General features: G+C 38.3%; 1 protein-coding gene across 1 annotated transcript; it reads right to left on the reverse strand.

The window, feature by feature from the left end:
* Positions 1–25,878: 25,878 nt before the first annotated feature.
* Positions 25,879–181,181, reverse strand: LOC306861254 (neuron navigator 3-like). The gene is made up of 41 exons (XM_079403433.1): positions 180,635–181,181; positions 134,602–134,719; positions 133,584–133,636; positions 121,600–121,672; positions 116,264–116,447; positions 107,511–107,579; positions 103,685–103,833; positions 96,572–97,598; positions 92,101–92,213; positions 84,183–84,291; positions 75,261–75,629; positions 73,156–73,287; positions 58,816–58,936; positions 58,327–58,594; positions 56,954–57,683; positions 54,958–55,392; positions 54,743–54,784; positions 52,980–53,131; positions 52,680–52,868; positions 52,483–52,535; positions 51,231–51,251; positions 50,866–50,889; positions 50,270–50,293; positions 49,970–50,047; positions 46,128–46,211; positions 45,161–45,272; positions 44,396–44,520; positions 41,888–41,911; positions 39,292–39,467; positions 37,875–38,028; positions 36,483–36,669; positions 34,827–34,924; positions 34,631–34,726; positions 34,378–34,546; positions 34,052–34,287; positions 33,627–33,781; positions 32,557–32,628; positions 32,152–32,348; positions 31,950–32,068; positions 31,652–31,855; positions 25,879–28,763 (listed from the first exon to the last, which is right to left on the reverse strand). The coding sequence occupies exons 1-41, from the start codon at positions 180,908–180,910 to the stop codon at positions 28,644–28,646; spliced, it is 7,137 nt and encodes a 2,378-aa protein (XP_079259559.1). The 5' UTR covers positions 180,911–181,181; the 3' UTR covers positions 25,879–28,643.
* Positions 181,182–288,358: the final 107,177 nt, after the last annotated feature.

A 288,358-nucleotide genomic window follows, 5' to 3' on the forward strand; every position in this document is an offset into this window, starting at 1 on the left:
AACTGCAGATGAGCGCACATACCAGAGGTGAAAGAAGAACAAGAGATGGCTTTGATTCCACTGAGGACAGACGGTTTCTTAGCAGCAGCCGATTGGCTTTGTTTCAGCAGGCTGGCTGCTTTACACTCCCAACAGCAGGGACACCAGCTGTACCCTCCCCAGTGTACTTCAGAAATAGCCCTCACCCAGCAGAAGCCTGGCCTCTGCCCAGTCTTCTCAGCAAACCTAGGCCTAATGTTGGCCTAGTGTTAGCAGTACCAAGACCTGGGCGTTCTCCCTGTGGGCTCAGAAGATTTGTATCAATCGTTGACCCGTTGCTGGCTTCATTAGCCTGGCCTCATCCCCAGAATTCCCATCAATCGCTGGCGCAACATTGGTCAAATGTCAGTCTCAATGACACAGATGGCTGTCATACAACAACTCACTGACATCACCATGAAAAATGTCATGTTCACGCTCTCTCTGTTATCCTACACCATGACTATAGAAATCAAAGTGACATTATTAATTATGCAGTGGTAAAAAAATTATTGCATACCAATAAAAGATTAATGGAGAGACTTTGACCATCTGCAGCAATAGATTGTGCCTCAGTCTGCTAGGGAATTAAAAGCACACAGGACTGTTTTTCCATGTAGCCATTAGTAGCCAATAAGTTCTCCAACATCTGAGGTCTCTGGAGCCTTTTGCTGTAAACACTAATGAAATCTGCATATACATATGTAATAGACTCATACAACTTTTGAGCAGTCTCCAGTTGAATGTTGTCTGTCTAGCAGTTGCTTTAGAGTTGTTGAAAAAGAGAATCTGCTTCTCACTTATCTCTCCAAAACTGCCCACAGTGGTTTGATAATGCTCAAGTCAGGTGACTTGTTTGGCGAGGGCAGAGGTTTAAGTTCATCTTGGTGTCACTGATTAAAATTTTATGGATGTTTGCTTTGTGACGCTCTCTGTGGTCATTTTTTTTTTGTGGAAACAGCATCTTCAAGGTGAATATTGAGGTTTGCTGCCACATTGCTGCAGTAGTTCTGTGTTGTCTGGACACAATTCTTTTTAGTGCTCAACAGTCTCTATCATCTGCTTTCAGGTTTCACCCACTATCCTTCTTCACTAAAGTCTCACCATGCTTTGTGTACGCAGTCATAATTTTGTCCTACACAATTTATATTAACCCCTATAATAATAGGTCATCACATTATTTTATCCAACTCTTCCATGGCACGTGTATGTATGGATTGAGTAAAGTTTGGGCACAGGTTTGACATACAAATACCTGCACACTCGGTTATTGAATGAGATCCAGCGTGGGAGGAAACATGATCTAATAAAGAGAAGAGCACACAACTCCAACACAGACAAACTAACTGTCAAACTAAGGATTGTAAGGATCTAGGATTGTAGAAAGTTTTACGCAAGTAATTCCACAAGCGAGACTTTAAGTTTATTCATATAACAAGGCTAACACCTCCGTAATGTGTCAAATCAGTCATTCGCCACCGAGAATGTAATGATACGCTTCTCCCTGTCTGCATAAGAGTGAGTCATGCGGGGAGGCCCCTCCTCACCCCCGGGGCCCACGTGTCTCTCTCATTCAGCGGTTTACAGATCACTGGCGTTCCTCACCAGAGGCTTGGCCACACGCCTGTCAGTGCCTGATGGATGGCGTGACACCCAGCCGCTACCCTCTCATCTTTGCCACTGAATGGGTAAGAGAGAGAGACAAGAGAGTGGAATGGAAGAATCTGCATTTAAAGGAATAATTCACCAAAAAATGAAGACTCTGTCATCATTTATTCACCTTGTTGTTATTTCAAATTCAAATTATGTTCTTTCTTACTTGGAAACAAAACAAATTTGGGATAATATGTTTTTAATATGTGAATAAGGACTGAGGCTGTCGAGCTCCAAAATGACAGAAAAAAAGTCATTTAATTTTTTGGCAAACTATTCCTTTAAGAGAAAGATAAATAGGAAAAAATAATGAGAAAGAGTGAGTGAGGCAATCGAGATAGAGAAGGAGAGACCCTTGTACTGAGACTTCAATGTGGCTGATTCGTTCTGCGGGCTAAGTTAGATTGCAGAGAGCGTGTGGGCGTCCATCAGTTTGCCTGCCTTTCAGAGCCTGGTGACAAGGCCAGGGCTGGCTAAACAACACTAGGAAAGGAAAGACGAGCTGAGGAGAAACACGCTTTTATGCCCACCCGGCCTCCCTGTCACAGTGTAACTCTCATGGTTAACATGCAGCTGATCACAAAGTCCAGCCAATCAAACCCAAGACAGTGGCGGCAACAGAACCATCTTCATGCATCATGTATGAACCAGCAGCCTGTTTTTCTCACATGAAACCCAACAATTGTAAATTCACCACATCTGCAATCACACATGCAATAGATTTCAGACTCTTTTTCTGGAAAACCTTGTGATGTCACTGATCTTTGTACAACTGCGCTGGAAATATAATAACTGTTCCAGTAATCTGACGACTAATTCTAACGATTGGAGAGAGAAGGTCTTTCGTTTTAGCATCTGTCCAATTTGATGGCATTTCTGTCTGTGACATACTGTAGAGAATCATGATTTTCAACTTCAAAGACTTATTATTAAACAGTGCGTAAGCCTGTGTGTAATCGTGTCAGCTCCTTCAGAACTTGTGAAGTGATTGACTGGAAGTCTTTGACAGCAGACGTCTGAGCTTACTAGCCTTGTATAAACTCCAACAGTTAATCTTACAGCTTTGTTCACTCTTATCATTTATATAGACCTTTTTTTCTGGCAACTTCTTAAACTGGCAAATTGCTGCAGCGGCATCTGGTACTGCAGTTATTCTGATGCAACTTCACAAAACAAGTGATTGGCGAGGGGGGAAAATTACAAATGGAAACAAAGTTTCCCGCCATGGCTCCGAGTCCCCACTGGTCTCATCCAGCCCTTCTGAGTCTCCGCTGGTCCCGTACAGCTCCGAGAATCCGTGGAATCAATGGCTCCCAGAGGGGAACTTCCCCAAGAAAATTGGGGGGGGGGAGGGGGGGGGGGCTATAGGGTCACGGCCTGTGTGGCCGGGCCAAGGGCCAAGGCCACAGAACCCCTCTACCCGTCTTGGCTGCCCGAAAAAATAAGGCCGTGGCCTCCCGAGTCCCCTGTCCCGCCATGGCTCCCTGAGTCTCCTGATCTGCCATGGCTCCCTAAGTCTCCTGATCCGCCATGGTTCCCCGAGCATCCAGACCGCCGTGGCTCCCTGAGTCTCCTGATCCGCCATGGCTCCCTGAGTCAACTGATCCACCATGGCCATCCAAGTCCCCAGTCCGTGCCACATGCCCCGCCATGGCGCTCCATGCCACACGCCTTCCGGGAGGGGGAGATAACTGTTACGTGTCTGTTTCTGTTTAGTTCCCTTTTGCTCTTATTTGGTTCTTCCTGTTCTTGTTTCCTGTTATTAGTTAATCATCGTTTAGTCTTTTCACCTGTGTTCCAATTAATTATCTTGTTTACTAGTTTGTTCGGTTCCTTTTAAAGTCCTCAGTTTCCCTCTAGTCTTTGTCCTGTCATGAAGTGTAACCTTTGTTTGAGAACGTGTTTGTTATTAAAATAACTTTTTGTTTATCCCTGGCTTCCTGGATTCCTTTAAAGGATGGAAATGTTACACCTGCAGCACTCTCTTTAAATGAGCCATTTACCTTTGTACTCTTTTAGCCCTGTTAAAAGCCCATGTGCCGAAAAATGCATTAGCAAACACAAGACAGCCTCGAGTCCAATCTTTTGATTCTTTGATTCTACAAGTGTTGCTGGTTTTGTGTGCAATAAGCACTTTACAGTGGCATCTCAGCAATGGGTCCTGTTTAACGCATTACATCTAATTGAAAACATGCTGTTAAATTTAACCTGTACCTGTGAAAGCTTCTAGTGAATTTTACATAGTTTTGCTTCAGGATGCTATCAGTCATCATACCCAACAATATTAATCATACAAAGTAAACAACAAGTCAAAATCAAATAATCATGTACTGCAGTGGTCCAACAACATGTTAAATTATTAATGACAGCATGAGCAGGACAACTAATAATTTCGGTTTCTAAATGCTTCTTATTTAGATGGTTTCATGCTGCTGGCAGCCAAAGATTCACAGCACAAAACACATATAGTCGAATGATTATCCTCATTGCAAATGAATCTGTATTTAACAATCTGAGTTATATTTTTGTTCATGTTTTTTATGGAGTGTCACATAACCTGTCCGTATTGACATCTGTCTAATTTAACTAGCTTTTACCAAGTGATAAACTCTGATATTAACAATATCTTAAATGGGAAGCATTTTAACCCCTTTCTGAAAGATAATATTATATTGTAACGGTGGTTGTTTATATGGTTATTTGCATTTTACTGGTTGCATTTTACTGGTTGCATTTTGCTCCCTGATTATGAGCATCTTTGGGACACCACCCACCAGTTGAGAAACATTAATTTATATCAGTCACATGGCAAATTAGTTTGACTCCATGTTTTTTGTTTTTTTCCTCACTACCAACCACATGCTATTTTCAAAAGACAAACGGACCACGGCCAGCATATTTTGTCATGCAAAATGCTGTGCATAACTAAGCAGCCAATGAGCTCTTTTTCCTCACACATGAATGAGTCACCCTGGGGTCGACAATATAAATGGCCCGGTGGACATACTTTTAAAACCGTCAGGGCCACCAGATCGCTCCAACCACTAGCCCGGTGGGGCCAGTACAAATAATGCCTCGATTAAAAAAAGTCTAATTTCACATTATTTACCTGTGGTTCTGTGTTTTGATTTCTGTTAAATCGTCTCGGTAAACAACGCAAACACGTTACATGATCCCGACAGCCTTATGCGCTCCGTCTGCACCGCCTTGCTCGCTCCCGCGGTTACGCGCGCAAACTGCACACTGCTGCTCAGCACCTACCTGGGGGTGGTGATGGCGCAGTGGATAAGACACATGCCTTTGGTGTGAGAGACCCGGGTTCGAATCCACTGTGAGACACCAATGTGTCCCTGAGCAAGACACTTAACCCCCTAGTTGCTATATAGCAATTGTAAGTCGCTTTGGATAAAAGCGTCAGCTAAATGAATAAATGTAAATGTAAATGTATAGCTACTATTAAGCTAGGCTACATGTTTCTGAAACCCCCATCACCCGGCCAAACGCCGGGTAAAAAAGAGAAGGCAAGGAAGGGAAAATCACCAGAGGAATTGAGGGAAAGCGAAAGGGAATACGAAAAGAAAAGGCAGAGAAAGTTTCAGCCCCAGTGGCGAGACCGCTGGAATTGGCTGGGCTTAGGGGTGTGCGATATGACGATTTTTGATCGTGGACGATAAAAATGTCTCCACGATCTGCTTTTGAAGAAATATCGTAGTATCGTGCTACAGCACACATTATGTCAAATACAGTTCTGGTGCCTCCGTCTCTATGTACTGTACAACACGACATATAGCAGTAGAGTTACTCTACTAGTAATGTAAATGATGTATAAAAATAAAACATTATGACAGAATTGACAGATGACAGAATATTTATTTTTGGGGGAACTATTCATTTAACGTTAACAAAACAACAAAACGCAAAGAGAAAAATCACTCACTATTCTTGACTGAAAATCTTTAATACAGTTGCTTTAAGAATCAGTCTATCTAGTGTTTTATTTTTATATTTGTTCATTCAATTTCATTGAATGCTCTGCTAAATACACCTATTGTACCTGAAAATAAAGCACTGTTTGTTTTATTTGTATATTATGTGTATTTGTAATGTGTATCTTTGTTCTTATTTTTTAATAAGAAAGATAGAATGATGACAAAGGTTTTTATCTTCGCCCACTTTGGCCTAAATATCTGCCATGTCTTTTTTTTTGTTACCTTGAAAGGCTTTGTCTTTCTAGTTTGGCTGTAACGCTCAGACAACTTGTAAAACCAACATGACAAAGAATCGTGATAAAATCGTGAATCGTGATATTTCTAAAAAAAATCGTGATATGATATTTTTCCCATATCGCCCAACCCTAGCTGGGCTACGATCAAGAAAAAAAAGAGGTTTACTGTGAGCTCTGCAGATCAATGCCCACATATGCAGACAAGTAAGTTAGAGAAAAGTTAACGTGTATGAAACCTATGGTATGAACATAATATAATGAATTGCTGTGTGACTACGGAGAATGAATCCTATGCAATAGGTTTATTTGCACTTGTTTCATGTTTTTGCACAGTTTTGCAGCACTTTGCACTAAACCTACCTTAAAAAAAAAAAATGTTATTCATGTTGTTCAAGCAAACTGTTCTTTTTCGTGATTATTGGGATCAATGCCCGACGCGTTGACCTGGGCCAGTGAACTTAAAAAGACACTGGCCCAGAGGACCAGTGGCAAATTTCCCTTATTGTCTACCCCTGTCACCTCAACATGTGACACTCACAGAACGAGACCAATTCTGTGCATTTGATTACCTGGGCTATTGGAAGAGTTCTCAACAATGACAGCAGCTATTTGCAGGGACCAATCCCACCCCACGAGCTGCTCTGAGAGCATTTACAAGGCTCTAGATAAGATCTAGTTTCCTTAAACACTTAAGCATTATGAATTTATTTTCTGCATGTGTCTAAATCATTCACAAAGAAAAACAAATGCCTCTGCTGAACTCTTTAAGGGATGCAGAGCCTCGTCTTAGGTCACAGTCATCTATTACCTCATCGATCTGTTGACTCAAATAGACGCATTCACTGTGTTTGAATGTGATTGTGGAGCTGCTGTGATTGTTCAAATTAAAGCTCCAAGATGTCCAGATGATGCAGTTGTTTATCTTAAAAGTTACTGCTTTGTGTTAAGAGATAATAAAATGTAATTACTGTGCACTTTACAAAAGTGTTGGTATAAGACGATTGTGTGATGCGAATTCAAACTCTCATGGTAAAATACTGTTGTCCCGTACTGACACTGGACATTCGATAGAGAACAACCGATAGTGGATTTTACCGATTCCGATAGCCAATCCAAGAAACGCGCCTTTTCTTCTCTTTGGCAGAACAAAGAAAATCAAACCTTTATAAAGTATTTCAAAAGGACAAGTAATGATCGCCGCTGTTATTAAAGCAATATACTCCAGAGACAATATACTGTATATATTCAGGTTGTATTTTATTGTCATTTATAAGTAGGGCTGGGTATCGAGTTCGATACTTTTTAGGCACCGACCGAATTGCCTCAATACCACCGAGTATCGAAAAACGTCTTGTCGTTCGGTACCAAATTTCGATACCTAAGGGGTTAATCTCATCACCGTCAGTGAGCCAATAATCCTGCAGCACTAGGTGTGTTTGACTAGAAGCGGCGCGGCGCTGATTGATCAGTGTTTGACATCCGCGAGAGCGTTTCGAAAGCGTACGGAGCAGTCCGCTCTTTATATCGCGCGGTTTGTACCACACACAGACTGAAGCTCGCGTAACGCTCGCGGTGATTTCAGCGTCTGCCGCCTAACTAAATGAGGACATAAACACATGAACAACAGCTCCAGAACTGCTGTGAGAGTCAATTAATGAGCATTTTACCGATTCGAGTAAAACTAGCGTCATATCATATCATATACACACAGAACTGTAAAGGTATTCCAGGCAACCCGTCAAAATAAAAGTTTGGTTTAACTTCGAAGACTGCTGCAGAAATATATTAATATTGTTCAGCAGACAGTACATACTGCTACTACTAGGCTACTATTAAAATTATTAAAACTTTATTATTATTTTTTTTTAGTAATGATCACACAACAGTTATTCCATTTTTTTATTTTAATAGTAAACCCCCTTTGTTTGCCAAAATAAATAAACTTTGATTTTCAATAATTTCCAGAAATTAAATTAATGTTTTATGTCTTCATTTGAAAACCAGATACAGAACACAGAATTTCTGAGGAAAAATAAAACATTTCATAAGGCTATTTTAAGAATAAATTTAAATAAACTAAGTTGTTTTTATGCATTCAAATAATTAGACATACTACACCAGAATTTAATAAAAATAAAACATATGGTGAAAGAAAATAAAACACCCACTTATGAAAGTGGATGAAGATTTTACATTTCTTGAAGTCTTTAACAACCTAGAAATGATGATGTGTTTTAAAATGAACACGCACTAATGTAAACGTAGCCTAACAGATGTGTAAACTGAAAACAATTTGAACTTTATTAAAATTATTTATTTATTGTGTTGGATATATTTTGTTCCTTTGTGCAGTGGCTGTATAAATATCAACATTAAAAAATAGTTTTTTGAGATAATGTAATCTTATTAAAACTGATTTCATAAAACTGGTATCGAAAAAAGTATCGTTCAGGAACCGGTATCGAACTCAAGGTATCGTATCGGTATCGAAAATTTTGGAACGATACCCAGCCCTATTTATAAGCTGTAATAATATTGGAACCGATGGTAGTTTTGTAATCTTTTGATGTATAATCTTACCCTGTAAACAGGTCACTAGGGTTTAGTTTCATATGCTTGGTGTGAGTATTTAGAATGTAGGATGTTTTAAGTGATGCCTTAACCAGGTAGTATATAAAATTAAGGTATTTTCTTCGTGAATGCCAAATACCTAATGTTTGATGTTGAACGAGAGCCGATTTCATTGGCAAGAAGTCGGTGCGGATGAAAATGAACTTTTATCATCATAATATATGATTACAACACGTATAGAAATCTGCTTTAAATATTTTCTTCATGTGACAAAATAACTAAGCAGATAATGTATGCACGGAAAGAAGCCATGCAGGGCGGGGCTCCGCCCCACAGGAAGAATCCGATTGGGTCAGTCGTCCGTGGGTGGATCCCAAATAGGGTCGTTTAAATGGACACAAGAGCTTTGTTCATAGCTTGCTTGCTCGCGCGCTGACCTGCTTGAAACTTCGGCTCCTCATCTGATTGCGCTGTTAAGCGCTCTCAGCCATATACCATCTGGAAAGGATCCACACATGCCTCCAAAGTTCCAACCAAAAATAAACTTTAACATCTGAAGCCGTAAGAACTGAAACAAACTTGCCAAGCGTGTCATTACATCACAGAGAAGGCAGCCGCCAATTACAAGAGGGCATCCCCAGTGACATCACGCACGACGTCAACAGCAGCCCCGGAGGTTTCCCTGGGACCACGCGGAAACACCTGATCAGCGGTCAACTCAACTCAAAGCAAGTAATCAAACAACTACCTTCATATCTTGATGAACCTGGGTTGCATTCATTTTTAACAGTAAATATAAGTTCTCTGTTCATGGTTGGCACCTCTGGTAGACCTTTTGAAATAGCAAATAGTGCTATCCTTTAACTGTCTTCAAATCACAACAATTCATTGCCTGCAACGTGTATGTGTGTATGTGTGTGTTTGGTTTTATTTAGTTTAGTTCATGTATCCTAGGTTAGTAGAACAGCAAATAAACTCTCAAATTTATAAAGAAATCTTCTGTCTTCTGTTGTGTAATATTCATGTCAAAACCTTTGGCCAGAGCCTGCTACCTGTGCTCAGAAATTTACCCAAACAATTCTGTATTATTATCGTGGCCACGAAATAAACAGAATTGTTAAGATATACTGATTTTAATGCTTGCTGGACAAGTCGTTAATGAGGTATCGTTGATAAAGTATAAATTATAAGTTTTTGATTAATATCAATTAATCAAGTCAATATTGAATCCTAACCCCTAAAATTAAGATAATAAAATAAGAGCTAATTTTTACACTCTATTATTCAGCTTGTAGAATGTTGATGTGTGAGTGTCTTCCTAATTAATAAAAAAAAGTTATCAATGTCACCAAATGTAGCGGGGGAAAAAAATGTGTCTAGGGCTCACAGTGAAAATATAATTCAGTGCTCTGCACATCGGTGCATGCATTTACATATACAATATTGCACTGCTTAAGCAACCTAACACCATATAAATGCTTTGACCGTTTTCTTACTTTTATCATTACAAACTGAACAAAAGAGGAAGATTTTTGCCTATTACCCAGATTTTGGTATGACAATGTGCATGTGTTTTGAAGTCAAAACTGAAATCTATCATTTTGAAGAACTACTACTCTAAACACTCAAGGAAACAATGCCAACATTAGACTCTTTAACTACATAAAAACCAATAAAATATATTTAAATTAAATGTGCTGCTCATACAAGCAATGGCATTCCATCTTTTTTCCGATGATATACCATTCACACAACATTATTAGGGAACACTATTAACTAGTTGCTTAGCATGCATATTACTAGTATTTTGGCTGTTTATTGGTATTTATAAAGCATATATTAATGCCTTAATCTGCACTGTATAACCAATAACTAAACATAACTACTACAAAAACTACCTTACTATCAATAGGTAGAAAATTAGGAGTTTACTGAGTGAAAACTTTTGAAGGCTTTGTTTACACTAGTGCATTTTCGTTTTAAAATGCATAGCTTTTGCTACGGTTATGCCTGTCGTTTATACTACTCTGGCATTTTCGACCCTTGAAAATGGAGACTTTTGAAAATGCCGAAAAAATGAAAATCTTATTCCCGTGGCCATAGTAATACCGAATTGATTAGGTAATTTTTTAGTAAGAACTGAATTTTTTAGTATAGGTAATTTTAGCATAGGTAAATTTTAGCATAGGTAACACGATCTTTGGCAAATAGTTTAAGGCTTGAAAATCACATGGCACCAGACAAAGATTTCTTAATAAATCAAAGTTTATTTGCTACTCTACAACACTACTAAGCTAAAATAACACAAAACAGAATACATACACACACAAACACACATACACGCTGCAGGCAATGAATTGTTTTGATTTGAGGAGAGTTTAAGGTTCTAATGCTCGTTTCCAAGAATGCTCTAACTTCAACCTGAGGGAGAACAAAAGTGTTTTAATCATACATTATAATGACAAAAGTCAACTTTCATCCACACCGAATTATTGCTGACACAACTAGCTTTCATTCAAAATCAAACAACAGGTATTTAGCATACACAAAGTACATACCTTAATTTTATATACTACATGGGTTAATGCATCTATTAACATGCTACCTTCTAAATAATCACACCAAGCATATGAAAGTCATAAAATAAACACACAACCTCAATATATAGGGAGTCACAAGCAAGGAACTTTACTATCTTTACTCTTAAAGATGAATGCAACCAGTTTCCAGCAGAATTATGAAGAATAATTTGATTACTTGCTCTGAGTTGTTTCGTTCCTTTCCTGGTTGAGGGAATCCCGGGTGCGGATTGGCTGCTGAAATCGCTGTTGCGTGATGTCACCGGGGATGCCCTCTTGCACTTGGTTGGTTTCTCTGTGACGTGATGAAGCACTTAGGAAGTCTGTTTAGAGTTCTTTTATTATATATATATATATATATATATATATATATTGCTTTCGGTAGCAGCAACAATTATTATGTCTTTCGGAACACCCATAAAGGTCCGATCTTCTTTGTTCTACCAATAAGAAGAAAAGGCGCGTTTCTCTGCTGGGGAGAAGCAGGAGGTCGTGGGAATGTCATTCTCGTGGAGATCTGGTGTTTTTCTTAGCTCGGACGTCAGTTGTAAAACCGTCTCTCCTGGTTGATAACATCATTGAATTTATGCATTAAACGATCAGGAGGTATCAGGGAGGGTCTATGCTCGAGCCTTTCCAGATGCCACATGCTTTGTACTGTTGATTACGCAACTTTTATTTATGGTAAACCGGTCAAAAACAACATTGAAGGTTCTGTTCTAAATCCATTGCAGATGTTCCCTCAAATTTATCCTGGGTTTTAGAGGTCTCCTGAGATATGGAGATTTAGGGCAGGAAAGCGACCAGCCAGTCAAATGCAGATGCTGGGAGTGGAAATCTTAACTCCTGCCAAGGAATGTGCTGTCTTGAAATTATTTTGTGTGTGTCCTGGTCTACTAGGCACTACGTGATCATAACACAGGCAGGGTCTAACAACAGCAAACAAGTATGGCATGGGCAAGACACAAGAGTATTCCTAGGACAAGCGTGGGTCTTCGATCTGCAAACAATATCCAGAGGGCTTGACAAGGGCTAATCCGATAACATGAGCAATAATCCAGACAGGAACAAACAGAGTAGAAAACGACAAGATTAAAGACAGATCCCAGGCAGGCTATAAACTAGATAAACAAGACTTAGACTTAAACTTAGACTAAGAAAACACGGAAGAGCTCCGTAAAGTAGCTATCACTATGAGAGCAATAAACGCTAGACAATACTCGGCGATCTGAATGAAGAAGTCCATGGCTTATGTAAGGCGTGTGATTGGCTTCAGCTGTGTAATCAGTGCATTCAGCTGTGTGTGTGTCATCAGTGATGATGGGAACTGTAGTCCAGTGTTATGTGTGGTGTGAGTCAATGAGTCAGTGTGGTGAGAGGCGACCTCTTGTGGCAGTCAGACGGAAGGCCACGAACCAGATTCGTGACACACGGGGTGCACTCGGTGCATGTTTTTTTCTTTTTTTTCTTTTTGAGTCCTTTCGTTTCTTCTTTTTGATGTGTAGTTTTTGTATCACTGTATGTTTTTTGTTTTTGTTTTTTCGTGTGCTTAAGTTTGCCTTTAAATAAAACAAAAAATAATTGTTCACAAAAAGAACGATGTAGCATTAAGAAGGTTTCGGGAAATGCAGCCCTGGTCCTCGGCAGGTTAAAATGTGGAAAATAAAACCTTATGAACAACATCAATATCACACTATGTCATTATTTATTTAACAAAAATAAAGCCAAAATGGAAAAGCCATGTGTGACAAAGTTAGGACACCGGCCCCCTATGATTCAGTTGCCTGTAGATTCCCTTTTAGCAGCAATAACTTGAAGTAATAAGTTTCTGTATGAGTTTATCACATCATTTTGGCCCACTCTTCTTTACGACGTTGCTCCAGTTTATTGAGGCCGAAGATGCGATGAAAGCTGTGCATTTGTTTATGCACAGCTCTCACCACATGATTTCAGTCATAATGAGGTCTACGAGGCATTAGGGGAAAGAGACGGCAAGGATCAGCAAAGGACCTCTAGACAGGAATCAAATTCGGGTTGCCCCAAGCACAGTTGCGCTGTGTATCGGCACACAAAAACGAGGCTATTGGTTTTTAGGTTTTCACCAAATGTGGCACTGTGCATTATAGCCAAACATCTCCGCTCTGTTCTCATCTGTTCAAAGGACATCGTTCTAGAAGTCTTATGGTTTATTAAGATGAAACTTTGCAAACCTAAACCATGCTGCCATGTTTTTTGTTTTTTTTAGATAGAAAAGGCTTTACAACAACTTATAAACATCTTGTTGTATCATTTAAATAATTATGTTCACTGACTTGGTAGTTAACAAATATAAAAAGAAAAACAAGACTTACGGTGCACAGTTCACGTTTTCGTCAAGTTGCATCTCTGACGGATGCGTGACCATATTGTCTCCCAATGAAGCTGCTGTGTACATCAGCTCTGAGTCTCACTAGGTTCTTGCTTCGGCATCCCATGTGGAACTCATATCGCTGGGATGATAATCCTCCAGTGTAAAGTGATCGCTAAATTGCACACCACGTTGTTTGAAGCATATGCATTAGTGAAGTCCTGTCTCTTCAGCTGCACAAATGCACAGAGGCCCGGTAGATAACGTCCTATTTCTTGTTAGGAAACCTGTGGAAACCTGTGGACTCGATGTCCTGACAAGTTGGAGTTTGTGCAACCTCTACAAACACAATAATTTACCATGACGATGATAAATTGAAATAAAAATAACTACCGAAAACACACTGACTACTCGCGCCCGCTCAAAGCAGACGGCGGCACACGACTCCCTTATGTGACGTAATGTGACGTGATGTTGAAAAAAAAATGCTTTTTGGGACCTGTCAAGGAAACCGTCACTTTTTCTTCTAAATTTGTGCCCTCTCATCTTGTAAAACATTTTCAAATCCTGCATTTATATATTTGGTTATATATTGATTTGAAATTTTATTTTACCTGCAATATGCACTTTAAATAAATAATGACACGGTTTTACATTCCAAATTTGAAGACCTGCCAAGGACAAGATTTTTTTTTTATTATTATGTCATTCAATAGAGTGTCCTAACTTTTTCACATGACTGTATATCCACTAAACGTATGTGCCATGCAGGCCATGGGACTCAGGGCACACCTTCGGTTAGAGAGAGTGAGAAAAACAAAAGTGCAATTCCATAATCAGCAGAGACCAACACACATAGGCAACCTGAGTATTATCCTGTTTGGGCTTAAGCAAAAAAAAAAGACATTTATATTGAGCTTTTGATTCAATTTTGCCTTAACAGTGAACTTTGAGTAGCCTGCAGCCTAGCAATAAATGTTCATGTTAGCCATTTGTAGACCAATCTGCATTTAGCACTTTGTGCATTACAGATTGGCATAATGCTTAGTCCTTCAGTGCTGCATGCAGAACAGTAAGAACAAAACTTCTCCAGCACGTTTTATAACAGAGAATGAAGCCCCATTTGTTTGTTGTATATGTATAAAATAGATTCAGTGCACTGTATAACACAAACTCTTTAATGCATCTTTCAGGAAGCTGTACCTGGTCTACTGTGCTTGTGATATTATTAGGCTATTTACATTTTGTTGTGTCCACTCCCATGCCTCATTTTCTCAAAATTATGTATCCTCCATTGATTTCAGCATGCTTGATGTTTTGGCTATGCAGGTTATTGCATATTTATGGAGATGCAATTTTCTCCATTTTATACTTTGACGCATTTCTTCACAAATTTTTCAGTGTGTTGATACACTGGACAGTTGTGTCTATGAGCGTAATAATTGCATTTGTTTATTTGTTTATTGTATTTAATTTTTCAGTCTCATGTTATCGGACGCCTCTTAAAGACTGAGGAGACAAATGCATATTTTTTATATAGCTACAAATTTGCATAAACTGCGCAGAATTTTCCATTTCAATCTCTTCCTGATTCTCAATGTTACTTAGTGTAGCCTCTATTTTACTTAATGACATTGAAAAGGACACATCCTGAGGATGCTTTTCTAATTTAAAACTATTTTACAGTACAAAAAGAACATTTATGAAAATAAACAGAATTGCACATCACATGGGAACCTTGCCATGCAGCATAACAGGACAAATAAAGAAAATGCACCGAGCAAAAGTTTTGTAATATTACTTTGTACCCACTAGGTGTCATTCTAAACAGTGAATATGATCATCGTACTAAAGAAACAGAAAGGTTTTCGCACTTCAAGTATGAACAAAATGATGTTGTTGAGTTTGCATTAAATATTAGATTGCACAAAATATTAGCGTAAACTGAAAGATCAGAAAGGGCAACGTTTATTTTGCAGTCTCTATATATCTTGGTCTTTATTCAATCTGTCATACCACAAAAAGACAAACTTACTATTGAAAAAGCCTATAGACAACGTATCTTGTATCTTGTCTCTTGACAACAATGCCTTGAGAAGATTGTTTTTTGTCAAGTTTTTTGCAATTAAATGGAAGTAGTATCATTTCTTATGTATTATAAAATGTTTCTTATGTATTATGACATATGTCAGAATGAAAGGACTATCGAATTTTGAGCAGCCCCAGAAGTCGTAGCTGGTCAGCATCGATAGACGGTGAAAGAACAGTTTCGTATTTTAGAATGCAGTACATGCCCTACACATGAATGCACACATTCACAAAATTACACCAACTCAGTCATATTGAGGCAGAAATCGCAATAAAGACACTATTATTCTTAATAACCCCCCCAAAAATGTTATACAATATAAGTGAAAAGCATAGGAAATGTCATCAAACCTTCAGTAGTTTCTGGTTGTGTGCAGCACCAAACACTCTGCATAATTGTCTGAAGCATCCCGGCATTAGAAATTAGTGTTTGAAGATCCCTGATCATCTGTGAGCAGACAAAAGCATTGTTGATCATTTCAAATGCAAACTGTAATTTTTTAAAAACATATCACCAAAAAATGTAATCTTAATTACATTTACACACATTTACTACATTTAATCTTAAGGGTCAGAAAAAAAAGGTTGTTAAAGGGGTTATCGGATATTTGATTTGATTCTTTAGGGTCTTCATGAAAAGTATATAACATACTTTAGTTCAAATTTCTCAATGGTAGTCGGCGCCAATAGCCTTGTGGCACTACGGACGTCTCCTGTTCGAATCCAAACTCAAGGACCTTTCCCGATCCCGCCCCTTTCTCTCTTTCCCGCTTCACTTCCTGTCAATTCTGATCTATCCTGTCACAATAAGTGCTAAAAAAATGCCAAAAAATAATGGCAGTCAAAAATGGTAGTGTAAAACAACACCCTTTTTACCTTGTCAAAAACAGCTCTTTTCAGAGCAAGCTGTTTACTTGCATGCCGCTTTAAATGCAAATGAGCTCTGCTCACCCCGCCCCTCTCTTCCGAACCGCTCTCTGAGAGACGGTAAACTTTAGCCGCATTCATCATGAAACTTGCTAACCAGCACGTTATTAGGAAAGGCGATTTGCGAAGATTAATTAAAAAACAAAAAACAAACGTATACTCAGTTCTTCTGTAGGTGAGGCTGGATAACGAATGATTTGCACGAACATAGACGCATTTAGGTAGATCGGGGGCACACCAGTCCAGTCTGTGCTGAAACGCTACTGTCAATCAACTATCGTGGGAGAGGCCTGTGTGTGACGTCACATGAAGCTGAGAACAGCTTGATTTGAGAAAGGGGTAATGTTTTTAGTAGATTAAAAAAAAACACTGGGTGGATCTTTATCATTATAGGGTGGTTGTGTACACACTGCCAACACACATTTATCTTCAAACAACATGTAAAAGTGCATTTCACATCCGATGACCCCTTTAAAAACTAAGTTATAACTGTTCTTGCCACAACAACTTTGAGTAGCTTTATAAGTGGCCCTCAAAGAAAAAATTACTCTTCTAAACAAACACTAATGTAATATTTATGAGTAAGACTGAGTAGAAAGGTCAGGAAAGTTCAAAGGTCAATAACTGCTTCCCCAATTACTTAGCATTTTATGAAAACTCATCACTACTGTAAATTACCATATTTCCTACCTCTCTTATTCTTTTTTCAGTGCTAATTAATAAAAAAAAGTAAAATGAATCAATGTATAATTAAAATCACTTATAAATAAATGCTAATAAACGCCAAGGCTACCAAACAAGATGTATTTCTGTTCAGCTGTTCAGATAAGCCTCAGGTGGTTGGATACCTCTGATTTTGACTATAATTGAGTTTCATTCAGTCTGACACCTCCAGGTGCCCACAGAAGAGACAAAATTGTATTGGAAAAGGTGTATGAGTCATGACTAATGCATTTACATATTTAAAGTCTTAGAAGACAGCAAAAGGTAGGAAGACAGGTTGAAACATGGTCAAGTAAAAAAAAAACTAATTTATGACTGTTTTGCTGTAAGAAACCTTGACTAACATAATGGCCCATTCAAGCACTTTGCAGGTCATGAAGCTTTTTCATGTAAAGAGGCGTGTCACTGCATTTACACTGGCCTAGGTGCAATTATCTCAAATAATGATTATATGACATGAATTCCTCTGTGTTTTCTCTTGATTGCTGATTTCTTCCAATGAAGAGGATGTGTGATTAGAGAGCAACCTATGCCAAATCCTCCTTGAGCTGCCTCAATGTTTAAGGTGACCTTTAAGATATGTGATGTTATGTTAGTTACATTATATGCCCAGAAGCATTGTATTAACATGGTAGATTTCCAATATACCAATAAACTTTTTGGCACTAGAGTTGGGAGAAATAAAAGTGACTTTTCATGTAAATTTGTGTAAATGCAGAAATCTGAAATGCTGATCTTATGGACAGCAGGGAGCTGATGCCACGTCAGCGCTCTCACTCTGAGATTTCTGTTGCATATGGGCCCAGGTGACTCTCATCCCCTTCAATCTATGAAGGTGACCTGAGCCAGACCTCCAGTCGTTCCTTTCTCACTCTCTCTGCACTCACTACTTCTTCCTTTTCAGCACTGCACCCTGTGCAGGTTCTAGGCTCTAATAGTTTCTTTTGTGCACTGGAAATGGAGCTGAGGCTCTGGCAGAAAATTATGGGGTGGGAAGCCATTCGGCTCATCTCTCCAGCACATCTCATTGGCTAAACATGGAGGGGAGATGATCGCTTACAGGCAGGAGAGCATGATGGATACAGAGAATCCGTTAAGCCTTTAGTCAATAAGGCTACAAGGTATTGCGTGAAGATTCCCGTGGGTTGCTTTAATAATGGGTGCTGATGGTTTGGAGGATTCACAAGTATGTGGGACTCACTGGTTATATATTTGATTTCTAACTGGTATATGTGATAAAGCACTAACATTAAGATAGAATACTAACAATTATGCTACCTATAATATTTATGGGACTCGGGTACTTCAAAGAATACCATGGTACTACCACGGCACCAGTAATGTCCAAGTACTTTTTGGCATTTTACACGTTTTAATGTAGGCTACTTGTTTACCTGAGGTGTGTCGTTCACAAGCTGCACGTGCAGGTGTTGACTTCATAAACTCCTTTTAAACGCCGACAAACGATATGCCACTTCTACAGGTTTGATTTCAGTGTATTCTAGGTGAATTTCCACTTTGTCTAGCGCGTTTCGTGTTTTCTGTCTTTTAAAGTCGTTCGTTGACATGTTAATTCCTGAAACAAAGCGCTCAATACGATTAAAAGGCGCGCGTGAGCTGTTAGAATGATTCAGACTGAACCTGAATCGCGAACCGATTCAGACTCGTTTGACCGATTTATTAAAAGGAATTGACTCAACAGAGTGATTCATTCGTGAATCGCTCTGATTTTAAATCATATTAAACTAGAATTATTTGCATGATTAAATTCAGTTTTAACTGTTTATCACGCTTATTTTAGCCTGTATGACACCAGTAAGTAATCTATAACTATAATAATTAAACTCTGTTTTATCTGACCACCCCTTTATATAGAAAACGTTCTCATTTAAAACCATTCAAAATATAAACAGGAATTAATCTGTAAAATTTGGGTTACGTAAGTGTTATTGACATAGAGATTTCTGGGAGAAAAAAAACTAATTCTGACTCAATATGTATTATAGTTTTGATTGAATTGAAATCTACAGATAATAAAGTGTAATACACACTTAAATCACTTAAATGTGTATTTTGGATGTTTTCTTTCCACTAGTCTGAAAAGTAAAATAGTCCAAATAGTAAAAAAAAATATATTTTATTTTCTTTATTGTAATTATTACTTACTGTACAATTGTGTTTGCTATTTTCTTTAATACAAGGGAATCATGCAGGGAAGATAAAAAAAACAGACCTGTGATGAGATCACATTTGTTTATTTGATTAGTGGATAAGTGATATATGCAGAATCTTAAATATCCCATCCTAATTTTACATCATTTTCAAAGTTCTAAAACATTCTTTATGGATATCCTTTTCTTTAAAAGGATAGTTAGGCCCTAGATTATGATTTGTTGAGCTGTGTTTGAAGCCACTGTAAATTATTGTAAAAACATACTCCTGTGACCTCTTTACATCAGTAATGTTGCTTGGCTCACACTATAATCCTGCTAATGTGCCAAAGAAATTGTTTCAAGATATCAGATTTCATTGCAAATTCTAATTTAACATGTGGGCTACAAGTGCATTCTAAAAGTTCTATAAAAATAACCTCCATGAGGATTTTAGGGGACCTTATCTTTCCATCCAGATTCTCACCCATCTTATCTCTCCTCTTGAGTTCGGAGCTCCTCTGAGACCATCAGAAGATATACAAGTATGTGATGAAGTCAGAGATCACATGCTGTGTATAATGTCTTTGACCTGAATTTGTGCAAATACTGAACAGGCCTGCCTGACAGCAGCACACTTCACATATCAACCTTTATACATGTTCCCAACCAAGCATTGGAGGGCTGGATCTGCCTGTTTGAGGCCGGTTCACCACTCTACAGTCTATGCACTTTGGAGTCTCAGAGTTTTGTTTGTCTTTAGTGTAGAAAAGCATCTCTCAGCTCAGGATGGGATTACAGACCTCAAACTTCCGAAGTGTAGAGACAACTAAATTTTAACACTGTACTAAATTTTCTACAGTGAATAGCCTATTACAAAAACAAGCCACAAAAATCTATTTCCGCTGAAACATTGTATTCAATAAGCAGGATTTTCAGACACCCACCTGATAAAAGCTTGACTGATGTGAAGCCGATATAATTAATGTGGGTGTTTAAGAGCAACTCACAGAAATGACTGACACCCTGTAATTTTCACCAACCGCTCAAGCTATAATTTACCTCATTATGCCACACAAAGGCACTTTTTATTATTTCTGAAAAAAAGTTTTTTTTTTTTTTTTTTTAATGGGGAAAACTTTGTCGTTCTCATGCAACACTGCAACTCTGCATGCTGTTTTTCATTTTAGATGATCTCATTGGTCTTTGTAGAATATAATTATTAGCAACTGACCTCTATGACTCACAGCCCACTGAAAATGAGGGATTTGAAATGTTCTTGATTTATTTTGCATTTGATTAGCTTAACACACAGTAAAGTCGTGATCATGAGCATTTTTTTAAATTATTATTACTATTTGTATTTATTTCCCCCCCCCCAAAGATCACTGATTCACTTAACTTTATCTTCAAGTAGTTTTTAAAAGAACATGTTCACATATATCAGAGATGATCACTAGAATCACTTTAAAATTGAACAAAACAGAAATATAAATATTAAGGACCTAAATATTATAAGTATTCTGACTACTATGTCCTGATGTCCCGAAATAAGATGACAATTCAAATTATGTAATTAAAATACACTTTTTAATAACATTTCATGTCAGTCTTCATACTGAAGGTTTTCATTCCATATTTAACTTTTTTGTCTTCATGTTTATTTATTGTGCTTGATAGAAACTTGACATCGCAACACCAAAAAACAAAATGCCTAGGACATTTAATACATGCATGATATGAAAAAATAGTTTTGTTAGCACTGCAGAAATTTTTGTCTGGCTGTGGTGAAAGTTCAATAGATAGAGCCTGAATAATTTATAATAATTATCTTACGCTTTTGAATCTGATGGTTTGTTATTCCTTGATGCATAAACTTTTTTTTTCTTTAGCTTATTTTGACAAAGTACCGATTTGTTATAACAAGAAATTGTTTTTCCAAAAACAGGTGTTTTGTGTTTTGCTGATGGGAATTGTTTTTCAGCGCACTGTGAAGTCTATTTGAGGTAAGCAGGTAAAATCTTCTCACTAATCAAATCACCTCATGTCATCAACATAACGAGAGTTTTAATCTACTGCAAATTCTTCATCTGCCAGAGGGGACAAATCTACTGACGTCTTTTGTGAACCAGAGAGAATGATTCACTGTGAGGTCGTCTCTTTTCCCAGCACTCTGAGACACAATGTTCCAGCCTCATTTCAATTACAATGCCAACTCATGCAGATCAATAATTAGCTATTATGAAATTAGACACTGATAAGCCATTAATTATCTGACAAATGAAAGCCCAGAGAGATTGAAGCTCAGGGTGATGCTGCAAAGAACAGAGAACATCAATCAACCCTACACAGCTCACTCTCAAGTTTTTCATCACTTCTTCAGCAGTGTACAATCCGGAAACTAAGCGGACACCTTGCTCTTGGCTAAGACATTTCTACTTGCTTGTTTGTACTGATGTCACGAGAAGGGGAGGGCTAAGCTCTTGTGCCTCCGTTGGTAAAAAAATCCGTATCAGCCCATATGGCCACTGCAGTCACCAGATCCAGTTCATATCCAGATCAGATGGTGGATCAGCACACAGAGACGACCTCTACAGCCTTGAACGTCAGCGGAGACCAGGACACCTAGATGAGCCCCAGACAGATCCCCAGTGAGGAGCCCGCCACTTAGACAGCCATCGGTAAAAGACCACTGGAACCAGTTGAGCCCTTACAATCTGACTTTGCTGCAGTTGGAATTTAACTGCTGGTTCGTTTGGCCAGAGGAGAACTTTGATATTTAAGGTCATCGCTTGGGTTTCTAGGAAAAAGCCTCTGATTGTTCCTGCTCTGACAAAGCAAGACACTGATTCAATTTGAAGAGAATAAACACCTTCACAAGTTTCATTAAAGGACACCTAATTGAATAAAGTGTGGTAGTAATACACCACAAGGACAAAACGAGACAACATCTTTATTAGCACTTGTGTAGTAATGCAGTCATCTATTGCGGACGTGCCTGTCAGACTACAGATCACACAGAGGTCAATTATGCCAGCATTATTTCCGCAGATCATCTGAAACATTTATTGATTGTTTGATTCATTCATTAGCAACCATGCATAGTAATGCACCATGAAGAATTCAACCTAATATGGATACTTCCTTACTTCCTTACTAAAAAAGTATGTGAAAGGAGCAGGATGTCCAAATTAGGCAAAATAGAGATATTCTGAAGTGCACATCCTATGGAGACTTGACTAGATGAAGCCACGATAGGGGATTTGTTAATTGGAGTGAAGCGACACAAATTATGTCATACTGTAAACAAGCAAAAGTTGAGAAAACTTCAAAGTTTAAGGCGACCAGCTTCAGGAGAGTTTTGAGTTTTCAGTGTATACAACAAAATGTTGAGAAAACTCAATCTCCAACAACAAGTTGAGACAACTAAGCTGAAGCTGGTTTCCTTAAACTTTGAAGTTTTCTCAACTTTAGATTTTTTACAGCGCATAGGTCGCATCAAATGCCGTACATTCTGACTCAAGATGGCGGCGCGATCAGGCGCAGCGGCTGCTCCGGGTCCCAAAGACGGTGCTTTTATGTCTTTTAATGTCATCTGTTTGTCTCCAAATAGTGTAAAATTACCGCTAACTCGCAAGGAAATCAATCCAAAACACATCTATGATCAAAAACTCATCACGGTATGGCCAGACAATGCCACCTCAGCACTACAGGACTGCTTTCAGTGCACAGACTGGAACATGTTTAAAGAGGCAGCTACCTACAACAACCACACAGACCTGCATGAGTACACTGAAACTGAGACTGCTTACATCAAAAAGTGCACTGATGATGTGACAGTCACCAAGACCATCACCACACGTGCAAACCAGAAGTCATGGATGACAGCAGAGGTTCGTGGGCTGCTAAAGACCAGAGATGAAGCATTCAGATCAGGAGATAAAGCAGTCCTCAAAACAGCAAGAGCCAATCTGTCCTGTGGCATCAAAAATGCAAAATGGTCATATGCTCAAAAAATCAACAATCACTTCACAGACAGCAGAGACACACGGAACCTGTGGCAAGCCATTCAGACCATCACTGACTACAAGCCCCCGCCACAGGCCTCTGATGATGACACATCCCTCCCCAATGCACTCAACCACTTTTATTCACGGTTTGAAATGCAGAATGACACACCTGCACAAAAACTGCCCACACCTCCCAACGACCGGGCGCTCTGTCTGTCTTCAGCCGACATAAGGAAGACCCTATCTAGGATTAACCCACGCAAGGCTGTGGGTCCAGACAACATACCTGGCCGTGTTCTGAGAGACTGTGCTGCACAGCTGACAGATGTCCTAACAGATATCTTCAACACCTCGCTGAGCCAGACAGTCGTCTCCACATGTCTCAAATCCACAACAATCATACCGGTACCAAAGAAATCACCTGTGTCCTGTCTCAATGACTACCGTCCCATAGCACTGACTCTAATCATGATGAAGTGCTTTGAGAGGCTAGTCATGCACAACATCAAAACCAGCCTCCCCAACACACTCAACCCACTCCAGTTTGCATACCATCCAAACCGCTCTACGGACGATGCAATTTCCTCCACCCTCCACCTGGCTCTTACCCACCTAGAAAATAAAGACTCCTATGTTAGAATGCTGTTCATTGACTTCAGCTCGGCATTCAACACAATAATCCCATAACAGCTCATAAATAAACTAAACCTCGGCCACATCACCTCGAGCACTACCACACTGAGCACAGGTGCCCCACAAGGCTGTGTGCTCAGCCCGCTGCTCTTCACACTGCTGACCCATGACTGTACTGCCAAGTTCAGCTCCAACCACATCATCATCAAATCAGCAACAAAGATGAAACGCACTAGAGAGAGAAAGTGGCACACCTGGCTGAATGGTGTGGCACTAACAATCTGTCCCTCAATGTGGAGAAGACAAAGGAGGTTGTGATGGACTTCAGAAGAAACTCCGTTGACCACCCCCCACTGACCATCGACAGCTCGACTGTGGATAGAGTCAGCAGCACTAAATTCCTGGGGGTCCACATCACAGAGGACCTCACCTGGACCACCAACACCATGTCACTCTCCAAAAAGGGCACAACAGCACCTACACTTTCTCCGCCGGCTGAAAAGAGCAAGTCTCCCTCCACCCATCCTCACCACATTCTACAGAGGCACCATTGAGAGTGTGCTGACCAGCTGCATCACTGTGTGGTATGGGAACTGCAGTGCTGCTGACCGCAAGACCCTCCAGCGGACAGTGAACACAGCTGCAAAGATCATCGGTGCCCCTCTCCCCTCCATCCTGGACATTTTCCTTACACGATGCTCCAGCAAAACCAACAGCATCCTGAAGGACTCCACCCATCCCTCCCACAGTCTCTTCCAGCTCCTACCATCAGGAAGATGGTAACGGAGCATCAGAGCCAGCTCCGCCAGACTGCTCAACAGCCCCCCCCATACCCCTCTCACCCCAAACACCCCCCCCCCCAACCTTACCACACCAAAGAAAAAACTGTATGAACTTTTTTTGTGCAATTCGAAGTGTGCTACACACAGGTGAGTGGGCCTGTACAAACCACCTGTAGTAACACTCTCTCCTCTATGTGCACTAGACACTTTACACACACTGCTGCGTGTACACAATCCCACAAAAGACTCAGCAATATATGTGTTTACATGCTCATGCACTACAAATCATCCTGCACTGTTTCCCAACCAGCTGCTTGACTCAAAATGTTTCTCCTTGCACATGTACAGCATTTGTGAAGCATTCGTATAGTTTATATTTTTTATATTTTATTTTTTTGTTTGTATAGGGTAAATATTTATGTGAAGCATTCATATAGTTTGTATTTTTTATCTTTTATTTTTTAGTTTGTATAGGGTAAATAATTATATATAGTATACTTAGTTAAAATCTGTCAGTAGGTTAGTTGTGTATAGGTTTATAGTGTTTTTTACTTCATTGTTGTATGTCTGTATTTATGTATTTCGTTCCACTGTATGTCCCCACATGTAGCGGAATGACAATAAAGCTCAACTTGAACTTGAACATTCACACACATTCATTCTTTATAGAGTGTACTTTCCATAAAGAATATACTGTAAAGGCTGCAATGTAATTACATATTCTATTAAGATAGTATGCAATTTCAGAAGCTTGGCAACCTAAAAAAGACCCTACAAACATTGCATTGCAATCTAAAAATGTGTTTATTTTAAATATTTAATTCTTAATGCATGCAGTAGGGTTATTGCAAATCAGACACCCTGAAACCTCAGCTCATCACAAGTCTAAAGCAGTGCTATCTGGTCTAACACATTGTAATTAATTATATATATATATTTATTTATAATTATATTATAGAATAAGGCCAGGCCACAGCACTGGAAGCTATTACTTCCAGAACCACAAGAGGGCACAACAAGGTTCATGAGTGAATCATTTATTGGTAAAACTGAATAGTACTTTGCCACACAAAATATAACATATAAAACATAGATTAAAAAGAAAAAAAGACAAAACATAATTAGAAAATCATTTTGATAAATATATAAATAATGAATCAACACTCAATGCTCAGGTGACACCAAATACCATTTATTAGGGCTTTACAAAGACTACAAAATTGTGGTCTCTTTCTATTTACATGATATGTTACTTACAAATGTACAAAATATAAAACATCTACCAACAAATGTTCCACCTGAAAAGAAACATTTTCAAAGTAGTTCAACGTAATGCGCTCACCGAGAGATGTGTTTGCAATAACATGAAGAAAATGAAAAGACGATTTCTGATGTACCGTGGACAATCACTATTTGTGTTTGAGGTTAGGGACCATTAGGCAGTTGGAAACCTTTACTGAACTTCTTAGAAATGTTTCTGTTGAGTAGTTTTACACTGAACAATGGTTGACAAGCAAAGCATCAGGCACAGAGTCACAGAGTTTGGAGGTTAATACATAGCACCGCTGTAGTGCTGAGGAATTAAAAAGAAGCAGTTTCCTGAATCAACAAAAAGGTAGATTGGAAAGACTCGAAGGTTAAAGCCTGTAAAACTGTGGCAGTGAGGATGAGTTACTTTGCGACAAGTAGTTTGTGTCAGAAGGTGAAGCTGGATGTGGTAAAGGCTTGATCGTATAAGACGCAAAGCTTTTCAATGATTCACCTTTAGCACCTTGTATGAAACACCTTGTATCTCCTGCCTATGTACATCAAGCAAACAGAGATTCATTTACTGTAAACATGTGCAAACTCTTAAAATATGATCCAATGAAAAGTCTTTCATAGTAAATTGGGTAATCGGTTTAAAATGTTTGATTAATTGTTAGTGATTTATAGTAGCGCTAAGTATTCAGACACTTTAGTCAAACTTGAATACTGTATCATTACATTAGAATGCAAAACACCAAATCCAAGTCGCATCTTCATAACAAATTATGTTAAACCTTCAACTTTGTCTCCTGTTAATTTAGTAGTTGAGCAAAGTAACCACAGGTTTAGTTTCATCTAAGTTTGACGATCAGAAAGTGTCCTCTAATCATTTTGAACACTGTAATGGTTCGTTATTTAAAAACGTCACAATCTTTGTGAAATATTTGTTTGCAAAATATATGCCGCTTGATTTGATTTTGTCATCTAGTGCGATGATAAAATAAAATCCCATGAATTTAAAATGAAGAGTTTTGTGGCTTTTTGTCTGCCTATTAGTTTTGAGGTCATTTATATGTTCTTGTACTCTTAAAAGTTGACAAAAATACTTTAAGCAGATATACATATTTAAAATGTACAGTATTTATCTTTCATAAACATTATCCTGCATTTAAGGATGCATACACATTTCCGTCCAATCAGATGCTCTTTAGAATGGCTATTTTCGGCAGTCGGGTTCTACAATAAAACATTCATGGGGTCTTTAAGTGAGGTTTACGTCCAAAGGGACCAGTGTCTCTGAAAGCCGCAGGACAGGAAGTGTAACAGTGTTATGCAAGTTAGATATGGTTGGGCTCTGATGCATTGCGAAGATAAAACAGTGAATCGCTTTGAATGATTTTACGCCCTTGAACAGTAAACTGACACTAAAGTTTTCTGAAATTGAAAAACACTTCACCTCTCACTGTACAGTTTAGAGCTCTGTATAATAACCAGTCATTACAAGACATATACGGTTTGGACAGGTTGCTGGTTTGCTTTTTTTTTTTTTTCTCTGTAAATCACGAGAGCGTAATGCTAGACTAGAAGAGCAGAAACGCAATACCGACCGGGCAGAGTGCATCTTAAAGAGGCTGTGCAAGACTTGGATATTTACAATCACCTTTTCAACTGTGCAAAACCCATGTAGCAAACAAAAGAAAGGATGAATGAACTTCGACTACACGAACACTGGCGCACGGGAGCCAAAAACGTTTCCGCGTGCAAGTACACACACATATAGCAAAGTAAAAACGGCATGCTAGCAAAGCAACACGTCGGATTTGTGCTCTCGATTCAAGTGATCCCAGCTCAACTGGGATTACATAAAGATCTTTTTTACTTTTATACATTTGGAACTTTATAATGCCGTGTTTTACACTAATTGTAACAAAAATAAAATATGTGGACGTGGCATCTTTAGTAAAAGGTTTGATCGGTTCTGTCCAACGCCATCATTTCTGCGGAAAAGGACAGTGGCACCACATTTAAATGTCTTCGGAGCTCAGCACATTTAAGGCAGCAAGAAAGCACCATTTCTGGCCTTTTTCACAAAGCTGGTACACTCTCCTACAAGCGGAAGAGAAAGAACTATGCAAACGACTGTGGGGTCAAACGAAAGACTACTGCATGGAATGGTGTGTTGCAGGGGTGCTGTAGGTCACTAAACGCTTGGCAGTGAAACGAGTGGTGGAGATTTGCAAATTTGCGTATGATTTCACAGTAGCGGTAATGACACGTTGCACATTTGTGCTTGTGGCTAGAGGCGTTTCATGAATGGTGCTGGCGAGATGAGTGTAAACCACGTGTTGGTTTTGGCACCACGGCAGCACCAGTTTATCGACTGAGGTCAGAATTCAGAATGTTGCCCTTTAGTTTTTTGCACCTCAGTGAATTTAAAATAAACACTTGCCTCTGTAAACATGTTTAACTAAAGGAACACCTCCAACAAATTCTTTTTGGTGGCACACACACTTTTCGCCAGTGTCGTGTGTGCCACCAGCACCTTTTCATTCGCCGTATCCTGGACTCTGCATCCTTTTACCACCGAAGGTGTCAGGCGTTTCATTAGCCTGTTTCATAAGCACAAGTCATGTGGGCCCTTTGCTCTGCTTTTAAACCAATCAGAAGACTTCTTCTAATGGGGCGGGGCCTAGAGGGCAGACTCCAATGAGGAGTCCAGCAGGTCGTCGTGGTGACTGGCGCTGTCGCTGTCACAGCTCTGGGCGCTGGAGTAGTTAGCAGCTTCCTGTAGCCTCATTAGCATATTCATCTGATTGACAGAAAAGGAAAAATATATGCAGAAGATGTTACTCAACAGGGGGTAACAGTCAGCGTTACATGTTACAAGTAACAAATGTATGTAAGTTATGTTTCAAGAGTAAGATGTACTGTATGTAATGCATTGTTTTAAATTTTCACCTTCTCCAATAGGTAACATACCTCTCTATTTATTTACTTACAAATAGAATGAAAAAAGTCATTTGTCTTCTAGATCACTACAGTGGGGATAGAAAGTTTGGGAACCCCTTGCAGAATCTGTGAAAAGGTGGATAATTTTACCAAAGTAAGAGAGATCATACAAAATGCATGTTATATTTTATTTAGTACTGTCCTGAGTAAGATATTTTACATAAAATATGTTTACATATAGTCCACAAGACAAAAAAAATAGCTGAAATTATTAAAATAACCACATTCAAAAGTTTGGGAACCCTTGGTTCTTAATACTGTGTGTGGTTACCTGGATGATCTACGACTGTTTTTTTTTGTTTTGTGATGGTTGTGTTTGAGTCCCTTGTTTGTTCTGAACAGTTCAACTGAGCACTGTTCTTCAGAAAAATCCTCCAGGTCCTGCAGAATCTTCAGTTTTCCAGCATCTTTTGCATATTTGAACCCTTTTCAGCAGTGACTGTATGATTTTGAGATCCATCTTTTCACGCTGAGGACACTTGAGGGACTCAAACACAACAATTAAAAAAAGATTCAAACATTCACTGATGTTCCTGAAGGAAACACGATGCATTAAGAGCCGGGGGTGAAAACGTTCTGAATTTGAAGATCAAGGTAAATTGTACTTCATTTGTCTTCCAGGAAACATGCAAGTATCTTCTGTCGCGTCAGAAGGGCAGTACTAAATGGAAAAATATGATATTTCAACAAAATAAGAAAAATTTGGACATCTTCATTCTGTTCAAAAGTTTTCACCCCCCGGCTCTTAATGCATCGTGTTTCCTTCAGGAGCATCAGTGAATGTTTGAACCTTTTTTTAATTGTTGTGTTTGAGTCCCTCAATTATGCTCAGTGTGAAAAGGTGGATCTCAAAATCATACAGTTACTGCTGGAAAGGGTTCAAATATGCAAAAGATGCTGGAAAACTGAAGATTCTGCAGGACCTGGAGGATTTTTCTGAAGAACAGTGCTCAGTTGAACTGTTCAGAACAAACAAGGGACTCATGAACAACCATCACAAAACAAAAAAACAGTCGTAGATCATCCAGGTAACCACACACAGTATTAAGAACCAAGGGTTCCCAAACTTTTGAATGTGGTTATTTTAATAATTTCAGCAATTTTTTTTGTCTTGTGGACTATATGTAAACATCTTTTATGGAAAATATCTTACTCAGGACAGTACTAAATAAAAAATAACATGCATTTTGTATGATCTCTCTTATTTTGGTAAAATTATCCACATTTTCACAGATTCTGCAAGGGGTTCCCAAACTTTCGCATCCCACTGTATATCATTGTAAACAATGCAACTAAATGTTGCAAACTATATATATATAAAAAAAAGAATATCCAGGACTTGTTCTAATGTTCTGGAAAAAAACAGACTGGAAGAATACCAAAACATGAGTAGCCAGAATGTTCAGATGCAGTCACATTAGCAAATTTTCAGCTGAATTTCACAGGCAAAAAAAAGGTCACTTATTATTAATTATTATTATTAATTATTAATAGTGTAGCAATGTATGAAGTCACTTTCAAACCAAGGTCAACATTGTGAATTTATGTAACCAACTTGAACCTGTTGAGAAATCTGTGTGGGATTTTTTTTCCCCAAATGCAAAATTCACACTTGCATATATTCGCATTGATGAAATTAAATGACTTTTAAAACCAATTTTGCCTGCAAACATTTGCCAAACAATGATAAATGTGACCACACCTTCCACACGTTCCACAAAATGTAACATTAAATGTTCTTGAGGGCACATGCAGTGTAACAAGTTACTCTGAAATGCAACATTCCCCAATGATATTCTGTGCTAAACAAACAAACAAACAACACAGTACTTCAGTTGTGCAGCAAATGAACTCACACAACCACATCAGTGATGTTCAAAAACACAGCCACAAAGCTCGAAACTGATTGTGTTTACAAAAGCTCCTTCACAAATTCACATCAATGGCTATTTAAACACATCTGGAATGTAAATATAAAGTGTAACAAAAAGACAAACACTGGATAAAACACAGACAGACGAAATGTTTGTACCTCAACATTCACACAGAGACAATAGAGAAAAACACTACAAAATTAAAATCCTTTAATCTATAAACACAAGCGCTATCAGACTCGATTAGATCAAACTAATCACTGATATTTAAACAAACAACAGCAGTTCTGTCACCTTATAATCTCTGAACGTCTGTTCTCAGAAAAAAAAGACATGAGAGGAGACAGCAAGATGAGATGGCACAATAACGTTTGTTTAAAAAGCCTTTTAGTGTGCCATTGACTCCAGGAAGTCAAAGTTATTATTATCACATTATTCCAATGATTAATAATTAACACTAATATAAAAATGTGTTGAGAATATTTTTTTGACACTGGGTCTTATTCATGAAAAACTAGCAGAACAAATTTCTGTGTACAAGTCCATTCTCACATAAATTGAATTCAATTTCACTGAATGCAACAAGTTACATACAAATACATTTGCTCTGCCCATGTGTCATGATTCATGAATAAGTCCCACTGCTTGTGCTAAATATCTAAGTGGTGCCACCTAGAGGACATTAATATCATAGCGTTCATATTCAGACTCTTATAGTACAGTGATGTCCACAGGAGGGTAGGAGAGGGCTGGACTCTCTCTCTCTCTCACACACACACACACACACACACACACACACACACACTATCTTTACCAGTGGGTCTCCCTCTGTGTCGCTCTGAGAGACTTGTTTGGAGGCGGCTCCGTCTTTAGAGGAGATGTAGCCATCATAGCCCACGTCCTCCGGTCGCAGCTGCAGCAGTGACTGGCCTTCATGCTGCAGGGAGGCGGAGCTCCAGGGGTACGTATCAATCACCCATTTGGATGGGTCCTCCCATGCCGCCCTCTTACCATACAACTGGAGCAATGAGTCAAGCAGATAACAAAAAGTTTTAGCTACAAAACTGAGAGAAAAAACACCAATACATGAGAGTGTGTGGCGGCATGTGCACCTGCAGTCCTTCTCGCACTGCTTCCAGTAGATATGGCACCAGAGAATAGTTCCACAGGTCAGTAAACCACACACGTGAGCCGTCCGCGTCCATCGGACAGGACAGAAACAGCCGAGGACCTGCAAGTGACAGATTAAATATCTCACCTCTGTTCTGTGCAGAATAACCAGCTCAAATGTGGCTTATGTGTTGTGTGTATTACCGATAGTGACGTCTGACGAGCTGTGTGCCTCTAAGAAGGAATTGAGGTGTTGCCAGGTTTTAGGAATCCAGTCGATGATTTTGATGAGGTCGTTACTGCGCATGTTTTTATCAATCTCAATTTCAATCAGCTTTCTTCTCAGGAATCGGCCCAGGAAGCCCTTCACTGGCTCAGTGTGATTGGCACATAGCACCCACCTGAGGGAAAGAAGGTCTGATATTACACTGAGAACATGACTCGAAAGATCAGAGTGTGTATGTGTTTTTTGTACTGTATATGTGTAAGCGACAAAGGTAAAATATGATCAATTATGGCCCCCATGTGGCGAGAGGCTATAATAACAATCATCAGATGCTGTTTGTCTCTATGTGCTACATTGACATGTAAAATATCTGAGCACCGTACCTGAAGTTGTGATGCAGCTCCAGGTTTGGAGATGAGGACACACCCTGGTTCATAGTTCCTATGACATACGGGCTGTGAAAGGGACAGTTGCATATTATTAAATGTAATTCATTTATATTTGATCAGTTTGATAGACAAGGAAAATCCACAATAATGGGTGTCATTCTGCGGTTCCAGTATTGGATGCTGACTTGTCAATAAAACGTAAATGCATGACGGTTAATTCAAATACACGAATTAACAATCTTTTAATTTTAAACCAATTTAAAATTGTGTGGAAAAACGTATGTCCATTTTACTATTATTAGGTAGTAACCAAAAGGGAGTCTGTGTTTAACACTTAAAAATAAAGGTGCTTAAGAGGTTCTTCACAGCGATGCCATAGAAGAACCATTTTTGGTTCCACAAAGAACCATTTAGTCAAAGGTTCTTTAAATAACCATCTCTTTCTTACCTTTTTTATAATACTTTCTTCTTTCTTTGTGAAACAGAAAGGTTCCTCAGATTTGAAATGTTCTTTATGGAACCATTTATGGACAAAAAAGGTTCTTCTGTGGCATCATGAAGCACCTTTATTTCTAAGAGTGAACAAGACTGTGCTTATTTGATCAAAAATACTGTAATATTGTGAAATTTTAAAATGTATTCATATGATGTAAAAGCTGAATATTTAGCAGCCACTTCTCCAGTCTTTAGTGTCGGAAATGCTCTATGCTAATATAATTATGTTGATCTGGTGCTCAAGAAACATTTCATATAATTATCAATGTTGAAAAGAGCTGAATTGCTTAATATGTTTGTGGAAACCATGATATTTTTGGGGGATTCTTTGATGAACAGAATGTTCAAAAGAACAGCATTTATTTGCAACAGACAACTTTTGAAACATTATTATTAACGTCTTTTTGAAAAATCTAAACAATGTCAATATAAAATCTTATTGACCACAGACCTTTGAATGGTAGCTAATATAGACAGTATAGCAGGTCTCTCGTACTTCATTGCCTAAATAATCTAAATAAATATGTAAAAAAAGGTCTAAAAATTTGGATAATAACAGGAATATTCACCACTTATGATATTTGCAGTTGAGGAATCCATTAAAGATGTCACTAAGGGAGCCAATATGATGGAGGTTATCCAGAATAACTACGGAGGGCAGCTCGATCTCACACTCCTCTGTGTTGCACTGCTCCGCCAGACTTGAAAGGTACTGCCGAAGATCCTGCTTAAAGCAAAGCAAAAGGACATTAAGTACTATTGCTACTTATTGCTACTAGTGCTACTTAAATACTATTTTATAATTAATATATCAGCAACATTGATGGATGGCGTGAGTTTGAGGTGGGATTGTTGGTTCAACCAGTAGCAGATGGGGGAAATGTATGCAAAACCTTAATTTTAAACACTTATTTTTGCAATTCCATTTGTTTCCACTAGCAGCACACTTTAAAATGATTTATTAAGACCCGTATCCCAGACTGGAAATATGTACCTTGCTGGATTTCTGGTCCACATTGAAGCTAGCCAGGTTAGTGTCGGTCACCTCTTGACCAATCTTGGAGATGATGTAGTAAGCTAGTTTAGTGGCTAGGTAAGATTTACCGGTTCCACTGGGACCAGACAGGATAATTCTACGGTGCTCCATCAGCAGGTTTAAGTAGCGTTGAATGATGGGTTTAGGAATCAGTGTGTCAAACACCAGGTCATCAATGCTACCCTCCTTCACACCTGCATAAACAAAAAGACACTTGCTTCAAATCTTTGAAGCACGTTTGACCTCTTATAGGGACTCTACAAGAACCTTCTGAGGTTCCTCACCTTTGAGACTGACTGTGATGACGTTGTTGTCGCCCACCAGATATCCACACGGCAAGAGTTCAGGAACCTCAGTGGCATGAGATCGGACCACGTCCCCCATCCTGTAGCACACTATACTATCCGAATTCAGGCCCAAACTGGTCAATGGATCCACGCGGAACACATACTCCTAAATGCAAGCAAATTAATCTGTTAGATCTGAAATATGCCACCTGAAATATACCTCTAATTTAGCAAGAGGCTAAACTGGCACCTTAAACAAGCGTCGTATTACACCGTCCAAAACATCCCACTTAGTCTTGCCGCTGACGCCAATGGAGCCAATCAGATACACCTTCTTCTGCATAGCCTAAGGTGATGAGAGGATATGAAATAATGCTTATAAGGTATTGTTTGTATGTCAAAATAGCTACTGAAATTAAAACAGACTTTTTAAAGTCACTCTATACCTTGGTTTTGTTGGAGTCGCTGTTGATGGAGACCACTATACGGACACTTCTGCCCTCTTTGCGTAGATTGCTTTCGTAGCCATCATCAAGCAGAATATCTGTGCACAAACCCAAACTTCAAACTCACTTTGTGATAAAAATATCAAAGCCTGAACAACTCAAAAGACTTAATGAGTCATTAACTGTGGGGGAGAAGAACTTTTTCTGTGCTGACAAATTCGGCAAGCGAAGGCACTAATGTTCAGCTTTGACTGTGGTTAAACGCCGACTGCTTTAAGCTTTGCTGTCTGTGGGGCTGAGCTGTTTGGTTTTAACAGGGCTTTGAATACAGGAAGAAGGCTGTTAGTGGAGGAGTGCGGCTTTGATGGGTCTTGTACGAAGAGCTCTGTGAATAGGCGGGAGGGAGGTGTTTTGTATTCGTCTGGCACGCTGTTCTGCAGAGGAGTGATAATGTCCTTCCACCGCACGTCTGCCCACGCTCTAGTGCTCCTCCACACATCTCTCCATCAATTAAGCAGCCCAAAGTCCTGAGAGAGCACAGAAGTCACTACTTTTAATTAGCCGGAGCCGAGTTCCGTCAACCCGTCCCAAAACGTGGCCACATGCCTGGAGTTCAAATCCTCCCTTACAGAAAAGAGGCCATTTCACTCTTCGCTGCGTTCATTCTCTTCTTGCACAGCTGTGAAATGGTCTTCTTCTTGCCAGAGTTTTCATCAGCGCCACAGTAGAATCATCAATAATACAGCCATATGCAAATCTACACTGCGGTCTGTGAGCCCGAGCACACTGGTGGAAAACGAAATCATCAGTTCGAAAAATATCTATATGGACCGTTATGGCGAGAAGATTATATGTATCAAGTTTGCTTTCAATGCTTTTAATGGTGACCTTATATGCCAAATAGAATCAAGGCACACAAGGAAACACTAATGTAGCACTGTTTTTATCATGTATCACCAAAACAGCCATTTTTATGGCTCATTTGTAGTATTAAAGGATAATCTGGCCTTTACACCAGATTTTTACATTTTGTTTTAAATATGAGCTGTACTTGCCCATGTAAAATGTCATTGCCGTGATGCTAGTTGCAGATGGTTGCAAAGCCATTGCTCTGTGGTTTGTAAGGTGTTCTGAGAGCTTTTTTTAGAGCATTGCTATGTGGTTCTAGGGTGTTTTTGAAGGTTGATAGATGGTTGCTTATTGGTCCATGTTCAAAGAGTCCAATCCCAAGTCTCTATGATATTTTGATTCATAGATAGGGCCCCATTAATGTAAGCCTATGGGATTTTGTCAATGATTTTATCATCCACCACTAATAATTAAGATTTCTATTCATTTATCTCTCTGAAAACTGTTAAACTGTACTTTTGTTGCATAATATGATGTATTTGCTTTTATACTGTAAATGTCTATGTTGCATAATGTATATACAGTACTGTTATATTTGACCAGGATAAGTACAGAAAAAAAGCTTATGTAATTGCTGTTATTTAAAAATGCCATCATTTTGGAATTCTAGCAGCTTCAATAACCTTATAATATCTGCAGAACATCCAAAGACTTTACATAATCCATAAACATAAACAAGGCCAGAGAGACATTTTGATGTTGCATACTTCACACAGACATTGTTAAACCCAAATAACAAAGTCTAACCTGACATAATGGTGTCTGTGATGTTGAGGTTGTTCAGCGACAGCCCTAGAGATTGCCGTGAGGATGAGGAGGATGTGCTGGAGGTTTCTGAAGGGGGACGGGCTGTTTTAGCAGGTGTGGCAGCAGGTGTGGTGTTACCGCTGGACTTCAGTCTGTCGTTCTCGGCCTTCAGCAGCTCAATCTCATTCTGCATGTAAAAAACAGGTAACATCAACACTACAGTGACAGTTTTGACAAATTTATGTGTATTTCCCTAACTGAACAGAACCACATATTCAATTCACACACATTATTAGGTAACTTAAAAAAATCACTAATCCACATTTGGTAATGTTAAGAAGGGAAAAGTAAAAGTAACTTTCCCCATACACTTCAAAACTGAGTGAAATACGCTTTTGTGACATGCTAAGAAGATTAAGACTTACTTTCTGTTGTCTAAGTTTCTAACGCTTTCAATGACTGAGAAGTTAGTTTAAAGATTTCTTTAATCTTTAGATTCGTCTTGCGTGCCAGGCTGTGCAAACCGGTGCAATGGGGAAGCTCAGACAGATACTTCAAAAGTATGAACAACTCCGTCTGATTGTTTTATCTTGGAATTAGAGCAATTCAGCCCTTCTCTGATCTTAGTCATTCTATCACTCAGTTACAACTTTCAATTATGTGGTCTGACTTTGTAGCACAATGTAACAAGTATTTGCCAGCAAACAGTTTCTTAAACAAACCAACTCTCTCTGGCTCTTTCAAAAAGTATATGGGACTCCACAAACTTCTTAATGATCTACCCACCACTGCTATGAGTGTTCTGTGTGGGTCCGAATAGTGTACTCTGCCATAATATTTAAACACAAATATTAATTTTTTTATTATTGTTATTATACACGCAACTGTTCAAAAGCATGGGGTTAGTAAGATTTTTGTTAAAGAAATGATAAAGCAATTCAGCAAGGACACATTAAAGTGACAGTAAAGACATTTATAAGTTTACAGATAAATACTGTTCTTTTGAACTTTCTATTCATGAAAGTATCCTAGAAATTCAACATGGTTTCAACACTAAAGACTGGAGCAATGTCTGACAATTTAGCATTTCCATCACAGGAATAAATTAAATGTTTAATATATTGTAATAGAAAACACTGATTTTCATATTTCACAATATTACTGTTTTTATTTTTCTATTTGAACAAATAAATCCTTGATAAGCATGAGAGACATTTAAAAAAAAAAAAAGAAAACATTACAAAATGTTTCCCAGATTTCTAAATATCACCACATTGCACAAAAACACTGTATAAGAATCCGCAAGGCATTGTTATAATGTTGCAGAGCTCTGGAGTGAGTCAGCATGTATACGTGTGTGTGTGTGTGTGTGTGTGTGTATTGTGTGCGTACCTGCATGCGGTTCATGGCTTCTCGTATCTGGTCAAGATGGTGGGCGGAGCTTAACGCCTCCAGTCTGATATCAGTCAGCTTCAGCTCCTTCTCTCTCAGCTCGTTCTTCAGCTGGAGGATAATCTCTGCCTCAGCCTCTGTACATTCACACAGTCTGCACAAACACACACCGCACAGGGAGGAGGGAGTCACAACACCGTTACACATCCAAGAGAGCTACAAAACACAGGCGAGCTGAACGCACAACAAACTCCTGGAGTATTAGACGTGGTAATATTTATGTACACAAACACTTTGATGCACACATATTCAGACTCTGGGCTTTGTGTTTTATATTTGTGAGGGGTGTTTGCTGCATTCCATTCAAAGCTGGAAATAGATATTTGTTCTTGACCTCTGAAATACTGTTTGACATTTGAAAGATGATTAATAAGAAAACAAATGAAACAAATAAGAAATAAAATCAAAGTTTAGCATTAACTGTGTAAATCTCCTTGGGTGCCACCAGTTGTGAATTTCTTCATGTTTAGAATCCAGACTTTTAGTAGCATTCTATCAGGCTTTTCCAGATAGGAAATTCCAACATTTTGAGTCGAATGGAATGCAGCTTTAGAGATTACGCACATGACCAACACAAATACGAAGTGGCAATCCTTCATGTTGTCCATTATTAAGCACAGGCAATTTATTGAAGTTAAAGCAACATATATTAAATAAAATGTTAGTGTAATAACTTTTCAAACTCAGGCAATCCCTGATTTTATTCCTAAATTATTAGTTTGACTATTTGACTATATTTAGTTAGCTTTTACAGAAATGTTTGTAATAAAAGTTTCCACTATTTAGTACATCTCTTATTACATTTTAAACTCAAATTAGTTTGTCATAAAATGCTCATGTGAAATGTGATTGAAATAAAGGGGAAGGGATATCTTTTGTTAACTTTGGTGATTTTAGTCACTGCACACTCTCAACCCTTCCCAGCATGCCACACTGTGCCTGTTACCGAGATCTGTGCTTGTAGACCACATGACCGTTTGACTTTTTCTTTGGCATCCAAATGGGGGAGGACTTGCTATTGCAAAAACACTTTCTAAATACACATGACATTGAGGAACAGGGACAGAATACAGATGTAATTAAGGGAAAAGATTAAATATAAATGATTATCAAAAAAAAAAAAAAGGAAAGCCAAAAAATAATGTACGTAAAAACAAATAAAACCATTAAAATCACTAAACAATACAATAAGTGGAAGTTACTGATCAAGAATAATGATGATTTATTGGATGTGTTGTGGTCCTTAATGAAATAGAAACAAAATATATAAAAACACAACAAATATGTAAATGTTTATGCATGTACCTCATTTCATAAACATGTTTATTGTGCTTGATATATGTGTCTCTGTACTCACTCAGTGGTGGAGGGTGATGAGAGCAGTGGTTGGGTGGTGCTGGTCTGTCTGTTGGTGTGTTGTAATTTGGGTGAAGAAGGCAGGGAGGAATCAGTCATCTCTTCAATCTCATCGTGAGATGATTGGGGCTTGTTGGTCTTTTTCTTGCTGAAGGCCTGCTTAAAGGAGCTCCGCAACTGTAAGTAAACAACACAAATCATTATAATTAATATAGCCTGACAACATTCATTTCAAACTATTCTGTGGTCAGGCAGAAGAAATGGATTAATGAGATTCATATCTTGGGAGAATTATGTCTCTGTATTACCTCTGGATATTCCAGTAACAAAATTTCATTAATACTATTAAAGGAATAATCACTCGCATGCTATCAGTTACCACAGAAAATAATTTAACTTACAAGGAAACAACAAGGTAAAATCAAGGAAAAAAGTTTGTACAGAAATGCATTTACAATGAAAGTCTATAAAACATACAAGCTTTCCATTGTAAGGGCACTACTGTAAACATATATTTTATTTTTACAAACTTTACAGGATAATTTATCTTCTGCCATAACCAAATACATGGCACATGAGTTTTATGTGGCCAAAAATATTCCTTTAGCCTTTTCCTTTTTTCCATATATATATATATTATATATATATATACAGTATCTCACAGAAGTGAGTACACCCCTCACTTTTTTGTAAATATTTTATTATATCTTTTCATGTGTCAACACTGAAGAAATGACCCCTCAAAATAACTCAACACAGCCATTAATGTCTAAACCGCTGGCCACAAAAGTGAGTACAACCCTAAGTGAAAATGTCCAAATTGGGCCCAATTAGCCATTTTCTCTCCCCCGTGTCATGTGACTCGTTAGTGTTACAAGGTCTCAGGTGTGAATGGGGAGCAGGTGTGTTAAATTTCGTGTTATCGCTCACACACTCTCATACTGGTCACTGGAAGTTCAACATAGCACCTCATGGCAAAGAACTCTCTGAGGATCTGAAAAAAAGAATTGTTCCTCTACATAAAGATGGCGTAGGCTCTAAGAAGATTGCCAAGACCCTGAAACTGAGCTGCAGCACGGTGGCCAAGACCATACAGCGGTTTAACAGGACAGGTTCCACTCAGAACAGGCCTCGCCATAGTCGACCAAAGAAATTGAGTGCACATGCTCAGCGTCATATCCAGAGGTTGTGTTTGGGAAATAGACGTATGAGTGCTGCCAGCATTGCTGCAGAGGTTGAAGGGGTGGGGGGTCAGCCTGTCAGTGCTCAGACCATACGCCGCACACTGCATCAAATTGGTCTGCATGGCTGTCGTCCCAGAAGGAAGCGTCTTCTAAAGATGATGCACAAGAAAGCCCGCAAACAGTTTGCTGAAGACAAGCAGACTAAGGACATGGATTACTGGAACCATGTCCTGTGGTCTGATGAGACCAAGATAAACTTATTTGGTTCAGATGGTGTCAAGCGTGTGTGGCGGCAACCAGGCGAGGAGTACAAAGACAAGTGTGTCTTGCCTACAGTCAAGCATGGTGGTGGGAGTGTCATGGTCTGGGGCTGCATGAGTGCTGCCGGCACTGGGGAGCTACAGTTCATTGAGGGAACCATGAATGCCAACATGTACTGTGACATACTGAAGCAGAGACTGGGCTGCAGGGCAGTATTCCAACATGATAACGACCCCAAACACACCTCCAAGACAACCACTGCCTTGCTAAAGAAGCTGAGGGTAAAGGTTGATGGACTGGCCAAGCATGTCTCCAGACCTAAACCCTATTGAGCATCTGTGGGGCATCCTCAAACGGAAGGTGGAGGAGCGCAAGGTCTCTAACATCCAAAAGCTCTGTGATGTTGTCATGGAGGAGTGGAAGAGGACTCCAGTGGCAACCTGTGAAGCTCTGGTGAACTCCATGCCCAAGAGGGTTAAGACAGTGCTGGAAAATAATGGTGGCCACACAAAATATTGACACTTTGGGCCCAGTTTGGACATTTTCACTTAGGGGTGTACTCACTTTTGTGGCCAGCTGTTTAGACATTAATGGCTGTGTGTTGAGTTGTTTTGAGGGGACAGCAAATTTACACGCTTATACAAGCTGTACACTCACTACTTTACATTGTAGCAAAGTGTCATTTCTTCAGTGTTGTCACATGAAAATATATAATAAAATATTTACAAAAATGTAAGGGGTGTACTCCCTTCTGTGAGATACTAATATATATATATATATATATATATATATATATACACACACACACACACACACACAGAATTATCCTTATAATCCAGAATTAAATACCGAATTGCATTAAAAGGTTTTATAAGGTTTACAGGTTTATAGATAAACACACCACATGGGTGATTTTCGGTCAGCTTAAGATAAAGGTTAAAAATAAGGATGATTGCAACATTTTGGGAGGGGAGATAACGGTTTGCTCGTATAATTCCCTGAGCAGAACTAAGCAGCAGAAACATACTGGCAGTCAGTGGGACTGGGGATGCTGGTGGCATGCACATGTTCCTGGGAACACTTAGGATTGGGGGGGGGGCAGTTAATGGGGGTAAAGTTATCAGAGGCAATCGGCCGCAGTGAAACACTGACCTGGGCAGGGATGGAATCAGCCACCTAAGGACAAAACACACTCACTGTTACCATTGACTGAAACGTGCACCGCTGGACCAGAATATTCAGACACAGCGGCATCATTTATTCATTGTTCATTTGATTAGCTCTGAATGACTCATGGAGGCTGTGTCACATAACAGCATTCCACAGGAAGTCCTGTACTTTCTTAGAAATCTGGGCGCTCAACAATAAGGATGTTTTTTTTTTGTTGTTGTTTTTTTCTGACCTGGTCTTGCTCAGCTAATATCATTGATCATATTTTTATGTATGTAAGTATTTATTTAAATATATATATTTTGTATGTATTTTTATGCTTTTAATTAAACATTTTCTTATTTTTCATATACACACAAATAATATAAATTACATATTAAATATTAATTAATGTTTAATTAAAACTAATCTGAAGGAATGTAAGGTGTAGTGGCAATGAGGTGTATTAAAATATCAGTGTATAAAAAAAGTATTTTTATGTGTTAGAACATAAAAATATAATATCATATTATATATATATATATATATATATATATATATATATATATATATACAATAAAATGTGTACATATATGTATGCATTAATTACATTTAATATTATATTTTAATTAATGACATAATTATGTATTAATGACATTTAATATTATATTTATAATATATTTTAATTAAAATCTGTAGTATACACAATGGAGCATGGAGCATGGAGCATAGAGTGACGTGACAATGCAAGACTAGTGTATTACATTTTATTTTTAGGAATTAGATTTAGTATTTTTTATGTGCAAGAAAAAAAACATATAACATTTATTTCCATGTATGTATATTAGGTGATTTTTCATAATATAGTCCTGCAAATCTCTGACAATATATCCTTATTGTTAAGCCCTGCTATGAATATATTGTTTTGCAACCCTTGTGCACTCACTTTCTTTTTAGTTTGCTTTCTCACTGTCTTTCAGCTTTGAGCAGCATTTCCAGAGCCTTTGAATCCAGAGACCACACTGCCTCAAATTATGCAGATGAATAATTAATGGGCGCATAAATAAAGAGGTGATTTGTATTTATGAGCTCAGTATGAGCTCTGCTCTCATTACAAGAGTCCAGGGCAGCTCGAAGGAAAAGTAGCCATAACTGCTGCACACAATGCCAATGTTATTTTTCAAACAGCTGTTTACCTCAAGTGCTCTTGACTTAATGCACACCCTAAATGAGAATAAACAACAACCCCCTAGCATTAGGAGATAATAAATCTGTAAAATAACGGCGAACTAGAACTAGAACAGCTGACTAGAAGTAAAACATGCACAATTGCATCTTAATAGCATAAACATATCATCAGTAATGACTGCAACTTGAGCGAAACAATGTTCTTAATTAGTGCATTCCTCAAAAGAAGATATAAAATCGTTTTTATAAAGGGTAAGCACTGAAGGGTGAGGAAATTTAGGGGCTTGAAGGGCCAATTATGGGAAAAAAGTGGGACGAGCATGTCAGATCCTCCATAAGGGCATGCAGGAGAGTTTGAGGGTGTGTTATAGTCACCTTCTGTCCTCTATCCTTGCCCTGGTCGTGTGATGAGGAAGTGAGAGACAGAGAAAGTGTGAGAGAGGGTGAGAAAGAAGGAGAGACAGCCGGAAGGGGGTGAAATGACAGAAATGTTTGTGCTACGTGTACTTCATGTTCCCAAAATCTAAACGGAGTGAGAGTAGATGCCACTACTAGAATGATGACTGAATTAATATCACTTCATAATAAAAGAATTTGATAAAAGTCTTATAATATTATCAAGACACACTTGTCTACTTGTTTAGTTTTTGCAGTGTTAGTCAAGGTTGCAAAAACAGTTGCTAAATACATAAAAGGCATTGATATTTAGACATAGGTTGCAATGTCATAACTGTGACGGTTTTTTATAAATTGGGCCATTTATGGAGCATTTGTCCCTAAATGTATTTGGACACTTAAGTTGCATTTAAAAATGCATGAACATCATTACATCATAACGAAATGTATGAATGATTACATAATACAAATATGAAAGAAAATAGTGATTATTTTACAGACAAGAAAATCACTTTTTTTTTTAAACGAGATATTTTTTCATTAAATATTTTTATTTTATATTTGAATATTAAATTACATTTAATACATAAGGCACAAAAACATTGTCCTGTGGTCATTCAATATAAATCCTTAAATATTTGGTCAAAATTAATTTATGGTTATAAAACCTTAAAGTCACTAAAATGACCTTGACACCAGATCATTGCAAAAATGATGCTGGAAATTTGAGCAAATCTGAGCAAATTTGAATGCATATGCTACTTAGCTTGATATTTTGTTAAAGTGGCGTCAATATATGTTTTGACACTCTTGATTATGTGTCCACATAATTTTGAGGGCACTAAAGTTCATCAAATTCTTTCATCACAGTTGTAGTCATCATTCTAAATGTGGACGAGTCTTGTGGTCTTTTGTGCAATAACTCACCCAGCTTTTCTTCTTTTTCTTCTTGTCATCTGCATCTTTAGCGCTACCCATACTGGAGTGACTGGCTGCACTGTTAATACTGGACATACTTTCTGAAGAGTGCTGTCGACGGATCCTCAGGTCTGCTACACACACAAACACACACACACACACACAATGGCCAATGCATAATTAACATATTTTTGAGTTACAGTGAGATACTTACAATGGAACTGAATTCGGACAATTTTACAAAAGCACTTACTGTGGATTTATTCTTCTGTTAAAACTTGTATAATATTTAAGCTGGGAAGTTGTTTAAATTGTCTATTTTACAGTTGTTTTCAGGGCTTTGTGTGTTATTTATGTGTTATGGAAAGAAAGAAAAATGGCCTGTACCTTTAAACAGAAAATGTTTGTAAGTGATTTTATGTCATGTTAAAAAAGAAGAAAGTCCAAATTCATCGATGTTATACCACAAGTGCTGCCGACTGAGCTTAAAGGTGTGGTCACATTGTTGAAATTTTGTGGGTAAAAAGGTCCATTGTCTATTCAGTAGTGTAGCTATGTATGAAGCATAGCTAACACCCTCACAAGTCAAGCCAAGCAGTTTCTGTTGGTCAATGCGGGAAATTTGGATGACCAACTTGATCCCTCTGCAAAATCTTTCACGTGGTCTGAGGAAAATTCCCTGAACAACAGTAAATGTGACTGCACCTTATCCAAAATATTAATTTAATAATGTAAAACAAAGTTCTGACAGGTTTCAAAGTACACAAGCAGCACCTTTATGAACGTGATCGGGGCCGTTGAGGGCCACTTGAATGGCCGTCTGAGCATCTGTGTTCTGAGCTTTCAATGCCTCAATGGTCTCTCTTAACTCTGCAAGCTCGGATTCCTACAACACAATCACACAAACACAGTTACATTGAATATAAACACGAACCACTTCCTTTAATTGCTTAGAAAAGTAAAAGCACACCTCTTCCCATCAAGCCACATGATTATGATTAATGTCTGTTGCTCAAACAGTGCAGGGCTGAAGTCGAACACTTACGGTAAGTGGTTTGTTCAAATTCCAAAACTCTAAGTATGTACAATAATATTTGTGATACCAGCAAACATTGCTAATTAAAATATCACATCAGCTTAATATCAGAATCACTAGACAGGAAGTGAGTCACATGGCACTTTCAGTTTTTGACCCTATACAAACTCTTTTGTATGCAAAACGCAAACTCCCCCTCGTACCACCAGCTGTCTTATTCCTCTATCAGATGTTTCCTGCCAAAAAAGCACATGTGTAGATAAGCGCCCCGCTGATCTGAGGAACCGAGCATGTGTTGCGGGCCCACTACCCTCCTATTTCACCGCCACACGGCCTCTGTATATGCACAGCTCAGGATTTTACAGCTTGTGATAGGGTTTCTGCTTTAATTGAAAGTCGGGCCGCTTTAACAAAGGCGTCTCTCTGTAATCTCTGATGGTTTATTCAAGAGGGATTAACAGCGGCAGGAACTCATTAAGTCGATGAGGGTGCTTTGTGCAAATTATGGGAGCAGTTTCACGTTTTAACCTGAAGGTGACATTTACATGATGACTGGATGGTTTTATTAGGGAGGTTTGGAAGAAAGTAATATTTTCTGATTGGTAGAATACGGTATGGAATGGTGCTATTGAATCTCAACTAACATTGAAAACATTCAAATGTTTAAGTTAATGTACTCATTTTTGTGAGTAAGGTCATTCCTACCTTTTGCTCCGCTGTCATGGTTAGACTCTGCAGTCGACCGGTCATGTTCGTCAGACTTTTCTCAAATGCCGCCACCAGGTGTGCCTGTCAAAACACACACAGAGTTTAACACAAGGTTCTCATAAGATACTTTACCAAATCCACAGGGTAATCCAGACAGAATTCTGGGACAAACTGTTGCAAAGTGAAACTTGCAACTAGGTTCAAGGTTATCAAAGTTTAGTCATTGAATATCTAGAGGAAGTTATATAAAGAAATAATAATTATGTTGGTACCTTTCAAAAGTCTGAGGTTTTTAAAGTTTTTGAAATAATTCTCTCATGTAAAGAAATGCAGCATTTATTTGAGCCATTACTTCAGTCTTCAGTGTCACATGATACTTCAGAAATCATTCTAATATGCTGTTTTGGTGCTTAAACATGTCTGATTATTATCCGTGTTGCAAACAGTTGTGCTGCATAATATTTTGTGTGGAAACTGTGATTATTATTATTAATATAATTTTTTTCTACAGGATTCTTTGATGAAATAAAGTTCAAAACAACAGCAGTTATTCAAATCTTTTGTAATATTAATCATTTAAATGTAATACATTCTTGTTTTAATTAACACTTTAAAGCATCAATTCTAATACATCTCATTGATACTAAACTTTTAAGATTTTTAAATTATACACTTGACTTGACATTTTATTTTCAGCACAATGTTTAAACTAGAAGTAAAATATTACATTTCAAACTTAATCTTCTTCTTGACTGATTATTTGACAGAACTGACAATAATTAAGACACTTCTGCTCAAAAATATACATACATTACCTGCTGCAGTTTAAAATATTAATCACCAGATAATGCATTCTGTTTCCAACATTATTTATATATTTTATATTGTATGCAGAATACAGTTCATACTGAGCAGTATGCTTGTATTCCATTCCAAACATAGCAATCAACTCACAATGCCTACCTGTATTTTCCTTTCAGCTATACAAACTATTGACGCCAATGCAGTGTGTGTAAAACAAGGGTGAGACCTGCATTATACATTTACAGGTCTATTAAGTTTATCCTTCCGTGTATAAAAACTTAAAGCACACTCTGGGCATCTGAGCACGAAAAAGTATTATATATCTTTGTATCCACCTAGTCTGAGCCTCCAGAGAGTTCCTCCTGGGTAATTCTGATCTGTACTGCACCGGCAAGCTGAATAGTGCAGTGAACTACTCAACAGTCGCTAAGGGCTTTGAAGCATGTTTCAGGTTTAAGCTACTGCGATGGAGTTCAAAGGATCCACGATGTCTAAGGCTTGTCTGAACATAAGGCCCCAGGGCTTTGGTGGAGGAGACGTCTCTAACGCTGACCTCAGCTACTCTGAAAAGACTTCTGATGTCAGTGAATGCTAAGGAGAATATACAAATATTCACACACTGAAATGCAACAATCTTAGACTTAATACATCAAAAGCATAATAAAAGTAAAGTCAAATAAAATAAACAGTAAATGCATGTTTGAACTAGTCTTGTCCTTCTTCTCTTGATTATTTCTACTATTTTTGTACTACTATACTATAAAAAATGACACAATAACCAAACGTACAAAGTACAATACAATTTAAATAAAAGCTATAAACGGTTATAAATTCAAATTCTATTAATTTAAAGTAAATATTACTGTGCTCTATTATATTTTTTAGCAGTAAGCAGAACTGTATTGAAAAGGTTCTCGGTACATACTATTTAAAATGCTTGCCAGGAAGTGAAGCCAAGCAAACACTGAGAGGCACAATGCCAAATGCTTGAGTGACTCTAATGGGAGAGTGTCTCTATAAACACACTTTTATGACGTGCCCTGCCCTGACCTGTTTGTCCATCCATTTATATTCCTTCAACTATCTGTCCACACTGAGTCTCTCAGCCCAGTCAAGCACACCATAAGCAGAAACCGTACACAAAGGTGCCTGGCACACGAACCCCTCTAAACAAATTCCCGCCTGTCTACAGTCTCAAGGTGAACATTTTGACATTAAAGTTATTTTCAACTATGATATTCACCAAAAATGAAAGCCAAATATTAAGAATCAAAATTAAATCGCATATATAAAGCCACATCACGTGTTATCACCCTACCTTGTGTGGCTGTGATGAAATCAAGATGTTCTGCAGCTGAAATGACCATGTCTGAGCAAACTGATTTGGGCTCTCTTTGCCTGGATAATGGTTCAGCTGTGGCCAAAACAGTGAACTAGCTAAAGCACTTCCACTGTTAGCCACAGCCATCCTTAAGCTCTTTCACACCCTAAAACACTACAGAACTGCACAGACTCTCTTACACATATAGACATGACACAGAGATTATCCAAGGGGTGGGCAGAAAGATGTGGATGGAAGAAACAGAGAAACTTTGAAGGTTCATACCCAATCTTGGACACTCATTATTATTATTATTATTTTTTTTGTACATTTTGATTGTAATTTGTAGCTGATTTTAAGCGGAAGATTCGCTCAAGTTCACACACGTGTCAAGTGTTTTGTTTAAAAAGTGTGCTCGTGCTAATTTTAAAATAAAAGGTTTTATATTGGTTTGAACTGTTTAAATCATTTTTTGGGTCCAAATATAACAACACTTCATCTTCATGTGATATGTTTCTGTGTTGTTAATTAATAATGTTATAATATGTGGAGCATCAGGATTCAACAGAGAGAAAGTATCTCTTATGAATCCCTGAACAATGAACACCAACTTTCAAAAGTTGTTCTGACACAGAATTTAAAAAACATCCGGCTGGAGAGCAGACATTTCAATCCACTCAACTATTGTAAAACTTGAATAGATGTAGTTCGGAGACGTTCTCCCATACACGATTCCTGTCAAACACAAATCACAGAGGAGGTCGAGTGGAGAGACAGCAACTGTGTCACACTTCTCACTAAACTGTCAGAGAGCAAAGCCCTTCATCACACCTGCCTTCATCACTCCAGAGACAGCAAAGTGAACAGAGCTCAGCCCAGTCCAAACTTTGCTCTCTTCCTGTGGTGCCTTCACACAGAAATCTAACGTGATGCCGTGAAACAAAATGTCTTAGTTTGACAATATAGGGACACAAAGTTAGACTTCTCAGAATACCACAGTCAAAAATTAAATATCTGATATTTTGAGCTGCTTTCAATGCGCATCTCAGATTATGACAATTTAAATTCCCAAATATACTGACTGTGAACTTTTATCTTTAAAAGTCACTGCTGTGCATTTAAAATCAAAAAATGTCCTGCTCTAACCCTTAGTATTATATTATATTATATATTTAAATTATTTTCTAAATTAGCACTATTATTTACACAGAATTTTATTGCAGCATAGGCACATATGTGACCATGGACCACAAAACCAGTCTTAAGTGTCCATTTAAAAAAAAAAAAAAATTCTAAATAAATAAGCTTTCCATTGATGCATGGTTTGTTAGGATTAGACTATATTTGGCCGAGATACAACTATTTGAAAATCTGGAATCTGAGGGTGCAAAAAAATCTAAATATTGAGAAAATCGCCTTGACGTTCTTAGTAACGCATATTACTAAACAAAAATTAAGTTTTGATATATTTACAGTAGGAAATTTATAAAATATCTTCATGGAACATGATCTTCGCTTAATATCCTTATGATTTTTGGCATAAAAGAAAAATCGATAATTTTGAGCCATACAATGTATGTTTGGCTATTGCTACAAATATACCCCAGCGACTTAAGACTGGTTTTGTGCTCCAGGGTCACATATTATGTGTTTAAATTAAAAATACTAGATGAGATGAATTTGGACTGCTTTTTCTTTTTCCCATCACACTCACGTTGGCTGCCAGTTGAGATGTCAGAGTCGCCACTTTCTCCTGAGAAGCGTCCAGCTCTCTCCGCAGTTTTCTGATTTGCTGTAGGAAAAGAAGTGGTTTCTCATTAGAAACCTGTATGAGCTGTGCACTGAAGTAATGGAGAATAAACTTCTTTCATTGTCTTCACTTAACAGTAACGAAAGAACCAAGATATCAATCAGTGGCCTCTGGTAAGCACTCTGGCATGTAAAACTTTGAAATACTTTCCAGTGCTTTCTCTTGTATTATACTAGAAAGAGTGTATGTAAAATGAGAAATTACCGTTGTATTTTGGACTGTTTGGCCCTTGATTGAGAAAAGAAAAGTACAATTAACTCTATGTTGCATGTTCGTACAAAATGCAGGTTTAACCATGAAACAGAAATACATTAGTTTTTAGCACTTGTAGGGAAAAGTTAGCCGTTACATGTGAAACATTACATGAAACAGCATATACAAAAATCTGCAGTCTTGGGACAAAAATGTTAGCAGGAGAGAGAACAGTGATGGCACGCAAACACAAAAGGAAGTGAAATCAAAGAAAATCAGTGATCAAATGAACAAGAGTCCAAATCAAAGAGAACCTGGGAAATTATGGATGTATGTGTTAAAGATGTTTGTCCATGACTGTATGTGTGCCAGTGAGAAAGTGAATTATAGGTATCGATTCCATAAGAGTATCTAAAGAAATAATGCAACATAGGGTTAAATTTTCAATTTTGAAAACACTTGTTAAATGCATTGGTTTGTTTGTCCGATTCAGTCAACCACCTGATGTTGGACTTTGTGAAAGTGTATCACTGTTTGACCTTTTACTGCTTTTATATATTTGATTCTACCAAAATCACAATTATATGTAGGAAACAAGATATTCTTACCTCTGAGTGAGCCTTCTCCTCCGTCTGTGGATGAAAACAACAGTTAAAGGACACAAAATTATCCAAATACAATATTACCATAATCCCAACAGCTTTTTGCACACATAACCTCAAAATCAGTCTCCTAATAGATTCCAATAAGAAGAAAGAATTAAGAAGCCAAAATACACACCAGCTCTTAAAGGTAAGTCACAAAGCCATACACAATAACCAATGATCAGAATTTTGCCATTTGGATCAGATTTTTGGTTATCCGTTAGTAGCAGCTGATTTGAAGCCAAATGTTAGACTGTTAGGGTTTGCAATGTAATTTAATTAAAGTGTGAAGGTAAATACAAACTGCTTTCTGCATGATGAATTATTACCTTGTCTAAAAATGCCAGCACCTGAAAGTGAGAAAATGTGTGTTCAAATAGTGGCAAAGACACAATTCTGAGCCACCATGAGCTTCTGAGGTGGGTAAATCTCCTCATTAGTCTTCATTCATAGCCTTGATGAATAGTGGATGTTGTACTGTAAGTAATTTATGACTTTTTAAAGAAATGGCTCTTTAAAGTTATTAGTTTTTCAAGCTCCGGCAAATAGAAACCGCATGTATGATGCTACTGTTATTTAGAGACTAGCAGTTAATATTGATGAATCTACTATGAACTAAAATGATTTTTTAAAATAGAAAGCATGATTCAAGCAAGGAATGTAAAGTGTACCTGTTATATTTTGAAAGAAAACAGTTATAAAATGAAAAGATAAATAAATAAAGAGATACAAATCTATCATATATATAAAAAAAAATTAAAAATGTAAACACAAATTAGTTAAAAGACACAATTGTACTCAAACAGTACACTCAAAAAGAGTCTTTATCATTATTGGGTACAACAGGGCTAAAGGCATAACTTATGGAAAATCTGTTTTGATAAATAATTGTATTTTATTTTATTCAATAAATACATTGTCATAAAATATGTTCATTTTTAATAATACAGCAAATAAACAAAATTTATTATCGCATAAATTATTGTGCTGTTAGCCCTAACAGGTGCTTTTTACATAAAATGCCATACTTTTACATGTTCTTATGTTATAAAAAACCCAAAAAATACCTGTTGATTTAATTACCTTGATCAAAAAACTAAGACCTTCGTCTCAAAATAATTTAACTGATTCTCGTTTGTTAAATAAATTGATAATGTTTTAACAAAAACATTAAATAGTAGATCAATTTCGCACATAAATGATATTGTGTTGTTGCCCAACATCTACACATGCTTAGTGATTTTAATTTTTTTTGCCATCTTGTGTTTTAGAGGAAAATAATATCAAATGTATATTTTACCCTGGTGTGCCTTTATCCCTGTTGTATATATATATATATATATATATATATATATATATATATATATATATATATATATATATATTGAAAATGAATTAAATGTATTTATGTGTACAACTTTTAAATCAAGACACATGAAGAAACATGCATTTTTTCAAATGTAAAAAATCCCAAAGAAAGCTACGGCCAAGATTTGCTAATTCTCTTGCAAAACTGAAATTTGACTGTTTAGTCAGTCTGTTTATTACAACCTCTCGTAAGAACATTATAACGTCACTCACCGCAGAATACAAAGATGATGTGCTTGAGACCAAAGACAGAGAAGAACCATGAACTGCAGACAGAACAGAACAACACAAGTCTTTTTTAATGCAACAACCTCCTGTTTTCTAACAGACATGTGCATAAATAAAAACGTTATCGATGTACAGATGTAAATAAATAAATTCTTATCAAGTACAGTAACTGCAATGCTAACCTTCATCTGTGCTGTCCCGGAAGGAGCCAGACCGGCTCATCCCTCGTGGCCGTTCCTCAAGTGAGGTGGCACTGCCCCCCAAAGTGTGTCCCTCCCCGTACAGCTCGAACGAGTCCTGTGCTGGAATACTGTTGGAACGGCTCATGCTGGTGCTGGGAAGATTATACTGTGACATACCGGTGGGGCTCACTGCAACACAAATATCAGGATGACATAAAAATGTTTTTGTTCATGGTATAATGAGAAATGGGGGTTCTACAACTGAAAATAATAAATCAGATATTATATATGTTAACATACGCAGGTTAGAGTAGTGGTATTTGCCAGTGTTGGTGCTGGTTGTGCCCGGTGGTGAAAGTGGACTTCCTGTGTCTTGCAGTCCTCCAGTGGAGTGAGAACGCAACCATTCCTTTCCTTCCTCATGTGACGTCTGTCTGGAGGACGGAGGGTACCTAATTGGGTGCAAACAGACTATTTTAGCCATTCCGTGAGGTAATATTTTCCCAAAATGAAATGCTTTTTCAGATTGTTTTTTGGAAAATAAATTCTGTTCCAAATATTGATTCTATAAAACTGAAAGCACTAAATAACTGGCTGTAATAGGGTGTAAAAATGAATTATGCAATAAAGCTTGGTGATAATAACAGCCCACACAGTCTCACATCCATTGTTCTGCAGTAATAGCTTTCAGCAGTGGGCAGTCCAGTCAGCATGCTTGAAAGAAAGGTTTCATAAAACTAATAGAGATCACGTGGATCTTCCTGGCTGGACTATCTTAAGTGCGCACATCACTGCTGACCTGAGCTGAGCCTTTAGTATTAAAATACCATATTGAGACCTAACAGACTATAACTGATTTGCTCACATTGCAATTTAACTGCAAACAGAAGGTCACACGCATACAGCATTTAGGCAGTTTATCATTCATCATGACTGCATGCCTCTTTTATAGTGGTTTGAAGACAATGGTCTGATTATATTTAAATGCTGTGCTTATCTTTGTGAATATTTAATTGCTTCTTAAGAGCATTGTGATGTTTTCCTGCTGTGGTTTCTGTGGTTGTCTCTTGCTAAAAGCGTTAATAAATGGAAGACTTGTGAGTCACACGGTTTGACAAGTCACTGTGGATACAGTATGCAAAACATTTTGCCAACACTGCCAGCTTTGTGGTTCATTGTCAGAATGTTGCTATGCAGTTGCTAAGGTGTTCTAAGTGGTTGTTTGGTAGTTACTTAATGGCTCAGGTCAAAAGAGCCATCCCCAAGTCTATTGATATTCTAGTCTATAGATATGACTCAGGTCCTGCCTTCTATGTACATAACCATTCAAAAGATTGGGATCAGTAAGAATTTTGAATTTAAAGTTCTTTCTGCATTAACACAGTATACAAAGTAATACACAGCAATATTCTATAATATTATTACAATTTTAATTGTAAATTATTCTAAATATTTAAATGAAATATTTTAACACTGCCATATATTCCTGTGATGGCAATGCTGATTTTTCAGTCGCCAGTACTCCAGTCTTCAATTGTGCAGCTAATTGTTTTTTTGTTTTTTTTTTAGAAACAGTAATTTAGTGTTATTGTGGAAACTTTTCTTTTTCAGCATACTTTGTTTAATTATTAAAATAGCAGCAATTATTTGAAATCTTTTGTGACACTGTAAATGTCTTTACTGTGACTTTTGATTAATTTAAAGCGTCTCTGCTCAATAAAAGCATTAATATCTTTTCACCCATTTTACCATCCACCAGGTGAAAATTGTAGGTTTATTTCCTTTGAAAAGTGATCACACAAGTCTCCTCAAAAAGCCTCACGATTTGAGATTGGTTGAGGTACCGTACCGGTTGAGGTGCAAAAGTTTAGTATTTAGGGTTAGACTTGGGTTTGTTCAAATCACTAACTTAGTGTTATAATAGTGATGCTTGCCTTAGCAAACACCACTGATACATAGATTAGCACATGTAGTGACAATTCTAATGCTAGTTACTCAATAGAGGTGAGAACATAAAAACATACTTATGAGGACAATTAGATAGATAGTGATTACATTAGTACCTTAATCCCTTTTTGGGGAGAGTGTTTCTGTCAAGAGGCATGCTGTTAAAACAGAAGAAAAATAAGAGTGTTATCTATGACAAACAGGCATATTTAAATAGCTAAGATAAAAATCACGACTAATCGATTTTAATGCTCCATTACTTCATTAACATATCATGTAATAAGCTTTTTATCACTCAATGAATACCATTTGCTGGATATACTCCACTTACCCCTCAGACAGGGTGGACTTGACGCTGCCCGTGCGGGTGACTTTTTGCCCATGGTGGTGTGGAAGTGGCAGGTCTATGGACTCTGAGCTTGTGTGTAAACTGGTCATACTGTGGCAGCTCAGTGTGTCTTTACTGCCCGCAGACGAACTGCTGAGGTTTGGTGGCCAAGGCCGGGCATTAGAGGGCAGAGAGAGGCCTGACGCCGGACTAGATGCCAGGGAGTCAGTACACAGGTCAGGCGTTTTGCCGTATAGCGGGCTGCTGCCTCCGCTCTGCCCACCCATGCTGCCCAGGCTACCTGTTCCGGAGGAGGGTGAATCTAGGCTGGCCTGCCGCGCCAGTGTGCCATGGGGGCTGCCCAGTACTGATGGGCATTTACCAGATTCAGGGGTGCCAGGAGAACTGGGTTTACTGCCGGCCTTACTGCCAAACAACCTGGTCAAAGTGATAAGGCAATTATGTACATTGTTGCATTGAATTGAGTTGATTTCACAAACAGTTTACACATGAAATAATGTAAATGTAACCAGCCAATTTCACTCAGGTGCATGCATAATTTTATTGGCCAGATTTTACTCCAACATAATCAGTGGTGGATCTGCCTATGGTTATCTCTGTAAGGCTCCAGCAATAACAGTTAACAGCCTGAGGTGATGCAGGCAAATCCAGTTATACACTTCGGCTTCACAGAGCAGAGGAGCGCAACACGCAGACATGTTTTTAAATGGACACACCTAATAATACAGAGATCAGTGTGCTGGTAACACGCTCACATGTCTGCTTTAATCAGCTCTGAATTGATCTGATCTGAATGGCAAATCATGCTCCCTGAGGATTGTTTCCATATATGCACTTATACATTATAACCACCAGGTGGCAATCTGACCCTCCACTGTCTTGTGCGCAACTGTCCTCTGATGCTGTGGGAGAGAGGTGCTGAGACAGACTGCTAGAGCTGCAGTGTGATTTAGATTCTCAAAAATGGGTTGCAACAGGTCTAATATGAGAGCAGAGTTACAGACAACAGGGAGATACAATGCTAAATGCATAAATGATAAAGTACAACTTAACGCACAATTGTGTAAGTTAAACAGGATTAACCTTTTTTTTAAAGGCTTTCCGCAACTTTTGTTGAGATAAAGGCTGTGTTCAATCAAACTTCACAGTGTTTTGGCACAAAATATTTTTTTTTTAGTAGAAGCTAACCAAATTAGCTTGTCACCATTGACAGGTTGCATAACAAGACCTTGCCCTCATGAACAATGAACATAAGTACAAAAAAATAAAAGAAAATGAGCCAGACTACATTAAATATATACATTTATCAGTTTGGTTCGTTCTCACCACAATTTTGTTTTGTGCAGTAAATCGCAGCCTGTTATGAAACCATTCAAAATTCTAGATATATTTAGAAACCCAAATTCACATGTTTTTCCTATTTAGCTTATTCCATGGTTAATCAATTTGCATATTGTTGAGCCTATTTCAGTCCTATCCTCACTGCATTGAGTCATCCCTTGATGTCCACAGTGAAATCTGGTCCTGAACCAAAACCACTTAAGAACCACTGATTTAGATTACATCCTTGTCTATTCATCAGAGCTTCTGTGGGCTGCTGACAAGATTTCAGGTCGTCTAATGGTGGCTGGAAGAGATACAAAAGTGAGTCGGAAGACTATGGATAAGACTAAAACAATGAGCTCCGTAATCCATCACAAAATTTTCTAGATCTCCAAAGTAAGCCTAAACTAATTGGAGAACCAATTCTGCAGTGCAGCGCAGCCCGAGATCACGACATCACAGGAGTGAGGTAAACCACAAAAAGCAATTGTTCTTTCTTGCTGTCTGCCTGTGTCCATTTGTCTCAAGCTAACTGCCTACTTTGCTTTCATATTTTAGTCTTATCTCTGCTTACGTCTGCCTTTTGTAATCTTTGTCTAACATTTCTTGACCTCCTATTACCCCAGTCATTTTATTCAGAAAGAAAGTCAGTTACCTGCGGAATGTGGGGGATGCAATGTCTGGGTATTTGGAGCCTGGCTGTCTGAGTCCAGATTGGGTGGACGTGGGACTGGATTTGGGGGAGGTAGACAACCCTGTTCCCTCCTGATCCGACCCTGCCACTTTCTCTTTATCCGTCTGGTTGATGGTGATGGGACTTGAGCGTCCTGAGCTTACTTTCCCGGGGTCTCTTCTCTTTGTGCTGGTTGGGGTTCCTACCACCCCTCCACTACCTCCCGCAGACCTTCCACTGACATTTGAATCAATGCTGCTAGAGCTAGAACGATGCCCGCTGCGGCCCACCACGCTGCTTCCCCCACTAGATGACTTTGCTGGTCTAGGTAGGGAGCGATACTGGAGTGGAACCTTTGAGCCTCCACAACCTAACAAAACAGCGTCGTCTTGGTGTTGAGCACCATCAAGACTTGTCTTCCGCCCATTGCCAATTCCTGTGCCCTTTCCGATGCCTGCAGACTTGGGTACCTTGCCTAGAGTAGCAGAACCACTGGCCAGAGTGGCTCCGCTGGCTGTGATGAGGGATCCAGCGGGACCTGGAATCTTCTTAAAGCCAAAGGAACTTGTGGTAGGCGGCCGACCGATGCCTGAGGGTGGCTTCTTCCCTTCATCTCCGCTACTCTTGCCCGCATCTGATGGTGAACGCTGAATACTTGGACTCTTAGATGGGGCCTTGCCTTTCTCAGATGCTTTGGCATCATCTGTTTTACCTGTCAGCACAAAGTTGTTTGTTATGGCACTGGTACCTCCTGTTTAATCATTCAATACTGCTAGCCATGGGTGGCCAGTTTTTGCACTTTTTTTTGCAAATACTTTCACAACCCAATCAATCAACACCAATAAAATGCAAAGCCACTCTGCCAAACACTGCTGTGCTCTAGCCAATGGCACTTCTTTGCAACTCAGCAAACAGCACAGTTACGGTACTCTCAGCCAAAGTTACTTGTTGCTGCTGAGTATCCCAAAAGAAGTAGCTTGACAGAGGTTCAGCTGCAAAAGTTGGCTGAGATAAAGAAAAAAATATATGCTCAACAGTCCTTTAAAGTTACAAAAAAGCCTCTACTCTTTTGATTTCACCTTCTCTTTGAAGCTACAGTAAGCAATTTTCTGGAATACCATGCATAAAAGGTCCCCTACTGACAGATATCACTGAAATTGTGCAGTCTTTGGTTTTGTAACCAGCTAAAAGGAATCATTTTCTTTCATGCTTCCTTGAAGAAACTTGTGGGTTCCATTTTAAAAGTTATTTAGAGAACTGATATTTTTAAAGGTTTTCTAAAGAGCCAAAGAGTCATTCTGAGGAACTACTGCTTCTTATTTTTTACAACATACAACTGTATAAGAGTTTGATACCTGGTGTTTTGAGAGAGGTGGACGTGCCTTTGGTCCGTGGTGGCGTGATGCCAACCTGGGCACTCATGCCCCTCCTCCAGGAGCCTGTTTGAGACATGGACAAACCTGTCTTCTGGCCAACATCCTCACCCTGACATGAAGAGGAAGGGGATGAAGTTTTCCACTTGTCCATCCCTGGCTCCATCTCTTCATCAACCTTCTTCAGATCCTCAGCACCAGCCCAGCTGCTAGCATCCTGCTCGGTATGTCTGTGCGTATCTTTATTTGACTGTGAATCACACAGACACACAGAATATAGCTCACACACAGAAATCTTACTTTGGCAGTCCAGCTGACAGATGGCCAAACTTTTCTTACTAGCCAAAGCAAAATGTCTAAAACTCTCAGTCTGTTCAATCTGCTGCGGCCTACTGACAGATTGCTGATACAAAGCTATTTATAAAAATGTGTCTGTGAGGAGAAATACAGAAGACTAGAGTGTATGCACACCTGTGCTGCTTTGCTCTTGTGAGATGAGATGCCAGAATACGTGGGTGGATTCAGATCGTCAGTGCCGATGTTATCTAAAGTATCACTCAAACCACTGCTGACTGAACTACTGTCATCCCAGCTGTAAAGAAAGAAAGAGAAAAGTGTGAAAAAACCTTTATATGCAGAAACAAAAACAGCCAAAGAGTATCATTAAACTCATACTTAATGTAAGCTGATGGACCAACACACATTAGTTGACAAACCATGACTGTGTCAGCATTAAAAATTACCCATTACTGTGTATCATTAATGCACCTTTGCCATTTTTGAATTCAGTTAGGACATTATTTGTCTGATTTATGAGCATTTTTTCCCTCTGGGCACATCCCATTCGTGCTTTGGTTTTATCCTCTGGAAATATGAAGTTCATTCCCACAAGGTTTGTCTTTGATTAGACCTTTCCAAACATTCTTCACAAGGACCAGAAATAAGATTGCAATGCACGTTCATTCATATTTCAAAGCCTGCTATTGTTGACTCACTGTCATCATCTTATTCATTATAATTTGCTTAATTAGTCCACTCTGCAGCTTCGCCACTTCAATTCTCATTAACTATTGACAGTATTTCTCTTTTCCCCAGTCCTTACGTTCTCATTGCTCTCCATTTACCAGACCGTGCCTAATTAATGAAGGACATTAAACAGTAGATTTGACACCCTCGACTTTGTTGACCCAGTTGAAAATCCTAAAAGAAAGCTGAGTGTGAATGCATATGAAGCAATTATTACCGCCAAAGCAGAATTGTAGAGACTTGGCCCAGTCAATTGCAAACTCATTTTCTGTCTATTACACCAGATAAATCATATGCTGTTATTTATGACCTACTGTCTTTCTCTCGTGTTGCTAAGCGAACTGTGTTTGATCATGTGTGTGCACGCATATGTCCTCACATTTAATGAATTCTTCAGATCTGATCATAGAGATATTGAGTTCAACTCTCTGATGACTGGTGGCTGTTTGCTGCCTGGCTCTTCAGACTAAATTGACAGCTTTACTGACATGAAATCCATTTAGAAAAGACAAAGAGAAACATCCTGGCATTTACCGACATCTTCTGACATAAAAAGAGACCACATATTCAAACTTCTTTCCTGATGTCAGTATCTACAGTTCAATTATTCATATCGATTCTATGATTCTGAGTAATGCTTACAGAACAGTGTTGCATTGAAAATTCAATATATTCACGTCTACCCAGGCGACGTGCCTGTTCAGGACATTTCGCCTTCTTCTTGGAATGTTTGACAAGCTAGTAAAGATTCGCTCGACTTTTATAATATATGCAGGACAGAGCAAGAAGGAAAGAAAAGTTTGAGAGGCTGAAAGTGACTGGATAATAATTGTGAGAGACCCCGCAGGGCTCTTAACACCAGCGTGTGGGTGTTTCTGAAGATTCCAGCATCAGAAAGAGGCTCGGTGGGTGCGAGTATGTGCGCAATCACTCTAAAAATATCATTATTGATTTTTCAACATCCTTGTTTCTCCCTTATTTAACTCCAGGAGCACTTGGCACATTTAGCTTGAGATCTGATACTGTTATACAAGGATGTAAATTAAAGATTAGAGATGCCAAACTTTAATCTGTTATACAACAGACCGGTTTCTTAAATCTGATTAGATGGGCATTTGAAGCCAATGTAACAAAGCTGATATATGCAAAAATTCTATATTAATTCAACAAGCTGCTACAAAACATTAAGTAGTCTATATTACTTGGCAGATAGTCGCACTTGTGATCCTCCCAGTCTTTCAAGCATAATAATCATTAAAGTCTATTGATAACATCAACAATGGTTGTGCCTAAAACTTGTCTAAACAATGCATTAGTTGGAAGCTTTCAAGAGTGAAATGACTTCAGTATCTAGTGGCCTGACACACATTAGCAGCTAATGCTTTAACATCTGGGTAGAGTTATTGACTTGTTGGTGCTATGATGTGCTGGCAGTCCTGAGTTCAGACAAAATGTTAAATCAAGCTTAATACTGCAAGTTGAAGTGCAAAGTGTTGCAACAGAGCACCTACACAAATCAATAACCACCAAATGCTCCAATCCAGTTGACAATTTCCTAATATGCACTCTGCTGAAACATTACCCTGCCTGAGAGCTTTTTTCTGCATTTGCCCTCCTACAATGTAACAGTAAACATCTAAAACTGTGGTACTCAAGCTTAGGTGGGCATCCTTTGCCAGCGGGACACGTTTTGGCAGGGGCTCACTGGTTAAGGTCACCTTGACAGTCTTGTTTCCACACACCCTTGTCCCCGCTGAGTGTGCCCACTGCTTCGAGAGAATGACATCAGCAGGAAAAGAGCACCGTCACTGTTATGCAGCCAGAATGGTGACTAAAGCTCTACTTTAAAACTCCACTTCACAGGAAACTGCACATAGATAACAGATTATCTAATTTTAGGTATTTATGTTAAAAAAGTCTTTTTGGGTTCAAGCTGTTTCATATTTCATAATATCTTGAATTTTGAGAATTAATGCTTAGGGCCATGGGCAGCATTTCAAATATAAATTCTTGGTAATTGACCATGAGAAATGAACTGTGACAAATGTTATATATCGAAGCACATTGTCAATGATGGCAAAATGAGCTGAAAATGAGTTCCCTTTAGTGCAGTTTAAGATAACATTACAAGGCTTTCTATAAAGCACATGACTAGGATTTGAACAGTTGGACTGTTTAAAAGCATTATCTTTTTTTTCTTTACCTAGCATTTTCTTATGCCAATTCGCCAAAATATAATTGATGTAATTAACCTAAATATCAAATAATCAATTAATGTTTTAATGAAGTAGTGAATAATTACCTCAACATGTGACAAAAATTTGGCACAGTTAATTCAACGCAATAGCCTTGGGGTGACTGTCATACGTTGTTTTTTTTTGAGAAATGTGGTGCCCTATAGACAGCGGTGGATCCTGGAAAAGGCCATATATGATAAGCAGTCTGTTAGGGTGGCAGGAAGCTCCGCATACAATGACACAAACAGGCCACTTTTGAGTTATCCGCTGCTGTTTTAGAGGAACATGCATGCTGTCTGTTCCAATCATTCTTATTTAAAATGAATAATGATTTAGCAGATACATTTATCCAAGACTTGCCATGAATTTTCCTTCTCTATCCCATGTCGCACATTGTAGGCTGCTATGCATAGCAATGCCCATGAAAAAAAGGCTAAAATACTATGCTTTATATGCTAGAAAACAATACAGATCAAGTTAATACAATCTGAGCACTAAACTGTGGAAGAAGCAGCTGATTATCACAATCTGGCATGCTTTACTGGGACTGTACAACACGATTCCACTGCGATTCAGTATAGTTTTTTTTTAACAACAGTCAGACCTAATGCTGCTAGCGAGATAAAGACCCCAGAGTGTTGCCCTAGAAGCTTGCCTATATGGGCTGAATATTTTATTGAATATTTTTCCTGTACTGTTGTATTTGAGATGGGACTGAAAGTCAGACCAGGATGATATGCAGTCTCTGGACTATGTCCTTAGACACCAGTCCATTCATGATAGCAATTCCAGCCTGAGAAAACACACCTGCAATGTTTGCCTCCACTTGTGACCTATTGAAGATGTATTTTCTAGTTACAGCCTATCCATAATTCATCCATAATTTACATAAAATGTGTTTCTGATTGTTTTTGACTCGCATACTTGTTTAGTTGGGTGAATATTTTCCACAGATTGTTGTTTTTATTTTTTATTTAAATGCCTCACAGTATGAGTGCAGCCATTCACTTTACTTTCGTTGAGTGTGCGGTGCAAACGTCCATTCAAGCATACAGTAATATTCTCATGCAATATTCAGTGACGAAAGAACCATACAACAACAGCATTCAATAAAACTAGATTTGCATCCTACGTGGATCAAAACAAATCAATTTCTTAATCACTAGCTGTGTCCATTAGTCTGTTAAATATGTTTCAAGCTGTGGTGTAATTATGGAAAACATTACATACATTACATAACAGTCCTGTATATATATATATATATATATATATATAAGAACAAATGCTGTCTTTTAAGTGCATGCAGCCATCAGCCAGTCATTTCCACTTCTATAAATCAAATTAAACCCTAAAACAAGAAATACAAGAATTCAAAGATTACAATAAGAAGTCTTAAGGACATGATGCCATGTTAAATCTTTTTAATTTTTCATGATGCCATGTTAATTAATTTCAAAGAAACTAATTTACAGAAACAATGTCTGCTATCCAATGATCCCCAAAGGGAAAATTTACAGCATTTAGCAGTCTTAGAATATTGACACTGATAAAACGACACACTGACAGCTTTTTCAAATGTACGACATAAATAATAATCCAATTTAACAGAGTAAATCTTGTTAACATTCATCAAAAAACGAAAACACAGTATTTTGTACTAACCTGAAGTTACTATCTAGAGCTTTAGCTGTACATTAAACCAAACGGTGACAGGCCTGTTAGAGTCACCAACGCACCAAAGTATGTCTCAAAACCAGTGACCACGACTGAGTGAGGCGAAAGGGTGAACACTAACTCACCGCCCTGCGACTTATGCTGTCTGGCTGTGCGCAAGCTGCCCATGTCATGCTGTAGCTCCAGGGGAGGAGAAATCAAAAGAAGAAAAGCAAAGGAGAGAGAAAAAAGGATGAATGCAACCCACCTGCTTGGTTGCAAAACACGGGCTGGAGGGAAGAGAGCGACATCTCACCACTTCTTAAAGCTCCACCCCACACCTCACCCCTCCCCTGGGGCCCATCTTACTCTGAGAAATGCTTCATACATCCTCAACCAACTGGGGCGTTGTCAGAAGAGACAGACTCCAATCAAAGTCAGAGTCAGGGTCAAACTTGAAGTTGCATGCTGGGTAACACAAGGGAAATGATGCACAATGACCTTTATGTGCTAAAACTTTGGGAAATGGAAATATTCAACTCCTATTTATAAATTCTCAATGGTCCCGATTAAATAAATGCATTTTGGCCTTGCGTCATTCAAATGCGTCAAATGCGTCATTCAAAGCAAAGAAAAAAAAAAAAAGTGAATCAGTGGTTGTATTTGTACAGCTTAATCAAATCAGTTTGAAAGAAATGACCTTGTGGAGGCAGAGTATGACAATGTCTCTTATGAAATCAGGGACAGTCAAACGTCACTCCACTGGATTGAGCGAAAAAAATGTGCTTGACTTCTGCATTGCAGAGGAAACTGACAACCAGCCGCCGCGAAACACTAAATCCGCAGACCTGAGCTTCAGATACACAGCATTACATCTGTAAATCAATAGACTGGCACCACTCAGGGATGCAGAAGCTCTAGTTTTCAAACAGACAAACCCACAATCACAGAAGCAGTGAACTGCATTGTTGATTAGTAATTGTATGACAATATGTAGAAAGGACAGCTGATAAACAGTGGTGATTGTACTAAAACAAATCTGTCTAAATGTCCAATGATTATTATTCTGTTTTTACCACAGCAGTGCTGGTGCCCAATCTGGCTCTGTTCCATTGTTTCTGCTGAAAAAAAGGCAGTTCAGGGCCATTGCAATTGGCTGTGCACTGCCTTCTTAATCGTGAAGGCCTGGAATCATAACTATTATTTCACATTATTTGAGAATTCATTTCACAGTTATTTACTTATTTAGTCATCAGGTGCCATATTTTGTGTGAGATTGGAAGGGACAGGGATGGTGTATAGAATAGTGTTATAAGTTATAAAATGCATATTTATAATGAGCTCAATTTTGTCTGAGAATGAACTCTACACAGTTTATATGTCATATCTGAGTGATGGGAAAATAAAATGAATCAATCACCTGTGAAATATTTATCACACCCCCCCAAAAAACTTCAGTGATACTTCAGTCAACTTAAATAATAAAATATATATTACAAGCTAACATAAAATGTATAAAAATATATATGTATGTTTAAAAAAATATACAACCTAATAGAAGACACATTATATAAAATATAAAGAACTTAAAATTTCACAACATTTCTATTAACAAACTAATTTTGTCAAAGGGGTGCTAGGGGGCCCACACTAAATTTCAGGGATTTTTTTTAAAGTTGCTCTGAAATTGAATTTTTTTTTAATTTATAATATTGTGAATTAATAATATATTCAAGAAAACAAATAATTCAAATAATTGCTTTTGACTTTAGTGCAATGACAACAAACATTTACTACTTTACTACACAGTAAAAAATTAGTCTCAAAATATAAAGCTGACTTTATACTGTAGAAAGTGAGTCTTCATATTTAGTGATAGTGATAGTGAAGTGACATACGGCCAAGTATGGTGACCCATACTCGGAATTCGTGCTCTGCATTTAACCCATCCATAGTGCACACACACAGCAGTGAACACACACACACCGTGAACACACACCCGGAGCAGTGGGCATTCATTTATGCTGCGGCGCCCGGGGAGCAGTTGGGGGTTCGGTGCCTTGCTCAAGGGCACCTCAGTCGTGGTATTGAGGGTGGAGAGAGCGCTGGACATTCACTCCCCCCACCTACAATCCCTGCCGGCCCGAGACTCGAACCCGCGACCTTTGGATTACGAGTCCGACTCTCTAACCATTAGGCCATGACTTCCCCCATTTAGAGGTCTTCGGCACTGAAACGTTTAAAAACCCACTGCATAATGTAGTAATGTAGGCTGTATTTTTCTGTCTGGGCACTAATGAAACCTCTTGTTTATGCGGACAGTGTTTCTGTTTACATCCCCAGGGCAATGATCAATCCAAACCTTCTATTACTTATGGACTTTGAGCAGTGTTTGTCACTAGCAGAGTATCCTATTAAATCTATTATCTAAAGAGATGCGCACCGTCTGCATGAAGAATTGAGTATGAATCTCAAAAAACCCAGACAGTGCAAGCAGAGAAAGAATGGCTTGATTTTTGTATCATTCATTCTAGAAAAATATGCCGATCGTTATGACATACATAAAGCAATAATGGCTCAGTGATGGTCCTGTATTGATCAGGACCAGCACATCAGAAGCCTTTAATGGTGGTAAAAATGGCCGTATCAGAGCTAGCATATCTGATACATTTGATTTGCAATGCAGCATCTGAAGTCAACTGGACTGCAACTTGACTCAAAGTTAATGACACAATACACTAATAAGAGCAATTTGGATTTGCAATCTTAGAATGCAACATCATTTCGCTGGCTACTAATTGAAAAAAAGACTACAAATGCTGTCTAGGTAATCAAATAATGTGTTTAAATATTGGATTAAAGAAAATTGGAACGAAAGACACAAAGGACAAAAGGGAATAGTGAAATACTAAGACAGCGCTTTTAAGGGTTTATCCCAGGTGAACATACAATAATTACTCTGCTCTTCTGTAAATGCTTGAAGCTGAAGTTCAAGACTTAAAAATGCTGATCAACAAAATAAGTGCCTGAGTAGCTCTCTCTATTTAGTTACTACTTAATATCCCTGGGGGACTTAGAAGAGATTTACATTGACATACCGACAAAGTTTGTATACTGAAAATTAGGCTGAATTATGTAGAAAAGTCTCAAGAGAAGAGAAAATGTTATTAACATGAAACTGTTACTATTGAAGAAAGAAATCACGTGGGTTGACCTTGAACTGTCTAGAGTCAGGTTCTGGTTGATTTGGTGGACTTTGATGGATGGTCTTGAATGCAAAGGGAACGAAACACAAACCAGGAGGATGGCAGGGGGTCTCAGTATCGGGAGTCATGGGAAACATGGTCGGATATTGCAATGTGTTACTAGAGACTTCAAATACAAAGAAAACAAAAACCTCAAGCACAAGCACCTATCAACTTTTTTAGCAATTTCAATGCACTTTATCTAGATTATGTATTGTTTTTAAATAAATTGCAAAAAAAGTGTATTTTAAGGTGAAAATATTGTATATATATACAATATTTTTGTATGGTATATATATATAATCATTTTCAGTTTAGAATAATAATTCATCCTGTCAGACTTGTGTATAAAAACAATCAGTCACAAAACCACATTTGTCTAATACGAATCTTTGTCAATGACTGTAAAATCACATCACTACAAAATCCTCCTGCTGTTTACCACAGAATAACAAAACCACAGATCATTTTTACATCAGTCCTTCAAACACACACACAAACCCTCATATCTTCGTTCGCTCTCACTCCCTGCTCACAAATAAACACAAACCAATCCCCAAAGTTTTCCTTTCAAGTACAAAAATGCCGAGCAAGCTGTCATAAGCAGCCAGCCTCTTTCTCGGAGTCTGAAAGCGAAGGGTTTTACTTATTCATGTCCAAACGCTGTCTTACGGGTCCAGCTTTCTCAACCTCAGAGCTGCCGCTAGCCATGCCTCATTTATGTTGCATGATGAGAGTATTTATAGCTAAAGTCTTTTAGCCACCATTGGATTAATCTCATGGTAACTGTTTTCCAGACATTATCACAATGATGCATATAAAACTTTTTTCAGACAGACACTCAAATGACCCGTTTCATGCAAGTCAACATTGTCTTTTGTCTTTTTGATGAATATATTACAGGATTACTAAAAGCAACACTGTGAGATTATGGTGAGATTTACTAGCAGCAGCCCACTTTTGCACATTAGGCCGGATTTCTACGAGGCAAAATGATTGCCACTATGTGATGTTTTATTAACAAATTTCGGGAGGAGCACGCGCAGATAATTAACACGGCCAATTCATCATCAGCAATCACACCACCTATCCAATCAGCACGAGAGAGAATCCCTATAAATAACCAAGCAGTCTTACTGTCATTATCTCTCGTCTTCCGACATCCCTCCACCACCCCGACTCCTCACCACAGTCGGTTCCTACCCCAGCACTTTGGGTCCGGGCTAAATGCCGAGCTCGTACCCTCTCCCCGGTCGAGGGGAGTACCCCGGGCTCGGGAATGATTACCGAGCTCGGAGCCCTCCCCCTGGACAGCACGCCAAATACGCATAAACTTGCTCCGTTATTATTATATGTAAGTGTGAACTCGTGAAACGGGAGATGTGTTGCTGTTGGCCCGGGCTGCATCGCTGCTTATTCAGCAGTCAGAGTTTTAAAAGGGCAACAGCAGATTGAAATAATCTCATTTTCCCCAGCCTGAGGGTTTCAAACTGAGCTACATGCCACAGCAGGAGAAAGAAGGAGTAAGCTTTGTTTAAATGCCCAAATCTCAGCAGTCACACTCTTTGAGGTACTACACACAGATGGCCGCTCAAAGCATATGACAGCCACAATTACACTACTACACATTGCCAATATGCAAACACACTACTGACTGGCTCTTTTATTCAAACGGATGAAAGTTAGCGAGCCTCCAGCATGTTGAGCAATGATATGAATTGCTAACATCAGCTGCATATGTCAACACTTCAGCCTTTGCTTGGATGCTCATATAAGCAATGCTACTTCGAGTCTGGCTCGCAACACTTCTTGTTTCTTTCGCACTGCTGCCTGTCCTTTCTTTAGGGTCAATCAAAATGGGCTAAAATATTTTTCTTTAAAGTTGGCAAGATCGCAAAATAAGAACAAAAGTTCACATTTGGTGAAAACTCTTCTTTTGATATCATAAACTTTAAAACTGTCTAATATCAATAAGATTTATATAATAATTATATAATTAAAGTGCCCCTATTATGTGCCCTATTAAACACTTTCATTGCCTTTTAATATGCATTTATTTTTAGCTTATTTGCTCAACGACTCCCAAACGATTCATTTTTCCAAACCCCCTAATTTTCAAAAGTCCATAATAGGGGCACTTTAAAATATAAAATATCATGCAATATAACAATATTATATATAATATAACAGTGTTCTATTCTATTCTACGATATAATAGAAATATAACATAACTTAGGTGTCCATTTAAATTCCTAACCCTTAAACTTTCGAAAAAAAACACTGTACAATATCAAGTATATTCAACATTTTTTAATTCAAAACTTTATATAATATATAATATAATATATCAGTAGGAGTCTGCTCAAATCCCTAACCCAGGGGTCTCCAACACGTCGCTCGCTCGCAGCCTGATTGGAGGTAGCTCGCCAAGACATATTGACATATCGACCGTGAGGTTATTTCTAGAGATGGGGAGTCGACTCCAAAAGAGTCGATTCCTCGACTCTCACTAGCCCTAGTGTCGGAATCGACTCCAGGTCAGGAATCGACTCCCAGTGTCGAGTGTTTTTTTCAAGTTCAACACCGCAACAGTTCATTATAACGAAAAGATTATAATGAACGTAAAGATACAGAAATTAAAACAAAAAGATAAAGAAATGAGAAGAAAAAATAAGTAATGCCAGGAAAACAAAGAACAATAATGTACAGATAGTTTTTTTCTGTTGGGTCTGTTTTGCGGCTCAATCAATCATGATGTGGTTCAATACAGTCAATTGGTTGTGATTGGCACAAAACTCTGCAGTAGGTTTTACGAACCAATCATGTACCAGTCCTCAGGATGAGAGTGGGACATGCCCATAATTGGCAAGTGGTGGTTGATTGAGTGATACTGTTGAGTGATGACTGTTTTTGAATCCAGTAACGTTAACTTATAATGGCAACCCCGACCTCAACCGTGTGGAAATATTTCAACCAGACCGAATATAATATAACTAATATTTTTCAATGTTAAACAAAAAAAGTTAAAAAATAAAGTTAAACATGCTTAAGTTAAAGTTCATAGCTTCACTACATTAAAATTATATAAAATAATATACAAAATAAATAGATAAATACACTGTCTAAAACAAGTCTGCTTTTACAAGTTTAATGATTAATACTAACATATTGCACACTTAAATATGATTTGAAGAAGCTGCGATGTGAAAAGGAGGGGGATTTATAAGGTTTAGTTGATTAAACATTTTAGTATAGGAAACATTTGTATCCTCGCTCTTGACTCCTCAGGAAGCCTCCTCGTTCCTCGCCCTCCTCCCGGTGGAATTAAAGAATTTAGATGTCCTACATGAGAGCGGAGCTCGATCGCTTTCAGGGTCGTAGGACATACGAGCGAGAAGTGAGGAAACGAGGAAGCATAATGAGACGCACCTTTTGAATCCTGACCCTATTTTAATTCAAAGTAAATGGAGTCGAGGAGTCGATTCCACCGACTCCAAAATTAGGAGTCGGGAGTCGGAGTCGACTCCAAAAAAACCGGAACCGAACACCCCTAGTTATTTCAATGATCGTGTAGTTTTGTTTACAGAGGTTACCGTGGAAACAGCTCTGTTCTGCAGCTCATAAGCGCCACCTGCTGTCGAACTGTGGATTTACAAATTCATTCAGTCTGTCTGCCGTATTTTTGTTCAGACTAATGCGAAAATTAGACCAAATTTTTGTTGTAAATCGTAACTGGTCAATGGAAAATAGCATACCTTGTTATCAGAAGGGTTGAGATCTTTAGAATGCACATTAGCTTATGTAGAACTGTTTATGGAGCAGATAAAATTTAATTTATCATTCTGACTCATCCTTTTATTAAAAAAAAGATTTAAAGGCTGATATGTTATAATTTTATTTTTAAAAATGGTCCAAACTTTATTTGAACATGTAGTACATGTCAGTACATAACATGTTATGAATATGTTTTTGTTTAAAATCTGGTCATGATTTTTTAAAATGTTTTATTTCACTGTTTATGCAAATAAAAAATGCATAGTGCTGCTAATTTTATTTGTTGGCTTTTGTCATAAATTATTTCAGTGTCTACCAGTACTTTTTTAATATTTCCAGCTCATTTTAACAATGCCGTGCATAACAGTTTGGATTGATATATTATTTAAGAGATTTAATACTGTATAACATTGGTAGCTCTCAGCCGCTTTCATTTTTAAAAAGTAGCTCCCGAATGAAATAAGGTTGGAGACCCCTGCCCTAACCCATAATCCTTAGCAGCACCACTTATATTAAAAACAGCATATTATCACATAGCTTAGTCTTGTTTTTATTAATTTGCAATATTATTCAGATTTCTGCAGCAGGAACCAAAGTGATGGCTTTTGCTGCAGATTATCAGTGCATTGCAGAGAAGAGTCAGATTCGGACTTGGAACGACATTAAGCAGCGACTGTAATGAGTCCCTCTGGAATCGTATGCTCTCTCCACCCTATAACATCACATCGCACAGAGAACAAGTGCACAGGGATCATGTTTATCTTGCCAATTAGAGCCAGTAATTGGTCAGGGAGTCAGGGGTCGGTGAAATACTAACCATAAAACACACAGGTACTGACTACTAAACATTCAGTAATCATTCACAGCAGAAAAATAAATGAGCTGCTACTCAAATAAAATGCTAATAAAGTGAAAGCTATCAGGATTGGAGAGAAAGCGAGAGAGAAATTTCCCAGTGCCAATCTAAAGTCGCAGGGGCTGTGAGCTGACAGTTTTCCTCAGTCACATCCCCTCTGGACAGGTAGGGTTCTTTAGTCTGGGGAGCGAGGTTCAGTCTGGGGACCTTCAGCACAGCTGATCCTCATCCACGGAATGACTGACTGTTACTGGAGGCAAGACCAAAATACGATGCCTCGCTGAGGCTCGAGACAGTTTACTGGATTTTAGGCTGTGAAAAACATTTGACACCGGTGGGGAATGGAAACAGCTTGAATGCCAAGAATTCCAAGTGAAGCAGCAGGTAGAGGTGCATCTCAAAAAATTAGAATATCGTGAAAAACTGCATTTTTTTGTAACTTATTTCAAAAAGTGAGACCTGAACCCCATATGGAATCTATGGTATATTTTCACGAGAAAGATGAGAAACAGTCGATCCAACAATCCAGACGAGCTGAAGGCTCAACAGTGCCTCAGCAGTGCCACAGGCTGATCGCTTCCATGCCACACCTCACTGATGCTGGAGTTTGTGCTAAAGGAGCCCTGACCAAGTATTGAGTGCATAAAGCAACATACTTTAAAGAACTTTAACTTTTCTGCTTTGCAAATCCTTTTTTTGATTAATCTTAGGAAATATTCCAATATTTTGAGATACTGGATTTTGACTTTCATGATCTGTAAGCTCTAATCATAAATAATAACACAAACATAAATAATACTAAAACTGAAATAAAAGGAATAAAAATAGATATAAATGTTTACAGACATAAAAAAATGACCAAAAAGGACAAAAATACAACAAAATTACAAAAACTTTAACAAAAATATAAATATAAAAACTGTTTCAAAATATTACAATAGTATCTCAATTATACTAAATTAACATTGGTTATGATTATTATTTTAAAACATTTTACAATTAGCAATCATACTGCTTATAGCTAGAATGAATGAATTAACAAATACATAAAATATCCCTTGCTTGACTACTAGGAAAAACATATTGTTTAACACACTTATATTTAATTTGGTTCTCAGAATTCCATCTGATTGTATATGCAAGACCGTAAACGTCTTGTAAACACTGTTGTTTGGTCACTAATGGATGTTGGCCAAAAGGCTGCTTGATATATAATCAACCAATTCTTGGTACAAATAAGCTCTTAAGTGGACCAGACATTATGCTGACTGCACCAGCTATGTGAAACTAACCAACAGGTAAAAATATGCTTTGCATTTTAGCCTCATAAAACAAAGATTTGTTTATATACAGATACTAAAAAGATGTTTTCATCTCCTAGTTTGACAGCAGACAAGATGCTGGTTAGGATGTGACTGACAGGCCGCTATGATACTGTCTGGACCTCATCAGTTACAGTCACTCCCAGTCATTAATCTCTGCTCTCCAACAGCACAGACAAAGACAGGAAGCAGCTCATTGATCACAGAAAGGTGATATCAGGTCCATCAAACACTGAATATCATTCATCACCTGATCTGAACTCTGTTAAAGTCTTCAACGAGTTAGACATCACAAAATGGTGTTACATTCATGTAAATCACTCGGATTAGAGTTTCTGCTAAAAAATTTATGAGTCCTATTATCAAATGACACAGTGAAGGAGACCAGCAATTTAATGAACTCCAGTTTCGAACATTTTGCCAATATCCCAGTTACGGAAAGTGTCACACATTCATTTAAATCTTGTCAGAACTTCTTACTTTCTTAAATGAGCTTTCCTCTCAACCCGTCAGCACTTGGATGTTTCATAGCCTGTCAGAGACCTAAAAGTCTACTGCTTAAAGACACAGAACTGCTAGTGTTGTGAAAGTACACATTTAAATATAGCAGGAATTGGGCACAAACACTTACTGTAATCAATAATGAAGTAAATGTATTGGTGAACTCTATTTGTTTGATTCTTGACAGGAGGTCTTACCTGTCCTCCCCTTGCATCTCTTTGACCCCTTTCTGAACGACCTCTCGAGCAGGTGGCATCTCAGGTGGGCGTCCAACATTTCGAGAGTAGAGGTCGACATTCCGAGAGTAAAGACCTCCGTCTGTGTGGTACCTTATGATTAAACATCAAAATAATAGTGAACTATTATCTGAGAGCATTTGTCATGGGTTTAAATAAAGTGAGCTTATATATAGGCTATATTGTTTAGGAAAATAAATAAATGTTCATCATTTACTCAAATTTTGTTTCCAGATTTGACAGTGTTTGTCAGTATTGGGCAAATGCTATTGGTTCTTGCATGTCTTGTAAGTTTAAGCAGAAGCAAAAATTATATTAAGAGCTATGACAGAAATATTCAGTGAATGATGACTTCAATTTTAGCACGTTTCTCACACTAATTAGTTTGATTTAAAAGACAAAAAACTGCAGTGCATGAGCTTTATGAACTATGTACGGACACACGTGGTCAGAGTTGTTGGTACCCTTGGCAAATATGATCAAAGAAGCCTTTGGAAATAAATCTACATTGTTAATCCTTTTGATATATTATTTAAAGAAATTCACAAAAATCTTTCATTGGAGAATAAGAATTTAAAATGGGGGAAATATCATTATGAAATAAATGTTTTTCTCTAATACACATTGGACACAATTAACGGTAACATTTTATTCACTATTTTTTGAAACCCCCATTTGCCAAAATAGAATAGGAGTTTTCTCCTATAATGCCTGATGAGGTTAGAGAACACCTGACAAGAGATCAGAGACCATTCCTTCTAAACAAGATATCCAGGACCTCCAGCAGAAATATAGGCCCACAATATTAAAAATGCAGCAGTATATTTCATTGTACACATGGGGTACTTTTTATCCCTGTGTTCACCAAACCCATCTTGAGTGTTTGCTGCTAAAAAGATACATTTTTAGTTACATCTGACCATAGAAGCGAGTCCCATTTGAAGTTTCAGTTGTGTCTGACAACTGAATATGCTGGAGATTGTTTTTTGGTGAAAGCATTTTCTTTCTTGATTTTTTTCTTGCAGCCCTCCCAAATAACATGTGGTGATGTAGGTGCTGTTTGATCATTTGTTTTAAAGTTGTCTGACCCCGAAACTCCGAAACCTTTTTCTGCAATTCTCCAGCTGTGATCCTTGAAGAGTCTTTGGCCACTCAAACTCTCCTTCTCACCGAAGCTCAATTATCTTTTGCTGCACATCAGAAATATATTATTTGGTTTTTCTCATTGTGATGGATGATTAAGGGAATTTGGGCTTTGTTTTCCCTCCTATTTATATTTCTGTGAAACATGAAGCCATGGCTGCATAATTTCATGTTCATAATCACGCTGGTGTGCTCAAAATTGTGAATATGAATATGGGAATATATTTCAGAAATATTTTACTCATAAGAATTTCAAGGGATACTTTGAGAAAAAAACAAATGAGCATCATTTTAATTTACAGTGTGTTAATGCTCTTAGGTGTGAGTCAGTGAGTTATAAACACGTCACAGATGAGAGAGCACCAAAAACATTAATGTTCTGATAATTAGCATCATGCTTCAGCTAATTGCTGTTTTAGGCTGGTGTACTGCCTGCAGCTTTGACTGCAGGAGCTTTATTGTGTTTAGTATTCCCAAATCCATCACTTTCATGCAAGTTTCTTCAGGTTCAAGAATCAATACTTCAGTTCCCGTGTGAGTCAGTCTTTTATAGACTTCATTTGTAGTGTTATTTTTCTTTCTCCGTCTATTCATCAGCATAGAGACAGCAAGGGCAGAAGCAATAGTGCATCACACAGTGATGTATACATGACCCTGAGCTATTCCTTCAAACAGAGACATATGATGGTGTTTCTCACCCACATAAGGATATTGGGAGACAGCTGTATCTGCTTCTCTGCTCTGATGGAATGCATGTAAATGTTATAAATTGATCATAATTTTTTCAAAGAGCCTTCCCTTTGTGAACACTACATACACCAACAGAAAAAGTGATTGATAGTTCGACTGACCTGATTAAACTATAAGAATCTCAGTAAAGTAAAAAAGTAAAAAAGGGCCCTTTTTGTTTCATAGTTTCTTACCCACTGATATCATCTGCGTGTACATTCTTGGCGAGTATGTCACCATCACTCCCGTATCCGGTCACATCAACCTCTGGCCCCGCCTCCGAAATCCCACCCTTCTCTCCCGGCTCTGACCCTCGAACCCCTGAGGCGGCCGCTCTCCTCAGGGGGGCAGTGTATAACAACCTCGAGGGGTCACCATAGCGAGCAGTGGTACTGGCACTGGATCTGGGGGGAGCGTAGCTAGGAGCGTCGCCGGCCTGAAGACGGGGACTCGGCGCTTGGCCGAGACGCCAAGACTTTGGGGAGGAGCGGCTTGAGAGGGCGGGGAGGCCACGACCGTTCACTTCTGTAGTTACAGTGGTGTCGAATGTTGTCTCAAGGGTACTACAAAAAAAAAAAATAGAGGAAGAGAAGGAGATTAGAGGAGAGAATTTTGGGGATGCAGGAATTTGGGTAATTAGATCAATATCCTGCTTCCGAAAGAAGCTGACTTGCCATTTAAAGACATAAATATCCAGCACCTGTGCCAAGGTGAGGAGTTTGCTTGACAGTTTGAGGACCAATCTGTACCCTGCAATGCAGCAGTGTTTCTAAAGTAAAGTTTAGAGTTAAAAATATCCACCAAGTGTATTGAATATTTGCACTGACTCAGACTTATATGTTGAATATACAAATATGATTAACAATTGAGCTGATTTTCTACAAAACAATTGTGCCACCACTGTTCCAAAGTTTGGGGACGGTAAGATTTTTAAAAAATGTTTTTGAAAGAAGTCTCTTATGTTCTTCCAAGTTGCATTTATTTGAGCAAAAATAAAGTAAAACACTAATATTGTGAACTATTATTAAGATTTAAAATAACTGTTTTCTATTTTAATATATATTAAAATATATTGTGATGGCCAAGCTGAATTTTCAGCATCATTACTCAAGTCCTCAGTGTCACATGATCCTTCAGAAATCATTCTAATATGCTGATTTAGTGCTCAAGTAACATTTCTTGTTATTATCAGTTTTGAAAACAGTTGTGCTGCTTAATATTTTTGTAGATACTGTTACCATTTTTTCAGGATTCTTTGATAAATAGAAAGTTCCAAAGAACCATATTATTTCTCAAATTTTCTCAGTTTTAAATGGTAGTACATACCTGTAGGAGAGTGAGTGCCATTGACATGACTAGGAATGCTAACCGATACACAATGGGCCAGATTTAATAAACAGCAAATTAGCATTAGAGCACAATTCCATAAAAGCGCCGATGGAAGGGGATAATTCTGCAGGTGATTTACTAACAATGCGCACATTAAAGAAAACAGATGCAGACATTTAATTTCCATAATGACCAGAGCAATCTACCAAGTGCAGCACAAATTAGCGCCTGCTTTAAGACATGCTTTTTTGGGGGGTTAAATAATGGCGTAAATACCAGTAATTTGACGAGCGCAAACGTTAGTATATTGCATTGCGTGATTAATTTTAATACTCTCCACCCATATATTTTGCGTCTGAAAGGAAAACTCCTACAAATGCATATTCAATAAGATCAGGTGCAAAAATAACTGTCCATGCCTTTTCAGCGCTAATTTTTCACTGCGTGTCTTTAGTAAATCCTGACAGTACTATTTTAATGCCAAAGGATGGTTTGCATTGGCACAAGCTGGTAGTAAATCGGGCCCAATATATGGTATGTTTTCAAACATGAATACATCACTAGATAATGCTAAGCTGATAACATCGGTACAAGATGCCCCTGAGAAATGTAATGCAGCTATTTAAATTAGTTAACATGAAATTTGGCAGTCCAAAAATAAAATAAAATAAAATGTCGGCACCAATAACCTCGTGGGCAGCGTGCCGACAAATAGCACTGCTGCACAACAGGCGTCCTGAGTTCGAGTTTCTTTCCCGATCCTGCCCCCCCTCTTTCTCTCCCACTTCGTCTAAATACTATCCTATCACAATAAAAAAGCCAAAAATGCTCCAAAAATTTAAATAAAAATAAAATAAAACTATTAAAAAATTATATAAAAAAATTATAAACTTTTTACATACAGTAGTGATACATACAGTAACTTTAGTGTCTTTATAAGATCCTGCCCACATCAGATCCTTGATATGTCTATATTAGACTGAGTCTCTCTCCACAGCAGGTCTTCTATCTGTAGGTTGTGAGTGTTCAGCGTGGTGTGAAGGACCCAGATGAAGTAGAAAGATTGCCAATGTGGCTGTGTTTGATTGCTGCTCTCCATAAAATGGAAGCTATTCCCATCGTGTGATGTCTAATCCACTTCAACTAGCAGCAGCCCATCAACAAGCATGTTAACATGGGCACAACTTCAGTTTGACCTCCAAACCTCTGTTAAGTGCTCCGTCCATGTCTCTGATTGCGTGACTATCAATGTGTGAACTGATGTGTGCATAGGCATCTCCACACATCACAAGCTTGTTGATGCGGGAACGTGTGAGAAAACAGCATATGGACAGATGCTCAAATGCAGATGCCCGTCTTGACACACCCATCCTGCAACAGCTCTCTCTAGTGGTGAGACAATCACATTACTGGGATATTTTCGAGGTAAATTTTGAGGTGTGGATTAATCTTAGAATGAACATAAATATTCAGCATTATTCATGAATATAAAATAGTCTGTTTAAACAATCTCTACAAGCAACACATACACAATAATATGACAGTCAGTTACTTGCATGAGGGGACCACAGCAGGGAGTCACAAATGAGTGTCACTTAACAAATAAGTCATCAGCACAAGGCGATGTTGTCATGACTACAACGCTGGTATATTAATATCCTCACCATCAAAGTTAATTCAGAATGAACCTCATTAGTGGTTAGCTAGCATGTAAGCTGGTTAACAAGGTCCTATTAAAGAGATACACTTTAAATACTGTGAATTTTATACAGTAGTTGAATTTTATTGAACAATACAAAGCTCTCATTTACAGAAACAGCTTTCATGCTTATTGCTATTCTGCTGTGCTTAGTATATCTGAAAGAGTGGCCGCCAGCGCTAAGTGTGGCTATCAAAGCATTCTTATGAAATACACCAGAGACTTGTGACTCAGCAGCAATGGAGGATGGATAACAAACCAGTGATGGTCACACACAAGGCTGACCAGTGTTTATGTTTAGATAGGACATTTGAGCAGTAATATTGAATGTTGCAGTCTGAACACAACACAGTTGGTTCATGTACTTGAAGTTGATGTATGTGGACAAGACAAATAAAAATGAGAAGCATGCATATACAAATATACAAGCAAAAAACAGAAGGGGGCTTTGACTGGGTACACTGTAAAAATAATTTTTCAAAGTTGTGAATAAAGATTACGGAAGTATGTTTTAAGAAAATACCAAACCATTAAAGTATTTAAAAATGTAATGTTTAATTTAATGTGTTACTTATTGTTTGTTTGTAGCTATTTGTGAAATTTTACTAGCAATTCTTTAAAGTAAGAAGTGATGTAAGAAGTGACAATTGTTTTAAAGTAAATCCTATTAATTTTTCTTTTCAGTAGGCAGAAATGGATTAGATGGATTCATGCAGGAAGGCAAGGATAACTTGTGTTTTTCAATTTATAATTCTTAATTATTGAATTCTTTAATTATTGTGATACAGAAACATTTTACAATAAGGTTCAGTTTATCAACATTATGCATTCAATTTCATAAACTAACATTTTTTTTACACAATTTATTAATCTAGGCCAAAATGTATATATATATATATATATATATATATATATATATATATATATATATATATATATATAATTGTTCGTTCAATACATCAACGATTGTTCATTTATAAAAGTGTTGTTACTGTTAGCCAAAATTAAAAATCTGTATTAAAGCTGTTAATCATTTTATTAAAGCTATGAAATCATTTCAGTAACTAAAATTAAAATGGAGTATAATAATATAAATATTAGATGAAATAAAAAAAATCTGAAATGTTGCATTGGAAATCAACTAAAATAAATTTAAAATAAACGTTAAATAAATACAAAAACTAAAACAAAAAATAAAGCTGATAGAAATATTATAAATGATAAAAACTAATAAAAGCACATTAAATCACTAAAATTAAAGTTGAAATAAAAACTGAAAATATTAAAATAAATGCTAATTAAAAATATTAATAAAAACCATAAATGAACAAAATTGATTCAATTCAACTTTTAAACAGCATTTTTAAACGTCAATCTGTGGGAATTTTATTTTGATGCAAAAATTTTGTCAGGTTTGAAGCCATCTGGTCACCCAGCATTTCAGTGGCTGCAGAACTGTGTAATGTGAGCATCCCTGCAGTATGGTATTATGTACTACTCCCAATAGTGTTGAACAAAAAACCCAGACCAACTAAGAGACAATGACTTTCCTTTACGTCTACAAATCAAAGTCAACAAGAAGTGTATGAACTGGGGTTTATGGCTTGCTAAGAACATAAATCATGTATCTGGAGTTAGTTAACGTCACTGGATGCAGCAGATTTGGGCATGCTGCTCTGTCTAATCTATTGATTTGCCGAATCCCCCTCTGGCCCAGTCACCAGTTTATCTCTCTCTAATGTCACTCCTCATGACAGCTGACAGTTCCACTATATATGTTCCTGATGTCTCATCTTCTCGACAACCCCCGTCTCTTAGCAACATGCTAGTGCTTTTGGGAAAGGGTAAGACTGCAGCATTTTTCTGAATCTGCCATCCTCCTCTGCTATCCCTTGAACGGTTGGCCAGAAATCAAATGGCCTAATGAAACAGGAACACAATTACAGAAGCCACCAGTGGGAAAAGAGCTAGAGCTTATTTCAACTTCCTATTAAATGAATGGGATCCTATTGGATCCTCTTAGATAGGGAGGTGCTGATCAGGTACATATTAATCAATCATCGCTTATGATGGTTTGGAATCTTGATTCACATGTACAGTACGTACAGTGAGACAAGAAACAAGCTCTAGATTGATAAATCTGCTAACATTTTGCAACATTTGTCATAAATGCTTGCCAATTAACCCAAGCAGTTCCAAAAACTTTTTTTTTTTTTTGGTCAAATCATTATGCATAAATATTTCAATGAAATTTGAGTAAACGGTGTAAAGTAAGTGTTTAGTTAATTTTAGAAATTTTATACACATTATTTGTCATTGAACTGCATTATGTATACAGTGTATATTTTTCTTTTAAATCTGGAAATATATATAAAATCATTTTTACAGTTAAGGGGTACAATAAAGATGAAATATTCTATTTCTAGTACACTACTGAAGATAATATATTTTGCAAAAAAAAAATGAATAACAACAAAATTAAAAACAATTAGTAATTACAACTAAATCAATTATAAAAAAATAACGATATTTAACTTAAGCTATTGTTAATTTTGTTCACGAAAAATATGATGAAACATGTTCATTCACAAACTTTTTTCCCATGACTAAAATGAGACAATAACGAGATGACAATAAGGTCATTAGATGATAACTGTGACTGTATCAACATGCAATATCGTTGACACTAAAAGACGAGACTAAAATGTATTTTAAAAAATAAAATAAAAACTTTACCAAAATCGTTTTTCATTTTCTTCAAATAAAAGGAGACAAAATATTATTGCAAACACCTCTACTACACAAGCTTTCATATGTGCGGTAGCCAGATATCAGGAGTTAAAATACCAAAATCAGAGCTTCTCTGTTAAAAAGAAACATTTTCTGCCTGGTGTTTAGCTTAATCTTTACAATCTGCCAACCATGCGCACACACTCCCTCTTCATTACGGTAGCGCCGACGATGATGTAAAAATCGTAATTTTTAACCATTACACAGCATGACGAAAGTTTTCATTGACTAAAACCACACGAAAATGCTCAGACATTTAGTCGACTAAAACTTGACTTAAAAACGGGACAAGGTTGACTAAATATAATAATAACTAAAATGCACATCTGACACAGGAATAAGACTAAATCTAATTTAAAAGACTAAGGGTGGGTTGCACCAACAAGGACTAAGTTTAAATCTAGATTAAATCAAGGTTCATCTAATAATTCTGTTGCACCAAACTTTAAATCTTGTTTAAAATAAGCAGGTTTACATATAAACCATATAAGTTTGATCCTGGATTTATTTTATGTTTAAAATAGATTAACTTTAAACTACAGGTGAGTAGGTTTAAATACAATAAAGTGCACCTGCAGTGTGGCTGAATGAACAAAGACAGAAACAGGGGGTGTGTTGTCAGGTCTCAGAGAGGTGTTTATTATAAATAAAAATTTAAATTATAGTGCACTGATCCTGCAGATTGTGAGGGTCATGGCAGCCTGTATTAAACTCACGTCTGCTATCGAGTCCGGGATATGAATCCGTAATTTATCTCGGTGCATCTCGGCGTGCGACAAAGAAAAGAAGACAGGATCGCAGCCGCGCCTCTCCTTTCTCACGCCCGCTCCACGCGTGTTGGACGGCGATCAAACGGACGGGATGCCGCTGTCACGAGCGGAGGTAGTCATTCCATGAATCATGCCAGTTATTTTCTCTTATCTCGGTTGTTTTGTCAAAAGCTATACTCCATTAATTGATACAATAAATATATATTTCCAAGATTATAAAATCCGTATGCACTGCCTCAAAGTTTTATTGCTTGCTTGATCAGCCGTTTGATCAACGGTCTCTCTGAGTAGCGTTTTATAAAGACGGCGGACCTTTTACATTTCCTTTATCGACAAAAGCAACTTATGTCAGAGACAGAGGATAAGGAATTTTACTGAGTAATTACATGACGAATCCATCATGGTGGAGAAAATTAATCATAGATGGAGGTTTTAATCGCAGGTTAGAATTCTAATCCCCGATTAGTTAATCTCAGTTTTAAATTAGGTGGTGCAACACAACTCAATTTAAAAATAAAACCCAGATCAACTATTCCTTGATTAGCTCTAAACTTTGCTTAATTTAATCCTTGTTGGTGCAACCCACCATAAGTGTCAGATTTACTATCAGCTTGCGCAAATGTAAACCCTCATTTGGTGTTAAAAATCTAAAGTCAGGATTTACTAAAGACTGCGTAGGAAATTAGTGCTGAAAAGGCATGGACACAGTTATGTTTGTGACTCACCTTATTGAATATGCATTTGTAGGAGTTTCCCTTTCGATCAGTACATTTATGGGAGGAGAGTATTTAAATTAATCATGCAATGCAATTCACTGGTATTTGTGTCGTTATTTAATGCCCCAAAAAAGCATGTCTTAAAGCAGGCGATAATTTGCGCTGCTCCTTGTAGATTGTGCTGTTCATTATGGAAATGAGATGTTGCATCTGTGTTATTTAATGTGCACCTTGCAGTAAATCACTTGCAGAATTTCCCCCTCCCATCAGTGCTTTTATGAAATTGCGCTCTAATGCTAATTTGCCCTGTTTATTAAATCTGGCCCTAAGACTAAGACAAAAATTTTAAAAAAGGCTGAGAAAATTAACACTAACCTAAGCTGCCTATATAGTAAGTACATAGTTTTTATGAGTCAACATTTGATTAATCCTCTTGAGATTCTTGACTTTAGGCCTAGAGGGATTTTTATTTTCTTCGAGACGCTGTCTTGACCTTGAAGAAGGATTTTTTTTCTATAACATCAGTCAATACGATATTTAAGCTCAGAGAATCTTCAAAACATGAACACAGGCTCAAATCAATAGAGCTTTGTGGCGTTCCCAACACAGCGGTGAATAGGTGTGCGCAGAAGCTTCTGAAAGAACACTTACACTCTATACTCTTTCAGAATATATACCATATGGTATTTTTGGAGATGAATGGTAGCCAATTTGAAAAGCTCCTGCGAGACTCCACCGTATGTATGATGGAATCCACATAGTGGGCCAATGTCTCAGGAAACCACTTCAACTTCCAAACAACCAAACAGTGTCACAAAGGTGAAAAATAGAGCTCTTCCGTACAATTAAAAAAGTCCTGGCTGGATCACTATCTTCTTTTCATCTGTCGTATGTTATAAAACTTATTGTAGTGAATTAATCTGTTTAGTTTGTCATAGTAAAGAATAGCTGTTCCTTATCTTCATTCATTTCAAGCACAGCCTGACAGCCATGCGTCAACAATATATATCTGACCATTATGAACTCCAGGGGTTGGAGTTTTTTGATTCATGGGCTCTTTACTGGTTAGCTTTACGGCGAGGGAGGGTGAGGAAGTGTCTAACACCTTTTTGGCTCCTTTGAGAAGCAATGTGATATAAAAAAAAACAAAAAGGCCAAGCATTGATTTCCAAAGAAGATACTGCCCATGAGGGAAAGAGAGAGAAAGAGGGCCAACACCATCTGTCATGTCAGAGCGCTGCCTCTGAACCACTTTCCCGTGAAATTACGTTCACATTGTGAGTGAGATAAAGAGAGAGGTGCTGAAATAGGCCGGACAAATGTGGTTACGCTTATGTATTTTCTGCAGTAATTGGGTGGTTGGGAATTTGGGTTTTAATAAACGATTAACTCGACAAAAATGAGAGCATTTTTCATTTCACAATGAGATTGGTGAGCGTCCTTGTTAGCAAAGATGTTGGCACAGCGTGGGTTTGCATTGTTTATGAGTGCCAAACTGAGCTCTGTCTTTAAAGAAATTAAATTGGCAAAAGAGACCCAATTTTTGGAAAGTGCAGCTGTCACTGTTTTGGAGCTAATGAACTTTCTTTTTATGATGTCTTACTCAACTGCTATATATATCTTTGTGGATAAGGCAATCCCAAAATACACTGCGACAACTTTTTGCAAAAAGCTTTACAAATAAGACCATGCTCGTTCATTAGCTTCACATCTACATTTTGCTGTCCATCAGCTAAATTAGAGCTAAACCAGCATTAACTAGCCTGGAAATCTGTTTTAGCACTATTTTTCCTCAACGAACCAAACACTCACCTGTGGCTAATCTGCGTCCCGCGTAAACTAGACATGGTTTCTTCAAGATTCTGTCTCAGGTCGGCAATGTTCTTCACCGTACGCATCCGTCTAGTTTCTGGATCCTCCCCTGGTGGATAGAAAGAAGAAAACATTGGTTACTGACCCTTTTACAGACGCCAAGTCGCTTGCTAGTAAATAGTATGGAAGGCAGAACGGACTCGGCATATGAACCAGTCGAACATGCTGCGGCCAGCGGTTAGTGAGCGGAGGCTGTCTGCTCTTGCATGTCAACTCAGATGCTGAAGTTACAGCTTGCTGTGCAGCTGATGGGATAAAAGGACAGATTTCACAGTCATCAATTTTCCGCGAAGCATGGAGTAATCCATGCGCTATGACATCACTTCTTAACCCCTAAGCCTGGCTCAAAGTTTGGCCTGGAGCACGATTTGCTTATAAAGCAGAAATATGTCAAATTTAAACAGACTTTAATACTTGTTTTCTGAACAAAAGTGGATTCATCTCAGTGATATAAATTATTTGGATCTGTTCGCCCATTAAAGATTAATTTAGTGAAACTTTTCTGCAGGTTACAGCATTATTGTTAGTGACTAATGAGTCATTGAGTCATTCACTCAACTGATTCGTTTAAAAATCTACATTGAGATACTAAGTAGACTCCAGAAATGCTGTTTAAATGTTGTTTCACCACAAATGACAACTACGTATATCTATCTTTTTTATCCATTCTCTATTACTTAATAAAATAAATACATATAACAAGTAAATTAATTAATAATACACTGCAAAAACACCCTTACAAAGCCAGAAAAAGACATCAAAGGCAAGAATCTTGAATATGATTTGTTCGATTGAAAGAGTTGTTCATGAACACAACACCACTAGAACACAGGCTCTGGATCTGCAGAGGTACAGTTAAGTGCTTCTTTTCCACTGCATTAAACCCATTGAACAAAGACACTCATAGAGACACTCATACAGGCTGATGATGGAAGTAGGAGGTCTAACAGCAGGTCTGCAGGGCTCCCGCATCCCATCAGAGGCCTGCTGATTTTTATCCAATCACAACTGGCCCTAATGCACACATCCTGACTGTAAAATACAATGCCAATTGCATATGATGTAAAACACTAATTAAATAACAGAAAAAATAGTATATGTGCACCGTGTGCACTGATCTTAAATGTGTTGCTTGTATGATTATGTTGCAGTGAAACGGTCATACAGTATGTGGGCATTTAAAATGAGCGTTACAGTACATCAAAACTGTTCATAATTACTTTCACAACACACATTAATTTTACAATTAATTTTAAATGTGTCCTTCCAATTTTTTAGAAGTCTTTAGCAAAAGTGAAAATTAATACATAAGAAATATAAAAGGTGATTCCCATGTGAACTATGATGAATCGCATTAAGATTTACACCCAGAACTATTTGCAACAGCACTTCTCACTTGTCAAACACCTCAAGGTCAAAGCTTATTTTTCTTTTGTGTAAGTAAACGCCACCACGTATTGCGTGTTAGCGCATCTGTGCTGCTGCTGAAAGAACTGGACACTCTCTTATACATAGATAAACTGTAAAATCAGTCTGTTTTTTGAAAGACAAACTGACAAAAAGAAGCAAAGTGAGCCTGACTCAAGCCATCTCAGTGGAAGATCTGTCTGAGAGGGTAGAAGATTGATGAAGAGCACAACCAAGTGCATGCGTGTCATGACTAACCACCAATCCTAGGCCAGAATTAAATATAAAAAGTTGGTCTTGAAGCTGTTTTATATTCCTTTCAGTAACATTTATTCATTATTAATTATTATCATCATCATTATTATAATCAAAATAGTTTTAAATAGCTAAACTTCATTTAAAAAAAAGCAAAGTTTATGGTCTAAAGCAGTGCAAGATGTCTGTTTTTATAGGTACAATACATAGAGCACTTTGTACAAAATTATATTCCTCACTGCAGATGATTTGATTTATTACAAAATATGACTGTAGTGGTGATGAAGTAAAGAGAATGGCTTTAGCCACGTAAGATCAGACTCTAAAATGACACTTTCAGCTATCCATCCCTTTTAAAGCACACTGCATCAACTATTAAAGCTAAAATGACAACCTAATGAAAAAAAACACACTCAACCTCACTAATTTAACTAGTTGACCATCCTGATCCCTACAGCACAGAAAGGCATGACCCTTGAGCACAAACAAGCACATATTGAGTCACTGTGAATGTATCAGGCTCTCTTTTACCCAGAAGGCTTTGTTTTATGGGATTGTAATGGACCATTCAGCCAAACTGTGTAAGGCAAATAAAGTAATTTCTCTCCCCTGCATCTCACATATAGAGCTACAGGGCCATTTCAAACCCACACACACATAGAAGGTGCATGGCTATTCTCACTGCATGTGAATGCTGGAAACAAACAAACCATACAAGAGCTTCTGACTCAGATATCTGATGATCAAGAGGGCTCTGGGTGGCATAATGTGCACTTGTTGCACTCTGGGTGAGCAGACACATTTCTGCAAGCACCACTTCAGCCTGTCAGCAGCAAAGGAGGGCGTGAGGACACACCGCTGGCTCTGTCTGATCAGATGGTAGCTGAGAGTTTGCACTGATTTAACCACATTGTGGCAGTGTGAAAGCTAACCTCAGAGTCTACAGTTTCAAACCGGAATCAAATGCATTGTGAGGTTTGTGTTTTGCTTAATTCAGAGCTGTGTTGTACTGTATCACTCATTTCAAATTGAGATGCAAATGTGTGACATAGCAGGTTTGTGCGAGAGAGCTTAGCCATTTACATATAGTGTTAAAGGTACAGTAGCAAAAATGAGCTTAATTTTCAGTGTTAGAGAGAGATGATTGTGTAAAAAAAAACAATGACTAATTTTGGTCCATCAAACCTTGACTAATATTAAAAGTTGACTTTAGAGAAAAAAATGTACAAATTTGCCTGCCATTAAGCTAGGATGTACTGGTTGGTTGAGAGGTTGTTGCTATACAGTTGCTAATGCATTATGAGTGGGTGTTAAGGTTTTCCGAGTGGTTGCTTTTTGTTATTCGCTAGTGATATTGGTGACTATGACTTTTTTTTTTGTCTTTTTGTCATCTGTAAGGCTAAAATCATTAGTCAGGTTGCGTTAATAGCACATTTTCCCTCAAAAAGCTGCATGATTCATCTCCATAGCAAATACTGTGAATAATGAGTTACATTCCAGAGTTTCTTAAGCATAGAGATTTGAACAACTTTATAGAGATTACTCAAAACTCAGAGTTTAGTTTAATTATTCACCCTCAAGTCTTTTAAAACTTGTATTTCTCTTTTCTAAGAATATTTTGAAGAATGCTAGAGTCCAAACAACATCAGACCCTACTGACTTTCACTGTTTTGCCTGAATTTGTTTCAAAACATCTTCATTTGTGTTTCACAGAAGAAGAAATGCACAAATGTTTGGACCGATGTGATTTTTTTGACCGAATGTTAATTTTTTGTTGGACTATTCATTTAAACTTTAGCAAAAGTTAAATTGACCAATAAAAAGAATATGAAAGAGCTTTTAAAGCATTGCCTTAGTCAACTCAAAAGCTGTGCAAAAGAAAGCTATTAAAGACTGAACTACAGGGAACTGAATAAGATGAGGTGTTGGGCTTGTGAACAAACAGCCCCGTGGTTGACGGTTAACACTAGATGGACTAGGAATAAAAGCATGGATCACAACGACGAAAGGGTAAATAGAGCTATTGATCAAAGCAGCAGACAGCATGGCAGCACTTCAATAGCCGGCAGGTGAATCTGGTTTCTAAATGTTCTCCTATAGCACAATCAGAGAACCATAATTCAACCAGACACCTCCCAGAACTGTTTCTAATGCAGTTACACACACACTCGACACAGAGTTAAAGGATAAAACTGACAATTACAACAGAAACAGCTTACAGTATGTTACTGATGAGTTTGAGTGACTCTCTATGCAGCATTGCACTTACGGCGTGTCTGTGGGTTCAAAACCTGTTCCAGGTCTCCCAACATAGTGAGTATAACCTCTTTATCCAACTGTGCCTTCTCCTCCCTGGCACTCTCAAGCTCCCAGTCTCCTCCAGTGCCCGCTGGACTTGCCCGGGGGTCCTCATCTGATTTATGACAGCTGCCCGCTTTCTCCACAATCTCGGGCCACTGGTGCTGATGTGCAGGAGCCATCCGACTGGATTTACGACCCCAGGGCACAGGAATAAGGGAGTGTTCGGATTGGGAAAGCACCTTGGTGAGGGACAGCGAGAGTGAGCGAGCTCGGGTGCTGCTGTCTGGATGTCTACGGGCGCTACCTCGGCCATGTTGGGGAGAGGGCGATGAAGACGATGTCCTGGAGGATGTCGAAGGTGGGCAAGGGGGTTCATCCAGCTCAAAGGCATAAACCCTCTGCTCCCCATCGCTAAGCAGCACGAGATTGCCGAGAGAACGTTGCTTGCGGAGGTTTAAGTTGTCCGGGAGAGGCTGCGGTGACTTGCGAGGCGGGCTACCGCCCTGGAACACGGAAAACTCGGCTCCTCGCTTCATATTTTCACACGTTCTTTACACTTTTTCTTCCTTATATTGAAGTTAGTTTCTCCTCTCATGATCTGCAAGCCTCAGGTGGCTGCTGGCACACACGCTTAGTCGCAAAGATGCCCCTTGCACCAGGGTTCTTCAAATATCATCCTGCCCACACGCACGCTCGCTTGCCGCAGCCAATAACCAGCTTCCAGGTGCATGCACTCAGAGCATACTCCTCCTTGTCTTCCTCCTCTCTTTCTATTCTCTCACTTCTTTCCTTCAATGCAGCACGGAGGCTCGTGGGAAGCAGATCTGCACCAGATTACGGTGAAATTGTGATACCCGTCCTTCACGGCATCTCCCCCTCTTCCTGTGTCTCTTTCAGCGAGCGAAGACTCTTCACACACTCTGTCTATTAATTACCGGCTGGAGCGAGCGCATGTGGTTCGCTCCAAGGGACAGCAGGAGAGACTGAGTGTGTGTGTGCACTCTCAGACGCAAACTCAGGGTCCGCCTGCTCCTTTTAACATGCTGTGAGCTGCTTCGTTCTCTTTATCCATCTCCCTCTTTCTTCTCTCGGTTTCTCTTTGCAGCAATGATGGCTGGTTTCCTGTTGCTGTTAGCTACCGATTTAGCACACACCTTTGCAGCAAAACATGTGAGTGTGTGTTGTGGGAATAACATAAGACAAAACTGTCTTGTAACACTGTGATCTCTCCTTAGATTTTCTTTATACTGCAGAATGCTGTTTAGATGATACATTTGTAAATGCTGCAGCACACATCTTAACTATCAGGAAAATATACAGTATATATGTACAGTATATACTGTATATTGTGGCGGGAGGAGCAAACAACAGACACAGTGGGCGTGGCGTCAGGCCTCGAAAAGGTTTTTATTAAACAAAAATATGAAAATAAAGTGTCCAAAGGGGGAAAAGTGTCCAAAATAAACAAGGGATCTGGTGTCCTCGTCGTGCTGCGGGGCTTGTGAAGGAGGGCAGTGTTCAAGAGGGAAGGGTCCAGGGAAGGGGCGGAGTCCGAGGGCCGCACGCGCTCCCCTCTCGGGTCCGGGAGCGAGTGGCGGCGGCTTCCTCAAGCGGCGACGTCCTACTCCTGGGCCCCCGGAGCTTCTGGGGGACTCGACGGCCCGGCATCCTGGCCCGTCGGCCGTCTAACGGGTGCGGCAGTCTTCCTACTCGACGCTCCCTTCCTGGACCCACGAGGACACCTGCGTGCATGCACGGGGAAGAGACCGGTCTCCCGAGGAGAGGCGCGCTCGGCATTTAAACGGCGGCGGTGATGAGGCTCTATTCACATCAGGTGCGCCTCATCACACACCGCCAGCCCTGGCTGTTTCAGCGCCCCTCCTCTCTCACACACCCACTCCCGTCGGGAGCCTGGTGAATTATTTTATATTATGCTAAAAAACAGGCACAGATATCTACATTATATTATATTATGTTATAGTTCATTCTTAATTTTTTCATGTTTTTTTTATTTTAGAATTTTTTTTTTTATCCACTGTCTCCCGACAAGCTATTAACAAATTGCTTGCCTAATAGTTCATAATTAACCGTTTTGTTTTTGTTTGTTTTTTTTCTCTGCACTGAACTAATAGTGTACAACACAAATTCCCCAAAAAAGATGACCCAAACCAGATTCCAGAGAATTCAGCAAGTACATGTCAAGTACATTTTTTTGCCATAAACGTCAGCAACACCACCAACCAATCAGCCAACCAACAGAACAGGTGCATGCAGAGATTTTGCTTTTGTACTTGCATCGAGTGTAGCATATTTTACAACCGGGCGGAACTCACAGTGCACTTCAACAGGAAGTGAGTTCTGAGGTTAACATCTATAAGTAGTAGATGTGAGGGTTTCCCTGACCGCATCACTGGCCAAACCACAGCATTTCAAACATGAACAGATGTAGAGAAAAGCCTGCAGACATGCTTCAAGATGAAAAATGTTCCAATTTCACAGGAAAGAAAGATTTTCTGTTTAAAATAAGGATCATCTCAGATCTTTCTTCTAAAATTAAAACACCAATTAAGGCAGCTGTTTGATTTGAAAAATCTGAGATTTTTTTTAAGACTCCATTTGATTTCCACTTAATCCCACCTCTGTCTATAACAGGTGAAACTATTAAGGTAATAAAGCAATATTTCAGTTGTAAATTTTACTTCTATGGGACAATTATTACTTTCTATGCATATCAATCTGAAAATTTGGATTGCTTATATCTAACATGCAACAGCTTAATGTGTATTAATTGTTAATAAAAACTCAGACAGACTAACAATCTTGAATCTACATGTACCATTTAGAATTTGTATTTATTTACTTCATTTGTTTCAGCAGCTCAGGGTACAATAACAATTTTATGCTTTCCTAACTCTCATCAGCTATAAACTGTCCCAAAACTCTCCAAAAGCAGGGCAACACATAAAACAAATGTCTGACCATGAGTCAGAATGCTATTGCTGCTTCTAGATCCACTTGCAAACAACAATGTCCCTCACCTTCAAAATGACCACAGTAGGACTGCATTCTCATTGACGTGCAAACACTGACCGCTTTGTGCTTATGTGTTCGTGTCTGCAGTTTATTCACTTTAATTTGACATTCCAGGCATTTTTGTGCAAGCTGGAGCACTAATTTATATCTAATTAAAGAAGAGTGGGATGGTTTGAGGAACGATTTTTCCAGTCGGGTTTGTTTTGAGCTTTTTTAGATTGTTAATTACAAACAAAATGCATTAAAGCAACAACAGGGAACCTCAGGGATACACACAAGATGACCAGATCCCAAACCGATTAAATCTCATCACGTAGAAAATTGATGAAATACACCAAAAGCATTTGCAGAGGGATATAACGACAGTGGCTGTGCTGATAAATATGCACACAGGAAATGAACAACTAGGAACGCATGTCATAGTGCACCCTCCAATTCCAGAAACTGCAGCGCAGGTAATTGCAGAATTTGGGCACAATTTGCATTTATTTCTTACAGTTGCTTGCCAACTGGTTGTTGAGAGATGTGTGCGAGCAGCGCCTGAGCCCCAGGCACCTATCTTCAGCTATCAGCTGTCACATCACAGTCCCACACACAGAGAAATACACACATGCACAAATAAACAACATATTCTGCAGCCTGGCCTCCCGAACAAGGCCGGCCTTTGTCCACCTGTCATATCTGACCTTTTCTTGCTGCGACAGCAACATGGAACTAGCGGCCTGCAGAGAGAATCTGTGCATGTGCTTCAGGTTCTCTCTGTGTGTGTGTGTGTGTGTATGTGACAGGCTTGTGCCGCTCTTGTATGTCTGACTGTGTGTAGGTATGCATGTGCATATGTGGCAGTACTCGTCTACTGTACCTGAGATCTCCTCCAGGCACTGTTTGGCGGTCTTGCTGTAGACCAGGTCTTTTGTGGGACTGAGACATGGTTCAGGGGGGACCACAGTAGTGCAGTCGTTCTCTGAATACGTCCTGAGTGAAACAAAAGGAAAAATTACATATGAATTATTAGCATTTCACATAGAGTAGATTTTTGCATAAATATGCATAAATACTATCATACAGTCAACAGGAATTTTGCATTAGATCAATCCAAGTGGCACTTATTTTAAAAGAAAGCTACATTAAAAAAAGCTTATCTATGTATAAGTATCTATGCACGTTTCATTTTAGTAACATTGATATACTATATTATATTTTCAATTAGATTTAATTTTTATATTTTTTGTTTCCATTTTTAATTTTAGTTATTTTAGTAATTTTTTGTCATTTTTATTAGTATGTTTGTTTGCCAGTGGTTTTAGTGTTAGGTTCAAGTTAACAATAATAACCCTGCCACTACTAATAACCCTAGGACCATATGGCCACGAGTAATTTAAATGATAAATTATTATTATTATTATATAAAATTGTTTATTACATATATTTATAATAATAATAATAATCTATTATTATTATTTACTATCATAAAAATTAAAATAGTATCATTTTAAAACGAATGCTTAGTATAGACTAGCTGTACTACTATAATCTAACCCTATGATTTTTAATAAATCTAATAAATCACAGATTAGTGACTTTATGTAGTTGTTTTCCTTATAGGGTTTTTTTTAGGTTTGACAACAGTTTTGTCATTGTGGGGACACTTGCCCCCTAAAAATATATAAAAATCTGGCAAACACATGCACACACAATGTTATTCAGAATTAGCTGAAATAGACTGGGAAAAACAACCATAACAACCACACCTACAACAAAGGCATCCCAGGACACCTGCACTCGCCCAGATAAACATTCCCTCTCACACACATACAATTCACCAGCCAAATATTTCATTGGCATGTCACACTGTTAGTTTCACCATGTGTTCCACACTCATGCCATTGAGATGCTGCATTACCTGTGACGACACACACACATACACATAATTCACACAAACTCTGCCTGCAAATGCAAATGAACAAATGATGCAGAAAGGAAGAGGTCTTAAACTGCCAGGTAACTTCAGGGCTTGGTGAGCTGAATTAACTCATTAAGTGACGAAATTGTATAAAACAAAACGGATTCAACAGAAGGCCAACTAAGGACACACACAGAGATTTTACTGGCAGCAGACACATTGTTTAATATTTTTAAAACAGTTTTCAAGCAACATCACTGAAGCTGTGAGTGTTGATGTGAGGAGAAGCAGTGGACGGGAGGTCAGCACTGTTCTCCATGCCAGTGGAGGCAAATACAAAAGCTCTCTTCCAAACCCATGTGAGCTGCCCACCTAGACAACATTTTTAGGCATCTTCACTCCCAACATAAAGGCTCAAGAAGTAGGATGCGAAATTAGACTGCCTTATATAGTACCTAAGGCAGCAGTATACTAGGGTAAGAAAAACCTAGAATTTACTGTGGACATTCAAAATATTTATGTTTTTAGGCCATGTGTCAACCAAAGCGGGTTTTTTTTTTTTTTTTTTTTTTTAAGAGGCTAGCCTATTTTTCAATAGGAATGGCATGTTTCTCACATTTTATCAGCGCCGAAAGTTGAAGAATATATAAGTTTTATTTTATTTTATTGAGAACCTATTAGAATGAGTTTTGAAATGTATGATTTACATTTTAAAATATATTCAAATAGAAAATGGTTATTTAAGTTGTAATAACAATATCACGATATTGCTATTTTACTATAATTATTTTTAAATAAATAAATGCCCCCGTGGTAAAAAAAAATAAATAATTAAAACTTCTTCCAAAAATGTAAAAAATTCTAACGAAACTGAAACTTTTGAATGGTAGCGAATATATAATTAAAGTAAAAAAAAATACTGTTTTGAGGCTGGTAATACAACTTCCTCAACTAACTTGCCCTTGCAAGCATGCCTAAAAGCTTGACTCTAAGAGCATGATAACCATGTTGGACCTGTTCAAAATGCAATGTATCGTCTCGCACACCGTCAAGTGCTGTCGCAGCCCTGCAGGTTTTACAGTGTCAAGCAAAGCTCTCGAGAGGAAGATCTGCAGTGGTGGAGGGGAGTGTGATAAGGGCTCCACTTTAAAATTCCATAAAGACTTTAGGTTATAATCCTTATGAGATGGCACTAAGAATGCCAAACACAGCTTTAAGAATACGGCATCATCTTCCTGTGAATAATGAACCTGTGGCAAGAGTGTGTTTTTATTAGAACTGTTAAACTCTTAAGGTTCATTGTGTGCAGGTATGACACACAGGGGTCACTGGGTTTGAAAGCTCTTTATTCAAGAAAGAATTAAACCTGTTACTGAACATACACAATCGCTCAAGGACAATACCCTTCCACTCTCGTTTCCAACACTCTCTCATCTTTCATGCCAGTTTTTGTCTATCACAGGCCCATTAACACTCTCTTTGTCTCTTTAATAAGCAGACTCAAACTGTTATGAATGTCCTGTCCATCAATCACATACTCTCTTTTCTGTTCCCACTTCCTCTTCCTCCACTCTAACCTATTCACCCTCATTAGTCATCATTTGTGATGTCATCCGTCTCTTGGTGAGGATTGAAGGAGGCCACGCCCCTTAAACGAGGCGGTCTGGCAAAGGCTCAGCGGTTCCCACTTGGGCTAATAATACTGTCGAGATGAGACATTTACCCACTGCTTTTTCTTACAAAGTAGTGCTCGATTGGATAGGTGGCGCAAAGGACAGATGATCAGTGGGTGTGTGTTTGTGCATCTAGAAGCTGGTTTGATAAACTATAGATAGATCGCTGGTTCAACATATATTTGCCTGTAATTAACAATGCTTTATGATGCTCTGTCAGCCTCTGTGTGTAAGTTGGGTCTCACTCCGTCTGGTCAAAAAAGGACTCTTGTCTAGATAGTCTATACTGAAAAGAGATCAATTCTGTTAACATCACCCCCCGCAGTCATATTTAACAAGACATCCTCCAAATTTCTCGTTCTGCCTTCAAACTGACAGCAGAGCGAAGAAATGATTGATTCGAAAATGACTGAAACCCAGGCTGCCTGCACAGAAACACCACTGTGCAACATATTGGAGCATGTGCACTTCCCACCAGGCCACCTCTAAAACATTCAGATTTTGGTAAATCTTTCATGATATTATATTAAAAGAAATTATATTTTTTGTATTGTTTATAGTGCATCTTCATGATTAATGATAACGAATTGGTTACACCCATTACATTTGGCAAACAAGATTTTTTAAAGTATCTGTCTTGTTAGTGGTGTGAAGAATAAGTAAAAGTTGAGGTAATTATTCAGGACCTCCTGGGGATGAGGGTTTCATCTTTGCCTGTCTATTGAGGGTAATTACAGAGACATGGTCCTGCTGTCTCATGGATAATGATTTCACATCCCAGAATAGAACCCAGGAACCCAGATCTGTCTGTTTGTCTGAGTCTTGCCCTTTTATGTCTCTAATCATCATTGGATATATGGACCTCAGTAGACCTGCCAGGACTAGAAGTCAGCTGGGTCTATGATGAGGACATAGTAAGTCTGAAAAATGACCAGTTCTGTCCAAATGAACTGTTCTGTCCAACAACGTTAGTTCTAAAATAATTTTATCCAAAGGGACGAAGTACACTGATCACAAGGAAAGCCCATCTGCCATTAATTATCTTGCTAGGGCAGAATGATAAATGTAAGTGACAGCCCTCGTAAAAATAAAAAATATACTAAAATATATTTGAAATACATGTATTACATGCCAAGTATGCTACAAATACATTTACACATTTATGTACTAATAAAAATACCCTGTAAAATGTACTTTTAGCATACCATATTGGTATACTTAAAGTCAGCTAAATTGGAACAACTAATTTTGTACTTATTGCACTTTAATTTTGCGTAACTATTGCTGAAGTCCAGCTAAAGATGTTCTGAAGTATATTTGATTGCGCTAAAGTGGAACTACTATACGCAAATATACTTTAGGTACACTTTAAATATCTTGCATTTAAAGACTGGTATTATTCAAAGATCACACAGTCCTCATAGTGACATTAAAAACACATTTTAGGCTTAATATTAAGAAATATGCATTGTGCACAAGTAGTACTCCAAATAAAGTTAAATATAACTTTTATATCAGTAAGTCTCGAGCGATACGTCAATAAATATGCAAATAGATTTTAACTGTATTTTAAATATATTCCTTTTTACTGGGGCAAAGTGGGATCTTATGTACTTTTCTGTGATTGAACATGAGGGACCTAGATCTGTAATCATCAAGCTACTACCCACAACTTCAGCAACCATCAGTCACAATAAGCAAAGCAAGAGATCTGAAAATGCAACAATCATGTGCATTTGTGTTTAAGAATCACTCACCGATACATGAAGGGGGCGACAGTTGCCGTGTTGGGATGGTTGTGTTGTTGCTGCTGGGGAAGTTGTACTGCCCCATTACCTCCCAGAGCTCCTCCACCACCCAGCCCAGATGTGGCGGATCCAGAAAGCGCTGAGGTACTTGTTGATGACACCATGCTGGTCTTCCGATTCTCCAATCCTCCCAAAGATCTCTGCATATATACAGACTGACCACCTTTACTAAGTTTGGTTTTTTCACCACCTGTAGCAGGAACACTAGTTGTAGGTACACTGGGTTGGCTAGCTGCAGGCTTGGTGGTTGCTGTTGGAGCCTTCAGACCAGGCTTGGGGATGCTGCTGGAGGCGGGGATTGCATTTTCTTTCTTCCCAGAGGCTGTGGATGTTTTGCTTCCTTTGGGGATGAGGCTGGCAATCTTGGAGCCTTTCTTAGAGGGCTCCACTATCACTGGCTCCTCTTTGGGTGGCGTGCTTGCTTTGCTCTTGGTCTTGTTCTTGTCCTCTTTGTCTTTGGGTTGTGGCAAGGACTTATTGTTGAGGTTCTTGCAGTTGTTGGTCTTGTTTGGGGGTGCAAAGGAGGATGCGGGGGTCTTCCCCTGCTGTTTTGAGATTCCACAAGTTGGTGTGGGACTGCAGGTCCCCTCATCTCCAAACTCCGACAAATCGTCCTCCTCCTGGAGAGCCATTTCGGCCACTGAGGGCGAGGTTCTGGATGCGGATCGAGGGTTGATGAGCCGGAATTTCTCCAACATGGAGCGCTGGTTGCCGGGGGCTGATTTGGAGGAGTCTGTGATTGGGGGACGGAGGCGATCGGAAGATGAGGGAGGGGTTGGGGAAGCGGTTGGGCTGGGCGGCTTGGTGGCCAGCATAGACGAGGTGGCACTGTGCTTCATGTTCATGGACTTGCTGCGCCAGGTCTTTCCAGCAGTGGGAGAGGGGATGGCAGAGGCCAGCTGCTGCCCGCTGGTGCTGGAAGGCACCGAGCCACTGCCGTTCATGCTGCCTGGCAGAGGAATGCCCTTCACCGACTCTGTACCAGAGAAACAGACCACACAGCGGACACATCTGTTAGACTGATATAACTACACCCTAGAAGCAATACAAAGTTTGTCTTGGGCGAGGAGGAAAACATATGACTACAACAATAATCAAATATTAGCATAAGTGGAAAGAGATTGTGGGAAGGCAAAGCGTCCCACAAACACATGAGGAACAGATAGTGCTCCGTCCAAATCTTTACTCTGCAATCCCACCGCATACTGAAATCCCAAGCAATGCTGCAACGTACTCAGCCAGAAAATTGGATCCTAAATTGATTTTGTGGGATTTCGAATACTTTGTTGTTGCCAGATACCCTCTTGTTCTTTGTAAATGCAGTGATGTTTTGAATCACAGAATCAACATGGCTCATTGAATAACATACATATCTAAACATACTTAATCCAATATAAATAGATAATGTCCATGTGGAGGAAATATAGGTTTACATATATCAAGAAATGTAACATCCTTTAAAATACAACTTGTCTGGGCCTTGACTATCATTCCAATGACGATGATGATGATATAATAATAACAACTTCCTATTGCTAAGCTCAGGGCCCAGACTTAAATTGATTTACAATTTTAGTGCATATAAATTGGATTTACTGACATCATTTTTAGTAGATGTCAGTGTACATTACTGACAAAAATGTGTGATATTCTTTTGAGTAAATGCAATGTATACAAATACAGTAACCATACAGTACCATGGTATATACCAAAATATCTACTAATTCCACCAATGTACCATGGCATTGTTTTCAATACTTTTTTGTAAGGGGAATGCTAATGCTCAGAATGTTTTACAGTTTGAGAGTGAATCTCATGCAACTAGAATAATCGTTTATTTTAACAAAATAAAATAATAAAAAATAAATAAACAAATTTGCAATACAATATTATATTAAAAAATAAAACAACGTCAGAAGGAAAGAAGATGAAATATAATCTTACGTTTTCCGCTATTTATTTTGATTTTGTGGTGAAACATTATCTTGCCACTTTTTTTGTGAGATTCACTCTTAAGTGTTTATATCCAATATGAATAGACTTATAATGACTTTATAGACTTAAATATGAATATTTTATGTACTCATTTATATATAGGCCATTAACATGTACATAAAATACCATTTTAATGAGTTCATTAATTCATAATGAGTTCATAATGTGTATTTAAAAAGATCAGTTATACGCCATTGCTTCTGCTGCCGTACAACATAACAAAATGCAAGTAAATCTACTTAATCTTACAGTAACTCAGGCTGTCCCTAACTTTGATTTGCACCCAGATGTATCAAAGAGTCAGCGGAGATGGGACTTCATTTGGTTCCATTTAACATCTTGTAGAGTGAACAGTGATTGGACTGCGAATGAGCGCTGTGTGGATCGGGCTTCAGTGCATGTGTCAGCTAAATTAACCCTGTCTTTGGAGATAACAGCAGCTTAAATAACAGCCTCTCTCACACTCATACACACACCAGACCAAACGTGGTTACCATAGCTACCCTTTTCTTCACACCAATGTATATGTTGAAAGTGAAATGCCACTTTGTTCTGGGAAGTCTGATAGGATGCCACACACATTTAAAAACAAACACATTAACAGGTGTGATGACAGAAAACATGGCATTGAAGATTTTCCATCTTAATTTACTATTGTCTAATCCAGAATGGATTGCATTAGCCATTTTCTTTGCCTCTGGCTCTCTTTGTTATCTCTTCTGCCCAGTTCTGATATATCTCTCCCATCTTACTGTATGAAGCTATGTCAATAGTTCAATAAATGTACTAAAAAATTCTGATTTCTTTTAAAGTAAACCAGGAATTGGACACAGTGCTTTTGAAAGCTGAGCTAATGCTAGTAAACATGCTGATTCACTCCTGCAGCCAGTCTGAATGGTGAAATTAGCTTTGTTATACAAGACTACTTAACATGCAAGTGTTCGTGCCCACTACCTTGGCATAGGGCTTATAAACAGTGTGAGATTTGCGTCCACAGAGAGGCTTTGTGCTGAAATACGTAGGTGATGGTAACACAGGGTGCTGACAGATTTGAGGTTAAGGATTAAATCAGTTAAAGGTCAAACTCAGGATTATGAAATTTGCATGTAGTCTTCCATAAAAATGAAAGACTACATGCTAACTCTGTTCCAAAACCTAGTGAGCTGCCTAGCGGGCTACAAAGGCAGCATCCTAACTGTCATGAAACCCAATAAGTGACCAATTTTGAACGTTTTATGTAGGCAGAATGAGGCACAAATAATACTCAACTCACAATTTAGCTATTAGCATGTTGCTAAACTAACAAAGTTGATACAATAACCAACATCAAAGAACCGTGAACATTTGAATGTGTCTTTAAAAAATATTTTAGGTCAAAGGAATTTGGCTAACAAAAAATTTTGAAATCCCTGATCTATTTAAACAAGGACTGCCTGAAATCTATGTAACTGTTGTTAGAATGTATGCTTTAACAGCACATTTCAAATCAGGACTAAAATTCTACGACAACTGTATCATAAAATTGTGCTTTTTAATCTCAAATTACTCACAATTTATTTCTTTTTTTCAGGATGATCCAGCTAATGCATGTTTTGTGGTGTAAAAACAAACATGTGATTTGCTATTTTAACTGTATGGTGGAACTTCTATTCCTGCATTCAACATTTTGAATGCTAGAATGCCTCTTTAACAGGTTTAACTGTCTCTTTTAACTGTAAAGTGCAACAAAAATCTGGATTTCTCTCATTCATATATATATATATATATATATATATATATATGAAAAATGGTTGGGTTCAAACAAAAGGTGTTATCTTCTAAGTTGTGTATCAGATCCAGATGAAAATGTAAATAAAAGCTGAAATGTTAATCTCTCATCTCATATTCATCTTTTGATGTCAAACCCAAATGTTTTCAGTCTACAGCAAAAATAAAGTAATTGGCCTTACTGTTCCAATACTTTTGGAGGGCACTGTATACAGTGGGGCAAATCAGTATTTGATACACTGCGATTTTTCAAGTTTTCCCACTTACAAAGAATGGAGAGATCTGTAATTCTCATCGTAGGTACACCTCAACTGTGAGAGACAGAATATTTAAAAAAAAAAATCACATTGTATGATTTTTAAATAATTAACTTCCATTTTATTGCATGAAATAAGTATTTGATCACCTACCAACCAGCAAGAATTCTGGCTCTCACAGACCTGTTAGTTTGTCTTTAAGAAGCCCTCCTATCCTCCACTCATTACCTGTATTAATTGCACCTGTTTGAACTTGTTACCTGTATAAAAGACACCTTTTCACACACTCAGTCAATCAGACTCCAACCTCTCCACTATGGGCAAGACCAAAGAGCTGTCTAAGGACACTAGGGACAAAATTGTGGACCTGCACAAGGCTGGGATGGGCTACAGGACAATAGGCAAACGGCTTGGTGAGAAGGCAACAACTGTTGGTGCAATTATTAGAAAATGGAAGAAATTCAAGATCACTGTCAAACTCCCTCGAACTGGGGCTCCATGCAAGATCTCGCCTCGTGGAGTATCAATGATCCTGAGAAAGGTGAGGGATCAGCCTAGAACTACATGGGAGGACCTGGTCAATGACCTGAAGAGAGCTGGGACCATAGTCTCAACGGTTCCATTAGTAACATGGATTAAAATCCTGCAGCGCGCACAAAGTCCCCCTGCTCAAGCCAGCACGTCCAGGCCTGTCTGAAGTTTGCCAAAGACCATCTGGATGATCCAGAGGAGGCATGGGAGAAGGTCATGTGGTCAGATGAGACCAAAATAGAACTTTTTGGTATAAACTCCTCTCGCCGTGTTTGGAGGAAGAAGAAAGATGAGTACAATCACAAGAACACCATCCCAAACGTGAAGCATAGGGGTGGAAACATCATGCTTTGGGGGTGCTTTTCTGCAAAGGGGACCGGACGACTGCACCGTATTAATGGGAGGATTGATGGGGCCATGTATCGCGAGATTTTGGGCATCAACCTCCTTCCCTCAGTAAGAGCATTGAAGATGGGTCGTGACTGGATCTTCCAGCATGACAATGACCCCAAACACACAGCAAGGGCAACTAAGGAGTGGCTCCGTAAGAAGCATTTCAAGGTCCTGGAGTGGCCTAGCCAGTCTCCAGACCTGAACCCAATAGAAAATCTATGGAGGGAGCTGAAACTCTGTGTTGCCCAGCGACAGCCCCAAAACCTGAAAGATCTGGAGAAGACCTGTATGGAGGAGTGGGCCAAAATCCCTTCTACAGTGTGTGCAAACCTGGTCAAGAACTACAGGAAACGTCTGACCTCTGTAATTGTAAACAAAGGTTTCTGTACCAAATATTAAGTTCTATTTTTCTATTGTATCAAATACTTATTTCATGCAATAAAATGGAAATGAATTATTCAAAAATCATACAATGTGATTTTCTGGATTGTTTTAATATTCTGTCCCTCACAGTTGAGGTGTACCTACGATGAAAATTACAGATCTCTCAATTCTTTGTAAGTGATGGGAAAACTTGAAAAATCGGCAGTGTATCAAATACTTATTTGCCCCACTGTATATATCAGACTGTTTCTAAATGCATTTCAAAATAGCCTCCTCTATGAAGGACACATGTGATGCTGCCTTAAAGTGCAGTCACATTTATTTTCAAAATTCAGTCATTTTGGTAGAAAACAACACAATTTCTATTTTGAATGAGGGTGATGGATTTCCTCATGCAGGTTTGGCAATGGGTTTAAGTTGGTCACACAGATTCACCATGTTGACCAACAAAAAGGTGATTGGTTTGAAAGCTGCTGTGTGAGCAGTGCTTCATACATCGCTACACTACGAACAACAGATCTGTTTTGCCTGCAAAATTTCACTAATATGACCGCACCTTTAGAATTGGGCCAAAACACTGTATCTCACAAGGCAGCATAATTTTTCTGCCTACTGCATGGAACAGCTTTTGTGTCAACTGTACGCCTACGATGCCTTAAAATGCTAGGTAGGCAGCTCACTAGGTTTTGGAACAGAGCTCTGTTCTCTCCCTACCAGCCCCTCCCATAGTTCCTTCAGTGCGGCAGACTTTTTGGACAGAGGAAAAAGGAAGATGAGGGAAAAAAGGCAGATGGGAATTTGCTTTTCTCATCTGTGGAAGTATTAGCGCAGTAGCCCAGTAAATCAAGGTTTTGAGTAATGTCAGGCCTGATGGAAAAGGGCAGGAATGGGTTTCGAGAGAGCCGTCGCCTATTAGGACTCTCTGATTCATCAAAGCCCCGTCTGCCATGTGAGACCCTCTGTCTGGCTTTGTGTATAACGTCTCGCCCTGTCTCGTAACCAGTGTCTGGGAACACCAGCATCTGTGCTAACAAAGAACGAGGACCAGTAAAGTCCGGTATAAATCTAACTGGGCAGTACAGCCAATACAAACAGTCTGTGAGGGAAATCGGTTGCGTTTTGTTCACGAATTCTTGCTGTGAGGGGTGAACCAGGGGCGAAATACGGGTCACACGACTTTGAACTCCCAAGCCGGCTTCAATCGACACACTCCATCAGGTCTAGCACAGATTTATGAAGTAACCAACTAGCCTGTGGAGATTTACACACTGGTGGCTAAATAGCCATGTGGTTTTATGAAGTCAGCTTTGAATGATGGTTCGGCTTTGACAGGAAGATGAAATCTGAAGTGAACTCAGAATAGGCTGGTTATGTGGAAGAAGCAGAAATATAACATGAACGTCATCTCCATATATATAGGAGGAGGACAGTGAATGCCGAGGGCAGATCACCTTTTCAGATGTGAATAACACACCAGACAGGAACCACAGTGCAATATTATACTTTAATTTCCCAGGAAAATGTGTTTTTCCACAGATTTACTGTATTTCATTATGAAAATGTAATAATAAAAGCATAAGGGAACCACCTCAGAGCATCTCTCCCTGTGCTACAGCGCTATTGTTCCTGTGATAGTGGCACCATCTAGTGGATAATTGGATATAGTTTTTGCGGTTTCATTTGAGTATCATGCAGAAATCTTGATTTTAATATTAAGATTCTGTATATTGCTCACCTCTGTCGTTGCCGCTAGCATACTGAAGTGGTTTGCTCTTGTCAATACTGTTGAAGCTCTGACTCCGTCTGTTCAGGTTTGAGGATCCGTGGGCTTTACTACTGCTACTGCCGCTGCCTGCAGCGGGGACTCTGGAGGGACCTGGTAACCTGTAACACACAACACACACACACTTATTAGTTTGGGTTTAAACCACTGGACATTATTAAATATGAACTGTACGAGCTTACATTATTTCTCTGATAGACACACATACAGACTAAGGTTATACATATATATATATATGTAGTCATAGAGGGTAGTCATAGGTTCAGCTGTATAAATTAGAGATCTGGCAATGGCTTTTGACAGAAAACACACTCACTTTTTTGACAATGAAACATACAAGCCAATATATTCAACAAAATGATTTGACTAATATACAGTGTCTTCTAAAACAGCTCATTTTTCAATATGTCAACACATTAAACTTCTCTTAATTGCTCGAAAATCTGCCATAAAACTAGCCTGGAGAGAGAGAGAGAGTGTGTGTGTGTGTGTGTGTGTGTGTGTTTGCATTGTCTTGTGCTGTATTCATATTATTGATGATTTACTCGTGCACAAAGCTTGTTAATGACTCAAGAGTGCCAGTTTTTAATTGGGAAACACGACCCTGTGACACATCAGCCTAAAAATGGCTCATAAACATTTCGTGGAGGAACAAAACAGCAGGAATTTAACATTATTTGACAATGACACTGTTTCTTATAGCTGATTCAATTTCGCACCAAACAGAGATGTTTCACTTTACTCCAATCTGATTACGGCAATAGACAATTGATTTTAACAACCCAAATTGATGACCTAATAAAGACTTTATAGTTTTATTTTAAAAACCATCTGAAATTCCCATCATCATTTGAAATTCTCATCACTGATCAAATGTTTTGAAAACTCTCATTACACAGATTCAGAGCAAATAGAGTTCCTAGAAATGATGGATTGGAGAACGATGATTCAGGCAGTTCAGGTGCATGTCTCATCAAGCCTCTAATGACACTGCTTCATCACTCGCTCATTTGCCATCAGCCACTTCTGCTTTTCCCCATTAGCCTGTTGTGCAGGTCACCATCGCCAGCTATGATAATATGCAAGCGTATCTGATGCTATTTCTCAGACAGGTTATTTGGGTGAAAATTGGGACAGACTTCAGTGTCTGAATTAAAGAAAGGTTCTGAATGGAAGAGTTTTAGACGTTTTAGTTTCAGAATTTGTGTCTGTAGAGAGCACTGCAGATTCCCACTGGGCTATGTGTGTTTGTTTATTAAATATTCAGCCTAATTTCATCATGTTTTTATCTATCAGTAAGACCGTTACTCTCAGCTGCACGTAACACATTTTATCATGTAAAAATCTGCACAATTCTGCAGATTTTCCCCCTGAATTTAAAGAGAAACACATCAAAAGTGAGCAGATTCAGTTTGGCCTGGTTCAAAGACGCAGGCAACATCTGACATCAGCATTTATAAGACATTTGGCTTTCTAATTTGGTCTTGAAATGTTCCTTAGACTACGATTTGCATAAATATGTATCATGTTTACATTCACAAACACAAATATGCCTGTAGAGGATACATTTAGTGCTTACCAGGCATCCGAAGACAGAGAATGTTGCTAAAATAGACCTGAATTAAAGCTGCGGTGTGTAATTTTTCTGAGCTAAAAGACTTTATTCTATCCATACTTATATTCAGAGACAAGTATGATATTTATAGGTTGATTTGCCTTAAAAATACATAACACTTTCAAAGCATTGCTCTTTTTGAACATCCCGACCAAGCCAATTGATCAATTCAGCACAATAGCACAACTCAGACAGAGTTTCATATGCATCTCTCTGAAGAAACAAACAGGAGTGTGTATTTTCGTTTGTGTAAATGTATGTGTGTATTAGTCACCTCTGAAGCCTCATATCAAATGTCAATTCAATTTAATGACAAATAAATACATAATTATGCTGAAATAAAATGAATACTAATTTTAATATGTACTCAAAAAAACTGATTTATTCATGAACAATAAAATTGAATAGAACCCGCCAGCCTATCACTAGAACATATCAAATATTAATTAACTATAATTAAAATGTGTCTGAAATTCATTAATTGGCAATCTTTCATTTGTGAACCCACAGCAGATGAGATTTGGGGATATTTTTGGACAACTGGGCGGTGAGATGTATTAATGTTTTTGAAAGAACTCTCTAAAGACCTGTTCACACCAAGGACTATTAAGATAATGATAAAGATACAGTTCTAAAAATCATTCTCAATATTAAAGAATAGCAAAGTCCACACCACAGCTATAACGATAAAGGCACAGAGAAACGATATTGTTGGAATCACTTCACTTCAGGAATCAATCCTGCTATAACAAGCTTGAGAATTTAAAGCGGCAGATGAGCGTGCGCTTAGAATAAACAGACGATATTGTTCGCTGGTGTGGATGCTAATAACCGTTATCTTTAAAATTATCATTATTTGTGTGAACAGGGCACACACACACAAACAGCCATTACTCCAGTCCTCATGTCACATGATACTTCAGATATCATTCTAATATGCTGATTTGGTGCACAAGAAACATTCCTTATTATCAATGTTGAAAACAGTTTTGTTGCATCTTTTTTTGTGGAAACTGTTTTAAGATTCGTTGATAAATAAAAAGATCAGCATTTATTTGAAATAGAAAACTTTTGTAACATTACAAATGTCTTCACTCTCCGTTTCAATCAGTTTAATGCCTCCTAGCTGATGAAAAGTATTAATTTCTTAATTGATCCCAACTTTTGAATGGTAGTGTATAGTGATATCATCAGGTAGAAAAAATCCTAAAAATGCCTTGAATGATTCATCAGTTTGTAAAGTTTTCTCTTTAGAGATATTTGATAAGATTGATCTATTTTCTAGTGCTTCTAACCAGGCGCTCACTTGCAACCACCAATAAATCTGATTTCTGATCTGATTTAAAAAAAAAAAAAAAAGCTATGCCCATTTGTGCAGCCCACTGATAACATTAGGTGTGAACGGCTCTTTGCATCCTCATGCTGCATCTAAACTTCTGCAATAAAGTATAAAGCACATCTGAACTTAAGATGAGACCAAAGTCTATCATGAAAAAGCTGATTCAGGACCGAATGAGTGTCTAACATTTGTATAACAGTGCTTTGAGAGAAGATCCCAGATACTTCAATTAAAACTGCAACGTCTTCATACCTGTTCCTCTCCCTGCAGACACATGCTGTCTTTGAGCAAATAATGCCGACAGTCGAACCCTACCCATCAGGCTGTCAGTGGAGTAAGCACTATATCACACATAGTGCCCATCACATATCTCACATAGTTTGGCCAGGGGCTGCTCAAAATGCTTCGCCAGCACAAAGCTTCCCACCAGCTCTGAGATGAAGTAAATGCTTTCAAGGCCAAACAACTGCTGCTGGACCTTCAAAATGGCAAAAAAACTTCAGTTAGAAATAAACTGCATTCAAGATCTAGGGTTTATCCGGCACTTTCTATATCCGTTCATCTTGAATCAACCACGTTATTCAGCTCAAAACCTTCAGAAAAGCTCCAGAAAGGTTTCTGAAATGTGAAAAAGCCAGACTACAGTTGAAGAACGGACACCATCAGCAAGCATTTCTCTCATACACCATTTCCATCACCCAGATCTGTTGCTACAGCTTTGAACATCAGTAGATCGGCTTTCCCGGTCTCTAGCCTGAAAGTCTGCGAAGAGTTTCAGGTGTCAGAACAGAGTGAGAGCAGGCAGATACAGTTGAAGACTCTACCTTGTGTTTTTCTTCTGAGGGGCTGCTATTCCACTGTGACCTGGTGGACTTGTATATCGTGCGGTGAGACTGTAAAGAGGTAGTGGGAGAGAATGAGAGAGAAATGGGAGAGAAAAATAGGGAGGGAGAGAGAGGAATGAGGTTAATGATTGGATTGAATTTTTTTCAAACTGTGGCATCTTTCTCTCTAATGCAATAAGGGCGGCACTTAGCGAGGGCTGGGCGCACACGTGCAAACACAAACAGCATGGCCTCTGTATGCGCCTACTCAGATTCACATGACATGTCACTCGTCTCAAACCACAAGTATGTGCATTTCCTCCAACCGCCCTGTTCTAGTGGATGTTGTACGTTGTAAATCTGAACAAGATCAAAGCCAAATCCCAATCTCCATATACCTGTACCTTCGAGTATGTGTGTGTGAATGCAGTGAGGGCTTTATTCAATAGTGGTGAATCACTGATCGGTTTAGATTGACCTCCACAACAACATATCACTCAAAGAAAGAAATCCCACACGGCAGAGATGATATTCCTGTAGTTCCAGTCACAAAATAAAAAAAACCACATTCACACACACACTCTCTCTCACAGATACGCACACACACACACACACACACACACACACACACACACACACACACACACACCTCTTCCAGAAATATTTAACTTGAAACTTGTATATACTGTGGCCACTGTTTATACTCTTTCTTGTTTGTGTAAAAAAATACATAATTATACACTGTTCAAAACCTTCTATTCATCAAAGAATCCTGTTTTAAAATATAAAACAGTTATTTTAACTTGTAACATTCCTGCTTTTACTGTATTTTGTCAAATAATTGCATCCTCGGTGAGCATAAGAGACTTTTCAATCAATCAATCAATCAATCAATCAATCAATCAATCAATCAATCAATCAATCAATCAATCAATCAATCAATCGATCAATCAATCAATCTATGATATGGTTGTGTAAACAAAATCCTGAATGGTAGTGTATACATAATGAAAATTGCTAGTGCATTAATATAGAATTCAATATAAAATTAAGTTTGGTTATAGGACAGAGTACAGTATATCAGCTTTAATGGCTTCAAAAGTGGTTCATCCAATGAAATACTAGAACCAAAAAAACCCACTTTATTTTACAGTCCAGTTCCTCATGTAATTACCATAGTTATTACAATTACTAGGTAATAACTAGGTACTAACCCTGAACCTACCTCTAAACCTAACCCTACCCCATATAGTTACCTTATATTACCAGAAGGTAGGTACACTGTAAGTACATGTACTGTAAAATAAAGTGCAACCCGAAAAATATATTATAACTTACATAGTTTATATCATGAAATACATGCACTGTGTTTTAAAGGTGTAACCATGAATATATAAGTAGCACATGTAGTATGCCTACAATTACGGTGAAAATACATACTTTAATGTATAAGGCATTAGATTTGCTGACATCAAAATAAGTCTTATCCATGTTCCTTAAATTCAGAGTGAGTGAAAAGTAAATACAGTATATTGTATGTGTTTTGGTTAAGATATTTGGTCATTAGTACCATAGATGTAACTGAGTTCATGTAAAGCCAGATGCTGGATTCGTTTTCCTGTAAGACTTGATGCATTACTGTAATAAACTTAATGCAAATGTGTTTTATGGCTGTTTAGGTGAAAGTACTAGACATTTCTGAGTTGATCTCTGTAAGGGCAGAGACGACACTCTGCCTGAGGCTGGAATGAATGAGTGCATTTTGTCAGATCGAATATATGATGGATGGAGGCCCTGCCAGTAGGACTTGTACTTCCAACACACACACACATTAAACAAAGCACAAACACCCTAGGCTCAGAACAAAAAAGAACAAAACTCAGAACAGTTGGCTATACAGGTCTCAAATCTCTTTCTCTCCAGCCACTGACAGCTGATTGACACTGGCTTTGTTCGTTCTGGGTGTGCGCTTGTGTTTGTCTATGTTTGGATATGCTGTGTCTAAGATGTAAATGTGCCTTGACAAGCTTTGGCATATAGTAGGTTTGTGAGTGCTGCGTGAAGTAATGAATGTGTCTGTGAAAGGATGGAAGTTGATTACAGTCAAAGGATGAGAGAGAATAAAAAAGAGGGGATGTCCAGTTCGTAATGAATCAAGTTACAGTGAAAAAACCTCCATCTAAACAACATCTAGGTGGTATTCCCATCTGCCATGTTGGAAAACAACAGCTCATTTTAGCTGAAGGTCAGCAGTATGATTTGTTGCTACTGTAGTCCAAAGTGATCACCTCTAATCAGCCTGACTAAGATGGTTTACAAGGTCTAAACCAGGTCTAACAAGTGGCAATCAAGCTGATCAACCATCTACACCACCTTGAAATAGCTAAAGATCATGAAACAACTGGAAACCATGATGCAACAAGTGTTCAGTCATTTGATTTAAGTTTCTTTGGTGTTCCATGCTAGACAACCCCAACCACAGTGATCTCTTTGATCCAAAAACCTGTTCCACACTATTAAATACAAAACATTTTCTGATTGGTTGTGATTGTGTAATGTCACATCTAGTTAGGCATCCTTCTGAATTCCAAAAGTCGGTTATACAGAGTGACAAATTTGATTTATTTTTCAAATTTTAATAAGATTCTTCCAAAAGTTGCCCAAAGTGAGTGAGAAGGTTGGTGTGTATCCTCAGAAGGAGATCATTAAGACCACCATGAACGCTTCACTTTAACAAGTTTCTACGGCGAGTGCGTGACAAGGAGCTGCCTTAAAATTACAGACTCCCTCAAGCGAAACCCTGCGGAGCAACAAAGACTTCACCAGACTGAGAGAACGAGAGGAAGACAGTGAAACAGGGAGGCAAGACAGCAGGTTAACAAGCATTGTAACCAAAGACAGCGCCAGTGAGACACTAACACTGTCTTTCACTCTCTCTCCTGAGAATGTGATCATGTCCACATGATTAATGAGGCCCATCGTTTCTCCTCCAGCTCAAAGAGGAACTCAGCTGGGACAGAATGGATGGATAAAAAAAAAAAAAAACTTTACTCTACAACTTACTTTCTTTTCCCCTCACTCCTAAAAGCGTTCAGCCTAGCAGCATGACAGTGGTGAGTCTAACAATCTCAAGAAAAAATTTGTTGCCATGGGATATCTAGACACCCTTTACAGTGAGAAATCACACACAGAACAACTCACTATTCTGAAAATGTTTAAATGAATCTAAACAATAAGGTTTAGTGAGTATTGCAAACCCACTCACTACAGTTTCTAACAATAAAAAGAAAACAATAAATCTCAAGATTATATATATATTAGGGCTGTCAATCGATTACAATATTTAATTGCAATTAATTGCATGATTGTCATGAGTTAGCATGTGATTAATCGCACATTTTTATTTGTTCTAAATGTACCTTAAATTAATACTTTTCAAGTATTTTAATACTCTAATCAACATGGGCATGGACAAATATGGATGCTTTATGCAAATATGTTTATTATTATTGAAACCAGTCAACATAGAGCATTGTAACACCAAACCAGAAGAGGGAGCTCTCACCAGAGTACTGACTGCTTGCCACTCCCTCTGCTTCCTCTACTGCCACTTCCTGTTTGTTACTTTATAAGCCAGAGACTGAGCACATGTCAAACTGCGAAGTATTGCCAGTTTACCTGCCTTACCAAGCGTTTACCATTGTCTTTCTCATTGCCTTGCTGTGTATAACTCTGCCTGTTGACCTTGACTCTGATTTCCTGGATTTGCCCCTCTGCCTTGTTTGCTCGTTTGGACTGATGTTTGTGTACGAACTCTTTGTCTGCCTACTGATTTCCGCCTTCTGGATTGCCCCTGTGTGTATCAACGGACTCAACTGTGATACTGGTATAGACCTCTTACCTGACTTCACGTTTCTGTTTGTTGAAACCCCTTTTAATAAACTTCTGCGAATGGATTCTAACTCTGCCTCAGCGCCATCATTACAAGCATGAAGACATGTTTCAAAGGTCATAGATGTTTTTCAAAGAACTTGTTCATGTATATTATAAACCCTAAATATTTGTCCCTAGGCGCTTTTTTGAAGAGGGAGGAAAAAAGTTGCTAAGCTGGCAACAGTGTGCATCTCCATTTTTCTAACTATGGGCTTAGCCACGGGTCAAACACAAAATGTGCGCTGCGTCAATCGCGTGTTAATAAAATTAGTGCTGTTAAATTGAATTTGCATTAACGCGTTAACTTTGACAGCACTAATATATATATATATATATATATATATATATATATATATATATATATATATATATTAGGCGTGGCACGGTACATGTATTCGTACCGAACCGTCACGGTACGGGCATCTCGGTTCGGTGCATGAGGCCTTACAACGAATAAAGGAAATTCACCCCCAATCCAGAAGGGGGCGCCCGCAGCAATGCAACACTGTTTGCTGTGAGTTGCGCGCTTGAAAACAAAGCCCCACTATACAGTGACCGTGTGCTCATTCTGAACACGTCTCTCACATAGACTGACAAAGGAGTGTACTTTAAAGGCTTGTGCACTCAACTGTTTGCGAAATGGAGCTTTGTGCTCGTGTATCCTTCCTCTCTCATTCGGCACAAATCCAAGTATTACATAATATTTGCGATGTAACGTATCTGAATGCTAAAATATTATTTATGTAAATTATAGGCTTTGTATTTCAGTCGCATTTCAGCGGTGACACAGAGGTGGGCGTGCTGATGTTTGTATTTTATTTTGATAAAGTACCAACTTTAGCAATGCTGGAACTGATGTGTGTGTGTGTGTGTGACGCGATCACTTCAACTGTTTCCGTATAACGTTACCAGCAGAATCAACTTTAAACAGTTATCGTCTTAATAATGCATCACTGTTTAAGGTCTGCTTTTATTTGAGTACACTCACAATGAAAACAAAACCATTTGAGTTCCTGTGAATAAATTAAGCCCGTCACAAAAATGAACTGAAACTCAGCATATATAGGCTATGTTACGTGTCGCATTGTTTTTCCCCCTTGTTTATCTGTTAACTAAATCAAATATATTTCAAGAATTTATTCCTTGTATGTATATATGTACTGCATATTATATATAATGTAATATAATATTTAGTATTACTACTGTACTACTCTCTCTCTCTCTATGTATATATATATATATATATATATACACACATGTTTGACAATCTTACCTTTAAAGTAAAAATCTCTTCTTTAGCAGTACTTCAGAAGTTATAATGTAATAATACTATATGATTTCCAACAGTAAAAGACAGGAAGCAAAGAATGACCACACTCCAGAAAAGTTTTAAAACTGAGAGAAGCTCAAAAACCCATAAAATGAGTTTAAACTTACCTCCCGAGAGAGAAACATCTCATTTTCAAAGCAGAACTGACAACTTCCAAAAAAGGAACTAAACACCTAAATATAAACTGTCACACTGTGGACCCAGAATAATGATCAAATCTGGAGGGACACAATAGCCTCAATACACCACAGAGCACAGACAAAAAACTTGTGCCATAAATGATTAAAACCTACTAAAAAACGAGCAACAACCATATAGCTTCCCATCAAAGTTCCTTATATGTAACATGGTCAGTACTACTGTACCTATTGTCGCCAGACTTTTTCCCATAGGACAGTCGGCTCTTCCTGTCCCGTGAGCTGGGGGCAGGCAATCGTGAGCATGAGACCACCGAGTCGAGCTGTTCACCTCGGGACATGGTGCGCTGAGAGGGAGGGATGACACTTCACCCCCCATATCTTCCCCAGACCTAAAGGCACCGCAGTGTCCAGCTATCCCTCTCTCTCTTTCTCTCTCTCTGACTGTCACTCCAGCAGGTGTTGGCTATAGAAAGCCTGGATCTCTAAACCTGTCAATGGGAACAGTGCCTATGGGTAAAACCAGCCAGTGTGTGTTATAAAAAGCTCATTCCCAGGGATCTCAGACAGTGCTGTATTATGGTATTTAGATCTAAAAAAAAAAAGCAACAGCTTCTTTTACCTTGTTCTAACTAGCAACAAGTGCTAAAAGTTATTTAATCTTTTTTTTTTTCACTAATCGCAGCAGTCTGGGTGCATTTTTTCTACCTGTGCCAATGCATTTCTTATAAAAATTGGGGTGGGGCATATTATAGGGCTTGTCTTTTTTGGTAGGTAGCCAATAGCCTTTCTTTTATGTCACAGCTAGGAGCTATGATTTGCTCTTTGCTCTTGCTACAACGCTAGATACATCAAATTGATCAAAATTGATAGCAAAGACATCCACATTGTTGCAAAAGATTTCACCATCAGCATATTAGAATGATTTCTGAAGGATCATGTGACTGGAAGAATGGAAAAATAATATTCCACAATATTGCTGTTTTTACTGTATTTTTCATCAAATAAATGCCTTGTAAGAATGAAAATTTATTCAAAAACATTAAAAACTCTTACCGGCCCCAAAACTTTGAACAATGCAGTACATTAGATTAAATTAAATTAAAAAGCTTCCCTCAAATGAGAAGAAATGGGAACAAAGACAGTCCTGAATAGCTCTGTCCACAGTGAAATTTACTTGGTCCAAAATCCTTATGTACTGTATTTAAACATGAAATATATACACTCACTGGCTTTTGAATTAAATTTCAGTACAGTAAAATTATTTAGCACCAGCAATATGAAGTATGATGCTTACTCAGGACAGCGTAAGGAAGACCATTTTAACTATTAATTCTTTTTTGGTGAAAACAAAAGCATCACAAGGGCATTAAACATAATGAGTTTATTCACTGAGTATGCAGTACACTTTTGCCAGTAGGCTAAAATGCTTTAAGAAATCCCAAGAGTCTGTTTAAGTGTTTCTGTACTGTTGGCCAAAGACCAGAGTTGATGAATCTCCCAGACCTCTGTAACGGTACAACACACACACTCACACAAAGATAATCAGACAGCCACCCATTTTAACACCTGTAACCCCTAGCCAGTAAACGTTTGAAGAAACACTTCCTAAATGCTACACAATAGCTTCCTTTTTACCCGACTGTCTGGAGCTGGACAGAGAACTGATATAGTTATCTGAGGAGACTGAGTTTACAACATCCTCCAGGAGTGCGGCCAATCTACAGCCCTCCTGGCCCAGTTCTGCTCGCTGATGTCATTTGGTGTGTGTGGAATGCTTAAGTTGTGTGTGTGTGTGTGTGTTAGGCCGGTAGTCCAAGGCCCTCTGAACACCTGTCACTGCTGGATGTGAGTTGAGAGAGCTCCCATGGGCCCTGGACAAGAATGAGGGGCAGCTGTTGTCTTTCTCTCACTCTCTTCCTCTCTCTCTTCTCTTTGCACTTGTGAATGCTGACAGGATAGAGAACTCAGCACTACAAAATGCACACTCGTGTTTTTCTGCCTGTCCCACACACACACACACACACACAAATGCATTCTGGGTCAGGTAACGTGAGCCAGGCTGTGTAATGCCACTCATGTGTGGCATCTCCTCTTCATAGTTGGTGCTAAGATTACTCATCTATTTACATCACAGTCATGGCCTTCCTTTTTTACCAACACACGCACGCACACACACACGCACACACGCACACACACAAACTGTATAGAATATATATTGTTTTTATATACAAACATTTATAAAGACTGTAAACTAACCCTAACCCACATTCTAACAGAAAACGATCTGTATTATTTTCACAATTTAAAAAATACGAAAATAAGTACTTTAATTTGATACCGTTATTACATTCAGACATCCCCAAAAGGAAGTTTGTCCCAAATTCATAAACACACATACATATTTTATTCTGTCTTACTTTCGATATTTACTAACAATACAGTTCAAATATATGTGTATATATGCTGAACAATGTATATATTCATATGTTAATGATAGATATGTTGTGTACTTGTCAATATGCACGTGTTTTTGGGCTTTTGTCAGGTTTATATGCAGGTGTGTATATTTATACAAACATATAAATATGCAAACAAACTTTTATTTTGAATGTGAATAATCGTGATTAATCAATTTGACAGCCCTAATATGTATATGTATATGTATATGACATGTAAAGACAAATATGTTGTTCATGTCAATAAACACTTGGAATATACAATAGCAAAAGTAAAATGGTAACACTTTATTTTAGGGTCTCTAAACTAGTTGCATATTAGCATGCATATTACTAGAATATTAGCCATTTATTAGTTGTAATTAAGCACATATTAATGCCTTATTCTACATGACCTAATCCTATCCAACACTTAAACTTAACAACTACCTTACTAACTATTAATAAACTGCAAATTAGGAGTTTATTCCTATTCCAAATTAGGAATAAGTGTTCCCTATTCTAAAGTGTTATCAGTAAAATATATAAATCCACCATAAATATACTTAACCTATTTATGTTTACTAAAAAGATTTAGACCAGCTGCCTATAGTTTATTTTATATTATATTATATTATTAATTTACTATTACATCAATAATAATAATGTGAACAAAAAAGTCTATCTATCTATCTATCTATCTATCTATCTATCTATCTATCTATCTATCTATCTATCTATCTATCTATCTATCTATCTATCTATCTGTCTATCTGTCTGTCTGTCTGTCTGTCTGTCTGTCTGTCTGTCTGTCTGTCTGTCTGTCTGTCTGTCTGTAGCCATTTATTTCATGATTAAAGATGCATAAGTCAAATGGAGGAGCAACAGCAATAAATATCATAAGACGTGTCCTACCTGGACTGCATGTCTTGTGTTTTGTGTTGGCTCGCTGGCACCGCCTCTGTGGTCTGATGTGTAACGTGCTGCTGAAGCTCCACTAACGACTGCAGGTACTGCTGCTGGTGCTGCTGTTGCTGCTTGTAGCGGGATAGGATGAAAAACAGACCCAGGATGCTCTTCAGATTCCCATTACACACCTCTGAAGATCAAACACACCAGATTTAGAAAGTACCACAGGAAGAGCTTAAATCCTGCATTACACTGATGCGCTAAACCTTAAATACAGCATGTTCTTAGAACAAAATCAAGTCAGAAGAAACCGCCGTTGTGTCACATGGTAGTTAACCTCATCATAGGGAAGTTGAAGTTTTGTTTACAATAAGCTGAAAATATGGAGCAAAAGAGTTCTGCTCTGAATGAGGAAGTGATATACAGTATGACAATATGCAACTGTCTGGAGAATCCAAGTTTAGCACGGTCATTTGACTGTCTGGAATCTTTTGCGTCATAAATTAGATGTTAATATTTAAAAACATTCACTGAAATTATTGACTTTTAATTGAGACCTTTTACAAGGAGATGCTGATTCAATAAGCAAAGCTTTGAAGTGGCGGATGGAGTTTAGAAGCCCAAATGCTATTATCCTGATTCAGAGCCGATGCAAATGAGCGCTGTGAGGTGTCTTATAAGGAATGCTTTTCAAACTTCCTTCCGAAATTGAAGTTGTGAGTTTGAATAAGTGCCAGCACGGCGTTGCCCTGATCACAGAGATAAAGGATTGAAGATGAAGGCAAAGTGCTCCGCCTGCCAGGAACGCTTTACACTCTTGTGCCCGTTTATGAAATGGCCTTCATTCATACTCACACACTGCTAATGGCTAGCGCTGAAAGCGACTGAAGGATGGTGGTGCTGAGGCAGCGCTAAACAGAAGAATCCGGCTTCGTTCTGACAGCTCGCCTGTTTGTTCTGCCTGTCAGCAATGTTTGGGGTTATTAATTTCCCCCCTGGTTCAATTTGGGATCGTTTAGAGCTGTAATTTGTGTTCTACATAATAAAGCATTCAGATGGCATGTTCCAGCTGAACATATTTTATGGGTCAGGCAACAGAAATTTGGCACTATTTGGTGTCGTTACACTACAGATCAATATGGAAAATGCAAGGCTCAATAATGTGTTAAACTGTTTATTCTGGCAGGCTAATTTGTAAATATATTTTGTATTTTTGCATTAATGGAGGGAATAAGTCTTTTTCTTCACAATTGCTCTGTTCAACAGCATATGGAGTGCATTTGGATTTGGGCAAAGGCTATGTTGAAGCTATTACAACTCTGTATGATTTCCACAAACACCACTGTATGCCATTATAGAAAATAATAGTTACTAGTAGTAGTACTACCGTAAAATCATAATAAATGATTATGGAATCTACATCAATGAAGGAATCTTTCAGAATCTTTGTATTTTTTCATGAAAGTGCACTTACAGTTTTGTTTAGTTACAGTTTTGTTACAGTTTAGTTACAATTTTATTCATAAAATAATCTTGAAAAAAAGTGTCATGGTTTCCCCCAAAATATTAAGTAGAACAACGGTTTTCAACATTGAACTTAATAATAATAAAAAAATGGAAATAATGATAAAGAATGATGAATTTTTGCCGTTCTATCGATAGATAGATCACCAGTCACAACCAGAAACAGTAATGAATATTTTCCTACGAAATCCTCTTCTAGTAAGTAAAATTCTTGCACTTGCATAAACCTGTAAATACTCTAGCTAATAGATCATCCCACACGTTTTGCAAACTAACACCGGTGAGCTAGGACTTAAATTGGAAACTTGAAGTAAAAGCTGTCAGCAAATGAACACACTTTTAACAGAAGTTTAAATGTAGAGTCATTAGGTCTTGCTGTCACTAGCTGCACAAGGTCAAAGGTGTATCTGTTTAGACAGGCTCATTAAGAGAAGTGAGGACAGAGAAGTGTGAATACATTGTCTATTTACGGTGATGAGCCCTTGACCACTTCCTCCATATACAGTTGCGTTCAAGCATTCCCTGGCCAAAATATTCAGTAAACACTTAAGACTTTGTTTAGATTTACAGAAATGGATTGGATGTGTATACAACATCATTCAAAAGTTTGGGGTCACTAAGACTTTTTTTGTTATGGTTTTGAAAGTCACTTATGCTCACCAAGGGTTTATTTGATCAAAAGTAAAATCAATAATATTGTGAAATATAACTACAACTTAAAATAACTGTTTAATATATTTTAAATTGTAATTTATTCCCGTGATAGAAAAACTGAATTTTTAGCGAGTCACACAGATTTGCAATGAGTAGAATTTCCTTTTTTGAGTGAACTATCCCTTTAACACAGCAAAGATTAGGAAAAGTGATTTCTATGAAAACAGGCTTCCTGTATTTTACATATTAATGAATGTCTTTCAATTTGAATACCTCAGAAGGACATCCTTGATCTCCTTTGACTTGTGAGGATTCTTTTTTTTTTTTTTTTGAGCGAAAGGATTAAACAGCTCAGCGGAAGTGCCTCTTCAGTTAGCACGGCGTGTCTTCATACCCGTGTGAGTTTCTTGTCAAGGTGGGTTTCATGGTCAGGTCACCAGTGAAGGTGTCCCCTCTGACCCTGGGAGAAGTCTTTAAGACTGACCTGCTCTATAACAAATGGCACCTTTTCCCCGGATCCTCACAGCCAATGAGATCAAAGCTCACTCTGTGCAGAGGTCACGGTGTGCCCTGCACTTAAAACCGGAGTCCTGCTGTGCGTTCTGATACCCTACACACTGTGAACAGGGAGTCATGGCCACTGCAGCAGGAAAAGGGATATTGAGAGTTTGCACCTATCATTATTGGGGAAAGAAGGCTAGGATAACACTCAGCAGGGGTCAAGAGCAAACTTTCCCAGAGGAAAATTGCACAGATGATATGCTTTCATAGCGCACGAGGTTAGGTTTCATTTAAGTATCAACTTTGTCTCAGGTGTTTCTTAAAAATTCCTTGGTAGAAATAGAAACAGAAAAACTGTAAATATACAATGACATTCTATGAAACCAATGCAATTTGGAAATGTGATTTGTTTTGAAATGCATTAAACATTCTATCAGACAAAGAATGGCATAGTGCTAATAAAAGTACTAATAAAATATCTGAAAGTGACTGAATTCAGATTACAGTAACAAAAATATTCTTTAATAATAATAATAATAATAAACTTATAATTATCTGACTTTTTATTTGTAATTTATATATTTAAGCTTGCAAAACAAACTGTAATCTTTTCATGGACAGAGTAATTCATTTATAGCATATTTTATTTAATAAATTCAGGAAACTTCAGGAGGAGTGAGGTTTAATCTGTTCTAAAGTTCAAAAGTAAATAAATTCAAGAGTAAAGAGAAAATTCTATATATGTGACATACTGTCTGTGGTTTAGACATTATTACTTTTATTTTCCTTGGAAAACTCCTACACACTCAGGCACATCAAACACAAAAACCAACTTCTTTTATAAAGGTCTCGAGCCGGCATGCCTCATAAAAAACTAAACACAAGCGTATGCAAGCCTTCAAAACCCTAACTCTGAAACCTCAGCTAATTTAATTAAGACAGCTACTCACAGCTTTAGGAAAGATGCTCAACAAACACACAAACACAGCCCTGTGGAAGGGAAAGTGTGTGTGATAAAAGCCTTGAGAAACCCAATACACTGTATATTTATGGACCCTGTGCACTCATGGTGCTGAATTTAGCGGGACAGTGAATACAGTATCCAAGCTGCTTTAGGTTAATGATATCATTCCACACTGAATTTAGTACACTTAAGCTCCTACTTATGCTAAAAAAGAAAATCAAGGATCTTTGCGGTTTGTCGATGCAGCAGTTCTAAGAAACCTAAAACGTTTAAAAAATGATCAGATTCAAATCAATCAACAGGTCTCTATGGACTCAAATACACACCACTCATGCAGCTATAATTATGTGATACTTAACAGTGCATGTATGGAATTAAATGGAAATGATAAAATAATGATTATTCCACCTTGTTCTGAGATGTTAATGTGTGGTTGTTCAAATATTTCCTCAGGTATTTCTGCTATAATTATGACAATGCTGCTTGTTTTTGTTTTTTTTAAGTTTTATTAACAGAAACTAGAAGTGTTAATACATTAAATTAATTAAACACTATTTATTAAAAACATGCTCCTATAACATTTTTAGATTTTTATTATTATTTTATTTTATTAGATTTTATTATTTATTTTTATTCTATTATTATATTTTCAATACAAATAATGGTAACACTTTACAATAAGGTCCCACTAGTAGTTTACTGTAGTTGCTGCATTAAATAACTTTAATTAATAGCGAGCAATACATTTGTTACAGGATTAATCTTTGTTAATAATAAAAATACAACTGTTCATTGTTCACTGTTCATATTAGCTCATGTCTATTAAATAATAAATTAACAGATACAACTTTTGATTTTAATAAGGCATTAGTAAATGTTGAATAAACATTAAATAAGCTATATAAGCTTTATAAAAGCATTTTTCATTTTTAGTTAATGTTAACTAATGTATAGTAGACAATGTTAACAAATTTAACATTCTTGTAAAGTGTTCCAGTAAAGTAACAGTTATTTAGGAGGGAAATTTTCCAAATATATTTCCTGGTATATTTTTCTAATTAATTTATTATTAGTTTGGGGAACAATTCTAATGATTAACTAACTCTTAACTCAATAAACTCCTAACTTGCTGCTTATTAATAGTTAGTAAGGTAGTTATTAAGTTTAGGTATTGGGTAGGATTAAGGGATCTAAAATATGGTCATGCAGAATAATGCATGAATGTGTACTTTATAAGTATTAATAAACAGCCAATATGGTAGTAATATTCATGCTAACAACCAACTAGTTAATAGTGAGAATTGGTCCCAAAACTAAAGTGTTACATATTATTTCATTTTAAAGAATCATGTGGCCCTTGGTTTCTATATTTTTTTTTCTATAATATTCTGGTCCCTAGATATGTCTTAAGTCCCTCCTTCTATGCAAATCTATGGAAGTTTTACCCATTTTATAATTTGGAATGCAAAATCTGTTCATATTATTAATAAAAAATGTAAACTAACCACACAATTTGATGTACTATTAATGTTCCTAACCCTTTAATGCGTCAAAAACTGTTCAAAGGCCATTAATTCTAATTATAAACTGTAATAATACCGATGCAAACAGCACTAATGATAAGAATAGCAGGCCTATTTGTGTACATGAAGGCATTAAGCCGTTGTTATGAAGTTTTAAGCGGACAGAAGGGTCTTACCTTCAGCAGAGAGCCCTTGAACGCTGACTCCTCTGGCCCCTAAGAAATTCAGACAAGCCTCCACATTCTCAATCTGAAAGACAAAAACAAAGAGATCAGCCACACAGCTAACTTACCAGCGCATGGTTTTGTCAGTGAGGATGGTGAGTGTGAGCGGGCAGTGATATCAGAGAAGTGGCTATTGAAGCTCACACACGTTCCTGTCAGAATTCAGAGTTTGACAGCTCAACTGGTGGCTGACGTGCTCATGTCGACGTTGTGTGAGGACACGTCCATGGTCTTATGCCCACAAAGGCTCTATTGTCAGGCGTCAGACAGTGTCATGACCCTTGGCTAACCTTTGTGGGTCGGAGGTCGGACCAGAGTGTGACACTGAGGCGGCAGTGCATCACACCTATACAAACGCTGACAGACAGACCAGGCGTGACGCTGTGGCCCAATTGAGGCGCTGTAATAATACAGCACTTGACTGAAAGTGTGGTAATATCCTGGCGCCTGCACTCATGGGCACACAAAAGGATTTTGGCCGTGTGATACGCATGGCTCACATTTTTTGCATTAGTGTAGGGCAGAATGCTGGAGAAGTCGTACAGTAAGGTCAGGGCTGGTCAATGGGCCAGACCGCACTATATTATTATGCGACAAACGCAGTACTATGTGGAATGCATTGTGCTGTGTGATAGAACTGAAGACAGTTGACTCAGCTCATACAGTATGAGGCCCTGAAGGATTGCTACTGTGCAGTTATTAATACTGTCCATAATACACAGTCTCACAAGGAAAATGTCCCTCTAGCAACAATTTCCACTGTTTTAATACTGTCTCAAAGAGTGTCGTAAAGCCCCAGCTATCCTTTTAGATGATTGTGAAATATTAATAGATAATATTCAGATCACACTTTCGTTTGGGGACCAATTCTCACTATTAACTAAAATAATTTGCTAAAATAGTAGTAAGGTAGTAGTTAAGTTTAGGTATGGGGTAGGATTAAGCAATCTAAAATATGGTCATGCAGATTAATGCATTAATATGTGCTTTATAAACAGCCAATATGCTAGTAATATGCACAATAATTAAATTTAGTTAATAGAAAGAACTGGTCCTTAAAATAAGGTGTTATATTCATATCTAATATACACACACCGTACAATAATACTGAATTTCATGTTTAATGTAATATTATTAGATAACCATTAGTGTATTTTTTTCTGCTCATTAACATTAATTAATGAATCTTGTCAGGCTGTAAAAATAATGCTAGCTTGTTGACTCCTAATGTGTGTTTCATTAAGCATATTACATTCCAGCATGCAGAGAAAACAGAACATGAATAAACATATTCATACAGTGCATTCATTCAAAATAACTGATATTATTACAAGGCTTCTTACTGTATAAAGCATCAGAGAACTCAATTCATTATTCATTTTATTATTATTATTATTTATTTTTTTATCAGCTGGTAATTATATCAAAATATGCCCTTTAGATATGTATTTTATTTTATTTTACCAAGGCTAAAATTTCTATGAAGACTCAAATAATGGAGTGTATATCCAGAGTTCATACAGGCACCACTAATTGCCATTATTTATAAAAAAAAAAAAAAAAAAAAATTTGCTGCAGTGCTGATGTGAGGGATGACTGGACTCAATTTAAGGTCATTCTCACAGCTGTCCTAGTGCAGCAGTGATTTACAGTCTTCCACACAACTCCATCCATCCAGTATCCTCTGACCTCAGTGCCTCACAGTGTCCAGCATTGAGCCAGAAAGATCCACACAGATCAGTATTAACTCCCACACACACTCGCAAAAACACACAGGCCGCCGAATGAATGAGCAATTGTTAATGCGATCCGTATCGACAGCATCTTGTTTCTTTTTACATCTGTCCCAACGGCAAGTTTTTCATATGACACACATCCCACACACAGCCGCACACGCAAAGAGCCTAATGCACTTTAAACGTTTGATTATCTTCTCTCATAAACCTCTTTTAATGGCAACATGGTGCAGAACATGTGTGGCGCACCAGAGATGGGCTGTTTTTCATTGCAGTCTCATTAAGACGACAGCACCCGCCGCACATGGGTACCCGACAGCATGTCCCGACCAAAAACTGATTCAGACATTCTCAACGAAAATCAAATGTACTAATGCGGTCGAACGCTAAATGCTGGCCTGGCATTTCAACCGCATCATTTAACGCTTTTCTGGAGTGTTTACGATATATGATATCTGGTAATGTCTCAGCGACGGATTGAACATTTGTTGCCGACACTAAAAGTACGAGCGGACATTCTTGATTGACAGACGTGTGCGAACAGACGTACGAATGGGGTTTACGTTCTAAAAGCGAGGAGATCATCAAGTTTGGTGTCCGTTACGGATATAATCCCCTAAGTAAGGATGGAAATTCCATCCACGTTTTAAAAGCGGTCCCATCAACCCATCGTCCTGTTTATTTTTAGTCTGTCTCTCGGCCTACAGCGATGTACACAAACATAAACCGTGATTCTATACGCTAATGGCGAGCAGAGCTCTCAGCAGCTTTAGATGCCGAACGGACGCTTGCCGAGCAGTTTTTCAAACCATGTGGGATTTTAACAACTCTCCGGGAAAGTCAGATCATCTGTTTTTCCGACATAAACTGACATTTTCCAGCACCAGATATGTCATTAAACGAAATTAGGGAGGAGAATGTTTTGATGAGGTATATTTTCACAAAATAATATTGAGAAATTTATAAGCGAGCAGTTTTCAGGGCTGACATGAATGCAAAAAGGATGGAAAATTAATATGAGTCGGCTTATGTCGCTTACTTGAAATGACAACAACGAGCCGTTTAAGTTTACTGTCGCTGCGAGCGGCAAACATCATGAATCTGATCGAGTTTAATCTATACAACATACTTATCAGAGCAAGGCTTTAATGCAGAGTAAATGTTTGTACTCGGGTCCGGCTGTGTGGATCCAGATGCTGAGGGGCCCAGCTAGTTGCACAGGGACCGGCTCCAAGCGTATCGGATAACCGTAGGGTGAGCGCTGGCTTTGGAAAGTGTTGCAACTCCAACACTACCATGAAATACAAATGGTCTCAAGCCTCAATGATATGGTTTTCACTTAAAGACCACTCAGAGCCAAGAGAACAGATAAACGCTGTGTTTTCTCCAGCACTTTTGGTTTTACAGAGAAACTGCTGCAGTCGTTTTGCTCATTTCAGGGCTTTTCACACTTGAAATTGTTAACCCTGGGTCATTTAAACGGAATCCTGGGTTATCTGTAATCACGTTTCACACTGCTCATACTATACCTGGGGTTAACTGTTAATCCTGGGTATTCATTAACAGACGTTTCACACTGTACATTCCTAAACCCTGGGTTAACGTTTGTATTTGCATATTTGCGGTGTCATCGTCACTGATTGAACAAACAGCAGGTAACCTGTTTACACGGCTTTTTCTGCATCTTGCCAGTTATAAAAAAAAAAAAAGCCTCATGAGACACACAAAGGCAAGAAAACAAAGACAAAACAAGTATGTGAATATTTCTTTTAAGTGAATAATACAGTCCCCTCATTACTCCAGTTCACACACTTTCCATCTTTTGACATTTCTTTCTTTTCTCTCACCGGCTGATGTTTACATGACGTGCATTTCCTGTTACTGACGTGACATGAGCCTCGCTGCTCAATTTCTGATTGGCTCTCTGTTGCCAAGCATCCAGCAGCAACAAGCAAACACCGCTCCATTTCACACTGAAAAAACTTGCTAACCTTGCTCCGGAGCAGGGTTTCATAACCCCAGGTAAAAAGCAGTGCTAACACCGCTTTCAAATTACAGGTGTGAAACCTTTCTTTACCCAGGAGTTAAAAGCGGTGTTTAGAACGACGACAACCAGGGGTTAAGCGCAGTGTGAAAAGCCCTTTCATTTCCTCTGATTGTAGTGACCACATGCACATGATTTTGATGAGCTGTCCATAAGAACATAGCAATAACAAAGTCTGTGCCATAGGGAAGTTTTACAAGGGTTATATCTATATACTATAACTTTCCAATTTTGAGTCACATTTTTTAAATGACCAAAAAAAAAAAGTTCTCTATAAAAATGTTTTAATAGTTCAAAACTGTCTTCAAAACTGTCTTCTATTGAATCCTGTTTCCATCACTGAATCATTTTTTTTATATATATAAAAGCGACTTTATCTCACAATTTTGACTTCTTGTTTTTTGGCAATTTCAAGTTCACATCTCGCAATTCTGACTTTTTTCTCAGAATTGAGAAATAAACTGACAATTGGGAGTTATAAAGTCAGAATTGCGAGATATAAAGTCAGAATTGTGAGATATAAATTGCAATTCTGACCTTTTTTCTAAGAATTATGTGAAATAAACTCACAATTGTGAGTTATAAAGTCAGAATTGCAAGATATTAACTCACAATTGACTGTTCGCAAAGAGCTTGATTGACAGGCAATCTGACCAATCAGAGCGCAGAAATTATGCGCCGCCACTGCTATCCGCCATCTTGCCCGACAGCTACGGCCTGTCTCCATAGAAATACATGCTAAAACGGGGTAAAAAAAGATTGACTCAATATTCAATATAACTAAATATAAAAATGTGCGGAGGGTTAAGCTGTGCTGTTGTTGGCTGCCATGGTAACGGCAATAAGCTAAGGTATTTGTTTAAAGTACTTGTTTTGCATACCAGACAATCTGTCATGTCCGGTGCTGTATGCATGGCTTGCAGCGCTTAAGTTAAAATACTGAGTGTTAAATAATAAAATAATGTTAAAACGTGTGCTCTTATCATTCTGTGGACACAATCCCATGAACTTTGTCCCGAATGGGAGCTTTATATGCACATATGCACTCATCTGTTTTCAACGCAGGTGAACCGCGACGCTTCATGTCATCTTCCCTCTCGTTAAGCTGTGACAGGTCCTTTACTGCAAAAAGATGGTCACAGCGACACTCTAAAGTGATGAAACTATGGCGCTATGTACTTTTAAAAAAAAAAAACATTTTTATAGGTTTCACGTTATATTGTTGGCTTGGAAAATATGCACATGCCCAGTAGCTGCAGCTGTATCCCTTCTAACCTTAACCACAAATCAGACAGGAGAGCAGATAACTTCGGTGGACTTAAACTTGAAAAATGGTGTGTTCTGCGGTTGAAATAAAACACTTTCTGATGTTTATTCATGTTAATTTCGTGCTTTAAGTAAATCTGAAAAGACATCGGTTCACATGTTTGAACTAAGGCAATACAGTGATCTGTCACGACACATTAAAGAGCCACAAAATGGTATTTATTGTTTGAATTTCTTTAAAAATGACTCCTGAGACCTTGTTTCATATCAGAAGTAACCTGCTCTGTCGCCTCTGTCGGTGTGTTGTCAGTTTTCCTCTTTGCTCTGCGATGTATTTTTCACTGCATGACAACATGATGTGTAGTGAGAGTGGCATTGTTTGTCGGTCATGGCAAGAGTAACTAAGGGTGGGCGGGTTTTGAGAACGGTCAATTCTGAGAAAACAAAAGTTAGAATTGCAAGATAAACAAAAAATTACGAGTTCATATCTTGCAACTCTGACTTTATATCACGGAATTCTGAGAAAAAAACTGAATTGTAAGCATTTGCGAGATCTGCAAAGCAATTATGAGTTATTAAATATTAATATTAAGTAAAATATCAGTATTTTTTCCCCTCAGAAATGGACTTTATAGGTCGCATTTGTGAGTTTATATCTCGCAATTCTGATCTTATATCACACAATTCTGAGAAAAAAGTCAGAATTAACCATTTATATCATACAATTCTGACTTTCTAATTTCTCAGAATTGCAAGATTATATAGTCACAATTTAGGGGAAATCTATCATCCAAACTAACTTGTGCTTTTTAAAACCAATGTGTTTTTAGCTAAAAAGTTGTTTCACCCTCCATTTAATCTTTTTAGTTTTTGTTTTTGGAAATATTAAATACATTTTGAAAATACATGCATAAAAACATGCATACATACATTTTGCAAAACTGAAAAAAACTGGAAAAGTAAAAAGGAGGCCCACTCACTCCTATGTAATTTAATCACACAGTTATTTATTTATTTTATTTACTTACTTACTATAAAGTGTGCTACTGAATTGCCATAAGTCATTATTATAATTAAAAGTACAATCCAAGTAAAAATAAAACATTTGCACTTTCTCTTTCACTTCTGTGCTAAATTAATAATAATTTTTATTAATGGTGTTAATTCACAGATGCAACAAATAAGACCACAGAAAATAATTTCTGCACTAATAGTGTTATAGTAATGCTTGGCAGGTCTCTTTGTTATAGCCACCTCAGTGCCAACTTTAGCATGCCATTCTATGTGCCCAGTGGGCATTGAGACATACAACCATAGCTGAGCCATTATGCTGCCAGCCAATGACGACAGCCATTAAATTCCTGTGGCCTCCTCTGTCTAATTAGCAACTAAATGGATCAGGCTGTAGCCGCTGCCCTGCACAAGACTGGTGGAGGTACAGCACCAGCGGACGGCCTGCCTGCAACATGTGCTTTGAAGTGTCTGCTTTCTCAAAACATCTGAGAATGCCAAGATTCCATATTGCAGATCCACCATTTAGGACAAGGTAAAATGCCTGCAATTTTTAAGAAAGCACTTATGTTGTTCCATACCGGTATTATTTTCTTCTGTGAAACTTCAAAAATGACCCAAAAGCACCACAAAATATCATAAAAGTGGTCAATGTGCACTATATTCCAAGTCCACAATGTTGCTTTGTGTGAGTTGGTGGCTTAAACTCGAGAACTGGATCAGTCTGATTCGTAACAAAAGTCTTTTGTGAACTAAATCGTTAAAAAGATTTGACTCAAAGAATCACAGTCTTAAATTTGTCTCCTTTTTGTGTCCCATGTAAGAAAGATGGTCATACAGGTTTGGAATGAGTAAATGTATACTTTCCTTTAAAGGCCATCATCTCATAAATGAGGCTTGTGGATCTTTGAGTAATGTTTTGGGTGACAGATTTGCTCTCTTAGTCACGTCACACATCTAGCTCTTCCATATTACCATCTGAAACCAAGAGCCTTTGCTGTCCTTTCCATATCCTCGTCACTGTCAGTTTTACAGTTTGATCTTTGTAGATTTCTTAAAAGAATCAGAGTTGCTCTGGGATTTCACAGGCTCACTTCTATAGTTTTCTCTGTGTGGTATTATTAAGCTTCATATTGTTGCAGAGCAGAATTTGAATGAAACAGTAGAAAAGTATTCAAGTGAGATATAATCAGAGGCTTAGACGTTCTGATTTTCACTCTGGGAGACCGGATATTTGGAGCTCTATTAAAATGTCTGTCAAATATGTTTGTCAACGATATAATGAAGGAACATTTCCTTCATTCGTCTGAGTGTAAAAATGTCTTTGAAGACATGATTACAACAGGATACGGAAATTAGATTTTGAAAGTGTGTCAAACATGTCTGAGGAAGGAAAAAGACATCAGAACCCACCAACCTCAAGGTAATTTCTAAGAGGATTGAAATCCAGACAATTACCAGAACGATTCCCTGTCAAAAGTAAAGAGGTGGAAGAGGTCAATCCAAAAACAGATCCTCCCACAGCAGAGGTCAAAGAACAATCATAGTCCAGAGAGAGTAAATATATCTGACAGGAAACAATCAGAACCATTTCTCTTATGTCTATAAGCCCAGGTGGAAAGGTCACCGCTAATGTCAAATGCTGCACGTCACAAATCAAATGTCAACATCAAGTGTCACTACGTGGCGTTAAACATACGAAATCACAAAATGAGAAATATCCCATGATTCTGTGCAAGACACACTTGGTCAATAACAAACTGAGAGAGCTGCGCAGAGAAAGAAAGAAAGTGAGAGTTGAACCAAATGACTGATATTTAAGCGGACCACCACCTGCTAGACCAAAAAGTGGCACAGTGGAAGAGGGAAAAAAGGGATGAGGGAAAAGTCAACTAAAAGTAATTTTTTGGTCTTATATGGTCCAAAAAAGAAACTATAATACACTATGCTATGCTATTAAACAAGCTAAACAAAAACAAGGAAACAAAACATTTGTAAGATACTTCATGAAAAAAAGTTTGTGCTTAACGTTTAATGTAAACGTGTTCTTTTTAGAGAAAACTTGTTAGTTATTTACTAAAAATCTAACTCAAGTCCAAAAACTCAGCTTTTCAATGATCTAACTCACTAAATAACCAAACCAAGTCAGTCATGTTTCTCCAAGAACTAACGCAGTAACCAAAAACAATTATTTTAATGAACTAACTAACCACTAAAAAACAATTATTTTAATGAACTAACTCATTAACTAGCTAAACTAATTCAATAAAGTTCCAAAGTTTATCCTCTTCAGGAACTAACACGCTAAATAACCAGACCAACTCAATTACGACCCATCATCATGCTTCTTCGTGAACTAACTCATTATGCAAACTAACTAAATCAACACCAAAAGCCAATCCTTTTGATGAACTAACATAACAATGAACCAAATTAACTCGATAAAGTTCCAAAGCTTATTCTCAAGGAACTAACTTACTAACTGGCCAAACTAACTCCCTAATTCATTCTCAATCTAATAACTCAATCAAATCCACACAGTCCATCATTTTGATGAACCATCGACTTGACAAACGAAAAGTTTGTTAAGTGCTTCATTGATCCTGACATCATGTGGACCAGCTGATATCTAGGAGAGTAAACCAGCTGAGCATCCTGTGCTCTCTAGCCAACAGTTGGGTGGAATACTGTATTAATCACATGAAGGGGAATGCGGTATGCAGAGGGATAGACGGAGCAAGGAGCGTATCTCTCAGCTGTCAGGCTGTACGCTGCTAACAGATGGAGCCCAGATGATGAAGTCACTTTACAAGTTCTAACACACTTAACAGCACCAGTCCTCCCACACAACCTGGAGAGGTAGCCAATCAGTCAGCCTATCCTGATGGCCACAAACTCAAACCTCCAGAAGACACTGGCAGCAACTCATATGCACTGTATATAGAAAGACTTGCGGTTACAACCTTTAGAGTTTACAATACTAAGGTTTATGTGGCACATTCTGGGAAGTGCAGTCCAATTATGTGCCTACACATCTGTAGACTTTTGAAGTGCAATGTGGTTTATTAATGAAGGTTTTAATTAAATAGATTAGTTTTCTGACGTTTGTTTCAGTCGAATGTATTTTTACGGCCCTGTTTGGATTTCTTTCTGTCTTTTTCCGAGCTGGAGGGTGTCTGATTGTGTTCATAGGCACTCTCTGCATGCTGCGGTTTCCAGTTTTAGGGACGAGACAACACTGTCAGACTGAATTTGTCCTAACAATTCCTGATGAGAGAGGTGCAAACAGGGTTTTGATGAAGTTGCTGTCAGCCACAAAACAACCACTAAGAAACAAAGAGACTCCTCAGTGACATCTTAATGTTAATACTAAATGAGATTACAAACAGCATAATAAAACGGCCAATTTTTCAATATGTCACCTCTGATGATCTCTGAGAGTTCTATGTACAAAGAAATCTGTGTACATGCCTCGGGGACATCACATGTTGCAATCCATGGATCTGCTAATCAAGGCAGGCTTATGGGATATGCTCATGTCCAGGGGAACTCCCATTCTGATGCATAACCTCCAGAAATAGCCGTCTCTCACTGACTAGGCCACAAATGGCAGCGAGGGCTCATTTGGTGGACCAGCATGTTCAGAATTCCAGACTAATCAGAATACCAGCCTTGGGATCGTAGCCATTCTTTTTGGGAAAAGTGGGTCTTACCTTTTTAGCTTCTGGTGCAGTTGCGGTTCAAAAGACAAACGTTTCCATAAGGGTCAGTGAATGAACAGACAGCCTGTAGGCGGCGATTTATCTGCCTCTCTTCATGCCAGTTTAATTAAGCCCCGAGAGACCAATCAGATCAATGAGAGAGAGTTTATTACGCATGTAATTTAGCAACCATCTTCATTGCCTGGGAAAGCACCCAACAGTACACTCATTTATCTAAAGCTGGGTCACTTTTAACAGGTGCTTTTAATGAACGTGAGCAAGCATTTTTTACTAATGCCAAAGCTGTAAATTTTTATTGGTTCGCAGAAGAAAATGCATGGAGGACTATCAAATCCCAGTCGATAAGGAATTTCCTTTCTGAAGTTATAATTGATTATTCCTCAATGTCAGATTGCCGACTCCCTGAGCAATGAGGCTTGACGTGATTTACTGTTTAATATTAACTGCCACACAGTAACAAATACAGGAAAAGGGGCACAATAGATTAACTTCCTGACTTATTCCTGAAAACCTTAACCAGGCTGTGGCCAAGGTATTTCTTATCCTCTCATTTAACACACATAAATGACTCCATCCTACACAGCACCCTCCAGAAAAGACCAGCTTAAACAAGCATGAATTTTGATGGTGAACCAGCAAAAAATGCTGGTTAACCAGGCCAATTTTTCTGATTAAGCTTGTTTATGGTGGTGGAGGTGGAGCTGGTTAAAGGACTAGTTCCAAACCACTATGATTTTTTTATTCAGTGGAAAACACAAAAAAATATTTGAGATTAAGTTTCAACTGTTTTTGCCCATTCAGATCAGTTCAATTGGGTCAATTGGATGACTTTTTATACTTGTGTCCCACCAGCTTTGTATATAAGTGTCCCACCAACAATGTTACTAATATGTCGGCATATTGACTTTCACTGCATGGACAAAGACAATATTTTCATTCTTTGCTGAACTATTCCTATAATCTATTTTAGAACCCTGTATACCAGCATCCCATCTATCAACAAAACTTGCTGTTTTTGCACAATAACCTGTTCCTATCAATCAAATACTGGCAAATACCTCAGCAATCACAGAGAAGTCTCCCGCCAATCTGCAACGATGTGCTGACGTTTTGGTTGTGGAGCTTGGCTGTGATAAAGTGTGTGTATGTCAAATTTCTCCATAACCTCAACTTCCCGTAAACAGTTTCTCATAAACAGACACACTTCCTCAGTGTAAAACCTCGACATACGTGTACACACTCATGCTGGCAGCAGGTGCAGGATCAATGGGCACTGAATGGAACAATGAAACCTCCTACGCCTCCCCCGAAACACTCACACACACACACACACACCACAGTTAGCCTTGAACGTAAGCTTTTACTGGGGTCTTTGTGCTCTTCCAATCTGACAAGCATACCTACATGGGAGTTGTTAGGAGAAGCCCACAGCAACTATCCCAGGTTTCTCTGCTGTACTCATTGACATGCAGAGAGTTATAGCCCAGGACTCGGCCGGGCCATTCTATTGCAGAAAAGACCTGTGGGGCCACTAAAGCCTTTACTCTAGTACAGCTTAGCAAGAGTTTAATCACTGCAATGTGCTACAGTAGAAACACAACATAAGCATATCTTACCTACACAGATAACAGCAAATAATCTTTATTTTGCAGAATCATCAGCAAAAACATCATGATTTGGCAGACCAGAAGGAAAAAAAATATTTGTTTTCTTCATTTTCTGACAGGTGCAATTTTATGAGAATTTTATTTTTATGAGTTTTTTTCTAAATGACACAATGACATGTGTTGTTTATAGTAAATCTGCTATAAAATTAACTATATAATACTGTAGTGACACAAATAAACAAATAAATTAATTAAATTACATTTTATTTGCATGAAAACTGGACAATTGTTTCCCTCACTATCAGTTTCAGTTAATTTAATTATTTTAATTTATACAAACACAATTTTGTTTACAGCATTTTCACTTTTTTATCAAAATATTTATATCTATACGAATGATTTATAGCTGGTAAATGTTTACAAAAAAACAGGACTGGTAGATGTGGTATAAAGTTAATATGTCAGGGAAAAAATAAAAATATAGAAAAGAAACAGGCATCATGTTGTTAATGTATTACATTATAACTAAAGAAAAAAAAAGGACACTTACCATTTGAGAGTGACTCTTGGGGCAGCTGTTGATATCTTCTACCTTCTCATTAGCTGCAACAGAGATATTGCTGGGTTAAACCTCTGCAGTACCACAACCTCTGGCCTTTCCATCCACAGGTTACCATGAGGCAAGAAAGTTTGCTTTTGCTGTTTGTGAGAGCTTGTGATTGAATGAGCATGTGTATGTTTGCAGTGTGGGAGAAAACGCTGAGAAAATGAACGGCTGTTAATTCATCAGCTGTTGGTTGCGAGTTTGTGACATAAGATCTGCCATTGTATGCTAGAGGTTCATAATAAAGTTTCAGGACAGCCCAGAGGAGGGGAAAATGGGATGGGGGAAAGAAAGAAGGAAAACTAAAAAAGACAGACTGACACACATGCACACAACGCACACCACTCTGGGCTCACTAAAGTGAACACATGGGAGACACATGCTTTAATAGTGCTGAAATAGCATTCAATTCTCATGTTGCTGATATTCTACGGCTTCTAATCCAGTTTAACGTGAGCAGAATAACTTAAAGCTGAATCACAGTTAAGTAAAAGTTAAGTAACTAAGTCGTGACGTATTGTCAAGTATGGTGACCCATACTCGAAATTGGTGCTCTGCCTTTAACCCATCCAAGTGCACACACACAGCAGTGAGTAGTGAACAAATCCACACACACACACACACACACACACCGTGAACACACACCCGGAGCAGTGGGCAGCCATGCTGCGGCGCCCGGGGAGCAGTTGGGGGTTCGGTGCCTTGCTCAAGGGCACCTCAGTCGTGGTATTGAGAGTGGAGAGAGCGCTGGACGTTCCCTCCCCCCACCTACAATTCCTGCCGGCCGGGGGCTCGAACTCGCAACCTTTCGATTACGAGTCCGACTCTCTAACCATTAGGCCACGACTTCCCCCAGTTGTTGTTTTACACAAATAATTTTATCACTCAATTGAGCTGTGAAGATTTATTATCCTGCACTGTGCATATGTATATGTGTGTGTGTGTGTGCGCGCTTGTACCTTACCTATTATCTGGATGATTTCTGCCAGCAGAACTCCATCGGGTATGTCCTGAGTCAGGTCCTTAATAAGCCTCGGACAGCCGGACTTGGTCAAATAATGGTTTGCCCAATCAGTGTAGATCTATAGGGAATATGAGGAAAAAAATTCTGATTAGGAACAGAAGATGGATGAACAACAACGGAAAAAAATCCTCTAAACAGACAATACAGATTAATGAAAACTTGTCAAAAAGCACCCGAGCAGATAAAATGTGTCTGTGGTTTGATTGACAGAAGATTGAGTCATGTTGACCAGAACCACTTAGGAAAACAAAAACTATTAGAGTAAGATAAACAGAAAAACATAGCAACCGGCTTGAGTATAAGGGCAATTTAATCAAAACTATCAATGAGGCCTTAGCATTTGTAATGGATTACCTGGATTTTCTACTGATTTTCTTACATGACATTGTGACACCGCTGATCCATTTAATCAGATGTGGATTACAAGGATAGCACCTACTTACAACAAATTAACTTTTCCAAAGGCTAATTCCTCTCTAAAGGATGTTATTGCACATTGAGCTTTTAAACCATTGTTAAAGTCTTTTAAATTAAGTCCTTGTGCAGAAAGTTTTTATAAAACTGTTTCAGAGCAGTACCAGAAGTGCAACAGCAAAAATGTTGAAACAGTATGCAGGGAACACTAAATTAAGAAGGTCCTTATTTATTGCTTAATATGCCGGGTCTGCACGAACAAATGCAACCCCCTGGTGTCTCAGTAATATGTCTAAAAGATTCCTTGGATAGGAGTTCCTCAGGGGTCTGTTCTAGGGCCCCTTAAAACTCATGTCACAAATCTTAGAGCTCTGCTCGATCAAGGTTTGTTGTTGGTTTGATCGGCCATAGTTCATTGGAAGTGTTTATGTTTTTTTGAATGGTAACGGGGAGGGTGGGGGGTGGTTTAATGGTAGACTCAACTGGTTTTATTTTCAAACTTGTATTTTGTCTTATTATGCAGTTATTCTGTTTGATAGCTATGACTGACCTTAATATTCTGAGTTGTAATATTAATGTCCTAAATGGCCCTCACAAACATACAGGTTTTCTAGATTATTTTGCGAAGAAGAAAGATTGATATAGTGTTAGTTCAAGAATCCCATTTGAAAGAGGAGGTTAAACGCAGGTGTAATAATAAGTTTTATGAAGTGGTATCTCATTCATCTTCGGATACTGAAACCAAGGGTGCCCTAATATTGGTGCAGAGGACTTTAAATATTACTATTTTAGAGAAAGGTTGTGATACAAATGGTAGAATAACACATAAAAAAACAATAGTGGAGAATAGGAATATTGTATTTCTCTCAGTTTATGCCCCTCAGTTTATGCCCCATTGCTGGTCAACCGTTGAAATCCTCCTCACACAATGGACAGACGAACCTGGACTGTGTATTTGTTGGATATTATCTCGATGTAACTCTCTACTTCTCGTATACATGGATCTAACGTGAAAACTGTTAATTCATGGAATTCAGCTTTTAATGTCTTCTTTTCTAAAGTCTATGTAGAAGTTATTTTGTTGTTATTTGTTTATCTACTGATATTAATTAATATATTTTTATTATTATTATATATTTTATTTATTTATTTTATTTTTTTGGGTCTACCGGGGGGTGGGTTCTGGATTTGTACGGCTGCTGTTTGGTTTTGTACTGCTGTTCCACAGAGTGAAGTTCAATAAACAGTTGTTAACAAAAAAATACAAAATAAATAAAATAAAATCTTAGAGCTCTGCTCTTTCATTGTGATTTTAGGATTAGATCTCATTGCACACTAGGCAAACGGTTTTCCATTTCCCGCTTAAGCGAGAGCACCCGAGTGGCAAGGGACACTCTCTGAATGCACATCCTCTCACTAATAGAATTGCCTGTATGGGGCTTTTGTCTGTAACGTTTCAAATCATTGTGTGAATTATAAAAAAGACTATTGGGGGGCTCAACTTTTTCAGCTCATCCAGACAGCATGTATTTTACTTTTTATGTTTTGTCAAAGTACCAGCCGATTTTGATCCTAACAGAAAATTGTCAACCATTCTACTGTTGCTATGGCCTTCAAAACTTTTGTTCTGGCTTCCTTTAGACAGTTTTAGCCTTAATTAGGGTGAAGAGACCTCCCCAAACCCCCATAATCTGTGGTAAATTTCATTTACACCCACGAACCCATAAAATTTCAAAGGATTTTTCTTTTACATAGCTAGTTTCATTTTAGACTATATTATAATGCCTCATAAAATAAAAATAAATATCAGCCATACTCTCTCGCCACCTCAAACACAGTGACCAATTAAACACATTTTTGCCAGGCAAAAGGAAGCATTCCGCTCGAAGATGCCACAGTTCAAAGGTTTCGTCTGTTGTGGTCTCAGTATATGATGAGGAGTCATTTACAAGAACAGGGTGATGAAGAGCTCTCTAGTCATCCTCCCACTTAAACTCAACACAATACAAAAGAGAGCCAATAAAGGCCTCCGCTCACCACTCCAAACCACAGTCACCTCCGAGAGTTGAGTAAACAAACAGCTTCACTACCACACATGCCAACACCTCCAGTCACGGCAGAGAAAACAGCAAAGAATTTACACATTTTCACAGCATCTAGAAAACAAGGTGGATTCAGATCTGGTTTGGCTATGGTATTGATGTTTTGGTTCATCCAGCCCAGGATGTAGAATAATTTGTATTTCTGTGGTTTAACCTGAGCGAGTTGGTGAGGTAAACTGATGCAGTGGTTGAAAGGTCAGAAAAGGAAGTGGAGTATAAGACAGAAATTCTCTGCAGCACAACCCAGTTCCCCTTTTCCCTGCCTGACGGAGGGCTGAGAAATTAGGGGTGCCGCAGTGCCACAGTTGTTCATGTGCTCGACGGGCAGAAAATGTCCATCTGGACCTTTGAAAGGAAGGAAAGAGAAATCACTCTGTCTTCCTCTTATTGCCTCCAGTGCCCAGAGATCAACAAAGAAAGCAAGTGAGACAAGGGAAGAGAAAGCAAGATGGGAAAACGAAATGACAGAGAGAGAGAGAGAGAGAGAGAGAGAGAGAGAGAGAGAGAGAGAGAGAGAGAGAGCGAGAGCAAAGAACAACAGGAAAAGCAAGAGACTAGTGCACACATTTAAATTGTTAACCTAGTAGCAGCTAACTTGTTCATGCTTTACTGTAGTCAGGTTTTTCCCACAGTCGGCTATATTTGTATGGAGTGTCTATTTACACTAAGTGCAAATAGCCCACCTTGTTGGAAAAGGCTATTTACATCAACTCCGCCCACTAATGTGTGATTGGGTTAGTCAACACTAAAACAAGACTTTTTGATGCGAATTCAAGCCCGCCTTTAGCCAAACTTTTTTTCTCCCTTTTCAAATCTCATATCACATCGGAAAGGCATTTATTTTCAATAAAAATGAAGGAAATAATCAAAAAGTTTAAAATAAAGTATCGGGTAGGATTAGGGTAGGTGTAGGGAGGGTTTTATTGTCCCAATAAAGTGGCATCCATTTAATAATTTGAATTAAAACTATAATTTACACTCAATACATTTGCATACTGTTACTCAATTGCATACTGTTTTATAATGTACTACAATACTGAGGAGCAGATAATTGCCACTATTTGCAATAAGTAGTATAAATAGCAGAAAATCTTGCTATTTTAACAGTGTAAATAGAATCTATAGCTATTTGCACTTTGTTGTAAATAGCGCCCATCGCTAAAAAATACGCTATTTGCACTTAGTGCAAATAGCAGCTGCTATATTTGTAACCCTGGGTTATAGTTCCTATTTGCATATTAATGGTTAATAACATCAACTGGACAAATACAGCGCACAGTGAGCAAGCAACTGGAGAAAGCTATGTTAACCAATTGCACTGTAAAAAATAAGTGTAACTTTAACTGTAACATTTTATAAAAACGCTACAGAAAAAAACTGTTAATAGGTTAACAGTAAGCTCCCGTACTATATACCGAAGATCTAACCAGACATTTCATGTAATTTTACAGTAAAAGGCTGTTAATTACAGTTTTTTAGAAGTAAACAATAACAAATCAATGTATAATTTACAGTCAAAAATTATAAACTGATATTCCCAGAATTACCTGCATGACACTCCACATTTGAAAGTATTTTGTTTAAATAATCATGTTTTTTAATAGTTTTTGTAGTCAGTTATGTACATTTGGGCTTTGTTACATCTTCTATTGTTTAATAAACGTTTATTGCATTATTTAAGTATGAATTTACTGGTTTACATTCAAATTTCCTTGTTCGTAAATTACAGTTTCATACTGTAAATTGTATAGTTTGTTCTGTAAACGTGTTTACAGTTTTTCTGTATTTTTTACAAAATTATTCTGGCAACCACAGCTGCCAAAATTATTTTATAAAAACTACAGAATTTTTTTGACTACACAGCTACTTTTGAATGAGTGCATCGTGACTGGTGGAGAACAGACAGATCCGTGACAGTTCAATAATTTTAATCCCCTCAAATGGCGAAACAAAAAAGTTTTTGTTAACATAAAAAGTTAATTAATAATTAATGATTGCTAAACTTTTTGATTAGTAACGTCCTACAATTCTGTTTCACATGGTAGCACTTTAGTATAGGGATCAATTCTCACTATTAACTATTTGCTTATTAGCATTCCTATTATTAACATATTGGCTGTTTATTAGTACTCAAAGCACATATTCTACATCCTTAATCCTACCCAATACTTAAACTTGACAAATACCTTACTAGCTATTAAAAAACAGAAAATTAGGAGTTTAATGAGGCAAAAGTCATAGTTAATGGTTTGTAAATAGCGAGAATTGGACTTAAAAATAAAGTGTGACTTTTCACACTATATACTCTACCTTTGGGACTATAAAAAATGAAGCTTTATAAACTAGGGTTATAAATGGTCTGTCAAAATTACATATGTGAAATGCTGTTTAAAAGCTGCCTTATTTCTGGCAGCCTGTTTTCAAACATGTTTCCCAATCACTCTCCCCATTGGCCAGATAAACAACTACTCCCCAAATGCTATTGGTTGAGCTAATGTTGCCGTGCAGGGCCAGTTGGGATGCTAAACAAAGCAATGAAAACACCACAGAGGCAAAGTATTTTCACTTTTCAAGGAAAATTGGTTTACTAAAAGTTGTCTCTGCATATTAAGCTAGGATAAGAGAAGGTATTTAATGTCAGAAAAATTACATGCTTCAGCTTTAACTTGCAGTTTAAAAGATAAGCAAAAAAATTTAAATTAAAAATAAAAAGCTGACAGGTAGAGGAAGAGGAAATTCTCATTAAAATAAGGCTAAAGGGGTATCTCCGCAGTGGATACAGGCAAAATCTCCCTGAGAGAACCATTACCACAGTCATTTACTTTCTTAGAAACAGATTGGTTTATATGAAAACCACCATTAACATTTTATCAGCCTAGGCAGCCAACAGTACACCGAAGAGAAGCTCTGTTGCAAGCAAGCTGGCATCTCGAATGCACATGATAACCAGCAGCACACTGTAAATGCTTTAATCAATGCTGCCATTAACACAGGCACGAGGGAGGCTGAAACGGGCCGGTCTGCAGCTGTAAATAAGTGACTGTTATGGCAGAAGGAAACTGGTTGTAAAGCAGTCTTTCAATCCGATAGTTTAAGGGAAGTACGCCGAGTCAAGGTTAAACAGTTTCCCGTCCCATTATTTTAGGGGATGAACTTGCTGGTGTTTCCCACTGTGAGACCTGCAGAAGCTCACATGAACACAAACACATCCCAAAGTCAGTCCCGATGCTCCTTAGTCCCCAGATGTGTGCTGAATCCCATCTAAACAGCATTAATCTAATGCCCTAGCGCCCCGTGACTTCACTCACAGCTATTTATCATGCGTCACTGTTTCTTTTCCTGCGACCCATTATTTTCGATTCATCCCAACAGCTCTGACACTGTGGTTTTGTCTCTATTAATGAGCAAGCGCTTGTTTGGCTGATGCATCACTTCACTGTAAAACCCAACTATGCCACCCTCAGCGTTCACACAGCATTAAACGGACACACACACACACACACACACACACACACATATGCCTGTCATTCATGAGCGCTGCCTCCTCCCCTCGCGAGCAGGTTGCCAACCCACACATACATGCGTCCAGACACACACATCCATCAAACAAAAACACAAATCCCCTGGCTTTGTCCCTGACTCTAAGAAGCAGTTAATAGTCCCTGCTGTTTCAGCCTGCTAGAGTTAAGCTCAAGTGAAGTGTGTGTACCTCTTAAGAGTATCTGAGCCCAGGTTGTCCCCGTCCTCAGCGTCCCGCTGATAAACGGCAGCGTTCGGCTCTCTCTACAGTCTGCTCTCTATGCAGTGCCTATAACTGCGCAGGTACTGGAAGCCTGCAATTACAATAGTCAGGCAATAGGGGGAGTCAGCTGCTGAGAAAATCTGTCATGCATCAGCCAGAAGGGTCTGTGAGTTCATCGCCTTGCGGACTGATCCAACGACCGTATTTGGGGTTTATTTGAATGCTTTTAGATGAAGTTTAGATTACAAATCACAGGACTGGGAGGAGAAGGGAATTGTGTTGTTAATAAAAAACAAGGCGCTTCATAAACATATGGAATATTTAGCAGCCCTGAAACACTTGAGGGCTGTTGTGTAATGCTGTAAATTGAGTTATATTGCACTGCACGGGACTGTAAACCCTTCTATATCTTACTATAGGAATTTATGATAATTGAAAACAATATCGAGGCAAAAGGGAAGAGGTAAATAAAGCATATGCTCTAAATTTACTTCAAAGTTCCTTCAGAACTTATTCTAAAACATTTTGTAACTTTAAAAATGTCTTTACTGTCACTTCTGATCAATTTATTCCATTCTTAACAAAAGTAATAATTTACTTTTAGTACTAATATACTTGTATTAATTGAACAGTAGTGTACATGTCAAAGTTCTGTCATCATTTACTTCCCCTTATGTTGTTCCTAACCTGTAGGACTTTTCTTTTCCTTCTGAAGATATTCTGAAGAGTATTTGGAATGACATGAGGAGGGAAGATGAAACATTTTAACCACCTGTACAAATAATCAAATAAAGGTAGGATGTGCTGTGGAAGGAGAGCATGCAGAATTTGTTTGCAGCATTCAGGAATAGAGAGACACCTCAAGGAAAAGGAATCATCTTGTGACACTGGAACTGAGAGACGAACAAGACTTTGCTGAATCAGGGCTGAGGCGGCAAACGCAGCTCACCGCTGTTTACCCATAACGCACCAGCCGTCAGTCAAGTTTAATGCAGTTTCTCTTGACTTCATGGTAGTTTTCCATTTATATCGAGGCACAGCGTTCCGCCATATGAGTGGGAGCGCAGACGGCTGACATATGGCTGTGATTCTCTCATTTGGCTCAGGGGGAGAGTGGAAGAGGATGGGGTCTAGGGTTTTATTGCGTGTGTACGGTTGTGTATGTGTATTTCAAACATCACTCACAGACGAGACCCTCAGCGGAGAAGGGTGAGAGTGTTTGTCGTTTCTGCAAGGACGAGACGCCACTGTGTGCTTTGACAGGAAGTGCAGGCAGTTGGGCTGTCAGTACTAGTTTCCTGTGTGTGCGCTTGCCCTTGGCTGCCCCTCGTCCCATTGAAAGATGTGCCTCCGAAATGCTCTCAGACAGGACACCCACACAAACTCGAACCCAGTGAGACCATGACAAATGTCCCTTCCTCTCACCTGGCATGACATTATCACTGTTGACTTTGCATAAAGTTGACATTTGGAAATGCACTTCATGTTGAGACATCATACTTCAGGCGAAGGTGAAATTAATAGGGTGCCAAACCCTGCCCACTGTGTTCTCATTGGCCCATTGATGAAATTTCAAAATAAACTGGCAAAATGTCCCTCCTAATTTTATATAGGATAAATACCAGCACGTAGGAAGATAACAGGTTTGCCATTTGCGTGCTCTTGACAGAAGACCCACACAGCCGACAGCTAGATTCATTAAGTGACCTGAATTAATCAGTGTCAGTTGCTGCCAATGGAGTTAATTGTGTTTGTTTGAAGGTTGATCGTACATCAGAATCTTCATGAGCGTTGCAAACGGAGACTCATTTAGTCTAGTTTCCCTCGAGAATCCCCACAGAGCAGCTAACATCCATACTAAAGCACACAGACACAGAGAATTCCCAGCTCCGCCGTTCAGTAATTAAAGTATCTTCACAGAATATTCTCCAGAGTGACGAAGAACATAAAAATCAATGGACGATGATGGTGCGTACGAAACATGGTTACATAATGGTAAAATGACCCTTTGTCTTTCCCACAGTATTATAAGTTTGGATATAATACTTGTTTGTGATCAACAGTTCTTCGTTTGAGCTGTGGCTTAGCAAAGTTTCAAGTCCATGTTGAAATAGATTATTAGCATACAGCCTACTTAGCAAAGATAAATATTTCAAATAGTATTATGCAACATGGTTGTCTACGTTGACACCTTGAGAGATCTACTGCATGAACCAAACTGGACACATCTGGAATATATCACCATGCCAAACCTTTCTTCTCAAAGAATCTTTAAACAGTTCCTGGTTTTCCTCTTTCCAGTAAAAACATCATTATCTTGTCCAAGGGAGCCAGTAGCCCTTCATCTCACTTAATGTTCCCAATAATAGCACCTGTCAGCCCCATGGTCGCTTCATTAAAGGTCCACAAACACTCAAAGCAACAGCCAAACTCTTCTCCTTTGAGCACTGTATGGAAAAATTCCCTCTTTAAGTGGAAAATAATAATGCAACACTTTTGTAACCTTGCTACTTGTTAATGGCTGGAACTTCTGCCAAGCAACAAACAAAATACCTTTCCTCATATGCAAATTCCCATAGTTTGTCTATAAAACCCGAGGTGCATCCGTGTCCCACACAAAACTTTTCAAGAACATGTCTAGGCCATATTTCACCAAAATAAATAAATAAATAAATAAAATTAAAATTTTGCGTACATAAAATGTCTATAATTTATATGATTGCATTATTTTGATTGTATTATTAAATTATGTAAATTTATACAGTGATTTAAAAAAATTATACATTATAGTAATGAAAATCCAATCAGATTCAACTTTAAGAATAACATGAATAAAAAACACTCACTTTTACAACTTTTCAAATACTTTTCTGAAGCCCAGAAAAGTGAGAAAGTTTTTCAATCTGTTACACAGACATATGCCAACAAAGCACTCTTGTTTGATGAGAGCTGAAACAGAGATATGAAGGACCTCACGGCAGGGGAGCCAGTGTCTTAAATTCTCTTCCAGTTGTCAATCAACAGAAGTGGAGAGAGTGAAAGCAAGAAGCAGGGACAGAAAGATACAGAGATTAAGAAAGCTAGAGACAGAACTGTGAGGGAAGAAAGTACATAAGTCGTTTTCTTGAAGTGACATTCAGGAGTTACGGGAAGCTTAAGGCATTTTATAAAGGCTGCATTTCCTGCATTTCTTGAGTACAAATGGTGAAGGACACTGTTCCTTGTCTCAGATGGAAAACTTTGGCAAAACTGAATTAATTAAAATTGTATCAAATCTGACAGGTTGGCTTTACGCAACCTCAAAAGTGACAAAACTGTGGTAAACAAAAAGTTGGTTGCTTTATATGTTCTTCAAATAGTCTTCCTGTCCAAGTGGGTGGATCTTGATCAGAATAAACTGCAGTGAGGACCAGATTTACATCACAAGTCAAAATTCTTCATGACAACACTGAACGTAACCTCGGGGGAGTTTGAGTGACAGCACTCCATCATCAAACCAATTACTTCAGAAATCATAATAAACACAGCGAGATGTTGTTTACTTTGACCTACGATGTGGTCACCGTGTTGCAGAAAAGAGGAATCTCCCTCAGCCTGCTCCATTTCAAAACATGTCATTAATAAAACAAGCAGTGCTTCCAGAGAAATATGTGTCATCTAATTAGTAAGCACATTTCATTCAGCGGAAAGGAATAATGAGTGCCATGCTAGAAAATGAAAGTATATCCAGTGGGATCTTGGCAGAAATAGAGCTTAACCATCTAAATCTTCAAATAATTCTGTTGTCTCAAGGTGAAATGTAGCACTGGGATGCGGCAACACTCAGTAACACTTTCTATGAAGCCTGTAGCCTATATATAACGCATTAAAGGTATTCATAATGCATTACAGTACATATTGTAATCCAGTTTATGTTGTCACGTTGCACATTAGCACTGCATTTATACACACTTCATGAAAAGTGTTACTTAAAACTCCTTTAAATTATTGAGGATTTGGTGTGAGAGACATCTTAACTCATTATTTAATCTGAATAATCACACTATTTCTATTAATATATATGTACCTTAGCTAGCTCTGGCCTGAGAAATAGCATCTTAGCTCTACTAGCTAGTACTGCTTGGTCTCTTAGTGACACAAAGCTATTCCTGTCTCTCCGCATGTCTCTATAATTAGCAGCAGACCTGTAAGAGCCACCTTCACTAAATAAATTACCCAGTTTAGAAAAGTTAAGACCAAATGTGTAATTAGCTTCCATCAACTCCTTACCGAGCACCAGTTAGACTGCAACAAGTGACTGATGTGTGGGAGGTTGGGAGTAGAGACATTAGCTGTGTTCCAAAACCTAGTGAGCTGCCTACCTAAACAGCTTTTTAAGGAATCATAGAATGCTATAATTATTATGCTACCAATCAAAGGTTGGGATCAGCAAGGATAAATTAAACTGATGAAAAGTAACAATAAGGACATATAAATTACAAAATATTACTAATTCAAGTAAATGTTGAAATGTTTTTTTTTTTTGTAAATGATGTTCAAATAAATGTTGTGAAAGTTATAATAATAATAATAATAATAATAATAAAATAATACATAATTATACTACCAATCAAAAGTTTGAGGTCTAAAATAAAATAATATAATAAAATAAATGTTATGAAAGTTGTATCTTGACTTTCTATTCATAAAAAAAAGTTTCCACAAAAATATTAAGTAACACAGCTGTTTTCAATATTGATAATAATTAACATTTCTTAAGCAGCAAATCTGCATTCTAGAATGGTTTGTGAAGGATCATGTGACACTGAAGACTGAGATAATGGCTGATGAAAATTCAGCTTTTCTATCTCAGTAATTAATTCCATTTTAAAGTGTATGGCAATAGAAAACAATTATTTGAAACTGTAATAATATTTCACAATATTACAGCTTGTACTGTTTTAATCTAATAAATGCAGCCTAGGTGAGCATAAAAGACTAAACTAACAGCATAAAAATTTTCCAAATTAATTACATTTTTATACTTATAAGAGCAACATTATATTAGTTTAGCAACATGCTGATATCAAACTCTACTGGAAACAATTGTGAGTCAAGTCTCCTTGCACTTCAAATGAGTTTGTGTGGTCTATCTAGAGCATTCCAAATCAGTCACTTATAAGGTCCCATTTACTGTTGCGAACTTAGAAAGCAGCTGCCTACATAGGCGACTCACTAGGGTTTAAAACAGAGCTCTAAATTTGCATTTCATTATCGTTATCTGACATCAAAAAGATGTCCGTAGGCTGCCTGGTGGCATGGATGAAAAGAACATCACCTACAGCTCAACCTGGCAAAGACTGAGCTTCTTGTCTTCCCTGCCACTCCGACTCTACAGCATGACTTTACGATTCAGTTAGGTTCATCAGCAATTACACCATCAACTTCGGTCAGAAATCTTGGTGTAATCTTTGATGACCAGCTGAACTTCAAAGAGCACATTGCAAAGACTGCTCGATCTTGCAGGTTTGCACTACACAACATCAGAAAGATCAGGCCCTTTCTGACAGAGCATGCTGCGCAACTTCTTGTCCAGGCCCTTGTCATTTCTAGGCTGGACTACTGCAATGCTCTTCTGGCTGGACTTCCATCAAACACAATCAAACCTCTACAAAAGATTCAGAATGCAGCGGCGCGACTGGTCTTCAACGAGCCCAAAAGAGCCCATGCTACACCTCTTTTTATCTCCTTGCACTAGCTACCAGTTGCAGCTCGCATCAAGTTCAAGACACTGATGCTTGGATATAGAACAACCACAGGCTCAGCACCCGCCTACTTCCACTCCCTATTACGAATCTACATTCCCTCCAGAAGTCTGAGATCTGCTAGTGAGTGACGCCTCGTGGTACCATCACATAGAGGCTCAAAATCACTCTCCAGAACATTCTCGTTCACCATTCCTGGCTGGTGGAATGATCTTCCCACCCCTATCCGGAGTGCTGGATCCCTGTCAATCTTCAAGCAACAACAAAAAACTCATCTCTTTCGACACTACTTGACTTCATCCTAAACTTAAAAAAAAACAAAACTTTATCTTTCTCTTTATTTATTCTTTCCCTTGCCAGCTTGTACTTATTTGAACAATACCTGAGACTGAGACAATTGTAAGTCGCTTTGGATAAAAGTGTCTTCAAAATGACTAAATGTAAATGTTATGGGCAGTAGTTTTTCTCTGTATTTCCCAATCAAGAAAAAAACACTCGCAAGCTGTCCTGTTAATACAGGATGACTGGCCGATAAGTGGAGGTGGGGGTCCTGGTGAATCAGCGCACTTGTGTTCCTGTATCAGTAGTCTGACTTAACATCCCATAAGTGGATATCAGTGAGGATGTATTGCATTTGGAAGAGCAGCGATTGCAGCATTGCAGCGAGTCGGTCTGCTTCCTCTGGGTAATTAGTCACACTTCCTGCTAGTATTCAATTAAGTCTGGCCTCACGCTCACCCGCAACCGAAAGGTGATTCAAAGCCTGGGGAGAACCAGTGACACACACCAAAATAACAGCACACTCAATGATAGCATGAACCTGTGACCTTCACTATTGTGAATATACGAATGCACACTATCTACTTTTCATTTATTAGTTTTTTTCCCCTTCCACACACACACACACACACTTGCAGTTAAGCTGACTGTAGAAACACGGAAAGGTTACTGATTAGATTTAATGCCCAAGTACTTTCATAAATGAAGCCTTCAAAAAGTTAAAGTGCTCTGCCAGTTAACTGAACTGCATCCCATCTGCCCTGATTTCATAAACCAATAACTTTTGGATGTGAGGAATTACGGGTAATGTAGCTACCATGTGTATTTCTGTACCCAAAACCCCCTGATTTTCAAATAACCATGATGCAAGAGGGATGCCATATGATAAGTGTCAAACCCAGAGCTCATCTTTGGTTTTGACGTGGCATTAAACTAATATTTAATACAGATGGGGCTGTTTTTGCTGTAGTCTGACATTCCTGTCACATTGACGTAACTTTAATTGGTTTTATAATCAATAATTATGTGGGCTGGTCAGTCGAACACTTGACGCAGAAACGTCCTCATGTTCCATGGATACAGAGAGTAGGATTACGGTTACTTTGAATTCAGGAGACACATTCTCTCTCTATGTAAATCAATCTGTGCAACCTTCACAAATGTGATTTAACTCGCTGGCTTTCTCTAATGGCTTTTTGATTTGCATCTTCACCCGGACTGCTTGGAGCCTGACTGTCTGCTTAGCGCCCCACTACCAGCAGCTCCCACTAGAGGGCACCAATTTCACTCAATACTGTGGTGTGTCTATCAGTGCGGGGAAAAGCTTGGAATATTATCCACACCAGAATCCAACAAGAAGGAAACAAAAATATGCTGAGTCATTTTCATCCACTTATGAGTCATTTCAGAATTAAACCAAACGCAAAGAATAATGGGTACAATTTGATACAAAAGCCTTGCCGTATGGCAGTGCTGTATTTCTACGTGCTTCAAACCTTATGAACCAATAAAACAGGCTTTCATCACGTCAGGCCGACCGCCTATCAGAGCCATGGGGTCTGTCATCATTCTTACTGACAGCGAGAATGGGGTTGCTGAGTTTGTGTTTGCCCTGACCTCCACGATCCACACACACACACACACACACACACACACACAGAGAGAGAGAGACACACTTTGTAATAGAGCAGTTCACTTTGTGGTTAAAAGTCTGTGGTTGAAGACCCAATGAAATTAAAAATTAGTTTTGTGGCATTAAGTCCATGTGCATCAGATTTAAGGCCATCCAGATGCCAGTTTACTTGCTGACAAAATTAATTTCTAACTCATTTAAAATTCACAGTTTTTCTCTTTCAGGAAAGACCGAAGGTTCTGATTGAATCTTCTCACTTTACATATAGTTGTGTCCAATCAAATGGTGTTTTAAACATGTCCTGTCCTAAACTTCCTGTTTCAATAGGAAACATATCCACACAGAAAAAATTTGCTACTCAAGCAAGTCTTTAACATCAATTAAAGGTATTTTGTTCTACAGTATAAATAACACACTGGCTTACTTCAAACATGGTTTTTGACGCAATTCTGAGCTTTAAAACGTAAGTTGATAATTTACTACACATGGACTACAAAGTTTATGTGAATGATCAAACAACTTTGGTAGAAACTTACATTATAGACCTTAATCAGGTTAGACAAGACTGAATTTAACACGGATGAAAACAAGGCTGTGAGGGATAAACTTCAGTTTTTAAAATGGCATACATTGTATAAAGGTCCTAGATGTGCTTTTCATAACTCAAAACTTTCAGAGCTGTTTTATGAAGTTTTTGTCTACTGAATGTTTTTTTTTTCCTCTGAAAGGCGTTTCATTAGCTGAGCAATCAATGTCTGTTCATCAAGCACTGCAACTACCATCAAGTTGTCAGATTATGTGCTTGATGAATCAGAGAATTGTTGTAGTCCTTTTATAGAACTGTGCATATTTAAAGCAAAAACCAATGTAAACTCACTATTCTAAGAACCCATTAGAAATTCCTAAGGGAACTTATGGTGAATTAGCCTTCCAGGTCGGCCTAAAAACTGGCGTCATGGTCACACACCTCTTTATACAGAAGTCATCCTATCCTCTCCGGGAGAAGAGGACAACATTACTCATCATACAGAGGAAAAAAGCCAGACTTATTTTGTGTGTGTGTGTGTGTCTGTGTGTGTGTGTTGATGGATAGCATGAGTCTGCTCTAACACATTTAAGTTAGTGGCTGGTAGACATTAAGTTTTAGTCGACCGTGTCCTGTTAATTTACTTTATGTAATCCATAATGATGGCATTTACAGTAAAAGCTTCTTTTCTGGATGTTTGAAACATCTACCAGCGAATGAGTGTGTGTATTACTCATGTCTGACATACCGTGAGTCATCACTAGTAAGTGACAGCTACTTATTTTTTTGTGTGTTTGCATCATTTTAGCTTTTTCCTCTGCCTTTAATCAGTGCTGACTCATTCAGGTTCAACTGCACTTCCCGCTATCTGAGTCATGTGACAATCAGAGGTCAAGAGCCCTGCAGTCGTTCAGGATTTCCCTGGGATGCTTTCTAAAAATGCCTCTCTGCCGCCTTGAACTGCTTTACCAGCTTCCTGCATGAAATTTCCTCCTCCACGCGACTGAAAGCTTTTGCTCTAGTTGGCACACGGCTCAGCCTTCCACTCCTTCACTCAGCACAGCTATAATAACAATATCAGCTCATAAAGGAGAGGAGAGACACACAGGCACATGAGCGCACACCTGTCAGGGGAACGGGAAGAGGGAAACCCAGTCTTATATGATCACTTTAGGGATGTTTATAAAGGCCAGACTAGCTACTAGAGGGAAAAAGATGATTCTGAGTCATCTGAAAGGAATGTTCAAAATAAGTTCTATCGACAGCTTTTGAATCATGATATTGATTATTACTGAAATAAACAAGAAATTATGGTAACATTTTATTTTAGGGTCTCTTAACTAGTTGCTTATTAGCATGCATATTACTAGAATATTAGCCATTTATTAGTACAAATTAAGCACATATTAATACCTTATTCTACATCCCTAATCCTACGCAATACCTAAACTTAACAACTACCTTACTAACTATTAATAACCAGCAAATTAGGAATTTATTGAGGGAAAAGTCGTAGTTAATAGTGAATAAGTGTTCCCTATTCTAAAGTGTTACCGAAATGATTATTATTATTATTATTATCTTTAATCATATACACAATACTGTTAAAATTCTAATCAAATCAAAATTAATATTAACCATTTTAATAATAATAATACAAATCTGTATTTTTTTTATATTTTAATAATAATAACAGCAACAATACAGTGATGCTGTTATCAATTAAAATCACTAACATTATACACATTGTTATTGAAATTATTGCTATTTATTATTATTATTGATATAATACTTTTTTTTTGGCAATCAACAGCATGTCTCAGATTCAGTCAATAGTGTTTAAGTTGATGTTTTGCTCACTTAGTTCCATTCACTTAGCTTGTCTGTGACTTTCCCTATCACCCCTTCTTCCTCTCTCTCTCTCATTATTGGTCAACTGTGTCTTAAAAATACAATTTGCCTCAGGACACTAAAGCACACAGTCACAACTTCAGAGCTCTAATATGATGTGGCTCACAGAACAAAGCCTTTGGAGATGAGTGCTATCTAAGGAGAGGGCTGTCAAAAGATGAAACCTTTTGGGGGCAAAAAAATCCCTCTCCTTTTCCCTCTTTCTGCAGTTGGCAGGTGGAGAAACTGAAATGGCAAAGGTCCCCCTTATCTGGCTGGAAAATCGAGTGTCACAAATCACATCAGTTCTTTTAAAATAACTCTTTAAGAGAGTGTCAACAGCTCTTGTTGCTTTTTTCTCGCCCCCTCCGTTCTAAAGTTCTATTAACTTTCCAAATTATTATATTTCTTCCAGAGTGAAATGCAGTAGTCAAGCCCTGGGCGACAAACAGATCTAAATGGGTTACAATGGCCATGGCAGTAGTATTAGTTAAAGGCTGTCACTAAAAGGCCTCACACACACACATACACACTCCTTTCTCTCATTCTCAAAGGGGTTAAAGGTGAAGAAGAGTTGTGCAGCTAGAGTTCTGTGATGTATTGGAAGATTAAAGACAAAGATTTGCTTTCTCTCTCTCTCTCTCTCTCTCTCTCTCTCTCTCTCTCTCTCTCACACACACACACACACACACACACAGAGCCCTCCAGCATTTGGATGTGAGGACACTATATCCACTCCAATCTCTGGCCTTCTCTATTTGCTGTCCGTCTAGAACCACAGTCAACTCTGCAGACGTAGGGAAGGAAAAACTGAGATCTAAAATTACAACAGTAATGGCTTGTCAGTTCAGCTGGTCGGGTGTTGAGAACTTCTCAGTGGCCCTTTGTAGCCTTTGCTGTGACCCAAAACTCTCCTCCTGAGTTCAGTGCTTAAACTCTGAGAATTGTGGGCCGCCACAGCTGAATGAAAAGCTTAAATAATATTCCAGCTCTCCTGACCATGTGGCTGAAACTAAATAAACACATTTTTCTAATAAGTCCTGTTGAGTACATGGAATACACAAGCGTTTTGATTAACTATTAGTCATTTTTTCGTTATGGGCTTGATTAATGATCTTTAACTTGATATATGCGTGAATGCTGAATACATTAAAGAGGGACGAAAAAAGACTGGATTTGAAAACTTCATGACATTTGGGTCCAAATATCTGTCGGAACTTTAATTTGTCACTGCAAGATCTACAAGAATGTGCATGAGCATGTTGGAATATTTTAATGAATGAATAAATGAATGAATGAAAAGAGGAGGACTGACTAACTGACTGACTAAATGAATAAATGAATGAGCAAAAGAGGACTGAATGATTGAATGAGCAAAGTAGGAATGAATGAATGAATGAATGAATGAATGAATGAATGAATGAGCAAAAGAGAAGTGAACAAATTAACAGACAGACAAGTAAATGAATGAATGAATGAATGGAGAAAAGGAGGACTGAATGACTGACTGACTAAATGAATGAATGAATGAGCAAAGGAGGAACGAATGAATAAATGAGCAAAGGATGCATGAATGAATGAATGAATGAATGAATGAATGAATGAATGAATGAATGAATGAATGAATGAACGAACAAACAAACAAATGAATGCTGGACCAAAGGAAATGACGAAGGAATGAGTGTACAAATGAACAAATTGATGAATAAATGAATGAATGAAATGAGCAAAGGGACAGATGGAAGAATAAAAACAAGTAAATGGACCAACAAACCAACTTATGAATGTGCAAATGAAAAAAATGAACATGATTAAATGAATGAATTAATAAATAAATGAACAGACGAATGAATATAAGAACAGATTAACGAACATTAAATTAATTAATAAATGAATGAGCACATTAAATTATGTACAAATGAACAAACTGTTGAATGAACAAAAGAATGAATCATCAGATTAATAAATAAAAAAAATAAGAATAATGAAAAAATGAATAAATGTATTGAGCTGCTCAGCATGTGCATCTGGATTTTCACTATATGAACGTCTTTGTGCACAAGCCCACTATACACAGACAAACACATCTGTCCTTCATGAAGAGCACAGCATGTCTTAATGCTTTTGTATACGTGAACCTGACCCGTATTTGAATGAGGATGCTGGACAATGAAAGGAGCTGAATGAAAGAATGACAGTGAACGACAGAAAATGAGGCAGTGCAGCTCAACTATCCTTAACCTCACTGCACCGACACACTGCAGCACCATGGAAACAAAAGAGCCTTTAAAAATACATGTGAACACAAGAAACCCATGCCTTGAAAAATGACAGAGATGGAGGACTTAGAGCTCAGTTTCAGTACTTCACTGCATTCTGCTTTCTAAATATCATAAGTGTGAAAAGCAAACAAGAAAACAACTTCCACCTATTTTAAAGGTGCATTCACATTGACTTCTGTTTGATTCATCTTTGTAGACAAAATCCAGCCATTTCAATAGGAATCCAAATGATCGGGAATTTCTCAGAAGGGAAAAATATTGCCCCACAAAGATTTTGCATATGGTTCAGTTGATGCAAATTGCCACACAGATCATAAGAAAGGTGCTTGGTTTGAAATTGACATACAACACTACCGACAATAGGCAATGGACCTTTTCTGCCCACAAATTTCTGCTGAAATTTCACACATAGAATTAATCTTGGATCTGGTATTGAATGCTGATTGGTCACTACAGCATAACTGTTTTATAAAAGCGGTAAGGCACTTGAGAGGCTGTGTAATATTATCAATATAGTCATGACTAAATAGGTTATAGACCACTAAACCATCCATAGTGCCTTTTCTCACTATAGTATCAAAATAATCCTTCGTATGTCTTTTTCTTAATTTAATTTCTTATTCTATATTCAATATAAATTAATCTCAACTCAATCTTACTGCACATGTAAATAAATGCACTGTAAAAATTGTTGTTCACAGTTGTACAAAAATAATAATAAAAATAAATAAATAAACAACTGGAAAACTTTAATTCAATGTGTTTCTAGACTTTACTAACAATTTATAAAGTATAAATAGTTTCAAAGGAATCACTTTTTCACATTCATGTAAAAAATTTTTTTAAGCTTATAATTTTACAAAAAGCACATACTGTACAATGATTGATTTTTGCGATTGCTTTTAGAGTTGTAATGGCGATCAAATTGTAAAACTGGAAACTGAAATCATGTTAACGCACATATTATTTTATAGCTTGAAACACTGAGCATTCTAAAGTTGACAAACTGGTCCCATTGACTTCCATTGTAAATGACTCACTGTAACCCAGATCAAGTGAAATTATGTGTTAGTGCCATCGATTGAGAATCCAGAATATTCCTTTAATTGTCACTGATACTGAACTCAAACACTATATTGCCTCAAGATAATGGTTTGTTTGCAAGAAAAATAAACCATAACCATCTTTATTTACTATAGAAGTCTAGTGTGCTATTAAAGGCACTAGGCCAGCATGTGTACTCTTCCATCTAACAGAAAAAATGGGAAAGAGCAACAGGAGGGAAAGGGGTTTGTCTGGTAAGCTGATGAGAGAATCAGGTGCTGAGTCGTCTGGTGACATAATATGATATAAAAGCTGTCTCATCCCAGACAGCTTTCTCCCTTTCTCTCTCTCTCTCACTCCGATATGACTGGAAACGTGAGCCACTGCGACAATCGATTTTCCAGCTAGCTTTTCCTGCATTTTTTTCTCCCTTTCTTTACAAAGAAAAAGAAGCAAAGCGTGTTTTTGATTTAGCATCTCAATATGTGGCGGCAGGGCATGAGCTATAGAGGGAGAGATCGCCTTTCCATTTCTATTAAGTTCTCACATAGCGACAGGCACTGACCAATTTGCTCTGGATGCACCAGTAAATATCCTAGTGATACAGTGGCCGGGGTAATAGCCTGTAAATGTTTGTTTGATATGAATGAAGCCGGAATGATGGAGCGATGTTGCGGCGTATCCGTTGTGGCAAGTCTGACTGCTCTTCTATCCAATCCAAATAGCCGCGGAAAGTGACGGTCACTCGCAATTTGAAAAGTGGGGCTTCACTGGAGTCATCAAGCAAAGTCTCTTGAGAAATACATCTATCAGTTCTGATAGAAGCCTATGGAGAATAAGTGTGTATGTGAGAGAGAGAGAGAGAGAGGAAGAGTGAAAAAGGAGAGGCAGGCAGTGCCTGTGCAGTTTAGATGTGTCTGTCCAGATGCAGTGGCCAATCACCATTGAATCCCATATGCTCATAAGACATTTGAGACACTTAAAAATGCAGTTTACAAAATTTTAAATATATTGCCTTTTCTTGGAGTTACTGGATAAAAAAAAACAAAAAAACATTAAACATTAAATAATGACACACTGAAATTTCAGAAACTGAAAATATTCAGCCCAAATAGCAAAATATATTAGTGTTTAATTAGCACTTCTCTGATGACTCGTTTTAACTTTGTTGGTGTCTATTTCATGAACATAACATGGATAATTTCACGGGACCAAAAATTATTCTAGAGTAGCAATATGTAAAACCTATAACAATTTAGCTGAATTTTATGTAAAATAAATATATACAAATTTTATGGTGAAAAGGCTCATTGCCAGGAATTTTTAATATGACCAGTTTAATTTAACCTGAACATGACACTCTGAACAGCATAATGTTTAATTACCCAAATCTAAATTTTCATCTTAAGTTTAAGGTTTTCAATTAAATATAAAATAAATAAATAAATAAATGGTGTTTCTGTAAATAATAATAATAAATATAGCTGCAATGACGGGGCCAAGCACATCAGCGGCAAAATTAGAGCTAAGCATAGTATGGAGCATCAGAACAACTGCAGAAATGAGTAATTGAAGCCATTTTAAGACTATTGCAGTCCAAATGAGTGAAAAATCATTTAAAACTAGCAGTAATAGGATTGAATGACTTTTAACTTTTGACCAACAGATGGCACCATTATCAAATCAATGTGGTGTGTTCTGTGTGAGGTGACAATGGCACACACAAAGTTTTGTATCAATATGCCAAAGCATTGCAGAGATATGGCCTCAAGTGTCATTTTGGCATCATGCTTCAAATTTGTTGTTGTGGTATGTGAAAACCATTTTGTCTATTAACATGAAATCCAGAACCTCTTGTCAGCATGGTCTGAAGATGATATGATTAGATTTTGGTGAAAATCGGACCAACGGTCTAGGAGGAGTTCGAAAAAGTAGGTTTTTAAAGAAAATTAAAAGAGCAGAGAGGAAGTTTGGCTGACTATGACAACATTGATATCACTGTTCTCAGCATGACCCAAGGAATCTCTTAATACCAGTCTCATTACAATAGGCAAAATTCACAGAAAGATATAAGCATTTATTTGAAATTTCATTATAACCTTTGACCACACGGTGGCACTGTTTCAAAACGTTTTGAGTACTTTCAGGTCATGGTCTCCATGGTACATATAAAGTTTCGTAATGGTACACCAATGCATTCATAAAATATAGCATTTTTAATCATAATACCCCATTATAGTCAATGACAATTTTCTGTTTTGTTCAATTATAGCGCCACCAAAAGGCACAATCCCACCAATTTGTTTGTGTGCCCATACGTATGTGTTTCAAATTTGGTGAAAATATCTCATTTTGTTTTGGAGTTATAGACATATTTGTGTGTAAGTAGATAAAACATGACTGACTGTTGACTTTGTTTGCATTTTTGTGCCACTTACAATTGGGCATTAGCGAATAGCCGGGACGCTATGTTTACGAACTTCTGACGGTGGTTTCATGTCGATCGGAATAGCGGTTTCTAAGATATTGGCAAATGTTTTTTAAGCGCTAAAATGCAACATAGCACAAACCATAAGGCTAATCCTGGCAAGTTTGTTATCGATGGACTTAGCAACGATTCAGGAGTCTAAAAAGGTGACTCCTGTGAAAATATGTCAACCCCACTCAAAGTTATAAGCATGTGAAAATTTGATTTTACCACTAGGTGGCGCTGCTTTGAAACGTCTCAGGCTCCTTCAGGGTATTGTGCTGACCCATACCAAGTTTTGTAACGATACATTAATGCATTGTATAAATTGGATATGGGTGGACTCGGCATGATGCAGCAAATCTAAAGAGAGCACTTTTGTGATTTTTGGCCAAACCATTCACAAGTTATAAGCAAAAATATGCATTTTTCATATCTCCTGACCACTAGGTGGCACAGCGCCGAAACACTGCAGGTCGCCTCAGGTCATGCTTGTTATACACACACCAAGTTTAGTCTCAATATGCCAAACCCTTGCGGAGATATAGCCTCAGATCCATTTTTGCGTGCTTTTTGGCGAATTCGTTAGTGTGGTATTCGAGAACGCTTGGACGAATCGACTTGAATTCCATAACTTTTTGCCTCCATGGTCTGTAGATGATCTGAGCCAATTTTGGTGAGAATCGGACAAACCGTCTAGGAAGAGTTCGACAAAGTAGGTTTAACGAATAATTGAAGACAGCGAAAAAACTAAACCTTACGATTTTTGAATTTTGGACTTGATTCGACTCGGCTTGAGCCACGGATTCAGAGGAAAAAATAATTTTCAGTTTGTGGATTACGGTTGAATTTTTGGACAAGTGGTGGCGCTAGAGAGTTTGAGTTAGAGACTCCAAATTTGCTGTGGTTACTATTGACACTACCAGTGTGCCAAATTTTACAACTTTCCCACAATCGGTTCTATGGACTGCCATTGACTTTGCGGAAGAAGAAGAAGAAGAAGAAGAAGTAGAAGAAGAAGATTAACGCCAACGTTTTCAATAGGTGCCTACGCACCTTTCGGTGCCTGGCCCCTAATAATATGGAGCATCACTACTAATGAAATTACTTTCCTGCATAATCAGATTTTCATTTTTCGCATGGTGGATGATAAAACAGGTAAAAAAATTCCCACTGAAGAAGTGAAATCTAGAGACCAGACTATCACTGAGACTACTTCGAACAGTAAGCAACCACATAACAACTTCCTTAAAATCTTTTACAACCACACAACACCACCCATAGAAACCATCCATAATAGTGTAGCAACGTTAAACAAACAAAATGGCAGGGACTTTTGTTTGTTTGTCCTTTTCTATTTTCTTTCTTTCTTTTCTCACGCTCCTCTCATTTTCCTCCTTTTTTTCTCTGGGTCATGTAGCGCTTTAAGGCAGCTCTGTTGGAGGTTTTTCTAACATATGTATTTTGGTCGCTTTAAACTCATTCATCAGACTCTAACTCTGGCCTCTTTGAACGCAAAACGGCAAATAAAAGAAACTTTTTAAGAGCGTGATGATTTTCTGAAAGAGAGAAACCACTAATTACCACAAAACCAAAAACGTTCATCTCTGGCGATGTAAACTGGCACAGACTTAAAAAAAAAAAAAACCTCCAAACAACACGCACTGACAGTGGCTCTGTGAAAATCTGCTCTCTGGCCCAACTCATGAGTCATACTGACCGATAAAAATGCAGTCCTGGGGAATGCTTTGTAAATGATACAGCCTGCTCAGAAAAGGCCTTTAAATCTGCTGCCTGTAACTCAAACCCGACTGCTGGTTTCTGTGGTTCATGTCGGTAATTCTTCCCAATGGGCAGAAAAGTGATATTTTGCTGCCGTAGGGAGAATGCCCTTGTCACCACAAACCCATCTTACCCCTTAAAACCCTCACATACACACTCACACACAGCCTAGTGCTGAGAAAACGGTCTCTTTCATAATATGTCAGATCACACATGGGCATTCTGTCATTCCCACCTATGTGTTAGTGCACCTGATAAAAGTGCTATAGCTCCATACAAACCCGCAGTTCTCCCACAGGAACTTGATCCCTTGCACTTCACGGCTCCCAGAAGTTCTAGCACCTGCTGCATTGTTTCGCATGTGCCCTGACTGCAGAAGTAGATCCGCATCAAACTCGCACTTTTGAGGAGATATGGCAAACTCTCTGTGAAAATCTGCTCAAGCGTCATGCCTGGTGTTTTCTGTGATCATGTGTGTATAAAAATAAGGACAAAAAGCCCTGAACACAATATCACTGTCAGATTCTATTCAGGACATGGCCTGTGGTGTCAGAACCCATAAATTAAAGTGAATCGGTTTTATTATGTGTTCTGTTTCCAATGAGTTGCATTAACCTCTTTAACTTAACTTCTTTAAGTTCCATAAACAATTTAAATATCTAATTCTTTAGAAATGTATTTATCTTCTATTTCACCGTATAAAAGGTAAACTTTTTATACACTGTAAAAAATAAATAAATATTACTGTATGTTTTACATGAAAATTCTTTCTACTTCAAAATTTCAGATGTAATTACATTTTTCTTGAAATTTTTAATAGCCATTTCTGAATAAGAATGATTTCACCACCATATTTTTTCAGTGTCGGAAGGAAATCAGCATATTTGTGATGGCATCAGGAACTCTCTAAAGAACCATAACCAATGTAAGAACAATACAGTGCTGTGAAAAGGTTTTTGCCCCTTCCTGTTTTTTTTTTTTATTTGTTGCAAATGTCACACTTAAAAGATTCAGATCATCAAACAGATTTTAATATTACACAAATATAACCTGAGTAAATATAAAATGCAGTAATTGAAATAATGATTTCATTTATTAAGGGAAAAAGCTGTCCAAACATGCCTGGCACTACGTGAAAAAGTAATTGCCCCTAAATCTAATAACTGGTTGTGCCACCCTTTGCAGCAACAACTGCAATCAAGCAAGGAATTTTGGCCCACTATTCTTTGCAGAATTGTTTTAATTCAGCCACATTGGAGGGTTTTCGAGTATGAATGCACTGTTTAAGGTCATGCCACAGCATCTCAATCGGATTTAAGTCCAGACTTTGATTTGGCCACTCCAAAACCTTAATTTTATTTTTCTTGAGCCATTCAGACGTGGACTTTCTGGTGTGTTTGGGATCATTGTCCTGCTGCATAACCAAAGTACACTTGAGCTTGAGGTCACGAACTGATGGCCGGACATTCTCCAGCAGAATTCATGGTTCCATCAATTATGGCAAATCATCCAGGTCCTGAAGCTGCAAAGCAGCCCCAGACCATCACACTACCACCAGCATGTGACAGTTGGTTCCAAAAAGTTGAATAATCAAGATATTTTTGGCAAATGTGAGATGAACATTTGTGTTCTTTATGGTCAGCAATGGCTTTTGCCTTAGAACTCTCCCATGGATGCCGTTTTTGCCCAGTCTCTTTCTTATTGTTGACCTTTATTGAGGCAAGAGAGGCCTGCAGTTCTTTAGATGTTGTTCTGGGTTCTTTAATGACCTGGATGAGTCGTCGTTGCGCTCTTGGAGTAATTTTGGTAGGACGGCCACTACTGGGAAGGTTCACCACTGATCTAAGTTTTCTCCATTTGTGGATAATGGCTCTGACCGTGGTTCACTGGAGTCCCAAAGCCTTAGAAATGGCTTTATAACCCTTTCCAGACTGACACATGTCAACTATTTTGTTTCTCATCTGTTCATGGTGTGTTGCTCTTTAAGCATGCTTCACTTTGTCAGATAGGTTCTATTTAAGTGATTTCTTGATTCAACAGGTCTAGCAGTAATCAGGCTTGGGGTTGGCTTGTGAAATTTAACTCAGCTTTCTAAAATAATGTGTTTAATCACAGTTCTTTCATGATTTAACAGGAGGGGGCAATTAATTTTTCACGTAGGGCCAGGTAGGTTTGGACAGCTTTTTTCCCTTAATAAATGAAATCATCATTTAAAAACTGCATTTTGTATTTACTTGCACTCTCTGTGTAATCTTAAAATTAGTTTGATGATCTGAATCTTTAAACTTCGACAAATATGCAAAAAAAAAAAAACAGGAATGGGACAAAAACCTTTTCACAGCACTGTATATAGTATAGTAAAAATTGTTTATGAAGAGAAGTTTTAGTTTAACCTGTTAAACTAAACTTTAGTTTATTTGGTTCTAATTTTCCTGTCTGCCTTTCCCTTTCTTCAAATTTAGACTTAAAAAAACAAAGTGTAAATGCACAAAATTTTATCACATGAGAAAACTACAGTTTATTCAGTTATTAAGTGACGCTTTAGATAAAGACTGCAACTACTCCTCATAATGTTCATATCAGCAATAAAACTGACACAAAACTTTGTGTGTCTTTATGGAGCTCTGCTAAATATCCCTAGTGCCTCAGAGGCAGTAATAATCTCCTGTCTCTTTTCCACATGGCCACAGATTCCACCCCCCCCCCCCCCCCACCCCCACCCCCCCACATGCCCCGTGAGGTCAGACGAGCATGGCAGGTATGCAGCCTTGGGCTGGGCTCTCATTGTAAATATTGGCCTTATCTCTTCTCTGTTTAACTTCTGCATCCATTCATCTCCCTAACCGTCACTGGCAAAAATACCTGCCATTTTCGTGAGCTGCACAAGCATCTCATAATCTAAAAATGGTCCCAGCAGGCAGATACCAGTTAAACTTTCACTCGCAGTCTCTCTTTAGAGGGGTAAAGTCAGAAGATATAAGAGTTTGTATCACGAACCTTCACATGATTTATCAGCAGCGAGGGGTGAACCACCATGTCTGTGCCCCCACATGCATATGATTTAAGATCGGACCACCAGCTAAGCTCTGCTCTAACTTTACCTTAATTTCATCTCTAATAGATCTGGAATGTGATCTATCAAAATTGCATTTATCTCCATTTCATTCGCAACAATATAGTGACCCAGAAGTGCACAACACAACAAAATCTCCACAACACAATGGAAACAAGCCGCAACACAACAAAATTAGCACCACAACGGAAGCAAGCCGCAACACAACGAAATAAGCACAACAACGGAAACAAGCCGCAATACAACAGAAACAAGTCGCAAATCACCCAAATTAGCGCAACACAACAGAAACAAGTCACAACAACGAAATTTGCACAACACAACGGAAACAAGCCGCAACACAATGAAATTAGCACAACGCAGGGGAAACAAGCCGCAACACAATGGAAACAAGTCACAACACAACAAAATTAGCACAACACAACTAAATTAGCACAACACAACCGAAACAAGCCACAACACAATGGAAACAAGTCACAACACAACAAAATTAGCACAACACAACAGAAACAAGTCGCAACGCAATGAAATTAGCACAACACAGGGGAAACAAGACAACACAATGAAATTAGCACAACACAATGGAAACAAAACGTAACACAATGGAAACTAGTTGCAACACAAGAAAATTAATACAACACATTGGAACAAGCCACTACACAGACAAATGAGCACAACACTACGAAATTAGTCCTACGTGTTGTGTTGAGGATATTTTGTTGTTTTGTGAACTAATGGGCCACTGTACAACAACCTCCTACACAAGGGATTTTCAAACTTTTTGATGGTAAAGAAAAACTGATGATTCCCCCAAAACTGATGATTCCCTCATAAGAGACTCACTTCCTAAAAACAATAATTGGCTTTTATAGTGTCGCTGTAGTGAAGCAAATTAATAAAACATTTCATTAAGATTGAATAATTAACATTTAAGTAGCACCACCTTGGGAGTTCCCTAAACGAAGTTTGCAAAGCTCTTTGCAACACAACTGTGAATTAACAAATGACTACATGGCCAAATGAATAAATGAACAAATGAGCACTTTGACTTTGCTATCTGTTTCTTTAATATGCTGGGGAAGCCTGATGAGAAAGTGAGAACTGATTTGTGGCAGCTGGTGTTTGTATTTTGTTTTTCATGAGGGTATGCAGCTCACTGTGAGGAAGAATGCAACGAAGAACAAATGTCACTGAATGAGCATGTGAAGACAATTAAAGCGCACAATCAGGGAGGGTCTGCAATGAATGGAGAAACCAGAGTGATGTCAGAAGACATTAACATGGACAGGATATCAATCTCCAGCTGAGGAAATGACATTAGACTACAACTGCTCTGATACATCAGGTTCATTTCCGCGACTAAAGGGCTTAAGACAGAGTTTAATTAGTATAACAGGTCAAGATTTGTATCGAAACACAACAACAGGGACAAATTCTGTATAAAGACACAATCTCCATTGATGGCAATTGCATCTGAGAATCTTATCAGTCACCTTGACTCTTTAACAGTATAACCAATGCATTTTAAGACAGTGCTCTCTGTTTTCTTAAGCAATGATATCTCATTGCGGCAGAATTGGCTAATCGAATTCAGAGGACCAGATACAATCAGCTCAGTGTGTCACTAGATTAGTGGGACTTTAAGCATGTGGTCGCTCTGGTAACGGAGGAGTGGGCTTCCTTCCTGATGAGCACACAACATCAGCACTGTCTATCAAGAGATAAAAGAGAGAGAAAGAGCCTTGAATCTATTTATCAGGAGGAAATGAGCAAGCTGGAGTTGATGGGGATTTGTTCCTGATGAGCCGTGCATCAGGTGCTCCTCAGAGAGAATGGAGATCTATTAATAAGATGCATGTGGAGGGATGTTTGATTGAGCCTTGATGTTGTTTATCTGGAAACAATCAAAAGTCAAGTTAAGCATGATGCATTGTGGAATACAGTATCCATTGTAGTGTACTGTACATACAATCCTGCATACTTAGTATGCATACACACAATATACACAACATAAACTGCAGAAATCAATTGAGTAGTATGATATTCTAAACACACACTTACACACAAGCAAGAACATAGAGACACACATACAGTCACACTCATAGACTGTTCTCTAGTGCCTTAGTTGCTAAGTCATACTGCCTGCTGATCCAAGTCTAGCGAGCAAGTGAATCAGTGGAGCGGAATCAGAAACCACATGACCAATTTGGCCATGTTCCACTCAGGTAGATAAGTTGCAAGCTCATAGTTCACTAACAGGCTCCGAACTTTCGAATCCGCATTGCCTCAGAATGCAGAAGAACAGCCTGAGGATATGTTTCCAAAAAAGAATCCTCCCGGATATAGAAAGATCTTCTCTCTTCTAAGCTTTGCCGTTCACATGACCTCAGCCAGCTCCCTCAGCTGACCCCAAACTAACTACCCTTCCTCCCACTCCTCTTCCTCCTCCTGTGCCTCTCAGGAACACAACAGTATTTGGAAACTCAAAGAAACAGAGCTTAACATAAGAAAAAGCTAAAGAGAAATCCCTGGTCTACTGTGTAATGCATTATAAAGCATGACTATCTCCAAATCCAAGAACATTTTCACATAATTTTGATAAATCCAACCCCAAGCTTTGAGAAACAGTGCATACAGGTGGTGGATCAGAGGACAAATTATCACTACAACATACATGAAAGGTAAAGAACAACACCAAGCAGTTTAAAGTTTCCATCCCACTCTCACTTTTCATGTTTCTGGCCAATTTCCAGCAAGTGTAAACCTCTTACAAAACATGAGAGACACGAAAGCGAAAACATCGGTGGTCACGGGAGTCAATGCTGCCCCCATCATAAACAACAGCTCAGGGAAAACAATAATCTGGATCTGGTCCAAACAGGTGCTGATCGTTTCCTCCCGTCAGCAGCGACTGATCTGAAGGAAAGCACTTTTACGGCCTTATGGTTATGGTTTCATTATGTCTTTTAAGGCTTTTTTAATCGGCTTCCAGCTTATCGCTGACTATCTAGAGCGATGGAGATAAATAGAGATGCTCTTTTGTATCAGTTCCAGCTGAGGAGAAGAATAAGACTTCAAACACAAAAGTTGCACATGGGTTTTTGACAAAAGTTGACAGGTATTGATGGCTTTTTTTCTAGTGCCTTAAGAGAGTACAGGTGGCTTTTAAAAGCCTCTCTGGAACATATCTTGAAGGGGAGGTGTATACTCTCAATTGGCATGAAATGTACATATACCCGGTGGAAAATCCAATGAAACCCTGTTTAAGCTGGTAGCTAGTTCTACATGGTTTCTAGTTGGTCCAAACTGAGCACAAGTCAGTTCTGGTTTCAACCTAGTACACCAACTTCACTGGTAGACCAATTTGGACCAGCAACATATCTATCTTGTTCAAAAACCATCTGGATTACCTTTTGCTGCTATGACTTGGTTTTCCAGTAAGTGGTGTTTTCCAGCAGTGCAACAAACAAAATATGACATGGTAATACATGGTAACATTTTTTTAAGAGGACCCACATACAAAAACTGATAAGCTATACATATGCGGGCCTGGAGACACTAGCACTGTTTTATCTTTCAGTCAATATATTATGCTCTCTTAAGAAGACAAGAAAAGACTGGAAGACTGTTGTCTGGAAGCTGTGGGAAGATGAAGGTGGCATCAAAGTATCTCTCCCACAGTGTCAGATCACACAGCGCTCCGGATGACCCTGCCGTCTATCTGTAAGTGTACACCGGCAGATACCACTGAGAGAGACGAGAACACAAGATCACCTTGACACTCGAATGAAACAGCAGTTTGTTTTTCATCAAAGCTTACACAGAGACTTTGAAGTCAAATTTCATAAAAGCATAACACATACAGTGCAGTTTATGTGCGACTTACTCTCTGGGAATGTGTGTTCTTGTTCAGGCCAATCGAGTTAAGCCAGTGGCAACAGGAACCGTCTTCAGTTTAGCAGTAAAACATGATACTAAACACTTCACTGCAACGCTAATTCAAGAAAACAAACCTTTCTCACATTTGGATCCTGTGTTTCCTTTGAGACTTTGTGGAGATTCATGATTTCCTGTGAGACAGTGGGTTGTGGGAATGAGGACAGAGAAAGCATGGATGCAATTACAGCAGTTTTAAAGAAGAGTTTGCTAATAACTCCCCTACCTTCTCTCACACTCTCTCTGCCAGATGATATTGCATAACTATCATCAAACCCGTTCTCGATGTGGGAATGTTAACGACCGTACCAAGGAAGAGCTTCTTTTAAGCCAGCTGTAGATTTGTCTGCTTGTTTATGATTGTGAATGTAGGACAATGTGTATTTGTCCAGCCATAAGCAATAGGATCAAAGCCTTCTATCTTATCATCTGCCACCTGAATGGATGTGGTGTATTCATATCGCGCTCATGCCCAAGACTAAGCAGAGCCTGTGCTGCCCATCTGGATGTGCCCTTCTCTGCAGGGCTGTGACGTCCATGTCCCTCTTTCGACTCTGCACCATTTCACACTCCGTTAGGCTTCAAGGTGGCATTAGACACTTTCACAATATTGTGTCTAAAAATGCCAGATCAACTTTCACAATTCCACCCAGGGGTTTCGAAAATTGCAGACATGCCAAAAGACCAACAGCTGGAGATTAGAAGGGATGTCAGCAAATAAATCTGTGAGGCAGAAGAGGTCGAAAAACAAAACAATACACTGGTGCACGGCATAGTTATTATCCAGGGCACTAACAACTAATAATAAACACAACAGTACTGAATTCAGTAGCTCTAACAAGCTACTATGCTAAGAGACTCCAAGCTCTTCATGACCACAGATTAGATTTTGACACAGGGAAGAAAAGACTTTCCACAGACACTTTGGCAGAGGTGCTGGTCTTAAACAAGCAAACCTTGCCTTTGCATCTTGACCTTGGAAAGAGAACAGACAATGTGAACATCATTACGACTCTCTCTCTCTATCACCTCCCTAATTAATAAACTCAAATGCAAAGCTCAATGAATATTTGTAGCTTCGGGCAATCTGTGTATCATGGCTGGAGATCATAGCTAGGGGACTTGGGGCTACAACAGTAAATAACCACAAACTTTGAAAATACTCTGTCTAAAGGCTCAGTATTGTGTGTGGGATGCTTATAAGAAACGTCTTTCCACAATGCTCTCAAATTCTGAGAATCCAGAGGAAACACTGTTCCACAAAACCTACTAACCCCAAAGTTCTAGCAGAGCGGTTTTCAATGTCAGGACAAGGTAAAGTTCAGGACAGGCTTAACAGGGGGGTGATGACTGCAATTGTAGTTACAACTTCTCAAGGAGGGGATAGATTCATCAGTCATGATTTTGACCAAGCCTCTGGCACACTTACAGTAACATTTCCAGATATTTAGTTACAGATTCAAAGAGCAAAAATGGCTCTCCGACTGTCTCAGGAGGAACAGAAGGAAGTGGAGACAGGGTCTCAAGTGAATAACCAGACATAGGTCATGACATCATGTTGACCTGCACCCAAACTCTTGGAGAGCTGTTGTATTGGCTTTCATTTTCTGAATCTTTGGATTGGCTTCCTTTTTTCACTATACAGAACAGGAGTCAGACAAAAAGCTAGTGAATGTCTCTGTCTTGCTGTCTGCTTCTTATTTCTCTCTCACACACATTAAGAGTTCCCACCTGAGGGGCCCTGCGCTCAGAGACTGTCCAAATAGGGCAGACATGTATCCGAGAGTCTGAGGAAATGCTGCCAAGCACAACAGTATAAAGTTTTAGCAGTCACCCTTGAGAAGCCGCCCACTTTTTCTCGAACCAAACCACCGGCAGCAACCTACATGACCCTGCTTCACTGTTTAACCAACACCCCTCAGTAGGTCATTTAAAGATGTTCTCTCCCTGATGTTTATTCGAGTATGAATCTAAATGTGTATATCTATGTCAGTGTGCATAGATTATGCCCTGTCGCTCTTCTCCAGACAGGAAGGGCGATGTTTGGAGTGAAAGCAGCGGTTGCAGAGGCAGACAGTGTCTCTGAATCACGGCCCGAATCGTCAACGTTTGCTCACAGAGGATCCCGCTGGGCCAGCATGAGGTCAAGGCCTTCACCTGACTTGCTCCTGTCCTCTTGCAGCTGTGTAAATACAGACTACGACACATTTGCCTGAATGCACATAGTACCGAGTGCTGCTCCATTGGAAGCCCACATAAAAAAAACAGGTGGATTTTATAATAGTGTCTGCATGCAATATATTTAGCCATTGTTGGACTTGGTTTATGCACACATAGATAGATCAATTTGTAAACCTTTGTTGAGACAGTCACGCATACATCTGTATGTCTTTGTAAACACATCGCATGCACATGCTAGAGAGTTCCAAATTTCCTGGTTTTCCAAATTTGATGAACTACTTAGGCACTGATTAGTTTTTGTGTTTAAGCCAGGTGCAGCTATTACATTTATATTCTCACAGTTATGAGCTTGAAATGTAGGAAATACACAGGGCTTCCTCCTGCATCTGACCTTCTTGTGTACAATCAGTCTTGGCTCGATTTGAACCCTTAAAGCCTCTTCTGAGGGAAGTAGACCACCCCTGAGTTTTACTACACCAAATGCTTAGAAAATCCAGACATTAGGCCTGGGCCTGGCAGCCCGTATGAGAGATCAAATCAAAAACATCCGACACAAATGTTACTTTTTTTTCAGAGGAAGCCCAACACGGTTGTTAAATGATTCATTATGGACCGCTGTGGAGCAAAATACAACAGAGACCTGCCTCAGTCATAGATAAACCAACGTCAATCAGCAGGTGACCTTTATAACGACGGTGCTTAACTGCTGAAAACTGGACAGCTTAGGAATGGACCTTAAATGGTCATGTCATATAATCTATAGGCTCAAAGCCTGAGGAGGAGGTTTACATTCCAAGCCATAAAGCTGTGAAAAAAGAGTCTCTACTGACCAAGTGTGAGGGTAGTGAAGAAAGAATGAGACGTTGAATCTAAAGAGCAAAACCCAGAAACATATGTACTCATCAATTACTCGCAACCTCTGGGAGAGTACTTGTGCAATTTTCAGTGTGGACAAATAGAGCCAAGGCCAAACTCTTCCTTCTGAGAGCCAGGCCCTTATGAACGGTTGCCAGCCATCTGAGAGAAAAGAACATAATTCTCCATGTCACTGACCATCAACAAGTACAACAAATAGTTGAAAAAATGTCCTAAATTATAGTCTTTACAGTAGTGGGAATAGAAGTCCTGTTGGAGCTATCAGCAGGGGGTCGTGTTGGAGAGACCACAAATGCAATCCTGGCTTAAAGCTGCCCGATAGCTTCACCAGTCTATGCGAATCCCATGTAAGCGGTGTACCCCTTAGTGCAGATCCGGTCCAATCCAAACATTCCTTAAGGAGCTGTCTGCCAGAGTTAAGACGTTTGGTCTCTCTCTATACCATCATCGGCCTTCTTAAGGTCTTGACAGAAGGCTTAGCTATTGGCGGATGGCTACCCCTGTCCTGGGTTCAATGGGTTCTCTGATCACTATTACAGGGTACTGTTGAGTCCCATCAAAGCCAGACCTCTATATTGTAGATCACGTAATGGCTAACCGCAATAACAACCTTTCCTTTTTGTCCTCAATCAAGAGCATCACGTAAACCAAAGACCAATCTGCTCTCCATTTCCTATGAGCAAGAGGAGATGAAAGATCAGGTGCATGTGGCATTCATGCTGCCTCTTGGCCAGACGAAAAAAAAGTCCAGCTTTTGGCAAGCACACCTCTTCTTTCATCCCAACTAGACTCCCCCACTGGACCCCTTGTCTCATTTTAATCCTTTCCTTTCAGGGTGCAACGGAAAGCTTATGGATCCAATATCTATTCATGCAAGCCATCTGAATTCATCGTCTTCTTTGAGTCAGTGAGTTCACGGTGTTCGTCACCCTGTGGTGTTGACTAAGTCGGAATGAAGTAGGCCTAAAACGGAGGTGGGTCTATTTCCCAAGCTCTTTTGCATTATTACCTACAGCTATCTTAAAAGAGAGGTACTTTCTGGGCGGATTGTAAAATCAGTTAGCAAGACGGTGGTGGGCACGATACAATGTTAACTTTACTGCTCAAAGCGTACCTGGCAGCAAAGAGACAGGATCCGAAGTAGAGTGCATCCAGAGTGGGTCTGCAGAAAAGAGTAAACAACTGGCTTATTAAAGCATAACTGCTTTCAGCCCGCAGCCAAGTGCTACTCAGAGTATAAACCTGAGAAAACAAGCTCAGACCCACAGACACACTCACAACATGCACATAAACAATGAAGGATCAGGGCAAATGCCTGGCACGCCTGTAGTTCCTCTGTCTGCCAGGCAAACATTTTTAAAAACTATGACTACCCACAGTAAAATATTTTGCAAAAACGATGCTCCTCAGGTCCAAGTTTTAATGTTTGCCATCATACTCATTTTCCATTTATGTGGGAACAATTTGATTGGACCACCAGGAATACACATCCAACTTGTTGACTAATCACTAGACCTGCATGGAATCAAACGGAATTCTGTGCAAAGCTCTATGGAATTGGAAAAAAAATTGACACCTCCCTTTCCTACTCTGATCAGAGTGCATTCGGCAATATAAACTCCTACTTTAATACTTTTTTTAAAACCACATCCATTTCAGAATTACACAGATTTTCAGTCCACAATCACTGCAGGGATGAATCTTTCTTTTAAAAATAATGTAGGTATCAAAAGTTAAGATTTTTTTGTCCTGCTCGCCTAAAGGTAGTTTCACAATTTACCCTAATTTATTTTATAAAAAACAAAAAACAAAAAAAAAAACAGTCCTCTCTCTCTGTGGCAATGCACGTTATGTATGACAGGAAAATCCTAAATGATAATCTTTTTAAGAAGTAAAAAAAAATCTTTTTGATTTCTTTGATTAAGAAAACTTACAACAAGCTGCAAATTATACAGCTATAATGTAACTCCTTAAGTTCATAAACACTTACTGATGGTTTCAATATTATCACAAGTCATTTTTGCAAACTAAAAAAAATAATAAATAACTACATTTATTCTGTCACGGTGCACACAGCAGGGAAGGACGAGGAACATGTAGACGAGGATAAAACTCAAAATATAACTGTCTTCAAACAAGGCAGGGCAAGGCAAGGCTGAGACAGACTGGAACACCGGGGAGTAACGAGTAGACCAGACGAAAACTAACTGAACAGACAGAACTATAAATACAAAGGATAATCATAGATAATTAGACAAACACAGCTGGACAAGGATTAACTGATAATCGTTTTTTCTCCATTCTGTCACCGATGGAGTTTTGGTTCCTTGCCGCTGTCGCCTCTGGCTTGCTTAGTTGGGGACGCTTCATTTCCAGCGATATCGTCGACCTGATTGCAAAACACTATTTAAACTTATTGACACATTATTTTCCTTTTTTGATATTGTGCAGTGCTTTGACACAATTTGCATTGTAAAAAGCGCTATATAAATAAAGGTGACTTGATAATCACACTTAACAAGGACAGGAAACAAACCAAATAAGGAAGCATGAGGCGGGAACACAAGACACACACGACAGAGGACTGACATATGTATGCCAGTCAGCTAAGACAACATCAACTTGTTGAATCGGTAGAACTTGCAACATCAGTTCAGAACACACTGCAGAAAATATCAGTTTACATGGCATCAAAAAATGGATGAACTTTTCATTGGCAATGCAGCAAAAAACTCTCACACTTTCTCACAGAGTTACTGCTGAGTCCTGTAAAATCATATAAAAAGAGACCTTCAACCATGGGGTAGAACACTAATTCACCCAAAGGTCCCCTTTCTGTCGAGATGGTGCAATATCTTTCTCTTCCTTTCCCCGTCTCCCTCCCTCTTTTCTTTTTACCCCATCTTTCTTTCTACACATCTGTAACGCTGCACTCCAGCATCCTGTTTTTATGCAACTCTCAGCAAAACAGGCTTCGGCCCCTAAGGCAGCAAGTGCAAGGATTATCTTTTGCCCAGTAAATAAGAGCTGTCACATGCTGCCACACCTATGAACAATTTAACAGAAAAGCAAAAATTGCTGGCAAGTAGTTCCAAGGCTGTTGCAGTTTTGAAGTACACACACAGATACATAGCAGCACAGCAGGGGCTGGCGTTTTCTCAATGTGGTGCTCTTTAGCCTGTAGCGATGAAACTTAGCCATCCTTCGTATGACTAATAGCTCCTGTCAACCTGGGAAAATGAATATCAGAGCACGCCTTGGCTATATGCATCAGCAGAACGGCCCACTTGGAGACTCTGTGCCAGTGCTATGGGTGTATGTCTGGCATATGTGTGTGCATGTATGAGATCAAAGGACACAAAGCATGGCACACTCCCACCCTATACAATATGCTCTTAATCTAAAGTTGCCTTTTAAAACTCTGTGTTTTAATTAAACTGAATTTACTCCAGATTACTGTAATATTGGCTCACTTTGACTACACAGAAAGGAGGGCTGTGATCCATGAAAGCCAAGCAGACCTCTTCATCTGCCTAGCTACTCATCCTGTTTCCTCTCTTCCCTTACCCAGTCCTATTTGTCCTTTCCCTTCTTCTCTCAGCTGCTCCTTTATGAAGTTACAATAAAGCATGAGCGAGAGAGAGGAAACAGGTAGATGTGGGCCGATTAAAGCTTTAAAAATCTGCAGTAGGTGCTTCCATCTGCTTCCAATGCAGTAAGTCTTCCTCATGCACATCTCCTTTGAAGGTAAGCAGGGGTGTGAGCCAAACACACATTACCCCTTCAGCGCGCAGTGCCAATTCAACTGAACTAGCCTTGCAAAAAAGACTAGCATAATGGGTTGTGTTTTAGATGCTGATGTACTGGTACTGGTGCTTGTGTGCTGGTGTGCTGGTGTACCCATTAGGCTTCTTAAAGGGATGGTGAAAATTATGTTGTAATTTTCTTGCACTCATGTTGTTCCAAACCTGTATTAACTACTAAAAATAAATAAATAAATAAATGAATGAATTAAAGATTGAATTAATGTTTTCTTGGCAACTAACTGCAGTCAATAAGTTTAAGCTGAAGTGCTAAAATAACTAAAAAATGTAAACAAATTAACACTAAATATAAATATAAAAAAATTGAAATGACAAAAGCACAACAAAATTACTACAACAAACTAAAACTAAAATTAATATAAAAATAAAGCTAATTTAAAATAATAATACATGCTCCAATATAATATAAATTATGCAAAATTTACACTCTTCCAAACCTGTATGATTTTCTTCGTTCTGAAAAACACAATATATAGTTGGACAAAACTGGTTGAAACATTCTTAAAAATATATTTTTTAATTTTATTTATTTATTTTTATTATTTATTATTATTATTATTATTTTATTTTTTTTTTACAAAAGAAAGAGTCAAACAGATTTGGAATGACATGGACCTTATCATTTTTGGGTGAACTAGCACTTTAATAGGTGAGAGTTATATTGTATCGTGTATTAATTTGTGCCTCAACATAGCATGAAAATTCTTCAGCCTTTTAAATGAAGAGACAATAACTTTTCCAGAAGTTGCCAGGTAAATGGACAGAAGGCAATACACCACAATAGTCTAAGCTTAACAGAATGTGATTTTGAAACACTTTGAAAAACAGAATATTGTGCCATTATGATGTAAATGCTACTATAGTCATAAACCAACATACCTCCCCAGACAGCGTCAAATGGAAGTGTGTGCGAAGGTGCACAAGCTAATCGAGACCAGGATAATAGAGACAATGAGGCTGCAAAGAACCACCCCTTCTCACTAGATCATTATGAGAGAATATTTGTTTGCACATTTGTTTTGGATATTCAAGGCCCATCAAACATCAACCACTGTGTTAATGGCTGACCTAAACCATGCATGAACCATTTGGAGGACAATAGTTCCCTCTCTCTCCCTCTACATATATAGACTCAGTACCAAGTAAAGTTTCGAAGCATTATGCTATTAAGAAGATTACTCCATAATTATGAGATTAGGAGGCTCTGTTATTCGTCAAGGAAGCACAGAGAAGAGTTTGTGTGGTAAGAGAAAGAGAGAGAGAAAGAAAGAGAGTCAAAGTATGAGGTAAAAGCCAGACCCTGTCATGCCTGGTCACCCTGGTCTTGACCTGAACAGTTTTGTTGTCTATAAGCGTGTACTTCAGTTTTAAACACCGTTAATGAGACCTTAACACCTTTCCAAAGTAATATTAACACCCTTTGAATGACAGGAAATATTTAACCCCTGGTCTGCAGGGGCAAGTTGGTGAGGCAGGATATGAGGATCAGTTTTCAGAAATGATTAATGATTAAACTGACTACAAAGGTAAATATAAAGCTAAGGTTTATTAAAGGCTGAGTAAATTGCCACTTGCATTACAAAACGAAATTGCTAGAATAAAAACTAAAAATATTTGCGCTGAGAAAATAAATCTGAACCATCTCTCAAAATTAAATCGCTTATCTGATCTAATTGGTTTCTGCTGGCACAACTTTTTTTAATTTTATTGTATGTTGGCTGGTGTGACAGGACACACACACACACACGCACTGAGTTCAGAGCCTGTCTATGTACTTCACAGTTCATTTGTCGCGGTCAACTGGGAAAACACATTAAATCATTTAACCAAATGCAGTACTGGGTTGAACAACTGCAAATGTCATTGAAACTTTAAAACTTTATCACAACAAAATTATCACCTCAAAGTGTTTCAGTGACCCTAAGTACGTTTTAAAATGTGAGTAATTCGCTTGGCAGTTCTGAATCTGTTCAAAATTAGTTATCTTACTGACCCCAAACTTTTAAACGGTACTGTATTAAAGATTCAGTCAGACTGCAAGATGGTTTCTGGGATCTTGTAATATTTGAAGATGCATGTGACATTTTGAAAAGAAAAGCAGTTAAACAGTAGCCACAGCAAAAGTTTCCTCAAGTGTCCAATAACCTCTAAACATTCACGCATGTCAGTGCACAAACACTCCACTGAAACCTTTTGGACTTTTGCCCATGGGGCAGGAAATCCCATGATTCTGCAGCAGGTCACAATGTAATTACGCAGTCTGACTCACAGAGGGGCTGACTAACTGAACTCTTACTGTTTACCTCTCCTCTACTTTAAGAATGAGTCAACTAGTTGTTTTAGTAGAAAATGAGACTAGTAAACACAACCCTAAACTAACATGAACAAACAGGGTTACCCAAGACCAGCTAATCTAGTAGTTGTTCAGACAAGCTAACGACTAGTCGATCATGAAAATATGTAGCCATGCGCATCCCTCCTGTCCTTTCCTGGTGCGTATGAACGACATGCTGAGATGTCCGCTCTGTCCCAGTCCCTGCTGATTGCTAATGAACCCCATGCTTTGGTTTCACAGATGTTCCTCCTTTGTGCCGAGCCAAGAGAAAGACTTTGTGTGTGTGTTTGTGTGTGTGTGTGTGTATGTGTGACCTCTGTGTGCGGCATTGGGCTCGTGGCGTGTATCAGAGCCAGTTATACAGACAGTGCCAGGTGTGTGCACTGCCTCCATCCCTCTATCAGCACAACATCAGTGAGAGAAAGAGAGAGAGAGAGAGAGAGAGAGAGGGAGAGAGGGAGAGTGTGCGCAAACTGTGAGAATGAGTAAAGGAGAGCAGAGGTCTGGAATGAAGTGAATGCTCCAGGAAAATGAGAGAAGTTTATGTAACAAATGACAAATGCAGCTGATTAGAGCAATGAAGGAAAGGGAGTGAAAGAACAGAAAGATTAAACTAGAAGCCTGGAAGTGAAAGGTAATAGACTAGCCACTTGAATGTGTGTGTTCACGGGTTTGCTTACACACACTTTGGGCAAAATTATCCCTAGAAGTTGACAAAAACCATGTTTTCAAAGCTAGAATGATTCATAAATAAAGTAAATTATTTTAGAGATAATTTCATTCAAAATAAAGACTTTTTGGGCTTATATGCATATTTTTGTATTATTTACTGATTTATTAATTCATTTATTCATTCATTCTAAAAATGCAGGTTCCACAACAATATTCAACACTTGTCGATATGTGTTCATTATTTATTTGATAAGGATTAAAAAAATATATATTTTACTCAAAATTTCATAAGCAGAAAATTGAATTAAAATAAGAAAGGTCTTGATTTTTAGTTTTTTAGCTAATTTTAATGCTTGTTTTGCCTTATTTCAAATAATTTTAATTCATCTTGAGACCCCCTTGGAAGTCTGATGAGGCCCGCTAGTGGGCCCCGGCCCCCTGGTTGAGAACCACTAGTCTCTGGTATGTCATTAGATAACTAGGTAAGTTTGCCTGCACTAGGTGGTTTGTTCTTTGTGTATTTTTATGACATTACACAACACAAAAGTGGAAGTGTATAGAGTTTGTGTCCCTCTCTCTGATGATTCAATTGCCATACCTTTGAACTAGAACAATGCCTTGAGGTACTGTGTTTGTGGATATGGTTTGGTGTTTGTGAGCAGTTGCCTGAAAGCATGTAGGTAACTTCCGCCCATGGGCTGCACTGTGCAAATCAGTAAGAAAGTCTGCAGCTCTGCAGTGCCGCATCAATAAACACCATTCAAGAATATCTATATGGCAGGGGGGCTCGGCCATTTAATGATACTGGTGATAAAGTCCTCAGCTGAACCGAGGGAAACAAAATGACATCTGCCAGATCGTTAAATGTTATTAGATGTAATTTTTTTCTTTCAAATTGAGTTGTGTGCACAGTATGTTCTTGGTCTCTGGACTGCTCACCCCTGTAAAAATTGCCCTGGCAAGATCTTTCGTGTAGGTTGCATGCTGTTTTTCTCACCAATTTTTCTTCCTGTTTTATCTAAAGACTGATTCGGCTTCCAGAGAAATTAAATATAAACTTGCACTTTGCATTTTTTATTTTGGTCTATTGGCTTCGGAAAAATTGGAATATAGAGTCAACTTATAGGATAGGGCTATACTTTTTTGGTGCTTCTGCATGTTTTTTGAAGCGTGAAAGCTTTATCTTATCTGAATGAAAAAGTTTGGAAATAACATGAGGGTGTGTAAATGATGACAGAATATTTTGGGTGGACTAATTTTTGTTCATGGGAGTCAGAATGAGCACTTTTATTAAAATCAATGACTTGGAGCAGGAAACCCTTAAGAATAAACTGAACAGCGTGAATCAATGTGTCTGATTTTATCTGAATAAACAACATCACTCAACCCTTGACTAGGCATACTGGAAAAGAATTTGAGTGAGTTATCAGATTATTTAGATTTTTACAAGTCACACCTCTTAAGAGAGCTGTTTCCATGCAAGTTGAGCTGTCGAATGGTTCTGAGCCTCCACCTCTGCTTGTCTAAGGGTGAGCGTCATCACTTGTTTTCAGTGTCCTGCACTCTTCCAGATAAGGAGTGCAGCACGCCAGACCACCCATGGCTGCGACATACACAGAGAGAAGAACCCCCCCTTCCGACCTCAAGCCTCAGTGTTTCACCACCGACAGCACCTCTGCTGCTGGGAAACGCTGGCACTGTCCCCTTGCACTCTCAACATTCCCCTGCCTCCCCTTCTAACACACTGTGAGCCGTCAGTGGCCTGTTTACATTCCCTGACTTCTTAATCTCACACATGTGTGTATCTGTGTAAGAATATGTAACAGGATGAAATGACAACAAGCCTCAATATATTACAAGGGAGAAATTACTGTAAAAAAAAAGTTAAAGGATTTTGTTGACCCAATTATTTTTGTATATATAAAGTCAAAAACAAGTGGAATATTCTTCAAAATATCCTTCTTTTGTTCCAGATAAGACAGAAAGTCATACAGGTTTTGAACTACTGTATTCCCCTTAGAAAATGTATACTAAAAATGAGCAACCGCGAGATATGAGTTTAAAGGAAGCTGCTTTTCACTGGACAGTTAAACTGTCAACAAAAATGAGAGGTGTAAATACAGCAGCCGAATTGCATCCTGTTGTTGACAATCCAGTTTTGAGAGTTAAGAGCATCTGGGGGATTTCACATAACTTTAATACAAAAGACAATTCATAGAGCGCAACAAAACACATTAAAGAAATATGTAAGATGGCAAAGCAAATGGAAGATTTGCACAGGGCGAAAGACGCGTGTTCTTAGAATGGGATTTTGCTGTCATACTTCTACACTGGATGCTAGAACAACATCTCAGACAAACCTCAGTTTCCACATGCAGTATAAAATACTGTCTCCACCACCTCATATGCATTCAAAGCCAAGCACTCAAAGGAGGATTTTCAAAAAGCTGTTGGGATAATAAATAATGCAATAAATATGAGTAATAAAATATAACAGATGGATTTATCTCAACAAAACATTTCTGGATCATTATTTTTGGATCTATATCAACAGCTGTTTTATTTGATAATCTAAACACAACACAAAGTGTTCACTCTGAACAGGAAGAGAATTCTTCATGTGCCAATTTTAGGCTTGTATAACAGTGAACTGCACCCTGTGGAGTTATTCCATTTTCAATTCAGTTTTAAGTCAAGTGCGCGGAATGCAGAGCAACAGACGCTGAATTAGAGTACTGTTCTGATTTTCATTTACTGTATTAGATTTGTGTAGGGGTTAACAGAAGTAGGTTTAAATAAAAAAATATATATATTTCCTTATTCTTATTTCCCAGACACAGAAGACAGTTAATTAAAATACCCTGTTGTTTCCTTCTTTTTGTTCTCATGTATTTTCTCTCACCAAGCCTTCCACAGACACACATTCTCCAACACCTCAACCTCACTGCCCTTGTTCTCAGGTGTATAAAGTGTACAGAGTCAGCTATAATCAGTTCACCAACCAGACCAACCACATATTTCCTCTGTTTACTACGGGATATTGCACTTACACAACCGTCATTTTTTACACTCTCTAACACTATCATGAGATGAGGCCCTTGCATACTGTAAACTACACAGACTCCTGTGGATGGCTTCTCCTACAGGCATCCAAAAGTGCTTCTACAGCACATCGCAGTCTGTCCACACATTAGCCGTTAAGTTGTTCCATGGGTTTACTTTAAATCTTGCTCTGTAGAGCTTTTGTTTGTTTGGAAACTTGATAAATTGCACAGGCAGATCACAACACCGCCAGCTGTGCGGTAGACTGATGTATGCAAAGTTGAATGCAAAGTTTGTCATGAGTTTGCTGTCCCGCCACACGATTCAAATCAAACTGCAGCCGTATAAAGCCTGTGTCAACACCAAACAAGGTGAACATGCTGCCCTCTGTGGGAATGAATACAAACATGTCCAAACAGGCATGTGGGTATAAACAAATCCACATCTACTGAATGAATGCACTCTGACATGCCATTGCATTATGATTTTCACTAGACCCACCAAAACTAGACTGTCAGGAGAAAGTAAGTACTGCCTCAGGCTCTTCAGCCCTTTCAAAGACAGTTGAAAGACCTGAGCGGACAAGCCCACATTAGGACTAATTGTTCCTCTGTGATCAGTCAGGAAGGGACAGGTGGGACATTTCTTTAGTTAGGGAGACAGAAAAACATTTTTAAAAAATCAGTCACATGATATACAATAACATTATTAATATTCAAATATAGTGCTTGCTCAGTTGAGCTTTATGACCGGTCTTAATATTCCCACTGCATTTTTAACAGCAAACTAAAGTGAAAAGACAAGTCTAGTCTTTCTTCTCACTAAAGGGCATGACACTTGAGTGAACAGTGTCTTAGGTCACAGAGCAGTGAGTTAATAATAAAACACACTTCCCCTCTTTCTTGGCCCCGCTGCCCTGCAGCAATCCTGAATATGCGTGTGACCGCTGCACCAGAAACCCTGCTTAGTCAACCATGACCCTGCTTTGAAGTTAGCACACACTTCCTGCAGGTTACAAGAAAATCCAGACTCTTAGGATTTGAAAATGAAGGAGGAAAACTAAGGAGGTCACAAATGATACAACGGTCAGGATGAGCTTACTAAATAGGAAAGTCTTTTCCCTACAGTCTATTTTTTCCTCCAGTTTTGACAGGCGGGTCTAGCAAAACCTCAAATGAATCTGCTTGGCGGGATTTTTGAAAGATTCTCACTTCCTTCACTCAAAAGCACCCCGCCTTCCTTCTGTCTCCACACTGGTTTGCAGCCAAATGTATGAAAATTGCTTTCAGAAATCTTGGCATGCTTTTGTTTAGAATGGGAAAGAGTTCAGGGCAATCCATATGTGTCTATCATTGACTAGCAACTGTGCTTTTTTACTATAGTGATGCCTGAGAAATGAGCAGTAGAGCAGAGGGGAAACACCAGCCATCTATCTGTAACGGAGCACCACACGTGGGGGATAGGGAGTTAGTGTTCTGCACTGCTCCACTACACACAAGGGTTTCTCAGGTGGCCCAAATCTCCCCCGCAAACACCCCCCTAAAACTTTCCTCATGCTTCATTTCACAGATAGAGATCTTAATAGCCTCAGCAAAACTACTACAGCAGCTCACTCGCAAACTGGAAGAATCAGCCACATGAATGACATGGTTTGTAATGATAAACTAGCCATGCTCAAACAGTACACAATTCAGGAGTGTGAGTTTTCCTGCACATATTAAAGGGATAGTTTAGTCAAAAAGTAAAATTCTGTCATTATTACGTCACTCTCATGTTGTATGACTTACTTTATTCTGTGGTTAAAAAAAAAAAAAAAAAATTAGTTTTTTCTTCATTTGAAATGAGGATTCATGATTGGAAATAAATAAATCAAAATTCATACATATGCACTACAGCTTAACTGAATACAAATTTCTGGACATGACAGATCTATGGCACCTGCAAAAATTTTGCAGTGGTCCACCAGGCATCTAGTTGGTCTATTTCCAAACATGCATGAAATCATAATTACACAAGAACCGTTTCCAGCTTGAGACAACATGAGTGCCACCTGTAGAGCGAATCAGTACCTGCTCTAAACACCAACCCAAACACAGCACATTTTAAAAACCATCATCAGTCTCACTGACCTTGCAGATCTTGCTCTCCTCTGCCTCTCTGCTGCTACGTGCCAAAGTTGTGGCCGGAGCTGGGACCAAGCTTGACCTCCTATCATGGATCTCCGTCTTGAATGACAGCTGACAGGAGAGCATAGAAGATTCCGTGACTCTGAGCTCCGAGCTCCTGGGTGTCAGTCCATGTGCCATGTTGCTTCTCCCAGGGTTGGGGATGGGCAGTGCAGTGTGGATGGGTTTGGACACCACAGCCGGCTGCCGGAGTTTCGATGCAACGCCAACTACCGGCATAGTCCCTCAGAGCGCAAGTCGCAGAGAGAAATAAGGAGAGGGAAAAAGTGGAGGAGTTGTCTCTCGTGGCTTTCTCCCACAAGAGAGAGAGAGAGAGCGAGAGAGACAAGAACCCTGTGTCTGCTCTTGACGTCTGGCAGGGACTGTAAGAGGTGGGAGGGGGGCGAATGGTCTCTTAGAGAGTGCTGCTAGCGGGAGAGAGCGCGGACACGCTCATTCTTTTGCCGACAGCGTGTGCTGCTCTCAGTAACTGAGAAGGCTCCTCCACTACACATTCTCCCCTCCTCCTCTCTCTTTTCCACTCCTCCTCTGACAGAGCACCACTACAAAACCAAACAGCTCTCGGGGGCGTGAACTTCTCTGGAAGGTAACCACCACTCTGCTCTCCTCACTGCCTGATTACCCAGACCTGAGTCTCTCTCACAAGCACACACATGGATCTAACTCTCTGGTTCCTCCTGTGTCATTTGAAGAACATTCCACAGCAGCGCGTCACACTCCAACTGCAACTGTCAAAACAGTCTCTCGGTAACCCAGCTCAGATTAGTGGACACAGACACCTCACACTGGCTGCAGCTGGAACAACTGAATGCTGTGATGAAAGAACGAGTGCTAAAAGAACACTCCAAAGACAGGGGAAACGTTTGGGGTTGTTTGGAGTAAAAGTAAGTCTGTATGTATGTGATGGCCAACACAAACAGATGTTAGAGAAGGTATATTATCTTTAATCTTAAAATTATCTTTTTGTACCTGGCAAAATGCCTGCATACATGGATTTTCAACTGTGGTGTGAAAATGAGCAGCCCTTGATGTATTAAAGACTTTATTAAGTGGGCAAAATATGACATGTACCATGGTTTTTAACAGCCGATAGCCCGGTGTGAGACTTAAAAGGGAGTGAAAGTTTTATATGGAAAGAGCCCATCTGGTTCAGTTTAAAAGCAGGGATGTGTGGAGGAACAGCAATGATTTCCACCACATCGGAACACTTTAACACTGCAACGTCCAGTTCCTAAGCCTACTCTGAGCACCTACAGTTTATTTAATACCTCAAGGGATAGACTCAACACTCACAAAACTAAGCCTATGTGTATGCCTGTTTGGTATATTTAGAATCAAGTGCATTTAATGAGATGATGAACATGTTCCTCCTTCATTAACATCATATTTTACTGTAGAGTGCAATCCAACGATTTTGCAAAAATCCTCATCCCTGATTTTGCTCAGAGGATCACATGTTACTGAACGCTCCAGGCAGGAGGTCGGATTCAACACAACAGTGAAGCTGGAATTTAATTTTCATGTCTTCCTTGCAGAATTCATCTAGCCACTCTGGAAAAGCACTGCTGAACGCCGTACTTCCAGCTACCTGTGTTTTCCGAACGCACTGCGGTGAAGCTGAGCTAAAAATCTGCCGCTAACTGCCTTGGGGAAGCCAAAGTCAACAGGAGCAGAGCAACCTCCAGGTTCAGTTCCATCTGAGCTCGGTAGGTCATAGCTAGTGCGCTGTTCAGACATTCAACCGCATTTCTCCACATCAGAGCCCATACTCTTAGCGAGCTGGTTAAGCGGGACAAAGATCATAAAACATGATGAGGATGTTGATGGGAATGACAGCAATATTGTTGTTGATGCCGCAGGGCGATGATGGTAATCATAGAGTTCGCTCCCTCGGGCTTGTCTAGTGAGGCACAGTTGACAACTGTGGCCTGTACCTCTGAAGTACCATAATTCCTACAACAAACAATGCATCTAATGAGATTGGGCATGGGCAATGCTCCTTGGAAGAGACTAGGAGCCCTGACAAGAGCTAAATTTACAGCCTCAATTTCTATTTCTGAATGCGGGCTCAGCAGAGTTACTCCATTCTAGGTAGCCTCCAAAGCCACAGTGGAGTATCTTGTGGCAGGGAAAAAGGGCATTCCAACAGGACCGGGGGAAGGGGTGGTCTCAGGGAGAAACCTCAAGATTTTCGGGTTGGGGGAGAATTATGGAAGACCCAAAAGCCACAGCCCAAGAGAGGAAATAGGAACTCAGCATCTCAAGACTGAAACCTCCTGGCCAGGCATCATAGCGTGTGATTAAGTAAATTTGCTGCTTTCCACGAAAGAGCCTGTTGAGATACTCTCTTTACTCTCTGTCTGATAAAAGCAGGGGTTCAGCATTATACAATGAGCGCAAGCATGCATTGGGAAATATCCAGCTTACTTGCTCCCGGTTGCCACATTCATCCATGAATCGGAATATCGTGAGAGACCTGAGGCTTTGCACTGACAGGTGGCAGAAAAAGAAATACCAGGCAGAACCAAAGCAGCGGTTCCTGATTATACAGAACATCCCTGCGTGGCACCTGACATCAGAGAGTGGCCTGCACTCCCAGTGAAAACAAGCAGAGAGGGAGAGACAGGCAGAAAGAGAGACTAAAAAAGAGAATGAGAGAGGGGTTGACCCTCTTGCATCCCCTCTGGACCCTCCCTTGTCAAAACAAATCCCTTGAGAGGCTGATAGTCACGCACCTGGTCCCCACCACAAGCACATGCTTATCTCGCCTCTGCATATAGGATGGCATGGAAAACAAAACACACACACACACACACACACACACACAGGGTGCTGGAGTCATGGATTCCTACTCCCCAGTCAACCTTTGACGCCCTCCGTGGGCTCTCACCCTCTGCCTGAAGGGCTACACAGGCTCCCGAGATAAGCTTTATATGGCACTATGATGGTATTCATTTTTCATCATTAGCATCAGAAGAATGCTTCTTAAGATTCTCTTACCATGCTAATCCTCAAGAAGACTTCCAGTCTGGAGTGAATCATAGAGTCTCAAGACATGACAAGGGTTAGAGGTGATGGAAGAATATCTATTTAATTTATTATTTGTCGTTTTTTCTTTGTATTGAAGTCTTGAGCCCTTAAGGCCACCGTGATGGAGACAAGTAGTGAAACAGATTGAAACAATTCATTTTAGTGGGAGCAATTGCACTCCATTTCGGATTCAAAGGGGTCGGAACAAATGGAATGTGAACCATCCTTTTTCAAACAGCCAAACTTATAAACACGCATTTAGCAAAAACGTCAAAGAAATTCCAGCTGCTCGGAGAACATGTTTGGAGCGGGTGGCTTGGCTACCACCCAAAAAGGAGTGGGTGGAAACAAAACTACAATGAATCAAAGCCGCATCCTGCTTCTCAGCAGGAAATCTTCTACTTTCACATAAAAATAGTGCTGCCACTTTCCTACTTCGTCTACAGCAATCAAACCTCAAAACCTGCTAAGTAATCAAGGGACAATGACACATAACCATGCATTTGATATAGAAAAAAATATTTAAAAAACTGGTATAACTCCTGTGCCAAAATCTCAGCAATGAACGCTTTGCAACTATGTTGGTTTAATGTAGCTTGAAACACTTTTATGCCATATTAAAGAAAAGTTTAAATTTCGATTTTGATTATTTTAAAGAGAAAAATAATCAAGTTAAACAACTTTCTTATACATGTGAGTATACACATCTTAGTCACTACTAAAAATAATGTAAAGCAAATCTTTTTCTAAGAAACCACACTGGTGCAATCGTTCTTTTAACAAGGTTCCATTCCTCATTTGATGACTGTTGTATCCCCTTACCACTATTTTTACCATAAAATATCAAATTGAATTCTTCAAAAACTATACTCAGGTCATTGTAAATGATATAAGAAATAAGTGCAAGGTAATATAAGAAAGCAGTGCAAACCTTACTCCTAATGCTGTGCAATTATTTTTAGACATCAATTATGGTCTTCCCCCATCAGTCCACATGTCTTGCTCTCTCCCTCTCTTTATTTCTGGTTTTGATCAAACTCAAGTAGGGAATCAATGCCTTACCATTCAGAACAATAAGCAAAAGGCAGGAATGTACCGTAACTACAAATGTGCCTATTGTGGCTTAAAAATAACATGAAAGGGAGGTCAACCATCAATCCGAACAAGAGGAAGAGGCCACCACAACACTGGGCCCAGTCCCAACTAAAGATCCCAGCAGAATAACATTAACATGGACAAGCACAATAGTAGATCAGTGAACACTCAGCTTCCCAGGAGTCAGCAGTTATGTAGTCAAGGTCAGAATAACAAACACAGACAAACTGTTAAAGGTCCAGCCCTCTGTGAGACTGACTGAGAGATTATTGGGTCCAGAAATGTGCAAACCAGACATTGTGAAAATTAGATGGAAATGAAAACAAATGATTAGCGGGGAGGAAAATAATCACAAGAGCATTGAATTACAATGTTTAATCTTCATTATCCTAACCAATATTCACACAGTGGCTTCAACTTAGAATCTAAAGGACAATGAAGAATGCCTTTTTATTAGAAATAAACATTACTTACATAATGTTGGGCAAGTCTAATGAAAACTATATAGAAAAATTAACTATATAAATAAAAATACATTGATACCGTAGATCATTCAGAGAGAGCATTCAGAGACAGGTTCCTGTAATGCTTCTCCGAGGCTCAATCTTAAACCTTAACATATTACATCCACACACACACAGCTGGCTCATCAGCAAATAGTCTTTTCACATCAACACTAACACACCAGCCTGCATTCCAAGGTGGCTTATCCTGGCACAAGTTGCTTTTAACAAACACCATGGAGTCACAGCCATCCAATGCCTTACAGGGTAAAAGCATTCACCAAAGCCAAGGATGGGTGGCTAACAAACGACAGCTAAACCTAACCTCATATAGTAATACAAATGGTGAGATCCTTCAGCACTGAGTCATTAAAGTGCATTTTATATTTCCGTCTTAACAGAACAACAGCAGATTTCATAAAAAAATAATAATTAATTAATTAATTAATTAATTAATTTCAAAAAATTAAAAAATCAGGTAGTAAGTAATCACAATAATTATATGATTTTGGAAGAAATTGGGTTGGAAATGGTGCACAAGCAACAGGGATGACCGCTAGCTTGAGAATACTGTCAAGCAAAGCCAATTCAAACACTTGTGAGAGCTTCACAAGGAGTGGACTGAAGCTGGAGTCATTGCATCAAGACTCACCACGCTCAGACGTCTCCAGGAAAAGGGCTACCAAACCACTTTTGAAACAGAAACAAAGTCAGAAGCATCGTACCAGGGCTAAGGACAAAAAAGAACTGGACTGTTGCTCAATGGTCCAAAGTCCTCTTTTTGGATAAAAGTACATTTTGCGTTTCATTTGGAAATCAAGGTCTGGAGTTTCTGAACTTCTGGTTTCTGAAGTCAGTGATGATTTGGGGTGCCGTGATGTTTGCTGGTGTTGGACCATTGTGTTTTATGAAGTCAAAAGTCAATGCAGCCATCTAATAGGAGATTTTGAAGAACTTTATGCTTCCATCTGCTGACAAGCTTTATGGAGATGCTGATTTCCTTTTCCAGCAGGACTTTAGCACCTACCCACAGAGACAAAACCACTTCCAAGTGGTTTGCTGACCATGATATTACTGTGCTTGATTGGCCAGCCAACATGCCTGACCTGAACCCCATATGGAATCTATGGGATATTTTCAAGAGAAAGATGAGAAACAGTCGATCCAACAATCCAGACGAGCTGAAGGCTCAATAGTGCCTCAGCAGTGCCACAGACTGATCGCTTCCATGCCACACCTCACTGATGCTGGAGTTTGTGCTAAAGGAGACCCGACCAAGTATTGAGTGCATAAAGCAACATACTTTAAAGAACTTGAACTTTTCTGTTTTGCAAATCCTTTTTTTGATTGATCTTAGGAAATATTCTAATATTTTGAGATACTGGATGTTTGACTTTCATGAGCTGTAAGCTCTAATCATCAAAATTAAAACAAAAAAAAACTTTTGAAATGTTTTACTCTACATGTAATGAATCTAGAATATATGAAAGTTTCACTGTTTGAAATAAGTTACAAAAAATAATAAAGTTTTTCATGATATTCTAATTTTTTGAGATGCACCTATATATATATAGAGAGAGAGAGAGAGAGTACACAATCACATTTTTGTAAATATTTTATTATATCTTTTCATGTGACAACACTTTCATGTGATGACACTTTGCTACAATGTAAAGTAGTGAGTGCACAGCTTGTATAACAGTGTGAATTTGCTGTACCCTCAAAATAACTCAACACACAGCCATGTACTATATGTCTAAACAGCTGGCCACAAAAGTGAGTACACTCCTAAGTGAAAATGTCCAAATTGGGCCCAATTAGCCATTTTCTCTTCCCGGCGTCATGTGACTCGTTAGTCTCAGGTGTGAATGGGGAGCAGGTGTGTTAAATTTGGTGTTATCGCTCTCACGCTCTCATACTGGTCACTGGAAGTTCAACATTGCACCTCATGGCAAAAAACTCTCTGAGGATCTGAAAAAAATAATTGTTCCTCTACATAAAGATGGCGTAGGCTATAAGAAGATTGCCAAGACCCTGAAACTGAGTTGCAGCATGGTGCCTAAGACCAAACAGCGGTTTAACAGGACAGGTTCCACTTAGAACAGGCCTCGCCATAGTCGACCAAAGAAGCTGAGTGCACATGCTCAGCGTCATACTCCAGAGGTTGTGTTTGGGAAATAGACGTATGAGTGCTGCCAGCATTGCTGCAGAGGTTGAAGGAGTGGGGTGTCAGCCTGTCAGTGCTCAGACCATACGCCACACATGTTGTAGAATTTTCTTTGTTCAAAAATAAATTGCTAGAGACGTTTTGAAGCCAGTAGACTTTATAGACCATACAACAAAGTCGAGTTACGGTTTGCAAAGGTAACTCACGATTGTCTGTGTTACACTCGTATATATGTGCTTGAAGCTGTTCCACAGTATTCCATATATGCTCCATTGTATTTTGGGACCGCCATCTTTTACCATATATGTATCAATGAAGATGATCAATAGCTTGTCATGTATGTATTCCTAGCTCCTGAACAAAGTATTTTCTATATATGGGTTTTTCAAACTTTAAATAGTTCACTCAGTTTATGGCTCTCTGAGATCCTTAACACACACCTGTTTCACAGAATCAGACCTATAATAGTAGATAATAGTAGAATAGTTTCTTCTTATAAACAGGCATAATTCTATGTATTATATTGATTCAAGATTAATAAAAATCTTCTACATACACTGCGTCAAATTGGTCTGCATGGCTGTCGTCCCAGAAGGAAGCCTCTTCTAAAGATGATGCACAAGAAAGCCCACAAACAGTTTGCTGAAGACAAGCACACTAAGGACATGGATTACTGAAACCATGTCCTGTGGTCTGATGAGACCAACATAAACTTATTTGGTTCAGATGGTGTCAAGCGTGTGTGGCGGCAACCAGGTGAGGAGTACAAAGACAAGTGTGTCTTGCCTACAGTCAAGCATGGTGGAGGGAGTGTCATTGTCTGGGGCTGCATGAGTGCTGCCGGCACTGGGGAGCTACAGTTCATTGAGGGAACCATGAATGCCAACATGTACTGTGACATTCTGAAGCTGAGACTGGGCCGCAGGACAGTATTCCAACATGATAACGACCCCAAACACACCTCCAACATGACCACTGCCTTGCTAAAGAAGCTGAGGGTAAAGGTGATGGACTGGCCAATCATGTCTCCAGACCTAAACCCTATTGAGCATCTGTGGGGCATCCTCAAACGGAAGTTGGAGGAGCGCAAGGTCTCTAACATCCACCAGCTCTAACATCCTCCATGCCCAAGAGGGTTAAGGCAGTGGTGGCCACACAAAATATTGACATTTTGGGCCCAATTTGGACATTTTCATTTAGGAATGTACTAACGTTTGTGGCCAGCGGTTTAGACATTAATGGCTGTGTGTTGAGTTATTTTGAGGGGACAGCAAATTTACACTGTTATACAAGCTGTACACTCACTACTTTACATTGTAGCAAAGTGTCATTTCTTCAGTGTTGTCACGTGAAAAGATAAAATAAAATATTTACAAAAATGTGAGCGGTGTACTCACTTCTGTGAGATACTGTGTATATATATATATATATATATATATATATATAAACAAGCAAGAGAGTAAATAAACAAATAAATAAATATCACAAAATCAGGTGGTCAATTAGTCACCTATTTGAAAATAAATAATAAAATAAATAACAAAAATGTTTATAAATAACCTTAAATAACATAATAAATAAAAATAAAAAGAATATACAGGTACATCTAAAAAAACTTAGAATATCGTGAAAAAGGTCAATATTTTTTGTCACTCATTTATCATGTGGAATAGACATGCTGATATCGTGTTTGGTCTCGTTCTGTCTCGCGTATCTTGTCAGTGTCTGCGCTTGCTTGGCCATTTGTTGTGGAAAAATAAGGAAAGTGTGTTCAGCTCAATTCAATTAGTATTTTGTTAGATGTGCATAAAAAAGCTTAGTTTACCGCGGCAGTTGTCGTGTGAAGTCCTCCTCATGTGATGACCAAAGAGTGTAAAGACCATCAACTCTACCGTGTGACTCCACTGGGCTGGGACACCAGCAAAGGTTCTTCTGTTTCACTTTTTTCACTTCTGTTTCAGTTTTTTAATAACCATTTCTTACTATGTGTAAGTAAGTTGTTGTTTTTAACATTTGTGTTTGGCAGTGTTATTTCTTAGGATTACTTATAAACTATACTGTCATGATTTGTATTTGTTATCCGTTTTAATTTTAGTTAAATAATGTCTCAATTTATTATGTCTGTATAGGTCTTTTATTAAGTTTTATTTTTATTTAATTTGAGTTATTTTAATACTTATATAACTAAATTTTATTTTAATAACTAAATGGAATATATATATATATATATATATTATTTATAAATGTGTATGTATATGTATTTATGTATGTGGGTGGTTGTACATATACATATATATAAGTTTTTTTTTTGGTGTTTGGCTTAGTGTTATGTTAGAATCATTATTATACTCTTATACCTTTTGTTCTTTAATATTTTGAATTGTTTTTAGATTTTTATTTTTTTTTCATTTAAATGTTAAGTTTTGAAATTTTGTTGTATGCATTTGTCATTTTTATTTAATTTCTTTATTTTTAAAATATGTATAGGTAGTATTTATAAAGTTTTAGCTTTTAGTTTTGGATCTGTTTTTAGTTGTTTTAATACTACAATTGAAACATCTGCTAAATGACTAAATAATAATAATAATTTCAGAAAGTGAAACCCATATATTATATAGATTAATTACACATATTGAAATATTTCAAGCCTTTATTTCTTGAAGTTTTGATGATTATGGCTTAAAGATAATGAAAACACAAAATTCAGTGTCTCAGAAATTTAGAATATTACATAAGATCAATAAAAAAAGGGATATTTTAAACAGAAATGTCAGGCTTCTGAAAAGTATGTTCATTTCTATGCACTCAATACTTGGTTGGGCCTCCTTTTGCATGAATTACTGCATCAATGCGGCGTGGCATGGAGGCAATCAGCCTGTGGCACTGCTCAGGTGTAATGGAAGCCCAGGTTGCTTTGATAGCGGCCTTCAGGTCATCTGCATTGTTGGCTCTGGTGTCTCTCATCTTCCTCTTGACAATACCCCATAGATTCTCTATGGGGTTCAGGTCAGGCGAGTTTGCTGGCCAATCAAGCACAGTAACACCATGGTCATTGAACCAGCTTTTGGTACCTTTGGCAGTGTGGGCAGGTGCCGAGTCCTGCTGGAAAATGAAATCAGCATCTCCATAAAGCTTGTCAGCAGAAGGAAGCTCTCCCAAGTGTTTGAATCAGCTTTGCTTGACAGTATTCTCAAACTTGCGGTCATCCCTGTTGCTTGTGCACCTTTTCCTACCCAAATTCTTCCTTCCAGTCAACTTTGCATTTAATATGCTTTGATACAGCACTCTGTAAACAGCCACACCTTTCAGTAATGACCCTCTGTAACTTACCCTCTTTGTGGAGGGCGTCAATGTTCGTCTTCTGAATCATTGCCAAGTCAGCAATCTTCCCCATTATTGTGGCTTCAAAGAACAACAGATACCCAGAATTTATACTGTAGGGACGGTCATTAATTGAAACTCAAATGTAAATATTCTAATATTTTGAGATACTGATTTTTGACTTTCATGAGCTGTAAGCTCTAATCATCAAAATTAAAACAAAAAAACTTTTGAAATGTTTTACTTTACATATAATGAATCTAAAATATATGAAAGTTTCACTTTTTGAAATAAGTTACAAGAAAAAAATTACTTTTTCACGATATTCTAATGTTTTGAGATGAAGCTGTACATCCGTTTCAAAACACAACTGTAGATAAAAAATAAAAAATAGGCGGTCAATTTATCAACTATACAACAATAACAGCATACAAATAAATAAATACATTATTTTGTAACTAAAATATAAACAGCTGCAAAAATGTGTCATTCAAAAGCTACACGCCTTTTTATGTAACAACTCATTACAACATTAATCTAGAATTAATGCTATTTATATTTAGACAACTTAAAGGTAAGGTAGCAAAAACAGCCTGTTTAATCAAATGCTGATTAAAACAACCCGTCTTCAGTTGATCCAAAATGCTGCCTCAAGATTTCTTTTGAAAAAGAAAAAAAGGGATCACACTACTCCACTTTTAAAGGCCCTTCATTGGTTGCCAGTACAATTTAGAATACATTTTAAAATTGTACTATTTGTTTTTAAATCTTTGCACAATCAAGCACCCGGCTACCTATCTGAACTGTTGCATCAGTATATCCCCTCAAGAAGCTTAAGATCTGGTGACCAGAATCTTCTTTTAATTCCACATTCCAGACTTAAACGTAGAGGTGACCGTGCCTTCTCTGTAATTGGTCCTCGTCTCTGGAATGACCTGCCAGTGGAAATTCGAATGGCCCCGAGCTTGACCATTTTTAAGTCTCTGTTAAAAACCCATTTGTTTTCATTGGCTTATTAGATTTATATTCCTGCCTAGTATAGTTTTTTTGGTACTGTTTTATTTGGGTTCGTTGTTTTAATCTGTTTGCTTGTTTTAATTACTTGTATGATGCTGTATCTTTTGTGAAGCACTTTGGTCAGTCTCGTGGCTGTTTTAAATGTGCTATATAAATAAAGTGAACTTGAACTTGAACTTGAAATGCTATAGTTACTTTTAACTGTTTCTGGTGCAAGAATTCTTATTAGAATGCTTTAATGGGGGGAGGGGGTGTTACGTGTTGGTTTCTGTTTAGTTCCTGTCTGACCTTATGTGGTATTTCCTGTTCTCGTTTTGTTAATCTTCGCTCATTTTGATCACCTGTGTTAATCATCTTCTTGTTTGCTCCTTTAGTCCCTGCCTTTATAAGTCCTCAGTTCTCCCCTTTTTTCTTGGTGCTGGATTAATGTTAAGTTAATGTTATTTTCAGTGGTTAAGTGTGTTGATGCTTATTAAAGACTCCTTTCGTGTACTCATGCGTTGGGCGCTTACTTACTACAACCACGAAACCGTGACAGAATCCAGGACCCAAAACAGATATGGAGATCGCTGTGCGCGTCGCCGTCCTGGCCCGCCGAGATCTCCCACTGGAGGAGTTTGCGAGAGAGTTCAGCGGGCTCGCCGTGTGGATGGGGCTAGACGATGCAATGCTCAACTCTCTGTTCTGGATCGGGGCCAACTACCATCACCCCGTGGACCTCCCAATCACCACTGTACTGAGCTGGAGGGAAGGGATCCTCCAGTGTCTGGAGAGTGTCCAGCCCTGATCCAGAACAAGCCCGCCGTTCAGTCCATCCGCCATTCCCCCGTCAAGCCTGTCAGCTGTCATTCACACTAGCCTGCCGTCCGCGGGGAAGCCAAGCCCGCCGCTGTTCGCGGCTCTCTCAAGTCCGCCATCTGCGGGGAAATCAATGCCGCCATCCGCGGCTCTCTCCAACGCAAGCCCGATGCCACCCGCGGCTCACCCAAGCCTGCCATTCGTGGCGATTTCAAGCCCACCAGCACCTGCTCCAGCGCTCATGGACATAGCGCTACTCCTGGGGTTCACTGCGCCTATCCTTACCCCAGAGTCTCCCTCGTTTCTGCTGGTCCCGTCCAGCCTTTCTCCGTCTCCTGAGTCTCGTTCACCTCCACTGGTTCCATCCAGCCTTTCTCCGTCTCCTGAGTCTCCTTCACCTCCGCTGGTCCCATCTAGCCCTCTGTCTCCTGAGTTTCCCAAGTTGGCCAGCTCCGCCCCCCTGAATTCCTAATCTTCCCAAAAATTTTTTTTTAGGGGGGCCATATTGCCATGGCCATAGTGGCCAGGCCCAAGGCCACGGAGCCAAATCAGCCATGGGACTGAGACTCCTGATCCGCTATGGCCGCCTGAGACCCCTGATCTGCCTTTGCTCCCCGAGTCTCCAGATCCGCCATGGCTCCCCGAACTCCCTGATCCGCCCTGGAGGCCTCCCTTGTCTCCACCCTGTACCTGCCCTGCACCAGCCTCCAGGGTGCCCACCCCCCCCGCGCCTTCTGTGAGGGGGGCGATATCTGTTACGTGTTGGTTTCTGTTTAGTTCCTGTCTGACCTTATTTGGTATTTCCTGTTCTCGTTTTGTTCATTTTGATCACCTGTCTTAATCATCTTCTTGTTTGTTCCTTTAGCCCCTGTCTTTATAAATCCTCAGTTCTCCCCTTGTCTTGGTTCTGGATTAATGTTAAGTTAATGTTATTTTCAATGGTTAAGTGTGTTGATGCTTATTAAAGACTCCTTTCATGTACTCCTGCGTTGGGCGCTTACTACAACCACGGAACCGTAACGGGGGGGAGGGGTGGGCTATGAATAGAAAGGGCCTCTGATACATGACGTCTATAAATTTTGAAGCCTCCAAGTTGTGTTCAGAACACACTCTCCCCCTATGTTAACAGGTCTGTTGCATCTGTTCTTATTTTAAACATTCTTTCATACTAGAGCGACCCTCCTCTCCCCCCAGCTTCATTATAGTGTTTGCTGTGGATATCAGCATGTGTGCCTTGTAAATAGCACTCAGTCTCACAGTTTCTCCATGCGATAAACAAACAGTGCCGTCACCTGTGGCTGCATCTCCTGCTCATTACAGATCGCTCATTGCACTGGAGCTGTGCTCCCAGAGAGAGAGATTCTGATTAAAGGCTCGGGAAACGAGCCCACACTCCTGTGGTACTCCTCTATCAGCTCCTTGCACCGGCCTCAGCTCCAGATGTGGAGACACTGGGTCATTACTGGAGGCCTCCCATGCGGTGCGTGCTAACTGTCTTCCAGCTCATTACTTCAAACACTCACTGCTCTACGCCGGGGTGTTTGGCTCGTCTGGAGGCTTCGTCTTGATGAGTTTGCGGTTTCTGAGCCCAGTCTGCACACTGACCGCTTCAGGCCTACGAGAGGCTGGTCTAAGCCTCAGTCGGCACACCCACAACCGTTTATGATCCGAGTGATGTGCACCCTGTTGAAAAAAAGCCTTAAGAAAGCCTGTTCCTGCCAGGCTTCTTAACCAGTTAAACATCAAAATGTGTTGGTCGACCAGCTGTAGCAGCTAAATCTTGCTAGTGAAAAGCATGGCTTAAGGTTCAGGAATCAGACTACCAGCAAACCAACACTGACCAGTAGAAACAAGCTTTTCTTTCAGACACTTATCTTAAGCTGCACATCATTGTGCTCTCAGGTTTATAAACAATTTCAGATTACATTTTTTTTTTTTTTATTCAAAGGAAATATCAGGTAGTACTGGATATTTATTTGTTTTATTATTAAACATTTTATTTTTTATTATTTTTATTATTTTTTTTATTATTAAAAAATGTTACCTTCTGCCAGTCATTCAAATCCTCAATTTTTATGACAGTTTTAGTAATTTTGTTTTCACATTTTTATTGATTTTTTAATATTTCTATGTAGCTTTATTCTTATTTAGTTTTATCTTTAATAAATGCAGTACGCATACCTAAACTTATTTCAGTTAGTTGTAAAGAGAACATTTCTATTTTTTTTAAGTTATCATCTAATATCCAGATTTTATTTAATTTTTATTGCAATTACTAAAAGGGTCATCTGAGGTTGAGGGAAGAAACTAGGACTAGTTTCTCAACATAATTGAGAAAATGTAATTAACAATTTGATTGACAGCAGTAATTTTTCAGGCAAAGTTGCTTAATATGAGGAGATCTATTAAATGATATGAAGATTGAGTGGATGTGTGAAACACCACGTGATTACAGAGGCATAAAACTTGTTAATGCCACCAGGTGGCCGATTTCTTTCAAATTTCTCACAGACCTTTATGCCCACAGAGTTTTGTTCTGATCGGCCTCTGTTAACCTTGTCTAATAGGCGCTTAAACTTCATTGGCCGATGGAAGCCATGGTTTTTGAGAAATGTGAATATCCTCATAGACCCCTGTGGCACTTTGGATACTGCATACCAATTTTCAAGTCAACTGGACAAATAGTTCCATAGATATTACTGTTTTTATGTTTTTCCCCTCTTCGCAAAAGTAGGTTCTGGTCAAAATTCAAAATGGCAGAAAAATTTGCATACGGAAATGATATCGGAGACAGCCATTTTATTTGATTTGAGGAATGATGCAAGACACTACAGTCTACGACAAATGGTCTAGGAATTAGCTGTAGTGCCCCCTATTGGTTGATTGGGGCGAGTCTTTGGATTCTAAAATCAGATGGTACTCTTCTGTCTAAATGGGCAGTTTGTGGCCAGAATTAGAATTATAACCTTGTGACAAACACAACTTCAACGAGTTTGGACAGGTGTTGTTCTACAGCGCAAGAAGAACATCATTTAAATGTTTTCCCCCATCAGCTGTGATACAAACAGCCTCAGGTTGGCATAGCCAGAAGACCAATTACATACAATATGAGCATTTAAAAGACTGTATATATAATGGAAGTGCTGATCTTCATCTGCAGAGTGAATTATCCCTCTTCCCTCTAGCCCTCATTAACAGATAGGTAAGAGGTTGTAGAGTCAGCACTTTGTCTCATGTATGTGAGCATGCTGAAAGCTTAATGGGGCATTGCCTGTGTTTGAGCAGAGAGTACGACTCTTTCATCTGCAGCGGTGTGTTTACGATGGGCCTCTGCTCTGTGTAATCATCAGCTCTGAGAGATTCAATCCGCACCTTCCTCGAAAAACTTAAAATGCCCAAGTGGCTGCAATGCGAGAAGAAAGGCCCCTCTAATGGATTCTGACTCATTAGCAACGAGATACTGTATTTACATCATGTGCATTATCCTCTATTAATAATCACCCACGCACACAGATCACTGCTTTGAAGAAATCTTCTCCGCTAAAGCTACTCAAACGTCAGATTCGCTAAGATTAGGGGACTTTTTTTCTTTTTAACTTCTTTGGAAAGACATTATAGCACAGAGGCAGAGGGCAAATTTAGCTCGGTGACTGATGTTAGAGAGACAGTTAGGCCTGAGCTACACGCTATAACAGAATTGGGCAAAATTCAGAATGAAAGAACTGGCTTTCTTTTAGCTTATTAATTCTGAAAGATGCACAACCCTGCAGTTGTAACCCTGCAACTAAATTTACCCAACTTGCTCCTCAAAATAAAATGATGTCATGACAATATAAAAAAGACAGTTTTGAGTATTGCCATCTACAGCACTCCATGCTAATATGATATAAATGAAATTATGTGTGAAATCAAGCTTGTGTACTCTAGCTAGCAGCGGTTGTCTTCGCATATTTGGATAAAGAATGTTTCAGGCCTTCCTCTCAAAAAAAGTCATCCCAAGTTGTTCATCATTATTTGTGCACACATGTAGTCGGTTTAGACCATGAAACGACCATATAATACACTTAGAAATGAATCCCATGGTAATTCAAAGACTAATATGAGTGATGGACGACTTCCATACAATTTCAGACTAGTAAACCAGATTAAAATTACTTTTGGGATACAAAGTGGACCTTTGCTATCATAGAAGTACTGTAAGTATAATAATCAATATCCAGGTCTACAGTCTATTAATCTCACAGCCAATAACATCTGGCTTTCGCTTGCCAAATGCTCTGAATCAAATAGTTTAAGCAGAGAGTTTCGGAGCCTGTTTGCTTAACTCTTGGAACCGTGTGGCCTCCAGGACATGATTACATGAGATGCTGTGTTTTCTAACACTGGATGTATTGTGTTTGGCCAGGAAGCAGGTCCGGCCTCTGAAAGAGCGTCCAGCGCTGTGTTAGGTTTGGCACGACAGTCTCACCTCTCAACATATTCAGATTGTCTTGAGTTCCCACTCCCATTCTCCCCTTACACATGCACACTTGAACAAACTCTTTTTTTCTGGGCTAGTCCCAAACTCATGGGTGAGATTAACAGGATGTAAACTAGTGTGACAAGCTTATCAGACCTTGACTTGCCTCCAAAAGGCAAGAACAAAGCGTTTTGGATTAAGGGGTCCATAGGTAATAAATCACAATCTGCTTAGACGTGTCAAACAGATAAAGCCATTAGAAGCAATAATACCCATAGCACCCAGTTTTAAGAACGTGCCCACCGTGTTGTTGTTGTTACAGGGGCCCCGTAACAATTTCTAAGTCGGATTTGCCGCAGCCAAGCTGTGGGCTGGGAGACTTCTGAGTTAAACTTCAGGGACCATGTGGCTAAGTAGTGTGGTGTTGAGAGGTGAAAGCACTCGCTTCATTTCTCTTCATTATGGCCTGCTGATGAAAACCAAATTGGAAGCTGGAACCGGCAGGAAGCCAGGGCGCGTGGTGCCTAATTAAGGGCCTGAGCGGGGAAAAGGGTATGGCATTGCCAGAGCATAAACAGCGGTGATAATCTGTGCCATGTCTGCCTTATGAATGACCTGTCATCATTCATGGGTGGGCACTGTTGCGTGGGGAGAGGCCTATAAAAGGCCTTAGAGAGGATGAGGGCTGTCTAATCCTGAGAGTACTTGTGCAGTATGGACCCTAGCGAGAAACTGGTGGGGGCCCGTAGCAGTTCAGTGGAACATAAGGACTGGAATTACAAAAAATTATTTTGATTCATCCCTCTTCTTTAAAAAAGGTTGTGGTGAGGCACTTATCATGGAAGCAAACAAGGACAATTTATGGAGGATTTAAAAGCAAATCTTTAAAAGCAAAGTTCTTAATAAACTTTCTGTTAGAACTGTAATGTTTGTTATAATCATTTTCAGGGTTACTATCGTTAACTAAAATTATTACATACGGTGGCCCAGTAGTGCACAACACAACAAAATCTCCACAACACATTGTGCATAGGACTAATTTCGCTGTATTGTGGCTTGTTTCTGTTGTGTTGTGCTAATTTTGTTGTGTTGCGGCTTATTTCCATTGTGTTGTGCTTATTTCGTTGTGTTTTGCAGATTGTTTCCATTGTGTTGTGCTAATTTTGTTGTGTTGTGGCTTGTTTCCATTGTGTTGTGCTAATTTTGTGTTGCTGCTAGTTTCCGTTGTGTTGCGTCTTGATTCTTTTGTGTTGTGCTAATTTCACTGTGTTACGTCTTGTTTCTGTTGTGTTGTAAAATGTTAAAATTTCAAAATGTAAAAATAAGAGCTTATTCAAAATTCATTAATAAAAAATAAATATTAAAATAGAACAGTTTTGGTGTTACATTGTCATGGCATGTTTGGATAAAATGGAATAAAATGAAATTGGATATTTCACACACAAAAGGGTTAGTAAACTTTTTAAAACTAAAATAATGTAGCCTAAACATGTTGTTTATGTCTTGTGGCAGTATTTATTAATATTTTATTATTTATGGATTGACCCTGCTTGCTCCACTGTAAATGTCATTTTTTTAAGAACCAATTTTTTTTTAACAGTCGCAAATAATTTTCGTAGTAATCTCAACATTATGTCAGAATTGCTTTCAATTGAGCTTAACTAGCATTGAAGTAAAAACAATCCTTAAACTGTGAGATTGTCTGGAACGATAAAATCCATTGATATGTGATTATCATGTCAGAAAAATGTTCCTCTACATTCAAAGAAAGCTTTCCTAAGGAGATCATGAGTCATGCACATTGGGTTGACATCGCATTTGTCAGTCTGATTCAGTTTTTCCACACAACAACTAACATTTTCTTATTATACAAAGCTTTCCTGCTGTTTGTTTACATCAGTGCAGTGCATAACACTGTGTGAGGTGATTGATACTAGAAAAGCTTGGCTGGAAGAGAACAATCAGTTTTGTCTGTGTCTTCAAAAGAGCCGATGCATGCATTATCGCAACATCACAGAATACTCGGTCCGGCATGCTATTTGTAAAGTGCTTTCATCCAATTAGGAAAATTAGTCTGTCTGCAGGTCTAGACACAAGGTGATTGATCGAGTCAGATAATTTCACAAACACGGCGTTCCCGCAGATTTAGGGTTTTCTCTTCCTACATCAGCTCATCAACCTCCCGTCGTTTTAAACAAACCAGAATGTTCCCGGTTTCATTTTCTTGGCCTCAACAAAAGCCGGTAAGTAATTAGTCCCAATTTTGTGCTTTTCTTACTTATCTGGAAGGAATGTGGAAGAACTCGCTTCACATGTTTGGCTTCACTGATACAGTGGCTCCAGCAATGTTCTCCACTCAGCAGCCCGGGCCAAATCCGTTGTGCCCCTTGAATTGTACCCGCTTATTCAAAAACGCTTTGTTCTTGATTAAAAGGTAGGCAAGATACTTAAATATCCTTTGCAAAAGCCACACTGTTTTCTATTAAGATTCACAGGCTCCGTCATAAGGCTGCGAATCCTTATTGGACTCGGTCTGTGAGCATAATTCCTCTGCTCTGCTGTGATATGATTTTCAACCCAAACAAATGCTGTCATGGCACATGTCAAGCCAGCAGACACAAAATTCTACAGACAAAGAGAGAGACAGCTGTCTTACATTTCAGGCCAAAACTGAGCCAAAGCAGGACCTTCTGACCAAATGATGCTCTAAAAATTCATACAGTTATTAAAATCGCATTGTGATGCCTAATGCCTGTGCTCTGGACTGAAATAACATGAGAACAGATGTTTTTAAAATGTATCACTTGACAAATTACAAATTATGCCCCTTTCAGTTATTGCACTGTATCCTTATGAATAGGGATGCACAATATATCATTACAATATCAGTTATCTGTGCATATTAGATACATATTGGCCAGTATTGGTAATTTAATTGTGCATGTTAATTCTTTTGCCCATTTTATTCTTGGATTACCTTGTTTAGATCTCAAAGATATTCTTTAATAACACTAATAATAACTCACTGACTTGTCTTCACTGAACCACTAGAAAGAAAGAAAGAAAGAAAGAAAGAAAGAAAAAGAAAGAAAGAAAGAAAAAGTTAATTTGATCTCAGAGGATCCTATTTGATAAAAAATCTTAATTGATCATTGAAATGACCACAGGTACAGTCACTCTGGAGCAACCAGAGTTTAAAAAAAATAGCTGAAGGGTACATAGTGACAGTGGTATCAAACTAGATTAACCACAAACTTGTATACCCCTTATATGAGAAATAAAGCATATACAGTACATCCTACAAAATATATACACTCCATGACCAGAGATATGTGAACACCCACTTCTAATTACTGGCTTTGGCTATTTCAGCTACACTGATGACTAACAGGTGCATAACATCAAGTAGAGCCAAACAATTTTACTAAAATGAAGTATGTTTTCTGTTCCATTATGACAGTGTCCCTGTGCACAAAGCAAGGTCCGTTAAAGTGTGGAAGAACTAGACATGAACCCCACTAATAATCTTTGGGAAGAATTGGTATGCCGACTCTTCATCCCCTTTGCACAATTTCTTTGACACATTTCAGGATTCTTTTTGAAGAATTTTTGTCAAACTCAAAATAAACCTCTGAGCCTCTGAATTGTAAGCAAGCACAATAGTTTTGGACTCTGAAGGAAAGCTTACCTAGAAGCTGTAATAGCAGCAAACAGAGGACCAGCTTAATTTTAATGCCAGTGGTATTGAAATTAAATTCTCAATTGGCATATAAGAGTGTCCAAATAATTTTAGACACATAGTGTTTTTCAGATTCTCTACAAAGCTCGTAGGGTACCTAAATGTTCTTGAATAAGGACCAAGTCATACTGTGCTTGAGTTTGATCTTCAACAGCCAGTGAGATCTCAGATTCAAAGCAGGAGGCTCTCTGGGAAATACTCTGATCGCTCATCTGTGAAATTGCAACAAATATACAAGAAATCTCTGTTTTTCTTAATCTTAGAATGTTAATTTCAAAGAAATCCTCCGGAGTGCCACACTTAGATTGCAGCATTACCAATTTTAGCAATTACAATTTTTATATACCACAGAAAAGCTGCAACACAGCCAAGTGCAAATGACAGAAAAAAACAAATACACTTACACACATGCACAAAACAACAAAAAGCCATGAATAAATGTATAAATCAGCTAAATATGGCTTGCAGAAAACCTCAAAAACAGTAAATGCAGGGTGAGAGAGAGAAGCCATAATTAGATCCACGTAATGATTTTCCTCAGTCGTTTGTAGTTTTCCTTCTTTTTATTTCTTTTAACCCAGAGCAACATTCTCTGCACACCCACTTTAACATGAGGTCAGTGGGGAGCTCGGGCTTGGCCGGGCCTCATCAGTGGGAAAGAGCTTCTCTCAGCTTAATACCACTGGAGACGCTGAACGGGAGCATGGAGAAATACACTCGGCAGGCAGCTAATAGCAGAGGGGGAAACACTTTTGGCAAATGTTAGCAAGATGCACCGCTGAATGTTTGCACAAATGGGATTGCACCTACTAATTATGGTAACAGAGTGCACTTAAAGGCTGACGTATGGACAAACTGTTGTGGTGACCTGGCATGGACGACAGGCAGAGGTCGGGAGGTTCCAGGACCAAGCCAAAGCTGCGTATCCCTTCTGGTGGTAGAAATTTTAGAGGCCTCATGGCCGACATGATGAGCAGTGTACGTGGGAATCTCATGAAACCTGTCAAGAGCATGTCATCAAAAACCAAATGAAAGGAATAATATTTAGAAAATGAAGAATATTTTAAGATCAACATGATGCTTTGTGAAGTTATTTCCATAACGTCATATGCTATATGCATATGTAAATTTATCAGTGGTGTTCCGTCCATATAAGCTGCGAATGCTCTGCATACCCAGCCCACCTGAGAGAAGTTTGCAGGTTAATTAATATAAACATGATTATAAGTTGATCCCTTGTCATTTGAGATGACAGCTTAATACTGTGTTATGAATAAGTAAACTGTAAAAAATTATTAATTGAATTTACTAAATTTTTTAAAGGTAAGTGGTTGCAATCAATTTATTTTAGCTACATTTAAATAAACAAATTTAGTTGACTAACTTTCAACATATATTTTTTATTTATTTAATGTAGCCAAAATAAATTGTTTGCGACCAATTACCTTTAAAAACATTTTGTTCAGTGTAGGTTACGTCAAAGCGGTAATTTTCTGTAAATCTGTGCCAGTTTCAGAAGCTTCCAGGTGAGCGGATTCACAGCAGCTTTGAGGCCTTCACTTCAGGTAAGCTGTCCGTGAAGCGCTCACCCAAGCGGAAAATCTCGATTGCCGAAAATCACAATGTGCTTGATGCAAAAAAAAAAAAAACTTGACAATCAAATGAAAAAAAAATACCATAACTTTATATTATCATGCTTTCTCAAGCAAAAAATTTTGAAGGTGCACTAAAAACGAATTTTCTTACATTTTTGGTCATAGTATGTTGAAGATGTAGGTTATTTGGCAACATACTTGAGTAAGCGAATAAAGTGATTAAAAAAAATGTAGAAGTCAGAGCATTATTCTGAAGATTTTACTATTCCCTTTGTTTTCCTTATGCTTACAGTTAAAGTCCTTATCTGATTTAATTGTTGTTTGTAATGTTGCAAGATTTTACTTGACAATATTTAAAAAAATATTTTTGGCATTTTGCATGGTCTGTTGTTGGAGTAGCATCACCCGGGTGAGAGATTGTACTCCTGTTTACTGACAATAAAAAAATAAATTAAAAATCATTACGTAACAACGTATAAACATTATTTGGCAGGTTTTACTTGTTTTTCTAGCATTCAAATAACAATAGATAAACATGAAATGACAGAAGAAGGATTGGAGATTAAATTAATTTACAAATAAGGTGGAAAATGTACATACTTTTAAATCGACACCTGCCACGGTGTTTCTTATTTGTCATCTGTGATCCCTCTTTGAGTATGTCGTAAAAGCCGATGAGGAGGGGGAATCTTAATTTTAGAACGCAGCATACCTGGTTAAAAAAAAGTCACCACTCGCCACTGACACATATATATATATGTAACATTTATTTTATTATCTTAAAAATACCATTACAGCTATATATCTGCCATAGCACTTTTAAACTATGCTAGTTTAAACCAAACCAAAACAAAAAACAAAACAAAAAAAAAAAGCAAAGAAAAACTAAATAAAATAAAAAGAACTATTTTCTGTTATCTTCTGTTACTATAATTAAAGGTTATATCTTTATCTGTTTCAAAATGCAATATTGAATATCACACAAAAATCAAGTGGTCAATTAGTCACCTATAACAAATAAAATAAAATAAAAAATTAGGAGTACAACTAAATAACAAATAATACATATACAAATAAAATAAAATAAAATACAAACTGAATGAATGAGCCTATTTTTAATATTTCAAAAAAAAAAATCTTAAAAATGAACTGGTATATGGCCTTGACGGGTTTTGTGAAATTCACCCATATACAAGCAGCAGACTGTAATGTCAACACATAAAGATAGTGTTCCACTGCAACCAAAGGTTATGTTATCAAGTCAAAGCGTGACGGATACACTGCTAATTTGCTTGAATGATACTGCTATCCCTTCCATGGCATGTATCAGACAGCAGTATCCAGACAAATGCTAATTGAATAATTTTGGGGCTCTAAACACAGCTGGGTATCTGCAGAAGTACAGATAACAACTATTCTAAACACGAACGCCTGTGACTATTCCAGGCACTGAAGTTCAAGGTATCACGTCTGCTTGTAAAACACTGCAGTGCAACAAGACTCTCTGCGTTGGCCTGTAGAGTACATCTAAAACTGGCACTGACATACTCAGAGAAGAAGAAGGCCTTTCCCCTGTGGACCTCCGATGATCCAGTATAAATGAACAGAGACTGTGTGGGCTATAGATCTGAAGGGAAGACTTATAGCAGGAAACCCAGTGGACTACTTTTCTCACAGCAGTATTGTGTAAGCCTGTCCCTTTGCTCCCTCTGGTTGAAATCTCTTTGAATGCATATGAATAATGAATAGAGAGACTGACAAAAAGTTCTTCTATGACCAAGCATGTATCTGCATCTCTGACAGTCATCCAATATTAAAAATTATGTTACTTAATGCAGTATGTTGTTGTGTTTGGACATGTGACATGAGAGAACCAATGGAGTTTGGTGTCACTGATTTACAGTAAAAAAAAAAAAAAGGAAATTTTAGTTACACAAGTTTCCATGTACAAAACTACTACGTGGCTTCAGAAGACTTTATGAGGTTTATGTGAACTTTATCACTCAAACTATGATAAAAAGGAAACGAGATAAATAGGAAAAGAGCAGCGTTAAAATTATTCACAATGTTTCCTTTAATGCTGAATGGCAGAACTAAAATCGTATGCATTTGGAACAACATGTGTGAGTAAGTGATGGTTATTTTCAGTGAACTGTTCCTTCAAGAAAAGTAAAGTTTGAGACTGGAAAAGCTAAGCTGAGACAAAGCATAAGCAATGAGTTTGATCTGTTGACAGCCTGTCTAATTTCTCTGTGGGTAAACAATTAAGAAAGCTACGTGTGTTTTTACATTTTCAAACAAAAAAAAAACACAGCTGAGAGCTCAAAAACTTGATGGGAAGCAGTTGTAATGGTGAACAGGCAAAAAAAAAAGATGTTTGAAAAGAAAGGCCTTTTAAAGGGATAGCCACGTTCACCCAAAAATGGACATTCGCCCATCATTTACTCTCCCTCATGAAGAACATTTTTGAAAAATGCTGGTAACCAAACAGTTCACTGTAGCCATTGACTTCCATAGTATAAAATGAAAAAAAAAAATCATATGGAAGTCAATGGCTACTGTCGACTCTTTTGTGATCAACAGAAGAACAAAAGTCTAACAGGTTTGGAACAACTTGATGATGAGTAAATGATGACAGAATTTAAATGTTTTGGGTGAACTATCCCTTTAAAGAAAGTATGGTAATAAGCGACTAAAAAGAAAGAATTGTATAAATGCATGTCTGACAGCAAACACATTCCTGATCTAGAAGTGCTGATGAATGGGATCATGTTCCAAAAAGCACCTATGTATAAGCATGCTTGATCATAATGGATGCCATATCATATCCACAGAGGTTTTTGAGACTGGCTTAGTTCCTCTGTTCTTTAAAACTTCCACTCTATAGCTAATACTCTGTGGTAAAAAGAGCTGTCAGAACAGGGATTAAAACCACAGTATTCTTTAACAATGACACTTCAGTCTCACACTGCCAAAACACTTTCTCGTATAACGTAAATAGAGCATTTGTGATGTGAAACAAAGTAACCAGATATATGCATATTTACACACAGAGGTCGACAGAGACAGCACTGACTAATATCTATATCTATAATCTAGACTAAAGAAAAAAATACTCTATATTTTACCATGAAAAACTTACAGTAAGCAAGAATTTTTATACATATTATTTTTATAGAATTTTCCAATTGCTGGCAAGATTTTTTATTTTTTTTGCAGCAATAGCCACTGCAACGATATAATTACCCAAATAATAGATGGTGGTAGAGTAGGATGGTGGGTTTGCATCTCTTTAAAATACATGCTGAGGGACCAGCCAACTGTGACGTCCAATAGATAAAAAAAAACCAGGCTATTTCATAATTTCCAATTAAATTCATGTAACTCGTTTCATTACAGCTGCTTTTCCTCTATCAACTTACAACACGGTAATATAAATGTCTGTCATTCATCAATGTGTTTCCTATCATCTTACTGGAATACCATCAACAAAATGCCTCATTCTGTATTCCTGGACTACTGTAGCATGAAGCTCATTTATCTATACGACAGTCAGGAAATGCCTGTCCACAAGTAACCAATGCAGACATCTTTAACATGAACTATGGTGACTTGATGGATGCGAGCACATATATCCAGGCCTCAGGAAAATTATGATATTTTGGCAGTATATAATTGTAAAATGCCACAGGACGTTAAAATAAGGACTAAAATCAAAGGAAAAGGGAGGGAGTGAAGAGAGAGAAAGTGAGGAATGCCATCGAAACCTTGGAATATGTGGAATATCCCACTTGCTCTGACGGAGCCGTGAGTCAGATCTAGTCACGCTGCCACACGGCAGCTATTCATTCATGAAGTGCTTTTTAATGAGAGCCTTGTGAGTGCGGATTTCACTCTGATTATGGTCTTGGAAGGCGGCCTGCATTTTTAAACCATGCTTAAGTTCGCTTGCGAGAACTAAAGCCAGTTTTGAAGAACGCCGTTGCATCTTGGTTTGAGAGAGAACCTGGTTTTCTAAAATCAGCCGAATATCCAGCCAGTTCATCCAGGGTCGGTCCCGCACTCTGACTGGCCCACTTTTGGGAAACAGACACAGACCACTCAAACAAACCAGCCGTGCTGGGAAAGCTTGCACATAATCATCTTCAAACCCACACAATTTTATTTAGCAGCACACTGGAGTGATTACACAAAACTTTCCCTAGAACAAAGCATTGCGTAACATTCGCTTTTTCACGACTTCTTTTCCTTTCACTCTTTCTCCGCTGTTTCCCAGCCTTGGAGGAGGCGTAAGATTTAGAGACCTTGTTGCAAAGCACTGTGGGATGGCTAATCTGGGATGTGCCGCATGGAGGATTACACGGAAACAGGGGAAGCGCTGAGCTGAAGATGGAAAGAGAGGGATGGAGAGCTTCCTTTCATTTGTTTCTTGGAAAAGATCCGCACGAGGTCGCAGCAGCTGTGGAGAAGAGTTGCGATGAAAAAAGACAAAGAGCAGCCAGGAAGCGGATCAGAAACACAGCTGCATCCCAACAACCCACTGACACGTGTGACGAAGCAGTCGCACATACTGTTAGTCAGCATCCAGCGTCCTGGAGAGCTTCTCCACACGCGAGCTAAGGAAGAGAGAGATGGACGTGGCAACACTATCAAGATGTCAAGCTGTGCCAGACTGCAGAGAAAGGATGAAAAACTGTAGGGAGCTTGAAAATCCAGGCAGCAGCAGGAATGACAAATGCAAGACTTCATAGAACATGGCAATCTGAAGTCTTCCAGTCATTGGACAATAGTCAAAATCAGGTATTTTGGGGCTGATGCATTTGACTACAAAAGTATCAGACACATTTTTGTCAGAAAAGGGGAAAAGGGCAGAGCGTAGAGGTCAAAGGTTAATGTTGCTAATAGCCCTCATTTACTCATAATACATTCTGAGGAAGTGGAGGCTCATTTTATGTGTTAGAGGTCTGAACAGGCATTAAATTGAAGCCTCAATTTAGCCTGTAAATGAGGCCCTGTGACTTAACCCGACCTGACCTGACTGGTACTGTCAAATTTAAGGACCCAAACCCAAATTAGCTCTCATCTTTTATTTCCTCCAAGAGCAAATGGACCCGGAAGCATTCTTGTAGCCATAAAAGTTGATAGGATATGTGAATATAAAATGAACACATAAAATATATATTGCAGCAAATCGAAATGATCGTATTTACGAGATATGTGCACATCAACCACAGTGCCGTAATTACCACTGAGACATTGCTTTTAACTCACAGTTGGTGTTATCAATTAAAGACTGACAGAAACAAATTGAATCGGTGATAATTCAGCTTACTGTGAATGGTTACAATTTAAGTGGTAACTGACTGAAACAAACCAAAATCTGGATTGAAACAGCAAAAGCTAGCTGTTAGCATCCCCATTAATCTGAATGACATTGATCGCCCGTATGTCTCGGGTCGGGCAGACCTCCCATGTGTGCATATGTTAGAACAAGCCGTCTTTTGCTAATGTTCAGAGAGAGAGAGTGAACAAAAGAAAGAAAGCGGCTGAACAAGATGCAAAGAGAGTGGCCCACTAACATTAGTTCTGGGTGATTTGGGTAATTATTCCAAAAGCAGTTGAACGTGCTTGGACAAATAACAGCAGTGCCGCCCAATCTCAAAGGCGCTGAGTAAGCAGATAGAACAGCTATCGGGTAACCAATGCAACACTGACCTTCTCACCTATAATGCAATCAAATGATCAAGAGGAATCAGTGACTGCAGGCGTCCACTGCGATTCTCTGCACTACAGTAAACAGGAATGTGTTTCAGCATGGGAATATAATGAGAGGATTTAAAGTAGCTTCTGACTCAGCGTTTAATCCAATGAATAAATAAATGGAGCAGAGCGTTTTCTGGCAGCATTTCAACTGAATCTACTGTTGTGGTCGATAGTGATGGACAAGTGTGGTAGTTACAGAGAAAAATAGAAAGGAATGGTTGTTAAAACCTGGCTAGTGTACCATTCCTTCGAGGTTAGTGGGTAGAGCGAGAAATTGAGTAAAAAATGACTGTTGTAGGAATACAGATATTGGCACAGAAAGTGCATCTTTAACAGCTGATATAAAATAACTTGCATATGTGTTTACTGGGAATAGAACCCATGGCCTTTGTATTTCAAGTGCAATGCTCTACCTGTTTAACTACAATGGACAAAGCATTTTTCATTGTTGTCAAAACCAGTCAAGACAAAGACCATACGAGGGTTGTGTCCAAATCAAAACAGAGAGCAAAAAGTGGGTTGAGTTTCAGTCAAGACAAAGACCAGAAGAGGGTCAAGTTTAAGTCAAAACCAAGAGAGGGCCGAGTCCGAGTCCGAGTCCAAGCCTTGACCATGTCCACATGCTTCCAAGTCCATGACAAGACCAAGAAAATGAAAATGTGATCTTGGACTCAAACTCAAATAAGCTGGTTTTGACTACAACACTAACATGTACAATACTTTAAAGGACTTTAAAGGAGCAAAAACTTAACTTTAACTTTTTCCTCCTCCTTTGGTTCCTCAAGCATTTTCTCTTGGGATATTGTCCAAGAATAATGAGCAATAACTGAATTAGTTTTTCTCCAAAAGTGGTTTTAAAACATCAAGGTGATTTGACGGTAAGCGATCATAAATTGTTGATTGTGGGTGTGCTGGTCCTGTGCTGAGTGGGTTGTTGAACTATCATTATCCGTCATTAGACTAATGCAGTCAGGCGCTAAGCCCTTGTCAGACCTCGAGTCAGTTCCTGCAGACCTTGTCTGCCGTCTGTGGGAGAGTCATTTAACATGCACTGGCTGATTTTGATTAGCCTTGAGATTGTCCAAACATGGCACAAATCTCACCATCCACATATCTCAACACTCAAAGTCAGATTTTAAAGTCCATATGTGAAGCCTAATTTGCATTCCTGTGACACAAGACAAAAATCAGCTTTTTTACACATCAGATGTCTTTCAAATATGTTTGAAGCTGTATTTTAAGGCTGCAAACAGTGTTAAAATGTAAAAAACTAAAGTGATAGAATAATTGTATATAAAAATAACTGCATATTAACAATGTAATATAAATTATTAACACAAAAATATAGTTTTTTACATAAATGGCAGTTTTATTACAATAAAAATAGTTGGACCTTGACAGAACAGGGCATTATTGATAAATTAATTTTAATGCAAAAAAATAATAATTTATAAAAAAAATGAATGTGCTAGCATACTGTCTGTCTGCATTGTTAACAACGGTTTGGCATGAAGCTTGAACGTTAAGTATGACATTGAGGGAAAGGGTATTAACTTTCTGATTGAGATTTTATGGGTGCTTCTCAGAGATAAGCCTGGAAGCCATAAAGATATTATCATACAATAACTGTGTCATCAACCAGCCAGCAGGACTTAATGCATTTGAAGCACGCCGTGAAATCCAGATAAAGTAAATCCAAACAGAGTGCACACGAATAAACATGCACACATATAGAGGGGCTTTATTCTGTACATAAAGACTGTGATGCTTCATGGATTAAGTTCACTGGGCTACTGCATGTATGTTATGACATATGTATTCTAAAAATCTAAATAAAACAATCAACCACATAATGTATTGCACTTATGACTGAATGGACTAATTATTTACAGTATATGAGTTTCCAAATGAAGCACCACTTGCAATTTAGAGCTTGGATCTTCAAATCCATAGCTTCAATCTTTCTTTCCCTTCGGATTTCTTACCTGCTTGGCCGAGAGGTCCTTCTTTGAGGGCATGCTCGGGCTGGAGGTAGGGGTCACCGGGGCACTGCGACTACCCCTTTTGAACAACGATCGCACAGTCTCCAACCACCTCATCTTGGAAAAGAACTCAGATTTTCAAGAAGTTTGGACTTCTCAAAGTTGGAGTAGGCTTGAAGAGCTTAAAAGAGCAGTTTGGAACTTTGAGATCTTCTGAAGAAGTCCTGCTAGATGTGTCCAGAGGTATAGATGGAGAAGAGGCCATATACCGGAGCAAATTACAGAGCAGACTGGTTATGATCTGCTTTACAGGTCTTGTCGTTCTCTGATCCCCCCCTCCTGCCTTCGCTCCACCAGCCACCAGCAGAGTGACACTCAATCCTTTTCCTGCATTTCTCCTGCCACCATCTGTCGCTTTCCCTTTCGCCCCCTCCCGATCTCTGTCTCTGTCTCTCTCCCTCTCTGCCACCCCTCCCCCCTTTCTTGCCCTTCCAAAGACCCCATCTTTCCTTTCTGCATCTGACCGAGCACAGTCCCCTGGGGTGTCCCATGTTGTAATTGAGATCATTGAGTTGATTCAGTGGCATTTGGCCTAGCGCTCAGATTCCTGAACACAAACTAAGCCTTAATACAATACAATCACACTGTATATGCTAGGTAGCTTAGCAGTAGCATAACAAAGCATTGGCGACAGGTACTGTAGACAGCCTCTTTAAACCAGAACAGACTGGAAGTAGCGGCTTATAGCGTACTGGACAGAACGAAGAATGCTAAGCCACAGATATGGGCACTCAGAAGTGTGCCAGACCCCCAACTGTTTCTGACACAGCCGGATCAGTAGCTTTCCAATGGCTAACAAATATCCCAACATGCTCTCTGTTGTTCCAGGCATGTGTGCTTTTGTTTTTAAATGTATTCAAATAATCACTGAGAGACAAAACTAAGAAAACAAAAGGAAGTTAGGATATAGTTTCTAGGGCTGGGTAAAATATATCGATTCTCCGATTTTAATCGATCTTCAGTTTAACGCAACGATATCGATTCGGGAAATCCCCGAATCGATTCTTAATGCGCGTGCTTCACGTAAGAGGATATGAATATTCACCTCTCGTCCTGAAGGTGTCACCATCTATAGATATACTTACCTGGCAGGGGAGACACCATGATCAAGAAGGCGGTTCACCCAGGGCGAGGATTGGCCACGGTGTGTGTGTTCACTGCTGTGTGTGTGCACGTTGGATGGGTTAAATGCAGAGCACGAATTCCGAGTATGGGTCACCATACTTGGCTGAATGTCACTTCACTTATCTTTCGAATTGCTCCACTAAAAAAAAACTCTGTGCACCCTATTATTAATGTAGATGTGTATTTCAGTAATAAACTTAAGTAGGAGAGTTTCAGCATTTATATCAAAATATGGATCCCATGTCTGCAAAACTAACATTTTAAATGATAGCTAATCGATATCGAATCGAAATCGAATCGAAACCATAAAAATAAGAATCGAATCGAAGAATTGGTCACAATACCCAGCCCTAATAGTTTCAGTTCACCCAAAAACCCTTTTTTGTCATACAGGTCTGACACAATATGAGGGTGAGCAAATGATGAAAGTTTTTTTTTTTTTTGATGAGCTATCTCTTTAACTTCAATTAAACGCTGTCCTGGAGCATCTCGTCAAACTCACTTATGCTCTATGTGCCTTCACAGTGTCTTTGTGCAGGACAGGATAAGACATGAGACCAGGCAAAGTCAATATTATAGACAAAATGAATGCAGATTAAGTTAGTTTAAAATTAGTTTTTTTTAATTGCAAGGCAATGCCTTTGACTTTGCATTTTAAGGCACCGTGTTTGACTTTTAAAAGAAACAAATGTGTCCTATTTCCAGATTTGGAGCACTTAAATAAAATAATGAGCTAACAATGCAATATTCCAATAATCTAATTTTAAGGTAAATGTTTTACTACTGAATGCATATTTTTAAAATATTTTTTTGACTGGTACTGCCCACTATGTGGTATGTTTTCCTTTTTCCCCCACTAAAATTGTCAGGATGTATTCTGGGTTTACATTTTCTGTGAAGGATACATGCAATGCTGGCTTAAAATTTGGCTAAAATAGGTATCATAAGCCAGTATAATTCTGCAGTTGAAACAGCCCTTTAATTGAGAGGTCAAAATGATGCCTTAAAATGTTGTCTATTCAGACAGCATGCTGGGTTTTGGAACAACAACAATAAAAAATATTTGGAACTACCGTGACCTTCAACTGAAGTAAAAACAGGAAAATATTTAGGGATATCTATCAAATACAAAAAAACAAAACAAAAAAAATGTAAAGAAAAGAAAAAAGAAGGCAAAAACATTGTCAATGTCAGCTACAGCTTAAAGTGCATATCTGAAATTAGCTGTTTTTAGTATGCGTGTCATAACGTTAATAATTCTGCATTAGGAGAGGCATGTTTGACAGGGCCAGACACGCAGGCTACACCATCTGTGGCCCTCGGCTCCGGCCCTACTGTCTGCGGAGAGTTGGATACTACAAAGCAGGAATCATATGGAAAGCTTTGGCTTAAACTGTCTCGGTAATCTCTTTCATATACCACCACGATTTCACACTGCGATTGACTGTGCCAAACCGCATTTTACTTGTGCTTTTGGAAGGATGAATGTGAGAACAGGGAGTGAAATATTTTATAGAGGCAAATAAGATGTGTCAAAATGCAGCTATTCACCAAAGAATAGAACAAATCTTGCAGGACAGATGCAAATCATCTCCTCATCTTTGTCTCAGTGGGCTTACCTTCTCATTTCCCATTGTGCTGCGTGTTTAGCATCTAACCGTTGCAGACAAGTCGCGGGGGATACGCATTTGTCATACGTAATGTGTTTTGTGTTTACATGCCAGCACGTAATAGACTTGCTCTGTATGTAAAATCATTCAGCCCGGCCTTGTAACAATCCAATTAAGCCTTAAACGAAGCCAAACAGAACAATATCCCAGTTTAAATGAGCCCAGAGGGAGGGCAAAGAACAATGGATAGAGATAGTATTCCTCAGCTTCTTCACTGGAGTCTGTTTTAGATGTTATTATGAATATAATTCACCCAAAGCCCCTGAAATGAATGGATTTGCTCTTGGCAGATCCAGATCATTCAGTACAGGAAGACCCCATATCTGCTTCATTTGCAGCATCTGCTGAGCTAAAGTAAGCAAAATAAGCCTGGCACGAGTGTAAAACTAAATCAATTGATTTGCTGTGTGGGCAAGAGAGCATTTTAGAGGGAGAGGGTATGTGTTAAGACTTCACACGTTGTGTGCTTTAAAACAGATGGTTTGAAGACCGGCTGGAATAGTGTGCTGTTTCCAAACTGAACTTTCAGCAACACAATTATGGGCTGAATCAGAAAAATCAACATATTTAGATGTGTGGCTAGATGAATTTAGAAACATCACAGTGTTTACAAAGCAAAAGACAAGCAGTTGAGCTCCATAAATCTCCCCGCAATATTCAGTTAGATTTCCAGTTATGCAACTTCCAAATTACACCACAAACATCTGTTGACCAAACAGTGATTTTCAGAAGTTCAATACTATTGACATCATAGAGCAACATGGGAATGCAGCTTTCCCCATTACAGTCACTTCTATTACAGACTTAAATGTCGTAAAAAAGCAGACTTATTCACCCAAAAGCAGAAATATTTTACATTCTATATGATTTTTTTTTAAATTAGCTATAAAACTAAATCTGTGCCAAAATATGTTGCACAAACTGTTAAGATCAGGGGGCTTGTTAAAAAAATATTCAAGTGCTCTTTCCTAACATTGCAATTCTTTAGCAGAATTTGCAGAGCGGAAGGTGCTACATCATAGTCAGGGACAGCAGTAAGTTTGGCAAACATTCCCAAATACTGTTGTATTACTTCACCCTGACTGAGCAGACTGGGTTTCTGATCACCTAGTGCTCATTACTGACATGTAAAGCTGGGTGGTTCCTCAAATCCAGTTCTGGAGAGCCATTCCCCTGTGTTTATCTCCAAACCTAATCAAATATACCAGCTAGCTAAGCTAATCAAGATCTTCAAAGTTACAAGAAAAATCACAGGTAGGTGATTGATCAGGGTTTGAGCTAAACTCTGTAGATCAGTGGCCCTCCAGGGCAGGATTAGGGGAACACTGCACAACTAAACCTCTGTGATATCACAAATTTGCATACGTTTAGAAAGAGTTATTTTTTTCCTCACAAGTTCAACAGATTTGAATTTCTGAAAGTTACTGTATGTTTTCATAGTACATCAAGCTATTTTATCTCAAAGGAAAATTTGATTCCTCATGATATGACCCTATGAAACAAAGCCCAGGATGTAGAATATACTGCCAGTACACTCTTTGACAGAAAAATAAACACTATCTTTGCCTAACCAACCAGGACTATGGTTGCTCCAACAACAGCAAATGGTGGTTAGGCCTTGGCTCCATTTCACGAGGGATCCGGCCAGGCTTCCCTCAGCCTCTGCAGACCCCAAGGTAAAGAGGGCCGGGTCTGGGGACGTTGGTTTGGATCCTCTCCCTGCACTTCAGCTATCCCACCGCTGCTTTTCAGCACTCACTCTATAGTGAGCGCCTGCCGGGGACCTGGTCTTTCATCCCAGGCCAGTCGGCTAGAAGGAAAATCAATAGGGTTTTAACCATCTCACCATAAGAAAGCTATTAGCACAAGCCAAGCCATGCAGCCCTATTCATACACATGCAGAAAAAATAGGGTCATTTTATTTCAACTGCAAGGGTGTAAACGACAGACTTTTGTAAAAGGAAGAGATTTACGTTTTCTTTTCCTATAATATATTTTATATAATAAAAATACATAATAAATAACATAATATCCTAGTTACTATATTTTTAATCAAATAAATGCAGCTTTGGTACTTAATTAATTAATTAATTAATTCATTCATTTTTAATTAATATAGAAATAACCGTTTTGGTTTTAATGGCTATAAATAAATTACTTAAATTCTCAAAATGCTCAACTTGTCTGCAACTATATATGGTTATGCTTTTGACATAGAAATGACACATTTCACCTTTACATTGCATGCTATTAGTTTAGAAATGTATAGTATTATATTTTTAAGAAATAAAACAAGCGAGAACAAATAGTATCAAAAATGCATGCATCAGCACACACAAAATCTGTCTTGGCACAAATTTAAAGAGAAATGGGCCTCTAACAACTTTTTGGCGTGTGATCAGAGTCAGTAAACAGGTCCTTTTATTGGACTACAGGCCGAGCGTAGCTTGAGCAATCACTAAAGAGATGAAAGTTTTGAGTTATACTTAATATTCAAGAGTTTATATTGTAACCGTCCTTGATGAAGCCCCATGCATACTTCAAACATATAACATTTTTGTCCTACTATTTGAAACCTTTATCATATAAAACTCCCTCAGCGTTCCTTGCGTTAAAAGACTGTACAATCCTCAACCCTGTAAATCCTATTAAACAACATACACTCTCACAGATTCCCATACATCAAATGCGCAGCGCTGTCGAGAAGGAAATGTCACTGGTTGCGTCTAGTCTGTGCTTCAGATGGTGTGTGATAAAAACAGCCAGTATTTAATTCCATCTCAGAACCTGCTGTTGATATACGGCTTTTTGAATCTAGAGTGGCAGGTTGTTTGCAAGCAAAAGCAATGCAGATCTGCTTAACTGAATGTCCAACAATGCACGAAGCAGGACTTTCGATACCATATGCAGCGCAAACATTGATACCGCAAATTGCAAGGTTACAGATGTGATAAACAAAATTATAAATTGAAATGCCTACACAGCCCTGTTGTCTCTCTTATCCTGTGCCAGTGCCTCCCAGAGACTTTCAACAACAGTCCACTTTGTGACGACGGCTCATGGACACACACACAGATGTAAACAATTACACAACCAAAGAAAAGCCGACACACATGACAACTGGAAATGGGCTTGAATTAGTGAAACCAAAGCCTCAGTGTTTGTATTAATTGAGTCCTGCTGTTAATAACTGGTCGCTCCAAAGAAAACAGAGGCCAGATAAACAACAGAGATCGCTACATGGATTGCGTCAATCAAAGGAACTTTCAGAGCAGAATTTTCCGGTGTCAATGTAAAACGTCAGCCAAACGCCTTTTGCCAAACTTTTTTCCTCCCTTTTCAAATCTCATATCACATCATAAAGGCATTTATTTTCAATAAAAATGAAGTAAATAATCAAAAAGGTGAAAATAAAGCATCGGGTAGGGTTAGGGTAGGTGTAGGGAGGGCTTTATTGTCCCAATATGGTGGCATCCATTAAATACTTTGAAATTCAATTCAATTCGTTATTATTGCATACTGTTTTATAATGTACTACAATACTGTGGAGGTCTGCAAGTCCGTCGGGTCCCCTGCTGAGTCCATTCAGAGTCCATTATTTTATTTTTTTTACAGATCGGGCTCGGGGCGGATTCGGGCTCATTTAGCTTCTCTCCTTTTATTGTGCCCATATACACACAGAGCACATATGGCTACTGTATGAAATATTGATTATATTATAAATATTATACATTGCCTACGCAATACGCAACACATATACACACACATTAGCATACAGGTAACAGCTGACAATGCAGAGCATCAGGGAGAAGTTGGAGCATGGGGAGTTACTAAAAGTTCCCAATGCTTCAGGAAAAAACACATTTTGGATCATCCATTCATTTGATGATGATCCAGACTCGCCATCTCCTCATTGGATGCGTCTTCTCTTTAGAGAGAAATGCATCTTTAGGGATTTTATAATGAAAGAGTTTTTGTTTTCAATTCGAATTATTTCGTTTTAAAGTAGTAATTTAAAGCTTTCTATATTTATCAAGTCAGTGAAGCAAGTATTTGCTGTGTTTCGGTTTTTCAGAAGCGCTCCTGCTCAAAACTGAAACTGCTTTTTTTCCCTTTATTTCATAAAAGCACATTTTGTTGATATTGTGAGTGCACACAAATAAAAGTAGACACTTTACAGTTCCGAACAATGCAGCCTATTACTCTTACCTTTTTGAGCAAAAATGACAGCGTATTTTGAAATGTTTCCAATGCAAGTGATCGCTCTGGAGCATCCTATAAAGCGCACTTTAGCTTCCACTCTCCGCACCAGCGACTGGATATTCGTCAGTGCACATTTATCTAGGTTAAGCGTTTAAACTAACTTTGTGGAGCTGTTTTACAACTATAGATTTAATTTTAAACAAGTTGTGATGATTTGAGAAGGCTAAATTGATCAAACATAGCCTATATGATCGACTCACTGTCTGCCGCTGGCCGCTTGGTCGTTGCTTTAAAAAATAAAAACTTAAAAAAAGCTTAAAATACGCTCCAAATGTTTTTCTAAATTAACTTAATAAAATAACGAAATGAAATACAATCGCTTTGCCATTTCATACAAAACTGAACTATTTTAATTTGCTGAAACAGTAGTTTAAGCTGTTTTGGGAGAAGGGGGAAAAAATTCGGACCGAGAACTCTGATAAGCTTTCGGACACGGGCCGGGCTAGGACCTAGATTTTAGGCCCGTGCAGGGCTCTACAATACTGAGGTGCAGATAATTGGCACTATTTTCATTAAGTAGTATAAATAGCAGAAAATCCTGCTATTTTAACATAGTATAAATAGAATCTATAGCTATTTGAACTTAGCGTAAATAGCAAATCGCTAAGAAAATATGCTATTTTCACTTAGTGTAAATAGCATCTATTGCCATTTGCGCTTAGTGTAATTAGCCTCTATCGCTATTTACACTTAGTGCAAATAGCCGCTGCCTAATTTTAAAGGTGCATTATAAAATGTACATATTTAAGTTGTTTGTTTTTTATTTTATTATTATTATTATTATTTTATTTATTTAATGGTTACACTCCTAGACATTTTGAGAAAAAAAAAAAAAAATCTAAACTTTTGCATTTTTCAAAGAACATTTACATTTGATGATTCACTGCTTTTACAATAACATTTGGACTTTTAGATAAAAAAATCCTGAACTGTTCAGAGCACACTTCCAAGAACACAAAAGATTCCCATTATTCTCCTATAATGGGACTCTTTTACAACAAAATACTCTACAAAAGAATCCAAAAATAAGCTACGAATGCCTCTCTGTAATCTGAATTTACTACTCGCATAAGACTTACAACACTGCCAGATCTAAAAATAAACGGGCAGAGCCTTTTTCATATTTTTAAAAAACAAAACCAAACCTCAGTTACAAAACATGGGCACGGCAGTGGAGAGCAGGACAGATCTGGGCGCAGCGTAACGTGTTTGTGTCTGCAGTAAAGGGCAGGCGTTATCGACAGCATCCATCATAGACAATAACCCATCTGGGTGTATAAGCTGGGACAGCCTAGAGGGATGGGTGAATGAAAGCAGAAACACGGGTGGATTTGGTCTCCCGCACCACAGCTGGTGGAAACGGAGATCCTGCCAAAACAAACTGCATCAAAACAACACAGTTGCCCTGCTGTGTACAGGAAAAACTTGACAAACTGGGGTTTCCCTAAAGCATATTCTCTGCATCCTAAAGATTTCAGCAGACTTCTATCTAAAGCAATAAAGATTTCTCTTTATTTTAGTTTTTAAAATTTCTTGTGCATTTCTTGCAGCACTATGAAGCTACAAAAAACATGCTGTTATAGTAGCCATTTGATGTGTGACGACATGCCAGTCTTGCTCATGAGCGAGACCTTTCCGTGGCCAGACGGTGGAACCACACAATCCCACAGGACTCAGCTACAGACATTACACCCACATTAATCATTGCATTTCCTGACAATGCAATCAGCTTAGTAAGACATGTTCCCCCGTCTCACAGTTTTTTTCCTGGTCGCCTGGCAGGTGCAGCCTGGGAAAACTGACACACCGCAGTGTTTGTGCAGTACATCAAAGCCACCAATGTGTGTGTGTGTGTGTTGTGTGTGTGTGACTATGTCCCCGCTTAAGCATGCGTGAGTGTGCGCACGCCAGGTATTTACTTACGCCCTGCGCTGCTGGTGAAGTTTCCCTGGGAAAGTTGCTAATGTGATTTAAATGAGCATGTATGGCACAAACAGCATTTAGGATCAGAGCGCCGTAATAATACCATTCAGAAGCAGAGCAAAGGGTCAGACGATACACCCCAAACCACATGATTTTTACTTAGATCAGTGCACCAGGATTTCACAAGGCAGAAAAGAAACACAACTCATTTTAGAAGCACTTTCACTCACTTTTCAGTAACTGGCAGTGAGGGAGTATAAACAAGCTCCCTGTGTCCTTTCCTTGACCTGGGGGGGGACCTGTAAGTGTTTTCAAATCTTGAAAAAGCACAAAATACAGGGCCTCACAACGCTGCAGGTGTGCAATCAAAGGTCTATCCCACTCTTGTATTAACTACTCAATGCTACACTCAACATTGTTATCATAGTGTGTTTAATCTGTGCGATTAAGACACTTCCTGTTGCATCACCTTGAAAGGCTGCTTGAAAAATCCAGTTTAGCTAGTAGCTAGTATTGTTGTTAGCTGTGTTTTGGAACATGGTACCTTGTTTTACCTTAAAGCTGGTTATTAGTTGGTCTAAGATGGTCTTTAGCTAGCCTAAGCTGGTTATTATCTAGTCTAAGCTGCTTATTAGCTAGTATGAAATGACCAATAACTTGATAAGAAAGTCAATAGCTGGTCTTTGCTTGCCTAAGGTGCATAATCAATGGTCTAGATTGGTCATTTTCTAATCTTAATTGGTTGTCATCCATGTTATCTAGTCTAAGCTGGTCCAAGGTGGTCTTTTTGGAACATGACACCTGATTTTACCTTAAAGCTAGTCATTAGCTGGTCTAAGATGATTTTTAGCTAGCCTAAGCTGGTTATTAGATGATCTAAGGTGGTCTTACCTGGTCAAAGATGTTCATTAGCTGGTCTTAGCTGGTCATTAGATAGTCTAAGACAGGGGTGGCGAACTCCGGTCCTGGAGAGCCACAGCCCTGCAGAGTTCAGCTCCAATTAAATTAAAACTCACATGTCTGTAGCTTTCTAGTAACCCTTCAGACCTTGATTAGCTTGTTTAGGTGTGTTTGATTAGGGTCTCTGCAGGTCTGTGGCTCTCCAGGACCGACGTTCGCCACCCCTGGTCTAAGATGATCTTTAGCTAACCTAAGATGGTCATTAGATAGTCTAACATGGCCTTATCTTGTCAAAGATGTTCATTAGCTGGTCTTAACTGGACTAATTAGCTGCACATTAAATGGTCTATGAGGGGATAATGGTCTAAGCTGGTCCAAGATGGCAATGATCTGGTTAAGATGATCACTGGCTGATCTAAATTAGTTTAGGCTCCTCATTAGCTGGATAACAATGGTCATTAGCTTCACATAAGCTGATCTAGGCTACATATTCAGTGGTCTAGTATGGACACTAGCTGATCTAAACTGTTAACTAACTGGATTAAGATAGTCATCAACTGGTCTAAACTGTTCCAAAAAGGTCTAAGATGCACATTTCTGGTTTTAGATGGTCAATGGCTAATCTAAACGGGTCAATAACTGGTCTAAGATGTTCATTAGCTGCTCTAATAGGGTCATTCGTTGGCCTTAGACAGTCTAGACAGCATATTAACTGGTCTAAGATGGTCACTGACTGATCTTAACTGGACTAAGATAGTCGTTAGCTGGTCTAAGCTGTTCCAAGAAGGTCTAAGCTGCATGGGTCTTAGATGGTCAATTGCTAATCTAAACTGGTCAAAAACTGGTCTAAAACAGTCATTAGATAGTCTAATCTGATTCAGCTGGTTAAGATAAATGACCAGCTACTAAATTCCAAAATCCAGCTTGACCACCTTAAACTGGTATAATCAGCTGGTAGCTGCTCTGTTGCTGGTTAAACATAGATTACCTAATGACAAGCTGAGACTTCTGTAGCTAAAGTCCAGTTTAGACAAACTAAGAACCATGGTATGTTTTCCAAAACACAGATACCAGGTTAAACTAGATATTCAAGCAAGGAAGACCCCAATGAGTCACATGCTGCTACTAATGCTAACGTCTTAGCTGGGCTTAAAGACAGCCGCCAATCTCTAATGAACAGCAAGAGTGGCCTGCGAGTGGCGCATCTGTTGTGGTTTTGGCATGCATGGCAGAAATTGCCACAAAGAAAACTCCAATCCTTTTCAAAAACCATAAAAAGACCGCACTCTGTGCTGGAGGGAAAACAAGAAAAATGAAGGAAAACAAAAAAACTGCTGACTAAACATATTGTTATCGAAAGGAAATGTCCATTTTCTGAGAAGTGTTGAAAAGGCATCACAGAACCGATGTTCTGTGTCCGATAGACTCATCACTATTATTAGTGGCCACACAGATTTCTAGGACAGAGATGAGCCATCTGAGATATTAAATATGGTGTAATATCTTGTCATCTGGGCCCTGTGAGTCATATGTGAATTATGCAGTTGAAAACAGCAAGAACATGACTACTTCACTGATTGTGATCCATGGGTCATGCCTACAGAACACTAATGCTATTCATTACACACTATCAACTCAAGCAAAGCACCAGAAATAATCAGAGCGCACATATCCATGTTCATTCTCTCAAGCCATATTATTTTCTTTCTTCTATGAAGTCATATGTTAGACTTATGTGACGAAAAGGAACACAATTCAAACCTTTATTTGCTTAAAATATTTCCTTTCCACCATGCAATTTCACATGATGCAATACTTGCGCATATTGCCGTCTAGCACCAAATTGTGTTTAAATATCAGTGTCTTCCAATTTTATTGGTTCTCATGTGCCTCGTGACTGACTGTGATGTGATGCATCTTAACTAGTGCTGTCAAACGAATAATTGCGATTAATTGCATCCAAAATAAAAGTTTTTGTTTACATAATATATGTGTGTGTGTGTGTACTGTGTATATTTATTATGTATATATAAATACATAGACATGCATGTAATATTTAAGAAAAATATGTTACGTTTATATATTAAATATATTTATATATGATTATTATAATATTATAATATGAATATAAATATATACATGTAAATACATGTAATATTTTCAAAAAATATTTGCTGTGTGTGTATTTATATATACACATAATAAATATACACAACACACACACATATATTATGCAAACAAAAACTTTTATTTTGGATACAATTAATCGTTTGACAGCACTAATCTGAACTGAATATAAACTAATTACATTTGAGAGCTTCTTGGACGGTTTACATTCATAATCTGGAAAACAGCAGTTTGAACATTATGATAAAAATGTACTTTTGGGTTTGACTGAAGTTATTTTATTATTTATATACTATTATAGTTTTATTAATATATTTAATTAGTTTTATTTATTTATTGGATATTACTATTTAGGTTTTAGTATTTATTTATTTTCAGTTCATTTCAGCAAATCAAATTTTTACTTTATTTTATATCAGATTTAATTCAATTAACAAAAATATGTTTAACAGTTTTAGTTTAAGTTAATTATATTTTGCCTGGTCTAGGGAATTTTCATTTTTTGGAAGCATAAAGCAGCCAATAAAATGAACTAAGAATGGGATCAGGGCATGTCGTAGACTGAATTCGAACCTGCACCCTTGTGACAACAGCTCTAATGTGTCACAAGCACATGTACTCCCCACAATGCCACGGCTTTGACCTTCTCTCTTATTCCAAACCATGTTTTCTCCTCCTTTATTGTTTTCTTCCCCCTCTCTCTCCCTTATTGCTTTGCGGTGGAGAGCATTAGCACAGGCGATTCCAAAATTGTGTAAAACCATTTCTGTTTGACATCAAAACAAACCAGAGTAAATGAGCTAACAGCGTCTGACAACAGAAATATGAAAAAAATATGAGTATGTATATACTCTCTCAGTGATGAAGTACAGCGGATCCAAAGAAGTGTGCTTTGCTTTGAGCCCTGTAAGGCTGGCTCCAGTCCCTGCATGCTGTGTTAACGAACAACGGTCCTGTAGCAATCCTATTCCTTCCCTCTCCGTCCCTCCGCTCTGCTATAAAGAGATAACACACCACAATCCTGGCAAAACTGTGAAACTTTCTGTGCTGACTGGCACAGACTCTCCGGTTCTGCAGGACGCACAGAGAATTCCCCTATAATGATAATGCCAGTTTAAGAGTGAATACCACTGCAAACAATGGAATACATTCAGCACGGGCAGATACCACACAGATGCTGGTCCAGATTAAACATACGGTGTGGGCGAGGACCTGCACTTTGTCATGAAGTCTTTATGTGTGCGTGTCTTTGTATTTTGCAGCTCTGTAAAGCAGATTCACATCAATGGAGAGAAAGAGGCTATAAACGGAGAACCGGGAGACAGACGTGATTGAAGGATGTCCAGCATTTTTACCAGCCCCAAATGCCCCAACTGTGTGGATTATTTCTAAATACCAGAATACATATGCATCAAATTGGAAAGAAAAAAAAAACACATTTGTCCCATTTGGAGGTTGCTCTGCTGAAAACACCAGCTTGGCTTTGTTGACCACAGAAATCTTTCTGGTGAAAGGATCTGTTCACTGAAAAAATTAAAATTCTGACTTCATTTACTCACCCTCATTTCATTTCAAATCTGTATAATGATTTTCTTCCTTAAATGGAATACAAAATAATATTTTTTATAGAATATCCACGCCACATGTTTTAATAAAAATGAAAGAGAATGAGAACTTTCAGGCTTCAAATTGCACCATTAAAGCATCATAAAAGTGGTCCATACAACTTGTGCACAACATTCAAGTCAGCTGATGTCATGAAATAACTTTGTGTGAGGAACAAGCCAAAATTTAAGGTTGATATTTATCTTCTGATTCATGAAAATATTAACAAGACCACTGAGTCAATAAGTTGAATGTGTAAGTTAAAAATGTGAATGAATCATTCAAACCTGTTATGTCAATTGATTCATAAAAATGATCAGACTCAAGATAAATGTTATGTCTAATGAAAAAGCTAGGATGTTTATCAAGATTTTCAGTTAATAATTTAAATGTCTGTGCTTCAAAATAAATATAATGCACAAGTCATACGGTGCAATTTTGTTGTGCCTTGTTATGCTTCATTATAAACAGCATCCAAAACTCAAAGTGTTGGTGAAAATCAATTCCGGTCTTCTTAGCAGGGCGCTCCTTCCTTTACTATTAGATCAGTGCTCTCCATATATCTCAGGGTTATGGGTCACAGCACACAGGCCCAGCAGAATTCAGTACACCAATCACTTTAATCAAACATAATCCTTTTGTTATGCTGTGGCAATTTAAACTATAAGCTTTCATTGCGAATTCAGCATCCAGAGTCATCTTGCCTTGACCTGACACAGATAAATAACCGCCCTGGTGTTTGGTTTCACACGCAAGTTGCTTTACATGGTGGCACGGACTGAGTTATCATCATCTGGAAATAGAAGCATAATTCTCTTTTTCCATGCAGGTGATGATTCAATCAACCACGGATAGATGTTTTATTCATTAGCCCCCCCCACAGCTGCCTAAAGATGGAAACGCTGTCAGGATTGTGAAGGGTCAAACTGTGCGCTACTCCGTCACCTGAAAGTACGCACCATGTGAAGACTATATACAGGTATTTAATTAAATATCAGCCTTGTACATGACCATATTATGGTTTTGATTTAATGATGAACTGTGCAGATCTAACTGTCAGATAGTGCTGGTTCTTCTCAACATAATAATATGATTTTATTGTTATCAACTCAACATAATTTTATTGTTATCAACATAACAATAAAAAGTTCCTTTCAATTGCTCTACAACAAAAGCTGAAACAGGTACGTTCTGCATGAGTTCTGCAGATGGAGTTCTTAAGGTGAAAAAGTTTAAAACGCACTTCGCACAATATATCTTTTGTCTTGTAACTCTGCTATTCTTTAAAAAATTCAAGTCTTTGACAATTACCCAATGGCGTTTACAAAGGGTACTATAAAGTACTGTAATTCCACAGCCATTACTCCTGCAGACCACCTATGTGAGAGCAGACCCCAGAGCGGTGAGTGTACGTTAACTGCGAGGACCACCGGTTCAGTCCATTGCGGGTGACATTTCCTTTCTCTGACCACAAGAATGCCCAGCATCTGAGAAACAGAGCGCATAACGGCAGCAGCCAAGAACTTGTATTCATCGGCTCTTACTGTTTCAAGCTGTTTCAACTTCAATTCACGCTCACCGTGTCAAAATCATGTTTCACAGAACATTCCGTTTCATTATTGTATTCCCATCAAATGTGAGATGTGAAATCTGGTGTGGAAGATTTCACATCTGCCAAAGAACAAGCTGTCTTTGGCAGTTTGCACACTTGGTTTGCGGTCTGCTGGTGCGCACCAGAGTTTGGAAAACCGCTTTCACACCGACTGAATGAAACGAACAGCTCTAGTGTGAAAGCACTCTTTATCTTTCTCTGAGTGCAGTGCTCTGCCTGCATTATAAAAACCTGCACCACACCACCAAATCCAACATGACTCAACACGTAAGGCCGCTAGTCATTTTTACGGTCAAGTTTAATAGAAATGGGTAGTAGCAGCGGTTAAGAGTGGGCAGGAGATCCAACGGGCTCTTCTAATGGACCATCTGGTACTACTGAGCATCCAAAGGGACCAGGAAAAGATCGGAAGTGCTAATGTTTGTGGACTCGGTCACGGTCCTCACTTTGGACACCTGGGGGAAATCACGAGCTGCCAAACACCGCCCAGAAAAACAGCAAACAGCGTGATTTATCTGATCTGGGGTCAGCTTCCTCTTCGCTCAACAAAACTAATGGCTGTTAGTCTTTTGCCGGGTGCTTATTTCTTGTTGTTGTGGAGGTTAGATGAGAGGAAACATGGTGCTCAGCATAAACACCCTGCCATAAATAGGTTGTTTGTGTCAGATATAATCAACAGGACAACATTACGTGAGGAGCTCCAATAGATGGTCAAATACGAAAATAAGACGACCAGAGCAGTGGTTCTCCAAACCTCTCTAGAACATCTGCCACAAATTTCCAATTTGCCAGCTTTGGTTTAGCCAGGTTACACAATACAGATCCTGTGGGTAATTATAGCAATTGTGTGGCTGCGCATACAAGGCTAAATGTCTTGGCCTGCTGCATCATTACATCAATTACTTAGGCTTTTGGGAATCGTATCTCTTCTGTGTAATTACATATTTAAGGCATTATAGTCATTTAAGACAACAATATAATGTGGAAAAAAGAGGGATAGTAAAGAAAACAACCCTAATGCTGTGTTAAATTCACATGTACTTACCCAATACTGTGTGATGCACTGAATACGCCAGAATTCGCAAGATTTAACTACAGAGGCCTTTATGGTATTATTAGCTGCTTAATGAAATTAGTTGCTTACAACGAAACTTAGTTGCTGTGTTACAATGAAAAATAGATTGTTTTGATTTGACCTCTATATATCTATAACTACTAAATGATAATGATGAATCTGTAAATAAACGTCATTTGCACTAATGTTTTGTGTGCTAATAATGCTAATGCGAAAACACTAATAACGATAACACTAATTTGAATCAACAATGTATAAAAATTTAAACAATGCTCACAAAGGAATGAAACATTTTTTGCATGTAGTAATTTTCATGTGTTTTCAAAACTTGAAAGCATACACTGAATATGTAATGGCACAAATGAGATTCCTCAAATTCTAACATAAATTTCAGTCTGTTCTTCAATTTTCTGGGTTGTTTTTGTAGCTTGACAGTGCCCGCCCCAGTTTTACATTCACTGTACGAAAAACAGCAGCAGGGAGAATCTACTAAACCTCTCCTTTTGTGCTCTACATAAGAAGGAGAATCATACTGGTTTGGAACAACATAAGGCTGAGTAAATCAAGACAGATTTTTCATTTTCGGGTGAAATATTTCTTTTAGTTTCTTAGAAGGTCATAGATGTAGCCAGCTTATTCTCAGACATTGAATGCTTGTTTGAACAAGAAATCTTTTGACAGAAAGCAAAATTTGTCAAGGTTGGATGCTACAGTATGGCCATGTTCCATTCATTTATTCATCATTATTGAATCAGTGAGACATTGTTACTAGGAGCTTTTCTTGGGATGAGGATGAAACAAGAACAGGATGGACCTGAATGAAAGCTATATGTGCCACATAAGTAATCTTGTTGGAACCTGTAGCTTAACCTGGAACCTGGGTTGTGAAGAACTAGCTCGTCGGTTTTAAAAGACTGCCTGTCAAAAGATGGAGGAATAGTTAGAGACTTGCACTCCCAGCTTGCATGCAAAGACACATATGTTCACTCATATATACACAGAGAAATGTCAATACCCCAAGGCAAAGAACTCCCAAAACTGACCTGAGAGATTAAGTTATGTAATATCACACAGAAGGGCTGCTGGATGGATAGACAGCTTGATAGAATGATATAAACACTGATCAGCCATAACATTAAAAATCCCCTGCCTAGTATCATATAGGTCCCCATCGCGCAGCCAAATTAGCTCTGATGTATCGAGACCTCTGAACTTGTCCTGTGGTATCTGGAACCAAGACATTGGCAGCAGATCCTTTAAGTCCTGCAAGTTGCGAGGTGGGGTTTCCACGGATTGAATTTGCTGGTCCAGTACATCCCATAGATGCTCAGTTGGATTGGGATTTGGGGAATTTGGAGGCCAAGACAACACCCTGAACCCTTTGTCATGTTCCTAAAACATTCTTGAACATTATTTGCAGTGTTGCATGGTGCATTATGGATAGATGGATGGGTGGATGGATAGAGAGATATTCTCTCCAAGTTAACAGTCTACAGTTAAACTTACTAGACCTGAAAACCAGGCAGCATCTTAGAGTATAAAAACCGTGAGAGACTTTTACAGTGTGCCTGCAGCAGTTTCTTTCCTCTCACTTTCTGTCAGCATGTAGGTGTATGAGAAAACACATTGAAATATCAGTTTTACTTAGAATCACCCTTGCTTTCATTCATAAAACTGTCCATCAAAAGCTCAAACCTCAAATGAGCACACTGGTGCCTCAAAAACCAACTCAAACAGAAATCACGCAAGCCTGTCGGGCTTAAATAACACAAAAAGTGACAGGACATATACCACAAGAAAAAAAAAAAAGTCAATTGCAAGCCCATAAAGGGCAAAGCTGAAGATTTCCATCTCAACGAAGTGCAGGACACTATGCAGGACATTACTTTCTGTTCTACAAGATAGCGAAGGCAGCTTCCTCTTGCCTCTTGCAGACAGTTAAATTACTAACCTCAGAGATGACTGGGTCCAGCAGGGAAATCAGCCTCTGGGCTACATGTCTCATGCTTAGATCCTAAACCCTCATTTCCGTAGTCTTCATCACTACACTTCCCGAAGCACACATTCATGGCCACTGAGACAGAGATGGTTACGCAACTTCTGTTTCTGAAAGAATGAGATAAACATGACCTTTGTCATGCTCTGAAAAGAACTAAATAAAACCAATTATTATTATCAGTGTGAGAGTAATGCAATACAATTAATGCAAGTTACGTAATCAGATTACTTTTATAATACTTATCATCAGTGTGGGGGTAACGCAATTCAAGTATGTTATGTAGGCATACAAGTTATGTAGTCAGATTACTTTTTCACATAACTTTTAAATGTAGTTACTTTTAGTTACTTTTTCAAATAAGTAATGCAAGCTACTCGTTTTCCCATTTATTCACTGACATCTCTCCTGTCTCTGTGTTGAGATAAACTAGGAGTAAGTGCAGAGGCACTTCCTTCAGCTTGAGGCTTATTAATTTCACTTTTGTTGTGAAAGTCTTTACAGATTTTGTTATTAAAAAACAAATAAGCAAGCCCAGCCCAGGTGACGAAAGTAATACAAAAGTAATGTTATGTATTACCTTCCATGAAGAGTAGCTAAGCACCACAATTAGTTACTTGTTTATGGAGTAACACAGTATTGTAATGCATTACTTTTAAAATTAACTTACCCCAACACAATCGACAAAATACAAAAGTAACGTGATAACTCTCCATAACTTCCTCCTATCTCTACTGCCTTATCAACATAAAGCAGCACAATCTCAAAAACTAAAAGGTGAAGTAAAATATAATTGATTAGTTCATTACTGTCAGACATCTAAAAAGGTTGCACTGTCTTCATTAACTGTAGGAGTGACCAATGATGTGTGTGAAATGATGTGTGAGAGCTTTGAATGAGGTGAGAACAGTCATTAAATCAAGTAGATTGATTGATGGCCTACTGGAGAAAGAATCCATTCTGTATCCCCATAAAACATAATGTGCATGTGGTCACACGTTAAGGTCCAGTGTTTAGTCCATTTTATATAGCTCCCTCTGCTGGTCATAGTGCAGAGAGATGAGAATCAAGCCAATACAGCATTCACACACACACACACAAACACACACACATATATCTATCTATCTGTCTGTCTGTCTATCTATCTATCATCTAATGATTAACAGGCAGAGAGTGTTTCTGATTGGCTCTTTTTTTGCAGCTTGTGATTTCTCAGGAAGTTTATTTCAGTGATATCTGTCAGGCTGAAGGGCCATTTTATGTGTGCAATAAAAAAATCAATTGCAGCACCTTTAATCACGCCTGAATCGCCCTAAAAATTGAATGAACAATTGCATCTATTCAGCGTTCACTCAAAAATCCTTCTAATTGAAGTCAAACAAAACATCAAATAAATAAGTGAATAAAAATGTCATCAAGTATCACGGCTGCTTCTCCAGGCGGAAATCATAAAGCATGCAAAAGCAGCAGGCCCGCTGGGCTCCGACAAACACAGATTCGCTCATGCAGACCCAAAAACTATCCGTCCAGATATTAACATTCACTTCATCTCTCCCTCTCTCTGCCTGATATGGTAATAATACACCATCTCCACTCTCAGCCTACCCCTCTTCAATTAATTCAAATCCAATGAACTCTCCCACTAGCTTAACGAATGACTAATTCAATTTAGACAAAACAAATAAGCATTGGATGGCGCCCTTATCATCGCTTCCGTGACATTCTTTTTTCTCCCGAATCGGCATCTAGCTCTGAAAATCTGCGGAGACTGAGGCTTATTGATGCCCTGTTATCTCGTTAAATCAAATCAGTGTGACATTCAATGTAAACCCAAGCCGATAAGAATCAACACGTGGGAACATCGCCAACGTGCGAACATACACATGCAACCACACCGAAAACCTCTCACGCTCCTCCAGTGTGAACAAGTCATGGCATTTGACAGCAAGGGTTTCTGTAGTATGAGTCACTGACAGTGTAAAGCCTCGCAAAACCGCCAATCTGTTTTATTAGATACCTGCAGTTAACATCGTAAAGTTGTTTACATGCTCCTGTCTTTTTCATACACGCCTTGGGCATCAAGCCTATTTTCAGGTTACAATACGTCTAATTCATAGGCGTTTCTTGACCTTATTTAGAGAGGCTGTATAGTAGATGTATGATGTCAGCTCCCACAGGTGTCCTAGCAGAGTAACCACAGGTGTACTTCATCATGTAAAGCTAACGTTCCACAACCGCAAAGTGTCACATTATTTTTGGTCTGTATTTTAAACATTTTTCAAACTTTTTTTTTTGTCATTATTTTGGTCTTTTGAAGAAAAAGTTGTTTTTGTTTTTTAATTTAGCCTATATTGCATTGTCATATTTAAACATTTTTGTCAATTTTAAAACTAAAATGGCACATCTGTATAAACATTAACTTTTCTGAATAAAAAACATAAAATAAAAATTACATTAAAAATAACATAGAATATTCAATATTTATTTTATATAATATTTATATAAAATATATACATACCAATTTATATTACTATGTTTATGTTGTGAAAATATACACATTTTATACTTTCCGTTCAAGAAGATCAGTTACTAAAATACAAATCATTAAAATCATTTTTTTCAATGTATTTCTTCAATACATTAATTAGTTGTTAACTATTTGTAAGAGCCTTAAGATAATTATATAGAAGTAGATTTAATAACTGCAAATAAAGTGTAATATAATATATAAATATTTCCAAAAACTCTGAAATTGAAGCTCCTAAAATATCGTTTAAAGAGGGCTCATCATTTTTTAAATTCAAGATTTTTGGACTGTGTAACAATTGTTTCCAGTTAACATTATTAGTTACAGTCATTGAAAAACTGTTACAACAAAGTTGGATGTTATTTTAGTTTATTTTGTTCATTCTTTTGTCAGAAATATTTCACCTGCATCCTTTTAAAAAAATGCTAATTGGTTTGGTATTATGAAAACCACAAAATTTTAAGTAAGCCTTAAGTTATTTTAGGGGCCATTGCACATTTATTGAAAACTACATGTAAACTAATTCCATTCATTTGAAATATAAATGTCAGTGAGGCACATATCAACACACGCAATGCAAGAAATATTCCTCGGAGCCACATCAGCTCATATTCAGGTAAGGGGCTGATCCCGCCTTAAGACTGAAATCCTAGAAGCTCCGCTGGTTTAATTCCGACTGTACTGCAGTGATAGTAACAGATCAGCCCCTCGGCCTGGATTGAAAACTCATAATTAACCTCGTCTTTGGTACAATGTGCGGGTCAGCCTGGCCTCTGGTTGGGGATACGACTGATTGATAGCAGCCCTGCTTGCGCTCTCCAGGCTCTGATCAGATTTACTGTGTGTAATTGAAGGTTGGACTCAAGTACTTCCTCCGACCGCGACCGAGAGGGTTTCTGCCACCGGGTCTCCTCAGAGCCAAGAGCGGAGAATGATTTGTGAGGTGAACTTCCATTGCTCTGAAAAGTGCCTTTACGGTGACTCGGCGTACACTATATGAAGGAAATCCAAGAGTACAATGCTTTTACACATCGGAACAAAGTGGCTCATTCATACAGAAGCTCTTTTTCTTCCTGATGAGGTGAGCTCATAAATAAAAGAGGGATGAGAGCAAAGGGAGGAAAAGCGGCCTCTCCATTGAAAGGCGGCGAGGGAACGGTGTTTGCTTTCCAGAGGAAGACATGTACATACAGGAAATGCCCCACGGCTTGACATGTGTTTTCTTACAGCCGCTAAGCCTAGGAAAACAAAGAGAAGAAAATGCCATGAAAGAATACAAGACAATGGAAAGATCGTTCCTGACACACGCCTGTCCTTTAGGGACGTGATGGTCGTGAAGGAAAACATTGCAAGAAAGACAACAGACCAGGCTATGAATGGCCTCTCTTTTACTTCTTCCCACAATTCCTGTTGAATAAGTCAGGCCTGTCAAAGATAAGATTAATAAAACGCAGATGGGCCTGCAACTCACATTGGAGAGAGTGGCGGCGTGATTTTTCCGACAGGTTGCTGTCTGCTGGGGCTTTTCTCTGATCTTCAGAAGCTGTTGGAAGCGATTTGTTGAGGTTTGACTCAGCCGGCTGGATCCTGAATCATCAGAGGCAATCTCCTTTTATCCAGATCTGACCCCTTGTAAAAACTCTCTGCTGCTGGTTTATACAACCGAACTGTGTAGTTTCAAACAAAAGATGGATAGTATTATGCAACAAGTGTTGCAACAGGAGGTGGTCTGCGTTCGTTCATCAATATCATATTCATAAAATGGACAATGGTTTGTTAATCTCACTGATCACAGTGACTTTATGTGTAAAAGAATGTTTTAATTGAATTAAAATACAGAAATCGAGTCAGAAGTGCAGGAACATTTATAATACTTTTATGATGCTTTTGTATCCTTTTTTGAAGCTCATTGTAAATGCTGCAGACAGAACATTCTGCCTAATATCTCCTTTTGTGTTCCTCAGAAGAAAGTTGTACAGGTTTGGAATGACATGAGGGTGAGTAAATAAAGACTTTCAAGCACATTTAAGCAGAGTCTTCAAACAACCACACTACATTCATGCAATCAGTTCCCGTGAACTATTCCCAGTGTGGAGACAGGTTTATCTCATGATAAAAGCACCTGACTGACAGAATGCGTGACTTTTTATACTTAATGGAGCAGTTTGGTTGTGGTGCCGCAACTCTTCAGAACTTCGGCCTCCACTTCCTAATAGCACGCTCAATTGACCTTCGGATAATCAGGGGAGTCATCCTAGCTTCCAGCGGCACAGCTTCACTGCGCTCATTACACAAAACAAAGAGCTCCTGCTTTTAACATTTCTTCTGGCAAAAAGCGTGCAACACTCAACTTCCGTTTGACCGTCACGTTTGTGGGTTCATTCCGGTTGTAATGGAAATCTACGGAAAGGAAGGAACGCAAGACATTGACAGAAAGGTGGAGAGAGGCCAATGTACACTGCTTGAACTCAGACAAACCTGTCATACCAAGTGTGACCAATAGATGGCAGTGTTAAATCTGTTCAGTCTTTTACAGAGTAATGGTGTGGTGAATCTCTCTAGACAACCCAGATTGTGGTTTGCTGAGACACAGGCACAAAGGAAAAGCGAGGTCTATGAAGGGAATCGTCCACACAGTCATCTTTCCTGTCTACAAAATGATCAAGCTTTTTATATATATATTGGCTGAAGCAATCTGCTGTGCACACAGACAGACAGACAGCAGTCAGTGAGCAGACAGATAGTCTGACAGGCTCTAACGGCTTCAGAGTCAGCAGTTATTTACTCTCGCCATCGCCTGACTCGCTTATTTTAGAGAGCCAAATCAATCATTCTCCTGCCAAGCTGGCACAAGTCATGCAGACAACTTGGATGTTTCATGTAAGGTGCAAATCATCAGCTTATGAAAATAAATATATATATTTTTTACAGTTATTGTTTGTTTACATAGAGTTATAGGAATGATTTACACATTTTGCATGGATATATATATTAAAAATATATATTTAATTTATTTTATTTCTTGCATTTGTTTATAGTGAACCTAATCATAACATTTTTTAAATGCATCCACATTTTCATATATGCATCCCCCGAACAATCAATCAATCAATCAATCAATCAATCAATCAATCAATCAATCAATCAATCAATCTCTCCCCTAGTTGTATATTACTTAAGAACATGTGCTTGATGCACAGAGCTTAAAACACCACTCCTTCTCTCATAAGCATAAGCAGATCTGCATTTTCCGCAAGGGAAAATCTTCAGTCCGGAGTGACTGAGCTTATTTTCCTGTTAGCATGACTCACAGACTGTTTACTAAAGAAGCTAGAAACAAAGTAATCTCTCTTCTTTCACTGAATTTCCCCTGAGGGATCAATAAAGCCCATCTATATGTCTATCCATGTCACAGCAGCTGTATGAATCTTGACACATCTCATTCCCTCGGGATTAACATGAGGTGGCTACAAGATGTCTGATGTACCCCAGGGCTCTGATCACACATATACAAATAAAAGAGTCATGGTGAATAAAGAGCTCTGCTGCTGACAAATGTATTTAGACAAATCAGTACACTTTTAGTGGTTAAATCAGGAACATGGCATTAATTTCATGGATAAATTGCATGAAAACATGTCCAGGTTGTATATCACCCAATAATAACAATTATGATAATTGCATTACATTTTTGTAACAATTTAAATATAATTTATATTTTCTAAGATTTTAAGATTTTAATAAGATTTTACAAACAAATTTCTTATTTATTTCTTTGTGGTGTAATGCGACTGGGACAAGTTTTGTGGGATTCACCCATATGTCAATTTAGTAAGAATGCTTTCACTAAGAACATAAATGTAAATTTAATTGAACAGGCCGGGTCTGATTTGTGTCTCTAACAGGAGTTTTAATGGGCTGAGGAGCTGAGTGAAGGTCATAAACAGGTTAACCTTTGGTAGAGCCACACGCACATACTCTAAATTATATATTAGGGGTCTAGATATTGGTTTCCACTCTCCTTTCTAATTTTATTTTACTGTCACAGTGGAGGAACAAAGGTCAATACTTCACAGACCATCTGTCAGGATACAATCTTTACATCATTTTGAAATCCTTTCATTCTGATGTTCTATATGACCTGTGTAAGTCAGTCCACCTGTAGCACAATTCAGCCAGTATTATGTTTATTTAATTGTCTAGGATCTTTCAGCATGCAGTAAACATGCTTCTTGTTCACTAACCATAAGCAATCCATCTCAGCAAAACAACACCTGTATTGAAATAGCACTGCTGCAAATGGAAGTCATTGTATTTCTTTTTCAATGCTTTATTTCTATGCAAATAATCGTATTATGCAATGTGCCTTATTTAGTAAATACTGTTGCAAAAAATAACAAAACAGCAGAAAAAAAGGTCAAATAAAACAGTATCGAGCAAAAAAAGGCAAAACACAACACACAAAAAACAAAAACAAAACAAGTCCAAACAAAACAAAACAAAACAAAACTTTTTCATGCCCTCCGTTTCCATCGCTCTGAACAGTTCATCCTGTCGGTAAGCTTTCTGAAGTTTTCTCTGCAGAGGCAGGCATCTGAGGGCTTCTTCACTGCAGGTGTAATGAAGAGGTTGAGAGAGGGAGAGTGGAGGTAATGAAGTGGCTTTGAGTGGCGCACAGAACCCGAGCTCTGTCAATCAAGTAGATCACTAGTCCTGGGTCATTACAGATACATTAGACCAAAAGTGGCTGATCGGAGATGGGGTAAAATCACAAAGCCAAAGGATGAACAGCATCCAATATAATAGTACAGAATATCTGATGTTTCCAGGTCCTATACAGTATAGGATGTGATAACACGATTTTGAGTATAATCTCAATCTGCTCCTATCATTAAAACATTTATGCATTTTAGCAGATGCTAATGTAACAAAAGAGGACAAAAGAGCAACAAAAGCAACAGAAGCAAAATCTCCCTTAAGCTTCTTAGGAGTGTAAAATTTACAAAGATGAACAAATTCTCGTTTTTTAATCATCATTTAATTTTTCATCTCTAAGAGAAACAGTCCTGCAAACTTCAAGTATTTTACTTTTTTAGAAGCACTTAATGGGCATAATCGGTTATCATTTTGCCAAAGTATAGATACACACAACAAAAGCAGTGAAGAAGATAAAAAAAAAAACATTTTAACATTTAATAATAAAACAGTAATAAACAAAAAAAATAGTTTAAAAATAGTTTGATTTTTGGATTATTTAGTATTTTTATTTCATATTCTATTCATATTTTATTCATATACATATGTTGTATATTTCATATTTACATTTTCACACAAGACCTCATAATAATGATGCAGGTAACTGCCAGTGCTCAATTTATAGTCACGATACATGACAGGAAGACATGAAACTAGAAAGCAGAATCTTCTCAACTGGTGGCTGACTTGCATTTTTAGCTTCAAGCTCAATCTGTCTCAAAGCTTTTATATTCGTTTAGCTTATGTCTGGTGCTTAGGTCTCACTTTTGGTGGAGCTTCCTCCATGTCAGTTTGATTGGCACCCTGCACTTAAGCTGTCAGTATTATATGATAGTACAACATTGAATTAGATGCTAGATTCTGCAACGAAACTGTAATTTGATGAGTGTTGGTGAAGGAAAATAAAACACCCTTCTTTCTCAAAAATCCATTTGCTTCGCTTGAAAACCTCAAGCAGTGCTGGGAGATTTGCTCTGGTTTGTCGAGCCGGGTCATTATTTGGGAGCGGAGGTGTGGAAAGGCCTGTACTGGTTTGGCTGAGTTTGGCAGGCACCCCGCAGACATCGTTGTCCAAACGGCACAGCCCACACCACTTCATTCCACTCCACTTTACTCTACCAACCGACATGTGAGGTTTCCTGTCACCCGCTAGCCACTGTGAAAATGCATTTGTAGAATTCAAACGCCGTATTTCTGGTGATTCTAAATATTCACCCATTTTGTTTGCATTATGGGGTGGATCCCTGAGTGTGTATGGCTCTTAGGCTCAATCTGACGCCACAATGTCGGTACTCCCACTGCAGTGGAGCCGGTACATGGTGTGGGAGCGACAGACCGCCGCTCGGCGTGGTGCCTCACACTTCAGTTGCTGCAATCTGGGATATATGGCATAATTCTACCAGGAAAAGGACTGGTAGAATTAATAGAGAGCTGAAAATGGGCATGAGTTCATCTGGCGAGGATGCCCGTCTTAACACAAAGTTACACAGTTTGCTCAGCCATTCATTAAAATGTCACTGTAGGTTAAAAACATGCTAAAATGCAAACAATGAGGCAATCTCACAAGTAGTCTTGGCCTCAGATAGAATCTGCAATCCGTTCGACAGTTCATATGTGATTAGCTGGCTCCTAGAAAACTTCCAGCAGTGTGGATATGCAAATTTGTATCAGTCCACCTGGAAACAAATGCATTTTTATAAGGTATCAGGCTGACATAAGACTAAGTAGAACTGCACAGTGTACTAGACTTTATGCTCATTGGCATAATAATCCAATATAAATACAAAAGGAAGATTCTTACTGGTGTAACAGATGTCTATGTCTCACTTCCTGTTCCAGTGTGGTTCTAGAAGGTCATTGAAGCAACGTGTTTGAAGAGCCAAGAGAACAGATGTGCTCAGTCAAAGGTGAGAGCTAACAACTCCAGAGCAGACCACCAGATGCACTGTAGAGTCCATCACAATAAAATTATCTGGCCTACGGCCAAAAAGACAACATCGGGGCTGAGGAACTGCATTTTGCACTGTGCCAGGTGTTTGCCTTGGCTTATCCTTTACAAACCCATCAGCTGTCCAGACAGCATGACCGTAATACGATTATGAATGTGTCAAGATGCAGGTAGAATTAGGATAGAAAGTGTTTCTGAGATTAGACACGCTTGCATGTATTTAAAGTGCCATCCACTGATATGGACTGGTATTGCTTACAGTTACAGAACCAGAAATCATCCACAACAAGAATCTGTGAATGCCAAGAGCCTCCAAATATGATTATTTTCTTCCGAGATAACCCCTTATAAAAATATAATGAAGCTAGAGCATATTTTCTGATTGAGAAGTGAGATATAAAAAATAAATTCAATCAAATAAAAAGTGAGGTCACATTTTGAGACAGTGAGAGATACACTACCATTCAGATGTTTGGGGTTGGTATTTTTATTTATTGATTTATTTTACTTGGAAAAAGTGGCTTATGCTCAGTTTTTGATAAAGAAAATACAGAATTGTGAAATATTATTACAATTTAAAGCACAGGTTTTCTGTTTTTAGGTTTTCTATTTTATTATATTTTAAAATTTACCTTCAGTGTCACATGATCATTCAGAAATCATTCTAATTTGCTTTTATATAATTATATAATACATATAATTCTAGATAGATCGATAGATTGATACAGTGCAATATTACGAAACAAACATACAATTTTAATATTACACAAAGATAATGCAAGTAAATACAAAATGCAGTTTTTAAATGATGATTTCATTTATTAAGGGAAAAAAGCTGTCCAAACCTACCTGGCCCTACATGAAAAATTAATTGCCCCCTCCTGTTAAATCATGAAAGAACTGTGATTAAACACATTATTTTAGAAAGCTGAGTTAAATTTCACAAGCCAAACCCAAGCCTGATTACTGCTAGACCTGTTGAATCAAGAAATCACTTAAAGAACCTGTCTGAAAAAGGGAAGCATGCTTAAAGAGCAACACACCATGCTGCAATCTAAAGAAATTCAAGAAAAGATAAGAAACAAAATAGTTGACATGCATCAGTCTGGAAAGTGTTATAAAGAACATTTCTAAGGCTTTGGGACTCCAGCGAACCATGGTCAGAGCCATTATCCACAAATGGAGAAAACTTAGATCAGTGGTGAACCTTCCCAGGAGTGGCCGTCCTACCAAAATTACTCCAAGAGCGCAACGACCACTCATCCAGGAGATCATAAAAGAACCCAGAACAACATCTAAAGAACTGCAGGCCTCTCTTGCCTCAATTAAGGTCAGTGTTCATGATTCAACAATAAGAAAGAGACTGGGCATCCATGGGAGAGTTCCAAGGCAAAAGCCACTGCTGACCAAAAAGAACACAAAGGCTCGTCTCACATTTGCCAGAAATATCTTGATTATCCCCAAGACAGAGAAAATAAAGAAAATAGAGAAAATATTCTGTGGACTGATGAGACAAAAGTTGAACTTTTGGAAGGTGTGTGTCCCGTTACATGTGACAAAAAAACCAACACAGCATTTCATAAAAAGAACATCATATCAACAGTCAAACATGGTAGTATGATGGTCTGGGGCTGCTTTGCAACTTCAGGACCTGGATGATTTGCCATAATTAATGGAACCATGAATTCTGCACTGTATCAGAAAATCCTGAAGGAGAATGTCCAGCTGTCAGTTTGTGACCTCAAGCTCAAGCGAACTTGGGTTATGCAGCAGGACAATGATCCCAAACACACCAGAAAGTCCACGTCTGAATGGTTCAAGAAAAAACAAAATTAAGGTTTTGGAGTGGCCAAGTCAAAGTCCGGACTTAAATCCGATTGAGATGCTGTGGCATGACCTTAAACAGTCCATTCATTATCAAAAACCTTCCAATGTGGCTGAATTAAAACAATTCTACAAAGAAGAGTGGGCCAAAATTCCTCCACAGCGATGTGAAAGACTCATTGCCAGTTATCGCAAACGCTTGACTGCAGTTGTTGCTGCAAAGGGTGGCACAACCAGTTATTAGATTTAGGGGGCAATTACTTTTTACGTAGTGCCAGGCAGGTTTGGACAGCTTTTTTTCCTTAATAAATTAAATCATTATTTAAAAACTGCATTTTGTAATTACTTGGGTTATCTTTGTGTAATATTAAAATTTGTTTGATTATCTGAATCATTCAAGTGTGAAAAATATGCAAAAAGGAAAAAAGAAAAAAAGGAAAAAAATACTTTTTCACACCACTGTACACAGACAGACAGACAGACAGATGGATAGATGGACAGATAGATAGATACTTTAAAAAATAATAAATATCTTTTGCACCAATTCAAATGTCTGTACTACTTTTCTATGTTCCCTTGCTAAATAATTTTTTTTTTTTTAAAAAGGCCCAAACTTTTGAATTGTAGTGTATATAAACTTATTTAAGAGAAAAAAGTTGCAATTGTGAAATGTGAGATATGAATTAAAAAAGAAATAAAGTTGTAATTACAGGAAAGTCACAGCTGAGCCTTTGGAAACAGGCTTCCACAGATACATATATAAATCTAGAGAATCATCTTGAAATAAATTCATGTATATTTGTGTATTTTTGTGCAGTTTTAAAAGAGAAATCATTTATTATTTCTTAATCTTAAAATAATGTAGAAATAAACAGCAACTGCTCTTGCAGCACCTAAGGGTTGTCCAGTTTAAAAACCCTCTATTAAATTCCATGAGAGACGCAATGTCTGAAGTTTGCGTTCAAAAGTTCTCGCATGTTTCTTTTTCTAAATATTACGAAACATGAACATTCTAAAGCAGTACAGACATTTTATTCACCGGCACATCAAATCATGAAACGTATCCCACATGGACAGAAGCCAAACACAAACACAACCCTCTGTGCTTCAAAAGGCTCAGCGCTAAATGTTTAAATAGAAAACCGATGCAGTGTCACCAGGAGACAAGTTATCACGTTTCTAAGGCCGAGACCCGACAGGGGCCTGTGTTAAATCTTTGGAAGACACCAGCAGAACTTGGGTTCAACGAGTCAGAATGAGAGCGACATTGTGCGAGCAGTGGAGGAGGACGATGAGGTACGACCACTCGTTTTACACTTCAGAGGAGAAACCAGCCTCCCAGGGTTCCAGGAGAATGGACTGGAAAAGGTAAGGCTAGTATACGGCCCATGCCTTGATTTATACCTCCCTCCTTTCTACAAGGCTATTAAGGGTAAGACAATATTTTCATATTGTTTTATTAAACACCATGTGGGCTTATTTATTATCCCAGTCCCAAGATGGCCATAGCCGAGGCTGCAGTCATTTACAGTGGACGTGCCCTACTGTAAAGGCCCATTGAAGCCCCATTAGGAGGGAAATGGATATAAATCTAAATGGATATACTTCATTAGGCAGGCCTGGATAATGCTGGCTTATGGGTTATGTGAGTGTTTGTGTATCGTTTTTCGACATGTCATCGAAAGATTCTCACTTTGATCATCATTACTGACGTACAATGGGCTTTACATAAGCTTTTTTATTTAGTAATCAAGTCAGAGAGGTTTTCTTTGAGTTAGTGCCAGAAATGGCACGAACAGTAAAGGATACGTCAACAACAACTCTAAAAGTTTAAACAGAAATATGAGGAAATATAAATCTTGCATTGCATGAGTGGCCTGCGGTGAGACCCCTGCACTAATGGCAATTCCTCTAAGACGATTAAATAATATAGAATTGTTTGAGGTCTTTAAAAGCAACCGATCCCAGACATATAAATACAGTAACTGAGACGGCTAATAATCCTGAATCAACAACTATTAGTGTCAATTAGTTCATATTCTTAGGCACATCAGGGAGAGTATAATAAAAACATGAACTCTAATAAATCCCTCTCACCTCTCCATTATCCACTCACCCACACAAAGATCTATGCCAACTTATTTTAATGATTCATAAGGAATTAGCATGCCAGCAATTAGCACTTTCTGAATCATTCATGCTCTGTGCTCTAGGACAATCTCACTGTCATTCCAGTCTGCTCATTCATTCTCACTGTTAATTTATCTCTGAGTCTGCAGTACAGACATCTGAGTACAATACAGGATTACCTTTAAATAAAAGTATCATGCTAATGCTTTTTGGATGTGGAAAGAGCAAGAAAATAGCATGGTAATACCATGGAACACTGAGAGGGATCTAGCGGTACCATGTAAATAAATGTGATTATGCAAAAAAGGTAAATTATGCTATATTAATATATTAGTGCTGTCAAAATATTATTTGATATTTGATATAGTGCTGTAAAAAAATATTTAATTCAGTTGGTGCAAGGTTGGAGCTAGGGTTGGCCACCCCACTCACATCTGCTGCTTCTGTCTCTTTTTACTTGACAAGAATTGCATTTATTTAGATGCAGCCTTTACAACCACATCAAACAGGAGACTATTCATACTATGTGTGCGGAAACAGTACAGGTGACAAGGCAGCTTCAGCAATACAACAGTGAACTGCAGTTATATGTCACTAAAAACAAATTTCCCCGTCCTGTCTGCAATTATACTGCGCTCGTAGTGCGTACTCTTCAACAAATACGGCAATGCACGCGAATGAAACTACGAGCATGCGTGTCAGATCTGTGTCACATTCAGCAATGGCAGCTCTTAAAGTAATAGCAGCCAAATAACCTAATAACCAGCTGCTGTGGTGTCTGTTAATCAAATAAAAAAATAAAAACAGAGGAAATCAATAACTTTTGTAGATTTCAGGATTCATCTAGCCTATATTTAATTTAGAATTTAGTGTTTGATAACTTTATTCAATTTCTGTACTGTATATTTCCTACTATTTTATTTTATTTTTTTACATTTTAAAGTATTTTATACTATTTTAAAGTATTTTATACTTTCCTAATGCTATTTACATTTATTATAATGGGCTAATGTGAAGATTGTTTTTAGTTCACTTAAATTAGAAGTTGTTATTTTTTTAAATCTAATAAATGTTAAAATTGATAGCTCTCAATTTTACTGTAATGTTGATTGACTTTAGTCAATGGTTAAATATTAGGAAATAAAGAACAATTTCCTAGAGACATCAGTAGAACTGGTATCAGTGATACTCACAATCAGTCGTAAAAAAAAGCTATAGGCTCCTTTTTTGTTGTTTTTGATGCTTTGTTTGGTCACTTGTTTGATAAAAAATACAGTAAAATTTAACATAACTGTGTGTATTTGAATATATTTTAAAATGTAATTTATTCCTGTGATTCAAAGCAGAATTTTCAGCATCATTACTCCAGTCTTCAGTGTCACGTGATCCTTCAGAAATCATTCTAGTATGCTGATTTGATGCTCAAGAAGCATTTTTGTATTTTTGTGGAAACCATGATTTCTTTTCCCAGTTTTATTGATCAGTTTAATTATGTTCCTTGCTGAATAAAAGTATTTATTTTATAATAGAAAATAATAATAGTAATAATAATAATAGTTTAACATCAATAATGTAAGTAGCAAAGTTTTTTTTTTGTTGTCACATCTTAAATAAGCACAGAATCTCATTTACGGTGTCAACTGGATGCGAAATACACACTTTTCTGTGATCCCAACCCCCCACCTGTCAGATCTATCACCAGTCCTTGTTCCAGGATCTCATAATTTACAAATTAAGCACCGCCGATAACATAGTCTTCAGCAGGTTTTAATGAGGTAATGTGGCACAAAACACAGCCAGAGGCTTATTGAGCAAATAAAGTAGGTGAAAAAGAAAATCAACAGTGAGAAAGAGAGAGAGGGAGATAGGGATGGATGGATGGAGGGAGGAGGCTCATCATGGCGAGACAAAATGAAGAGCCTCCTCCTTTGGTCCTGTTCTCCACATCAAACAATCGAGCTGCCCCGCTGACTGCCAGAGCAACACTTCTGTCAAAACAACTCAACACCTCGTTCCTCTGCAGATAAAGAGAGGGATACAATGACGGGCAACCAAATTCAGCCCTCACAAACCTCCAAGACACGAAAGCCGTCTAACCCTGTCAACAACCGAGGAAATCTCTATTTTTCCAGGGTCTTTTCCAGGCATCTTTTAATGGACTAATAGGCATTATTCTGCAAAGCCGGAGCTACAGACAGGTGTGTGAAAAAGATGAAAAGGAGGAGAAGGTCCAGCTGACTGCCTGTTCTATGCTGGCAGGCCTGTCATATTTCCAGTTGTACTGACAGATCAGACGGTGCAGAGACGTGCTCCTCCATGTCTGGGACCAGAGCAAAACAGCTGCCACTGTTTTCTAGATGAGCTCTGTCAGTCACCGGCGCCTGCTGCCTGTTATTGACAATACTACATCTGCAACAATCACAAGGTGACAGTCAACAAATATACGTACATGTATGTCTGCCAGTGTGTATATGACATTTTTCTATGTTGAAGTACTGGGACAGAGGAAAGGTGGTTTTCATTGCAAGGTGGAGGTTGTACAGTAGGTATGTAGGTAGACTGTTATAAATTATTAAAAACTTAAAACAGCATTTTTTATTATTATTATCACCTAATTGTAATACAATGTGAAGCATCTGGTGACTGATTCATTTGTTAGGAATAAATGAATAATAATACATTTTGATTTGTGGCTAACTAATTAAATAAATAAATAAATAAATAAATAAATAAATAAGCATAATATAAAGTAAGATCATGAAAATAACAATGACATATTTGAAGATCAAAATGTAATAATACAATTGTATGCTGAAATATTAAAATAAAAAATAATAAAAACTATTTAGACAAAAAAATACAAAATTACATTAAAATAAAAATGGAACATATGCTAATAAACTAATTAAAATATTAATAAAAACTACAAAAGTATTTAAATGATACTAAAATACACTGTTAAACTTAATTAATTTAACGAATTAAATAAATAAATAAATAAATAAGCATAAGATAATAAAGTAAGATAATGAAAATATGATAATGACGTCAGAATCAGAATGAGCTTTATTGGCCAAGTATGTTTACACATACAAGGAATTTGTTGTTAGTGACAGAAGCTCCCCAGTGCAACAGAAAGACAGGAAACAGATAATAAAAGAATAATATACAAATATCCAAATAGGCAATGTATGAAGCAGCAAAAACACAATATATATGTAGACAACTATGTATGTACAGGTCAAGTATGTGCAAATTAGAAATTAGAAAATAAAATAAGTGAGTGTGGTGAATGGATAATGTATTGTATTATAGTTGTGTGTTCCACGTTTATTGTTGAGTGTTCATGAGATGTATTGACTGAGGGAAGAAACTGTTCCTGTGTCTGATCGGTCTGGTGCTCAGAGCTCTTTAGCGTCGACTAGACGGTAACAGTTCAAAGAGGAAGTGTGCTGGATGTGATGGGTCCAGAGTGATTTTACCAGCTCTTTTGCTCACTCTGGATAAGAACAGTTCTTGGAGAGTGAGGAGGGTTGTGCCAATGATTCGCTCAGCAGTCCGGACTACCCTCCGTAGTCTTCTGAGGTCAGATTTGGTAGCTGAGCTGAACCAGACAGTTATTGAAGGGCAGAGGATGGATTCAATGATGGCGGAGTAGAACTGTTTCAGCAGCTCCTGTGGCAGATTGAACTTCCTCAGCTGGCAAAGAATGTACAACCTCTGCTGGGCCTTTCTGACAATGGAGTCTATGTGAATATCCCACTTCAGGTCCTGAGAGATGGTGGTGCCCAAGAATCTGAATGACTCCACTGCAGTCACAGTGCTGTTCATGATGGTGAGTGGGGGGAGAGCAGGGGGGTTTCTCCTGAAGTCCATGATTATCTCCACAGTTTTGAGCGTATTAAGCTCCAGGTTGTTAAGACTGCACCAGACAGCCAGCTCCTTAACCTCCAGTCTGTAAGCAGACTCGTCACCGTCCTGGATGAGGCCGATCAGTGTGGTATCGTCTGCAAACTTCAGGAGCTTGACAGAGGGGACTTTAGAGGTGCAGTCATTGGTGTAGAGGGAGAAGAGCAGTGGGGAGAGTACACAGCCCTGAGGAGCTCCAGTGCTGATGGTACGAGTGCCGGATGTGAATTTACCAAGCTTGACTAACTGCTGTCTGTCTGTCAGGAAGCTGTTGAGCCACTGACAGACAGAGGTGGGGACGGAGAGCTGGGTTAGTTTATTCTGAAGGGTGTCCGTGATGATGGTGTTAAAAGCGGAGCTGAAGTCCACAAACAGGATCCTCACATGTCCAGATGCTTCAGGATGAAGTGCAGTCCCATGTTGACTGCATCATCCACAGACCTGTTTGCTCTGTAGGCAAACTGCAGGGGGTCCAGTAAGGGACCAGTGATGTCCTTCAGATAAGCCAAAACCAGTCTTTCAAATGATTTCATGGCTACAGACGTTAGAGCCACAGGTCTGTAGTCATTAAGTCCAGTAATTCTGGGTTTCTTTGGGACGGGGATGATGGTGGAGCGTTTGAAGCATGAATGGACTTCACACAGCTCCAGTGATCTGTTGAAGATCTGTGTGAAATGGGGGCCAGCTGGTCAGCACAGGATTTCAGACAGGCTGGTGACACACCGTCTGGGCCTGGTGCTTTCCTTCTTTTGTTCTTTCTGAAGACCTGGCACACATCTTCTTCGCTGATTTGAATTCTAGGTGTGGGGGAGAGGAGGGTTGCTGGAGGTGTTAATGGTTGTGTGGAGAGGTGTTCAGGGCGGGTGTGGGGTGTTTTCCTTCATGCCTTTCCAGACTGAAGCAGGATCACTGGAAGATAATTTTTTTCCTTAGCTTGTCAGAATAATTCCTCTTTGCCACTCTGATGTCCTTTTCCAGTGTGTATTTGGCCTGTTTGTACAAGACTTTATCCCCCTTTCTGTAAGCATCTTCTTTGGCCTGACGGAGCTGTCTGAGTTATGCAGTGAACCATGGTTTGTCATTGTTGTAGATTAGATGAGTCCTGTTAGGAATGCACATATCCTCACAGAAACTGATATAAGATGTTACAGTCTCTGTGAACTCGTCCAGATCGATGGCAGCGGCTTCAAACACAGACCAATCAGTGAGAGAGAAACAGGCTTGTAAGTCCCGCTCTGTTTCATTAGTCCATCTTTTAACAGATCTTAATACAGGCTTTGCAGATTTAAGTTTCTGCCTGTAGGTCGGTATGAGATGAACCAAACAGTGATCAGAGAGTCCTAAAGCTGCTCGTGGAACTGAGTGATATGCGTCCTTTATTGTTGTGTAACAGTGATCCAATATATTACGGTCTCTGGTGGGACGTGTGATGTGCTGTATTTTGGCAGTTCGTGGGAGAGATATGCTTTATTAAAGTCCCCGAGAATGATTAAAACAGAGTCCGGGTGTTGTTGCTCACTCTCTGTGATCATATCAGCGAGTTTCTGTGCCCACTCGCGCTTGCGGTGGAACGTAGACACTCACGAGCAGAATTTCCCCGCTGATTCTGCGTTGCGATCTGTTCTGATCAGCGTGAAATTAGGCAGATGAATCGTGCTGTCTGGTATGTCGCCATTTAGCCAGGTTTCTGTGAAACACAAAGCAGCAGAGTTAGAAAAATCCTTGTTTGTCTGGGAGAGCAGAAGGAGTTCGTCCGTTTTGTTGGGTAGAGAGCGGAGATTCTCCAGATGGATGCTAGGCAACGGCATTCGAAATCCACGCAGTCTGAGCTTCACAAGCGCGCCAGCTCTCTTTCTCCGCCTGCGCCTCCTGTAGCGTTTGACCAGAGCTACGGCTCCGCCAACTACAATGTCCAGCAAAACGTCTGAAAAAATCAAAATCCGGTAAAACTGATCGTATTTGAAAAACTAAAAAAAACTGGAAAAACAAAACAAAAACAGTACAAACACTGGTAGCATCTTGTACATCTTTGAAGACCAGAAATTAAACTCTCAATGAAATATATAATACAATTGCATACTAAAGTATTGAATTAAAAAATAATTAGACATTAAAACAAACTAATAAAAATTGCAAAAATAAAATTACTAAAATATTTACTGCAATTAAAATGAAAATAGAACATATACTAATAAAAACTATTTTTTAAATATTAATAAAGACTATAATAGTATCACAATGATGCTATTATAGTCTTTATAATAGTATCACAATGATAGTAAAATAACTGTTGTGAGTACTATCTTAGAAATACTATCATTATGCATTGGATACTAAATATAAAAAGGAGTCAGTCAAACCCGTCTTGTCTGTGTCATGTCCTGATCCCACTCCTCTCTCTGTCCTCAATTATTTCCTGTCTTTCTGTACAGTCCAATGTATTAAAAGACAAAAATCTCTAAATATAAATATAGCAAATGAGTCTCTATAAGGTAATAAAGCAACAGAGATAACTTAAAATGTGGTCAAATCCTCAGCACAGATGAACACCACCCACCACATTTTGCATGCTGATAAACCTTAATCCTTGGCTGGAAGACAAATAAGTGTTTAGTATAGATTTTCTTTATAAGTGACAAGCTAATTATGACGCTACGCCAGTGTGTATTAGCAGAGTCCCATTTAGCCTTGATAGCATCGCTATTGCTAATGAACAGTGCGGGCGAACCTCTCCTCACCACATTACAACTAATTCAGAAAACTCCATTCCCTCGCCACAATATTAAACTGCTCTCTGAAAGTATGAGGGCATGATGACTTGGAACTACAGCAAGAAAAAAGCCCTGAATCTGAGGGTGGGAATAAACGTACTAGAGCAAATGAACTTGGAGGAAGATGGGCCAGGTTGGATTTATGGGTATTGATTTTGTTCAGTTCAGCTACAGGTCACCCCGACACTTATGAGAGGTGGATCAGATAAGAGTAAAACTGCTACACGCAGCATGAAAAGAGGGAGCTGCCATGCACTACTAATGAGGGCACGAACTTTGAACTTGTGCCAATCTGAATACATGTTCTGAAGCGCTCAAGAGTGTGGATTCACTCATATGCTTTGAAAAAGAAAAACATGAATTTCCATACTGGTTGAGGCTAGTTTATCCTGGTTATTGCTAGTTTGGTGCTGAGGTAGCTGAGGTAGCTGGTTGACAAGTATAACCATTCTGGGATCTGTTTCCGTACAACAACATAACTCACTGTTAAAGGATTAGTGAGTAAATTTCCTGATAATTTACTCACCCCCATGTGAGCCAAGATGTTCATGACTTTATTTCTTCAGTCGAAAAGAAATCAAGGTTTTTGAGGAAAACATTCCAGGATTTTTCTCCATATAACGGGTTGAAAGTCCAAATTGCAGTTTCAATGAGCTTCAACAGGCTCTACATGATCCCAGCCGAGGAATAAGGGTCTTATGTAGAGAAACGATCACTCATTTTCTAAAAAAAAAAAAATTAAATGTATATGCTTTTTAATCACAAATGCTTGTCTTGCACGAGCTCGACTTCACGCATTACATAATCACGTTGGAAAGGTCACAAGTGACGTAGGCAGAACTACCGACCCAGTGTTTACAAAGCGAACATGCTAAGAAAGTCAAACCTCCTTTACAAAAAAGGTAAAACAACAATATCGGATAATTTTGAAGTTGGAAGAGAAAACGAGATGGAGTTTTTCGCCCTATCCTAACTTTTTTAACTGAAGTACACAGACAAAGAACTAACTGTGTGACGTCGTGGACACACATCGCAGAGCTAGTGCAAGACGAGCGTTTGTGGATAAAAAGGATATACTATTTTTGACAGATCGTTCCGCTAGATAAGACTCTTATTCCTCGGCTGGGATCGTGTAGAGCCCTTTGAAGTTGCAATGAAACTGCAATTTGGACCTTCAACTCATTGGCCACTATTTAAGTCCACTATATGGAGAAAAATCCTTAAATGTTTTCCTCAAAAACCTTAATTATTATTTTTTTGACTGAAGAAAGAAAGACATGAACATCTTGGATGACATGGGGGTGAGTAAATTATCAGGATACTCGAGAGCACGTGCAATAGCGCTGTTATTTTCTTGACAAACTAAATGATTTAGAATGAAATCTGTTTATATGTATATATGGATAAATATATATGAATTATACTACGTTACCTTGCTTACTTTGCTCAAGAGCATAATTTATATGATTTAAGTCCACATGTCATAGCAACAAGAAACTATGCTTCTAACCACAGATTGAAAACTGGAGTTTCAACCACACCACTTTGCAGTGCGGTTTGAACATTTCTTAAAGGGGTCTTTTTCCACAAGTTGATATGATTCTTTAGGGTCTTAATGAAAAGTCTATAACATTGGTTAAAATTTCTCAATGGTAGTGTAAAACAACACCCTTTTTAACCTGTCAAAATCAGCTCTTTTTTCAGCAAGCCATTCTAGTCCATGTTGCTTTAAATGCTAATGAGCTCTGCTCGCCCCGCCCCTCTCTTCCGTGGGGTGACGAGCAGACTGTAAACTTCAGCCGTGAAACTGGCTAAGTAGCACATTATTAGGAAAGGCGATTTGCAAAGATTCATAAACAACCCTTATACTCACTTCTTTTGTAGATGAAGCTGGATCACGAATGATTCGTGCTAACATAGACGCATTTAGGTAACAAAGGTAACGTTAATCCACTGCATCTTCAGCGGCTCAGATGTCGGGAGTAAGTGATGACTGCTGTGTTCATTATTACATCTAACAACAAAACACCTCAATCGCTTAATCGGAGACATCTTGTCTTCCCCTCCACTGGAGTCGACACAATGGCGGACAGCTCTTAGCTCACTCAGGGCGGGTCTAAGGTAATCCAGCCTTGTCAATCAACTATCGTGGGAGCGGTCGGTGTAGAACTACGTCATTCTGACAGGAATCTCAGAACAGCCTGATTTGACCATTTTAAAGGCATTATAAGACATTAAAAAAAAAACTGGGTGGATTTTTATCATTATAGGGTGGATGTGTACACACACTTCCAACACACATTTATGTTCAAACAACATGTAAAGTGAATTTGACCCCTTTAAAACTATGGTTTTAGGAAAAACAAAAACAAGCAACATTTATTTATATATCCTTTTATACAATATACGTAGATGGAAATAAAGAGAAAAAAAGCAGTGTTAATATTGCAAAATTTATCAATTTTTAAAACGAATTAATCGCTGCAGAATAGTGCCATTATTTAGCTCAATTTAGTTCAGTTCAGTGTTGCAAAGTTGATATTTTAGGCTATGAAATGACTTCAAAAGTTTATAGAACAGTTTCATTAGTCAGCTCAATTCAGTTTAAGTTGTTCTCATCTGGGGAACACTGAATCGTTAAACTATGTTGGTAACAACTTGCAACCGTAGTTGGTTAATGATATGTTTATGAAATGTACCCTTGTTCAGCAAAACTTGTTTATGCTTGCTTATGCTGATGAAGGATAGTTTATGTTGATAAGGCTAATTGCCCAAGGAAGTCTTGCTAGAACGTGACATACTGTACTTCCAGGGCGACCACAGCATCCAGACAACTGCCATTGAGATGAATGGGAATGTTAACGGATAGCCATTTCCAGGTATCACAGACCTCCTTAGGGTGAACCAGCACCATGATCAGACATTGATCATTTCCTCACTTTGTAACTGCCACCAGAAAAGAGAGCTGCTGGGAAGACATGTATGTTGATGCATTTTAATGAATGCAAAACGCATAGTTTAACCTTTAAAGAGGTGGAGGAGTCTCCCACAGCAGGAGATGTGATTCATGGAGCTCCACGAGATCGGTCAGGAGATGTGTCTTCCTGCCTGGTTGACAAAGTGCAGGCCAGCGGCTGCATTGTGGAAGGTTAGTCATGGCAAATTTGAAATGACTTGACCTCTCCACCCTCGCCAACATGTAGAACATTCCCTGTGGCTCGTCATCTCTCAGACACAATTGAAGCACTGTGACAAAAGAACGATGGAAAATGAAAATAAATTATTACTTCTGTTTAGTTTCATTCATCTACGTAGTCTGGTCAATACCAGCATGAATTCAAACAACAGATTCAAGACCCTATTAATATTTGCGCAGGGGTTGATTTGATTTGGTTTTATTCCAGATGAAAAATAGCATCTCACTCATACCTGAGAGTCCAATTCTGCAAGTATAGTTCAGTGAGCTTACACAAGCAAATTTACATCTCCTCAAAGTTTAATTCCAGATCTCTGAAAGAACGACGGAGCAAGAAAAGTAATTTGTCAAAGAACAAGTCCAATCATCTTTGTAGTCAATCACAAGTTGTACCTTCATGGTCTTCTGTCCAGCAGAAAGGTTGTGTTTAAAGCTCCAACGTGAAGTGTAGCCCAAAACAGAGAAATTACAACAACTGGATCCTCTAGTGTTAGGAAAGCCCTGCTTTTACTTGGATGTTTGACACACCAACACAAGAAAAGAGTGTGGCAATGTGACCTTGAAGCTCTGGCTTTATAAATTTCACCACCCTTTGATCAAACAAGCAGCCTTGAGAGCTGATACGGTGAAGAACCATCCCCATTTATCCGTTATACTGTAACTGTGGTAGTGTATCATGACAGCTAGAGGAACTTAATCTTGAGTTTCACTCACCTTCATAATAATGCAAGGTCAGAAATTTGAACTGAAGTTTACAAACTTAAACTTTATTCTATAAAGAGTGCTAATATGAGAAATCATCAGCATGAATTATTAAAGAGCTCTGATTCATCAAGTCTTTCCAGTGGCTCCCTTGAGCATCTAAATTACAATGGGGGAAGTCGTGGCCTAATGGTTAGAGAGTCGGACTAGTAATCGAAAGGTTGCGAGTTCGAGCCCCCGGCCGGCAGGAATTGTAGGTGGGGGGAGGGAATGTCCAGCGCTCTCCACCCTCAATACCACGACTGAGGTGCCCTTGAGCAAGGCACCGAACCCCCAATTGCTCCCCGGGCGCTGCAGCATGGCTGCCCACTGCTCCGGGTGTGTGTTCACGGTGTGTGTGTGTGTGTGGATTTGTTCACTGCTGTGTGTGTGCACTTGGATGGGTTAAACGCAGAGCACCAATTTCGAGTATGGGTCACCATACTTGACAATACGTCACGACTTTACTTTACTTTATTTATAATGATTTCTGGGATAATGTAGATCAAAGATACAGAGTCAAAACTGAGGACTTAAGGGGCGTTTGCACTGACAGCGATTAAATAGTTGGTAGCTAGAAAGCGGTCATATTTGACTACAGTATCCAAACACAATAAAATTAGCTGACTAATCATTTACAAACTAATAAAATATAAAGATAAAAAGAGATCAATTTCAAAACAACCAGTAATGTTTTGCCATGTATGCCACCAATTTTATGCAAATCTTTTTTTGGATTGATTATAATTCTAACAAATATACATTTTCAGCTTAAAAAGTATTGTTGAGCTCTGATCTGATGAATGCCTCATCGAACTGCCAATTGGGAAAATACTTCTGATCGCCTTCTTGTTGCCAATTGCCAAAATAAAATATTTTGTCATAAAACACTAAAATGAAAATTAAACTACACTAGTCAACATTTGAAGTGGATCAAAACCTTTCATCAAAGTTGTCCTAAAACCTAAAACCTCTTGTCTTAGGACAACTTTGATGAACTTTTTTAATTCACTTCAAAGGTTGACTACCCTAAAATAACCAAATTAATTACAATTGAAAATTTGAAATCAAATCTGCACTGGATCTCCTGTGTCTGTAGACATATACCAGTCAGACCGGTCTACAAATAAGTGGCGCACCAATTTCATTCAGCCAGTGCTGGACTCCATGGGGAAGTCTGGCCTAGTCAGTAAACATTAGTAAACTGAGGGAGCAAATCTTGCAGTGTGGAGCCACTGTTCTTTGCTTTATTTTCTGACAAAGTCATGCAGCTCTTCTTTCAGGCTCTCACGAGAAACATCATGATGAGAAGGAACAGTATCGTGAGAGATGGAGAGACAAACACACTGATTTTCCATTCCCTCTGTCTCCCTGTGGGTCTCCACATGGCTGTCTAGCCAGAAAGCCGCCACATTGTCCATGTGAAGTGAGAGGATGAAGATGACTGGAAAGGTCGGGGGAAGCAGTGCATGTCATCTCGAGAGAGAAACAGATAGTGCTGACACTCCGTTTGGCATTTTGCAATTGACGGCAATGTAGCTAACAGCCCACTGTAACCTTGGTGAACTGATATGATTGACAAGTGACTCAGCGGAGCCAATGAACAAATAAAACATCACAGTCTCTGTAATATTTTATATTCTATTGTAATACATTGTCATGCTACATATTTACTACGTATTTTTTTAATGTATGATGTATGTCAAACAAATTGTATAATGCACAGTATGTAATTTTTCCCAGAACTATTACATTTACTAAAATATGCATTTTACAACTACAAACACACTGAGCAGAATACTGTATCCCGTGATGCAATGTGCTTGACTTGAACTTCCATTTGCAAAGTGACAAATGTAAGCAATATCAATTGCAGTTTTTATTTTCCTCATTACTTGTTTGTAAACCAAATTTGTTACAAAACTGGATTAGAAATATGATAATTATTATCATCAATCATCATCAAAATGACAATAAATAAAAATAAAATAAATGGTAATAGCACGCTGTATACTTTTTGAAACAGGCTGCATACTAGTTCACATACTATATTTTAAACATTAGCCATTATACAGTATATAATGTAGCTGACAGTATGCAGTAAGCATGCAGCACTTACAGCTATGCTTGGAAATAATATGAAAAGCCACTGCAATGTTCACGTAATCCTGATTACGAAGCGCATTAATTGTGTTGTCATGCATATTTGTAAGTCCCAATGGAATTGACTTCTGCATTGCAGCGGCTTCACAAGAGTAAGTACATGAATATAAACAGTGCACGTTCAAATATCTAAAGCCATATGATAAATCAGAACAGAGGGAAACTTCAGAGAATGTGTTTTTCCATTTTCTGCAGTAAACTTTTGATCTTTCCCCTTATGACAGCAAATAAATCAGGGGCCTGATCCTGCCTGAGACTTTCCTTTTGTAGCTCAAAGCAGAGGTGTTGATTGCTTTCATGGATATTTGTTTTTCAAAACACTCTACTGTTACCTGTCCTGTTCAATCCTGTCTTACATTTGTCTGGCACAGGCAGTTCAATGCTCACCACAGCCTAAATGAATATGGCTACCTTATAGGAAGTAGTAGGTTAGGACATGGGGTAAAGGTACGGTGATCAATCATACTGTACAAAAAGATGACAGTTTATTGTAAAACTTAACCTGTCAGTTAATCAAAAAGTTTGAAAAACCTGCTTAGTAACTGCTATGAAGTAATAAACCAGAAAGTGCTGCTAAATGTTCAGTTTGACAGGGCAGTAACACTGTGTCTAAAATTTCCTTACTTTTAAAACTAAAACAAAGATTCAAGAGTCCTACTGGGTTATTAACTATTAATTATTAGATTGGATTAACTTGAGTCCATGATGTTCCACGTCAGGCTTTTCATCCTGGCTTGATTGTTCTCCTTTTAAAGCTCAATTTTCTGTAGTTTGGACATCACAGGCTTTAAAGCCCAAAGAACCAAACATGGATTGTCCCACATCCCACTCTTCTAAACAAACTGTTACCTAAAACTCTCACAACAGTAACAATTTCGCATACTGTTAGTTTAACAAATCCTTAAAGGATAGTTCATGCAAAATAAAAATTCTATTTTAAAGTTCCAACTGTAACAGAGGTAGCAACAGGTATTTTCTTCCATATTGTGATGTACATCCAAGTAAAATAGACTATTGAAAAATAAAAAATAAATATAAATATAGCCGCAAGCAGCGATTACCGGGGTTCAAGCACTTAAAGCATTTAAAGGGGTCCTATTATGCTTTTTCACTTTTTGAAGTTTAGTCAGTGTGTAGTGTGTATGTTTGGGCATAAAACGATCAACAAAGTTACAAATCTCAAAGTTCACTCCAAAGGGAGATATTTTGTTTAAAAAAAATCCCTTTTCAAGAACTACAGTGAATGGCTCATTGGACAACAAAGTTGATTTCCTCTATTTGTGACATCACAAATTGTAAATCACGCCTGAGGAGCAAAATGAGGAGAACATTTTGGATGTCATTTTCATTTAATCTTGCATATACTGTCTGATAAAGCAGCATTTGTGAGCAAGGCTCTGTATTGTTTACAGCGTTACCAGGGAAACCTCGGTCTCTCCGCTCCAACAGTGCCTCCGGCTGGCAGAGAATTAATTTTCATATATATGCGGCCACAAATAGTGTAAGTCTGTGGGACTATGGTATAAATAAATGCAACTGTATAACAGTTTTAGTGCAATTCATGTTATAATGTTAGAATTAAAGAACAATAAACATATTACCGTTGCACTTATCTGTACATAGTCAATGCAGTTATTTTTAAACTGTTGTTGACATCTCATCTAAAACGTAATACTGAATACTGAATACAATACTGAAACGCCGTCTAAACTGTTTACCAATCACAACGCACTGGAAAATCTAACCAATCACAACACATTTCGTTTTTCGGAAGGCGGGCCTTCATCAAACCCGTAACTAATCGAGTCGTTTGTGTCAGGCTGGGGAGCAAGGTATTGTAATAATGTAAATTATGTGAAAAATAATGCGATTTTCAAACCACCAAGCATGAGAGCATGTTCTACTACACCCCCAAAACAAAATCAAGAATTTGTAAAAGAGCATAATAGTACCCCTTTGAGCAAATATGAAAAAAGACAGTACATGTTATTTAGCAAGCCTGTAACCATTTAAATCAATGATTTATAAAAGGTATTTTTGGCAAATCCAGCTAATTACCATAGAAATATGATTTTCAAACATTTATGACTGTTATAGCGCCACCTATAATCGAATTTCCATAAAATGTTGCATGCTTGTTTAGAATCATCTCTCGCATATGCTCACCTAGCTTCATGACGTTTTGAGCTTTCGTTGTGGATTTATAGGCATTTGGGTATAATTGGCCATGCCGTTTGGGTACAAAATGATCCTGTTGTAGCTAACCAAAGTGTAAATTTTTTGATAATTATGGGTCTAGACTGTCCAGAGAATTGTACTGCAGTGGTTTTGCTGAGACTGAGCAAAAAACCTAGGACTAGTTCGCAAAAGTAGTCTTATTTTAAATAATCTTGAATATTTAATGAAAAATTTGATTGATAGCAGTGGTCCTAGAGGCAAAGTTGTTCAGAATGAGGAGATCTATTGTGTGATATAAAGATCAAGTGTATGTGTGAATATATGAAGATGTTCTGCAATTTGAAGGAATTTATAATAGAAATCTTGAATATTTGAAGCCTTTTTGACTGTTATAGCACCACCTATGGTCTGATCTCCATGAAACTTTGCATGCTTGTTAAGAGTCATCTGTCACATGTTTTCACCAAGTTTCGTAAAAGTTTTAAGTTTATGTTTAGGTTTTATAAGCTTTTGGGTATATTTGGCCACACCCCTTTTCAAAACTACTCCGTTATAGGTAATCAAAGGAGAAAATTCAAGATTGTTTTGATAATTATTGATCTGGAGAGTCCAGAGAATATTACTGCAGTGCTTTGATCGAGATTGAGCGAAAAACCTAGGACTAGTTCGCAAAAGAAGGTTTTTAACAAATTTGTCAATGTTTAACGAGCAATTTGCTTGCCGGCATTAGTCCCAGAGACAAAGTTGTTCAGAATGAGAAGATCTGTCATATGATTTGAAGATCTAGTGTTTGTGTGACTATATAAACATGTTCTCCATTTTGAGGTCATTTTCCATTGAAATATTGTGTTTTTGAGGCCTTTTTTAGCTGTTATAGCGCCACCTATGGTTCGATATCCATGAAACTTTGCATGCTTGTTAAGAGTAATCTGTTACATGTTTTCAACCAAGTTTCATAAAGTTTTGAGTTTTCATTTAGGTTTTATTGGCTTTTGGGTATAATTGGTCACACCCCATTGTTAAATGGCCCCGTTATAGCTAACCAAAGGACACATTTTTTTTTTTTTTTTTTTTTTATAATTATCTAGATCTAGAGAGTCCAGAGAATATTACTGCAGTGGTTTGATCGAGATTGAGCAAAAAACCTAGGACTAGTTTGCAAAAGTAGTTTTTTTTACATATTTGTGAATAATTAATGAACATTTGGCTGACAACAATGGTCCTTGAGGCAAAGTTGCTCATTATGAGGATATCTGTCAAATTATATGCATATTGTGTGGATGTGTGAAACACCACATGATTACAGAGCCAAAAATATAGTTAGTGCTAACTAGTGGCCGATTCCTTTCAAAATTTGTACAGACCTTTAGGGCCATGAGTCGAACAGGCCCACCGAGTTTCGTTCCGATCGACCTCCATTAACCTTGACTAATAGGTGCTCAAACTTCATCGGCCGATGGCAGCCATGGTTTGGCACATGCTTAGGTCATTATGGCACATTAGACAAAGACAGTGCATACCAATTTTCAAGTTGATCGGACCAATAGTTGCCTAGTTATAGCCATTTTCATGTTTTTTCCATCTTATAGCGCCACCAAGTGGCAGATCTGCAAAAAAAAATTATTTGACCAAAGATTGCGCTCTTACATATGTGTACCGAGTTTGGTGAAGATATCTCATTCCTTTCAGGAGTTATAGTGATTTTAGTAAAAATGGCCCTGCCCCTTACAAACGTTTTGGCGTCCCTATGCGACAGTGAGTCGAAATTTTAACTTTTTTAAGAATTATTGGTATTCACTGTCCAGAGAATATTTCTGCAGTGGTTTGGTTCCGATCGGGTGAAAAACCTAGGACTAGTTCGCAAAAAGAATTTACTTCACAATGGCGGGGTTTTTGAATTTACTTCACAATGGCGGGGAAACCAGACCTTGAGTGAATCTTTAAAATTTTTGAGTCTACAACAAACGGTCTAGGAGATATGAGCGATTTCACTTTTTTGTTCGCTGTAGCGCCCCCTATTGTCCAATTGGCATGAGTCTTTGTCAGGTTCTCCCCAAATTGAGCTCTATCTTTTGACCAAGTTTCAAGTCTCTAGGCTTTACAGTTTGGTCTGCATGATCAGTTTTACGGCAAAAAAATAATAAAAAATCCTTACAATTACAATAGGGTTTCAGCACTACGTGCTTGAACCCCTAAAAATAGGGCAGGGACTTGGTTCTAACTATTGGTTGTTGATTGGATGAAAATTTATGTTGTCTGCAAGAAAGAGGTGGGTTTTATCTAACTAAATGATAGGAGAAGTCTGGTATACGTTAACGAAGAGAAATGTGATGTTTTACTGGAAAATCAACATTTTGAAAAAAAGAAACATGTACAGTTCAATAAGTTACAATAAGATATGGAAAACAGTATAAACAAATAATGCCAAGTATTAAAAAATATATTTTTGTCCATACAATGAAAGGTAACAGGGTCCAAAATGACATTTCACCTCTTTGACTCTCACTGAGGACAAAAACAGCCATTTCTTCAAAATACATTTTTTGTGTGAAAAAAGTAATATTAGTTTGGAACAAGATTAAGGAAGATGCCAGAATTTTCATATTTCCATTATCCCTTTAAAACTGTGCAACTATGTAATCGAGGAAGCTGAAATTTGCCACAAAAATCACAATCTACAGTATCCACAGAACCCATTATTTTATTTTATGTTTTTGCAATTGTGGTCATTTCAACCTAGATGATTGCCACTTTCGACCTCTATACATAGACTATTCACTGCAGAAAAGTGGAAGAATATAGAGGAGGAATGCAACTGGTACAGATTCAAGCCTGCATCCCACAATGATTGTTATGTGTCAAGCACATTGTTCATACATACTGAAATTATAACCTGCATCCAGAGCTCTACAATAGCCGAAATAGAAAAGCATCCCTCCCTGCTCTCTCTCTGCGCCCACCCTTATTTCGGTGCTCACGAGATCTAGAGTCTCTTTAATTAAATCTGCCTGAGTCTGGCATCGGGCTGTGTGACTCTGGCAGGTGGGCTTGAATTTTCCTCTGTTGCCAAGGTGAAACAATGTGACGCTGTGGGGGCGCATTTTCATGATGCGCTGCAAGTGGCATATGGACGTATTAAAAGAGGCCGTGGAGGCCGGCTGTACGACTAACCGTGGTGAAACGGCTGCAGGAGAGATAACAGGTCCCAGCGCCTCCGCTGAGAGGAAGTCTAGGCCAGTTGATGTTAATTGGATGGAAGAATGAACGCGTGTGTCTTTGGGAACTGGGGAAAGGCGTCACATTTATCATCTCTACGGGAAGTGGAGCTGGTATTGAATGATTGAAGCTGAATATGAGTTAAAATCTAATTTCTACACATGGCAGGAGGGATATGTAGGGAACACGAGCCCTATGCAAGCAATACAGGCAGTAAATTACAGCAAAAGTTGCATGAATGCTTGTTCATAAATGAACCTGACAGCAAATTACAGGACAGCCACATAAAGGAAGGCAGATTAGTTGACTTGGCTTGAGTATGTGGCGTAGTCAAAAATTGGTTAGGATGTTGAGTAGGAAGTAATCAGCGCTCTGTGATTGGACCACAGGGCAAGACAACACTTGCTCATTACTCCGAATGTTGATATGATGTTTATTAGCTCATATTAAAGTCATTAGAAGTAATCTCAGAGGGCCTTGACTTCCTTCTCTTCAGGCAAATGAGAAGCGGTTGTATTAATAGCAAAAATCTTACAATGAACATCTTTAGTAGGTTTTGCAGCTTTGTGAATTTTAAAAGCGTTTAAATGTTACAAAATGTTACAAACCAAAAAAGAAGTAATGAAATGTTTATTATGTGTTTCAGGATGTGCCAATTTGCATATTGACTTATCTGATATCACACCGTGTTTACTGAATCATATTAACAAGTATTATCTAATTTGCCCAGGTTCTAGGTCTTCAGCTAAAGCGGTTCAGTGCCATGAAAAACACTGTCTGCATATCTAAACAGCAGGCCGAGCTTTAGGAGGCTTTTGCATTAAACTGGAGCAGAGTGGATTTTCGGAGAAGCACCTGAGGACATGAGGGTGTTTGTCGTGCCTTGAGTTCTCATGTATGAATTAATTACATTTTCAACAGATGGACAGGGGGATCCACAATGCCTTGGGAAATTACAAGCCAGAGCTTTGATTGTAATTTAATATTAAAAACAAGCTAGGTAACCTTTTTTGCAGATATTTTTTGTTGTTGCCTAAATGTGTATTCAATGTTTGCGAATTTAAAAAAAAAAGTTTTACATATAAATAAATAAATAGCACTTTTGAGACACAATTAAAGTGATGAAGACTCCAGTCTGTAAAGTAATAATGTTACTAACAAAATAAGAAAACAATGTACAAGCACGAATCACTAATAATCCATGAAAGATTGTGGATTTCTGGAGGTGTCTTGTAAAAGACAAGACGGGGTGAAATAGGATACTCTACTTTTTACATTTACATTAAAAAGTATGCTCTCTATAGTATGAATATGTGTTGTATGAATGTAATCCGCACTTACTACATTTGTTATGTTATATATATTGAAAGTGACGTGACATGTAGCCAAGTATGGTAACTAGGGATGCCACAATTCTTAATATAATAGCCTACTGAACCATTCAGTACGACATCCACAGTTCTATGTATGCATGTGAATTGAATTTTTGCTTTCGTTTTTAAAATTAAAATTTCTGTGTGTTATATTTCTCTTTGTATTTTGCTTTTAAGTAAAATGAAGAAAGAGTATTGCAATGAAAAAAAAAACAGCATTTCTTCTCCTTAACCTCTTACTTTTCCTGCTGCCTAAACATAACAAAAAACAGTGATGTGCCAAGCCACAGAACCAAACCGAGATGAAAACCGTGGTTAAAAAAACTAAGGTATGCATTGAACCATGGGCTAACTGTATTCTTGCATCCCTTATAGTAACCCATACTCCGAATTTCTTCCTATCCAAGTACACACACACAGCAGTGTTTCCTACCGGCACTGGGAATCAACCCATAACCCTTTGAGTTACAAGTCCTACTCTCTAACCATTATGCCAAAACTGCCCTTTAGTTGTCACTGTCATGAGACCATCCACCATCAATCTGATGCTTCAAATCCATCCACAAATCCTCTCCCATAGCCTTACGGGACAGTTAAGTGTCCACTGGATGTGCACTTCAGAATCTCGCTGGAAATAGTAAGTCTATTTATGCATTAGATACTTTTTGCCTACTGTTTTATGAATACTGTTAATGTGGACATAGTACTCTCTTCACATACTGTTTTAAACTGTTTCAGAAGTATGCAATTTCAGATACAGCCATAGAGAAAGATACAAAGAAACCAAACAATAACTAACTGTCATAGTGAACTTCATGCATCCAGGTCAATAGGTGTCAGTATAAAATCTAAGGCAAATGAGGCAAAGGAGAGTCTTTGACTAAAGTGTATGGCCTTTAAACTTTAAGTCTTTACCCCTCACTTTATTTGCCAAGCCCACAGGGAATATTTCCATCCTATCAATGATGGATACAACTGAGAAGTGTTTCCAAAATAAAATGTCATGTGCAATAACTCGAAGAGTGACTGAAAACGCACCTGTCTTCCAAGAGCTCTGCAGTCCTGACACATATGGCGTCTCCTAATGCACAGGCAGTGTGACGGAGCCGAATGCATCTCTGGATATGTGTAGCATCTTTTTTTTACATAAGCTGAGCTTTCGAGTTTGACAGTGCGTTTGACTGTTCCCGCCACGAGGAAGACCCCCCCCCCCCACCAAACCTCCCAGGCAAAAATATGCCATGGCAAGACCGTACGAGGTGACAAGAGATGAGCAAGATGATTATTCTCGTTCGCTTTCTCTTCATCCCTCCGGCAGAAGTGAGAGAGGATGACATTTGGATGTTTAATCCACAATTAGTCGCGCTGCAAATTGATTGCTGAGGGAAAGGGAGAGAAAAAAGCCTTGGATGAGCTTAGAAAATTGACATCATTATCACATTCCTCTAAGAAAGAAAAGAGAATCATAATAAATTCCTTTTGTGCCTTTGTTGAGAACCGATATTCCCCTTTGAGGTATTGAGATGAGGACAAGATGAACCAGAGATTTGAAGAAACTGTAGAGAAACCACAAAGAGGTTTGATCATTATATAATTACAAGATCTGTATTAAAATGAAGAAAGACAATGACATGGAACATTAAAGAGCTATTACAAGTAGCAGAATTCTGCTGTCACATCACTGACAGAATCAAACTTCTGAGGTTTCTCTTCGCATTTTCCACCAACTTTCGATGCATAATCACTACTTAATTTGGCACCAAAGTGACATTTGAAGGCCATGTAAGGGAAACAGGGATCCTATGCTGAGACTTGGCGTGGTACTACAGAAAAAAAAAGAAGTCAGACCCAGTTTGGGTTCCAGGGACAATTCAGTCGCCCTATATATGTATCCCAGCTTCTGTATGTTACGTAATGAGTCTTGTGGTTGTGTAGCAGTGCAGGGCCACAGTGGGTTAGCTGTTGTTGGAAAAGTTTACTATGATGTTATGAACACTTGAAGAACTTCAAGTAAAACAAGAGGAAATCAGCTCCCTGGGACGAGTGTGTCAAGAAACAAGCAAAACCCTATGGTTGAGTGACACTGTATCCCTCCAAGGTTCACTTCCTGCTGTTTTCTCTTTCTTTGTTGATCTCTCACTGGTCTTGTGTTGAGACACATTTATTTTTAAAGTGCACTGTTTACTACATACTACATTTACTAACTACTAAATGAAAGGCATTTATTCAAAACTCACAAAAAGATTTTAATTTCATGCTGAAACACAAAATTATTCAAATTATTCAAAAATGTATTGAAAATTATTCAAATTATTCAAAAATACGGCAAGACGTTTTGGGGTTATTTGTAACATTGTCAAGGACAGATGCAGTATATAGATATTTTTTTCTAAATGTTTAAATAAATGTTGTTTTATGGATTAAACTATGTGTAAACCCTCAATTAAATTTACCAAATTTATATCAATTTATTAACATTTGATTCAGGTCATCATAGTGTTGACAGTAGCTGAAAAGTTCACAGTACCAAAATGAATATGTTGCAGAAATGTTACAAAAATATTAATGCTTAATTATGATAATTATGAGATTTTAACATACAGAAAGTCAAAACTTTTATAAAAATTAGAAATTAAGAGAAAAGTCAATTATGACAGTCAAAATTATTTTGTCATAAATTTGTCAGCTATTTTATTTTTAATGTCAAAATTAGACTTATGTCATAATTTTGACTATTTAGCTCATAATTGTAACTTGTTGCGTCTTAATGGCCACGTACACACTGCAGCTAAATTTGGTTGTCAGTTCACCTTGTACTCCTTAACCGTGTTCTGTACACACATAATTCACTAAAATACGGGAGTGACAACCTCATTCGACAACCGCATTAACTACAGAAAAATACAGGTAGTGACAACCACATTTACAGAAATTCTAGGCAGTGTGTACAGAACCGAACTGAACAACTAGTTGTTAATGACGTATTTGAACGCGCATCAGAAATGTGTCTTTATTACCAATTTATTAACTTCATAAAGTGCCTATCTTTATGAGATAAGACCAAACAACATGCCTAAAAGGGCTTGTAAATATGAGGATATCGCAACAATGCAAGACAGCGCTCTCTAAAGCAGCCTCCCGAGCATAAATACAACACAGCACGTCTATCAGTAGTAGTTTAGTTCAAATCGACAGACAAAAAGAGTCTTTTGTCAAAAAAAATGGCATATACCAAACGGCTAAACTTTTATTCACTCCCGCAAGGCGACAAAATGTTGCTATGGTTACAAATGCGAGAGTGACTGCTGTTCCGTACATACACTCCTGCATTTTAATGCGATTGTCACTCCTGAAACTTGTAGTGTGTACGTGGCCAATGTCTATGACTTTTTACGACCAAGCAACAGTAACCATGAAGGGTGGAAGAGGTTACAAATATATAACAAATAGTATATACAAGTATACAACAAATAGACAAAGTGAGTGATTTTTGTTAATTATGGGGGTTTAAATTCGTCAGAAAAAAAATGCAGGATTATGTGAATACAGATTCTATACTTTCTGGGACAAAAAGTCCTGTCCCCTAAATTTCTCAGAAAAAAAAAACTACATACACTACTCCGCTGGTTTATAACTTAATGCATGAGAGATCATTAGTCCTCATCTTCTACTGAATGCCTGTAGTTTACTTTTCACCCAGCAGGTCTTCTTCAGTCTCCATTGTCCACAAATTATGACTGCTTTACTGCTGCTGCTCACAAAACAGGGCAGAGGTTGCCACAGCAACAGTGAAGTCAGGGATGGACGTGCAGCTACTATCGACAGATCTAAAATTGATCTTTCACCAAAACAGACTTCTTTCATGCTTCAGCTGAAGCGGGGAAGAAGTGTTGGTGGAACTTTTTTAAACAAGCCTCAGACATCCTGCAGGCCTGCCTCGCTTCCTCGCTAACTTTAGTTGCATAAGTCAGAATGAAAGCGAGTAAAACACATTTTCTCATTTGAGATCAAGCTTTACTTGAGTTCACAGACCTAAGAGGAGGCAACGTTTTGCAGCAGATTTGAGTGAAGACCTTCAACACAATTGTTGGTTTGAGTAGTTTGGGTCCGAAAGTCAGTAGTGAAGAAACATCTGGTCATCTGAGCACAGAGCCTCTTTCTTTTCTTTCATAACTCTGAATAAAGGGAGGAGGCCTCAAAAGTATGTGTTTATCTCTGAAACTAAATAAATTTTCATGTAGACTGCATGACCTTTCGATGCAGCACCCACTCGATGTTCATAATAGTGTAATAACAGGCCTAGAGACTCATAAGGCAACAAAACTAATCTAATATATACTAAATTCACTATTTAGAATTATAAATGAATTTTAAAAATCATAGCAAATAAATATTAAATAATAATATGATATTAAAATTAATTGTCAAGATAAAATTCATGTAAATAAACTCATGTAACGTACACACACACAGGTTTATCTTCATCTCATAACTTCATCTGCGATTTGTTGCAAATAATATATATATATATATATATATATAAGTCTATAATTTAATTAGTTAATTCACAATATTTAGAATTAGTTCAAAATGTAGCAATCAATGATATATTAAGATTAACTGTGATATAAATTAATGTAAATAAAATCATGTACATGCTTTCAAACAATAAGTTTGATTACAGCTTTTAATCAGCAGACCTAATTAAAATAAAACAGAGTCATGTATGTGTCTGTGTGTTCGTTTTAATAGCAGTTGAGAGGTTGGTGAGGTTGGCAGTCGCTGCATGTCGGTGTGATGAAGTGTCTGCTAATTGTGAGGGATTAAAGGGGGGGATTAGTCCACCGCAGCTGCTTTCTGATGAGGAACGGTGCAGGTGTGCTGAGACGATACTGGGGTCTGTATTCATTCTCCTACTCACTCTCACTCTCACACTCACACACGCTCACTGTTTCCCAGTGGTTCAGTCCACTAGGCTTGTCTGTCTTCAAGATGCTAACGTGGCATACATCTGCAGAGAGCAAACTAATGAGGGAGATGACAGCTGGAGACGCTATGAGTATGACTAAGAGACTGTGAGAAATCGGAACATATACTGAGTAAGAGAATTGAGGTAAAGTTATATAATATTTATCAGCACTAGCAGAAAGATTTCCAAGTTTCAGGAAAACAAGTTACAAGATTATTGCATGGTACTGCCAAAGGTATTTTTGTCCAAGACAAAAAAAAAAAATTTTATCTACAGACTACATTTTAGTCACACTAACCAAAGTGTAGTAAAATACCAAGGTCTTACCATATTTTTTGGAGATGGTACAAATATGATGGCTGTTCCTTGGAGTATTGAAGTACTGAATATAGTAATTAGAGGTAGGTGATACGAGGAAGATTATTATATGTGACCCTGGACCACAAAACCAGTCATAAGTATACATTTTTAGAAATTGAGATTTATACATAATCTGAAAGCCGAATAAATAAGCTTTCAATTGATGTATGGTTTGTTAGGATAGGACAATATTTGGCCGAGATACAACTATCTGAAAATCTGGAATCTGAGGGTACAAAATTGAGAATTGCCTTTAAAGCTGTTCAAATGAGCAATGCATATTACTAATCAAAAATTAAGTTTTAACATATTTACGGTAGAAAATTTACAAAATATCTTCATGGAACATGATCTTTACTTAATATCCTAATGGTTTTTGGCATAAAAGAAAAATGGATAATTTTGACCCGAACAATGTATTTTTGGCTATTGCTACAAATATACCTGTGCTACTTATGACTGGTTTTGTGGTCCAGGGTCACATATATTAATAGCATTAGTAATTTAATGGCAGCAGCGAATGCTATATGCTATATATTATAATAATAACAACATTTTATACAATAACTAATCACTTTTGAATGAGCCAGTGAATCAAATTCATCACAAAAGAAAGGTATTACATTTGATTATTTTATCTTTTTATTTGAGACAATATTAAATCATCTTTACAATTAAATAAGATTATGCTGCCTCATATTGTTATTTAATAACAATAACATTTTAAACAAATTAATCAAAACAGCAAAACTAATATAAATATATATAGCTTTAAATTCTCATTTTGTATGATTATAAAAATAAAGCAATACATGTATTTATGTGTGTTTATTAAATATACTGCTGTATGTATGTATTAATCCTGGCCCTGTTCAATGCCTAACTTCCTTAACAGCATAATAATACTACAGTATTTATAATTCACACTCAAACTTCTGAATGAATAAGCCACATTCAAAATCATAAAGTATAGGCCTATAACAAAATACCATAGTATTACAATCTGACCATTACCATAACATGGTACCACTCTGGAAGGACAACTAGTTCAAAGAAACAACCCAGACAACTGCAATCCCTAACCACATAGTTGCTAAGAAGAGAACAAAATCAGTCTTGCTAAGAAATGGATGTGATCTGTTGTATAACAGTAACTTATCCGTTAAACACATGATGGTACCACTATGTGAGGACATTGTGAAGACGGCAAGGCTACAGTCCATTTAAGTAAAAGCTTTTAGATTAATCTTTCCTTCATCACTGTTTCATCAAGTGTTGACACATCGAAATCGAAATCGAATCGAATCGAAATGGCTTACTCTTTATGAATTGCTACAATAAATGTAGAAGTGATCAATAAACAGAAGCCATTAGTTTGAGTAACAGTCTAAATGGGAGTTTGATATTTCCCGTCACTTTGAGTCAATGTATCCAAGACGCATGGTTACAGACACGAGGAACTAGCAATCAGGCCAATTTCCCCCTATTCAAAGATATCCGGGATCAATTTCCTTCTGAGGGGAAAAAGAGAAAATTACAGAGGGGGGCTGCTCTTTATCCTTGTTTGATACCAAACAAACACTATTTTGACATGATGCATTGTCATTAACCCAACTTCAGTCCAGAACCCTGCAGCGTTTATATGATGTCTTGCCTGGAGCAAATTATTAGGAAGATTTTCTAGGATCCCTGCCAGTCATCCAAATGTTCCCTCTCTCTCTATATGGAAAGCTATTGAAAAAGATGATATATTTTTCTCCCCAGGCTGCATGCTTTCCATCCATGTAAAAATCCAAAGTATGCCATGACACCTGACTAATAGAGAAGGACCTGAATATACTTTTAGGTATCTGCACTGTTGTGGGCCAGATTCAGCCTGGAATAACATTGGAACACAGATGTTTTCCATAGCGCTACAACTCTATATAAGCAGTACTTCCCATAAAAAATATTGATTTACACATAATTTTTTTTATAAAAACATAACATTGAAAAATTTATGAATTTAAAATGTTTAGTTTACGAAATTGTCCCATATTTTATGTACTATACAGATTTTATTTTAAAGAAATTAATACTTTTATTCAGCAAGGGCACATTAAATTCATCATACGTAACAGGAAAGCCATTTATAATGTTACAAAAGATGATTCAAATAAATGCTGTTCTTTTGAACTTTCTATTCATTAAAAAAAATTAAAATGTAATGCTGAAAATTCAGCCCTGCCGTCAGAGGAATAAATTGGTGAGCATAAGTGGTTTCTTTTTAAAAACATAAAAAAAAAAATAAAAAAAAAAGTGATTCTGGAATTTTTTAATTGTAGTGTATTGTGTAAACGTTTATACATAAAAATAAAAAAACATTTTATTTTTTCTACTTAAAACAATGCTGAGGTTGACTTCACTCTGTCATTACACTCTTCCTGTCTCTTATGGCATCCGCCGCACAGACTCAGGCTCCGACAGAGTGCAAATCTCTTGCTAGAGGGCAATTACTACAGTACAGACAGATGCTGAAGTGCCTGAGGTGTACTTCTATCTTAATAGAAGCAAAATGCTTTCAAAGTGGAGGAGGGCAGAGCAGTGATGAGGAATGTGGGCAATCTTTCCAATCAAACCCTGTTGAAAACACCGGCCTGGTTTATGCTGGTTTGATGCTGGCACAGCTGTTGTTACCTAGCAAAAGGCTTAGGTGACAATCATTCAACACACATCTCTATTGCTCGACCACAACTGTTTCATAGGACTGCATACACTATTATTGACAATGAATAGTGACTTACAGTAGCAGAGCTGCTATTTCAGCAGAGACCTGCACTTGTCCTCTGTTGATGTAGTAATTGGCTAGTTGTTTTGGGTGAGGTAATGGCTCAACAGATGCAGCTCACATTATAAATAAATCTAAACAAACCATTTGACCTTTCGCATGTGGCGCATGTGAATGTCAAAAAGAGATTAAGCTGAGCATGAGGTGCTGCAATAATGAAGTCTGTGCTGTGGACGACAAAATTAATTAACATCAGCAACTAAACTGTAAAAATCATATCCAAAATAACTAATCAGCATAATTTGGCACTATTTGGGTGTCTAGAATTTGTTCTACAGCAACACATTACTTTGATGTTGTGCAATTCATTGGTTGTTGTGGTTGTTGGTTGTAGTGCATTAAAATTCAGCTGACTGCAAGAACTTGTTGTCCTTGTGTGGAGCTCACCACTAAATCAAACACTAAGAGCCTGAAGACAAGATATCTGACAACCAACTCCATTCTTCTCTGCTTTGTAAACAGTCTTTGTTAAATCTATCAGCCACTGTGTTAGCAAGAGTGAGAGATGGCGCTTGTTGGGTCTATCAGTAAATAAACCACCAAAGCAGCCATCTCATCTCATGATCTGTGCACAGAGCAACAAAGGTGGCTGGTGTATCTGTGGCCTGAAATCTACACTGTTGAATGAGGGAGTTGTTCAGGCATGTTGTATGTGGTATCACCATTTCAGTGATACAAAAGCTCTATTCCAAACCTAGAGGGATGCCTAGATCATTGTGGCATCAAAGACACAAAGTGATGTTTCAAAAAGTATGTGATTTGTATAAAGAAAAAAAATATTCCAAGATAAGATAAATACTGAAATGAATTTGTGTGTACAATATTTGTGTTAGCTTAGCAACATGCTAACAACAAACTCTACTGGAATCAACTGTAAATGTTAGGAGAGTTGTACCCATCTACGGCATTCAAAATATTACTATTCCATCCATTATTTGTGTACTACATATATTTTTGTATTAATTAGAGAATCAAGTTATTAACTTAGCAACATGCTAAATACTGGAATCAAATGTAAACACTAAGAGGTTTATTGCCTATCTAGAGTGTTCCAAATCAGTCAAAAAAGTCAATTTCAGTTTGAATGCTTCCTTATTATGCAAAGTATGCTGTGAAACCTATAGCCAAATTGGTTTAATTTACAGTTTAAAAGTTTAGATACCTGTGAGGATGCTATGCTGATGTTAAAATGCATTAAAAAAAAGTATTATCATAAATAGTTAAAAGCTATGGCAATTATTTTTCTAAAGTATTGCTACTGTGCTAAAGTCTTTAGTACATAGAAGCTACTTTCTCATCATTCAAACCTTCTATAGTTTGTTGTTTGACAACTTAAATCCAGTTTTAATTGAAAAACGATATTGGTCAGCTGGGACCTGCCAGCCTTATGTAACTCATGAGCTCATGGATGACAGGTCAATGTCATGGACACAAAAAAAAAAAAAATGGTTTGCTTCAGAGCTTGAAAACTATTTGGAGATATTATGGAGGAAATGAATATTATGTGGCTTTACCCAGAAGTTGTTAGTGTTGACCTTGAAGGATCTTCCCACAAACCCAAAGTGTGCAGGGACCGCAGGATAAGAGAAACGCTATCTTATTCGCAGGGTCATTTGTTTTCCTACAACTCAGCTGCTCTTCCAAAACCAGTGCTGCCTTATTAAGATGATCTCTCTATCTCCGTTCCACACACTAATGGTTTCAAACGTCACTGACATGTCATGACGAACTTTTATTTTCCCTTTATGAAAGCCAACCAAGAAAAACTAGTATAATGTAACAGTTATGAAACTGCTTGGCTTCAGGATATATTTGACTAAGTTCAGACACATTTAGCAAACACCTCCATATAACATAAGAAGTAAGTTTATAGGGACTGGTCTGATCTCTTCAGAAACCCTGTTCGGTTCACTGCTAAGCTGCCCACACAGAGCCAAAACATCCCACGAGAGGTCAACACTACAGCATTTACTTACTCATACCAGCCTTAGAGTGCAAAACATCTTGAACTATGGAAAACAAAACATTTCATCAGTTCCATTTATAATGCCTTAACAAGAAGAGATTGAGAGAATGCATTTGGACAATTAGTTTACTATTAAAGCAATGGATGCCATTTTCACAAGTCATGCATTTGGACAATTTATTATTATATTATTGTTGTTGTTGTTGTTAAAGCAATAGTTTATGAAAAAAATAAAAAGTCTATCATAACTTACTCTCCATCATGTCACTCAAACAATTTAATGAGTGATTTGTGTGTGTGTTGAACCAGAAAGGAGTTAGCAGAATGTCCTACAATATTTATGATTAGTATTAAAAAAAAAAAAGACAGATATTACAAAATAAAGACAGATTGCTTCCAATATGCTTCAATAATTTTCTTATAATGACCGCTATTGATTAATGGGCAATATTAAAAATCTAGACTATTTTATCTAAAAATAAAATAAAATAAGAAAATAAGAAAACAAAACGAAAGTAAAATCAATATTGTTTATTAATGTCAAATCTAATTTGATTGCAAAGTACATTTCCAGCAGGCATCACAACATTATAGTGCATAGTATGAAATATAGGTAGATACCTCTTAATTATGAGATTAGTTGCTGAGAACGTTGAATAGTGATTATACTTTTATTATATAAAAAAGTGATTATATAGTTGAAGTGTGATTATACTTTTATATTTTTAAATAAAACAATGAGAATTAAAAATACTATTATTTATAGTACACTTAAAAATACAATGCTAATATTCACATTTTATTTTCTTTTTTTTTTTTTTTAAAGTTCTAATTGCTTTGAATGTTAAAATCATTAAGCTTTTATTTTGTCGGGTTGCAGGCAAGTGCTGCTGAGTGAAGCGCATCAGCGAATTAAATGTGGCAGTTTTGCAAATGTGGCAGTTCTTCACTCTGAAACCGGCAGTGTGTAGCATAGATTTATTAATACTTATTGTATATCCCTACAAAATGTGATAGAACAGATTATTGTCTGTATTGACATATGGCTTGCATAACATTAGGATGTGCAGATGGTGACATTATTTATTTATTTAAATAGTTCTCATATTTATGTAAAGAGACAGTTGTGGATGTATCATTTCAAAAACTAAAAGGGCAAACCAGACACACAGGACTCTTCACCTGACAGTCTGCCATGCTCAACACGCTTGACCACCACATTAGTAGTGCATGTACACACATCTTTCCTCCGCCGCCAGTAGAGAAGAGAAAGATAGAGAGTGTGTCCAGAGTAAAACCTTGACAGCTTTGTGCTCTGCCTATGAGACAGACGGCTACAGTGACATTCACGGCAAGTAAAGACGATTTGCCCCTAAATCAGCCATTACGGTTCTGTTGTGATCCCAGGCACAGGTACTTATTCCATTGTAGCGTGGGACGGTTATGGGCAGGAGTGAAAAACCGTGATTCCGTGCCTGTCAAAAGGGGCGATGAGAGTAATGGATGTTTGTCTGCAGCAGCACAGCTCTGCGATTAATAACTGTTGATGTAACGCCAGTAATGCATCTAAAGACTGATGGAAATGGAATGATACTCAGAGTGACGCCAAGATTACATTTCTAACTGACATCCTTTAAACAGAGGTGAATGAAAGTTTAAACACATGACTGTATTTTTGGGAGTTGACACTGAAGTTGAAAGATCATTTTGGGGCTTGTGGCTAGACTTCTGAAACATTATGTACTTTAATGTTTATTGCTTAAGGTCTTGCTTTAATATTGGTGTCATCTGATAATGGTAAAGTGCTTTAAAAGGCACAATACATCAGTCTTGGAGCAGTTTGCAGGTTGAAACTATGCAAGAGTGACCAACTGTGGCAGTCTCATGTCAGTTCAGGATTGCTATTCTTTGCCAGTTAGTGCCATAAGGACACACACAAATATCCCACCAGCTCATCTTGCTCTGTATCCCATAGTGCAAAGTGCCCCCACAACTCATGAGTCACCTGTGACAGATGTAACTGTGGCTATGCACAAACACACCAATCCTCACTGCACAATCCCCTGCGACCAGGGCTTCTGACTGCAACAGATGGGAAGATATCAAAGCATGCAACAGTGTTTCAACATTTTAGACTTGAAATCATTATAAAAGTTTAGAAATCTCTCTACTTGAGCTACTCTAAACTTGAGATAAGTTTGCTGAGAAAATACATTATTTAAAAGACATTTGCATGCAGTTTAAACTAAATCTAATTAAACCAGGATAATCTAAACTGCTTTTTTGAATTTCAATAACAGAATCAGTTTGCAATTTGCATGCATGTTTTCGTATATACAGTATAAACACACATTACTATTCAAAAGTGTGGGGTTGGTTTCTGAAAGAAATCTCTTTTGCTCACCAAGGCTGCATTTACAGTATTTGGTCAAAAATACAGTAACAACAGTTATACTGTGAGATCTTAGTACAGTTTAAAACAACCGTTTCTATTTTAATATATTTTACAGTTTATTATTTTGATGGCAAAGCTGAATTTTCAGCAGCCATTATAACATTTTTCAGTACAACCTTCAGAAAGCATTCTAATATGCAGATTTGATTCTCAAGAAACATTTCTTTATCTTATTATCGCACTTGTGCTGCTTAATATTTTTTGTGGAAACCGTGATCAATTTTTACAGGATTCTGATTAATGTAGAGTTCAGAGGAACAGCATGTATTAACTGTCTTTACTGTCACTTTTGCTTTACTTAATGCATCCTTGCTGAACAAAATAATTCATTTCTTTAATTACAGACCCCGATATTTTGAAATGTAGTGTATATTATTCTTTTTTCTTCCTGTTTCAAAGGCTTTTAATTTGTGAAGAGATTGACCACAACACAACAAAATCCACAGGTAGAAAATAGAATAGCATGCATGGAAATTGACAGCCTGAGGTTCTGGAAAATGATGCACTGCTGTTGAGGAATGCAGATGTAACAATACGTCAGTTATCCGTCATATTTCCTGACGACCAGGTGTAACAAAAACAAACACTGTGGTTGAAAGGGTGGGAAGAGTGCTAATGACTCGAGCTTTGATGGGCAAAGAGCGGAGGTGGTATTCTTCACCAGCTTTCAGGATGTGTGTGTGTGTGTGTTTCTATAGACAGAATAAACCTACTGTTTGTTTATACAAAAATAAGCTGACAAGAGCTGCTGCGCTTTTGATACAGGTCAAATGGATATCAGTGCAACAAGATGACAAGATGCCATCAGAAACACAGCAGCTACAGTATATATTCTGAACAACATAAAGTGCTCAATTTCAATGTATATACTATACTCAAGGCATGTGCTGAAAAACAACCCTACAAGGAAATTAAATGACATGGACATGAAAGTGCTGACATCTATCATTTTATAAAATCACAGTTGCACCACTTTTGCAAACAGTATTTCATCATGGAATGGAATCAACACAATAAAGTTAAACCAGCCACTAAATGTGCTAAAATAGAATAGGAAATAGGTTAGTAGTGTAAAACTGTGTTGGAAAGTTCCTCAGAATTATTTGCAAACTTAAAGAATGTGGATTAGACAACTGCAGGAATATCAACAACTTTAGTTATTTCCTCACACATTTGACTATTTTACTAGATATTTTACTATATATGACACTTTTATAATGACTATCATCGTCCATAAGTTAAGCAAGTGATTAGCGCTATGTGCACAGGCATGTTTGTTTATATTGCAATGCAGTGTGGGAGTCAGAGCTGTCAGAGCAAAGATATTTATAACTAAATAGACCATCCACTTGTCCCGGAAGGGTTGAAAATGACTGGTGAACTGGGAAAAAGCTTGAGTAGAATATCTGGTTACCCAATATAATCTTTGTTTGATCTGAATCAAACATTACGGCATCAACACAACCAGCCTCAAGTTATTCTTAATGTTGATTTATGTTATTTTTGGTTGCTTATATCAGTGTGAGAAAATAAACAAAAAACTTTTATCCTAGTACCTCTGCGATTATTTGAACGTTTCAAACATAAAAATAAAGAGGTTGTGTGGTTGGGTCTGTACAATTACTTCAGTTATACAGGTATTAATCTGATCCCCACTGATCTGATCTCATGTTGGCCTCTCTGCAATCCAAATAAGCAATGGGAACTGTAATTATTTAAATGAATGAATAAATAAATACAATTCAATATTTAGTTAATTAACCATCTGATTTCAATTGCAATACATTGACAGACTTTAGAACAGCAAATTCCATGTGATTAAATCTATAAATGAATAAATCAATACAGACACAGTGGGTTAGTTAATTATATAATATATTGCATTTTTAATATAATATAAATATATGCTATTCAGTCTTTTAGTGACTTGCACCTCTGATTGCAATACACTGAAGGGCTTATTCAAGTATACATGAATGCAAATTTATGACTGAATGCAACCTGATGATTGTAACTAAATGAAAAATCACCAGCCAAGCGTATATGGAGGTCTGAAATCAAACCGCCCAACTCTTAAGCACTCAGCACCTGCATAATATGCTCTAATAAAGAGGCATACAGGGAGTCACAGTGTTCAGAGTTTAAACTCATTGTACAGGTCACTGAACCTTGAGTTTTCCCATTAGGTGGGAAAAGAAATATGACAAGCTTTGTTGAATTAGTGCCAGACTTACTATTACCACTATACTGTCAGCTCTGATTTCTGATAGGGCGTCCTGAAACTAGATTTAGATCCGTGTGCTTCCAGGCTCTTTGATTACCGGGAGAGAGTGCGTGTCTGAAGCCCCAAAATGATTACCATTTATATTGGTTGCAACATTAGATACAAGTTCTTTTTTTTTTTATTCCTCAGCAATTTATTTTATTCCTCATAATTCCACAATGCAACTCCACTTACACTTTCGCCTCACTAGCCAAATAATGGGATTCTATTTCAATGACATTTTGCTGGGTTAGGTTGCGGTATTCCTCTCTGACCTGCCCGTACTTCAGGAAATCAGCATGTTAGCGTCGATACAGCTGGAGAAAGCCTGCTATGAAAGTTTATGGTGGACATATACTTTCCATACAGCCTTGGCGATCCATTTGAATTCCCATTCCTGCTGTAAGCGCATGTGCTTCCCTGTGATTTAAGACCGGCCTCTAACAGGCACAGTGTTGCTGTATCTCTGCATAGGCACAATCAATGAAGGATATTCGAGCTGGAGGAGAAAGCAATCTCATCTCCTCATCACAGTGCAACCAATAACCAAAGAGACTGGCATCATGGGTAAAGCAGGAAGGACAAGGATTCCTGAAGCTTTAGGGAAGCTATTTGAATTCTTTGGTTAGATAGGGCTGTTGGGGATGTATTCCACAAGATAAAGCTCCCTGGGAAGAAAAACCGCCAAGATCTGAAACTCAATGAGCCATTCAGGCAGAATTTCAATCTAGAACTGATCTATATGTGACAATATGGTGTTAAAATTAGCTTGGTGTCAAAGTAAATAAGACTAGGTTTATGTAATGACATTGCTTTGGTTCTGGTTTAATGTTTAGGAAACAATGTAAAAATAGCTAGACTTATAGGTTTTATGAAGGAAATGTGAATGCAACAGGCACTCACATTTCGCACAATTGGAGGTATAATTCATGTCTATATAGCAGAAATCTTCAACCCTTAGTATGAGCAATAATAATAGTAAAATAAATTAATAAATGAAAGTAATTAATGGACATAACCTGTCATTTATCTTAAAACTGTAAAATATTAACTTCAGACAAACAACAGATGTGAAACCACTGACACCTCTTTCTCTTTCCCAACACTCAACAAACTGCCAAGGTTAAGATATGAGAAGGAGAGAAAGACAGACAAAGAGTGACACGGAAAGACTAAAATGTTGATAAAAGCAAACTGACGGGTGCGTGCAAAAGTGATGTTTCTTTTGAAAGTCGACTCTGAGTGACAAATTTTGTATTTCAAAGGCCAAATGTTGTATTTCTCCTCTCGCATTTTCACAGTTTCCTGTAAGCTGTGGGTTACATTTTTATGGTGACCCAGACAGTCCGACTCTTCGGCACGGTGCCACCGGCACTTGTGCGTCCAGCTAATCCCCCAGTGGCTCAGACCCAGACCAGCAACAGACTCCCATCACAGGGGGAGCAGGGCAAAGGGGGCTTCTTTTGAATTAGCGTGCTACTGCTGCGACGTAGGGGAGCGTTGCTCCTGCCAGCAGCAATCAGCTCGAGGTCAAGTGGGTTCATTGCTTCAACGCCGCCCTTTAGACTGTGTGCCAGCTCACGATAAGAAGATTAGAGACCCAAACTGCATCCCACACCTGCCTCTGAAAGCAGGTCCTTCACGTTACACAGCGCTAAATCACAATTTAGCCCAAGATAAAACACGTTTGTCATGCAGTGAACCAGGAAACAGGTTTATAGCTGAATAAAACTGAACAAAAAAGGAAGATTTAGAACTACATGCTAACCTTTTTTGAGAATGTGTGAGTAAAAATTTGACGTGGTCGCACTTGTACGAGTGCAAGGTCTGCGCTGCTCCAAAGCCTCTGCTTCATACAGCGCGTGCTGCAGAGCCGCGGCACATTGTAGCAGGAGTCAGATTACACTGATCGCGTGAAGAGAGGTGCTTTCAGCGCGAGCGCTTCAGATATAGAGCCTGCGAAGGTGCACGCAACGGACTGAGCACAATGGAGAATTTGATTTTCAAACTTAAGTAAAAGACTGCTTCTTAAACCAGAGAATGTTAACATGTTGGTATTCTTGTAGAAAAGAAAGTGCAAGTCCTGTCAGCAACAGCCAGTTTAGTTATACTTTTCTTTTAGTTTTCGCTATTTACCTCACGTTATGCTATAGAGGTTTTCCTTATTTTTGTATATTATTTATTTGATTGTTTAGTGTTTGCTAAACATTCTATAATTTAGGCTATTAGTCGGTAAATAATACAGCATGTGATGTGTCCTATGCCTCGTTTTATTCCTTTTTGTTAATAAATGTTATGTAAGCTAGTTGTAACCTACTGTTTTATTGTTGTTGTGCTTTTTAATTAAGAATAACAATGAATCCATATTTAGTTTTAGAGACAAAACAATGAATCCATATTTTTGTTTACAAGAAAAACAGACAACTACCCTTTCTTGTAAAACGTGACACCAAGGTCGCGAATTTGAAAGTGAAAGCGAAAAAAGGAATTCCTGATCACAAAATTTAATTCACAAATAATATAGGCTCCTGATGAAAAAGAACGGGTTGAATGTTGAACACTTTCGTTACCATATAACTATAATATAAACTATGCTAAAAGTTCATCAGCATGCATTGATTAATCAAATGTTGTAACAAAAAAAAATTAAAATTGCGACCAAATTATGTGCTTGTTCGACAAACTGAGAAAGTCGCAAAAGTGCGACCAGTGGGAAGAATGAGTCTAGAGCCCTATATGGGTAAAGAAATCCAAACAAACTAGCAGATTAAATAAATCATTTGAAAACAGCCTGAGTGATTCAGTTGGACCTCGTCTTCTCTCTTTCACTCTCTCAAAGCAGCTTCACATCAGCGCATCTCCTCTGCAATACGAGCTGCTGCACGCTGTCGCTGATCCAAGACTTGTGCTCGCATCAAAAAATCGTCACAAAAATGTTCGCGTCACAAAAATCGCCACAAAAATGTGTAATTTGCACATCTTTTTAAACCAATAGGTACTGGCACGCTCCAGAGGCTGTTTCAAGGCTGAGCTCTCACAGTCGCATCCAAAGCCGCCTAGCCAGTATCATATTGAGTTATTTTTCGTAGTTTATTGTTGAGTTTAAGTGGCCAAATACACACAAAATTACGCAAAAATGGCCGTCCTGGCCTGTATCCAGGTTTTTTCTTAAGTAAATGTGAACAGCTGGATCAGTTCACGTCGCGTCTTTTGAGTGCCCAGGTACTTTATTTCAAATGTAGATGTGCAGCAAGTGCAGTCATTATAGAGGATTTTTCATATTATGCACATTATAGGTCAGCACAAACGTCTTTCATTGGTGCGTGAGGAGGGGGTGCAAAATGAGGTGCCGGATCGTATTTCGGAGGTGCCGGATACGGATGCGGCTTGTTCCGGCACAAATTAAGCCCTGCCTTTAAAGAAAAAAACAGGCTTGTTAAAAAAAGTAGAAGCAAATTAAAAGTGACAAGCTGTGTAATAGAGCTAGTGAAATAGTTTTCAACTTGTTACAAAGGAAAACAACATCCCATTTTAAGCATGGCTACAGCAATGTTATGAGAAGCACTGTGTTTTTATGACTAGATTCTTCAATTATTCATCTGACATCTACTAAAGACCCAGTTTAGTAATGCTAAGAGCATACATTTGCCAACGATGAGGGTATGGCGGCATCAAAGCACTGGCTCATAGACACTGCAGCAATGATACTGAGATTATACTGACTTCCTTTGACAAGACCTCCACAGTGATTGGATGCACTCACAAAAATGGAATGTAAATATACTGGATCCTCCACAGTACACAGTATTTAATTCCTAAATGTTTTAATAAGTACCAGCTGTGTTTATACTGTTATTAATATTTATTATATTATTGTTTATTATTATTATTATATATAACCCTAAGCAATATGAGCTATTTATATATATAAATATATTTCAATATATTTATATTAATTAAATTAATTTATATTATCAATAAATATATTTAAATGTTTAAATATATTTAATTAATAATAATAATATTTTTATATTAAATATACATATGTAATATATTATGTCAAATTTATATTTTATTATTTTTAATACACTGAAATAAATGTAACAATAAAAATGCAAAAAATACATAAAATAATAATAATAATTATATATTGTATATATTAGGGCTGTCAATCGATTATTTTTTTTAAATCGTGATTAATCGCACGATTGTCATGAGTTAACCTGTGATTAATCGCAACTTAATCGCACATTTTTATTTGTCCTAAATGTACCTTAATTTAATACTTTGTTTTTAATGCTCTAATCAACATGGGCATGGACAAATATAAGTGGTTTCAAGCACCAGCAGAAGACAGTGTAAAGAAATAGTCTTTAAGAGAAGCAGTTTATCAGCGGAAGTTAAAAACAGCTCGTAAGTGTATTTACTTGTCTCAGTGTTTAGCGCAGTTGCCGTTGCTAGGAAATGCTTATTTTGTTTACTGTGTTGAGCCTTGCTGAAATCGCGTTTGGTCTCATACTGTATCGCGTACCTTGTCAGTGTCTGCACTTGCTTGGCCATTTTTAGTGATAAACAGGAAAGTGGGTTCAGCTGAATTCTAATAGTGATTTGTTAGACGGGTTTAAAAAAGGTTATTATACCGCGGCAGCCCTCGTGTGAAGACCGAAGAGTGTAAAGACCATCGACTCTACCGTGCGACTCCACCGGACAGGGACACCGGCAAAGGACATAAGGATCGACTTTTAAATATCCTCATTCCTACTACTTGTTTCACTTCTGTTTTAGTTTATATAACCTATTCTTACTATGTGTTTCCAGATCAATACTATCACTACCACTCGCAAACCAGGCATCACACACTGTAGACAGTGCAATCCTATACAACCTGCGCACTTTGCCTATGTCTGCTAATATATTACTTTCTTTTTCTATTGGTCTCTGGAATTGTCAGTCTGCTGTCAACAAAGCTGATTTCATTACTTCCATTACTAGTCATTCAAGGTTAAACCTCATGGCCCTGACAGAGACCTGGATCAAACTAGAAGACAATGTTACTCCTGCAGCACTCTCCAAAAATGTACCCCCCCCCACCCCCCCCCCCCCCCCACCCCCACCCCCCCCCCGCCGTTTGACTGGAAGAGGTGGAGGTACTGGTCTGCTCATCTCTAATAATTGGAAATTGACTTCTTTACCATCTCTGAGTATCAACAGCTCTTTTGAATCACATTCGGTTACTATTACCTACCCTCTAAAAATCAATTTTGTAGTTGTTTATCGTCCTCCAGGATTACTAGGTAACTTTGTGGAAGAATTAGATTTATTGCTCTCAACCTTTCCTGAGGATGGTACTCCCTTTGTCTTACTTGGTGACTACAACATCCACCTAGATAAACCTCAGGCTGCAGACTTCCACACTCTGCTTGTGTCTTTTGGTCTCAAGAGAGTGCTAATTACGGCTACTCACAAATCAGGCAACCAACTGGACCTTATCTACACACGACACTGCTCCACTGATCATGTGCTGGTTACTCCACTGCACACCTCAGATCACTTCCTCCTCACTCTTAACCTCAACATGATTCCTGACACATCACATACCCCTCCACATGTCACTTTTCGACGTAACTTGCGTTCACTCTCACCCTCCCGGCTATCTGCTATGGTGTCATCTTCACTTCCTAATGTTTCCACTGCTAAAAGGACATACTATCATGACAAAATTAACAATTCGCCTAACTCTCACATGCTCTTTAAAACATTTTCCTCCCTCCTTTGTCCTCCCCCTCCTTCATCATCTCTAACAGCTGACGACTTTGCCACATTCTTCATTAATAAAATTACAAACCTCACTGCACAATTTTCCACACCACAATCTATCAAACATATCTTACCAGCCAACATACACTCGTTCACATCCTTCTCTCCACTCTCTGAGGCAGAAGTCTCTAAACTCATCCTTTCCAGTCATCCTACTTCCTGTCCGCTTGATCCTACTCCATCTCATCTCCTTCAAGCCATTTCTCCTTCAGTTGTACCTGCACTCACTCACATCGTTAACACATCCCTTCACATGGGAATTTTTCCCTCAGCATTTAAACAGGCTCGTATAACCCACTCTTAACCCAACTCTTTTAGGGAACTATAGACCCTTCTATAGACCATTCCCTTCTTCCTTTCATTGCAAAAACCCTTGAACGAGTTGTGTTCAACCAAGTCTCTGTCTTTCTCACACAGAACAACCTCCTAGACAGTAACCAATCTGGCTTCAGAAGTGGACATTCGACCGAAACTGCCTTGCTTTCTGTTGTTGAAGCCCTAAGACTTGCAAGAGCGGCTTCCAAATCTTCATTACTTATCTTGCTGGATCTGTCTGCTGCTTTTGATACAGTCAACCATCAGATCCTCTTGTCAACCCTACTGAGAAAGGGCATCTCTGGGACCGCACTCCAGTGGTTTGAGTCTTACCTCAATTAAAAGGTTGTTTTATAGCAAAAGCAGATAACTCCAACAGTCGTTTTTTGGCAAAAGCAGATAACTCCACATTTCATGTTTTAGAGTTTAAAGGGGTCATATTATGCGATTTCAAGTTTTCCTTTCTCTTTGGAGTGTTACAAGCTGTTTGTGCATAGATAAGATCCCTGAAGTTGCAAAAGTTAAAGTCTCAAACCCAAAGAGATATTCTTTATAAAATTTAAGACTAGTCCACGCCTCCTAAAACGACTCAATTAAACACGCCCCCACATGTCTAAGTCACGATGTGGAATTATTTGCGTAATGCCATCCAAATGATCAATCAAAGAAAGAAGGCATGGTTTTAGTAACCGCAGTAGTGTTGATGCCATGTCAGGGAGACGCTGTGTGTTTCGAAAGCAAAAGTACTTTATTTGGCCTTTCTGAACGTAGATGCAATTAGGAATCATTGGTTAAAATTTGTTTACAACACAACAGCACAACCCAAATGTTTGAATTTGTGCAACGCATTTTATGGACGACAGTTTCGTGAACCTAGGAGAGTACAAAGCTGGCTATGCACAAAGGCTATTTCTAAAAAAAAAAAAGGGTCAGTTCCGACTTTGCTATGACAATCTGGCGCTTCTGAATCAGCGACTGTAAGTATGTTTTGTTATTAGTTCAAGTATTTGCTATTGACTGTTCAAATGTGGAGTTTTGCACGTAACGCGTCGTGTGTGTGTGTGGGGAACAGGGTCACATCACAGCGGAGTGTACTGCCTGTCAGAAATCGTCTTAATCGCAGCTTTTGTACTGCAAATACATACGAGCATCATCACTGTGTCTGTCACGCGACTCTGTTCCCCTTTCGGGCTTGAAATGATAGAACTAACTTGAAAGCTCAAGCTCGCAGTTATGGTAAGGGGTGTTACATTTCTGACACGTGCTTGTGGTGTTCGGCCAATCACAATGCTTTGGGTCAGTTGGCCAATCAGAGCAGACTGAGCTTGTTGGAAGGAGGGGCTTTGTAGAAAACGATGTGTTTGAGAAAGGCGGGGCATAGAGTAACTACAATAATGTACAATACTTGAAAAATAATGTGTTTTTTGAGCATGTCAACATATTCTTTTACACCAAACACACAAAATAATGATCTTTAAAATAGCATAATATGACCCCTTTAAAAAAAAAAAACACTCGTTTAATCTTTGTAATCTCGTTAGATGACAATGTAGATGCCTGACAAACGTTGTTGTTGTTGTGATCATAGACTGTATGGATGTGATTACACGCAATACACAGAGCTTTTCCCTCACCATTGTAACGCGCCGCTTTTGCAAGGCTCCGTGAAAACGTTTCAGCTTTTATTTTCCTTTTTCGCCCTAAAGAAGATATCACAGGTTCATCAAGTTCATCAAAATGATCCATCCTCGATCACTTTTAGTCAGCTTTGACGAAACTCCTCTCAGCTAGCACGTCTTTTCAAAGTGAAAGTGGCCTTGTCACCTGACCTGAATACAGCGTGCTGATTCGCTAAAATGGACTTATCGGCGCTAAGGGCGCTTGTTGGCTTCTGCAGTAAAACGTGAACTCACAATGTCTTGAAAGTGGACAATACCGGCTTTTTTGACAAATCATGTTTAGGGTTCAGATCACGCTATATGTGGAGAATGCACGGCAATCAGCTCATCGGTTTTTGCAAATGAACTCTTCATATATATATATATATATATATATTATATAGATTGAATTATTATAATTATGCCTTATATGGTGGCGGCTTTGAAAATTGTACTGCCAATATTAATAAAAATATGAAACAAAAATGAAAACACTAAAAAAAGAAAAATTAATATTTATGATAAAGAGTATGAAAAAAATATATTAATTTGGATGGAACATAAGATGACATAGGGAATAAGATGACATAAGATGACATGGCATAGGGAATCTAATTATAAAAGTAGGCGAAAGTATTTTGGTAGAGGGATAAAACAATGAGTCAAGAAAAAGATGTTAAAAATTGCAGTAGATATTGCTTTGACATCATAAGTCACACTGAAAAAGGAAGGTGTCGAGTATGTGTCAAGCACATTGCATCATCGGAAACCATATTCCTCCTAGCTATCTGCCCAGATGAATAATGCACATTTTAGCAAATATACAAAAGGCATTAAGAAAATCAGCATAACATGCAATATACAGTACATACCACACACAAAATGCTATTCTGAACACAGCCAATGACAGTGGTAGGCAACAGTGGTGCACAGCAAGTATTTGTCAGACAAGTGTCAGCAAATCCAAAACTCCTTCTGATTGGCCGCAGAGCTCAGGGAGGCCTTGATAATTGCGTGCTACTCCCTGCCAAGCTGAACTAATGGAGAGCAGGTGTGAGTGGAGACAGAACGTGGACCACTGCCTCTCAACTCCAATATGCAGAAATACCTACCTATCAGATCCTCCCAGCATGCAGGGATGGGCAAGAGGAAGGTGGGCTATGCTAAAGAATCTACCTTCCTCCAGACAAGATAAATGGGAGCAATTAACCGTATCATATACTCACACTCCCTCAGACTCTATACATAATGTAATATAAATCGCTCATTGTAGCCAGCACATCCCAAAAGGGGCCACAAGAATTAGTGCTCCGAAAGGGCTGATAAGAGTAAAGTGGGCGGCAGGACCGCAGATGGATTTAATAATCCGAGCAGGAGACACAATAACCTCTGTATGAGCTATGATACTGTGTTTAAGTGATTGTGCATTTATCTAGCTGTATATTATAAAGCACGCCACATTCTGTGGAGTTGGGCTCTCTGCTGGGAACACAGCCCTGCAGAGTTGCCAAACGCAGCAGTTTCCTCCATTCAGCCCGGCCGTTTTGCTGGAGGTTGCTAGGCAGAAGGAAAATGAGAAACTTTGTTTCCCTTTGGTCCAATTTAAACGGGGAATGCGCATCTGGTCAAATGTGGCTAGTGTGCACACATGAGCAGATTGTGCAGATATGCAAAGCAATAGGGTGTTTTGGTTAATTAATGCATGGGCGCGCTCAGAATCAGTCATGACATTACATCATTCAAAATGGCACACACCCTAAAACAAAAGCAGATAAAACTGAGCGATAAAACTAAAAATTGACAATTTACTGGTATTTACACTATTATTTTATTGCCCCAAAAAAAGCATGTCTTCGCCCATTTTTTGCTTGACATGGCTGTGATAATTGCCTCTAGGAGGAGGCACTACAGAGAACTAAGTGTGTGTTAAAAGAGAAATAATTTTCTCCACTTACAGTATGTTAACTTGTTTGGAATGCCAGAGGAAGATGATACCCAAAAATATCAGTTGGCAAGCCACGTTATTTTTAATTTGCGCTGCTCTTGGTAGGTTGCGTTAGTCATTATGGAAATGCACTGCGTCTGTGTTCTCTAATTTGCGTATTGTCATTAGATCACCCACAGAACTTCACACTCCTACTACCACTTTCAAGGGTTTGCTCTTTCAAGCTAATTTGTCTTGTTTAGTAAATCTGGCCCTTGTTGTTTTTTTATTTATATATTTATTTTGAATTTTTTCCAATTAAATAAAATAATTATTTTAAATAATTTGTTTAATTTTACATATATGATGACACAGTCAAAGCAGTTATCGCAGCTCACTGAAGAAGGTTTCTCATCGAAAGATGCAAGGAAAGCCAGTGAGAATGATCTCTTTGATGCTGAAAATGTAAAATCTAAATAATTAATGAGACATATGTCATGCATTAGTACAGCTGTACATGCTTTTCCCATTGATACTAGAGATAACTGACTGGGTCAACTGATTTATGTTTTGACGATAATGTATATTTATATATTTAAATATTTTGCACTTGCAACAGGAGGAACCTGCAAGTCTTATTGTACCTAGTTTCCACACATTTCAAATGAAAGTCATTTTACAGTTTTTTTCCATGGTAGATAAAAGTAGTGTTATGCTAAATATACCTTATTCCTCATTTCACATTCATTATGTTGGAAAAGAGTGTATTAACAGCCTTCAAAATTTCTCATCGTGTTCAATGAAAGAAAAATGTCCATACAGTTCGGAAAACACGAGAGTAAATAAAGTACTTTAACTTTTGGATAAAATGTACATGTTGCTGTGATAACCACAAAACAATAGTACAGATTTCGTAACTAAATTGACTAAAATCTAAGCAATTGACCAGATAATCTGTCGTGAATTTAAATGAGAAAAACTGTGTATCCCTAAAGTACCTATAAATCCAAATACACAACAGCAATCTGACACTAAAACCATATTCTGAAGTACTTTCAAAATACATAAGTACTTTCAGATGACAACAACCACATCTGGGTGAGAAACCAACTACATCAGATCTGTCCATCTCAATACTGCTTCAAGAACTCAAGCTTGTGCAGCCAAACATCTCTGGTATGAACAGAATTCCTATATTCTCCTACTTTCTCCTCATGGACACCTCTTGAAACCGTCGGCAAACCTCTAGTGCCAAGCTTGATGGTCAGTCTCTCTCATAAATATTCAACAGCTTTTCCTGTCCAATAGTATGCAGTGTTTCCCCGTTTCGAGAGCGAACACTTCTAGCCATCTCTATCTCAAACTCACATGAGCCTAGTGGAAAGCCGTGGAGGACACCTCTTCATCAATACTTCACTACTCTAATTCAAGCGAGCTCAGTGTTTACATTGTATTTTGACCTGCTTCTTTCCATTAGTGTAAGAGTGTATGATTATGATGAATGAGGAGGACACTGGGCACTCCGCAACTGATGAGCAAAGTCGTCTGTCCGCACAAAGCTTTAATTCACTACAATGAGAAAATGGAAGGAAAGAAGCTGCTTTTTCAGTTTCTTCTTTTCTTCCACTTACGTCAGTGTTTTGTGAGAGCCAGAAGGTCTAAATCATCTCTAAAACACACAGAGAAAGAAAGGTCACAATATCAAAATATTGGTATGCTAATAAACGACACAGTGGTACATCATTTCCATGGATTTGCCAAAAAAATTATATTCATTCTTCCAAAACTGTTTGTACATAAAGCAAAACTGATCAAGACTCAACCAGCTTCTAGTAACTAGCGATTTGTGTTCACACTGGACATTAAACTGTTATGTGATGTGACACAATCACAGCCAGTCAGAAGATTTTTGATGTTTAAAATACATTTATTAGGAGTGATATTTTTGACCAATAAGATTTCAGTGGTGGGGCTATTCAGAGTGAAGAAAACCAAGTAATCAAGTAAATCTATCGCTCATTGGTGGTTACAGCTGGTTAGATTTACTTGGATTTCCTCTTAGAAGTTACTGCTTTATTACATCTTTCTTGTTTTGGACACAATTCTATATATGACTTGCATTGTGTATATCACATGTTTTTCCACACTTTTCTGCATGTTGAGTTCATCTGCTTATGCAGTATTTTTGCTCATGTGCTGTACAGAACAAATTACACAAATTTCTGGAATTACTAAAGTAAACACAACGTCAAATCTCAAATGGCACATGAGAGCGGCAATCAAATCCAGAATAACTTCTAAAACTAATGGAATCCTTCAAAATCACCAGAGCAGCGCTTTGAGTAAGAAACATTTCCTTAATGAGGATGGGCTATCTAAGCAATTCCAAAATCTTCCACCAATAAATAAATTAAATTTTAAAAAATAACTTTCACATCTGATTTAGTGTTTAGTGAAAATGTTGAACAAAACTAGCGAAGAAAACTAAAGAAACTAACTGGATCTAATTACTGTATAAAAAAATCCAGTTTTCCAAAAGGTAAGCAGAAGCTTGCAC

The sequence above is a fragment of the Barbus barbus genome (assembly GCF_936440315.1).
Source record: "Barbus barbus genome assembly, chromosome: 42".
NCBI classification, from domain to species: Eukaryota; Metazoa; Chordata; class Actinopteri; order Cypriniformes; family Cyprinidae; genus Barbus; species Barbus barbus.

Coding starts and splice junctions, on each gene's coding strand:
- LOC306861254 (XM_079403433.1), bottom strand. CDS start 180,910: ATGCCGGTAGTTGGCGTTGCATCGAAACTCCGGCAGCCGGCTGTGGTG. Junction 50,048..50,269: donor AAACAGTCCAAAATACAACG/GTAATTTCTCAT, acceptor CTTTTCCTACAG/CAAATCAGAAAACTGCGGAG. Junction 41,912..44,395: donor AGAAAAAGAAGAAAAGCTGG/GTGAGTTATTGC, acceptor TTTTGTCCTTAG/GTGGCTGATTCCATCCCTGC.